Here is a 288,358-nt window from a genome sequence, read left to right on the forward strand (position 1 = left end):
ATAACACTGACAGCTCTTCCTAATGCTGGTCCTGCTCTTGGGGCTTTAGAGACATGAGCTAAGGTGAGTCTCACAACTCTATGAGGTGTCCTTTGCATTGTGTACATTTTATAGATGAGGAACTTGAGAAAGAAGGTTAAGTCATCTGCTCAAGATCATGCAACTAGTAAGTGATCCAGTGCTGGAATTCTTAATTCTTATGCTCTGTATACATACACAATTTCCCTAATATTGCCCAGATGCTCTTTGGCATGGCCTCACCAGTTTGATGAATATAATGTGACAGCTCTTCCGTGATTTTACTTTGAATTTCTCTATTAGTGAGGTTGAGCATCTTTCCATAGATCAGCCACATAGGCTTCCTTCTATAAACTGTTTATTCATATCCTTTAGCACACTTCTCTATTGAATAAATTTTCTTATTACAGAGAAAAAAAAATCCGTGTATATTCTTGATATGAATCCTTTGTTTTATAAACTCCAAATATTTTCTCCCAATCTTATCACCTTATTTGCAGCCAATATGGTAATGGAATCATACTGGACAAACCACTGGAACTAGATAAGGGATTTCAATAAAGTTGCCAGATGTTAAGTATTGACATAAAAATCAACAGCATGGGCTTCCCTGGTGGTGCAGTGGTTAGGAATCCGCCTGCCAATGCAGGGGACATGGGTTAGAGCCCTGGTCTGGGAAGATCCCACATGCTGCAGAGCAACTAAGCCCGTGCGCCATAACTACTGAGCCTGAGCTCTAGAGCCTGCGAGCCCCAACTACTGAAGTCCACACGCCTAGAGCCCGTGCTCCGCAACATGAGAGGCCACCGCAATGAGAAGTCCACGCACTACAACAAAGAGTAGCCCCTGCTCGCCTCAACTAGAGAAAAGTCTGCATGCAGCAACAAAGACCCAGTGCAGCCAAAAATAAAATATAAATTAAAAAAAAAATCCATAGCATTGGGACTTCCCTGGTGGTGCAGTGGATAAGACTCTGCACTCCCAAGGCAGGGGGGGCGCGGGTTCCATCTCTGGCCAGGGAACTAGATCTCACATACATGCCGCAACTAAGAGTTCGCATGCCACAACTAAGGAGCCTGCGTGCCGCAACTAGGGAGCTGGTGAGCCGCAACTAGGGAGCTCACATGCTGCAACTAAGACCCCAAGAAACCAGATAATAAATAAATATTAAAAAAAATCGATAGCATTCATACACACTAGTAATTCAGCAGAAACAAAAACTAGTTTACCTAGGAATAAACTAATAAAAGATGTATGAAAACAGTAGGGAGAAAATTGTAAAACATTAACAGACACTAAAAACTCTAAATAAATGGAGAGACATTTCATGTTCATAAATGAGATGAGTAAATCTTTCAAACTGTTAACTCTCAAATTAATCTATAAATTGAAAGCACTTCCAATAAAAATACCAACAGTATTTTCACTGAACTTGACACACTGATTCTAAAATTCATAGAGAGGATGAAAGAGTCAAGAAGAGCTAAGGCAAATTTGAAGAACAATGCAATTATCTCACCAGATATCAAGACTTACACAGCTAATACAGTAATGAAGACAATATGGTACTGGCTCAGGGACAAACAACTAATGAAACAGAAAAGGGAACCCAGAAACTTAGCATGCATACATGGAGAACGGGGTGCTGTGTGAGGTAAAGACAGGCTGACCCCATCAGAGAGTTGTCACTCTCTTTTGGTTCTAGTGCAGGGACAGGGAAAAATTTCAAAGGCATCAGAAAGGTGAGAAAACAGTTGAAAATTGGGTTATGGTTTACCCAAACACTGGGCATTCAGTCCTGTCTGGAGGTTTCGCAAGCTTCTTAAGAGGCAAGCTCATGTGGAATTCTTAGAGCAGAGCAAACACCCCAGCCGATGACTTATAGGAGACTCAACACATGTATTTCTGTACTTCTTCCAATTTAAGGCTCCCTAGGCTGGAAGACGGATTCTATTTTCAGAAATGGTGAGAAGTGAAAGTGTCATTTTTTGGAATCTATGAAATACAGTACTAGCAAAGAGGGCCTCTATGGGGACTGGTCATATTATATCACATACTTGGAGTGGGGAGATACAGTTGGAAATATTATACCCTTGACCTCTTTTCCCCAAGGCCCCATCTGTCAGCATGCCAGGGCACATCCTTGTTCTGGGATAAAGAAGAGCAACTGAAGTTTACCCAGATAGAAGCTTCCCCATACCAACAAAATCCTTGTCAACTATTTTAGAAAGAGGAAAAAAATCAACTTAGAGCATTTATTTAAAAGTTAATGATAAAAATGTAAATATGGAAACAAACTATCCCCACACAATCTATATTTTTAAGTAATTTATTCCAATAGAAATATTTCAGAAAACTGTACTTAAATTCATTTTAAGTTAGATTATGCAAACACACTGAAGATCTCACACTCACATTTGCATATTAAACAGAAACAAAAAGTGAGAGAGGAACCAAGCTGCACGTCACTCCAGGAGGTCATAGTGCAAATGAGTACTTCATCTTTGTACCTCAAGTTAACCGGGATGAAGGAGAATAAAAATGGCTTGTGTTTTCCTGTATATTATCATCATTGGATATTCATCCCCACAGATGCTTTTATCTCCTTTAGATTACACTGTGAACGAGTTCCCCACCCCCTCCCCACACATAACATACTTCAGTCGGCTGTAAAACAATGGATTTGTCAATAATCAAGGTATAGAAACTCTTTTGAGTGTCTGGTGACTTATTATCAGCTACTCTGTCAGACCTAGTAAGTCAATAATTACTGGACTATATCTGTTAATAGTTCTAATAAGTGGTATCTTCATGGGAAAATTAATATTTGTTACCTCATATCTAAAGCACAGCTAAGTACGAAATTTTCTACTTGTCTATTTTGAAAAAAAGTTCAATCCCAAAACATTCTAATTATGTATTCCTTTAATCCCATCACCACTTTGCAGTCCAAATGACTAGAATCAAACTTTAATTTCTACTAACAACCCCTAAGGACGAGTTAACCCTTCATTTGGCTTTAAACACTAAATTTACTTGCCTATTCTAGAACATACTAGCCCTTTAAAAAATGTGAAAATAGCATCTTGACTCAGTTGAACAAGAGTAGCTCCAGATCTTGCAATAATCTCGGAGAAGCAAAATGTTTCCAGGCTTTGCTTTTACTGAGAATTGGCTTACTCTCTTAACTTCTCTTTAATTTATATTTTGGAGCTGTTTTCACTTTCCTGACATAGTATTTTCAAGTAAACAATAACTGGTAGGTTAAGTGACTGCTTGTTTGGTCTGAGTCTTATTTAAATATAAGAATGTACTGAACTAAATCTCACTTCTGGGAAAAGGGACTCTCATTTCGGGATTTCAGTAGCTTTAACAAAACCCAAACAGATCTTTCTGGCTGTACTGTATTCTTTTAAGGATTTTCTGAAAGGACATAATTAAATCTATGTTCAAAACAACAATTTCAACAACACAAAATAAAAATAAACTCAGCTGGATGGATGCTCTTCAAAGTTGTTCTCAGGAGTGCTCATCTAAAGGCTGATTTGGTGGGTTTAATTTTAATCTTCTACCCTGGAAGGAGAGGAGCAGGGACGGAGCTTGTCTGAAAAGACTCAAAGCCAAGGTGGAATGCAACAATTATCTAGAGTGATCTGCACACATTTTCTTAGACCTGCTGTGAGAAAGAGTAAGCTGGTGGAGAGAGGGATAGCACACACTCCTGAAATAAGAGGAGTAACAGGGCAAGTGATTATTGTCATACTCGATGCCCTAAAGTTGGTCTTCAAATTGATAAGGCACTGACCAAATCTTCCCCACACTACATACTTGAGATACCAGTGTAATGAAATTGCTTTCCAAAAGCTTAAAAGTTTGCATGCACAGATGTCTTTCATTGGAATCCTCTAACAAGAGAAAAGTAATTACTTTAGACACAAGCCATTTTTAAGGAAGCAAAACCAGAAATACTTAAATCATTTTGAAAAGGTTGACTTCACACAGAAAATAATTATCACCAATGTGATTAAATAACAATGTTTGTTAGAAAAAACCAGAATACTACTCTGGCTGTAAAATTATAAATTTACTATGTTTGAAAGAAATATAAAAGAAGAGAGAGAGAGAGAGAGAAAAAATAAAAGCAAACCCTAAAAGATCACTGAAGAAGTCAGACAAACCTCACCACTTGCTTTGTATCACCTATTCATGCAACAGCTGTACTACTGTTCCACGGGGACACAGTAAAAATTCATCTTCATTTTCAAAAAGGGATCCAATTATTTCAAAAGCCTTTGAAGCAGAGAATTTTTTAAAATTGATGATTATCTTCTGTTAAGCAACACTGGTACCCCTTGTTTGCAGAAGAAGATAATATGGTGGTTTAAAAACTCGTTGTAAAGGAATGTGCCTCAAAAAAACAGGAAGGAAATCAATAGTGGATACATTCTTCTAAAAAGTTAATGGATTAAATCTACTATTATTGTCGATTTCTAATTAATATGATGTCCTATAGTGTTGTCTTCAGTAGTAAAGGCATATTTAACTTACAGATTTAACCTTAAAAAAGAAAAAAGAAAAAAGACTTCCGCTCAAATCATTTGGCCAGGTAAATTCTAGTAATCCTAAGAGAGCAATAGGCCGGGCTGCTCTTGGAGGGCCCTGGTTTCAACTAATACATAAGGTGTATACACTAGAGACCGTAAACATTTTTTCCTTCTATAACAGTGCACCTTGGGCTCCTTTATAAATCTTCTAGAAGAGGAATAAAGCCACTTACAGAAACTTTGCAGCTACAAACACCCTAGTTCTTGACATACAAAAAGACACAATACCAAGACAGTCCATACAGAAAGTAGTGCAATAGTCATATGGCATTTTCCACACAGGAAAACATTTGTCATTGAAGTACATGCCTGGGGAGTAAAAAATACTCAAACTCAAATTGCTTGGATCCCTTTTTGCAATGTTTACGCAAATAATATCTACACAGTGAAGAAAATGTAATAGGAAGGTGTGTTTGATTGGTTCTTTTAATTCTTACAGTTTGGAGGTACGGTAAAAATAAAGCCTCTGAAAAAAATAAGCAGAACTCAAACAAAGAGGGAGCATGAGACCAAAAACAGTGCTCTTCGAGGTCAGCAGTTATTTTTATAGTTGTATTTTAAAAACTGTTATGTTACTTCTGCATGAAAAATAAGCTTCCATGTTCAAACAAACAGTTAAATAAGATGTGCCTCAAACTGTATTTTGGGTGGTATTATACTATTACACCAGGCTGGATAATATACCAATCATTATGTTTACCAAAAAGTAGCTTAAATTATAATGGAATTTCCAATGAGGTCTTCTTGACTTGGAGAGAAACAAATGAGCTTAATATTGGTGGAAATTTCAAGCTTTTGAGTCGCTACTTTACAAATTTATTAAGGGTAGGCCTTACAAGAGGAGAAAAATTTCACCTTCCCACTAATACACTGCCTAAATATTTAATATATTTTGGTAACATTTATTTTTCCTTGAATTATTATTAGGTCTCATTTGGTGAATTACAGATAAAAAATTCACCTACACTATTTTAATTCACTTCCTTCACTGATCTTTGCTTCAAATGCTAAATTCACCTTAAAAAGCAATGAGCAATCTTTTGAATGGACAAATTTGAAGACAAAAATAATGGTGACGTCCGCTGCACGGTTCAGTTTCAGTCAGTCAGAGGCCACAAATCTATACATGGACTTAGTCACCAAACCTGAACACTGTTCTCACGCTGCACAAGCAGCCTCATGTTCAGCGCTGAAAATATCAAACACATCTTCCAGTGGAGCTCTCTCTTTGGCAAAACTGTGGGCTGTCAGGCTCTGACTTCCAGGTGCATCTCTCCACAGAAACTTATCTACTTTAGCTTATTCATGACAAACAGAAAACATAATAAAAAATCCACAGGGTTTTCATCCACAGTGTTTTTTAAAAAGCACATACACTGTTAAAAACACTTATTTCTGAAGAGAAATAAACAAGAAAATTAAAACAGAAGTCAGATGTGCAAGGTCTACAGAGTAATACTGCTATGCTGGTTATGCAGAGGGCCTCTTCTCAGCGCCCAGTGTGGGCTATGCTGGGAGATAAAATCACTAGCATAGGCCACATTTTGCCCTCTTCCAGCTCATGTCACTTTTCACAAAACCAGAAGTAATGGTATTACTAACTGTGCTATATGAGAAAGATATTTGAACTCTTAATATCCTTTCCAAACAGAACACTAAATTTAAAAACTAAGCACTCAGGGAAAGCTCTTCTACTTTCCAATGGAGAGATTTTTTAGCTAATTATTCTAATAAGCAATATTTTCTATTTAAGTTTCATGGATTCAAGGATGAAATACTTATGATTAAAAAAAAGCATAAAATTCTCCAAGAATACAATCTGAAAAATTTTATGTGAGGCCCAAAGTAATAGAAGTCTATCAGAAGTTACCAGTCAAAAAGCACTTCTTACTCTGGGCCACAGCCAAAATCCATGATGCCTCATGAGTTTGTAACATCCAACACACAGCCTTTTTTCAAGTGCCAGTTTTTTGTTAAAACTCTAAGGCATTTCACCTGCAAACATTTTTTGTAACTTAACATTTATTTCAAAAGTTAAATGCATTATTGCATTAAAGAGCTCTCACAAAACTGCTTGATCAACTACTGACAAAATATGGTTTCATTGTAAGGACCTATAGTAAGTTTTGAGAAAAATGTTTGTAATAAAGGAAGCTTAAGTAGGAAGGAAAGTTTTGATACTTAAAATTCCCAGCATCTCAGTCTTTCACCTTTTTCCCTTTGAAAATTATTTTGTATGCCTTATAATAAAATACATACATGCATACGTACATACGTCGACTCTCTTTTAAACAAATGTGATCCTGAATCTCATATTGATCAAAAATAATGAAAATGAATAACAAAAAAAATAACTGGCATTGTGCACATGAAACACTGTAAAGGAAACTATCCTGATAAAATATCAATACATCACCCTTGATGATAAAAATCACCTGTGAGTGATAGAAGGGGTAATCCAATTCACTTGAAAAATGTAGTTATTGTAAAATCTTCTTAGAAAAGTTTAGGTAGGGATTACAGTTCTCTACTAAGCAGATCTGTGGTCCAACAATGAACTCATATAGAAGGCCAAGCTTTAAACCCAGCTAAAAACAACCATGTTTTCTGGAGCCCACTTGAAAAAAGTGTCTGGCATATGAACACTCAGCCTTTATACCTCCTGCAGGAAATAATGTACCCCAAACAGTACTAAATTTCAGAAGTTTAGTGTTTTTAAAAATCTCCCCTCATCCAAAACAACCCCCCCCCCCAAATCCCAAACAAACTCCAACAACTCACGTTATTAACATTTCTAATTCCTACACTCTTGTTGTGAAAAAGCGAGTGAGGCTGCAGACTAATGGAAGCTCAAGCAAACCTTTCCGCTAGGCTGCTGGTAGAACCCTACTAAGCTGGAGTAGCTTTAAACCTCACTTTAAACCCAGCTCCTAATGTAACCCATAAGAAATATGTTTTTCTTTTTAAAGTGTATCTAAAAAAAGGCGATTCTCCCCTCCAAAATTAGTACAAAGTTAAAAGAAATGCAAATTAGCTACGATCTATTCCAAGCACAGCACCGCCAGAAGATTCACACACACTATTTGGTGTTTCATGTTGGTTTTCCTTTCATTCTTTTAAGGCAGTGGTTTCCACAGGTCAGTTCAGAGATAAGAAGCATGGTCCATGGCAGTTTGTTTTGCAACTCCAATTTGTTCTCTGGGAATATCTCACTTCATTCCCTGAAATTAGTGCTTTTTTGGTTCAGAACTCCAGAGGCTGAGATGGAACCTCTGGGCTCTTCCTGGCACAGGATTGGTTTATAGCTGGCGCTCTTTCATCAGGTCCTTGCTTTCACTTAAGATAACAGTTCACCTTGTTTTTTATCAGGCTTTTACTCAAAAGTCATCAAGTTTGTAGGAACCTAAAAAATATAAGCATTACAAACTGACAGTATTTAAAAGGTGTTTTTCAAAGTACTATTTCTTATATTTCCTTGTCATTCTAAGTAAGCCCAAATATTAAAATCTTTCTGACCTAAATATCTTTTTAAAAAAGGAATTTGATAGAAGGTACTGTAATTGTTTATGAATAATGAATAAAATACACTAGAACATTTTTGAGAGGAAGTCACTGAGATGAGTTAATACTTTTTCCAATAAATTGAAATCCGGGTGGGAAAAAGGGCAGAGACAGTATCTTTCTTGTCTAACACAGGAGAGCTCAGGAGATGTTTGCTGAGTGAATAAATGAATGAGGAAAGAGTAAGTATGGCCGTAGTAGTGTATGAGATTCCACACAAAATGCCTGTCATCATTTATTTTTTCATTATATGTATTACAATGAATTCCTACATGCAAATTTTAAAATGCAGCACAGATAATTTTATAACAAACATTACTAAGAATTTCTTTGTGAAATCATCATGAAAATGAGTATAAAAGAATAAAACTCATTGCTAGATAAACTCTTACCTGAAACTTTGTGACTCTGAAAAATCTATAGGTTATATAACAGTTTGCTGCTTATAGACTGGATCAAATTTAATTTGATTTCTTTTAAGTCTGAAATTCAACAATAATTCTTAGAAATATGAATATATTTTGTTTTTAAAAATTAATGAACCCTCTAGTCAAGGACTAAAGAGGGCTTCACCATGCTAAAAAAAAATGCTCTTAACTTTTACTACCAGTTTTCCAAAGTTGTGCTGGTAGAGAAATTCATGCATCAGTGGTCATTACTCTGTCCTTTAAAAGAGCTTAACAGTTCCCACACTTTAGCAACCTTTTTCTGAAAACCTGGGATACTAAAAAAAAAAAAAAGATTAATCTCTTATGTGTGTCAGCTTCTGAATGAAAAATTATTTGACAATATAATCATAACTGAACTATAAATACAACAGTACAAATCCAAGAGTGCTTAAATTAAAGTATAAATTCTCAGGGTCTGGTTCTAAGAAAACCAATATTTTAATAAAGTAACACTTTCATTTCCTCCTAAGTTGCCTGACTATGGTTTAAGGTGTTGTACCTGAGTTAGAGTCTTCTACTAAAAGTTTTCAAATTTCACAGCTTCTATTTATAAATTTGCTACTTCTCTGATTCTTCCAAGTATAGGAACAAACAAATTAAAAAAAACCCATTTATACACATCTGGTTGGCTTATTCAGTAGCAAAGTCCACTAATATAATAAAAAGAAATTGAACCTCTATGCTGGTACGCATACCCTGTCTAGATTAATCTTGAAACTTGAGATTGAAAAGAAATGATACAGTACTTTAAGCTACATTTAAAGAAAATGTACGGCATGGAGCTGAATCCTGAAAAACTTGGTTTAGGCAAAAGAAGGTTTGTTTCCTTCATTCTGTCCCAGACACTAACTTGACAGGGGCAAGAAAGTAATTTTTGCTCTATGGTATTTCATGTCCTTAAGGGACATTGTTAAGAATGGTACCAAATATTGCTATTAGTCTTTCATATATTTTTGAAATAAAAATTGTAAGAGAACAAGGCCCATTCCAACAATATTTAAGAAGAATGAATCTATAGGATGAAGACAGAGTTTGTGTCATCTCAGGTCCACGATTTTTTACTTGTTTGACCCTGTGTAGGTCATTTAGGATTTCCGAGCCTTAGTTTCTTCCTTTATCAAAAAAGGGATAATAACTTGGGTCCTGATAGCACACAGTGGAAAATACGTTTATAACCTTTATAAACTTGTATAATGTATTATATTATTCAAAATTAGCTATTGATAACACTTACCATATACTTCTGTATTTCAGTACCTTAAGACAATAAAATTTTCAAATATATTCAACTGAAAACTGGCCTAAAAAAGTCTATGTTTATTTATGTCTGCCCTACCAATTCATGGTTCAACTTTAAATCTGCAACCGGGTTTGGGGAAAACACCACTATGGATTCATTCCCCTTTGTAGCTGAAAGCCTTTGAGTTAGACCATCTTTGTTTCAGTAAAAATAAAAACAAACAAAAAGTCCACATAGTTTTGGGTTTCACTGCAAGCACAGGAACCCGCATAAAATTGTCAATAGAACAAGTAAAGACAAATCAGAATGATTTTTGTTAAGGTGCCATCATATTTTTACCTCTCTAGAGTCTCCTTGCCTCCCACTACATTCTCCCAACAAGGGCTACAGTTCCCTGTTTTGAACACCTGAAGCTTGTTCCATCTTCAGGGTCTTTGTGCACTTACTCTTCCCTCCACCAGAACTTTGTTCCCCCTTATCTTCACATGGCCCTTCCTTCCTGTCATTCATGTCACTGTCATCTCCTTAGGGAGATCTTTGCTGTTCACTCTTATTTATTTAAAGTCTGTCTCTACTCCCATCACTCCGTATCATGTAATTCTATTTTGTTCATACGGTTTTTACTACTTGAAATTTTGTTATTTGTTCGCTTGTTTATTACCCATCTCCTCTCTAAAATGTGGACTTCATGTCTTGCTGACTGTGGTCAACAAGAAATAGAATATGAACAGTTTCCCTACTTCACTCCAAAAATGAGTCCACTTACTTCTCTTTGGAACTCTTTTAAATATATTCGCAATTTATGGACTATTTTGAGGGTTAAGAGAGATGCTTACCTGTTGTTTGTTACTTTGGCAGGCTGCACTCAAGTGCTTAAACCACAGCATTGCATTCATCCTACTGCCAGCTTGAAATTTGTATGAATTTCCTAAAATTATTAAAAACAAAGGGAAACAATAAAAATTGATGACAGTTCTCCATTTAAGAATTCTATTTCTCTAACACCTGATTTTCCAATACATATAAAACGAAGAGTTCTCTGTGCTACATTCACGTGCTATCATTTATGCAGAAAGTCACTGTTTTGCTGTTTATGAATTGGAAAAGAAGTATTTTGCCTCCTTAAATGCTCTTTAAAGTATATTTAAATAAAATAATTGTTTGGGGCTTCCCTGGTGGCGCAGTGGTTAAGAATCCACCTGCCAATGCAGGAGACACGGGTTCGATCCCTGGTCTGGGAAGATCCCACATGCCGCGGAGCAACTAAGCCCATGTGCCGCAACTACTGAGCCTGCACTCTAGAGCCCACGAGCCACGACTACTGAAGCCCGTGTGCCTAGAGCCTGTGCTCCGCAGCAAGAGAAGCCTCCGCAATGAGAAGCCTGCGCACCGCAACGAAGAGTAGCCCCCGCTCACCGCAACTAGAGAAAGACCGCATGCAGCGAAGACCCAACGCAGCCAAAAAAAAAAATAATAATAATTGTTTGGCTTCTCTAGATTTGTATGAGTGGATGAGAGTGCAGGATATCACTTCTCAGCACTATTTAGATGATCTAAATATTAGTAGATGCTAATACTGAATTTTTATAGGCCAGAATGCTTTAACATGTTTAACACTTAAATATTAGCTATTTAATGTGATTAAGGATTAATCAGCTAACATCAATATAACCTATGCTTTTAGTTTTTAGTTAACATTTGTCAAAATTATTAGAGAAATTTCTAGGTCTAGTGAGGGCTTATGTGAAAAATCTGAGAAGGCAACTTTTTCTCTTTTAGAAAATTAGAAATTCATTTGTTTCATGTGTGTTGTAGGTATTTAGACCTTATGTTGACTCTAATTCAAAACTGACACATAATAAGGATATTTTATATGTTTATATGTATTAAGGTAATAAACTGAGAAAAGAAGAAAGGACTTATGTAGTACAGGTGCCCTAAGTTGAGCTTAATTCCCCTTTTTCACTGACCTGAGTTCTTTTTATCTCCCAATTCTTACTGAGTGCTACTCTTTCCTTTATAACTGAATTCAATGGCTCAAGAGCCTCATCTATATGCAGGCGTTATACAGCTCTTCTTTGAGATTTTCTCAAAGACTTTTTTTCACTTTCAGAGGCAACAGCTTTCTTCACCAAATGTTTAATTACTAAAATAACACTGTTTTGCTTGTTAAACACAGATGCAAACATTAGATCAACCTAAATAGCAGACGTATCTGATCAGCTGGCCACAGCTGCCATTTACCTACTCTCTCCTCCCTGAAAAAGACCATCAGTACAGACTTCATAAAAACCTTGTACTCTGAAACGGTTCTGTCAAACACACTAAGGAACTGATGGAAGACAAATAATTTGTTAACTGAACCCCATGAAAATGATCTTTTATAAATAATGAAGGCCTTTGGGATTGGCAGGGTGGAGGCTGGGGCTTTTAATTCAGAATGTTGAGTAGGAGCTCCTTACTCTGTAAGTCAACCTATTTCATCTAAAAACATAACATTTTGCTATTATTTTTTTCTGCACTTTTTCTGCATATTTTCTTAAATTTTTACTTAAAGTACCACAATATCCTAAAAGCAGAATATCTGTGGATATGCATTCTAAATAAACAGAAGTCAGAGTATAATTTTACAGTCAGTAAAAGGTAATATAACTTCATTTTAGTAGTAGTGAGCTGCTGAAGTGGAAGATTCTGGGCAGATATGAAAGAATTTTCTTTCTGGCTTCCTTTGTGGTGCTTATCAACAGCTGGCAGATTTTACGAAGGAAGAGCTGCAACCACATTAGGATCTGTTCTGATGACCACTGAGGTTTCCACAACTGGCACAGGCAGGGTGAGAAGGTATGATCTGATTCTACTACACAGCCCACCCTCCAACCTCTCTCATCCACTTTTAAAGTTTTAAAGTTTTTAAAACTCCTAGGGTCAATAGCCAACACTTTCACTCATAAATGTCTCTATACATTGTAAGCTAAGTATTATAATTAAAATTATACTTATTTGGAAAGTGGTTTGAGTCAAATTACCAATTTAATTAAAAGTAATGGAATAAAAATCATTTAAAGGAAAACTTCTGCCACATTCAGAGCTTAAGAATAACAAATGATCTCAGAATATAAATGAAGGGGTACTGCATATTGTAAATCTGAGATTTTAAAGTTAACAGTGGTCTATAGATTCTCAAATTCCCTCCTTCCTTTTCTGGTTATTAGCTCTCTAGGGATTATTTGGGTTTTTAATTTCAAGCTTATGCCCATGTAGCAAAGAAAATAAGCTTATTTAATAAGCTTATTAAATAAGCAATTAATAGATATTGATATCTAAAAATATTGCTATCATTAGTATACATTACATTATGTGACACAAATATTTCCCAAGAGAGTGAACTACACAAACAATGCCCCTAGTCGTGCATTCCAGTTAAACTATTGATAAATTTTGGCTTATCGAAAGTTGTGTACATGCAATATCTTAAGCCCTAGTTATTTTAATGATTCACCTTTCTCAGAGTCAGTCAGCAAGAAGAGATCTGGATGTTCCGGGTCATCAGCCATCATCACCATCCATCCTACTACAGACACGTTCTTATTTGATGTTGATTTGAACTGAGAGATAAAAAAAATAATTAATGGAAACAAAATTTATGGCTTATTATATGTAAAAATTAACTGTTAGAGAGCATATTTTCAGTTTCTCCTAGAGAGAGACGAGATTTCATGCTGGTCAGGTCTGCTCCCGGTCTCTTACTACTAAATTCCATGTAGGCATGCCCTCTTCAGATAGTCTCTTATACTTTCCAGATCTTTCCCAGCTTCAACTCTTCATCAAAAGTTAACTGTCCTAGCGTCCACTCCCAAAGACCATGATCTGTTAGTAGATCTGGTAAATTTTTCTCTATTGTTTTTTTTTTTTTTGTTACTGTGCTACACCTCACCCCTTCGTTATAGGAAACACACTTTCATTTTAATAGAGGTGTTATCTCCACACACACACCCTTTACTGAATATAACTGACATATAACATTGTATAAGTTTAAGGTGTACCAATGTAATAGGGGTGTTATCTTAAACCTGATAACCTGATGATTTAATGAATCAGCACCGCCATCACAATTCTTAATAATATATTCTTGCCTGTATTTCTCAAAAAGAAGGTATTCTTAGCATGCTTGTCTAGTTATTCTTTTTTTTTATAAAGTTACACTTTAGTAATGGAAAAAAAAGGACTGTTATAAAAGCAAGAAATTTAAGTTAATCCTACTCATGAACATAAATGAAAAAATGTTAAATAAAATTTTGGCAAACTGAATCTAGCAGTGTATAAAAAAGCTGGTACATGATGGGCAAACTGGATTTATCCCAGGAATATGAGGGTGATTTAATGTTAGAAATCAATGACTGCAACTAAGTTCGGTTTATTTCATGAAAGCAAGCTTAGTTCAACTTTAGATAAATTGTTAAAATAAATCACCATATTAACATTAAAAGAAAAAAGTATGATCAACTCAGTTGATGTAAAATAAAACCATTTGCTAAAATATAATGCATATCTGTGTGACTTGGAATGGAACAGAATTTCCTAATTCAATAAGGAGTACCTACCAAACAAACAACAACAAACCCCCCACAAAACCCGAACAAAACAAAGCAGGAAAGAAAAAAACAAAACAAAACAAAACCCAAGCCAAAACCCTGCAACGCATGCTCAAGGGTAAAATGCTAAAAACACTTCAAAATCAGTTTTAAGACAAGGATGCCCACCATTGCTACTTCCATCCAACACTGAATTGGAAGACCTAGTCAGCACACTAAGATAACAGGAAAGAAATAAAAGGTATAAGGGTGAGGAAGAAATAAAACTGCCATTACTCACACATGATATTATCTACACAGAAAATCCACCAAGTTAATAAGAAAGATCAGCAAGGATGCTTGGAAAAGATCAATATAAAAGTCAACTGCGGGCTTCCCTGGTGGTGCAGTGGTTGAGAGTCTGCCTGCCGATGCAGGGGACACGGGTTCGTGCCCCGGTACGGGAAGATCCCACATGCCGCAGAGCGGCTGGGCCCGTGAGCCATGGCCGCTGAGCCTGTGCGTCCAGAGCCTGTGCTCCGCAGCGGGAGAGGCCGCAACAGTGAGAGGCCCGCGTACCGCAAAAAAAAAAAAAAAAAAGTCAACTGCAATTTTATACACTAGAATTATAAAAGTCACTTATAGGAAAGGTACCTAGTAATATATGTAACAAAAGACATACAGGAAAGTGTAACAGTTAAGACTTTCAAGAAGACCTAAATCAACAGAGAAAAACCATGAGATGAAGAAAAAGGTTCAATGTTGTAAAGATGCCAATTCTCCCTAAATTGGTCTACAGATTCAGTGTCATTTCAATAAAAATTCCAGTAGGGTTTTATGTGGAACTTGAGAAGCTGATTCTAAAACTTACATATAAGAGCAAAGGATCAGAAATAGCCAAGACACTCCTGAAGAATTAGGCTGGACTTGCCTTGCTACACAAGACTTATAAATCTACAGTAACTGAGACCATGAGCTACTGGGACAAGGACAGACTGACAGGGCGATGGAAGTCTAGAAAGCAATCTGTGCACACAGATGCAAACTCAAACGATAAGAGTGGGCTCTGCAGATCAGTGAAGGAAGAATGGACTGTTCAATAGATGGTGCCAGGAAAATTTCTCATCCGTGCAGAAAAATCAAAATGAATGCCTATTTCATAACACATTTCACACACACACCCCTCTGACTCCAGGTGGATCAAGGATTTTAAAGCAAATTGCAAAACTTTAAATCTATTAGTAGAAATTATAGGAGAATATCTTGATGACCTCCGGTTAGAGAAGTATTTTACTTTAAAAACATGACTCAGAAACTGTTATGCATAAAGGAAAGGATAAATTTTATTACTTTAAAATTAAGAACTATTCACTAAAAACATCACAAAGAGAGTAAAAAAAAAACAAATCAAACAAATTGGAAGAAGATATTAGTAACACATAACTGCTAATAGATTAGTATCCAGAGTATATAAGGAACCTTTACCAATTAGTAAGAAAACACGCTATCCAATAAGCAAAAGATTTATCCAGGCATTTTAGAGAAGAAACATGAATGACCAACAACATGAAAAAAACTTCAAACTCATTAATAATCTGGGGTGTGTACATTAAAATCACAAGGTACCATTTCATATTTACTAGGTTAGCCAAAATTAAAAAGCCTGACAACAAGTATGGTGAGGGTGTGGAACAATGAAAAACCTCATTATGCTGTTGGTGAGTACGTAAATCAATTTGGCATTTTCTTGTAAAGTTGAACGTTTACCTTCCTTGGTATATAATCTAGAGAACATATGCACAAAAATATTCATAGTAGCTTTGTTAGATACAGCAATAACCTGGAAAGCATCCAAATATCCATCAGTAGAATGATGAATAAATTATGGCAGATTCATAACGTGGAAGACTATTCAAGTGTGAAAAGGAATAAAGGACAGCTATATGCATCAACAGTGATGAATCTCATCAACAATATATTAAGCAACAAATGGACTGCTTAAAATTATATATGTGAATCCATTCAGGTACAGTTCAAAAATGAGATAATGTGTTAAGGAAACATATATAGTAAAATCCTGAACAAAAACAAGGCAGTGATGAACATGAAATTTAGGACAGTGATAGGCTGTGGGTGTGGCTGATAAGGAAGGAAGAGGATGCTATCTGGGAAGTCTTGGACGGTTCTGGTAATGCTCTGTCTTCTTATGCTGCGTGGAGTTATAGAGGTGTTCATTTTATTTATTATTCTTTAAAATGTACATGTATACTATATATCTTTGCATGTATATGTTTCACATTTTAAAGAAATGGGGAAAAGAAGGAACACATCACATTATTTGTAACAACATGGGTACTACAAAAATGAAAGCCAAAGGGATTAGGAAGTTTTAATACTATGGAGAATCAAATTGGCAATACTACAGAACAGCTGATTTCACAGCTAATAATTTATGTCAAAGCAGATAGCATGATTTTCTAATATTCTTTTCCTAGCCCCCAAAACATCTGCATCAATTGCTTCTTTTTTCAATTAAAAAAAAAGTAATTCAAACAGTATAAGCCCCTTTACATAGAGTACAAATGCCCTCAACCACCAGCTGAATCTCATCCCACTCCCCAGAATTCATCATCCTTTGGGGTGTAGCCATCTGGACCTTTCTCTATGCATTACACCAAAGACTGACTTTTCTGTTGCTGTTGGTTTTTATATACAAATGGGGGTATACTTACTCTGACTTGTGGTTTTTACCTATCAGTATTTCCTTAATAATAAGTATTTTCAGTGTTTGCAGATTTCTGATACTATAAATATTCCAGGAATATTCTTCTATAGATATCTGTGCACTTGTTCAAGGATTTCCATAGGACAGACTTTCAGATAAAGAATCGCTGGTTATTAAGTTATATACTGACTAGAATTGTCCACCACAAAAACAATACCAATTTCAATTTCCACCAACTGTCTATGTTTCCCTACATCCTGGCTAGTGTTATATTATCAATCATTAAAATTTCTGCCTAATGGCCAAAAAAATGGGCATCTTCTTTAATCTGTGTTTTTGATACCTAGTGAGGTTCATCACCTTTTCATGTTTATTAACCATTTATATTTCACCTTCTTTATCTCCCTATTCCATTTTTCTACTGTTGTTTTATTCTTACTGAGTTGTGGAAGGTCTTTATATAGGTTACAGATTTCTTTTTCAGGTGTAGCCTTGGTTTTTAAATTTTAACTTATCAAACAGTATTTATTCACTCATTACTATGCAGAGATAGGCTCAAACATATCTGCAAAAAATTTTTTTAAATGAATACACTTCAATTAAAAATAATTTTACAGTGAATGTTTTCACCTTAAAACATTCAAAAATATAGACATAATAAAACCATAGTCCCCCTCCTTTCTTCCCAGTTATTCTCTCTTCCCAAGTCTGCTCTGCTCCTCACAGGCAAAAACATTCATACTTTAGAGAGCAATAAAACATAGAGGTGTAGGCTTCCAGATTTCCTCCTCCCGCATTTATTTATATACATATGAACAGGTATACTTTCATTAGTGACACTTTTTCCTCCTCCAGCTTTTAATTTTGAAAAGGTTCAAACTACAGAGAAGTTGAAACAATGCTACAATGATTACCCATATATCTACATTTTTCATTTGCTTGATCTCTTTGAACATTTAAATGTAAGCTGCACACATAACATTGGACTCAATATTTCAACATGTATCTCCTAAGAATATATTACTATATAACCACAATGTAACATATTCAAGAAATTTAACAGTCACAATCATATAAAGTCCATATTACAATTTCTTTGATTGTCCTAATTATGAGCTTTATAGCTTAAAAAGACTTCGTCCAAGATTAAACCAAGGTACATACGTTGCATTTAGCTGTCAAGACTCTTTAGTTTCTCTTAATCTAGAACAGTCCTTCTGTCCCCCTACCCTATTCCATCTGCCAAATTTTGGTCTTAAGAATCCAAGCCAGTTGTCTTATAGGAATGTTCCACAATGTGGATTTAATTGTTTCTTCATGATTAAATTCAGGTTAAATTTTTGGCAAGAACACTACATAGATGGTGCTGTGTTTATATAAAAGATTTTAATCTCTTATCTATTGCTTATGTATAGCTAATATTTTCTTCCAATTTGTATTTTAACTGTTTGAAAATGATTAAATTTTTTTTTCCTTCATTGCTTCTAGTTCTGTGCCCTATCTTTTCTATCCTAAAATTGATACTAAATATAAACATGGACTTGTCTCTATACTCTATTTTGTTCTTATAATTTTCTTTAATCTTAACAGTTTAAATTAGAAAAGATGAGGAATACAGTCCATTTCCTCGGCACTCAGTTGGGCTCCCTTCACAGCCCACTATGCTCTAATTTCTAAACATTTCATACGCATTATTTATCACTTCATATAATTAAAAGCCCAAACTAGCATATTATTATTCTCTATGTATAAGTACCAATGCCAAACACAAAAAGATATTTAACATATGTATTAGAGGACAAATTCAGTTATTTAATCAATTCTCTAATTTGGCTTCTTTCTAATTAAAGTTAGGAAAAAGCAAAAAAAAATTTACCTTATACATTTTACTTCTTTATCATAGTCAACTTCTTTATAATAAGTGAAATCCAGCCAAGTCTCTGGAAGTGGCTAAGTGAACAGTTAACTATATCTGAAGATGACAATTTAATTTAGCTATATCACCCTTTTTTTTCCCCCCTCCTTTGAGTACAGCAGTACTAACCAGAGGCAATTACTCTGTAAAACGTTCTAGTGAAACTAAACTGTAGCTTTGTCAGGTATGTGGGCATTATAGTCAATTTGACTAGAATACAAAAAACAGTCCTTCACCTCAATGTGAGGACTATATCTAGATAATTCTAACATAAGAGTGAGCAAAAAAGTCAGTGCTCAGGAATTTGTATGATTCCATTCAGGTACAATTAAAGAATGACACAATGTACTGTTTAAGGAAACATATGTGGTAAACTCTAAAGAAAAGCAAGACAATGATTAACATGAAATTCAGGACAGTGACAAGGTATGGGTACCGCTGATAAGGAAAGGTAGGTGATGCTATCATATGGCACTTCCCACATTCATTTAAACCAAAAACGTATTCTCCTCTACCCCTGGTGTGATTAAAGGGGTAAAACTGTGAGAATAAAGAAAAGCTTCTCTAATGATAATGTCTGAAGTTGAACTTGTAACTGGCCTCATCCAACCAAACTTCAAACTAGGGATTATTCTTACTAAAAGGAACAAAACAAAACAACAAAAAAACAAAAAAACACTGAATCCCAGTAAATTTAGTCAAAGTGTTTGGTGAAGTAATACCTGATATTAAAATGTATACAAGTAATGTGTGTGTATTATAGTTTTTAAGAGCCATTGTTAGAATAAAAAAACATGAAGTGATAAATGCCCTCCCCCGCCGCCCCCCTACCGCCTCCAAAAAAAAAGAAGGTCTTCTCTGAATTATGCAGTATCACTGGGTAACGTATAAGTAGTAAAAGAACTTAATTTTTTTTTTTCAGTGGCTTACCTTTCCTCAGTATGGTAAACCACTTAATTCCCCCCCCACCCCCAAAATACACAATTTAGAAATAAAATTCCTCTCCAGGGGACTGTGTTAACGCAACATGGAAAATGGAAACTTAGTTTTCCATTTTCAAATACTGTATCACTGGCATAGAAAAAACAGCATGCAAAAAAAAAGATTTATAGGAAGATTCTACATCTGGAGAAAAGAGCATTTCAAAGCTTCTTTTAAACACAAGAAGGTGATCACAGTAACCTTAGTAACTATTATTCCTCTTCACTGCTGGGAAAATCACTCAAACAGAGACTGAGGTGGAAAGAACCAGAGATGCTGGTCCGAATCTTTCATATTTTACAAATTAGGAAACGAGACTCCAAGGCGATAGTTTTCAACCATTTTCTGACCCAAAAAACCCAGGTTTGAGAGGGCTTGGAAGTGAAGATAGATACTTGTAGTGTGCAGTTTTGACATTTGCAATGGAAAAATAGCATTCAAAAACGAAACTACAAAATATGGAAGTTGTTCCAAGACCTTCCTTGGAATGGTCTTACTAAACAAAAATAATTCCATTATAATATTCCAACAAGGAAAGTGTAAGAACTTCTGGGTTAGAATGTGGGAAAAAACCGAAACCCTTGCATCGCATTAGACCTACTTTCTTTACAACCATGAAGAGGCTGTGAAAGTATGCTAACAACTTGGAACAGGAATACTTACATGTTTTCTTTCTGTAGCCTTTAGAGATTTGGCAGCATAGTAGAAAAGTTGTGTCCCACACAAAGCTGCCCAATATTTCGTCCAAGATGCTACCTGGAGAGGACAGACACATGAATATACTACGCAAATGCTACTGGCTTCTCAGTCACTCTGCTTTCTCAGTGCCAAAGATCTTTAGCTCCACTTCACTTCCACCACCTTAGCTTCGAGTTTCATCACTTCTGAAATCTTTATCTCAAATATTCTTATCACGTCCACTCAATACATTCTACTTAGGACTGACCAAACAAAATTGGCTGAATTCTATTTTTTGGGGCTGTCACTCTGTTTTCTATTTCTTCTAAAATTACTACTTAAAATACTTCTTAACGGGATATATTTTCAAGGTTCTCTAAGAACTATATTAGGGAGCAAAGAGAAGTACAGGAGCATCTTGATTTAAACACCCAAAATGTATGATTTAACCAAAATCTATATGGCAGGTATAATAACACTTTAAATTAAATAACATTGTGAGGCAAAGGTGTATCTTAAATTATTTCAAGTGTATTATATATCTGAAATATATTTTATTTCAACTGTCTTCATATTTTTTAGGGTCCTATTCATTTGCTTAATTTTAGAACGTGTATTAAAATATATTAAATTCTTACTGTAGGCTTTTTGCCTTCTTTTAACAAAGTTTTTCTCCTGAGAACACCTTGAATAGTAACAGCTCCTGGATATAAATGTACTGCCAAATCTTCTGATTCTGCAGAACTATAATAATGAAATGAAGAAAAGAACATATAAGCGCTTTAGTGATTATCAAGTAGGTACTTAAATAAAATGTAATTATTCTTAATTTTAAAACTGTTACTTTATTCAGAATAAGAAGACACTGACAATTATAAAGGCTTACTGATCTGAAATTTGTAAGCTGTCACAAAATTAACAGGAAGTTACTGAAGTCAGCAGATGGTTAAAAAACACATTTTATTGCATATCTGAACAAGTATAATTTAGAAAGAATACAGAGATTCACCCTAGTAAAGATTAAATTAGGGATTTAAGACTTTTCTTCTTAACATGCCACACTGCAGCACTGCTGAAACCTTTTTTTCCCCAGTAGAAACTTAAGTCCTAGTGGGAAAGATGAGGATTCTATTTGTTAAAAGTATTTATGCATATAAAACTCAAAATAAAAATAGCAGAATCAAAAGGAAAAAAGCAAAAGAAAACCCATGCTTAATTCTAAAATAGGTGAAAGAAGTAATGAAGGCGATTAACAACATATTTAAAAAACCAACTTTCTGCAATAAAATTTGATGACATTTTAATGTCAGCAATGCATCTAAGTGATTATAGCTTAACAGCTCTCCAAGAAAGGAATAACTCCAAACTCAAGATTTCTTTTTCTTGTATCTTAAGAAAACCGTCACAAAATAATAATCAAACATCTAAATCTCTCTTCCCGACTCATTTAAGGTCCAACAGTTAAAATAAGAACAATTCCTATATAAGTCAATTAAAACATAACACACTGATTAAAAAAAAAAAATCTGTCATTCCTCCGGTCATTTGACATGAGCTGCAGAATTGCTACAACAGTGAAGAAACCTGAAGTTTGCAAGTTTATCCTTTTTTTATTATTTAGGTGTCTTCAAAGTGACTTAAAAACTTAGAAACCACTAGAAATTTCATGCTGGAACTATTTATATTCAAGGAGGTATATATTCAAGGAGATTAGACACCATTAAATTGACATAAAATTAACTTTAAAGTCTGGTATTTTGTTGTATTATGAGAATTGGTGGATTATCCATTACTGTTAACCTCTAGCCCCCAATCAATCTACCATACTTATTTTCTTCTGCAGCTAATGTAGTACAGAAAGAGACCAGGTTTAACAAGATAAACAACTGAATGAACATGAGTTTAAACACAGAAATATTATTTAATAAAAAAGACTTGTCTAAATTCAGGACCTGAAGTTAACCTGAAAAATTCTTAAAAAAGATAAATTGAATGTAGTAAATTCTTCGATTGCAGCCTTGAATAACAAGTGGATTTTTGTACTGCTTATCCAATAATCAGCAACATTAGAAAGACCTGTGCAGTTAAAAAGCGACAGATTTGGAATTATTTAAAAATGTTGACATAAAGATGCAAGTTCTAGCAATTAGCTCTGGGATCAGAAAGAATAGTTCAAATTTATCTCTAGATTAAATCTTGGAAAGAAAGTTTTCATGGGCATTTTGTTTAGTTTTTAAACCAATTAGTTGAGAAAGAACAGAAATAATATGAGACCACACCCATGTAAGCCAATCACCAACACCAGAGGGGAGTTCTGTGACCCCTGAATGCAGGGGAATTGTACCTGCTGGCCTTCACGTGGCTTCGATAGCCATTTCGTGCCACTCTTGTCACCGGGCCGAGAGAATGGTATAATCTGTTCCTGTTGGATTCCATTATAAATTGTATATATTACTTTTACTCACACAATCATCATCAATAACCTAGAACAGCATAATAATTTCTTTGTGTAATACAGCTTTCTAAATCCTACAAAAGGATAGTATGTGATTGCTCCTCTTTCTTTTTTTAAAGCATACAGCATAAATTTCAAATTATTGTTTCTTCTACTATTGACTATAAATACTTAAAGGTGTTTATTAGTTCGAACCATATATTTATATACATTCACTTTCACAAATCTGCTAAAATAATTAAAGAGGTATTTATAACCAAACACTATCAAAGCCTGAAAAATACTTAAAATATCCTTTTGTTCATATTCCAGTTCTTGGATTCCACTTTAAATATGATACCTGGATTTATATAACAATAAATTTTTATTGTATGCCCCTATAAAGACAGCTAAAAGCAATGTGACCTATAAACTTAAAAGTAATGTGGCTTAGGGCTTCCCTGGTGGCACAGTGGTTGAGAGTCCACCTGCTGATGCAGGGGACACGGGTTCGTGCCCCGGTCCGGGAGGATCCCACATGCCGCGGAGCGGCTAGGCCTGTGAGCCATGGCCGTTGAGCCTGCGCGTCCGGAGCCTGTGCTCCGCAACGGGAGAGGCCACAACAGTGAGAGGCCCGCATACCGCAAAAAAAAAAAAAAAAAAAAAAGTAATGTGGCTTAAACACCTTATTTTCCTTTCTTTTATATAAAATCCAAGAAAACTACCAAAAGAGATGAACTGAGTAATAAATAAGGCAGTCTTCTATTTCCACATCAATTAAAATGAATACATGATAAAGCCAATAAATGATAAAAATGGTATGAGTTAATATTCATCCAAAATGGCATGTGATACTTAACAAAGGAAATACACACACACACACACACACACACACACACACACACACACACGTAGAAACACTGTTACTTCTTTGCCTAGGAAAAGCCAAAAGTAGCACTGTTGATAAATGATATTTAAAACAGAAAGTATTATTTTAGCAACTTAAGGGGCAACATATTTGATGTCTATTTTCGAAGTTCACTATCCACAGGTAGCATTTTAAATCCTAGTTCTTTATTCACTTTTTAATATTTCATGTCTGAGTCTTGCTGGGCAGCATTAATTTGCTCTCAAAATGTCCCAAGAGCCACTGATTTAAACTTGGCACAAGCACAGTACATGCTTTTGGCTGCAAATATCTGCAAAGCAAAACTTCTGTCAAAAGAAAAATACTGTTTTGAGATGTGAAGGTTAATACTGTTAAATACCATCTTCATAAGTAACCTGCTGGGATAAGAACAGATTATTTAACACAACACCATTCTGGTTACTCGCTCATAACTCATGCGATTTGAGGAACAATTCTGTTCATCAATGTTTCTTACTTAAATACAGTACACTCTGAAATCAACATCTGATGATATTATGTTCTTACTAGAGGGAAAGAACTAATAAGACAATTTGTACAGACAGCGAGCCAGAGGCAACTCTTGTGTTTTTCCTGTTTCAGGCAAACCCAAATAAAGAGATTGAAAGAGTTGAAAGAGAAATAATATGTAAAAACAAATTGTTAAAAATCCCCCAAAACAAAGAGAACAAAACTTAGGAACACTGACAATTAGAGTAGAAAGGTTCAAAAGTAGTTTGAAATATTAGATTTGCAAGTAAAATCTTAATCACATAATGGTGAGAAATCTTTATTAAGTTTCAAGAACAAGGATCTAATTTTCCAGTTACATCATGAAATTTACCAATTCAAGTATGTATAGTTCAATTTCAAATATATAGTTAGTATAATTGTTTTCTATTAAAAAGTGACTGACAGGGAGTTAGGTAACTGAATATATTCAACTTCATCAATTTTAACATGACATTCAAAATTCAATCTAATCTTGTTGCTTAGAAACTTAGATTGCTTAGTTTATATACAAAAGGGAGCAATTATTTTGCTCATGATTCAAGTATCTTAATATGACAATGGCAGAATGGAAATGGTCAAAGACAGTAAAATTCTAATGGATATTTTTTAAATAACAATTATTTACACTGTTTGACTACGTTTTTAGAAAAATCTTATTTTGGAAGATCAATATGGCGTATTTGCCACAAGCAGATGACAGATCTTACAGCTTAAAGCATCAAGGAAAAGAAAACAGAACATGACTTACATTATTTCAGTACAAATCTGTGTGCTTTGTGCAAACTTTGAATTAATGACAATTTAAATTTAAACTTTTAGCTGCTTTACTTACAGTATAATTTAAAATTTACTAAGTCATTTTGCTCTTGACAAATTAACTGAGAATGAATGAAGCTGACCACTCCACTAAATGCCTTAAAATTACTTAAATGAACCATAATTTAAGGAAATAATTTTTTTGTACACATATGTAGGTATGCTGTGATTGGTTATTATTATTTTTAAGTTACAATTTAAAATGTACTAAAATTCAAATATATGTGTCAAGCCTCCAAATAAACATGTCTTTACTAGATAACACTAAATTCCAGGCTTAAATATTAACTTTTTTTTTTTTTTTGCCACCAGCAGGAAGCCTAAAATACTCCCTTGGAGATATGTGATAAATATTATGTCTTTAAATTCACATTATCATATACTTTAAGACAGACAAAATAAACTCAAAATAGTTTAAATGGGCAATTCTTCTTACCTTTCAAAAGCAGGCCATGAAGTCTCTTCACTTAGTTCAGAGCCATCACTGCTACCTAAAATCAAAAGTTATCTTATTTTTTAAACATCGTAATTAGGGTTTGGATGTTGTCTTTTAAAAATAAATACTCTAACGGTGCTTATAAAATGACAGTCACATTATTTGTGGGTGAACATCCACATATCAATTCTTCATTCTAATAATCATGTGCTTGATTTATTTTGCAATACATTAGAATAGAGTTGACAAGACTACCCAAAATAACAAAATAGCATAAAACATTTTTGCATGTATAGTTATGGCTTAAATTCATTAGTAAACACTTTTCCTACCACCAGAGAATGTATATAAGCACAAAATTTTTCCTTATTAGGTTTGCCATAATTTAAGACCAATATAATTATGCATTTCTTACAGGTTCATGGTATACTACTTCCCTTTGTACTTTTTTAAAAACCCATTACTACCCTAAGGATAAAAAAGCTTAATGACGTTCAATTTTTGCCTTTGGGGACAAGGCAGAAGAGGACAGAATCCTTAAATTCAGGAAAAAAAAAAAAAAAAGGTGCCATAACAATGTAAAAGTTTCTCTTAAGAGACCCAGAATATCAGTTAAAATAGAAAGTTTTAAATTAGCTTAATCTGAGGGGAAAGAATTTGGAGAGTCTAAAACAGCTTAGGTTGATTTAAAAGTTATTTTAAAGATAATACTGGCTCTCAATAAAATCAATAATTAATACGTCCCTTATGTATCAAGTTGAATCGTCTATCAGACTTTCACAACCAGGGTTCTGTGAGAGGCTCAAACTTGACTACTATAAGGAACCCATTATATGTGATGGAATAACACCTCTTCCATGCATTTAGAATGGCATGAGTTATGTCCCATTCTTTGAAGAACTGAGTAACAGTCACTGAAGTAATTTTCTGGTTGTGTGGTTCAGATAAGAAACTGGAAGTAATCTGTTGCTGGCAGTGGGGTCTTGTAGGTTATCTTTTGATGTAGAATTATGTGATAAAGACTGAAAATTTAAGCATAGTTAGTATGACTTATTTGTAGAAAATAAAAGTTTCTTCCAGAAGCATGAAGTTCAGAGTGGATACACCTCCTTTATCTGGGCAAGACTACTTTAGGTTACCTAGGACATATATACCATGTTAAAAAACGTTAGAGGCCATAGTCCCAAGCACTGGTTAATTTCTCCAGAGTACTTTCTCAAAGCCTCCAAGGGATATATTAATATTGTATGTAAAAGTTACAGCTGAGGAAAAAACCTTTTTGTGATTATGAATTGCGTGTGTGTATTAACAATTACCATCTATGGTTATAGACTTTCTTTTCAGAATCTTTTAAAGCAAACACCCTGGAAGGTAATGCCTATGTCTAATGTTTTAAATTTATAAACAAAGATGTAACAATCTCTACTGCTTATCTCCTTAGCCTTGGAATAATTAAACAATAAATACAAAGGCAAAAATTGAATTAGCCTCTTCTTATTCTAAAAGACAGGTCTCTAAACTAAGACACTAACTCTAATGGAATGAAATAACTATCTTGTGGTAACAAAAAGAACATCTATGGAAAGTAAAAGCCACAAATAGAGAATAATAATCATTATAATACTTATGATAAGTATTACAGAAAAGCCAAATATTCTGTACTGAATTGAGAGCTGTAATTTTTAAAATTACTATTTTTGGCTTAAAGTGACAGGCTAAATTCCATAAGTGTAACACATTTTTAATTGGAAAAAGGTTCTTCCTCTCTTTTTTGCAAAATTATTCTGTGTATCATTTTTTCAGATTGAGGTTGATATTTACATATAGGCAATTCACAGTATTAACAGAGATGTACTTCAAGAGGCCAACTTGTCTTCTGTTTTGTAAATTTTGTCATCATTTAATCATTTGTATTTATAAAAAGGGGAATATTGGAATAAAACTGCTGAATGGAGCATTCCAGCTCCAAAGCAATTTCACTTTCAGGGTTTGAAACTCTCAAGCGTTAAAGGAAGTCAACATGTTCAAGAAAATGAACTCCTACATTTCTTTCTATTGACTGTTCATCAATATTGAAATGATCGTATTAATTATAATAGGCTTAGCCTTTGAGAAACCTGGCAATTAATCACAGAAGAAGACATTTTCCTCCATTATTGCTTTTAAAAATAAAAATAACACTGTATGGAGATTTCCTAACTCCAAACATCCAAAGAAATAATGCTCATCTAGAAGGTTCAGAAAATAAATAAAAGTTTAGGAAGTAAAACCAAACAAATTTCTCTCTTAATCTCACATCCTTTTCCAGTCCCAATTTTCTGCTCCCACTCCATAATAGCTATCCCTATTTCCTTACCTCTCATTCTCCAATCTCCAAGCTTTGCCCATACTACTCTATAAAGCAAATCTTGTCAAGGTCACCAAGTGACTTTTTTTGTTTCTTTTACATCTTTATTGGAGCATAATTGCTTTACAATGTAGTGTTAGTTTCTGCTGTATAACAAAGAGAATCAGCTATATGTATACATATACCCCAATATCCCCTCCCTCTTGCGTCTTCCTCCCACCCTCCCTATCCCACCCCTCTAGGTGGTAAAAGCACCTAGCTGATCTCCCTGTGCTTGCAGCTGTTTCCCACTAGCTATCTATTTTACATTTGGTACTGTATATATGTCAATGCCACTCTCTCACTTTGTCCCAGCTTCTCCCCCGGCCCCGTGTCCTCAAATCCATTCTCTACGTCTGCGTGCGTCTTCATTCCTGTCCTGCCACTAGGTTCCTCAGAATCATTTTTTTTTTCTTTTAGATTCCATATATACGCGTTAGCATACGATATTTGTTTTTCTCTTTCTGACTTACTTCACTCTGTATGACAGACTCTAGGTCCATCCATCCACCTCACTACAAATAACTCAATTTCGTTTCTTTTTATGGCTGAGTAATACTCCATTGTACATATGTGCCACATCTTCTTTATCCATTCATCTGTTGATGGACATTTAGGTTGCTTCCATGTCCTGGCTATTTATTGTAATTAATGCTGCAGTGAACATTGTGCGACATGTCTCCTCCTGAATTACAGCTTTCTCCGGGTATATGCCCAGTAGTGGGATTGCTGGGTCATATGGTAGCTCTATTTTTAGTTTTTTAAGGAACCTCCATACTGTTCTCCATAGTGGCTCATCAGTTTACATTCTTACCAACAGTGCAAGAGGGTTCCCTCCAGCATTTGTTTCTAGATTTTTTGATGATGGCCATTCTGACCGGTGTGAGATGATATCTCATTGTAGTTTTGATTTGTTATTTCTCTAATGATTAATGATGTTGAGCATTCTTTCATGTGTTTGTTGGCACTCTGTGTATCTTCTTTGGAGAAATGTCTATTTAGCTCTTCTGCCCATTTTTGGATTGGGTTGTTTGTTTTTTTGTTATTGAGCTGCATGAGCTACTCGTATATTTTGGAGATTAATCCTGTCAGTTGCTTTGTTTGAAAATATTTTCTCCCACTCTGAGGGTTGTCTTTTTGTCTAGTTTATGGTTTCCTTCGCTGTGCAAAAGCTTTTAAGTTTCATTAGGACCCATTTGTTTACTTTTGTTTCTTTTTCCATTACTCTAGGAGGTGGGTCAAAAAGGATCTTGCTGTGATTTATGTCACAGAGTGTTCTGCCTCTGTTTTCCTCTAAGAGTTTTGTAGTGTCTGGCCTTAGATTTAGGTCTTTAATCCTTTTTGAGTTTATTTTTGTGTATGGTGTTAGGAAGTGTTCTAAATTCATTCTTTTACATGTAGCTGTCCAGTTTTCCCAGCACTACTTATTGAAGAGGCTGTCTTTTCTCCACTGTATATTCTTGCATCCTTTGTCAAAGATAAGGTGACCATAGGTGTGTGGGTTTTCTATCTCTGGGCTTTCTATCCTGTTCCATTGATCTATATTTCTGTTTTTGTGCCAGTACCATACTGTCTTGATTACTGTAGTTTTGTAGTATAGTCTGAAGTGAGGGAGGCTGATTCCTCCAGCTCCGTTTTTCTTTCTCAAGATTGCTTTGGCTATTTGGGGTCTTTTTTGTCTCCATACGAATTGTAAAATTTTTTGTTCTAGTTCTGTGAAAAATGCCATTGGTAGTTTGATTGCTAAACAGATTTTTTTTTTTTTTTTTTTTAGCGGTACATGGGCCTCTCACTGTTCTGGCCTCTCCCGTCGCGGAGCACAGGCTCCGGACACGCAGGCTCAGTGGCCATGGCTCACGGGCCCAGCCTCTCCGTGGCATGTGGGATCTTCCCGGACCAGGTCACGAACCCGTGTCCCCTGCATCGGCAGGCGGACTCTCAACCACTGTGCCACCAGGGAAGGCCCCCATTGGTAGTTTGATAAAGATTGCATTGAATCTGTAGATTGCTTTGGGTAGTAGAGTCATTTTCACAATGTTGATTCTTCCAATCCAAGAACATGGTGCATCTCTCCATCTGTTTGTATCGCCTTTGACTTCTTTCATCAGTGTCTTACAGTTTTCTGCATACAGGTCTTTTCTCTCCTTAGGTCAGTTTATTCCTAGGTACTTTATTCTTTTTGTTCCAATGGTAAATGGGAGTGTTTCCTTAATTTTTCTTTCTGATTTTTTGTTGTTAGTGTATAGGAATACAGGAGATTTCTGTGCATTACTTTTGTATCCTGCTACTTAACCAAATTCATTGATTAGCTCTAGTAGTTTTCTGGTGGTATCTTTAGGATTCTCTGTGTATAGTATCATGTCATCTGCAAACAGTGACAGCTTTACTTCTTTTTTTCCGATTTGGATTCCTTTTATTTCTTTTTCTTCTCTGATTGCCGTGGCTAAAGCTTTGAAAACTCAGTTGAATAACAGTGGAGAGAGTGGGCACCCTTGTCTTGTTCCTGATCTTAGAGGAAATGGTTTCAGTTTTTCACCACCGAGAATGATGTTGGCTGTGGGTTTGTCATATATGGCCTTTATTACATTGAGGTAGGTTCCCTCTATGCCCAATTTCTGGAGAGTTTTTATCATAAATTGGTGTTGAATTTTGTCAAAAGCTTTTTCTGCATCTATTGAGATTATCATATGGTTTTTATCCTTCAGTTTGTTAATATGGTGTATCACATTGACTGATTTGCATATATTAAAGAATGCTTGCATTCCTGGGAAAAACGCCACTTGATCATGGTGTATGATCCTTTAAATGTGCTGTTGGATTCTGTTTGCTAGTATTTCGTTGAGGATTTTTGCACCTATGTTCATCAGTGATACTGGCCTGTAGTTTTCTTTTTTTGTGACATCTTTGTCTGGTTTTGGTATCAGGGTGATGGTGGCCTCATAGAATGAGTTTGGGAGTGTTCCTCCCTGTGCTATATTTTGGAAGAGTTTGAGAAGGACAGGTGTTAGCTCTTCTCTAAATGTTTGATAGAATTCACCTGTGAAGCCACCTGTCCTGGGCTTTTGTTTGTTGGAAGACTTTTAATCACAGTTTCAATTTCAGTGCTTGTGATTGGTCTGTTCATATTTTCTATTTCTTCCTGGTTCAGTCTTGGAGGGTTGTACTTTTCTAAGAATTTGTCCATTTCTTCCAGGTTATCCATTTTATTGGCATATAGCTGTCTGTAGTACTCTGTCATGATCCTTTGCATTTCTGCAGTGTCAGTTGTTACTTTTCCTTTTTCATTTCTAATTCTGTTGATTTATGTCTTCTCCTTTTTCCTGATGAGTCTGGCTAATGGCTTATCAATTTTATCTTCTTAAAGAACCAGCTTTTAGTTTTATTGATCTTTGCTATTATTTTCTTTGTTTCTTTTTCATTTACTTCTGATCTGACCTTTATGATTTCTTTCCTTCTGCTAACTTCAGGGTTCTTTTATTCTTCTTTCTCTAATTGCTTTAGATGTAAGGTTAGGTTGTTTATTTGAGATTTTTCTTGTTTCTTGAGGTAGGATTGTACAGCTATAAACTTCCCTCTTAGAACTGCTTTTGCTGTATCCCATAGGTTTTGGGTTGTCGTGTTTTCACTGTCATTTGTTTCTAGGTATTTTTTGATTTCCTCTTTGATTTCTTCAGTGATCTCTTGGTTATTTAGTAGTGTATTGTTTAGCCTCCATGGGTTTGTACTTTTTAGTTTTTTTCCTGTAATTTAGTTTTTTTTCCTGCTATCTAGTCTCATAGCACTGGGGGTGGAAAAGATAGTTGATATGATTTCAATTTTCTTAAATTTACCGAGGCTTGATTTGTGACCCAAGATATGATCTATTCTGGAGAATGTTCCATGAGCACTTTAGAAGAAAGTGTATTCTATTATTTTTGGATGGACTGTCCTATAAATATCAATTAAGTCCATCTGGTCTACTGTGTCATTTAAAGCTTGTTTCCTTATTTATTTTCATTTTGGATGAGCTGTGCATTGGTGTAAGCAGGGTGTTAAAGTCCCCTACTGTGATTGTAACTGTCAATTTCCCCTTTTATGGCTGTTAGCATTTGCCTTATGTATTGAGGTGCTCCTATGTTGGGTGCATAAATATTTACAATTGTTACATTATCTTCTTGGATGGATCCCTTGATCATTATGTAGTGTCCTTCTTTGTCTCTTGTAATAGTTTTTATTTTAAACTCTATTTTGTCTGATATGAGAATTGCTACTCCAGCTTTCTTTTGATTTCCATTTGCATGGAATATCTTTCTCCATCCCCTCACTTTCAGTCTGTATGTGTCCTTAGGTCTGAAGTGGGTCTCTTGTTGACAGCATATATATGGATCTTATTTTTGTATCCAATCAGCAAGCCTGTGTCTTTTGGTTGGAGCATTTAATCCATTCACATTTAAGGTAATTATCGATATGTATGTATGTTCCTATTACATAATTATCGATATGTATGTATGTTCATACCACCATTTTCTTAACTGTTTTGCTTTCATTTTTATTGGTCTGTTCCTTCTCTTGTGTTTCCTGCCCAGAGAAGTTCCTTTAGCATTTGTTGTAAAGCTGGTTTGGTGGTGCTGAATTCTCTTAGCTTTTGCTTGTCTGTAAAGGTTTTAATTTCTCTGTCGAATCTGAATGAGATTCTTGCTGGGTAGACTAATCTTGGTTGTAGGTTTTCCTCCTTCATCACTTTAAATAGGTCCTGCCACTCCCTTCTGGCTTGCAGAGTTTCTGCTGAAAGATCAGCTGTTAACCATATGGGAATTCTTTTGTATGTTGTTTGTTGCTTTTCCCTTGCTGCTTTTAGTATTTTTTCTTTGTATTTAATTTTTGATAGTTTGATTAATATGTGTCTCGGCATGTTTCTCCTTGGGTTTTTCCTGTATGGGACTCTCTGAGCTTCCTGGACTTGACTATTTCCCTTCCCATGTTTGGGAAGTTTTGGACAATCTCTTCAAATATTTTCTCAGACCCTTTGTTTTTCTCTTCTTCTGGGACCCCTATCATTTGAATGTTGGTGCGTTTAATGTTGTCCCAGAGGTCTCTGGGACTGTCCTCAATTCTTTTCCTTCTTTTTTCTTTATTCTGCTCTGTGGCAGTTATTTCCACTATTCTATCTTCCAGGTCACTTATCCGTTTTTCTGTCTCAGTTATTCTGCACTGATTCCTTCTAGAGTATCTTTAATTTCATTTATTGTGTTGTTCATCACTGTTTGTCTGCTCTTTAGTTCTTCTAGGTCCTCGTTAAACATTTCTTGTATTTTCTCCATTGTATTTCCGAGATTTTGGATCATTTTTACGATCATCACTCTGAATTCGTTTTCAGGTAGACTGCCTATTTCCTCTTCATTTGTTTGGGATGGTGGGTTTTTACCTTGCTCCTTCATCTGCTGCATATTTCTCTGTCTTCTCATTTTGTTTAGCTTATTGTGTTTGGGGTCTCCTTTTTGCTGCCTGCAGGTTCATTTTTCTTCTTATTTCTGGTGTCTGCCCCCAGTGGGTTAGGTTGGTTCAGGGGCCTGTGTAGGCTTCCTGGCTGGGGGGACTGGTGCCTGTGTTCTGGTGGGTGGGGCTAGATCTTGTCCCTCTGGTGGGCAGGGCTGAGTCCGGTGGTGTGTTTTGGGGTGTCTGTGAACTTAGCATGACTTTAGGCAGCCTGTCTGCTAATGCGTGTGGTTGTGTTCCTGTCTTGATAGTTGTTTGGCGTGGGGCCTCCAGTACTGGAGCTTGCTGGCTGTTGGGTGGAGTTGGGTCTTAGGGTTGAGCTAGAGATCTCTAGGAGAGCTCTTGCCAATTAATATTACATGGGGCCTGGAGGTCTCTGGTGGTCCAACGTCCTGGACTTGGCTCTCCCACCTCCAAGGCTCAGGCCCGACACCCAGCCGGAGCACCAAGCCCCAAAACCCCGGTTCTTCTCTCTTGGTAACCCTAGTATGATAACGATGTTGACAACGACAACTGCTTTATGGTGCTTCCGGTGCCTGAATGGGGGGGGCGACCACATTTGTGGCAGTGAGACCTCAGGCTAAACTGAACCTTCTGAGAGAACATCCGAAGAATGTCAGTGCAATGAACTGGGTTCTGACTGCAGACTGTCGATGCTTTGGAGGAGGCTAAATAAAAGTCAGGACATGTTAGAGAAAATTGTTTCTTTTTCTTTGCAACATCAAGTAAATCTTGCAGTGGCTCTGGGAGTGTTGTTACCCTTTGGGATCACTGAAGGGTTGTACTTGAGAATCAGATCTTTCAATACTTGCACCTGTTGAAAACCTGCCACAAGCTTTTCAGACATTCAAACCAAGGAACCCACTCTTGAAAGCTACGTCATCATCATGCTCACCCTGGCTGATGCGTCTTCGACGTTGCTGGTGCTCCACCCCCCACCATCTGAGGCACCCAGTGACTTTGATCTTGCCAAATCCAGTGATCAACTCCCATTCTCACCTTACTTCTCTTCTGTGCACTTTATATTGATACATTCAACACTTCCTGCCCTTCAGAGACACCTCCTCTACTGGGCTTTTGTGATACCACACTGTTTTTTTCCTTTGACGTTTCCTTTGATGGCCCACCATTAAAAGAAGCAATTTTTTTTTTAAATCACACTTCCAAATGTTAGAATGTCTTTCTTATTTATTTACATTCTCTCCCTAGGTGACCTCATCCAGTCTCATGGCTTGAAATACTATAAATATGCTAATTCTCATACGTGTATCTACAAACCTGACCTCACCCCATTAAGCGCCAGATTCATACATTCAATTACCTACCTGACAACTCAATATGGACCAAACATGTCCAAAACATAATTCTTAATTCCCCAAACCTAGTCATCCTTCACAAATACCTCGACATTTACAAATGGCTGCTCTTCTAGTGTTCTCTGCCTTGGTAACAGCACCACCATCTAACTAGTTGCTTAATCTAAGAAACCGAGAGTCATACTTGATCTGCCCTTTTCCTCATTCCCACATTCCAACTACATGCAGTAACCAATTCAATCAGCACATGTTCTCTTCTCACCATTCCTCAAATGCCTCCCCCTTTGAAGTCAAACCATCAAGCACTTTTCAAACAATTACGAATTATTAACTTCAGTAGCTACTAGTAGTATCATCTCATTATCTACTTTGCTACTTAGCTTTTATCAATTTTTTTCTACTTGTAGTAGGGTTAATTACTCATTCCCAGCTGAGTTTTATTAAAAATCTTATTTTTCATTAAGTTGGAATCCTCTCAGAGAATTATTTCTCACCTATTGATATTCCACTAGAAAGAGTAGAGCTTTCAGCTTGGCCTCGAGATGGTGCATGGGGCTCCATGACGCTATCATCTAATAGATGTCTTGGCCCTGCATTTGGGAACGTTGCACTCTTAAACTCTGCTGTGTTCATTTTATGAATGAAACTGGAAACAAAGAGAAATATTTTTCATATCTTTTATTACTGTTACTAATTCAGGATATAAAAGATACTCTTATATAAAGATTCAGGATATAAAAGATTTACCTGCTATCCTGAACTTACTTCCGAACTCTCATACTAATGAACACACAGATTTTATCATGAGAGCCTCAAACTAACAGTTTAGGGAAAGCTTTTTAGGAAACTAGGCCATATCTTCCTATGTAACAGAGAATACTTTAATTTTATCTTGATTCTTGGGTACATTAAAAATTGTTTTCACATTCACTTTTGGAAAATAGCTATTAAATTTTCACAAAAATCATGACAAAGGTGAACCTTGGGCTCCATTTTGAGAAAACAATCTTGCAAAGCTAAACAAAAAATCAGTTTCCCTTTCTTTATATTTAGGAATAAAAAGAACAATTTTTATAGGCTTCATTTACAGTGACTTATTTGGGTTAAGATAAGTGATCACTCTTGATACTTATGATAATTTAAAATGAAAATGGTATATTGCTTTCCTGATTTTATTTATGATGATGATCTGTAATGTTCATTTCTCTCCCCCAGATGTGAAGGCACTGTTGGAAAAAGCTCATTTCCAAATTAAGGTAAAGGAAGAAATAAATGCCTTTATGCAAACAAGATATTTTACTAAATCAGAAAAAGACTACTGTTACACAAATAAAACTATGCAAGGACATTATTTTCTGTCCAACTAGTAAAATAAATAGAAAAGAAAGCCAACTTAAAAAAAAACACAAAAATTTGAAAGATAAAATTAAAAATGCTGACTTATAACCCAAGCTATGGCACTTCCTATGTCCATGTGGAATCAGGTTCCGAGGGGATGGTGGTGTCTGTGGTAGCAAGGCTCCTTCAGCTGCCACACTTTTTCTTCCACTTTGTGGAGATGCTCCTACTTCAGGACCTAAGGGTTAAATTAAAAAAGAGAGAGAGAGACACACAGACATAGACACAGACACAGACATAGACACACACACACAGGGAGAGGGAGAGGGAGAGGGAGAGGGAAAGAAATTGTTACATGGTTTAAAAAAATTGTTTTATTTGTAATCCTTTGATATGAAATATAAAGTGTGGTTTAAATTTTAATATTAATTCTATTTAATAGACTGAACAAGAGAAATATTTATTTTCTGAATCCTAAAACACAAACCTCAATACATACAATATCCATTAATTTCTATCTATTTTACTTGCACTAAGTAGCCAGTATAAATATCCTCCCCATTTACAGAAGAAGCAGCAGAATTAGAAGAGAAGGGGTAAGGATTTCATATCACAGATGAAACCTGGACTAAACACTCAGGTCTTCTGAATCCTAGTTCAGTGCTCATTTAATTTTACACATTACTTCTTCACTCTTAGTTTCAGCTTCTTCTTAGATAAAAAATGTGTAGGGGTAGGTAGGTCAAGCATTCAAGTTAGAATTTAAATCTATATTGACACTGTTCAAGCTTATGGGAATTAAAAAAGTGGAACTCAAAAATGTACAGATTTGCAAAGTATCACTTTAAGACTGGAAAGAAAAGCAAACTTAAACAGATTTAGACTGAAATGATTTCCTCTGCTTGGAGTACTCTTACCCTGAGACACTGTCATGGCTTTGTTCCCTCACTTCCTTCATAGCTCATTAGATGGGTCTCCAAATATTTTTAGAATATACAATAATATAAAGCTTAGTGCCAAGGTCTGTTTTAGAATTTTAAAAAAGGTTATTACTTATGAATTCTTAAAAAATAAATAATTCTCTTCAATTTTATATTTTTGATTATGTGTGGTATACATATAAATCCCCATTGTAATGCAACAGATAAAAATTAAGGGACTAACACTACTTTTTAATACTTTCAGTACTTGGTCCAGTATTAGAGTGAAATTAAAAAAAAAAATTAAGCCACTAAAATTGACTCTTATAATTATTCAAATTAGAATTTCCCACTCAGACCACAGTAATTTCTAATGTAATCAAGCCTTGTTGCCTAGGACAGTGTATTCTTAACTAAAAAAAAGAGTCGATATTCATAAACACTTATTATTTTCTGTTGGTTATATCTATTTTTCTTGATTAGTTGGCATATTTATTTATAAATTTATTTGTATTTATTTGTACAAACTACAAGTAAGGAGTTTTTGATTAAACAAGAAAACCAACAGAAAAACGGACATATTTTAATACCAAAAAGAAAATTGTGCATGCAGAATAAAATGTGCTAAGTGTTATTCACTTTGGAGTGTATTCTTTCTTATTAGGTTATCTGGTTTATTACTCGGTAATGAGAGAAAGCTGCACTAACCTACTAAATCCTCCCTGGAAGCAGCAGAACGTGGTGTGCTTGTCCCTGGTTCTATCTTTAATGAAAGCCTGAATTTCAAAAAGAAACAAAGCACATAAAATGATTAATATTTGACAAAATAATATTAAAATCATGTATTTGCTACCAAAAACCTTAAAACATTTTCATAAAATAATCTCAGCTATATATTTTTCTTCAAGAGCAATCTTTAATTAAGTCTCCTTTCTCTTTCATATAAAGCCGATCTTATGGTGATTCCAGGATATATTAGGGAGGGGAAAAAACATCAAAAACTCATATTATAATCAGAGAAATCTCCCCAAACGACCCCAATGTTGCCAAACAATTCAACACATTTAAAGATATTTGATGAATGACTAAAAGGTGATTTAACTTGAGGTTATATTGATACTTGACAATTAAATTCAGTAACTTTCACATATATTATTAAATATATTATGCAAATTCTTTCTAGAATCTTTACTGGGTGGGCTAATGGCCTCTGTAACACTGAAAATTTAAAAAACACCTTATTTAAAAGTAACCATCCAAAAAAAACAACCAACTCAACTTATCAAAAGAAAGATCTATCTACACAAATAAAAAGGTTATTTACAAAATCCAGGATAAATCCCTTTCCTAAGTCAAAGTTTGTTAGTTGGTACTTAAGTTCCATTTAGGATAAAATATCAGTTTTGAGTTCCATGGCAAAAAGAGATTATAATTCCTATCAGTGGAAACTGTTTCAGGAAATAGGATACTAAAGCAGTTGTAGAAACTATTTTGATGTAGTCCATGAAATACACTTTGGTGTACTCTGTATTATTATTAAGCATTTGTCTGGAAATTAATAAAGACTTTTTATTTTTTAGCGTTCACCAACTGGAATTAGACAATGAAACCGCGCAATACAAATGATATCATACATGATATTATAATGATAAATCTATTATAGGTTCTTAACTTGTATTTCTTTGATATTCTAAAGAAGAAATTATATATAATTGTATTCCAATTATTTGACCATGTAAAATGCATGTATTGAACAGATGTTTGATTAACCAGAACTCTCTGCTCTTTTTCTTTTTACAGAGTCGTTGACTTTAATTATTTGGGCGCCAGACTGTGCTGCATTCATTCACTGAACACCTGTTTTGTGTCGGGCACTGTGCTCTCAGCACTGGAATATAATGGAGACTAAGGCAGACATGGTGTCTCCTCCCTTCTGAAGCTCACAGTTTAGTAGGTGGAAGACAAAGAAGTAAACAAAACAAGTACAATTTCCTAACACAGAACCAAAATAGAAAGGGACAGAAAGAAGGCTCTGGGAGAATCACATTGCTATCAATATCAGCTGATAACCAAGAGCAGTATAAAAGCCGAAGCATTTAAACAGCACAGCAGTGAAGGCTAGTCAGTGTCAGTTGCCTGTATCATCATCAAAACACTATATATAACAGTGATGCTGATTCACTGAGAAAAGATAGTATGCTCAGTATTAAAATGAAATAACTTTGAAAGATTTTCACCCCAATTAAAACATATACATGTAATTTGTAATATTGATATTGGCTGCCTATATAGATGAAGTTGCCGAAAACAGAGGCCTATGGATAAATGAAGTATCATTTTTATTTAAATCTTTCATCATAAAAAACCATTTTTTTTTCTAACTTATCACCTTAATGGCTCTTATGTTAAAATGCTCTGATTTTCAACACATTTAATCGGTAGGTTCATGCAATACAACTGTATCTTTAGGAAAACACTATCTTCTTCAGTTCCCCATATGATGCTCCAACACCACCAAGAGACTTGTAGTTCCCCAAGCAAACAAAGTTTCCCACCCTATTCCTTTGATCATTTCCATACCCTGGAACACCTTTCTTAACTCTTCACGTGGAGCTAACTCCTACTCACCGGTTCAGATGCAGCCTCAGGTAATAATGTCACCTCAAGCTGTTCATGTTTCTTTTCTCTTCACTTTTCCCACTTAAAGCTGAGTTAGGTCTCCTCTCATCTATGTTCCCATAGCATCCTGGGCACATCTCTAGTATAGTACTGTTTGAATTGTTTCGTAATTATTTGTTTTGTGGATGTATTTTGCATTAGACTGAGCTTCTTAAGGGCAAGAACAAGATCTTACTTTTGTAATCCCAGCAGCTAGCACAATAACTCGTCAATACCAAAAGCTGAATAAATATTTGTTAATGAATATAATGAAAAGGCTGCTCGAGTTCTAGCTACTCATGAAAACAAAAATCAGTATAATAGCATCCGCTTTCCTACCAAAATGAAGCTATCTTATAATATGTCAGGTTATAGACAGCTAAAACTACTTAATGGCTTAACTGGCCAACTCTATCCTTTTAGAGTTAAAATTCACCATCCTCTATAATTATGCAACAATTTCTTAGACTTCATTTCTACTGAATAAACTTTAACTTCTTTTAAATCCATTAAGTTTCTTGAGCCGGATATAGAAATTTTAATAAGTACTTACTCATATTTTGAGTTTTAAGATAATCTTCTGTACATAATTGGACAAAACATGAGTGTTTTGTGCTATGTCAGTAATTAGAGAGATGGAAGAAATAGTGATAAATATGACACAGACCATCAAACTCAAGAAGCTTACAAGCTAGGCCAACATCAGATCTGTGAAACAACTCCAACCTTAAAAAGCCGATCCACTGACTTCATACATTTTCAAATGAATTACCCTGAGAAAATATTCTGTAAAATAAAAATTGATATAGAAATATAAAGTGGTAATAATATGGTATGGTGGAGAAGGTGGCAATAAAGGTGTTTTCAAACATTAATAAAGGTTTAGATACATTTAAGTATAAATACAGAGCTTCTTAATATATTTAATATTAGAAGAAAAGTTATTGCTAGTTGTTTTCCAGAATTTCTAGTCTTTTATTGGTACTAATTCTGTACTGCAGAATTCTTTAAAAATTAGTGAAACTTAGGGAACAAGGAAGTTGATCATCACTATCATATGGCATAAGAAAAATTTTATATAATGCATTAATACTGAAAAATAACCTAGTCTTTCACTTCGATAAAATTTTATAGTATAACCTTTTACTGGAAAAAATATTTGTGGAAGACACCAAGTTAAATTTGAAAGCTTGGGAACAGCACAAAATTTTGAAATTAACAAATGAAGCTACAAGGAAGATGACAAGTCTCAAGAGAAATAAGCTCTTTATCCTCCTATCTTTTGGGAAAAAAACCTGGCAGTCATGATGTATAGCACACCACTGAAAAATAAAAAAGGGTTAATGATTTTAAAAATCCTTCCTCCCTTGGGCAGGACTGTGGATGGTTAAGGAAAAGGAAATGGATATCAGCTGTCTTAAAAGTAAGTTTAAAAATCTTTAATGAAGAAGGATTTGCTTGAGTAGAAAAAAGGGCAAGTGTGGTGCTATACTGAACAAATATGTCTCTAACCCAGAGTCCAGAAGGTTCAATATTCTTTCAATACACAAAAACAACTGAAAACGAGTTCAAAATTGTGTTAAAAATTACCATTAAAAAAGGAGTAATTTTTCTATTCACAGACTGTTTCATTAATTTTTCAGCCTATTCAAAGATAAATTTCCATAAAGATTTAATGCTTGAATTTAGAGAGAAAGGAAAAAATTTAAAACTAGAACTACCAAACATCAGCTCTCAACAACTTGAGAAACATGAAATGCTTTTTCATTGGAAGAACAGAGGAGGTACTTGTATATTGGCTCAATCACATCAAGTGATTAAAGAGAAATACATGTAAATAACCTTTACCATTGTAAATGTACAACTGGATTAGGCATATGCACGATAAGATGTAGGATTTCGATGTTTAAATACACGGTGATGAAAGGGTGGAGGACAGGACAAAGTTATACAAACCACTTCTGAAGATCCAACCTACTTGTAATTATCATCTTCCACAAACTTTTGTAGTTCTTCTATATACTGAACGGAGTTCAGGTATTTTTGGACGTGAGGCAACATGGGGATATCTAGGCAAAATGTGATAAATAATTATCTGATAAAGTACATCTTAGGCAGAATTTTTAAAGTTAAGCTGAGAAAAATATATTTAAAGGTAAATTAAGGCCACATGGCACCGAAATTTAAATGAACTCTAGAAGGACGTTACTGAGGTAAATGTTATTTAATGTAAAACTGGAGGTAATTTAGAAAACTACAGTTGTATATTGTCTGTATAGATTAAAAAAGAAGAAGAAGAAGAAAAAAACCCCCAATAGCCCCATTTACAAAGTCCCACGTACTTGAGAAACTTCATGGAAAAAAATCAGAGACATCATTGTGATTTATATTCAAAACTCATCTAAATACAAGATGTAAGGCTCTTTAGGTTTTTTATTTTTAAAGAAGCCTGGCTCACATCTGTAAAGTAGTTTTTTCTTCCCTACTTAGAAATTTCAAATATGATTAATTTAACATTACAATTTGATGTTATGTTAAAAAAAATTGAGAAAAGTATAAAACAAGAGATTATTTGATACAGCTTTCAGATAATGTAAACTCACGGTTTTTAAACACCATAAAAATTATATAGCTATAATAGTCTATCTTTATTCCCTATCAAACTGAAAGCATCCAAACATTTTAAAACATTAAAACATTTTTTTTCTAATCATTTGGGTTTGCAAAAGCTCTTTCTATAAATGTGTTTCCATAAAATACATCTTTCACAAAAATTGGTTATTTTTACTCAACATAGGACTCAAGAAAGCTAGTCAACTGTTAACTAGGATCAAGGGTCTCAGCTCCCTCCCTAACTAAATAAAAGAACTATTTACATAATAGATCGGGGAGATCAAATGAGATGAAGAGAATAGAAAATAATTGTGAAAATTATGTTAGCAAAGTTGCTACAAAATAACAGAAAAGCAAAAGATAAAACTTAGCATTTTAAATATGAAATACTTCAATTCCTTAAAAGCAAGATCTTAAACAAGATGCTAAATGTTAAACAGTGAAATGATACAATCATTATTTTCCTTTATATTAGGATGATGTTCCCTGTTGTGTGAAAAGTGGCCATCAACCTGTGTAAATGAATCATACCATTATCAGAAACTCACCATATTCACAGGACTGCTGTAAATCAGAAATTATTCTAAGGATGTTATTCATCAAATTTGATCTTTGCTCATTTTCTAGAATGCTGCCAGTTGATGGGTATGCTGAATCAATGTATGTTAAATCTGACAGGTAGATACCTGAAATGAAATTAGATAAATGAGTGTTTTCCTACTTATAGTTTGGAAGAGTATAGTTTATAGCTGTATTTCAGTATATGCCATATTTAGAATGTATCATTATTAATACACTGCAGCCTTGTTAAAACATGACCACTGAGGCCTAGATTTCTGTGGAGTTGGGGTCAGACATGCAAGTATGTTTTCTGTAAATGTCCTCTTATGATACCATTTTAAAATACGGCTTGAGGCTGGAGTTAGAAACTCCAGTACCTACCTACCTATGGGTCTTAATGGAAAGAAACTGAGCTCCTGAACTGGCTCTTTTTTGCGGTACGCGGGCCCCTCACTGTTGTGGCCTCTCCCGTTATGGAGCACAGGCTCCGGACGCACAGGCTCAGCGGCCATGGCTCACGGGCCCAGCCGCTCCGTGGCATGTGGGATCCTCCCGGACCGGGGCACAAACCCGTGTCCCCTGCATCGGCAGGCGGACTCTCAACCACTGCGCCACCAGGGAAGCCCTAGCCTGAAGTTTTAAGTTAGCCAGCCTAACCACTACCTGGCCATGGGGTAGTTACTTAATATTAGTTCTATACCCCCTTGCCTTGAGTTGATAACTGTCACTTGAGTCTTAATTACTTTGAAAATTGTCTCATTCTGGCAGAAACATCTTGTTTCAAAGATTAACAGCTGTGTCTTTGAAACAGTTCATGTGACTACAAATTGAAGTTAACCTTGCCCTTTCTCTGTACCAACAAAAAGAACATATACCCCCAAATAATTTGGTTGTACTAGTTCTGGATATGCAAGGTCACATCTATAAAAAATATTTCCTGAGAGTTTACTATGCACAGGTAAAGTGTAAAAGACAACTACAGCTGGAGAGAAAAATACACTTTCCTACTTTCTCCTCATTACTGCCCATTCATGAACTCTGAGTAAATGCAACTAAAATGATGTACCCACTGCCTTCCAAATAAGCCCTATGTTTTTTTTCATGCCACTTCTTCCATCTTAAATGAGACCTAGCCTCAACTCTGCCCATTTAAATCATATCTTATATCCAGGTCATTGTCAACTGTTCTTTAGTTTTTTCACAGATTCCAAGAAAGGAATTTAGAAACTGTCTAGTCTAAACCCCTCTTTTTATAGGTGAATACTCTAAGGTCCACAGATATTAAGGAAGTGGCTAATGCCCTGTAAACTGTTAGTGACAGAGCTGGATCTCAGAGTATACACTTGTACCCCAAGTTTTTTTTTTATTTTATTTTTTATTACACTCTGTTACAAACTCATACAGTATCTATACTAGTCACTTGATCATTTTTAAGACTTTATAATCTTCTTATTGAAAATCTTTTGTCTTTATATCTTATCTGCTCAAGACTATAAACTCATTCAGGCGGTTGCTCTATCTTGCACTCTAAAAAAATGAAGATCCTGACCAGGATTTTCAGACAATTGGAGCTTAACACAATGTAAAAGGCTGGCATGGCAATCCTTTTATTCATCCTAGTATCATTCCTATTCCATTCAGTAAATCTTAACCGTATTCTTTAAGCCACCTATCATAAATACTTCTTTTTCTTTAGAGATTCTCAACTTCATTTTTTATGACTTCAAATAAATCTATAGCCTGGCTCCCTTCCTTTTCCTCCCATCTTAGAGGAAGGAGAATCCCCTTCCTCTCTCCAAATCTAACCTGCGAATTTGAACATAATCGCTACTGCCTCCTCTAGAATGTCCACTGTCGCCTTCACTATCACTCACCCTCCAATGGCTCCTTTCCCAAAGCCAATGCACACATTTAAATCTCCTCTATTTAAGAAAACAAAATCAAAGCCACCCTTCCTTTAAATCTGATCCTCTCCTCAAGATAGAACCCTTGCCCCTCCCTCTTTCAAAAAACACATTGAAAGAGAAACACAGATTAGTACACTTACCTTTTTTATCCTTCATTCTATTTTTATGTAATATTTGGTACATATAATAGTTTACTTGGGTCAGGAAAATTGTGACAGACTTTGGAATAGGCAAAAATGATTACTAGGTATATCCTCTCTTCAGTGCCTCCTTTTGGCCTGAGCTATTTTACAACTCTGTAAGTTGTTGAAAACTTATAAAATACAAATTCTTGTCCATAAAAATACCAATGAATTATGTCCAGTGGGATGTAACTGATGATTGCCCCGTGGATGTTGACCAGTTTTGCAACTATCTGTAAATTCATTTCAGCATTCCTGACTGCCTGCATGTATGTGTGATACTTTGAATTCTCCCTTGAAGTGGCTGTAATAGCTTCCTGATTCCCTTATATATTTAATGATTTAAACAAAACATTTGACATGTATTCATTTTGTATGAGAAGCATAATTTTACCTTTTAAAAAATAACAGTTTAACACATAATATTGGTTGTTATCAAACAATGTAATAAATACCGGTCAACTTAAGAACTACAACCTCAGTACTGCTGCATCATCTACATGCTCTTTCCCTATGTTATCTCCCTGCCTCCTGTCTAGAGGTAACCAACTATTCCGAATTTTAAGATTATTCCCTTGTTTATTTTTTGAGGCACCTGTCTGTATTCCTGCACAATGTATTATTTTACTTTCACTTATTTTTGAGCTTTAAAAAATCATACTTTACATATGTGTGATTAAATTAAATAATATCAGTAAAGTTAGAATGGGTACACAGTAAGTGATTTTAAAGTGGTTGTTATATCAATTTTTAAAAATATGGTCTGTGATTGCTTTGCCTTACTATTTTGTTTCTAAGACTTACTCATGTTAGGTACAGCTGTAATTCCTTAAATTGAGAATAAACTAATATGTAACTATATCACAATTTACTTATTCATTTTATTTGATAGAGTTTTGAGTTACTTGCCCCCTCCCTCCTTGTTGCTACAGACATTCTTGTAAATGTCTCCTGGTGCGCATGTACAAGAATTTCTCTAGCAGAGATCTATACAGATATATACATACATGTATGTCTTACATTATAATGTTCAACTTTACAAGACAGCGCCACGTTGTTTTTAAAGCTATATCAATTCATACTCCCACTGACAGTACATAAGTTTCTACTGATCCACACATGTTAACACTTGTAGATGATCTGAAATCCACATCTATCTCATTGCTGAAACTTATTCTGGCAAAGGCATACATGATCTCCTCATTACTAAATCTTTAGACATCTCTCTTGGTCTCCTCCCTTCTGCTCAGTCTCTGCAGTATTTATACTATTTCCTTTGTTTCTTGGTCTTTACTGGCTTGAACCTTCCTCGCGTCCACCCTCCCACCATTCTTCTTTTTCCTCATGTTCCCTGGAATTGGTATTCCCCATGGTTCTGTCACTAATCTTTTCACTCTGCATGTACTTTTTCTGGATTATCTTACTTCTGAGGCTTCAACTGTCACCTAATTGCCGATGACTTTCCAAACCTCTGTATAGAACACACCTCCTGACTTTCATTTTCAATTTAACATGCCAAATTAACCATTATTTGTCCCTAAACACCTGCCATTCCACTTTCCAACCTTGGTTAGTGATATTATTAACTGCTTTAAATAGCTCAAGCAAAGAGCTCAGGAGGAGCTTACTATCTCGTATTTTTCCAGATTAAGCTATTAGTGAATACAATATGATCACTGAATGATCAAGTAATATATTATATAATATAAATCAGAGGCTAGAAGCTGTCCCAATGTTTTTAAAATCAGGAAATACCATAAGACATATCTACATATGACCCTCTTTTCCTTAAAAAAAAGAAAAAAGGGCGGGGGGGAGATCTGGCAACAATGAGGTATAGCTGAGAAGGGTGTAGATACCATTATACGAGCCATTAAGGATGCCAGTTTGTCATAACCCTATTTTCTTCTGCTCTCTTACTTCTGGTTTACTTCACTTATATACATTACCTGCTTCATTCTTGTTGTGAGCATTTGCAGGCCTTAGAGTATGGAACCCCTGCTATACCTATGTATGTCATAGGAATTTAAGAAATAATTAGTTCTGTGAAATAAGTAGAAACTATTGTAAGCTGACTTTAAATAAAGGATGTTGATCAACAAACAGTTGATGGTAGGGCCTGAGAAAGAGAACGTAGCACAAGGTAAGGCAACGAAGAGGGGAAAGCACAATGGTATGCATAGAAAGTAGAAACGCACAGGTTTTATCTAGAAGCAGCAATCAGCAATTATATGATCCAATGAGAGAGAGTGTGGCCGAATGCTTTGGAGAGAGATTCAAATCCCAGTTCTTACCGCTTAGTATGGAAGTCCTAAGCCAAATTACTTAAAATGTCTAAATCTGTGTCTCCTCAGCCACTGAGTTAATCAACATTCTTGATTTAATGAAATATAAAAGCATAGTTGGTACTCAACAATTACTAATTCCCTCTCCAGCACCCTAATTTCATAGCAGAAGAACTGGGCCAGAGGTAGGTAAAGTGACTTGTCTAAGTTCCCATAGCCAGCGGGGAGTCAGAATTCTCTTTTTTCTCCCACTCAGGCCAGGGTTATGTTTGCTTTTAAATCACAGCATCAACTAATAAGAATAACCGTATTCAGGCAAGAGGAGTCATGCTGCAGAATGGGAGGCAGTGACATTATATAACATCAGAATTTAATTATATAACATTAGAATTTAAAAAATGAACAGTTTTATATCTCAGAAACATTACACAGTAAGATATAACATATTACAACATCAGGTTTCTTACAACTTTAAAAACTTCTGAACTGGCGACTCAACGTTTAGAAATTCTTCTAGGCTATAAAGGGTATTATATTATTTAGGGGACTGCCTCTTAGAACAGAGCCTAACTCTTGTTCTTTGTAATAAAAAACAAACTCATCAGCCTGCGCCTACTTCTAAGTGAAGTTGAGTACTATTTTTTCAGTGTTCAACTTAAAAGATCTCTGGGCAGCAGACTAAAATGTTTGTTTTATAATTGCCCGCTGAACTATGATAGTTTGTTTCCAGATGGTGCCCTTCCTTCAACCTGCACAGTCTCTCCTTGTTCGGAGCTTTTCAACCTCCTGCTGATCACACTACCCCCACCCCTATTTAAAGCTACAGAGAGGAAATCCTAAAGAGATTTTCCCCCCAAGTCTCCAGCAAATTTTTGGTGACGTAATATGTGGGCTGAACTCGAGTCTCCTGAGAAAGAGAGGGAATCACTATTCAAGGGTACTGTATATACAATCTGGGTCAGCTGCAGCTGGTTACTGAATTTCTCCATGTGGCAGACAGAGCAAAGCCACAATGCCTTCTCTGCTGGATTAAAGACAGCCCGCAGACCAGGAACTTCCACTATACTACTTAAAATTACATAGGTGGCTTGTCAAATTCAATTGATTTGTGCTGTAAGAAGAAAAAGAAGTTCCTTAGTACAGCTTGGATTCAACAGTCCAAAACAAAAATGCAGTTGCCATTAAAGTCACAGACGAACAAACTTCACTGATTTTTAAAAGCAAGAGTAAGAGCAGCAAGTCTCTGGGTTTGCTTTATCAACAGATGCAAAAGGTATTATAATATTTCTTTTACTTTTATTTAAAAATTCTATGTATGTTGAAATGTATAATTATTTTACATTTGTAGTAGAAATTTCAAAATCTCTTATTAAGCAAAGAATTTTGGAATATACTACAATTTGTTTAGTCTGAAAAAGGTTTTGTTTTGCAACTTTATATAAAACTGGTCATTATATACTTTATGATGATTAATGAATTATTTGAGGTTCAATTTAATGGTATTTAGTGTATATGTTTATAGACTGATGCATACATGCTGGGTTTCAGAAAACAAGTACTTTAGTGACATAAGAAATTTTAACAAGTAACAGATTAAATGTATAAGATTTACAGCACAGTGATTAAAAACAAAGGGATACAGACTGAAGAAAATAGATGTAAACATGGTTTGTTTCTCTTTACATAGCTACAGTGTATATGCTAAAGATTTACATATACTGTGAAGATATCTTAAAGTATAGCTACAAAACACAGCTAAGAAGATATAAAATTAACTGAAAGGCTCTGCAACAATACCTCAATTATAGCATAACCAAATATAACCTAAATATTAATATTTCATATTACTAAATATTAAAGATTTAAAACAAGTCTACGGTATTTCTTGCTAAAACTCAAATTTTTAAATAGTTTCATAGGCTTATATGCAACAGTACTTTAACTTGGGCAACAGAAATTAAAACTGCTACAACTGGAATTACGTGAAAAAGCAAAGTGACTGATACATTAAAAAATCCTAAAACCTGACAGATTAGAATTGAGGAGAAGAAACAAAATGTGATAGAAGTATTGTGTAAGTCGTCAGCATTAACAATAGCAAATAAGAACCCAGAAGATACAATTACTTAAATACATAATTAAAAGACCAAAAATATAGGTCAACAAACACGATTCTTTCAATATTCTATCTGGGGGCTTTGTTTAATTGTATTACTAGAATTATGAAAAATAAAATTACTAGTTACCAACAATGAGCTTTAACACCAAAGACACTTAAATTTGTTATGATCTGGGGGTCCTCTGTCCTTTTAAAAATCAAAGAAATTCAAGGTAAGAATCTTCAACAAGCAAAAAATGGTAAAGCTAAATAGGATTTCTTCTACTTTCATGTCCTTTCCTTAAAGATTCAAAACTCTCAATACTGGGAGGATCTCTGTTAAACATATTTTACAAGAAATTCCGATAAAATTTCCAAACAATACTAGATCCGAAATACTGTCATCTCTTTCTTTTTTTGTTGTTGTCGCTATGAAAATACAGGACCTCAGTTAAACCTCAGTTCTTACTGAAGCCTTAGGCAAGCATTTAATCTGAAACCCAGATAACTATTTATCCCTTCCTTAAGTATCTCCAGGGGATGAAACTGTTCTCAAGTCTCTTCTCAGAACATAATTCACAATCTAGAAGTCTTTATCTAAGGTATCTTTGGTGCTTCATAAATTTAAGTTCATTGCCTCATGCTGTTTTCAGTGCGTGACACAGCCAGTTAAATGCCTCTATGCGTTTACCATCTGAAAGGAAGTATATCCTAACTTTCATTTCTTCTCCCTACTAGCTGGCAATGTAGCAACTATGAAGAGAAATAGTACCAATAAAATTAACTCAAAGCATGGAAGGCTTTTTTTCTCCCCCCCTAAAAACAACCAAGCAAAGACATAGATTTAAACTTAAGTATACTGTGACTAATTTACAACATTCTTGTGGGACCTAGGAAAATTTTAACATATACAGAAAGGTTTTATGATGTAACACAGATTTATGGATCTTTCACTTTAAAAACTGAACATATGTGGGAAAATACAAATAAGAGAATGTTTTCATAAAAGGTAAACAGTAAATGTATTTTAAAAACTCCTTCTTTACTCATGATGTAGCTAGTCTGCTCCTTAAGAAGTGTGGTTCCTTATTCAGCTTTAGGTGACAACGAAGTCATGACTTTTGTAAAGGTTAAGGGAATTGTATTTGTTTTTTTAAAAAATAAACTTTTGGTTGTCTCCTTTAAATATTAACTTAGGTCAGAGTCTCTTATGGTAGACAAGAATTCATCTTATGATTTAATTATACAGGAACCCACAGAGAGCCAAGGCAGAACACACCAAAAGGAAGCTATTGCTATTTTAATTTAGATTTGTATTTTCACATTTTTGTTCTTCCATGATAACACGGATACAAAGTCACATTAGCAGACTTGCATTATATGCTCTTAGTTCTATGAAAATCTGTGTCTGATAGGAATACAAGATCTTCAGTCGGAATACTGTTCAGAAAAGTCTACATGTTTTGAGGTTTCATGATACTCTCTGAATTTTCCTTGTTTTGGTAGCTTATTTCATACTAGTTTATTTAGATAAAATAATTTTATGATCTAAGAGTTTCCATTCCATTCCTGAAGTGACTGAAATGAGTGCATCTGAACACTGGATACGTTAACTACGCAGGAAAAATGCTATATGTTTACCCAGCAGGCTGATGGCTTCTATTTTACTGTCTGCAGTTTTAAAAATAAACCATATCTAAATTCTATGAATCTGCACGTATAACAAGAAATATTTTATTGGTTTTTGGTACAGGTAACTCTAGTATAGTAACTAGAGTCCTTTTTAAATAAAATAGATGACACTCGGTCTAAGTTTTCTACTAATGTCAGAAGGCGAAGTATGAAAGCAAAAAACTAAAAGTACTCATCCAAGTGTACTTCTGGCTCTCAGTCAGCAAACAGAAAGCCTTTGACACAAACATGGAATATTACTATGCACCTCCTTCCTATCTTATGTTAGGAAAAGAAAAAGAATTCTGTACATTCCATCCATTCTTTGCTTTATTTTCATTATCACCTGTTTTGCAAACATTACTCATTTCATTTGAAAACACCGAAGTAAGGAGACATGGTCTTAGAAAGCAGTAGTCATTTTTATGACTCTAGTTGAAGAGTCCATATTTCATTGATACAACCTTTAATTTTAGGAGGCTTCATAATCAAGTTAGACAGGTAACTATCAACTAACAGAATACATATGGAGGGAAAGGAGTGACAGCAGAAAAGTCTGGGATATAAAAATGATCCACAAATACCTGTGCATAATTAAGTTAATGGGTCAATGTAAAGAGATACAAACCAGGAAAAGACTGTAAAAGACACGGAACACAAAGTTAAGACTCCTCTGCAGTTACTACATGACGAGGATAAAAATCACAGGTCTAGAAAGTTATGAGTAGAAGATCTGAATCCCAGTTGAGTGTTTTAGCTCCTCCAGGTTTATTTCTTTGCAAAATGGTAGATGTTTACTTCACAGTGCTGTTGTGAATGCAAACAGTTAGCACGCGTTAAGCACTACAAAAATATAAGGGATTGCTACAGTGTTGGTGATAGAAAAAAGGTTAGAATACGTTGCCATATGATGTAGTTGTTATTGAAAAACGTGAACCCTGGAGTCTTCTGCCTGAGTTCAAATTCTGGTTTCATGTCTTAGAAGCTGTGAGGTACTTAACATCTGGATGCCAGTTTCTTCATTTGAAGATGAGGATAATAATAATCTACCTCAGAGGGTTGTGGTGAGATGTAAATGATTTAATACGTGTAAAAGGCTGAAACAATGCCTGGCACTTAACACGCACCCAATAAAAATGAACTATTGTTATTGCTGCATTGCTATTTATTAATAGCAGGCATAAACAACTTGGGACCTGGCTCCCCAAAGCAAAAAACAAGTACCTGGGTGGAAAATGGGATAGAAAACTTCTTAGTATATCCACTGCCATCCTTCAGAAACAGCAGACAGGAATCAAGTTTATAAGAGAGAGAAGGTGGGCTATACTATAGCAGCTTGTTAATGAACCTGATGGGGTGACACATCTTACTCATTCTAACTGCTACTACTCTTTAGGGAGGTAGCCTAAGAAAAAGAAAGCAGCTTTGGTTCTTGGAACTACTCTTATGGTTTCCTCGAGTGTTTCTATAGAAATTGTACTATAAAAGGCAAGTATGTATCTGCCACAGCAAAAATGGAACATTCCAAGCACACATTTTAGCGTATGCGCCACTGCTATAAACACTGACTGAAGAGCCAGGGAACCTGAATTCTAGACCCGGTTCTAATATTACCTATTTGTGTGGCCGTGGCCTTGGCTTTCAACATACCCATGGGAGCAAAGAGGTCTTGTCTTGAATGAGATGAGATGGTCTTTAAGGTACTTTCCAACTCTAACGATCAGATTCAATGACAGATGAGTTTCTTTCCTTGGTAATCGTTATAAAAAATTATTAGCATTTTACTAAAATGAAGTTCAGTAGAACTTCTGTTAGAAAAATGAACCTGCTGAATCATATATAAGTTTAGAGCGTATATATGATTACGATTTAGGAAACACAATTACCCACAATAATGACTGTGAGCATGCTATCATTCTTAAACTTGTCATCAATCCCAAAAGGACATGTTACAAAAACAAACAAAAAATATGATGCTAAAACTTTCTGGTTTTAGATTTGTCTAAAAATATTTTTTTAATTTGATAGATAAAAAAGATACTTATTAGAGAGGGCCAATTTAATTGAAACCGCACAATATAAATAAAAAACACAGGCAACTTTCATACTAGTTAGAGAAGATGTTTTAATTAATGCCTTACCAACATTATGTACCATTTTCCAAGCCTTAAGATAGCAAGTGAACTTTTTAAAGGTAAGAAAAGTGTCTTATCAGGGTCTCAGAAGCCGCAACAGCACCTAACAATATGCCTCAGCATATTGTTAGCACGCGTTAAGCACTACAAAAATATAAGGGATTGCTACAGTGTTGGTGATAGAAAAAAGGTTAGCACTCACCAAGCACTTGGTGGGCACTCACCAAGATCTGCTCATTGAGCTGGGGAACAAAAAGCATTACAATAAGGTGGTAGTTGGAGAGCTCATCTCTGAAACCTAATTTTTAAACAAATAGGAAGGTGCTTAATACTGAATTTAAGAAATTAATAACTTTAATTCTGGCCCAATTTATTAACACCAATAGATATTCAGTTTTTCCCTTAGATACTTTTTTTATGTTACTGACTTTAAAAGTAGATTAATATAAATTCTTTTCTACTTTTTCCCTTCATCTTTTTTTTTTTTTTTTAAAGACGTCATACAACCTCGTTTCAAAATGAAGGCTTTTATCTGGACCCTAAGTGTGCTATTCTTCCTACTAATGGGCATTGGACATTGCAGAGGAGGACAGTTCAAAATAAAAAAAATAACCCAGAGGAGATACCCTCGTGCCACAGATGGTAAAGAGGAAGCAAAGAAATGTTCATACACGTTCCTGGTACCTGAACAAAAAATAACAGGGCCAATATGTGTCAATACCAAAGGGCAAGATGCAGGTACCATTAAAGACATGATCACCAGGATGGACCTTGAAAACCTGAAGGACGTGCTCTCCAGGCAGAAGCGGGAGATAGATGTCCTGCAATTGGTGGTGGATGTAGATGGAAACATTGTCAATGAGGTAAAGCTGCTGAGAAAAGAAAGCCGTAACATGAACTCCCGTGTTACTCAACTCTATATGCAACTATTACATGAGATTATCCGTAAGAGGGATAATTCACTCGAACTTTCCCAGTTGGAAAATAAAATACTCAATGTCACCACAGAAATGCTGAAGATGGCAACAAGGTACAGGGAACTAGAGCTGAAATATGCTTCCTTGACTGATCTTGTCAATAACCAGTCTGTGATGATCACTCTGTTGGAAGAACAGTGCTTGAGGATATTTTCCCGACAAGACCCCCATGTGTCTCCTCCTCTCGTCCAGGTAGTGCCACAGCACATTCCTAACAGTTATCAGTATACTCCTGGTCTGCTGGGAGGCAATGAGATACAGAGGGATCCAGGTTACCCCAGAGATTTAATGCCACCACCTGATCTGGCAACTTCTCCCACCAAAAGCCCTTTCAAGGTACCACCGGTTACGTTCATCAATGAAGGTGAGTTACCTCTTACTGTTAAAAATGGAAGTACAAGGTTAATATGTTTTATGGTTTATGAGACAATGCTCGTAATACATGCCTATTCTTCATTTTGGTGATGTAATTATACATGAACATTAAATTTTCTGTTTTTGTTTTCTATCAACCAAGAATTGATCTTAAATACACCTCTCAGCTCTAAGAGTTCATAGAAACAGTATATTTCGTGGAAAAAGTAGTCTTTCATCCAAATTCTTACAATCTAAATTACTAGCATTGAGACAGGATGAGTCCACAATCCACTCCTAACCTCTATGACCATCCTCTCGGACTCCAACTAGATCCTCACGACTGCTAAACAATCCTTTCATTTACCTCTTGATGCTCTTCCCATCACCATCTTCCTCAAAAGGAACATGTAATAATTTGCTTTCGCTCTCCTAAAGGCTAGAATTAACCCCCTCTTATCTCCACTCTCAGCACATGCACCAGCTACAGCTGTGCTTAGATTAAGTCTACTCAGGCCTAGGTTCCTTGTGCTTTCTATCTTGAAAACATTTGCACAAAACCCATGCCTTCTTGCCCTCAGTCTCACGAGGAAAAGATATCCCTCCTATTTTCCAAAGCTAAAATCCTACCGTTGTACCCTGTAACCATGTAAGTATAAGTAAGTCTTCAATACATTAAAAAACCTGAGAATTGATCCTAATATCTCTACCTCTGTTTCTAATTTCATTCCTTCTTCCCTTCATTATCAGTCACTCATCAAGGTGCCCAGAATAAAAAGATGAAGAATTCATCTTTGTTTCAGTCTAGTAATAAGCTCACTGCTAACTTTCTGAAAACATTTCTTTTACACCTACATCCAATTTCTCATAAGCCGTTCTCCTGAATTCTTTACAGGTTGATTTGTTTTCTTGGAGTAAAGGGAAAAAACCCAAATGCCCAAAAGTAAAAAAAAAAAAAAAAAAATTAATTACAGTTCATTCACTTACTTTCTGAAAAGGCAGGACAAAAAACTGCGCACAGACTATGAAATAATTTTAAACAACAACAAAAACACAGAACAAAGACTGGAAGTATGTACATCACAAAGTGGACGTGTCTTTCTCCAGCAGTGGACACCACTGACCATTCACATCTCTGCTTTCTTGGGCCTCCACATCATAATACTCTGACTCTTCCTACTTCTCTAGGTCCTTCAACTGGCACCTTTTTCCTTCTCCTATGGCTTAAAAAGGCTTTCTTGAAGATACTCTGTTTTAGAGGTCTATACTCCTTCAAGGCTACAAGTATCACCATTGCTCAGATGACTCCTGTATGGAGCTCTCCCTCTTGATTCTAACCAAAGCTAGATGTTTGCATCTGGTTATTCGACCATTACCTCACATGCTGCTGCTTCCTCTACTGAAATGCCTTCTTTCAGCTTATCTGTCAACCTGGCAGATTTCAAGGCTTAGCTAAAATAGTGTCTTAAATGTTATACCTACTCAGATTCAGACAAACGTATCTAGATGGCTCCTTCCCCAAATTGCTGACTAAGCCTTGACTATGTTTTTTACATCATATTACACTGGAGCTATTTGTTTGCATGTCTGTCTCCCTGCTAGACTGAATGCTTCTGGAAGAAAGTGAACTGTCTTTTCATGTCTCTCTCTCAAACATCTAGCCAGGATTAGGTTTGGCATGCTGTACTCAGCACATTGTAAGCACTACAATAAATACTTGAAGAACGAATAAATAAATGAGTAACTAAACCCTAAAACAATCTTTTCCCTAAACTGGCATTCTCCTTTTAGAAATAAGTAAATTATTATTATAAAAGCAATAATTACCAAAGAAAATCTAGAAAACACTAACAAACTTTGTAAAAAGGTTTGCTGAATATCCAAATACTCAGAAATAAACTACAGTTAACACTTTGGTAATAACCTTCAGGTCTTTCTCACCCCTCCCGCCCCCATAAACATGGTAATCAATATTCTTGCAACTTTAAAAATTAACTTTGTTCTTCTTTTTTTTCCTCTATGATTATACTCTCAGGATATAAATTTCTGTAAGTAAAATTGACAGGTAAATGGATTTTGACTTCTCTAGTTTGGTGTATGTTACTACCCGTTTTGGAATTCGCTTGGCTCATCTTTGACACTTCCCTCCTGTCCCACACACGCAGTCAACTAAGTTCTATCCATGTTGCTTTTCAGTCTTTCACGGATGTGTCCCTTATTTCTATTCAGAGCCAGAACTCTAACTTAGATCCAAATTATCTATGGAAGCAGCTAGAGGATAGAGACATCCTGGATTTCTAACTGGGTGACCTTGGCGGGGCTGGGGGCGGGTGGAAAGGGTTCCTCTGTGCCTTAGAATGTCTCTACTCTCTGTAACACAGACACAACATTTCTTACATTCACTGTTGAATTATCAGTTACCTTCACATGTACACACAGTACTTGTACACACATCTAAATAAAATGCCTTCCATCTATAATACAAGCTCCTTCCTGGTAGATGGATACTGTGTCATTTGCAGATGCTAAATACATGCTGGTTGACTTGATAACTACATTTTTACAGAGATTCTTAAAGTTGTCATTCCAAAGACCTTCATGAAAGTAATTTAACACATTTTATTGTACTGGAGTCATTCATTTTATAGTGTTCTAACTAACAGTAACAACTGGCTAGTGTTCCATTAAATTAGGCAAATGATGATCATTATTAAGATTTCCAAAGGAATAACGTGTATGAAATGATTACCTGGGTATAGAAAGAAAAAAAAATAATTTTTATATTCTTTTAAAATATGTCTTGTGTAAGCTTTTACTACTGTATACAATTTACCAGTAGTTTTTACATACAATTTATAAGTAAACATATCTGAAGTGTGTGAAATTTTTTTTAACTGATGGGATGTACAATTATGTAAGTATGGAGATGACTGCCATGGAGTATTTTCTGTCAGTACTGATCTTAACTGGAGATATCACCAGTTCTAGAAGAAATGATTATTCACATATTCATACACTGACACACGAAAAATGCCTAAGCAAAATGAGATGCGTCAGTTCTAGGTTTTATTACACATTGAGCTGTAGTGCAAAAAAATCTAGTATTACAGACTTAAATCATGCTGAGGATTTAGCATATCAAAGGTCCCATTAAACAGACTTTTGCTTTAATGAAACAATGGTGTATACATCCCAAATAAACCAATCCTTAATGTAAAAACTAAGCACGCGCATAACTTTTTCTGTTATTCATTATTTATTTGTTGTTATAAGTAAACATTAACTTTTTATTTTTTTCTATAAATGTTGGTCTCTGAAATTCAAGGACATAATTAGCTACAAGGGAAACTGCACAGAATTAAGGAAGCTTGTTTCCTTTGTTATTGACCCTGGGTAAGTCACTTTGCCTGTGTTTTCTCGTTTGTACAATGAGAGAGTGCTGGTTGGACTGGAAGATTCTAACACCTCTTTCTAGTTCTAATATTCTGTGATTCTTATCAAATATAAACTACTACAAGCAACAATAAATAGACTTGCTATTTTTTCTTTACATATAACGTGCTAAAATCTTTGTTCATATTATTCTTATGTCAGACTGGAAAATATGTCTAAGCTGTTTGGGTACTTGCACAAAAAAGGGCAAAGATGGATGTCTATTGCTGTACTTACATATGCTTCTGGCACCAAGAAGTTCATATTACTGCACTCTACATGTAGGTACATGATCATTCTAAACTCTTTAAATGCATAATGTATATGTATTATTTAAAAAGTGTCCTAGCCAGTCACAAAAAAGTCAAATACTGTACAATTCCACTTATACGAGGTACCTAGAGTAGTTAAATTTGTAGAGATAGAAAGTAGAAATGGTGGCTGCCAGGGGCTGGGTGAGGGGAGGATGTGGAGTTGTTATTTGATGGGTACAGAGTTTTAGTTTTGCAAGATGACAAGAGTTATGGAGATTAACTGTACAATAATGAGAATGTACTAATGCCACTGAACTGTATACTTAAAAATGGTTAAGCTGGTAAATTTTATGTTATATATATCTTACCAGCATTTTTTTTTACATCTTTATTGGAGTATAATCGCTTTACAATGGTGTGTTAGTTTCTGCTTTATAACAAAGTGAATCAGTTATACATATACATATGTTCCCATATTTCTTCCCTCTCGAGTCTCCCTCCCTCCCACCCTCCCTATCCCACCCCTCTAGGTGGTCACAAAGCTCGGAGCTTATCTCCCTGTGCTATGTGGCTGCTTCCCACTAGCTATCTATTTTACGTTTGGTAGTATATATATGTCCATGCCACTCTCTCACTTCGTCCCAGCTTACCCTTCTCCCCCTCCCCGTGTCCTCAAGCCCATTCCCTAGTAGGTCTGCATCTTTATTCCTGTCCTGCCCCTAGGTTCTTCAGAACCATTGGTTTTTTTTTTTTTAGATTCCATATATATGTGTTAGCATATGGTATTTGTTTTTCTCTTTCTGACTTACTTCACTCTGTATGACAGACTCTAGGTCCATCCACCTCACTACAAATTAACTCAATTTTGTTTCTTTTTATTTATCAGCATTTTTTTAAAAGGTGTTTTAATGACAATTTTATATTTTCGTTTAAAATGGTTATAAGAAAAATGCACCTCAAGAGAACAAACTTACTATGAACTTATGCCAAATAACAGAATACTTTTGTTGGTTTACAATAAATAATCTCCAGAAACATTACTTTCCCTCTACCTAAAAAACAAAATGTTTGAGAATGTAACTATACACTTGGCAAACTGCCATCAAAAAATTCTTAACTGTTAATGTTATTCATTGGCTACATTTTGGGTTAGTCTTTCATAAAAGAAAACATTTTCCTTTTACAAATGGTGTATTTATAAAAGTACGTTCATTCCTTGTAGGTGAATGAAGTTGAGAAAGTTCCTTCATAGTATGTTAGAGAATAGATCTGAATACCAGGAAACTTGGATTCTGGCCAGGCTTTTCCTAGGCCCAGTTGCTTCTTTTGTAAGAGTTTGTTGTGATGATTAAATGAGGTGATGCATGTGAAAATGCTTTGTGTACAGTCTGAATATCATTATTACATTTTTTGAGTGCACTTTCCAATATATGCCTTGCCACGTATGGGAATATAAAAGGTAAGCTTAAAAAGTTAAATTTGAAAAACAGTCATTAGAAACTAAAAAAAAAATGCTTTTTAGTGGGTAATAAGCTAATTTTCAATTATTTATAATGTTTCCTATTAGTAAATTTTAAAAATGCAATTGGTTTCAGTGGCATATTTATATTAGCACTTAAACTAAGAGAAACTAAAGAAGACTGGTTAAGCAAAGGGGCTGAAACATGATTCCATTAACCACTTATAAAAAATAATCGGTATATTCTTAAGTAACTTCAATATAAAAGCTCAGGTTGCTAACTGCATTTTAAACTTATACATTAATAAAGTAATTCATATTATTACAAGAAAGAATCTATTATCACTTTAGAAAGTATTTGCCTCAAATTTCCCATTCCAGAAATGCTGTTGAATATACTTACCTTATGCTTAACTCACAACCCAATTAAAAAGTTTACCTCTTAAAAGATTTTACTTGCTGACCAATTATTTGAACGCTCTAAATTGGTTATGTCTTTTGTCCTATTTCTCCTATCACAAAGAGCACAGGATTGGGACAAAGTAAGAAAATGAATGAGGAATTCAGCAACAAAAAGAAAACGATTTTCCTTTTAAGTAATTAAACAGTTTCTTTATAGAAAGAGAATAGGTAGGTTAAATAAAGATGGTTCCCAGTAAAGGTGCTATTCAAAGTATGAAACCTCTTGTCTTTTGTAGCCCACTGTTCTGTTCAAAATACGGGTTCTTAATGAAAAAATACATGTTGGAAAATATGTGGCATGACTGGTCAATGTTTTTCTTTCTATGATGAATCAGACCTGTTAACTGGAGTTTGTTAGTCTTATACAAATTTTAATCATCAAAGAAACTGAGGAAGAAAGAGACTGGTCCTTCAAATTCAATGTACAGAATTCCATTTTCCCGCTTTGAGAAGAATGCAATTGTGTCATAGAAGATGACTATTTCAAGATTACTCAGTGCAAGTCACAGATGTAGAAAACAAACTTATGGGTACCAGGGGGAAAGGCGGGGTGGGTAGGGATAAACTGGGAGATTGGGACTGACATATACACACTATTATAAATAAAATATTATAGATAACTAGTAAGAAGCTACTGTATGGCACAGGGAGCTCTACTCAGTACTCTGTAACGACCTACATGGGAAAAGAATCTAAAAAAGAGTGGATATATGTATAACTTTCACTTTGCTGTACCCCTGAAACTGACACAACATTGTAAATCAACTATACTCCAATAAAATTAAAAAAAAAAATTACTCAATGCAAACAAAAGGTTAATAAAATTCCTATTTTGAAAGAAAGGTACTTCCAGTCTATACCCTTTGAACCATTAATAACAAATTCCTGAATCATATATAAATATCATAGATAAATAAATCAATTAATTTATTTCTGATAATATAAACCAGCAAGTTAAAACTGGCTTCTCAAAAGTAAAGCTGCTACTTTTTTACTAGTCATTTTAAGAATTCCTGTTAAGCATTTTGTATGGTACAGAGAAAGCAGTAAAATATTTAATGTAAGAATGATCTATAACCTAATTCTACAGCAGAAAATGAATAAGATATGCAAGTTAATAATGAGAAAATATTTATGCCAAGACCAACAGTATACACTGGGCTAAGACAGGTTAATGGTTTACTTATAAAAATAAACAAATACTAAATTTTGATATTTACTATCTTTACTGACGAGAAAAAAAACAGCTATGAGCACTGCTAATTTTATCCATATGTCTTGGAAAAGAATTTCAACCACATTTTCCTAAGCCTTTATATCAACCAAGTCTAACAGGCATCCAAACTGTAAACATGAAGCCCACTACGAAAAAGTGGGTTGAAAATTAAAGTTGAAGATAATTTTAAATTTGCATAAATTGAAGTCTTATCAAATCAAAGCTCGATCTAGAAAACCCAGAACTCCCCAGTTTGCTTAAACATCCGAGGGCTTATTAAATAGCAGGAAAGGAACAAATGGCATTTTACTAATATTCTGTCAAGATTCAAAACCTTGATGTTTCTAAATATTTTAACAGCAATTCAAATAATCTAATGAAAGTCCAACTTGTGAATATATAGTTAAACATAAAATGTAAACTGTCAAAACTATACTCAAATGAGTGCAGAGCAAACATTTACAAAGATGACATTCATAGAATAAGCAAATTTCTAAAATAAGAGAGATATCTGTATGTATTGCAACAAAACCACTTCATGTGTGCCTTAACTACAACACTAATAGGTTTTAAAATAAGAGCAATGCTCCTCAGATATCCTTGACTATTGTGAAAGTGACAATTTAGAAAAAAAATCTGGTTAACGTGGTAAACAACTATGATGACTGCATTCTTAGACTGAAGAAATCAATTTCAACCGTACAGCCAACCTCAAGAGCTCTAAGTACCACCCTCCAACCACTGACATTTCAGACATGCAAAATTTGTAACTCCGCTGGAACATCAAGCTCTCTTCTGTCTCCACGCCTCAGCACATTTCACCCATGTGTGGCCTTGATCAGACCCTCTACCCCTAATGGCCAAACTCCTACTCAATCTTCACAACTCAGCTCAGATGGAGCCGACTCCAGCTCTTCCCCACAAATCTAGGTTAGCTAATTCTTAGCCAGTGTTCCCGGGTGCCCTGCTGATTCAATCAGAGTACTCAGCAAGCTGTAGTGGAGTTCTCTCCCCCCACTTCCCACTGGACTCTATGGTTGTTTCCTTATCCCTGGAGCCTAAAGATTTCTAAGCTATCATAGATGCAGAAAAGACATTTCTGGGAAAAATAATGCAGAACTGAGGAAACCACTGTGGCTGCCAGGAATCATTTAGTTCAACAAATATTTGAGCACCTAAGTGGGTTAACCTGTGGATACACAACCAAAAATTACAGTCCTTGCTCGTGAGTAAACAAATAAACACGTTACCATGCATTACACAAAATAATTTAAGATTGGACCTGGAAATCATACTTCATTTAAACTTCTCTACCCTTCTCTGACTTGACTACAATGTGTGTTTCTGTAACGTGAAGTAGCTCATACGTGACTGATAAAAAAGGAGAATAATATCAGCAAAACAAAGTGGTCATATTGATTCATATGGAATTTTCCCCAAGCATATTAATGTTCTGTGCCACAAGTAACTGCAGCTGAACACAAAGTATGCTAACAGCTAACATCAGCTGCTATGTTTAGTGCACAGTTTTGCAGAACACGAGATTTTTCAGGGTACGTTATTTTTCTGCAATAGAAATGACTGTATATTCATCTTTGAATAGTTGCGTTAAATTTATGAATTAAATAAACATTTACTACACAAGCTCCTTAAATTACGCAGTAAGTGTCAAGGTCAGCAACGAAGAAGAAAAGGGAACAAAATTACCCAAGATGACTACTTTGTAAAGCATTGTGTTAAAGGCTCTGAATACTCTGTAATTTAAATTCAATAACTGAGAAGCTAGATAGCATAAAAATAATTCACACTGAATTTAAATGGAATGTGATCTAATTTATGGCCAGTCTGAAAAGGGCAAACATTATTTTTAGAATAGTCCTCCCTAGCTTAAGAAACTATTTACGAGCTTTCACAAACTAACAAATAACCTCATGACTATAAAAGCATAAATTCTGAACAAAATTTTAGCAAATCAAAACAATCTATACATAAAAACGATAACATGACAAAGTTGAGGTTATCCCAGGAATAAAAGGTTGGTTTGACATTAAAAATACAATCCACAGAATTTATCATATTAACAAAAAAGAAAAACCATATCATCATGTCAGTAGATAAATAAAAAGCCTTTGACAAAATCCTAAATCCATTCATGGTAAGAACTCTCAACAAACTAGGAAATAGAAGGAACAAGAATTTTTAAAGTAGTTATTACGGCTTAAAGGAAACTATGTTCATAATAAATGCAAGACTGGAATCTCAGAAGAGAAATAAAAACGATAAAAAAATAATCAAATTGAAACTCTATAACTAAGACATTTAATACCTAACATAAATATAACCCAAGAAAGATAGCATTACATATTTCCAGTTTCCACAAATTTTTAATAGTAACTGTAGTGCTTACAAGTCACTGTATTATAATTTTTAAAAACCTGAAACATAATAAAAACATGGACTAGAGAATTGATCATCTCTGATTTTTGTGTGTGGTTTTCAATTTCCTTGTTATTTAAAATGTGAAGGCAACTTAGTTGATTCATTTGCTTAACAAAAATGTATTGACCATCTACTTAATAGTTAAAACAGTGATGACATGAAGTCAGAAGAAAAACAAAAACAGTCTCCATCTTCAAGGAGGAATCTAGAGGGAAGAGTTTATAGTCTCTAAGAATCCCTTCTAATGACGTAACTGTGGAACTGTTTATTTAATGAGATTAATTCTATCCCAATAAGGCCCCATAAGGGACCCTGTATATACTTGGCACAGTATAGATAACACATTCCTCAAAATTTCAACAATCCTATCATCGTTACAGTACAGACTTTCTTGGATGAATTTTACTTGACTAAACTCTCTTACTTTCACACATTTTCTAAAAATTCTACATGTCAGAATTTAAAAATTTTTAGTAAAATATAAAATTTGACAACTGAAATTTCTATACTTTTTTGGTTGTTCTAATAGATCTTTAGGGTAATTCTTATTTCTGAACCACTTCATATCTTGACATACGAAAAAAAATCAAAGCATCAAAACACTGGAGAAGGGTGAAACTAAATAATGTTCAGTAAAACTAGAAGCTGTCTTTCTTTAGATCAAAAATATGGAAATCACAAGTTGAAGAGTCAAGACACTCTACAAATGATTTTACAAAATGTTTTGTCACTTTAAAATTTATGAAAAACTTATCAGTGGATTAAAAAATAGGAAGTGAATTCATAAAACTGTGAGATAACATGGGGACAACTGTAGCACAGCAGTTCAGAGCATAGATGCTGGGATTAGAAAAAAGTGGGTTTAAGCCTATGGTTTAAAGACTAGTTAGTTAACTGTTTCATCTATAGAACATCTGTAAACTATCAGAAAGTCATTGTGTAGATTAAATAAGAAAATTACTATCAGTCATATAAATTGATACAACACTTTAGAAAGGCATTTTGCCAACATTCCTGAAGTGTATTCTTATGAACTGTTGTATGAGGGAAAACGTTAAAAGATTCCAAAAGTTTGGGAAACTGGTTTACTTCAGGGCTTCTCAGTCTTTAATATGTGAATGTATATTGTGTTTCCGAAAGGGTAACATAATATTTAGCAGTCTAAAACTTATTTGACTGTGGTATGCCATTTTCACTGAGCATCTCAAGGGACTAGTGTGTTCCACTGAAATCAAATTTTGGAAACTAAAAATTGGGCACTATGAAGAACTGTAAAGCTGTTTGTACCATTTTGATCCAGTAGATCAATCCTGCAACATTTTTATAAGTATGAAAAAATGAAGCCAATAAGAAGACACTTTGTACAGTGTTATTAATAATAGCAAAAATCAGATAAAACCTCAGTGTCCAATGGCAGTGGAATAAACATGATATATCAACATGAAAGATTGCATATTACAGCTACCGTAGGTGCTAGAATGGAGACAATGGAAATGTTTGTTAAAATAAAAAGACAGAATCCAATTTTCTATGTGTGTTAGAATTATAACAATACAAAAATGTATGTATTTGGACAAAGACTTGCAAGAACAGTGGAAGATAAAACAAGTTAATGTTCCAGATAGTGGGACTAGGGTAATTCTTTTATTTAGCTTTTTTTTAAATATAAATTTAGTTTCTTTAACTTGTATTGTGTACACAATACATAAAAAGTGGTATCTGTAAAGAAAGATACAAAGGTAAGTAAGACTCTTGACTAAAAACTACTTTAATATGGCTCTTTTCCTATTAAGTTTCCTGGCAATCAAAGATATTCTGATTATAGGACCATTCAAAGACTGTCAGCATGCAAAAGAAGCTGGACATTCAGTCAGTGGGATTTATATGATCAAACCTGAAAACAGCAATGGACCAATGCAGTTATGGTGTGAGAACAGTTTGGATCCTGGGGGTTGGACTGTTATTCAGAAAAGAACAGATGGCTCTGTCAACTTCTTCAGAAATTGGGAAAATTATAAGGTAAATCAGTGTTTCAGACGTGGGGGAGAGGTAGGAACAAAGCAGCTCTTGCAATAATAGTCATTATATGCAATAAATTAGATACACAGTTAAAAAAAAACTATCCATCTGTTTTTCATTATCTGCATTTGTCAGAAAGACAATTCTCATCTCTGGTTTTAAAGTCAAAATCAAAACGCAGAAAGGAAACTGAAGATGTACTTTAAAATGTTTCCTTTCAGTCTGAATGACTTACATATGTATTTAATTCTTTGCAAAGACTGATCCTAATTTCATTTTCTAAGAAGACAACTGCTTTTTTAATCATGACCACATTTGTGCCCATTATCAAGTACATTTAATCAGAGATAAACAGTCCTAGAAAAACGGTCATGTGCTGGAGGTCCTATACTTTATATTTACTTACTTATTTATTTAAAAGATTTTTTTGATGTGGACCATTTTTAAAGTCTTTATTGAATTTGTTACAACATTGCTTCTGTTTTATGTTTTGGTTTTTTGGCGGCAAGGCATGTGGGATCTCAGCTCCCCCACCAGGGATTTGAACCCGCACCCCCTGCATTGGAAGGGGAAATCTTAACCACTGGACCGCCAGGGAAGTTCTCTACTTTAACAAGGGGAAAAAATCCTGCAACACAACCCCCCTGAAAATACATTTAGCGTTAAGATCAGGTTTACCAAACTTATATTCTGCTGCATACCTGCAATGGCAAATGCTTACTGAAATAGGATAGTTAATTGATTTATTATGTTTTTCAAATATTAACCTACAATCTTTCAAAGAAGGAGCTTTGAAGATTACTGTTTTATCTTCTTACATTTACTAATTTTATTTCTAATAGAGTCAAAGAAAATAATTTGTTCTAGAACAGATACTATCATTTTTATTGAATATCATAAAAATGTTAGATGTCCTATTTGTTTGACTATGGTGGGGACAGTATCTATATACAAAAAATTGTTTCTTTTTATGAGTATGAGAGAAATCAGGAACCCCTTTTAAGGGCCTGGGTAGTTTACTTAGTTAATGTTTTTAGTCACTATGAATAATTTTAGTCCCTTCTGCCTTTGTCTTATTTGTAAAGTTTGGAGGTAGTTGTGCAAATAAATGCTGACAAATTAAGAGAAAGCAAAACAAAACAAAGTGATTATATGGGACTTCAGTAGAACAGGTGATCTACAAAAGTGGAAGGTCACATTACCACTTAAATTGTCAATATTTTTATGCTATCAAATGTTTAAAACTTATCTATAAAAAGTTTACTATCTCTATACTTATTCATGTAAGCATGCTCTCTGTTTATTAACAGAAAGGATTTGGAAACATAGATGGAGAATATTGGCTTGGACTGCAAAATATCTATATGCTTAGCAATCAAGATAATTATAAGTTGTTGATTGAATTAGAAGACTGGAGTGATAAAAAAGTCTATGCAGAATATAGCAGCTTTCGCCTGGAACCTGAAAGTGAATTCTATAGACTGCGCCTGGGAACTTACCAGGGGAATGCTGGGGATTCTATGATGTGGCATAATGGTAAACAGTTCACCACACTGGACAGAGATAAAGATATGTATGCAGGTGAGTAAGAAAAAACTGATGTGTATTCTCTGTAGAATCACCACTTTCTACGCATTAAATAGAACACTGTTATTAAAGTATTGCCATTAAAGTCTTTTCAGAAAGGTTGTTTTGGACTCAAAGAGAATACAACCTGCTGAAAGGAACAGCTTTTAGGAGCTCTTCTCTAAGGCAATCCCAAAGTGTGAACTCTGTGAAAAAGGTTCTGTTGTTCTAACTTGATGGGGTGGGGATGGGAAACAAAACATACTCATCTGGAAATAAAACTTCCAACTGCCTAAAATTGCTAACAAATCCCACTGGACCCCTACCACGTGCTAGACACTGTTGTAGGTGCTGAGGAATACAGCAGTGAACAAAGTTCCTGCCCTTTTGGAACTTACTTTCTAGAAGGAGACAAGATGATTTGTTAGGTGGTGACAAGTACTTTAGGAAAAGTAAAACCGAATAAGGGAACAGGGGGTGGGTGCCATTTTATGTGGGTTGGCCAAGAAAGGTAACATTTGAATGTTACCTGAAGGGAGTGAAGGAAACAAGCCATTTGGGTACACTGGGTAAAGGCACTTCTTGGTAAAGGGGACTAGCAAGACGACTGCAGCATGTGGTACAGGAATAGCAAAAAAGCTTTATTCAGAGGGGAAATAGTCTCTTTAGAAAGACTCATTTAGGCCATCACATATTTTTAATTTAATTTTCACATACTTTTGCCTTTTTAACCTAGGTTTCTGGCTCTGATAAAGACATACCCCTGAAAGTTGATTTATTTTTACATTCAGCTGTGTCTTGGCAAGCAGCGCACAGGTCTCTATTTCACACCAGCAAGAGGAAAACAAATATGATCATAATACATGCCTTATTTATAGAAATTCATTTGATTGCTAATAGTACTATTTCATATTATTTTTTTGCTATTTTGAAAATCAATTTTCCCCAAACTTTACTCTGTTTATTAGCAACTCCATATCCTTCCCTCCCCATCTCTCCAACCTCTCTCTCTTGCACACAAAAACTACTTGCATTTTATTTACCCTGCTAGCCAGAAAATTAAATCACTTAACAACAACAACAAAAAAGCAGGTACTAAGCAAAGGGCAAAATAAAAACGGCAATTCAAGTGATCTTTCAAGTAGGTGATACTTCAGCAACAGTAACAGAATAAATGAAGAAACAACACTATGAAGATAAAGGTAACTGAAATCAGTAAGAAAAACTCACATTGTTCTAAAAGTAGAATAAGTATTTGATGGTTTACAGAGTACCACACTTAGAAGAAACTTTTACTCTGATGTCTATATTTTTTCCTCAAAGGAAACTGCGCCCACTTTCATAAAGGAGGATGGTGGTACAATGCCTGTGCACACTCTAACCTAAATGGAGTATGGTACAGAGGAGGCCATTACAGAAGCAAGTACCAAGACGGAATATTTTGGGCTGAATACCGAGGTGGCTCATACTCCTTGAGAGCAGCTCAGATGATGATCAAGCCTATTGACTGAAGGGAGACAGTCTCCAATTTAAATGACATAGAACTCTATTTTTCAGTTCCTAAAAATGTAAATGTTACATGTATATTATTTTGCACAATTCATTTCTACAGATATAGTTTTTTAAATGAATTTTACTACAACTATAAAAGGGGATTTATGAATGTAGTCTCATCTTCCCTTAATATACTGCAGATTATTTGTATCTATAATCCAAGTTATTTTAAAAATATTATTGACTAATTACAGGCAAAGTTTCTTCTCTAAAATGTAAATATTTGCCACAATGTAAAACAAATTTTAGCTTTATTTTAAATCAAAATTCAATCATGTTCAAGATCCTTATCAATTTATTTAAAAACTTTATGAAAATGCTATAACTTCCAATGGAAAAATAATTTTAAGATTTCAGCAAAATAATACATTTTATTTATAAAAATATAGACAGGAAATTAGAAGAAAACTCTAGTTTTGTCAACATTCTACATTGAATAAAAGTTACTTCAAAGTGAATTTGTGCCTTTCACATGAAATGATTAAGTATGAATTCTTGACAATATATTTTATGTCAATTTCCCAAAAGAATTAAGAAACCCACAGTATTAAAATACATATCTTTAAAAACAAAAAAATAATGTATGCCGTATTTAAATGGTCAATTTATAAAAACAGAAATATACAAATGAATTTTTCAATATTATCTTCATATGATTTGCTGAACATCAAAATCTCCTGAAATCTATTTATGTTGTTATATCAGTAAAGTGTTGATATTACAAAAGTGCAGAATATTTAGTGAGCCAATGGTTTAAAGAACTGAATTATAACTCTAAGTTTATTTATTAATACTTTTCCCTCCCTAATTTACTGATCTTTACTATTTAGAAAAAACTTGTCTGCTAGTCAAGTCAGAAAGCTTGGACAGCTTTACAAGCATTACTGCATACTTATGGGTGAGACTAAAACAACTTCAAGAAACTGTTAGATATTTTTCCAATACTGAGATTCAACAGCTTCAGAATGGAATACACAGGGGTTTGGCTAGTCCAAACTGCCAATTCCAGTGTGTGTGTGTGTGTGTATCTTTAACTCATCTTTGCAACTAACAACTTTATTACCAATCTTCCAGAACAATTTTCTTCTAGAAATTATGTTCTGCTTAGAGTTGACCTTCCCTTAATTCATTTGTGAACTAAAAATTTTAGAGAAATCTCTTGAGACTTTTGCTCAACCAATCAAAACTGAAGATAATTATCTGAACAACTCAAGTCCATCAACACGACCAATGTTTTTGCTCTGCCACATCTCAAAATAAAACTTCTGGTGAAAGAAGGTAAGAGAACATCAAACCCTGAAACCCTGATGTTATTCTTTGTTTTACCTGTGGTCCTTTCGGGATGGCGTTGAAGTCCCTCTCCACCACCCCCAGAACCAGAAGAATCTGCTGTAAGATTTCTGGGAGAAATTAGGCATCTAATTGTTTCATCAAATCTTAACTGAATAAAATTTTACTAGGGAATTCCATTTATTTGCAGAACTACAGCATTTCACTTAAACATCCAAAACCCTATTAAAGACAAGTCTTAGAGAATTTTCACAGAAGAGGAATATTATTAAAGCTAGAATCATGTGAAAGTCAACAAACTAGAAAACTGTGCTGAATGCTAACTGCCTTGGCCACAGGGTGCATTGTGCTCTCCTTTATAGAGGTGATATAGCTCTGCTCTGAAGTTCCTGGAAAGCTTAAGAATGACTTAGGCAAGTGAGTTCCTTGAGATCAAGGAATAAGAAGCAGTATTGGGCTTCCCTGGTGGCGCAGTGGGTGAGAGTCCGCCTGCCGATGCAGGGGACACGAGTTCGTGCCCAGGTCTGCGAAGATCCCACATGCCGCGGAGCGGCTGGGCCCGTGAGCCATGGCCTCTGAGCTTGCGTGTCCGGAGCCTATGCTCCGCAACGGGAGAGGCCACAGCAGTGAGAGGCCCGCGTACCGCAAAGGAAAAAAAAAAAGAAGCAGTATTATGTCATAGCTAAGCATAGGTCCTAAAGGCAGAACTGCTTGGGTTTGTGGCCCAAATCTACCAGGTACATGTGTTCCCTGGGGCAATTTATGTATTCCTGCCTCAGTTTTGTTATCTATAAAATGGAGATAACAACAGTACCTAGCTCACGTAGTTACTGTGAAAATCAAAGGAGGTAATACATGTGGTAAAACATTTAGAATAATGCCTGACACTAGTAAGTACTCAGTAGCCTTTAAGTACCAGATTACTACTGCTCATCTATGTACTTTCTGCATTACCTATCACGGTGCCTTGCATAGAGTGAGTAATAAATGTACTAAAAGAAACAATATATCCAAATTTTCAGGTGCAAAATTACACTGATCCATGATCTTCATTTGCAAACCTAACAGAGCTATGTCAGCTGCTACAGCAGGTAGTTAAGAGAATGGGCCGTAAGAAAAATTAAGGTAAGAATAGCTATAGTAAGGGATTTCAGCCTAATGAGAATCTTGTCAGAGATTAGATAAGTCACATGTATGGCAGGCAAGGTCCGATAGCTAGCTACTTTACAGGTTACCAAGGAATAAGGTATGGTTGCCTGACATTCAGTAGGATTGAGCTATAACCTTGCAGCTGGTTTACAGAAGAATTATTTATGCTTAGTTATTTTTAATAAATGAAATGAAGCTTATCCTAAAAATGACTTAGACTCTATATTCTCCACTCAATGGGATACCATCCATCAATGTCAAGGAAACTTGGCATCTCTGAAGTAGACTTTTAAAACATGAGATATTGGATAAGGCCAATATTAGAAACCATCCTGAAATTTAGTAGATATGAACTAACAAGCTCATCCTCAGGCTCCAAGTCTGGTTGAGTATAAAGATCAAATTTTCAGTCTAATATTCACTTGACTCTATGAGTCATGATACAGGAGTGCTAATTCTTCTAGCATTATATTTCTTAGGACTCCTACTGGTAATAATATAATAAGCCTGTAAAAACTTCCACAATCATGAAAATGTTTCAAATTACTTGTAAACCTTTACTAATGTGATATGATTTTTATATATTTAAATTAATCAATGGTAAGTTAAAAATGATTACATCCTAACAATTTTTTAGTCTTTTATTTAGTGTCTGAGAAAATAAGAAAAGAATGATTCCACTTACCATGATGATGCCATGACCCCTCCTCAAAAAGCCATCTAAAAATAAGCTCAGTTTTCAATTTTATCAGTGGGGTCAATAGTTATTACATCGTAATTCTATAGATAATTACAGGAAAGACTGAAGAATGAACTCAAAATTAAAACTAAGGACAGATTTCCAAAATATTAATATAATTCCACAATGCTTTCTTTGAACTATAAATGAAATGGTTATAATGCATATCTTTATAGCAAGTGAATTTAACTTCCCTTGCCCCAGTTTCTTCACTTATAATATATGAATAATATCATGTATCTCATACATTGTTGTTAAGAATTAGATAATTTATGTGAAGTATACAGTGTTGGGCATAGAGGATTAAGTTGCAAATAAATGTTACTTATTAAGATTTTTATTATTAGTCTCCTGTTAAGGTTTGCTAAAAAATTTACAAAATACATTACTGAAATATCAGCTGTTGGAAACACTACTGGCAAAGCTGCTGCAACTGGGGGAACCTGATTCTGTTTATGATTAAAATGCAGATCTGTATAGCTTCTACACATGATATTTTTTTAAAGATACAAGGCCACTAAGAGAAAAACTATGAAAATGGGAAAGAAATCAATGTAACCCCATCCCCAGCCCTTTTTTTTTTTTTTTTTTTTTTTTTTTTTTTGCTGTACGCGGGCCTCTCACTGTTGTGGTCTCTCCCGTTGCGGAGCACAGGCTCCGGACACGCAGGCTCAGCGGCCATGGCACACGGGCCCAGCCGCTCCGCGGCATGTGGGATCTTCCCGGACCGGGGCACGAACCCGTGTCCCCTGCATCGGCAGGCAGACTCTCAACAACTGCGCCACCAGGGAAGCCCCCCCAGCCCTTTTACATCACAAGTCTTTGAGTGGTCTAAAGTAAACTTCAGAAAATATACTATTAACGAATGTTAGAAGAATTTTAAATATATAAAAAAGAATGAGGGTAAAAGGGGATATCAATGAGGTAATGGAAAATGGGAATGTAATTCTGGCTAAAGAAAAAGCTAGGGCTAGCTGCCATTTGGTCAGAGCTCATTCTCAAGATTCAAAAGAAAATGACTGAACATGCTTTATTGCTGTTTTAGAATTCAATATGTAATCTTAACGAGAAGAATAAGGTAAAGTAATCCGTGGTGTGTATTATATACAAATTAAACAAAAGAAAGGAAAATGGAATAAAACTCTTAAAATATGAAAAGCCAATGACATTTTTTGACCATTAGGCATTTCTGAGATCAGTGTCAGAGACTTCTATACATTTTAACCAAGTAAAATTCTACCAATGGGGCAGGAAAACAATCTCATTAATTCCCAGAGAGCTGCAGAAAGCTTTGGACTTTGTTGAAATTATCTGAATAGAAATGCGAATAAAAAGCTACTATTTTTGAAAATATTTATACATAGATTAGCAAAAATTTCTCAAACTAACGTAAAACTAAAGAACTATATTCTACTCAGAGATCAACATAGGTTAAAAACTAGTGAAACATAAAAGAGGATCAGATAAAATCTGAAAGTCCTTGTAAATTTAGGCATGCTTTAAACATCTCATTAGCTGTGATGAGGACACCGCTATCAAGGCCTGGTAATGCTATGTACCTCTTTCATGACATAGGATATAGGAGAGATTATTCACAAGGTAATGACATCAACTTGAGCCTTTGGCATTAAAGAGATGTTAAGTTCCACAAAGGAAGGAACAAAGTCCATTTTGATCCCTGTTCTACATCTATCACCAAGAATAGAGCTAAGCAAACACTGGATGGCCAGCTGATGCACCAAAAAGAAAACTGGGGGTGGGCAGGGAGTGGTATACAAAAGTGCATGCAAATAAATGTATTGTATTTAAAACAAAAGAAGTTGCTGGAACAATGGGAAGAGCCAGAAAGGGATCATATAATTAATTAAGTCAACCAATAAGTAAGTAAGTGCCTGCTTTTATTCTATATGCTAAACATAGAGCCCTGGACCAAGACAAATTCAGGGCTTGTACACTGCCGAGGGAAAGAGATTAATGAAAACAAAATGGTGCTTGTCAGAGGACAGGGGATGAGAGGGGCACTATATTCCATATTACAGATGGATATAAGGACAGCTTTTCTCTTCTTAAAAAAAAAAAAAAAAAAGGCCTATTATGAAAATCTTTAAGTTGGGGCAGGGGACTTTCTCTACAAGAGATGGAGTCATACGTAGACACATCAAAACAGTGTACTCATGTCCTACAGAAGGGCAGGAGAGTTTAAAAAGACTTCTCTGTAACATTCTGCTTCTACTTAATAGAAAGCAATGTATAGAACTGCAACAACTTATTTCCATAGTTCTAAAAACATATGCTTTCCTTCTCAGAAAACCACCTAAGCTGGTTGAGCTACTGCATCTTCCCAAAATTACATAAATAAAGTAGAAATGAGGTTAGAAAATGCACATGAAAGAATATTTATCATGTTTCATACAACTAAATTATTTTTGCACAATGTTCTTTTTCTCTCTCTCCAGCAAAGCAAAACTTCCCATGCCAAATTCTGCAATAAGCTCCTTAAGATTGTTCTCCAATGACAAGAACAAATGAGTGCTGTTAATGATTTTCAGATTTAAAGCAATAATTCTCATATAAAACAATTTTTTCCTTGAGATTTGCCAAACTATTTCTCTCCAGAAAAACTGTATCCTTAGTCTAAGAATTTTTCACTATATTGTCCAGGCTGACTAATTTTTACCTTGAATGCAAACCAACAGAAGAGACAATTTTTCAAGGGATGATGAGTTGAAAGCCAAGAAAACATTTTCTACTTCTTATAATTTAATCCACATTGAATTATAAATAAATCTGGCAGTATCAAAATAAGAGTTTTGTCAGCATACAAACCTCCATATTCTTTTTTAAGCTTCACAAAAAATGGTTGGTCCTGATCATAATTTTTAGGGGCAAAAACACCAACAGTTTGGATCATGTCTCTCATGTTAAGAAACAGATAATTAGCCTTCACCTTTTCTCTGTGCACTGTAGACAGATTCTTTTGATTGATACATTTGTTCCAAAAGAAACTTTGCAGACATAGTGGATGAAGGGTAGCATTATGCAAATTCTGTATATTTGAAGACAGATAGTTAAATAGAAGCTACCAATATGAATAATGAGCATTATCTTTCAAATGTCTTCGGGACAGGTTCTCTCCTATCAAATGTACAGCATCTTGTAAATGTTGACATTTTTGGCATCTATCTGCACTGGGCCTAGTTTAATATGACTGGTAAAAAATTCTGAAATAAAGAAAAGTTAAATTTAAAAATCACAATCCTAATTCATTTTAAATTAGAACAAAATATGAACAATGTAAATATTAACAGGATATAAACTACTGTAAAATCTTCATTCTTCAATACACTTCGGTATTGAAGATTAGGAATGAGAAAATGAACCAGCTGTCTATGACATAAATAAATCAAGCAGTCAAAAAGTTGTATGAAGTTGAAAATGCTTCACATTTTCTTAGGAAAAGCATGTATGTTTTGATAGATGGAATGAATACAGTTAATCTCAAAGTTTGCGATAAAATGAAACTGTCACTACATTAAAAAGACGATTTTCATGCTGGAAATGAACTAAACTGAGTCACAATAACTTGTCTGACAAACGTTTCAATGTTTCACTTTCCCTTCCCAAGTCTACCAAATGTTTGTGCCAAATGTTCCACAATCATCTTACATTCTCAGATGCTTCTTCACAAATTGGTATAGGGATGAATAATTATATGAAGAATCCAATGTATAAAATTATGTAGATGCTAAAGTGTATGTTCTCTATTTTAAGTTTTTGCCATTTCCCACCCCCCCCTTTTGGCTTCTAGTTCTTGAATAACCCTCAGAAACATGCATCTTGCGTCAACAGAGAATATAAGAAGTGGAGGAGGAGAAATCCAGTAAAAAAAAAAAAAAACACAAACAAAACCCCCAGGTTTCTAGGGTGGTGGAGCAGTGCAGATAATGCAACACTGTGATCACTAGTAGACTAAGCCAGGAAATAAGATGGGGATCAGGTATGGAAGAAGGGGAAAAACGATGAATTTACTTCTGAACATGCTAAATTAAGAGTTACCAATACATATCTCGTTCAATCAGTATTTGAGTATTTGAGTACCTAAAATGTTACCAGGCTGCAGGAATTACAAAGACAATTAGATGTACAGGTCTAGTCTAAGATTTGGGAGTCATCAGGCAATATACAGAAAAAAACTGCATGAGACTACTCCAAGTGAGCGTATAGAGGAAGAAAAGAAGTGGACTGAGACCTTTATAAGAACAGATTTAAGAGAAAGGCAGAGAAAGAGAAATCGATAAAACAAAAGCCAGAAACGCAGAAGGCAAATCAAGAGAGACTGGTGCTACAAGTGGAGAATTTCAATAAGCAGAAATAACTAGCATCAACCTCTCACAAAATTACAGGTAATAGTGAGAAGGGAGATTCTGGGTCATGAAAATATATAAACTGAAAAAGAACTGAATTGAGGAGTCAATGGAGACCAAACTGAAGACACAGGAAAGATCATGGTTCTATTATTTTCTCCAAACCAACTTCTGCACCTCAGTATTTGCCTCATTTGCTTTAACCCACAGGAACAATTACTCTGTTTTAGGTACCAGTGCTGGGAGAAAACAGGTATATTCTTTAATGGAAAACCTTTCCAGATTCCACTATTTCAACGATTTCCCACCCCGCCCCTGTACGTGCATGAGAGTACGCTTATGTGCACATGCACAGACAACATCAAATCTTGTACTGAAGTCTCTACTGTGAATAAATATAAAACAAAGACCTCTGAACTAGACATCAGAGCACAAGGATTTATATTGTTATTTTCTCATTTTCAATAGGAAATAATCTTTTTCTAAAAAATACAAATTATGAAATTTGAGAAAAACATTTCAATGAGAAAAAAATGCAATCATAGAATCAGTAAATTTTAGAATGAGAGTTTAGCAGGTATAATTGGAAAGATGCTAGATCAGAACTTCAGATTTGTCATTACCTAGGTTTTAGGATTATGAGCCAGCTCTTTTACCTTTCTGGACTTCGGTTTTCTCAATTGTAATATAAGTGAATTAGATACAAGAGACCACTGTGGTCCCAGCCAGCCTTAAGAAGAACATGATTCTGGTCCTATGTGTGCTATTTCTAGGTAAAGAAAACAAGGCTTAAAGAAGACAATTCAATGACTTGAAAAGTTAGTATGGTAGAGCCATTTTGGAATTTATGGTTCCCAATTCTCAGTCTAATGTTCTTTATGCTATAAAAAGTTTATGTTTTTATGGAGTATGAAGATATTGATGACTTTTTAAAATCCTCTATTCTTCCGCTCCCCAAATTACATCTTTCAAGAATGGGCACAGCCAAGGTGACAAGTGGTAAAAAGTGAAGCACATGCAGAATGTCTTTCCTAATATCCAGCTTACAGCCTCTCTGACTGAGTCATGCTTATTATGGCCCTGAACTATTTATCAAAGAAACAGACAAATGGTATGTAGTGGCCACTATCTATACAATGCATAGGAGTATTCTGCCTTCAATTCAGGGTGTACAACATTCCCCATTATCACTGGAATTCTAGAATGTCCCACAATGGTCTAATAAGTTCAAGTCTTCTCTGACAAACTAAGGCTGATGCCGTAGAGCAGCTGAATGACAGTGTCATCAACTGTCTTTGTCCCTACTTTGTCTTCCGGTCACTGGTATTGTAAAGACTTCAAAGTTTACACTGTAGAGTCTCCTAAACTAGTAACAGCTTTTTCCATTATTTTCAAAAATAGTTATGGTGAAATCCAGTATGAGTAGTTACATAAAAGACAAAGTGGAAATAGGGGAGCAAAGGGGATACTGGGACAAAGCAAATGTTTTCATTTGATTACTCTCTACATGGGATCAGACCAATTTATTTTAATGCATATACTAGGTGTATATAATATAAAGTATTTTCTGTATTTAAATTTACATATACATTTAAAATGGTATAGTTTCAGTCTTTTTTATTCAAATACCTAATAAGGCACTACTATTCATATTTTGTTGAACATAAGCTTATAATGTTTAGGTTCAATACTTCTTGGAATTCATCAACACTGTAAACTATACAGTAAAGAGATACATTCTTAGGCAAATAATATGTCAAATACAGATTTGTCTGTCTCAGCACTGAGCTAAAGTTCCACAGCTAAACAGCTAATTTCTTCCAGGAAAACAGTAACACCAATATTCATTGAGACTGCTTTTCATAATTCACTGTAAAATATCTGCCAACTACATAAAGCGAGAACTCACAATGTTGAAAATAAATTCATTAAATCTTTTGATCAATTTCTTTAGTTAATGTTAAATATTTTGACAGCATTAAACTTCACGGCAAACTATTGGTTCATTCTTTAAAAGCATTACTAAAATAGGTAAAACATATTGCTTTACCATATGGTCCATCTCTAAGAAGACATGAAAATACACTCCAGGTAATAAGTTAACACATTCCTCTAGTCTATTTTTTCAACTTAACAATCCTTTAATTTCTTTAAAGGACACACGAACTTTTAAAATATATTGAATTTTATATAAACTACTGATTAAGGCAGAGCAACAACCAGGCATAATGAACACACATGATGTAACTCACCTAAATAGGGAATGCAAGGTGTCATCTTTAAGCTACTTATATAGTCTCTGAGTCTTTTGTAGTTATCTTCTTTACTCATTACATATTCTAATTTTTCAAAGGTAGTTTTGTCTTTTCGACTTAATAACTAAAAAACAAACAGAAAAGCCTAAGTTATTTCCGAATCCAATTTTATTATAGCAAAGACTTGAAGTTATAGTTACTATAAATTTGAATTTTAATTTCAAAGTTATATCTTCTTTAATTATATTTTGGTAGTATATAAATAAAACAAAATCAAACATGTCTATTAATATAATAAACCCAAATTCATTATTTTTAAAATACAATATACTTTGTATGTACATAAAATAATTAACTTACTAAGTAGTAAATTATACATTATTTCTTATCTTTACTATTTTAAATGGCTAAATAATTTTTATTAATCATTTTCCTAATTTAAAATAATTATGGGGCTTCCCTGGTGGCGCAGTGGTTGAGAGTCCGCCTGCCGATGCAGGGGACATGGGTTCGTGTCCCGGTCCGGGAAGATCCCACATGCCGCGGAGCAGCTAGGCCCGTGAGCCATGGCCGCTGAGCCTGTGCGTCCGGAGCCTGTGCTCCGCAACGGGAGAGGCCACAACAGTGAGAGGCCCGCGTACCGCAAAAAAATAAAAAATAAAATAATAATAATTATGTATTCATATTCAGCTCAAATGCCCAAATATTTTCATGCATTGTCCCCTGCCTCTTCAAAGATAAATCTTACATAATCATTAAGAAATAAATACTGCATTTCATAATTTAAGTAATAATTTTCCTTGATAAATCTAATCATGGCTAGTTCTACCAGTAACTATAAAACTATGATTTAGGGTTTCCCTGGTGGCACGGTGGTTAAGAATCCACCTGCCAATGCAGGGGACATGGGTTCGAGCCCTGGTCTGGGAAGATCCTACATGCCGCGGAGCAACTAAGCCCGTGAGCCACAACTACTGAGCCTGTGTGCCACAACTACTAAGCCCATGTGCCACAACTACTGAGCCTGTGCTCTAGAGCCCGTGCTCTGCAACAAGAGAAGCCACCACAATAAGAAGCCCACGCACCACAATGAAGAGTAGCCTGCACACCGCAATGAAGCGTAGCCCTCGCTCTAGCCCATGCACAGCAATGAAGACCCAATGCAGCCAAAAATAAATAAATTAAATAAATAAATTAAGAAAAGAAAAACAACTATGATTTACATGTTTGGATTTTTGACATTTTTTTCTTTGATCCCTTTGATCAGTGCTATATTGCATACAGTTGATCAATCAACAGCAGCTGTTTTAGGAGGCTTGAGGAGTAGATTTGTAGTGGGTGCCCTTTGAGAAAAAATGGAGCTATCAAGGGGAATAAAAGAAAAGCAGGGTCAGTCACCCAAAAAGTATTAACTAAAAGATTCAGAAAATATGTATTTTTAAGTATTCCAAAGACTCTGAAAAAATTTTTTCTCTTTAAATATGTGAAGTTACTATTTCATTATGATGTAATCAGATTTCACTTTGTATCATAAAATATTTACGTTATTTTATAGTAGGCAAAACACTTCCACCAATAAAATTCTAATTCTCCTATGAGGTTAACAGAAAAGTCAGAGGATTGATTTAAAGATGAGGTGACTGAGATTCAAAGGAGAAGCAGTACATATCAACACTCATCAGTCATCCACTCACAAAGACTAGGTCCTGTTTTTCAGGGTCCTGTTTTTCAGTCTGGTCCTGGAGACAGAAAACTCTAACACCTGCTCTTTCTAGTATTACAAGTAGTACAGTTGGAATTGATGTTGGAATCTATTTTTCACAGGCTCCAAGAGGCAGATTACCATTGGATAATCTTTATCAAGAAAATGTCTGACCAATATCCCTCTCTCTTTAAAACACAAGAGTTCAAGGAGTTCTTTGCCTGAATGTTTTAGATAGATTTTCCAGGGTCTGAAACACTGGTTTCACAGCTTTTTGTGGCCCAGCTTCAACACACTTGATCAGCATTTTCAAGATTAGGTGCAACTCTCTGCTTGAGTGACCTGTAAATCCAAACATCCTTTTCTCTCCCACATAACAAAGCATTTAAATGTGCAAAATATACTGACATGACATAGCAGGGATAAAAAGAAACTTATTCTTTTTTTCCAAAGTCAATCATTCTAAAACTCTGGTACAGTATCAGGAGAAACAAATTACTTGGGACTCATAACTGATCTTGACACATCTGAAACACAAAACTAAAGAACCACACAGTCTAACATGTATAAAAATAACTTATATTTTGGAATTTTCATAACAAATCAATAACTAGATTGAAAGGATTCAATCTCCAGTGGCATAGCAGAGACTTGTTTTCAGAAGACTATTTTAAAAGGCTGTGGTAAAATATACATAATATTTACCACTTTAAACATTTTGAAGTATATAGTTTAGTAGCATCATCGGCCAATCACTGCAACCACCCAAGGACAGAACTCTTTTCATCTTCCCAAACTGGAACTCCACACCCATTAAACAGAAACTCCTCATTGCTTGTTCCTCCCAGGCCCTGGTAACCACCTTCTACTTTCTGTCTCAACCAATGTGACTACTCTTGGGACCTCATATATATGGAATCATTCAGTATTTGTCCTATTGTGTCTAGCTCATTTCATTTAGCATAATATCATCAAGATTTATCCATGGTGCAGTATGTGTCAGAATTTCATTCCTTTTTAAGGCTGAATAATATTTCATGCTATGTTTATACCACATTTTGTACATCCATTTACCTGTTGGTGGACATCTGGATTGTTCATACCTTTTGGTTATTGTTAATCATACTGCTTTGAACACTGGTGTAAAAATATGTTTGAATCCCCACTTTCAGTTCTTTTGGGTATACATCCAGAAGTGGAATTGATGGATAAATGGTAACTCTATGTAATTCTAATTTTTTGAGGATAAATCCTATTATTTCTAATCATTTTTTTCTGACTGTGCTGGCTAAGATCTCTATGTTGAATAGAAACGGTGAAAATGGGCATCCTTTTCCTTGATGTTAAAGCGAACGTTGCTAATATTTCCCCCACTTGGATTTTTTCTGGTACATTCCCTTTGTCGGTTTTAAAGAAAACCCCAAACACTCTCAATTCTTCATTCATATGATCTTTATTATCTTCTAACGTGACCCGATACCCTACCCCTCTCAATCCTTTCCAACTGTACCCTCTAGGACTCAGGGTCCGTTCTCTGCAAAAGTCCCATCTTTGACCTTTTCTTGAAGCATTCTTTCTTTTCTTACAAACGTTGTAACATCAGTCTGGAGTTCAGTTAGGTGCCGTTCTTCCTCCTTTCTCTTCACAATTCCTTCCAGCTTATTGTCACACTATCCTCCCCAAAATCTTCCAGCTTCTAATTAAGTTCAAGCACTAGATCAGTGCTGTCCAATCAAATTTTGTGTGATGATGGAAATGTTCTACGTCTGTGCTGTCCATACAATAGCCACTAGCCACATGTGACTACTGAGCATTTGTAACATGGCTAGAAAGACTAAGGAACTGAACCTTAAATTTTATTTAATCCTAAGGATTTAAATTTAATAGCCACATGTGGCTAGTGGCTATAGTACTGGACAAAAGAACACTAGATTACAACACTTATATTACTGTCATTAATAGAGCTACAAGTTATTTTCCCATCATTAAGATTTTGGTAGTTGGAGAAGAAGAGTCTATGAACCAATATTATTCTTATATCCTGATGACTGCAGTCTTTATACAGACGATACTCCCAATACCCTGGTTTCTAAGTTTCTTCACTCCTCTTTGAATCATCTCATCTTCCACCACTCAGCCTCCACTCCCTAGGACGTCCTGAACCCAATAAATATTTGAGGGCACCAGGATTTCCACCAGTTACCATACTACCTTTTCAATGTTCATTATCTCTTTCCTTTTACTTGGGTTAAACTCCTCGTCTATCACTAAAACAACTTTTACTTTTGACTACTTTATCTCTTATACTATCCTTGACCCCTCTGTGGTACAAACAAGCCTAAAAAAATTCCATCTCTGCTTAAATACAATTATCTGCACTTCTCCAGGTTAATGCTGAACACCTGAACCTGGCTGGAGAGTACATAACTTTCCTGACTGGTTTCACTGTAAGTTCCCGACCAAAAATCTCAAATGGACCTTCATAAGACCTACCAAACCTACAATGTTTCTCTAGTTAATTCACTCTCACACTCTCCTAGATGACTTTCATCCTTTCCTCCTTCTGCAAACCAAGACCTCCCCCACTCTCAACTAATGACCTTGCTTCTTATGTCTTATGAAATAAAGCATCAGAAGAACTTCTGCAGAATCCCACCACCAAATCTACCAACATACCTGTGTCTGTAACCAAATGCATCCCCTTCTCTCCTGTTAAAATGGATAAACTGTTCCTGCCCCACTAGAGTACTGGACCTCATTCCCTCGTGCCTAATCTAGTAGGTATCACTGGAGTGACTCTTTTTTCTCTTACTATTTCCTCATTCTATTATATTAGATCATTGCACCAACATACAAATATATTGTCATGGATCTCATCTTCAAAATGAAAACAAAACACCACGAACCTTTAATATCCTATTTCCCTCCAGCTACTGCCAGATTTCTCTACAGGACCTCACCCCAGTCCTTTACAGCAAAATTCCTCAAATGCATTCTCTGTACTTACTGTCCCATTTTTTTCTCCACCATTCTCTCAAATCCAATCAGTCTTTCACCCCACTACCGTACTGAAGCCACCTCTGCCAAGGTCACCAATCCTTTCCAACTGCCAGATTCAATGGTCATCTCAAAGTTCTCATTTGACACAGGTGAGCACTCTTTCTTGAAACACCTTCTTTACCTGACTGTGGAAAACTTCTACCCGTGATATTTCCTTTGTTGATTACAACCTCATGTTTTAAATACTATCTTTATGCTGATGATCACAAAAATGTATCTCTAGCTCTAACTGTTCTATTAAACTTGTATACCTAACTCTGACCTTATAGTTCCACGTGAATATTTTATCAGCCAACTCAAAACTGATATGTATAAGACAGAACCCCCCCCCAACATTCCTTCTCTATACCTCCCTGAATATCAGTAAATTGCATCTGCATTCTCTTATTCGATGCCATCTCTCTGAATTCAGCTCCTGTCATCAACTACTCCTTAGCTTGTTTCACTCTGCCAACACTGACCACCCTGCTATTCTGTGAACATTGCCAGGCCCTTTGCACTGGCTACTTGTTTGGAATTCTCTTCTCTCAGATATGCACATGAATGTTTTCCTCAGTTACTCTAGGTCTCTACCCAAATGTCACTTATCAGAGCCTCTTACCACACATCATAAAAAGGAAAGCACGGAAGTATCTTATATCTCACTTACTCTGCTTTACTTTTCTACAGAGCGTTTATCACTATTTATGATATATCATTCATTTATTTACAGCTTATCTTTCCCCAGAAGAATGTTAGCTGTACAAGAATGGACTTTGTCTGTATCATTCACTATGCATGTCAAGCAATTAGACAGTGCCTGGCACAAAGTGGAATATTTTAAAGTTTAATATAAATACCAAAAATTTTATTCAGATTAATAATAGAGCTGTTACTAAATTTAAACAAAATTATTCTCCATGCAATACATGAGGGAGACAACGAAAATAACTTCAAGGAAAATAAAAATTAACTTGAGGGAAATGTATCTCATTTCTAAACCACAATATAAACCAGAATAATTCTTTTCCCTAAAACTTCAAAGATGGAATTCATAACTGTACATTTATAATCATTTCCATTCCCTCATTAAGTTCAAATTTTAACAAATAAGGTCATCATTAAAAATAATTTTTAGAGTAGGAAAACCGTTCACTCAGGTGTTTCTAAAATACAAATAAAATATAAAGAGGACCATAAACTGTTCCAAGCTAATGTTTTTCCAGTATAGAAATCTACCCTGATTTTCATGAGAAACATCTGTCTCTTCAGATACTATGAAAAGTGAAAACAGCACTAGGCTAATTAAAAACAAAGTTATATTTTATCAAGTAAAAAAGTGTTTTAAAGTCAGTCAAGTCTTTATTACAGGACAGTAAGAACACACTAACCCTTTGTACAAAATGTAGTAAACAAAATCATTCCTCTTTTACATTAAAGAACAGTATTAAATATGAACAGATTTAACTGAATCTAAAATTTCAGTTATATAAAATCTAAATGAAAAATATCTAGAAACCTTGAGGCCAGTATCCGGTTAATCAACTGTAAAAGTACACAAATTTGCACAAGTAAAAATTCACACCCTGACCTTGTTAAAGTAATAGAACCAAATATGATTAGCATAATACCACAATGTGCAGAAACACTGCCTACTTTCATGTTAACTATCAGATTTCCCATTGTTCCTAAGGAAACAACCTGAGAGTTTATTGACTAAAAAATAATGGAAATCTGAATCAGTAAAATTTTTTTTGAAAATTACAATTTGTATCTTCCTCAAATTTTCCAAAAGCATAATCTTTACATGATTAACACAATTTTTTTTTTTGCATTTACACTTTCCCATCAATAAGCTTGAAATGCTATGTTGTCAAAGATGTTTAAAGAGGTTCTAGAAAAATGAGTTCCTAAAGAGCAGAAACGAAGCACCAAGTTGTTAATTTACCCAAAAAATACCTAACAAGCCTAGTGAAATACTTATTTAAGGAGAGAGAAAAAAGTATGTAGGTTTCAAAGAACAGTACAAAGTACTTCAAAAATCCTTATCTATTATCATAATATTAACCTTACTAAGAACTATAAAAGGAACTAACACATCTTTACTTCCAACAGGAAGTCTAACCTTTCATTAACTAAGGAAAATTACTCACCGCCCATGTTTTAGTCAACCTGAAAATTGGGGCACTCTGTAAGCCAGAAACCACTGCCATAAGTGCGTGAAGGTTATTCAGCTCGTACAGTTTCTGGAAGATTTAAGAAAAGCAGGGAGGAGAGATGAAAAATAAACAGCATGAATACAAGACAACTTTAACAACAAGTATAATCTAGGCAACTGGTAGTGTTCTAGTACTTATTACCCTCATTGTTGAGATTTGTCTTTGGGGTATCCACTATATTTACAGTAAGCTGATTTCGGCCCACAATAGAACTTCCACATTCTAACTTGGCACTGCCCCCAAGCTCTGGGAACAAATCTACCTCTAGTTGTGTAATACATTAAGAAAACCAAAATTATGGCTCAGTATCAAGGTTACCTGGTATGACCATGCATCCTCATTTCTTGTAAGCAGTTTCCTTCCTTATACTGAAATATTACTAGCCTCTGCCTTATGATCTGAGTTTAAAGGAAGCGTCCATGCCCAGGATCCTGATCTGGTGTCCTACTCCGGATCCCCATTATTCCAGGGCTAGGGTTCAAACCTGCTTTCCATAGCCCTCCTCAATTTCCTGCTTCCTCCTGGCTGAATCTTCAAATCCTTTGTTCCTTGTTCATGTTGGGATATCCACCTGCTTCCCAATACCAGACCTTGCTTTTTACAGCCTCCGTGCAGAAGGCTCCCATCTAATGCTAGGTTCCAACCGTTTACCGAGAGATCTACTATTTTTGTCAAATTATTGCTAATTGCCCAGGTTTCTTCAAACTATCAGACGCTTACATCTCAATGGTCTTATCATTTAAAAACTGTCCTCACCATGAAGCGACTCCAAGGCAAAAATGGCCTGTTCTGAATATGAAAACCAAGGCAAAGTGAAGGGTTCTATTCCTCTGAAGAACCCTAACTAATACCACCTTAACTCAGGTCTCAAAGAACCCCCATAAAATTTCAAGAAATATGAACTCAAGTAAGAGAAAAAAAGGAAAAGGAAAAGGATAAATACAAGGAAACAATAATTCACAAATGGAGAACATCAGGTATTAGCCTCAAATAAAATGAAGATTAAAAATGAAGGCATTATCTAGAAAGCAACATAAAAGCCAAAGGGTCTTTTAAAAAATGTGAAATAAAAGGTAAAGAGACATCAAAGGAAGAGCAAAAAAGGCCAACATTTATCTTAATGGAGCTTCAGACGGACATGATAAAAAACAATGGGGTAGAAACAATATGAGAGATAATGGTGGATTATTTTCTCAAATTACCAAAAGACACTAATTCCCAGGGCTAGTAAGTTCAAGAAATCCCAAGTAGAGTAAATTAAAAACAAAAACAACTGTAAGTCTGGAATAGCATTTTTCAAGAACAAGGATGACATAACAATGCTTCCAGACAAAAGAAAGAGAACTTTTTAAAAAGATTTAAAAAATGGTGCCAACAGGATTATTCATATGGAAAAATATGAACTGGAATCCATAATTCCTACATATTATATCTAAAATTTCAGATGAATTAAATATCAAAATCAAAGCTGTAGAACTTTTAAAGAATAATATAAGAGAAAATCTTTGATATTCTCAGAGGTGAGAGTAAGATATTTAAGTGAGATATTCTTAAATCAGAAAATGAAAGTTACAGATTAATACATTTGACTATTAAAATTAAGAGCATCTATATCAAAAGATAACATGAAAAGAGTTATAAGACAAGTCACAAATAGGAAGATGTATGCAAAGAATATAGCAAAGAACTTTAGTATCTGGAATTATATTTTTAAAACTGCTATAAAAATCAAAGACCAATACTATAATAGAAAATTGTTCAAAGATCTTGAACAGACATTTCAGGAGAGAAAACCTAAACAGCCAACACACAAAAAATGTTATTTTTCACCAGATTCAATGAAAGTTAGTGGTGTAACTGTCATTTCTTTGAAGATAAATTTGTCTTTTCTCTCTATATTTCTAGGGCTTTAACCTGCAGTTGAGCACCAAGAGACTCACACATGAATGCTTTATAAGCAGTGGTACTTATAACAGCAAAAATCTAGAAACTCCTGCCCAAGTTTCTAGGCTGTCTGCCCTACAGATTTCAGATTTGCGTTTCCCCCCACCTAATCACACGAGATAATTCCTTAAATCTTTTTATACATTATATACATATATATATGTGTGTGTGTATTTTTTTTTTCTGTCTCTACAGAACCGTAACTGAAACAACCTACTAAAAGAAGAGAAAGACCTGCCAGTTTTATAACAAACTGAATACAGAAGGCGAGTCTAACTACAGGGATTTAAGAGACAGAAATGAGACAAAAAAATTATGAATTTAGGGCTTGAGATGAAAGTAAACACCGTCAAAAATAACTCAAAGCCTAAGAGTCTGAATTGGAATTAAATGATTATTTGATGAGGATAATGGCAGGTTTGATGGACAAAATTTGGTGGTTCTGAGTGGAACATACAACAAGTACATAAAAAAAAAAACTAACAAAAATACCAGAAAACAATAATGCAAATTCAGGATCTATGGAGAAAAGTCATGGACTTCTATTAGCTAAAACCCAATATTTATCTAACATATCACAAAGAATGTTTTTAAAAACTTTATGACACTTCTGCAAAATATCAAATTTTCAGAAGGCTAGCTCTGCCACCTAGTGCCATAGAATGTTAGAATACAATTGTTCCAAGGTGCTCAAGGGGGAAATATGTAAGAGTTATGACTTACAATAATTACATTTTTACAATAATTTACAATTGTAAAAATGATATCCTCATTTTATTCCATCTTTGTTCACAGGTGAGATAAGTTATGCATTTATTATAAGAATAATGACGGATATGGTTACAATTATACCTCTTTTTAGTTAACATAAATTTGGAGTTGTTACAAATTTTAATAAAATCTTGAATGTTCTATTCCATCCTCCTCTCTAAATTTTGACTATCCTTGAAATCCATGTTTTATTTCTCTTGCTGCATCTATTATCTACGTTGCTCAATTAAGGTATTTGGTTAACATCCTCATTTATACTATTTAAAAAAAAATAAAGTCTTATCATTCTCCATATGGTTGGCAGAGTGATCTATTTCAAAGGCAAATAATTGATACGTATTTTCCTACTTAATCCTATAAGGCTTTTTCAATCGCCTGCAGAATAGACCAGTATTTTATAAATATTAAACTTCATCATAATCTGACCTCTGCCCAGTCAAATATTATGTAATTCAGCTTCTCTCAGAGAGGGAGGAAAAGTATAAAAGAAAGGGGAGGAAGACAGGAGGAATAAAAGAAAAGGCAAAGGAAACAGGCATTCAATTTAAAAAACAGACTTATATTAGTCAGTAGGCCATATTTTCTAGGGTCGATAAAAAGTGAACATAGTGTCACAGGCAAACATTTACTTACAAGCGTTGCTAAATGATTAAACTCAAAAATAGAAACACAAGTTTGTCTTACCTTAGCAGTTTTAATATAGTGGCTCAAAACTTCTGCTCTAATTTTTAATGTTTGAGCATGAAGAATCTCTCTAACAACCCAAAAGCTTACCTGCAAATAGAAATTAAAAATAGTTGAATAGCAAGATTCTTTACTTACTAGGATCAAATTAATGACAAGAGCTATTTGAGAAACAGATAGCTGTTAAAAAAAAATACTTTCTCTTTCCCTTGATTCACCACCAGGACATAAACAATCTTCAAATGTTGCATACACTTCATATATACACAGACAGATACAGAAATGTATATAAGTGTGTACACACACATAAAAACATCACTACAATTTTTAATTTATAAAAGCTAATACAAATTTTGAAGGAAAAGAGAATGCAATAAAACCAGAGTGATGCAACATGAGCACTATAAAAGTGTTTTCTGCTGTATTTTGAAACACTTTGGCAGAAATAGACAAGCTCTAAGATCAGACATTGTAAAACATGCTATAGTATGTTTTACTGTGGCTGTGTAATCCCATGCTGCCATTTTATTTACATTGAGTAGAATCATAAGTGTAAAGAATCTCAAGTACAGTTTTACTGGTATGAATAAAATAAAATAAAATATCATAAAGAAAAATATATCTAAGTCACTCTAAAATTAAGATTGTATTTTTAAAATTATGTAATGTTTTCTAATTCAATGAAACCATTTTCAAGATTTCTTTTAAAAAACATTAAAAATCATTCATCAGAATGCTGACTAGATCTGTAACATTACTAAAATGCTCTACTCTGGTGAAAATAGTGGGCTTATCATATGATATAAAGTAATATGTATGTAACATATTCATGTACTATGAAAGCAAAATCAAAGCACTATCAGTTGGTTCAAAATTATACAAACCTAAAAACAGGATGCAGTTAGAAATCTTAGTGCAAAGGATAAAGCCACTGCCTGATATTTTGTCACCTTTTCTTAGTGAGAAATATTTTAGATTTTACTTGCAACTTTCACCTCTAAACAAATGTGTAAATGTAAAATGTATATATTTTACCAAGCCATCTTTATATTTGTTACTATACTTGAGCTACTAATGGCAATAATTATCCCTGATTCTAATAAAGTTTACTTCTACAGTATATCTAAAGTTATACTTTAGATATTTTAACAACCTTAGCAAATATTAATTACGATTCAATCTAAACTGCATAATCATTGATTTAATTAAATTTTATGTCAAATACTACGGTAATTAAAAAAAAAGAATCTAAAAAAGAGCGGATATATGTATTTGTGTAACAGATTCACTTTGCTGTACACCTGAAACTAACACAACATTGTAAGTCAGCTATACTTCAATAAAAAATTTTTTAATTAAAAAAAATAAAAGTAAAAATAAAATTAAAAACATGGCCACAAATTCTCTGTCACTCCTCACACTGAAAGTTGGGGTGTATGTCACCTCTCGTTGAACCTAGACAAGCTCATGACTGCTTCAAGAAACAGAAAATTAACAAAACTGATGCTGGCTTCCAGGAAAAGGTCATAAAAGAACATGCAGCCCCTGCCTTGATTGCTGGAACATTCTCTCTGGGACTCCTAAACTACCATGTAAGAAGTCCAACTACCCTGAGAGCACCATGCCAGAAAGGCTAAGTGTAGGTGCTCCCCAGTTGAAAGTCCCAGCTAAAGCCAACCACACCTGAGAACACTGCCCCAGAATGATCAACACTGAGGCATAGATTAATGAAATTACTGGACTTAGAGGAAAAAAATCTTTAGGCCGAGACAAAAAGAGAAAGTGATTTTTAGGGAAAAGAAAATTTAATTATCATCAGACTTTTCAATAGCAACACTCTGCCAGAAAAAAAAATGGAGTACTATATCAAATATTATCAAGAAAGAAAATTTCATACAAAGGACAGGCAAACTTGTCAACATGTAAAAAACTCAAGAATTACTGTTCCGATGAACCCTTCCCAAGTAATTTCCTGGAAAACGAGCTTCCGACAGTCAAATGACTGGAGAAACATCAACATGAGGATGGTAGTGAGCATTAAATATGCACTTATTCACAGAAATAAGAGTAATGAGGGTTAAAAGAAGGAGAGTACGTTATATAATGCCTATATGCCCAGACAATATATACAATTATAAAAAATACAACATTTGCAAAACATATAGTTACCTCTTTATAGGAATATTATTGGTATTAGTATTGTTATTCTGAGACTGTTATTTGTTATGTAGGCTAAAGCAAATGAGTCACACAGGATACTGTATCATGCCCTGTGTTCCCTGAAAACCAGATTGGGGGTATGGAAGAAAGGATATGCAGATATAATATGGAAGAGGTGAAGTAAAACTCTGGTCCTGAATTTGAATTAGAAGTATTAATAAGAACTCATGAGATATTTTATCTTTAAATATTTGTGTGTGTATGATATATAGATATCCTAGCTATATCTGCTGAAATGGCTTAGAAATTATGGTCACCCTAGTAGCAATGAGCATTTTTAGCACCCAGGTCCATTTCCCACTATAAGAAACCAAGGTTTATTAAAGAAATGTTGATTCCAGGCAGAGGGCAGGCGATGGACAAAATGAACATGCAACATCTTTTCACACAAATAGCAAAGAAACTGTTAACAAGATTACTAGGGTCTGCCAACCTGAAGAGACTTCCATTGGCCAAAGATGGGACAATGTGAGTTTCAATAAGGGTAATAATTGCAATGGGTTGAAACACATCATCTTTGTTTACATTTATGAGTTCAAAATAAAATTAAAATAAACTACTTGGTCTTCGTTAAATGACAACACCAATTCATTATCTTCAGAACTGCTAAATAAAGAGAAAAAAATCCAATATTTATCCTTCCTTGCCATAGGAAATGGACCTCTGGGTATGCAAATACTAGATGAGGGAAAAATGTCTCTTTATAAAAGCATTCCCACTAATAAATAAAAAAGAATGAAATGAGAATTCACCTTTTAACAACCTCAAATAACGGATCTAGACAACTGCTAACATCAAGAAACAGACCTGATGAAAAAACCCAACACAACCCAGACTCTTGCCAAAGGCACTGAACCCAACTGAACCTTTGGAACCAGCAGCTAATTTCTAGAAAACACAGAACATATTAAACTGCACTGAATGCAGTCTAGACTGTGGGAGACTCTAGAGGTTCCTCCACAGGTAAACAGTAAGGAAAAGGATAAAGGGAGAAACTGTAAATTAAAAAGTGGTGGAGAGAAGAACCAAGATGGTGGAGTAGAAGGATGTGCTCTCACTCCCTCTTGTGAGAACACCAGAATCACAACTAGCTGCTGGTCAATCATTGACAGGAAGACACTGAACTCACCAAAAAAGATATCCCATATGCAAAGACAAAGGAGAAGGTGCAATGAGATGGTAGGAGGGGCGCAAACACGATAAAAATCAAATCCCTTAATCGCTGGGTGGGTGACTCACAAATGGGAGAACAATTATACCACAGAAGTCCACCCACTGGAGTGAAGGTTCTGAGCCTCACGTCAGGCTTCCCAACCTGGGGTCCAGCAACGGGAGGATGAATTCCTAGAGAATCAGACTTTGAAGCTTACTGCGATCTGATTGCAGGACTTTGACAGGACTGGGGGAAACAGAGACTCCACTCTTGGAGGGCATACACAAAGCACTGTGCACATTGGGAGCCAGGGGAAGGAGCAGTGACCCTAGGGGAGACTGAACCACACCTACCGGCTAGTGTTGGAGGGTCTCCTGCAGAGGGGGTGGGGTGGGGGTGGTGGCTCTGGCTCACCATGGGGACAAGGACACTGGCAGCAGAAGTTCTGGGAAGTACTCCTTGGCGTGAGCCCCCCCCATAGTCTATCATTAGCCCCACTAAAGAGGCCAGGTAGGCTCCAGTGTTGGGTTGCCTCAGGCCAAACACCCAACAGGGAGGGAACACAGCCCCACCCATCAGCAGACAAGCAATTAAAGTTTTACTGAGCTCTGCCCACCAGAGCAACACCAGGCTCTACACATGACCAGTCCCTCCCATCAGGAAACTTACACAAGCCTCTTAGATAGCCTCATCCACCAGAGGGCAGACAGCAGAAGCAAGAACTACAATCCTGCAGCCTGTGGAACAAAAACCACATTCACAAAAAGATAGACAAGATGAAAAGGCAGAGAGCTATGCACCAGATGAAGGAACAAGATAAAACCCCAGAAAAACAGCTAAACTAAGTGGACATAGGCAACCTTCCAGAAAAAGAATTCAGAATAATGATAGTGAGAATGATCCAGGACCTCGGAAAATGAATGGAGACAAAGATCAAGAAGATGCAAGAAATGTTTAACAAAGACCTAGAAGAATTAAAAAACAAACAAACAGAGATGAACAATACAATAACTGAAATGAAAACTACACTAGAAGGAATAAATAGCAGAATAACTGAGGCAGAAGAACAGATAAGTGACCTAGAAGACAGAATGGTGGAATTCACTGCTGTGGAACAGAATAAAGAAAAAAAGAATGAAAAGAAATGAAGACAGCCTAAGACCTCTGGGACAACATTAAACACAACAACATTCGCATTATAGGGGTCCCAGAAGGAGAAGAGAGAGAGAAAGGACCAGAGAAAATATCTGAAGAGTTTATAGTCGAAAACTTCCCTAACATGGGAAAGGAAATAGCCACCCAAGTCCAGGAAGCGCAGCGAGTCCCATACAGGATAAACCCAAGGAGAAACACGCAGAGACACATAGTAATCAAATTAGCAAAAATTAAAGACAAAGAAAAATTATTGAAAACAGCAATGGAAAAACGACAAATAACATACAAGGGAACTCCCATAAGATTAACAGCTGATTTCTCAGCAGAAACTTCACAAGCCAGAAGGGAGTGTCATGATATACTTAAACTGATGAAAGGGAAGAACCTACAACCAAAATTACTTTACCTGGCAAGCATCTCATTCAGATTCAAAGGAGAAATCAAAAGCTTTACAGACAAGCAAAAGCTAAGAGAATTCAGCACCAACAAACCAGCTCTACAACAAATGCTAAAGGAAGTTCCCTAAGAGGGAAACACAAGAGAAGAAAAGGACCTACAAAAACAAACACAAAACAATTAAGAAAATGGTCGAAGGAACATACACATCGATAATTACCTTAAATGTGAATGGATTCAACGCTCCAACCAAAAGACACAGGCTTGTTGAATGGATACAAAAACAAGACCCATATATATGCTGTCTACAAGAGACCCACGTCAGACCTAGGGACACATACAGACTGAAAGTGAGGGGATGGAAAAAGATATTCCATGCAAGTGGAAATCAAAAGAAAGCTGGAATAGCTGTACTCATATCACATAAACTAGACTTTAAAATAAAGAATGTTACAAGAGACAAGGACACTACATAATGATCAAGGGATCAATCTAAGAAGAAGATATAACAATTATAAACATACATGCACCCAACATAGGAGCACCTCAATACATTAGGCAACTGCTAACAGCTATAAAAGAGGAAATCGCCAGTAACACAATAATAGTGGGGGACTTTAACAGCTCACTTACACCAATGGACAGATCATCCAAAATGAAAATAAATTTCATTTTAAAGCTTCATTTTCAGAAGCTTTAAATGACACAACAGACCAGATAGATTTAATTTATATTTATAGGACATTCCATCCAAAAACAGCAGATTACACTTTCTTCTCAAGTGCGCACGGAACATTCTCCAGGATAGATCACATCTTGGTTCACAAATCAAGCCTCAGTAAATTTCAGAAAATTGAAATCATATCAAGCATCTTTTCTGGCCACAACGCTATGAGATTAGAAATGAATTACAGGGAAAAAAACATAAAAAACAGAAACACATGGAGGCTAAAAAATACGTTACTAAATAACCAAAAGATCACTGAAGAAATCAAAGAGGAAATCAAAAAATACCTAGAGACAAATGACAATGAAAACACAATGATCCAAAACCTATGGGATGCAGCAAAAGCAGTTCTAAGAGGGAAGTTTATAGCAATACAAGCCTACCTCAAGAAACAAGAAAAATCTCAAATAAACAATCTAACCTTACACCTAAAGGAACTAGGGAAAGAAGAACAAACAAAACCCAAAGTTACCAGAAGGAAAGAAATCATAAAGATCAGAGCAGAAACAAATGAAATAGAAACAAAGAAAACAAGAGCAAAGATCAATAAAACTAAAAGCTGGTTCTTTGAGAAGATAAACAAAACTGATAAACCATTAGCCAGACTCATCAAGAAAAAGAGGGAGAGGACTCAAATCAATAAAATTAGAAATGAAAAAGGAAAGTTACAACAGACACCGCAGAAATACAAAGCATCCTAAGAGACTACTACAAGCAACTCTATGCCAACAAAATGGACAACCTGGAAGAAATGGACAAAATCTTAGAAAGGTATAACCTTCCAAGACTGAACCAGGAAGAAATAGAAAATATGGACAGACCAATCACAAGCACTGAAATTGAAACTGGAATTAAAAATCTTCCAACAAACAGAAGTCCCAGACCAGATGGCTTCACAGGTGAATTCTATCAAACATTTAGAGAAGAGCTAACACCCATCCTTCTCAAACTCTTCCAAAAAACTGTGGAGGAAGGAACACTCCCAAACTCATTCTATGAGGCCACCATCACCCTGATACCAAAACCAGAGAAAGATACTACAAAAAGAGAAAATTACAGACCAATATCACTGATGAATACAGATGCAAAAATCCTCAACAAAATACTAGCAAACAGAATCCAACAACACATTAAAAGGATCATACACCATGATCAAGTGGGATTTATCCCAGGGATGCAAGGATTCTTCAATATACACAAATCAATCCATGTGATAAACTATATTAACAAATTGAAGAAATAAAAAACATATGATCATCTTAACAGATGCAGAAAACAGATGTACAAAATTCAACACCCATTTATGATAAAAATGCTCCAGAAAGTGGGCAGAGAGGGAACCTACCTCAACATAATAAAGGCCATGTATGACAAACCCACGGCAAACATCATTCTCAATGGTGAAAAACTGAAAGCATTTCCTCTACGATCAGGAACAAGACAAGGATATCCACTCTCACCACTATTATTCAGCATAGTTTTGGAAGTCCTAGCCATGGCAATCAGAGAAGGAAAAGAAATAAAAGGAATACAAATTGAAAAAGAAGAAGAAAGGCTGTCACTGTTTGCAGATGACGTGATACTATACATAGAGAATCCTATAAATGCCACCAGAAAACTACTAGAGCTAATCAATGAATTTGGTAAAGTTGCAGGATACAAAATTAATGCACAGAAATCTCTGGCATTCCTCTACACTAATGATGAAAAATCTGAAAGAGAAATTAAGGGAACCCTTCCATTTACCACTGCAACAAAAAGAATAAAACATCCAGGAATAAACCTACCTAGGGAGACAAAAGACCTGTATGCAGAAAACTATAAGACACTGATGAAAGAAATTAAAGATGATACCAACAGATGGAGAGATACACCATGTTCTTGGACTGGAAGAATCCATATTGTGAAAATGACCATACTACCCAAAGCAATCTCCAGATTCTATACAATCCCTATCAAATTACCAATGGCATTTTTTACAGAACTAGAAGAAAAAATCTTAAAATTTCTATGGAGACACAAAAGACCCCGAATAGCCAATGCAGTCTTGAGGTAAAAAAACGGAGCTGGAGGAATCAGACTCCCTGACTTCAGACTATACTACAAAGCTACAGTAATCAAGACAATATGGTACTGGCACAAAAACAGAAACATAGATCAATGGAACAAGATAGAAAGCCCAGAGATAAACCCACACACCTATGGTCAAATAATCCATGACAAAGGAGGCAAGGATATGGAGAAAAGACAGTCTCTTCAATAAGTGGTGCTGGGAAAACTGGACAGCTACATGTAAAAGAATGAAATTAGAACACTCCCTAACACCATACACAAAAATAAACTCAAAATGGGTTCAAGACCTAAATGTAAGACCAGACACTATAAAACTCTTACAGGAAAACATAGGAAGAACATTCTTTGACATAAATCACAGTGAGATCTTTTTGATCCACCTCTTAGAGTAATGGAAATAAAAACAAAAATAAACAAATGGTATCTAATGAAACTTCAAAGCTTTTTCACAGCAAAGGAAACCGTAAACAAGATGAAAAGGCAACCCTCAGAATGGGAGAAATATCTGCAAATGAAGCAATGGACAAAGGATTAATCTCCAAAATACATAAACAGCTCATGCAGCTCAATATCAAAGAAACAAACAACCCAATCCAAAAATGGGCAGAAGACCTAAATAGACATTTCTCCAAAGAAGACATACAGATGGCCAAGAAGCACATGAAAAGCTGCTCAACATCACTAATTATTAGAGAAATGCAAATCAAAACTACAATGAGGTATCACCTCACACCAGTTAGAATGGGCATCATCAGAAAATTTACAAACAACAAATGCTGGAGAGGGTGTGGAGAAAAGGGAACCCTCTTGCACTGTTGGTGGGAATGTAAGTTGATACAGCCACTATGGAGAACAGTATGAAGTTTCCTTAAAAAACTAAAAATAGAACTATCATATGATCCAGCAATTCTACTACTGAGCATATATCCAGAGAGAACCATAATTCAAAAAGACACATGCACCCCAATGTTCACTGCAGTACTCTTTACAACAGCCACGTCAGGGAAGCAACGTAAACGCCCATCGCCAGACGAATGGATAAAGAAGTTGTGGTACATATATACAATGGATTATTACTCAGCCATAAAAAGGAATGAAATTGAGTCATTTGTTGAGACGTGGATGGACCTAGAGACTGTCATACAGAGTGAAGTAAGTCAGAAAGAGAAAAACAAATATCGTATATTAATGCATGTATGTGGAACGTAGAAAACTGATACAGATGAATCGGTTTGCAGGGCAGAAGTTGAGACACAGATGTAGAGAACAAACGTATGGACGCCAAGCGGGGAAAGCCATGGGGGGGTGGGGATGGTGGTGTGCTGAATTGGGCGATTGGGATTGAAGTTTATACACTGATGTGTATAAAATTGATGACTAATAAGAACCTGCTATATAAAAAAATAAATAAAATAAAATTCAAAAATTCAAAAAAACATAGTGGTAAACATTTAACAAATTAAAAAAACTGGCAAGGCTAAACTAGCGATCACATTTATGTGATAAAACTACAAAACACCAGACAGTGGGAACTATAAAAGTCAAGACAGTGGGTATTGCTGGAAGAAGAAAGGGTGTGGACTGAGATGAGGCACTTGGAGGAGTCTGTAGAGTAGTTAGTAAAACTTCATTAAACCATATATTTGTTTTGTGTGTTTTTTTGTATCCATGTTTTATTTTACAATAAGTGGTTTAAAGTAGGAAATAAGAGAATAATACAAATGACTGGAGAGATTTGAAAATGACAGAACTTCTGAAAATGAAAAAAGAAATATGTGAAATTAAAATTAGGAAGAACTAGAATGAAAAGGTACACGAAGAGAGTGGTCTCTGTTTTTCTTATTCACTAATATATCCCAAACATCAAGACCAATGCCCAGGACATAGTAGGAACTTAATAAATATTTAATTGAATGAGAATGAAAGCTGAAGTCATTTTATACCAGATTGCAAAGTTTGATGATACCAAATGTTGACAAGGATATGCAGTAATGAAAGTTCAATGCAAATTTGGTACCATCATTTTGAAAAAAAAATTAGACACTGTCTTGTGTAGTTAAACATGGATATACTCTTTATGACACAAATTTTACATCTAGGCACATATTTTTTCAAACAAATCACAGTGTTTTTCACCCACTTTATGGTATCAGTTTAGTAAGTCTAAGCAGCAATGTTTTTCAACTGCTTTTTTTTTTTTGCAGAAAAAGATCAAAGTACATATCATCTAATACAAGTAAATATTATTTCAGAAAACTTTAATTTCTGTATTGGGTTGAAATGTAAAATATTTTATCTTATTGTGGGTCACAGTCAAAAAGTTTGAAAGCCGCTGCCTAAGAAATTACTGCACATGGGTACCAAAAAGACTCTTAGAATATTCAGAGCAACATACTTCATAACAGCAAAAAATTAGGAGACACATCTCATGTCCATCCTCAAAAGAATAATAAATTCTTTCTGATACATTCATGCAATGAAACGCTAGAAGATAGCACTGAAAGTACAATGAACGAGAGCTACATACATGACCGTGGATATGGCAGAGAAACACAGAAGTGAAAAAAGGCAACCAGAGAAGACTACATATAGTCTGATGATATATTTTTCAAAGATGAAAAACAAGCAAGATATACAACATGCTGTTTAGGGGTACAAATATTTCTGGTAAATCTATATATATGGGAATTATGAGATGAGTTAAAATTTTTTTTAAATCAAGTTTAAAAAAATACAAAAGATAGAAGAAAATAAAAATTTTTAGATAATGGTTACCCCCCTTAATTGAGGATAGAACAAAGAATATGTAAAATACTTCAATAGTTTTGGTAATATTCTATTTCTTAGTTTAGGTGGTGAATTCACAGTTGTTTATCAGAATATTTCCTAATATATATTAGATTAACCATATGAACTTGCCAGTTTTGTAGCCTAAAAATGGTCAAACATTGGCAATTTCATAAGATTCAAACAAACATTTAACACATTCTTAAAAATGTATCAAATAGTTCATTAAGAAGTAAATCCTGGAAAAATTTTATTCATAGGCTATTTTTAACTCTAGTTGCTTTATTCAGGGTTTTATAATCATATAAAAGCATTATGAAAACCTTTTATTTGCAGCCAAACATATGTTAAGCTTTTAAAGACAGTTTCTTAATTTTTTATCATGGAAATCTTTAAATGTATACTGAACTAACAGATGATAGTAATGAAGTCCCCAGTACACATCAACTGGCTTCAACAACCAAGTTATGGCCAAGCTTTCTCACCTCCACCCTCACTCTACCCTCAAGTGCCCCATTAATACTGTGAAGCAAATCATGGACAATATATAATTGCATCTATATTTTCTAAAAGGAGCATTTTTATAAACATAATCTAAAATCATTATCATTCCTAAAAACATTAATTTCCAATTATTAGTCAAATTTCTGATTATCAAAAGGTAACATTTAAAAGAAACTTAGACAACCCTTCCCCCAATAAAAAAAAAAATCAGGAAGCCACTGGCCAGAAGGCATGAATACAAGTTATCAGAGAAATAGCCAAAATAGAGTGATTATTAAAATTATGATAGAGTCAAGTCATAGGAGATTATACAGATACTTAAAATGTTTTCAAAATGATTTTATGATACAATAACATTTCATGGTATGTTAAGACAATAGGACTGTAAATTACATGTACAGCATTATTTCTATGAGATTAGTAAAAAAATAAAGAATGGAAGAATATATACTAAAAATGTTAACAACAGTCACCTCAGGGTGATTTCTCCCCCCACCTTTTAATAAATTTCTACCTTGCTACAGTTTCCCTGCAATGTATGTTACTGTTTCGATAATTAATAAAAAATCATAGTTTTAAAAGGATGGGGGAGAGTTCCATTTCTGGTAATGTGGAGAAGCAGGTATCTTTGGAAATGCTCATCTGATTATAATTACAAATTATAAAAACAACTATTAAAAGCACAAGAGAGGAACCAAAAGAAGGCAGAAACTGGAGAACAGATCTTTGGAAAAAGTAAGATGCACTGGGTGAGAATTGCACTTATAAAGTTTATTGTCTGAGGACATTCACCAGTTACAATGTGGAGCACCAGAAACTCAAGCAGAAGGCCACAGTCTTAATGGCTTTGAAAGTCAGAGGACAATTGGCTAGAAAGTGAGGGGGGAAATTCTGGAAAGGCGAGAAAAATCCCCCAAATCTATATAAAAACTCCATCCAGGGGCTTCCCTGGTGGCGCAGTGGCTGAGAGTCCGCCTGCCGATGCAGGGGACATGGGTTCGTGCCCCAGTCTGGGAAGATCCCACATGCCACGGAGCGGCTAGGCCCATGAGCCATGGCTGCTGAGCCTGCGCGTCCAGAGCCTGTGCTCCGCAATGGGAGAGGCCACAACGGTGAGAGGCCCGCATACCACAAAAAAAAAAAAAAAAAAAATTCCATCCAAATCTCTGGCTGACCATACAATTGTGCACGTGCAAGGGAAACTCGAAGAAGCCCAAATGAAGATAAAATCTGGAAAGACTTCTCCAAGGAGAAATATGTTCTCCAAGGAGAGGCAGAATTTAGACTTTGAGTCCAGCCAAGTTAACTGCCTGATAAAATAAAAATTAATACTTTTCTAAAGAAGACAACAAAATCCAGAATCTCTATAACATATTATCCATAATGATGACAATACAATTGAAAAAATTACCAGACACACAAAGAAACAGATTCAAAGTTGACTGTTAAGAGAAAAAGCATTAAAAAGAAACAGACTCCAAAATAACTCTTTTGTTGGAATTAGTGACAACTAAATGCAATGTGGGATCCAAAATGGTATCTTGGAACAACAACAAAAAGGATATTGGTGGGAATACTGAAGAAATTTGAATAGGGCCCTTAGTTTAGTTAATGGTATTGTACCCATGTTAATTTCCAGGCTCTGATAGCTGTATTATACTTACCTAAGATGTTAAGATTAGGGGAGGTTAGGGATATACAGAAACTCTCTTTGCATTTTTTTCTAGGTCTAAATTGAAAAGCAGAGATTGTCAGACCAGACCAAAAAAAAGGAAGACCCAACTATATGCTATCTACAAGAAACTCTTTTTTTTTTTTTTTTTTTTTTTTTTGCGGTACGCAGGCCTCTCACTGTTGTGGCCTCTCCCGTTGCGGAGCACAGGCTCCGGATGCACAGGCTCAGAGGCCATGGCTCACGGGCCCAGCCGCTCCGCGGCATGTGGGATCTTCCCAGACCGGGGCACGAACCCGTCTCCCCTGCATTGGCAGGCGGACTCTCAACCACTGCACCAGCAAGGAAGTCCTACAAGAAACTCATTTTAAAAATAAAAGACTCTCTGTAACTTCCTTTGTAATTTGCTACCTTCAGATTTCCTAACACCCTCCTAGGAGAAAATGACAGTAATGGAATAACTAAGTAATGGAGCTTATTATAGATCAACTGTAATCTTGATTAAGCATAAGAGCTTTTGGTACACTGTGACATATTTGACTCTAACAACCTTTTGGCTTACTTAAGAATAATATGAAAAAAAAAGAGAAGAATATGAGTGCTTAAAAACCTAAAGTCAAATTTATGGGTATTGTTACAATGTTTTTGTATGGCAAAGAAAAAAGTTTTACTGTGATGATAAATTCTGACCACCTCAGAAAAATTTTAAAACTTCTAAATAGCTTAAATAAGGAATTCAGTATAAAACATGTTTGTCTAGGCCCCTTAATAATGGTTTAATCTAATTAAAAAAAAACCTTTAACTCATTTCCATTTTGGGTATACAGTGAACCAAATAACTTGAGAAACTATTTGCTATAAACCCCATTTTTAAACCCCAACCATTTTTTAAAAAGTGTATAACTAACTTGAAAGGAAAAGAAAAGATTTCACTAGAGGTCAAAAACAAAGGAAATAAAGGCAAAAAAGGAAAGGGTACTACAGCTGTCCTTGGAAGATTTCCTCTCAAGAGCATAGGGACTAGGGATTTAATACTCCTTCAAAGTCATAATATAAGGCCTCACACCTCTACCGTCCCCTGTCTGTTCCTATCTAAGGGATCTTCAAAGGGCTACAATTTTGGTGAAAAAGTAGACTGAACAATTCACTTACTGACAGAGGGAGATGACACAGAAGAAGGAGAAAATTAAGCCTTTCACAAGAATTTGTAACTTGTCCTTAATTGGATTTGGAGCTTAAACTTTCAGTACAGAGCAGTACAGATGTTCCCCAGCCAAAACATATAACATAAAAAAATAGTCCTACTTCTGTAATAGCCCTTGGTATTGGCAAAAGCAAACAAAATGCCTCTTAGACAGTATACACCCTCAATCTAGGCAGCAGCAAAATTCCCACAGCTAAAGCTTAAATGAACATGAGCTCTCAATTCAAAATTACAAAATCATAAGAAAACAAACCATTTTGAGTAAGGATCAGCAGATACAGAGAATTAGTACTCCCAGGACTTTGGATAATAACAGAAATTATAAAATAAAAAGTTGAAAATGATTTAAGAAATTTTAAAAATAAGAAAAAAAATGACAGTAGTGTAAAAGCACAGATTTGAAACAGATTTGACACATCTGAAAAGAATTAGTGATCTGAAATATAGATCTGAGGAAATCATGCAGAACAGAGCACAAAGGGATAGATGAAATATGAAAGGTTAAGATACAAGTAGGAAAGAATGTCAAGTTCCAATAAATTTCCAATAGGAATTACAGAAGGAAAAACACAGAGATCATGCAGAGACAATATTTGAAGAGATACTGGCTGAAAATGCTCTAGAATTGATGTAAAAACTTAAAGCTATTTCTTAATGAAAATTATAAACTGAGAAATTGAATTTCAGAAACTAAACATCAAAATTTTATAAGCAACTCACATGATTAAATCTTCTTGTAAAGGCAACCGCATTTGGTGCAGAACTGTATTTTTCCTTTTTATTCCATCCACAACTTGAAAGCTCCTGAAAAATTAAGTTGAAAATTAAATATAAATTCATGAAATAGCCCAGTTTTCCTGTTGCATTAATGGTTTCAAAGCATTAAAGACAGTTGTGTACTTTCCCAGAACTGTTTTATTTAATATGAACACATTTAATAGCATAACCATTCAGTTAAAACACAAAAGGAAATTTTATTAGAATATAAGAGGGCAAAATTACTTGTCTATGTGAACACAGATAATTAGACTTATACTCCATGTGCAGAATGATGGGTTCTTCTTTCAAGAGGTTTGAATCCCAAGAGGAAAAATCTATCTACAAACAATGAAAGCTGAGCATCCCACAACATAGAGTGAAGCCCACTAGTTGTCAAGCCCCAGTCATTCATTCAGAGCTTCCAATCAGCTTTCTAGTACCTCAATCTTTGAGCTGACAGCCAACGACCCCAGGTATTTGAAGAAACCTCTAATAAAGGGGGGTTTGATCCCCCACAGGGTCTATCAATAGAATTCAAAGGGCACAAGAACTTGGATGTAAAAAAAAATAAATAAATTTTTGTTTTACACTAACCTCTAACTGAAATGACATTCCTTTTAATTATACATGCAGGCCACAAATTATAGAAGAATTGTCAATACATGTGACTTTGTCACTAATAAAAATCACAGATATTTTCATAGCACATTACAACTGGTACAGATATCTCAAAAATATCATTCACCCTCATCACTACTTTGAAGTTGTAATCTCATCACCTATAAATCTTACTTAATATGTTAATAAAGAGGCACATATATTGCCATAGAACAGTTTTTAAAAATATTTTAATAAGTGTATCTTATTAGGACTGATTTCCTTTGATATTAAAGAAGCGTTCAGTTCCAGAAGCTTCAGTTTGCCAAAAGGGTTCAAGGTTCTAAATAGGTTAAGAACCCTGCTGTATTTAAAGCTGGACAGATTTGCTTTGTTATAGGGTCAAAGCTTTGTCTAAAGTCCTCATTTTCTTTAAAAATTGAATAAAATCTCTGTATACAGAAAAAAAAAAAAAAAAAAAACCCTGCTGTAATACAACCACCACCACCAGAAAGAGACAGAATCCATAGGAAAAAAGAAAAACCTCTGAAGAAATCAAGTTAGGTCAGAGAACAAAAGAAAACTGAGAAAAGAAAAGGACAAAACCATATAATTATTACTTTCAGACAGATATTTCTCCCATTAAATGGCAAAAACAGAAGGATACAAATAAGAAATATTTAGAAAACAAAATAAAAGCTTTGGACATGAAAATATAATACAAGAAATTTAAAAAATCAACAGAAGAGTTGTGAGATAAAGGTGATAATATCTTTTAAACAATAAGCTAAAAGTAGGAGCAAAAATATCATGTTAATTAGAAGAGTCAACTTCTGAATAATAAAAAGAATTTTAAGAGAATACAGAGAAAATAGAGGAAAGTAACTTATCAAAAAAAAAAAAAAAGCTAATTCAAGAAAATACCTCCAGAACTTGAAGGACAAAAGACCTGTCTAATGCCCATTACAAAAGATTAAAAAAAAAAAAAAAAGAAAGAAAGAAAAGAAAAAGAAGACTCAAACCAAGGCCTAGCATCAAAAACCTGTAGCACATTGGAGACAAAGAAATAATAAAATCTATCAGTTCAAAAACAGAACGAAACAAAAACAGATCACCTACAGAAAAATAGGGATCAGAAGGTATCAGAAATCTCAATAGCAACCCTAGAAGTTAAAAGACAACTGAAACAAAGCCTTCAAAATCCTAGAATTCTTTATCCAACAAAAATATCAATTAAGTATGAAAGTATACCACAGACATTTTCAGACATGAAAGTCTCAGAGAATTTGCCTTATATGCACCTATTATCAGAGAGCTAGTAGAATATGTGTTCCATCAAAACAAACTAGCAAAGAAAAAGGAAGACAAGATCCAGGAAACCGAGGAACCAACATAGAAAGAAAATATTGGAAATTCCCAGATGAACAGTAAAGGGAGATCCTGGGACAAAGCAATGAGCAGACCTTAAGAACAACAGTCCAGATGGTAAGTAGCAAGGATGGAAATTCGAAGAGACATCTCTGAAAGATGAAGCAACATCTGGAGTGTTTGAACACATTGAGAAAACACACTCACTACATTCACTTCTGGCAGAAATATTAGTGACAAATGTAGAGAAAGCTAAAGTAAGTTATTTAGCTCAAGGAAAACAAAATTTAAGTAAGTAATCATGGCTCAACTGTTCTTTAGCTTTCTCTACACTTGTAAAGAATGGTTGAGCCAGTATTACTTACTCATGTCAAAATTGTGACATAACTACACAGAAAGAGGAGGAAGTAAATTGTGTAAATGTGAGAGGAAGAGAAACTAAGAGACTGAAATCATCTTCTATAGTAGAGAATCAATAAATCATAACCAAAATTGAAAAATCATAAGCAATAGGCATTTAGACATATTATCTTAAAAACATATAAATTTCTCCAAATAAGAAACACAAAGAGACTTGGATGGGCGTGGGGCTCAAGGGTGGAGGCTGGAAGGGTGGGAGCAACAGGATAGTGCTATATTTTGTTCTCCTATGGAAATATATGGCTTCTTAAACATGATATATGCATATCTCCAATAAAATTTTAAAATAAAATAGAAACAAAAAAGAATGAATTGATTCAAGGGAAGACTGAGGAAATAGTTGTGATGATATTATAATACTTCAAGAAAAAGGTAATGTTCCTTGAGTAGGGTAGTGTCAGTGGATATTGAAAAAAACTGGTAAAATATTCAAGATATTTTGGAGGTAGGCAGGACTTGGTCAAAAACTGGATCCACACAGTGTAAGCTAAGAATGACGTATCCAGAAGTACTACAATTCCCAAGTTTCTGGCTTGAGCAATTGAGACAGGGAATACTGAAGAAAGTGATGAAAATTATCACTTTAACACAATAGATAAACAGTAAATGCTCTGAAGATATGAATTACTTTTTTTAAACCTAAAATTAAATTGCAACTTTCAAATTCGAAATTACTAACGGAAAAAAAAAAATGACAGAAGCAACTCTACAGTGAAAGAAATTTTTGGTACTTGATACTCAGCCTAGATACATGCTCATTGCACATTATCTCCCTGTAGAGACAGAAAATATTTAGTGGTAGATATTAACATAAAATGACATATAATAACTATATTAAAAACATCAAACTTCTAGAAGACATGTTTGTTCTTTCTAAAAATCACAGCCTATTTATACAACCATATAAAGATGTCACAGTTTAGGACAAAATTCCTAGATTTAAATCCATCAACTCTGAATTTGTTTTTTAACCAGTTAATATAATTTCCATATTTATATTAATTCTATAATCAAAGTGTCTCTAACAAATTGCTATTAAACTTATCAAGCCATTTGATAAGCCATTTTCCTATTATAAGTAAGGTTACACTATAATGAACATTCTTGCACCTTTTCTGACATTTCTGATCATTTCCTAAATATATAGTCCTAGAAGTGAAATCACTAGGTCAAAGAGTAGGAACCTTTCAAGGCCTTGATCCTTGTCAAACTGCCCTTCTGAAATACTGAATCATTTATACTAGCACTGCTGAGTGTTAGTTCACAAGAGTCATATCAAAACTAGGTATATTTAATTCCCTTTCTATATATTATACTTTAATTTCCCCAACTGTAAGAGGAATTATGGTCGCTAAATGTATTTGTTAAATAGAAAATGGGGGTTAGGGGGCCGTAAATCACCTATAAACCCACCACCCGAATAAACCTATGTAAACATCTTCCCAATCTTCTTTATGTGCATATGGGGGCTGGCTTTTGTTTGTTTAAAGTAGCCAATACACCTGTCCTTTTCTGTGTGATCTCATCTGCTGATTTTGTGCTTAAAAAGTCCTTTCTTCCTGAGAACATATGTCTTAACAGCAGCAATAAAAATAATAGTTAAAACTAACATAGAGATCACTATGTGCCAGGCACTGTTCTAAGTGCTTTAGACATATCAACTCATTTGATCCTACCTTTATCATTATAATTTATTATGATAAGAAACACAGACAAAGGTATTAGTGAATTGTGGCCTTATTTTTTACATTAAAATTTTTTTTAATGCTTTTCTGATTCCTCAACTAAGAAATGCTAAGACATTTTGAAAAATCCATTCAATTTTTGGGACATTTCAACACCATTAGCTTAATGAAAAAATGCTTTTCCCCTTTAATAAAACTCTGTTTGAAGCAGACTGAAAGAAGGCAGGAGTTAAATGAACCTCCAGTCACATTACTTGGGAGCAAACAGGTTAAAATTCCATTGGAGCCCTCCATCCTAAAGAGACTTATAATTAAAAAATAAGAACAAGCAGGTTCTTAAAAACTTAAGATAGTCTCTGCTTCAGAAAACATTTCCCCTTTGAAACAATGTTACACTACTAGCCCATCTAAGACAACAACAAACTAGGGCTATAAAGATAGAGAACAGCACAGTGGCTGCCAGGAGTTAAGGATGGTGGGGAATGAGGGTGGGAGTAGGATGGGTGTGACTATAAAGGGGTAGCACAAATGAGAAATCTTTTGTGGTGATGGAATAGTTCTGTATCTGGATGGGGGTAGCAATAAGACAAATCTACACAAGTGCTAAAACGTGGTCTTCCCTGGTGGCGCAGTGGTTAAGAATCCGCCTGCCAATGCAGGGAACATGGGTTCAAGCCCTGGTCCGGGAAGATCCCACATGCCGCAGAGCAGCTAAGCCCATGCGCCACAACTACTGAGCCTGCGCTCTAAAGCCTGTGCACCACAACTACTGAGCACACATGCCACAACTACTGAATCCCACGCGCCTAGAGACCGTGCTCCACAACAAGAGAAGCCACTACAATGAGAAGCCCGTGCACCGCAACGAAGAGTAGCCCCCGCTCGCCACTACTAGAGAAAGCCCACACGCAGCAACGAAGACCCGACGCAGCCAAAAATAAATTTAAAAAAAAAAAAAAAAGGTAAAACGTCACAGAACTATACAGACATGTCTTGCACAAACATCCATTTCCTGGGTTTGATATTGTGAATCTAAAATGATCCTTGTACTATTTTTTGCAACTTCCTGTGAAACTGTAATTACCTCAAAATAAAAAGTTTAAAAAACAACGAAAACAAAAACCAAGTTAATGGATTATGAAGTAGGCATTGCACTGGGACTCCAGGAACTCATCCAGTACTTTCTTCTTAAACCTTGACATGCATTTATGGTTAACTGGCCTTAAAGGAATTTTGCCCTGCCCCATCTCAACCTCCCAATAGCCACTAAATATCTCTGTGAGAAAAAAGATGCTTTTCCCTTTGTCTCTGCCTCTTTTTGTCTCAGAACCTAGACTCTTTCTCCAAGTGACACTATACAATCTAAGAAATAAATTCTCCTACCAGATCATCTTGTATTGACAGCTTATCAGCCAGGTCAAGTTATTCTATACTAATCCATTTCCCACGAACACCAAAAAGTTAAAGTAAACTTAGTGACTCAAAAGACGTTTTTTTGGGGGTCTAACTTATGAATAAGACTGATTCAAGTTGAGTACACTGCGTAAATAAGCCTCTGTTTTAGCAAAGGCTAAATGAAACAGAACCGCCTTGATGCCTCTTAAAATTTGTTCAAATGGATTCAACCTTCAATTTTTAAATCAGGCAGTGAAGAGAAATCTTCTAACAGTAACTCACATATACAAAGGCGATTTCTTAATAGTCATTAAAAGTGTATTTGAAAGTATATTCACGGACTGATTTTGAGCCATTAAACAGATTATTTTGGAAGCACGTGGGAAGGCAAACACCACAACTGATGACCACCTACCCTATGAAAGAACTACTGAATTTCTCAGGAGCCACAGCTTCTCTTACGTCTTGTAGGTTTGTTCTGTAAAGTCAAATTCTTGATCTAAATTTCATCTTGTAGGTTCCAACACTTTTAAAAGCACTGCTCTAAGGGTGATGTTGTAGGGATACCTATAGATAGAAGAAGAGAAAAGGCCAATATAGACCAGCATGTAGACAGAGACTGAGGCAAGGAAAGAAAAAGCAATGGAATTTGTAAAAGACTGTGGGGTGTGGGGGCCCTCAGAGTGAGAAGATGACTGCTGCTGAGGCATTCCTAGGCTCCAAAGCTGGAAGCTTTACCGGGGCATAATACAGCCATTAGCATTCAGCCTGTATGGCTCTTTGGAAAGAAGTCTCAGCCATAGATGGGCGCTCACCCTGAGATGAGGGGCTCACCGCGATTCCTATATTCTTAATGGGTAGAATAAGCCCTGAAACTATATAATTCTAATGGAATATGTTAAATCAAAAACACCACCTCACTTTTCTGTAATGTAATGTACTCACATTCTTTCCTCCCCCAACCTCCCTCCTTCCAATACCTTAAAGCCACCTCTATAGGGAGATCAGAGAGAAAGGCAGAAGCTATCTTCTGCCACTGATACTGTGATATACCTACTCTCCTAGTCAACAGTTATCTTCCCTAGTTCTAATCTAAGCCTGCCCTTACTGTATATAAAGGAAGTTCGCAGTAAGGAACAGCAATAATATGAACTGACAAAACAGCTAGCTTTTTCTAGTACACAAGAAGAGTCACATGTCTTCTTTGCTTTCTTCAAACCTCCCACTATATTCATGGATTTTTACATTTTAATTCTAATGAAAATGATAATTTTCATTAAAACAAGGATAGAATTATGATATTCCTGATGTTGGAATTTTGGATGTTGCCAAGATTATAGGCTGTTTGCATACAGAAGAAATTTCGCATAGAGAAAGCTCTTTATACATATTGTCAGAAATATCTCAATTGTAAGTTTTTCAGAAATGTTTTAATAAGATTCAGAATGACCTATTATGTACTTTCCCTCATTTAACCAGGATTCTTCCTCAATCTCTAGTGCATCCCAGTTATTCAGGAGGGCCTTATCTATCCTTTGTATTTAATGTGTTTATTGATATAATCTAAATGACTTATTATATTGACCTACCAGAACAAATAATAAAGTGTGGAACTTTCTTCTTTGAATGTAATACACATCACAGGACTTTCAGTCAGAGCCTGTCACTTTATAAACACTTGGGAACCTCATGAGAGAGGTAAACGTTATTCAACGTAATGACTACAGGACAGATTGCAAGCGCAGTTCACCCCCCTTACTTAAGACTGATCAAAATCACCAGAGAATTGCTATTGGAGAGAAAGCCTGATTGCAAGAGAGCTTTGTGTCATAACTCATCCTGTGTTGAATAACGTAATACTCATTCTGAAGAGAAACCCCATCGGCGTAATGAACGTGGCAATGCCTCCAGGAGAAATACAAGCTTTATAGAGCATCAGAGAATTCATAATAGAAAAAAAACCCCAAAATCCTATGAATGTAATAAACATGGAAAAATCTTCAGAATACAGTCATTGCTTCCTCGACATGAAAGAACTCACAATGGAGGGAAGCCCTGTAAATGTGTAAGAGCTTTCTAAAAGAAAAAAACCCTTCACAATCAGAAGAGAAATCATACTGGGGCAACCTATGCATATAAGAAATGTGGGAAAACTTTAACAAGAGCTGAGCTTCAACTAAATACCAGAAAATTCATACTTGAAATTAATGAGTGTTTCCCTTATGGTAAACTTTTGCCCTTACTGAACACTGAAGAATTCATACTAGGGAAGAAAATGGTTCTGAATTGTGGGCAGAGGGGAAAAAAATTCTGCTTCCATAGAATGAGTGTTACTTTATAAAAGTTACATTCTTGGACTGGGTAACAGACTTTTGCAAAAATAACTCCAAACATGATAAACAATGGAAGACGATATGCCTGTAGGCTGTACAGAATAAAGCCTTGGAATGGTCACTCATCAAACGCAAATACTGAACAAGTATTATTCAAGCACTATAGATACATCAGTGAAAAGAGCAGACAAGTTTCTGCCCTTGTGGAATTTACGTTCTAGTGAGACCCCCAATCTCTAAGAACTTGACTTATGACCACCCCCAACAATTATCACCTCCTTAAGACTTCTGCAGTTTCGGTCAAAGTCCTATTTATTACTGATTGACAGCTACACTTAACTGAAGCTCTTACTCTGAAGTCACCCCCCAAAATTATTCTACTTCCAGGAATTTCTCAAAAGACCTAGAAGGTATTTTATTTATTTATTTAAATAAAATTTATTTATTTATTTATTTTCGGCTGTGTTCGGTCTTTGTTGCTGCGCGCGGGCTTTCTCTAGTTGTGGTGAGCGGGGGCTACTCCTTGTTGCAGTGCGCAGGCTTCTCATTGCGGTGGCTTCTCTTGTTGTGGAGAACCAGCTCCCGGCGCGTGGGCTTCAGTAGCTGTGGCTCGCGGCTTCAGTAGTCGCGGCATGCAGGCTCTAGAGTGCAGTTGAAGCACACGGGCTCAGTAGTTGAAGCGCACGGGCTTAGTTGCTCTGTGGCATGTGGGATCTTCCCAGGCCAGGGCTTGAACCCGTGTCCCCTGCATTGGCAGGTGGATTCTTTAACCACTGTGCCACCGGGAAGTCCCCAGAAGGTATTTTAAAGGTCAAGTAGTCCAAAATTCCTTATTTCACACATTTAATTTTTTTTTTTTAAGAAAGGCTGAAGATATGAAATAGGTTGTATTACTGGCACAGTCTATAGATGGCAAAGCTGAAACAAAAATGCATCTCTTCTGGCTCATTGCTTTTATGTTTTGCCACTAAAAATTATCTTTTGGGATTCAAAGGGCTTTAAAATTAATTTTAAAGGAAGTCAAATTAAGTAATTAAGCATTTTCTGAGCACCCATTCAGAGAGCTGTGAATGTTGGACACTGATTAAAAAAGAAAAAGAGGCAGCAAAGTACATGGAAATTTACCCCCAAAACTGGTTTAAATTAAAGAACAACAAGAACAAAAAGACAGTGAGCAACTCTGTGGAAGTGAGAGTTGTAAGGACATGTTAACAGAGGGTGAGTGCAGATGATGGAACTACTAGCTTTTCTCCTTCCTTGTAATCAGTATAACTTCAGTGCCAGCAACCATATTATTGTGTTTCCTTCCAGTCCCTATCACTAAGAAATGGCTACTTATTAGGAGGAGGGGAGAAGAATGAAAAGACTGGTTTTGTGTGAGAGGGATCACACTATCCACAGAAGCTTCCAAATTTGGCCATGCTGCTTGGGCCAATGGGCAAGTGAAGATTCTTAGGATTTCTGTAGCACTAGCTATGGGAATATCAGGGCGAAGTGTTCAGATGAAGGGGGATCCACCAGTATATACAGATAACAGATTGAGCTGAGACTTCTAGAGCCAATGAGCAGCAGCCCTGAAAAAACACTGTGCTCTTTTAATAAACAAGCTTCAGAGTTCATAGGGAAGGGGAAGGGGAGAAAAGTTATTTAGGAAGTAAAGTCGACCGGAGATACTGGAGAACAGAGGAAAGAGGATGCAGGGAGAAGGGAAAAGAATGACTCGAAGGTTTCTGACTGGTATTAAAAATGGATAAATGGTACAAATCACTCAGACAGGGGACCTTAAAAACTAAAACCAGAGCAAACATGTAATTATATTCCTACTAAGTAGTTTTTAAAATTACTGGACTTTTCCTTTACCATTAAATTCTTTTCATTGGTGAACATGTTTTTCTATTCTTCTCTACCATAAAACAAAAAACTAAGAAACAGAGTGTCGAAATCTGTTCTTTTGTTTTCCTTCACTCTGAGGTAATTTCAAGTGTGATACAAGGTTGGAGAAAAACCAGACTTAGCATTATGTTTGCTTCAGATCTGCTTACTTCAAGATGTGATTTCGTTGTCCAGTATTTTACTGACGACTAAGACCAGTCCCTATATAATAAAAAAATAATTTTTAACATCTCAAAGATAAGGCCAATAGTTTTTAGAGGGAAATAAAAGGCTTGGAATTTTTCTTTTTTCCCTGAGCAATTCTGAGGTAGACAGTGTAACAGACAGGCAGATAAGCAGCTTTATTCTGAGAAAACCACTGTGCTTCTTATAGCTGCCCCTTTCTTTCTACAAGTCAAGAATAAGTTTAGGGACAAAAGTTTAAACAAATTCGGCTTGATATGAAAGACTTGGGAATACAGAATGCCACAAACTGGTAAGAATGACAGGGACCTACTTAGGGAACAGAATTAATAGGAGTTATATATTTTAATAAGTTTCAAATAACTCAGAAATTGCCTCTATTGTAGAAAACTGAGTGAGACCTGTGTGGTTCAATCACCAATTTGCAAGAAAAACCAATAAACCACATAGTTGGATTCAGAATCTATAATATTCAAAGCTCAAATTTAGAACACATTTTATTTCAGAAAACGTGAATAAATCATCACCTGAAATAAAGTTACATGTGGATATTCACACATAATAATGAGTTTTGACTGAAACAGTTTTAGTGTAACTTAACTAAAGATCTTTTTAATAGTCTCATTATATACATATAGTTTTTTAAGTTTTATATAAAATTATATATAAAGTAGAATGAACATTGGTATAATGGGCAGAAACATGAAGATAAATTTACTGGGTTCAGTGATAACACTATCTTTTCATATCTGAGGTTAAATTTGGATTTAACAAAAATAATTCATTCTTTAGTAAAGTTAATATTCTAACTACATAATAAGGTAGACACCATTTTATGCTAATAAATGAGACTAATACATTAGATTGGCCACCATCGTGGCTTAAAAAATCTTCTGTTAAAGTTATCAATAGCAAGAGTTTCACATAATAAACAATATCTGTACAAACAACATGGAAAACAATTTGGCAGTATTTAATAAATTTAAGGATGTTAATGTGCTACAACTCAGTAATTAATGCCCTAGAGTATAAACATGGATGCTAGTCAATGATGTTAGACATAAGAAGCTAAAGAAGAAAAAAAACAGGATACCACTTACATAAAAAAATCTGAAACCTGCAAAAGCACATATTGCTAAGGGATACATATACTTACAGAAAATCTGTATCTAAATGCACAGGAATGATACAGATCAATACTGGATAGTGGTTCCTTTGGTGGGAGGAGGGAAGAGAGGTGAATATGGGAGGACACAGAGTGGCTTCAACAGTACTGCTTAGGCTGAAGGTTGAGATGAGAGGTTCATCTCATTACATATGCCTTGTTGTATGTCTTAAATATCTCAGGATAAATTAGAAAACATTTTTCTGCCAGATGACAAAGTCCTGTTTACGCTGCCAGATTTAATGTAATCTTGATGATTATATGAGATGGATACATCAGAATATTGTGGTGCTACAGCATTTCTTCCAAGGGTTCCTATTTCAATTTTTTAAGACATTCTCTCATTGAACAAACATTTACTAAACACTGTTCATTTTCTCATTCTAAATACTGAGTTCCCAGTACATGCCAGACAGATAAAATAGTGAAAGCAAAATTATCCGACCTAAGTGTCCTCATGTAGCTTAAAACCTAGCAGAAGTGGCAAGCAATGAACAAATAAGCACATGATTAACACCACTTTGCACCTGATCACGCCTTCCTTCTTAAAAATGCCTTTCACTTGGTTCATCGAATTTCACACTAACCTAGGTTTCCTCCTAAATCACCCGCTGCTGCTTCTCAGTTTCTTTTGTTAGCTCCTCCTCAACACTAAATAGGTCCCTTCTTTTCTGCTTCTGTATTCACTCTCTTGGTAATCTCACCTATGCTTTAAATATCCCTACACTGACAACTCCCAAACTTACACTTCTAGTCTGAACTGAAAATATACGCTAGTATATGTTACGTAACTTAACATTCTCTGTGGCTGTCCAACAGGCAGGTAAAACTAAACATGTCCAAAGCTGAACTCAGGGTCTTCCTTCAAAACCCGCTCCTCTGGCCCTTCTCCACAGGCTACACTGCGCAGTCTATCCTATATAAATGGCAGCCCCAGGAGCTATGAACACAATACTAATAATTTTCCATCTCAGAGACTATCAACTACATGTGTCCGGTGTCAGGCCAAAAACCTTGTCATCATCCTTGACTCCTCTTGCACATACAGTGCCTGACAACTTCTCATCACCTCTTCCCTCACACCCTGATGCAAGCCACCTTCATCTCTCACCTGGTCTCCTCGATTCAGTCCTTGGTACCAGCCCCTCCCCACCCCCAGGCTTGCTTCCCCACATACCCTGGTCAGTAGTCAGGAAGAGCTACTTAAAACCCAAGTCAGAAAATGTCACTTGTTTGCTCAAAACCCTCCCCTACCTTCCGATCTTTTTCAGAGGAATGGTTTTCAAGGCACCATGCCATCCAGCCCTCTCTACGTTTCTCACTTTCTACTAGACCCTCGCGCTCACTCACTGCAGCTCACTGGCTTTTGCCCTGGGCTTCACACCTCACACCAGTAATCTTTTCCCTTATGTGAGCATAATAAATGGCTTATAATGGGTAGATGCATAATAAATGTTAGTCTCCTTTAAAAAAAAATGCCTTCCTTGATTTCTTTCTTGTCTCTAAAATACAACACACAGTCATATTATAAAGTCATAAAATAAAAGTATAATGAAAAGTATCCAGGGCCATTGCAGACTTGTATATACTACAACAAACACACTATATTTTGTTCCCGAAGAACTAAGAACGAAACTTACGGTAGTTAAGTATCAGTACTGTTTTCTCTGCCTGGAACACTCTTCCCCTAAACACCAGTACAGCTTGCTCTCTCACCTCGTTCAGGTCTTTCTCAGACGGCACCTTTTCAGTGAAGCCTTTCTGACCATCCTATCTAAAATCACAGCTCCCACTGCCCTTACGCCACCCTGTCCTTTTCTGGCTGTTCCATGTTTTTCATGACACAGTGCTAGTTCACCTCACTCAAATGTAAGATGCATGAGGGCAGGAATTGTAGTCTCTTCAGTGCTGTAAGCCAGTGCCTGGCACAGAATAGACACTCAGTAAATACTTGTTGAACCACAACACATACATGTAAAACTGCAACTGACAAGTCCAGTAAAGAACTAGGAAGTGCTGGGAGAGCCTGTAGGAAGAGAAGAAAGGCTCACCTGAGAAAGTCAAACTTGATCTGAGAACTGAAGGATGAGTAGCAGTTAACTAGGATGTACACAGGCTCAGTGGTGAGAGGGGCTAAAAGGCCACTGTAGCTAGACCAGAAAAAGGTGGAAAAGGTATAAGATAAGGTTGGAGTGGGTAAGAAGAGGCAAAACTCTGAAGAGATTTGTAGATGGTATTAGGATAGTTTGTCTTTACCCTCAGAGTGACAGGAAGCCACTGAAGCATTATAAGCAGAGGAATCCGATGAGCAGATTTACATGTTGAAAGATTACCTTGGTTATTGGGTAGAGAAAGTTTAGAAGGGTCAGGGTGGATGTGGACAGATCAGGTAAGAGGGCACTGCAGTAATTCAGCTGAGTTACAATGGTGTCTTGGATTGGGGTGTTGAGAGTAGAGAGAGAATGGATAAATAAGATACTTAGGTTAAAAAAAAAATCAGTGGGGTTGGTGTTAAATGAGATCAGGAAGTGGGGTCGAGGGAATTTTTAAAGTTCACTTCTATGAAGTTTACAAAGCACTGTTAGATGTCCCAGGGAAATAAAAATTTCCCATTGACTTGAAGTTTATGTCCTTAAGTAATAGTCACTGTCTAGATCTTCAATGTCAAACCCCTCTCCACAAATGACTATCAAGCACAAGCACTTGCAATGTGGCAACTCCACATAAAGATGTGCTGTAATTATACAATATACACTGAATTTCAAAGTCTTAGTACAGAAAAAAGAGAGTACAACATCTCAATAATTTTTATACTGATTACAAGTTGAAATGATAATTATTTTGGATGCAGTAGGTTAAATACAATTATTAAAATTAATTTTACTTGTTTCTTTTTAATTTGTAATGTGGCTACTAGAAAATGTAAAGTTATAGAAATGGTTCACATTATATTTCTACTGGATGGTACTAATGTTGTATGAAACAGAAATATAGTAATTGCAGTTTATTCAAAAGGAAAAAAATAGGGGCTTCCCTAGTGGCGCAGTGGTTGAGAGTCCGCCTGCCGATGCAGGGGACACGCGTTCGTGCCCCGGTCCGGGAAGATCCCACATGCCGTGGAGTGGCTGGGCCCGTGAGCCATGGCCGCTGAGCCTGCGTGTCCGGAGCCTGTGCTCCGCAACGGGACAGGCCACAACAGTGAGAGGCCCGCGTACCGCAAAAAAAAAAGGAAAAAAATATGTCTAAGGAGAAGATGGCTGAACTTCAGGGCAAAAAAATGTAATTTTTATAAAGAATTTAGTTTGCTTTGTTTTGTTCGGGGATGTGAGGAAATGAATATTTCAGTTACTATCATTTAAATACAAAAGCCATTTTCTGTTTGTGCCTTATTTATAGACTAGATGGTTTCTCTTCCTCTGTTGCTAAACTAATGGTTCTATTGAGGGTGTCCTCCATGGTAAGCAAGGAAAGTTAGAAAAACACAGAGTTGTGGAAATGACAAAGACTCAGAGATCATTCAGGCCCATCCTTTCATTTTGTTAAGTGACAGACTTGAGATACTCAGACATTAAGTAACTTACCTGAAAAACACAGGACTAATACTGTCTATACTACTGAAGATACAGATGTTTTCTGTAACATCTATGTTATAGTTGACTTGAAAATACTGCAACAAATACACTATATTTTGTTCCCAGAAGAACTAAAAAAATACCTTATGGTACTGAATATGTCGGTATTATCAATGACTTAGTTTTGAGATACAGAATCATATTAATATTCTTACCTGATAAGAGTGGGAAAAGCATCAGTTTTTAGAGTCTGAAAGCCAGTTCCAACACTTAGCTGTGTATCGGGGACAAATGTCATTCTGTTTTCTCATCAGTAAAATAGATACTTCAGTAAAATGATGAAGCCAAATCAACCAAAATGATTCAAACAGTACTATCTATGACTCAACAGTGTATAGCTATGAATGCCACATGAGTTTTTGAGGCTGAGTAATATAGAGAGAAGTTACATCAAAAGCTTTAAACATTTAAAAATTAATATACAGTGTAATTTGTCACTTCTGAAACTTCTTAATTGGGGATACTATAATTCACCATCTTGTATATTTTAAAGGAAAATTCTTAAAACTACTCACATCTGGCTGAATGGCTTTAAATACTGGAACATCCATTAGCGTTATCTGACCCTGATATAAAAAGTAAAAAAATTACAATTTCTTGGCATTCCATAATGTGACATATATTTGCAATTAAACTTATATTCTGTACTAAAACATATTGAGTACTCAAATCTTTACCAGAAAGAAATCCCAGTTTTATAAGGGCTTAAGAAAATGAAAATTTAGCCCTTATATCATTAAATATAATTATTTCTGATTATCTCATGCCTATTCATATTGTTTTGTGAGATAAATAAGGTAAAGCTACAAAATAAACAAAACTAATTTTAAAAATTTGAACATGGTCATACATTAAATCCAAATAAAAAAAAAACCTTGGATCTACTGGTTCATAGAGCAGTGTTGTTGTTGTGACTATTAAATCATATCTACTCAAACAGTAATATAAAATATGACATTAATGAAAAGGTATTCTTCCCAATTTATAAGAAGTAACTGACTCTACACTAGTGGCAACTCATATTGAAGGACTTCACAGGGACCTATCTCAACTGTGGCTATAGATGTAAAACAAAATCTAGCAATATACCAAGGAATAATATGCTATGGCCAAACACAGTTTACTCCTGGAATGCAAGAGTGATGCAATATCAGGAAATCAATATATTCTGCTAACAAGTTAAAGGAAAAAGCACAAATAAATGAACACTTACATCAGTTAAGAATTAAAAGTTTTTCTAGGTATCCTTCATGATACTGCAATAATGCCTTCAACTTTAATTTTTTAATTTAGGAAAAAGTAAAAATTCTTCTTACATATGTCAATAAAGTACAGTTAGCTTGGGGAGGTGGTATTGGTAGGGACAAAAGCAATTACCATGAAGGTAAATACTTACTATTACTTACCAAGTTGATAGTGTAACTTACGAAGCTGCTCTAAAAATATCAATGGATTTTCTTACCTTCTCCTGTTCATTCCTCTGCTTGCTCCATTGTTGTGCTACTCTCCCCATTGATTCCCACATCCAGTTTTTTAAAAAAAATCTCCTCTGTTGGGCCTACAAATTCTAACTGAATAGCACCAATATGTAAATTATGTGCAAAAACTGGAGAACAAGAGGTGGGAGGCTTACCGCATATTCTTCTGGTGTAACCTTAAGGACATCAAATACCACAGCATCAAAGCTTTTCTTCAATTCAGAACCTTTGTCACTCAATGACTCAGAACTGCTACTTTTCTGTTAAATTGGAAAAAAAAATGCAGCCATTTAAAAACTGTCTTTCAGTTAAGTGTCATGGAAACTAGACCGGCCTTAAAACTGAGGAAGCTAAAAGTGAGTTAACAAATGCTGTAGAAAAGTTGGGCAGAACACACTGCTTCCTTGGAAGAGCACTAGGAAAAGGGTCGGGCAACTTGAAATCTAACCTCAACTTTAGGTTTTTAGGTTCTCGAGTAAGTTTTCCTGTCTGTTTCCTCACCCTGACATCCTATCATTTCCAAAAGAAATAAAAGATATTATCAATAACAAGTTCAATGATTTTCAAATGGGGTAAAAGAAGTTAGGGGAGAAGGATATACCCATCTATAATTCTTAAAACTAATTTTTATTAAGAAAAAGACAAATTATTTTCCTAACATAAACCACAGGAAAACATTCAGAACTCCATTAACTAAATAACCCAGTCTAGTTTGTTAAGTGAATGTCTGTCTGTGATAGTACAATTGATACTCTTCTTCTTATTATAGTACAGATTTAAGCATTTTCTGCTTTAATTTTGAATTTGCTGTTGCTATATGCAGAACAAAAGGCGGCTTTTGGCCCTGAAAATCTTATTTCTGTTAAATTTCCACTTCATCTGTACTACAAAATAAAAGTGTTATTTTGCAATCAGTTTTGGCTGAAACCAGAGTATCATCCCTGCAAGAACATTTAGATCACTCTCTGTGAAACGGTGGTAGGATATCAGGCTACAGTCAGTGGCAGAAAAAACGAACCAAAGTTTCGTTTACAGAGGTATAATATTATGTATGTCAACCTATCAGTTATTATACATCAATTTTGAGCACCTGTCATTATGCTTCATTTTTACTTCCCTTGCAGGAGCAACTAAATATCAAAATCATTACAAAGAAGGGATCTGTCATTAATTTTGGAAAATTCTCAACCATTATTACTTCAAATATTTCTTCTGCTCCTTTCTCTTTCTCCTCCTTCTGGCAGCCCTACTACGTACATGCTACACCTTTTGTCATTGCCCCGCAGTTCCTGAATACTGAGTTCCATTTTCCTCATTCTATTTTTTCTTTGCACTTCAGCTTGGGACGATACTATTAACATGTCTTCAGGTTCACTGATTCTTTCCTTAGCTGTCTACTGGTCACCAGTCTACTGGTGAGCCAATCAAAGTCACTCGCCATTTCTGGAACGACGTTTTCGATTTCTAGCATCTCCTTTTGACTCTTAGAGTTTCAATATCCCTGCTTCTACTATCCATCTATTCTTGCATGTTGGTCAGTTTTTTCCATGAGAGCTATTAGCATTATTAATCATGGTTATTTTAATTCCCAGTCCGTTAATTCCAAAATCTTTGCCATATCTGAGTCTGGCTGTGCTGCTTGCTCTCCCTCTTCAGCCTATGTTTTTTTGTTACTTTTAGCATGCCTTAAAATTTGTTGAAAGCCAGACATGATTTAGTGGGTAACAGAAACTGAGGCAAATAGGCCTTTAGTGTAAGGGTTTACGTTTATTTGTACAGGAGTTATGCTGCTTACTATTTGTTGTGGTTAGGGGTGCCTTCACTTTCCTCTAGTGTCCCTGTTTTGGTCTCTGGGTTTTTCTAGAAACTCCTCCTTAGATAAGAGTCTGTGCCTTGCAGTTCTTTCAGCTGTGATCCTTTACTATTATACAGGAGCCCTGTTGATGTGGTGGTAAGGTGTGGGAAGAGGAGAAGCGTTCCATTGCCCTACAATCAGGTAGTTTAGTGAGCCTGTGCCCTTGGGCTGTGACCTTAGGTGCTTCTCAGTACCCCGGACTCCCCTTAGAAAGTAAGACAGGAAGGCTAGAGGGCCCAGAGTTGGGTATTTCTCTTTTGGCAAGTAGGTTAGGCTCTGGTAAAGCACTCTCCCCTGAGGTCAGGTGGGGAATACAATGTGCTGGGCATATTTTAGGATGATTACTTCCCCCTAGTATATTTCAAAATGGTTACTTTCCCCTCCCTCTGCTGGGAACAGGAGGGATTTTCCTCTGAACCTCACTGTGAGAACTTGGTGGGGCTCCTGGAGGTAAAACTCACAAAAGTGGGGAGGGAGACCTAAAACTGAGCCCCCAGGAGTTCTTAACTCTCAAGCTAGTCCACACACTGCCTCCAGCAGTTTGTCAATTACAGTAAGCTTTCCTACCCTTTCCTGGCTCCAGGGAATTCTGCTCTTGGTAAACAGTGATTCTCTGTATTTGCCTCTTTCTCCAGTTTTCAGGGCATCACTGTCAATTTGCTCTGTGACATCAGTTCTCTGATAGAGCTAAGACGAGTTATTGGTTTTCAGTTTGTTCAGCTTTTATCAAGCTGTGAGGACAGGAGTAATGAATTCCAAGCTCTTTACGTGTCTGAGCAGAAGTCCAAAGTCTCATAAATGGATTTCATATATAGTATCTTATTCCATGTGCTTAACTTCTGTAACTAAGACTAGCTTACAGTATGTTGACAATGTTACTTTATATTCCAAGACAAATATAGAAATTTATTCATGTTAAGCATTCAAATAGACATCAGTTAAGCAGTATATACTAATCTAATAACTACCAAATAATAAATACATTGTCAAGTAAATACATTCGTTTTAAACATAATTTGGTAATTTTCTCCAAGTTTCTAACTCATTCAAGACAAGTGAGCAAATCATAATGGCAATCTTATTGCTTATCAAAGTCAGTAATCATTTTCCTCTTTTCCTTCTTACAAGCCATTAGTAGAGGCTTTAAAAATTATGAATGATGTGCTTCTATCTGCTTTCCCACTACCAATAAATAAGCTGGTAACGACAAGAAGCTAAGCAGTACTGAGACATAATGTGCATAGTAGTAATTCTTTATTCACAACAAGACTAAAAAACTACTGACACTTCTAAATGTCTGAAAAAAGTTTGCCACCACTCTACTGACCAGAAGCTTAAACAAAGGTTAAGTCTAGAAGGCAGAGACAGGAGGAGTCAATCACCCATCAAATACCTTAAGTACTTGTGAGGTTTTCACATTTGTGAAGTTTGCATTTTGATATGTTAACACATCCTTATTTTAAGAGAAGGTAGAAAAACATATATTTTTAATTTTATCTTCTTGCCACAGCAGGAGGACAATTTAAAAGGCTGACTCCCCCCCACCCCCACCCCTTACTTCTCATGTACTAAATTATATTACTCTGAGGTCTGATGTAATTCATCCACTTTCAGAAAGGCCAACACAATTTTTTACATGAGTGAAATGATCTATTTTATTTAACAAACAATTGTGTACTGTTTCCTGTAATACTAGCTCATATGTTTCAGGATACATAGTCATAAATATACTATACATATATACACATACATTTAACATAGTCAAGAAATATGGTCATAAAAATACCATGTAAATATACATATATTACAGACATATTTACAAACATATATAATCCCTGTCTCAAGGAGGAAGAAAAGCTATGTATAAATTTATGGAAAAATTATTAAAAATGTTTTTTTTTAAGTGATAGTTTCAAAAATCAGAAAGCTCCTATCTGTTCAGGGAATCAGGAGAAAACTTCCCTAATTTTTTGAAATAGAAAAGGCTAAGGGTTTATACAAACATCAACAAGATGTAGTATTCTTTCATTAGAATGTAAATTTCACATAAAGAATTAGTAGCAGTTAAATCCATTAGAAAGAAAATTTAGGCTCATTTTGATGGAAGTCTTAAATGCAGGGCTGAATGTGTATTTAGTTAATATTTAGTTAGTAGGTAATGAGGAACCATGGACAGTTTGGGAATAAAATAAAGTATAACAGCTATTTTAAGAATATTAAAATTGAATTACAGTCAAATGTACCAAAAATAGCAGGGAATAGAAGTGCAAGATCAAAATAAAAGGCCACTATAGCATTCTAGACAAGAAATAATAAATGACCAAACTAAGATGGTACTAGTAGAAATAAGGAGAAAAGGACTAGATCTCAGAGATAAGGTGTGGTGGACAGGCTCTAAGCCGGCTGCCAGGCATCTCTATCTCTTGGTGGTCACCCCGCTGTGTAATCCTCTCCACTTGAGTGTGGGCAGGATGAGATGTCACTAGATGATTACATTACAGAGGATTCTAACTTCTGTTTTGTTAGCGGACTCTCCCTGCTGTGATGTGAAAATAGCTGTGGTGGGCAAGGGGAAGCAGGTTAATGCCAAATCTACAGATCTGAACTCTGATGCTAAGGAAACGGTGCTGCTACTAACAAAAGTCAGAGAAAGAGGGTGGCCTATTTTCTTTACAGGTAGTGCAGCAGAATAGAAACAAAGTAACCTGATTTTGTTCATATTGTAAGTAAAAAGTCCATCCATCAGAAATGCTTAATAAAATTCATAAGGGAAGCCAGAGCTAGAGTTAAAAATACAGAAATCATACTCCAATAAAGATGTTAAAAAATACAGAAATCACCTAATAAGAAAAATAATTGAAACTACTGACTTAGAATAGAATATTTTCAATGACAGCAAGGCCTAAGTAATTGGCTTGGGCAAAATGAAGTTATCAAGGAACTCTGAGGTCAAGGCGTTAAAGTGTCATAAACATTTATTCTCATCCTCTATGGTAAGAGTAAAATTAAGGAGAAATATAGAAGCTAAATACAAAAGTTATTAAGGAAAGCAGGCCAAGTACCCTAGATTTACAGACAAAGCAAAAAAAAGGGGGGGGGGGGTAGGTGAGCACCTAGTTCAGTCTTTATCTCCATCTTTAACACTCTGAGCTACATCACCGGAGTAGCTTTCAACATTCCAGCCTAATAGGTCTTTGATCTCCTTCAACAGGCTTGGAATCAAGGGATCTGACAGTGTCAATATTATGTCATTCTTTGCCCTATTTGTAACTGTTGCCCTCAAGGTTCATAAAATGTAAAAACACTTTGAAAAGAAATTCTATGCATTCTTTAAAACTAAACCCAAGAAAGGGTTTTAAGTAATCATGATTTGTCAAGTATATGAAGTAGGTAGGGATGAACTCCTAAAACGTACAATGAACACATGGATGGTACAATGAAAATAGTTTTTTGAAAACTGAAAAATCCGTAACGCTTTTTCTCGAGCTCTGATTTACATCTGTGACCAATCATAATGCTTAAAAAATCAGAATGCCAGGTAAGAAATTTTACAACTAAACTTTTTAAATGTCTTACCTCAGAAGCAGTAGCAGCAATATTAACACTGCTTGCCTGCCCGTTCATTAGGTCCATGCTTCCCACAACATCAGTCCCTGACGCTAGTTAACAGCAACAGAAGACTGATTGCTTCACGTCCAAGGCCACAAATACATTATTATTCCTGTAAAAAATAAATAGAAAACTTTAACTGTGTGTCTTATTGGAAGTTTAAGAAAAGAAACCCATGCCTGTCACCATGCCAAGAAATAAAATACTTCAAATTTACTAAACTTTATTTTTCACTTCAGTTAAATCACTAAATCTGGTTTGAGGACAATCCTATTATGCTATTTTCAAATGATCAGAAACACCAAATGGCCAGTGGTCAACACATGTTGCTGTTATATTCTTTATCAGCAAAGCAAAGGTATAATTTTTCATTTATTGTGAGAAAAATTCAAAATCTTTTTAGTCTTAAGAAAGTGAAAAGTGTAAAAAACATGTGGCAAAGTAATATATGGTCTAATGAAATAAATTTTAGAGATCTGAATGACATCCCTAACTCAACCATACTGAATAAGTTTAGCAGTGTTGATAATGTAGTTTACAAAGATATCATGAATAATTAAAAATAAATTATTATGGAGCATGTTATAAAAATACCACAGTACATGATATATTTATTTGTATAGGGCTTTAAAGTTTACTGAGTATCTTTACTCCATTATCTCACTGATCTTCACAACTACCAATAAGACTAAGGAAGATATCATGATACTCATATAACACAAACATAGCCTCTGAGGACACAGGCTGGTAAATGACGGGTCAAGAATAAAATTCAAGTCATCTAAAATTCTAGTCAAATATTCTTTCCACACCACCATAGTTTTTCCACTTTACTGGAAGTCAGAATGTTTACTTGAGAGTCTAATCCCTTTCCACAAAAAACTTGCTGTATATCACTGTGTTGGTAACTTCACCTATCTAGGAGGGAATTTCTTCCTCTCTGTAAAATGACACAAATAAACAGAGTAAGGTCCCTTTCCAACTTTAAATTTCAATGATATCTTTCATAAGAGAAATGGTTAATTGTCTATAAATTAGGTATTTAAAACTATATCTACTTTTTTATTGAAGTGTAATTGACTTACATTATTATATTAGTTTGAGGTGTATAACATAGGGATTTGATATTTTTACACATTACAAAATGACTACCACAATAATCTAGTTACCATCTGTCACCATACAGAGTTATTAACAATACTACTGACTATATTCCTTATGCTGTGCATTACAAAATTGTACCCACTTTAAAAACTTAGTTTGAAATATCAATAATAATTCTCTTGAAATGCTAAGTTTCCTCTCTCTGGAGAAGCAATATAGGACAGTGATTTAGAAGCACAAACTCTAGAAAAAAACTGCTTAAGTTTGAACCCAGGAAACTGTTTGCCTTTTCTGTGTTCAATTTCCTTACCTATAGAACAGAGATAGCAATAAGTACCCACTTCATAGAGTTGTGGTGAGGAGAAATTAATATATTCAAAGCACCTAAAACAGTGCTGACACATGGTAAGAGTGCTATTATAATGACACACACTTTGTCTACTATCTAATGAATCCACACAAGGCTTAAATTCAAGGGAGTCTTCTAATTAAAGAAGACAAAAACCTTAGAAGTATACCTCTCACAAAACACATGTTGGTGGGCATCAGCAAAATCCTGACTGCAGAAATAATGAATGAGAATGCCTAAAATATGTTTCCTAGATGTAGCAAAACATGTTGCTGGTTTTCAAATGCTTAAAAAGTATTACTAATGATAGCAGCCTTCAGTCACATCTTCAATTTATCTTCATTTCTTCAGATATACCCTGAGTACCTGCTAAGAGCAAAACATCGTGCTAGAATTTTTAAAATGAGAAATACATTAGAAATAATGATTTTTTTAAAAAAAATTTAGAAAACCAATATGAAAATGAATAGAGCATAGAAATACTCTAATTTCCTTCAATCTACAGTATTTATTTTATAAACTTCATTTATTCTTATTAAGAATCTTACTAAGAATCATTTATATTTATAGTACTATACAAAATGAACTTGATAATCCAAATTCTCTCTGAAGGCAACACTCAATTTGCAATGAAATGTCTTCAAATAATTTCATTTCATTCCACATGCTATGCCTGATTAATTTAGATATGAATTCATAAATCAACAGTGCCCCCTAGTGTTAAGAAAAATTAATCAAATCGTTAAAAAAAAATGTATCCTTAGTCTAAAACTTATATATCAGATATATAAATTTTATGGTTAATATCTACTGAAAAAGAGGTAATACACCAGGAAAAAACATTAATACATTTGTAAACTATTAACAGTAAAGAACAGTTTTCTCTGCCTGCTTTTAATCAAAATGTCATTTAAATACCCTATGAAAATTGTCATATTAAAACCCATTACATGAAAAAAAAAGTATAGCAAAGCATACCTCAACAAAAATCTTATTCATAATTACTTACAAATGTACTACATGTCAGTATTTAATACTGTTTAAGTACAGCAAAGCCTCATACGATACCATAAAAACACTGCAAGTCCTAAGAGACAGGCATGGGTTTGTATTTTTATAATATGTGCCCCAAGACGTTTCTGTGCTTTGCACACAAAAAAGTTCAAATTAGATAAGTCAAATATATACCTTAATATTATTTACTTTTCCTAGCGCTATGTATAAACAGCACAATCATTCATAATAAACACGAACATCACAGCAGCTCTTTTCTTAATGAAATTTATTATTTCCTATTCTCTTCTGAAACTTCTAAGGACATTTAATCTGTCCTTTAAAAGGGTTTAAATACCAAAACAGGCATAGTACTTCAATATAATCCCCAAATAGGAAATCTGAAATGTGTAGATTTACCTCCCCTGCTTGAGGTCACAAACTAGATTATTTAAACTGCAGGCACAATCATTCAGTCTCCTAACTCCTCACTTTCTCAGTGGTATCCCCACAAAGAAACCAATGCTTTTTTAAAACAGTAAACAAGAGGGTAAAGTTAAAGTGACAACTTCTCACTAATGTAATCTCATTTCATAGTACCAGTTCTTTTCTAAAATAATTTATGCTATCATCATTAAGAATATCATGCTAGGGATTCCCTGATGGCTCAGTGGTTGTGAGTCCGCCTGCCGATGCAAGGGACACGGGTTCGTGCCCCGGTCCGGGAGGATCCCACACGCCGTGGAGCGGCTGGGCACGTGAGCCATGGCCGCTGAGCCTGCACGTCCGGAGCCTGTGCTCCGCAACGGGAGAGGCCACAGCAGCGTACCGCAAAAAAAAAAAAAAAAAAAGAAAGAAAGAATATTATGCTAAAGACATTTAATAGTTTTACAAAACATGCTCTAGAAGAGCTAAGCAACTATAAGGAAAAAGGTAGTGAAATGTAATTAATTACTGCAATTTCTTTGGAAACATTCAGATAGTACAGAATTGATATGCTTACACATGGCTTAAAATCTCAGTACCAGAAATTCATCTTACTATAACTCTGGAGGGGACTTCCCTAGTGGTCCAGTGGGTAAGACTCCACAGCTCCCAATGCAGGGGCACGGGTTCAATCCCTGGTCAGGGAACCAGATCCCTCATGCATGCTGCAACTAAGAGTTCGCACGCCACAACTAAGGAGCCCGCCTGCCACAACTAAAGACCCAGAGCAACCAAATAAATAAATAAATAGTAAACTGCCAAAGCTGGGACACTTGAAACTTAAAAAAAAAAACTCGGCAGAAAAAGAAAAAACTACATAGATAAAGGTTATTTAAATCAAGCACTATTTACAATAGTGAAAACCAGAAGTGACTTTCATGCCTTTGTATATAACCACATTAAAAAATTCAAATAGACAATTATAAGAAAAAAAACATAAGTGACAATTTCAACAAAAGAAACTGAACCTTCTTACTGTAAACTTACAAATTTCATGAGAAAAAAAAAGTAACAGGGTAAAGTTAAAACAACATAATTGCAACTCAATATTTAAAAGTTGTTATAGTGCTTGGCTCTCCTTTAAAATTTATTTTAAAATAAATGTTAAAGACATTTTATATGACACTCATGGAAGGTCCAAAGATTTAAATGTCTGTATATCATAGCACTTGCAGCATTTCTGACACTAAGCTAAACTTGCACTGCCTTCTTTATTTTTTTATCTAAGAAAATTAGAGATTAGTCCCGAATTCCCCAGTACTTTGTTTTAATAATTACAGCCATCAAAAGTCTGATGAGTAACGACAACAACAAAAAAAGATTTTGTCTTTGACATGATTGATACTGAGCTATTTTGACAAAAGTTTAATAAAGAATGTGGTTGCCTCTTCAAATCATTTCTGCTATAGCACTAAACAAGATCACCTTTGGTATTTGCTTATAACATGTTCAAGTTATTACAAAAGAAATTAAAAAGAAAGGGGTTCTGATGAACATCCAGGGTTATAAGAGCTCCCCAATGCCTCCCACAGAGAGGTCATTAGTCTCCTTCTTTTATGCTTCCACTGCTCTTCTGTCAGAATTCTATTGCTATATTTTCACACTGATATATTTAAATGTCTCTCCTTAATGAATTTTGAGTTCCTTGATTTTAAAGACCCATATTTAAAACAAAACACAACAGAAAAACCATTATTTTTCATCTTTGCACTCAGGCACATAAACACAATACTGACCTCAATTGCCTATTTAATCTGCGAAAGATGAATAAATGACTGAACAAAAGCAGTTATTCACAGGATAACATTAGATAAATGCCCAATTAACAATAAAAGTATAGGGAGAATGGCAATCAAATACTCAATACACACAATACTACACACATTTAAAAGAATATGATGACTATTTTCTATTTCCAGCAACATGGCTGAAAAACAACGTAAAAATCTTTGTACCACAAGAGAAATTTAGAAATGGACATTGACATCAGTTGGACAGAAAAAGCAACCAAGAGATGAGAATGGAATTGAGACATACACTCCCCACACCAACCCATCCACACACACTTTTACCTAGAATAAAGCCAGAGAGACTGATAGTCTACCCAATCAGTGATAAGATGGTCTGTAAAAAAAATTCTGGTACAGCAAGATAAGAAACTTGTGTGTCTTGGCCTGGGCTTACCACTGTGGCTGGTGGAGGGTGTCTACAACATGATAATTTGTAATCCTAGGCATGCTCCAGCACAGACACAGAATTTGAATTTATACTACCAGCATGGCCCAAGACCTTCAAGACTAGAAATTCAAATAAAATGTTCACAAGCCAGTGAGACTTCTGGAACCCAAGGCAGATGGAGGGAACAAAATTTGGGGGGTGGGAGGGGGGAACATTCCTTCAACCCAGGCAATGCGGAATTCCCCCTGCCAGCAAGCTCAAAATAGAAATTTACCAACTCTATAAGCAAACAACCCACTGTAAGTAAAAGCAGGAAACACAACAATCATTAGGATTATCTCTTGAGAGCTTTAGATGAAAAATTATCAGATACAGGCTATAAAACCAGATTACAGATTAAAGCCAGCGGCCTTAAAAGAAGACACTGAAAATACAATAAGACGTTATAAAAAAAAAGCGAGACAGACGTTTGTAAGGGAACCAAATAAAATTTTTAAAAAGAAAAGGAAGATAGAGTCACTGGAGAATTAAGCATCAGATTAACACAACTAAAGAGAGAATTTGTGAAGTAGAAAAGAGAAATGAAATTATGCAAAAATTCTAACGAAGGCTTAATGATATGTAAAATGTGAAGCAAGACTAAAGAAATGCAAAATAGAACAAGATCTAACACGTCTAAGAGGAGTTCCAGAGGAAGAGAGATAACGAAAGGCAACATTTAAAGAGAGAAAGGCTGGGAAGTTTCCAAGATAGGGGAAAGACATATATCTTCACATTCAGGAACCACAAACTTTGAGCAGGATAAATAAATAAAAAGAATCATATTCTATATACATCACTTTAAACTGGAGAATACTTATTTAAAAAACAAGTGGGTAAGGTATTTCATTTACATAGGAACGAATTAAATGGAAAGCTTCTCAACAATACCAAAAGACACAGAAGACAATGAAATATTTTCAAAGTGCCAAGAGAAAATAACTGTCAACCTAAAATTCCATACCCAGCTAAATTCTCATCCAAGAGAAGGCAACATAAAGACATTTTTCAGACAAAGAAAGAATTTATCACAAAATTAGTCCATGCAGCAAGCAAGTAAGAATGTTGTAGTATGTACCTGAAATACTAATTTATCTCTAGGTAGAAAAACTTGTCCTGGTTTCTGTTTAACTTTGTATCGAATAAAAGTAAAGTCAGGAATAGAAACAGTTATGTTAATCGAGACTGTTAGGATGATTAATGATTTTAGATGACTGTCAAAATGTTTAAAAGTTTTAAATTAACCTCTATTTAATAACTATTTTAAAAAATAACTTGCTTTTATGTCAAAAAGAAAAACTATTTCTCCTTTTATAGACACCCTACCATTTGTTTCATACATTAAAATACACAAAACGGTACAACAATAACAAACAAAAGCTAACATTTATGGAGTGCTTATTATCCAGGTCCTGCTCTAAGCACTTTTTCATTAAAAATTCACTCAATCATCAAAACAAACCCTATGAAGTTATTATATTACACCCCATTTTTAGAGATGAGCAAATAGGTAACTTGCCCAAGCTTACACAGTAGGAATAGGCAGCCAGAAGGGAGGAAAAAAAGGAGGACAGGTGGATAGAAAAACAAAACACAGGAAAGAAGGATAAACTGATGGATAGGAAAAAACTAGGATGGGGGGCGGGGGTGGGGGGGGGAGAGACAAAATGAGGGAAGAAGGGAACCAGAGAAGAGAACCTAAAAGGTTGTTCTTCCTCTGAGCAGATTTATAAATGGCTAGAGGGGAAAGAGCAGAAATGAGAGAATCGGAGAATGCTACAACTTGTTAAGCTGTGATTCAGCTTCAAGAGTCGCATGATTTCTACAGGAGAAAATGATGTATAGGTTTATAAAGAAACACAGGTTGAAGAGTATGAAGAAAGGGTAAGTAAAAACCATCAAGGGTGCAAATTTAAAAGTAAAGGTGGCCCAGAGAGAAGTTATGATGTGGACACTGACCTGCCTGGTGGGGAGAACCTTTCTGATGAGCTCTGGAAAGGTTCAAAGAAGTGACAGGACCAGATTGCAGAGGGTCTCAACTGTCAAAGAGGGGGAATTTAAATTGGAAGGGACAGGCACTAGGCATCATTAAAGGTTTCTGAGTAGGGAAATGACCTTAGGAAACTAAAACCAGTATTTCAAGGATTACCATGCAGGGGTATGCCACTGGGCTTTAGGGAAGGTGAGTAGTAAACAATACTCCCACCTTTTGCCAAAAAAGCAAAGCACCTGAAGTGACGTACAGGCCCCTTTCCCACCCAGGCTTCTCTAATCTCTGCTCTCCAGGACCCTCTCCTAGTCTTCTAGTTGTATAAAACTCCCATGATCACATTCTATCCTCTTAACTTCTATCACCTTCATCCTCCATCACCATTCTAATTCAGAATCCCTGAGCCATGAAAATGGCAATCTCAGATGATATTTAAAAGAAAAAAATTTAACAAAATTCATATTAATTTGTGAATGCTGGTCCCGCCCACGCTAAGGGGTAGTGAAAGCAGTTCAGTGGGAAAAGCATAAGATACAGAATACTAATTCTAGGACTTTAAGCAGGTATGTGATGCTGGGTAAATTATGTAATCTCTGAACTCTGATTTAATTGTTTATAAATGAGGGACAATAAAATGTACCTCAGAGAGATGTTGTAAGAATTAAACGAAATCATATAGGAAAAACTCAATGCATCTAAAAATGGTAGAGTATAGCAGCAAGAACACAAATTTTGGAGTTGGAAAGTCCTAGGCTCAAATCCTAGCTTGGGCACTACCAGCCAGCTGTAAGGCCTTGAGCAAGGAACTTCCCTAATATTTAGGCAGAGGCTCACAGTCCATCTATCAGTAATGAGGCTTTAAACAAAAAAACAAACAACAACAAACAAAACAAAAGGAGAGGAAGAGGCAGACCTTCTTCTAAATAGAAGGCAGACCTTCTAAATTCCAGAAGCATGTGAATATTACAATATAAACTAATGAATTAGAAAAACTAAGTAAACTATGCCTCTAAATGAACCATTTTGAAAGCATATTTTGACACAAGTACACTGGAAAATAAATTTACTAAATAATTAAAAAAATTTTTTTACTTAAAAAATATTCATTTCTTAGAAGTTCTAAGTGTGTAAACATGTTAACTAATAATAACTATATCTTTCAGGACAAAAAGGAGATAAATCTACAAATAGCTTGCAATACTATATCGTTGCATTTAACGCTGAGAGGTCCCTTAAGAGAGATACCACTTTGCATGCTGACTAATTTCTAAGGGTAAATTAAACATGAATGTTATAAATCATGTTATGAATTTATTCAGAAGTACACAACTTGAAATTATTCCACGTATCTTTAGTAGTACAGAATAAGTGATAAAAAATTCTAAGCTATGCTTTTTTTTTTTTTTGCTTAATTCTTAATCAAAGGATAACAAGCATGTTTCAAACAATAGCAGTTCACATGGATAAGAACACCCTGAAACTGTAAGGAAAAAAAAAAGACGTTCTGGAGAAACTTCAATCACTGTAAAGCGAACCACAATGACAGGTTTAGCAATTTCACACACCACCCAGGTTGAAAAAAAAAAGATAATGTCTAAATTAATCTATATATTTAGAAATCTCCTGTCAAAAGAACTTAAGTTGTTTCCCGGCAAGACTGTTTACTAGATCACTTACCAAGTTACTGTTTAAGCTTAAACATCTCTATATTTTTTCCAGACATATATTTTATTTATAAATATTTTAGGTACATATTTAAGATGATTTTCAAAACAAAGTAAGCTGAGATCTTAAATTAGAAGGAAAAAGATGATAGCAGAAAACTGTTTCACTTACCACACTGCCACTTTAATACCCTACCTAGAGTGCATATATTAAAAGGGCAATGAAAAGAAACTGGTCCACTTAAACCTCCCCATCTATGAAACAGCAGATATTATTTCTCAGTGTAAAGGAAAGCTTAAAAATAATGAAGCTACTTTAAAGAATGTGCTTGGATTAAAACTGTTTTGCCTTAAGTCAATAAAGACCCAACACAAGTCTTTCCGATATAATTTTGTCGCATTTGTACTAAATTGTAGATGTAATGAGATGAACCATTTATAAACTGGCCCACAGCTACAAAGAAAGCTTATATTTCCATGTACCTAAACGGTCTAAAACGAATTAGCTGTAGGGGAAGAGAGACTTTCAAATGACTAGATATTAAAGGGGGGAAAAATCTATTAAATAATGCCTCTAAAGGTTATATTCTACCTCCAGCATAGAAGGTTCACTAAAGATAATTTGCCAAGTGATTCTAATACATAAGAGCTCTGAGATCTCCTATACGACCTGGCCCAAAATATAAATATAGGTTAACCAGAAATTCAGGTAACAGAAAGGAAGTTCCAAGCAAAAAGATGAACCGTGCTTCAAACATTTGTTTGTGTGTGTGTGTTCTGGTGGGTGTGTGTGCATTTTGGCCAGAAGCTCAACTCAGAAGACTAGCCCATAAAAGTCCACTCATAAGACTATACACTACTTGAAATTAAACAAAAATCCCAATACTGCACAATTTTAGCAATTAAAACATAAAAACAATTCAGTTGAATCAGAAATACATTTCTGAATTTGGCAAAAATGTGCCACTGTAGGCCTAAGAATGATCAGAGAAAGGAACTCAGCTTGTCAGTATGAAATGGTGGAACAGAAAAACAGCATGGCGAGTCAGTGTGACAGGATCAAGACAGACGTCAGGACTCTATGTCGGAGCCAAGGAGCCAAGATTTCAGGTGAGGCAACAGTACAGCAGTGCCTCCCTAAAAACGCAAGACAAAATGGTCTAAAAAGGAGGGCAACTCAATAGCCTGGACACCCAGGAGATTCTTATACCTGAAACATGAGGCTAAACTGAACATCACAGAACAATCCGTAGGCAAAGGATTATATACAATAGAACACTAGGCAGCCACTAAAATACCACAGGAGGATATACTAGTGATACATGGGGAAATATCCACAACTTACTGCTAAATCAATAAAGCAATCTGACAAACAGTATTTGAGGTATAATCCTTTTTGGTTGTCATTATCATTATAGCATAGAAGAGAGACTGTACCGACATACACTAAAATGTGGCTATCTCCAGGTTTACAAGTCAATTTTTTCCTAACTTTGGAAAATTTTTAAATTAAAAAAAAAATTTAATTAAAAATTTTTCTACAAAGACTTTAATTTTTAAAAAGTACAAAAACACTGTTTTCCCACAGACTGCTTATTAGTTGCAAGAGGGAAAATAAGTAACTATACTGTGAAGAAACTGGACAACACCTTGACTGAGTGAATCAAATTTACCATCACCAATGAGGAGCAGACAGACATCGTGTGCCTCTGATGTGATACTCCGGGAGGGATTCAACATCACTTATGAGTACTCAAGCTGCGAATGCATAACCTGAATCTAATCTCAAGGAAATGGACAAAACTAAACTGAGGAATATTCCATAAATGCGTTCTTTAAAAAATGCCATTGTTACGAGGCACAAAGAAAAACTGAGGAACCATTACAAACTAAAGGAAAGTCAAGAGATATGACAACTATACATCCTGTATTGGAGGGCAGTAAATGCTATAAAAGATGTTATTGGGACAATTCATAAAACCGGAATACAGACTGTAGATCAAAGTATTTTATCAGTTTCCTGAATTTGATAACTATATTGTGGTTATATAAAAGAATAAATTTGTTCTTGGGCTTCCCTGGTGGTGCAGTGGTTGAGAATCTGCCTGCTAATGCAGGGGACACGGGTTCGAGCCCTGCTCTGGGAGGATCCCACATGCCACGGAGCAACTAGGCCCGTGAGCCACAACTACTGAGCCTGTGCGTCTGGAGCCTGTGCTCCGCAACAAGAGAGGCCGCGATAGTGAGAGGCCCGCGCACGGCGATGAAGAGTGGCCCCAGCTTGCTACAACTAGAGAAAACCCTCGCACAGAAACGAAGACGCAACACAGCAAAAATAAATAAATAAACTCCTACCCCCAAGATCTTCTTTAAAAAACAAACAAAAAACGCATATGCCCTTTAAAAAAAAAATTTGTTCTTAAGAAATGAAGTATTAAGAGGTAAAGGGAGGGCTTTCCTGGTGGCGCAGTGGTTGGGAGTCCGCCTGCAGATGCAGGGGACATGGGTTCGTGCCCCGGTCCGGGAAGATCCCACATGCCGCGGAGCGGCTGGGTCCCTGAGCCATGGCCGCTGAGCCTGCGTGTCCGGAGACTGTGCTCCGCAACGAGAGAGGCCACAATAGTGAGAGGTCCGTGTAATGCAAGAAAAAAAAGAGGTAAAAGGATATGAGGCATGCAAACTAATCTCAAATATTTCAGAAAAATAGCATGTATGTGTGTGAGAGAGAAAGAGAAATAAATGAATGACAAAGCGAATGGGGCAAAATGTTGAAAACTGGTGAATTTGTATAGAGGGCATACAGGAGTTCTCTTTACTACTCTTATAATAACTTTCCTTTCAGTTTGAAATTCTTTCAAAATAAAAAGTTCTCCTGAATTATACAAAACCTCCTCGACGTAAAAATCTTCAACTTGCAAAATTTCAGAGAATACACATCTAATAAAAAGTAAAACTCTTCCTACCAACAGATGGCGTTAGTAGCCATTTATTTAGTGTCATTTTCAACCTCAGAGCCAAAATGATCTCTTATGAACTAAGCTACATAAACTCTTAAATATTTTTGCCTCATGCAATAACACAGATGAATATTATTTAAGAGGTGGAAGGTGCTCTGGAGATCTCCCCTTGGAGTACATTTCAAACCCCCAGGTCTTCCTTTATTTTAATATTTGCCTCCCTCATCCCGGGAAATGCGCTACCCCTCCACTCCCCACGGAGAATCACCGCTGTAGTAATTTACTATAAAGCAATGTGAAAGCATTGTATCTTTCAAATGTGCAAGAGTAAAAAAGAAGGGGAGGGAAGGAAAATGGAAGTAAAGAAAAAGAAAAGAAGGGACAGGCAAGTTTGCTAACCCCCTGCTTTATTCCAATCCCCTGATTTTACAGTAAGACAACACTCTAATGGGAGGTCATGTGATCTGGCCAAGCTCACATAATCAGTTAAAGGCAGAGGTAGATCTTAAATACAAGTCTGCTGTTTGCTAAACTTTCGTGCTTTCTACAATGCCAAATTACCCTCTCTCTCTACCAATCCTTAACTGGATGTTTAAATACTGTGGAAATGTGGGGCAGTAGAGGGTAAAATATCTGGTCTCTCTCTCTCTTCACGTCTAACAGAAGTTCATTAGGTGAACATGAGAGAAAATACCACGTACACAGGCTACGAACAGTGAAAGCCTTTGTCACTGGCATTCAGGGAACCACCAACAATTGAGGGCAATGTAATTAGAGGGTAAAATGCACGAGTGATGGAAAGCAACAGGAACTGAGTCTGGAGAAGTAGGTATAAAGGGCAACGTTTGCCACAGTAAAAAGAAAAGCCTGGGCCTTCCCTGGTGGTGCAGTGGTTGAGAGTCTGCCGGTCCAGGAAGATCCCACATGCCGCGGAGCGGCTAGGCCCGTGAGCCATGGCCGCTGAGCCTGCGCGTCCGGGGCCTGTGCTGTGCAACGGGAGAGGCCACAACGGTGAGAGGCCCAAGTACCGCAAAAAAAAAAAAAAAAAAAAGAAAAGCCTGGACTTTATCCTATAGGCAATGAAAAGGCAGAGTCCTTATATATGGGACTATTAAATTATACGATCTTACAAGTTTCATTCAGAAGATATGCACACATGCACATACACAGTGACAGAAAGATACTCCTGTTGAATTCATAAATCTCAACAAATGGATACCCTTCTGATGACTTCAAGTACAACAGACCCTCATGTTTATGAGGGATCTGTCCCAAGACATCTTGAAAAATCCCCAAATTTGAGAATATTACTATGGCATATAACACATTAAAGTATAACTAATTTTTTTACTCCTACAGACGTTCAATGACTCTAAAAACACTTAAATAATTTCTACTTACAGTACCATACAACTTGCAAAGTAGACTCATTCACATCATGAATCTAAACCACCACAGAATCTTACATTTTACTTTTTAGTTTATCCAAAATCCCTCTTCCTAGATGTATTGCCTTTGCTCCTCTTTGGCCACAGCACTACAAGCTGGCTCCCACAGCAGACAGTGCTGGCAATAATAATTAACTACACACAAGAAACGGAGAATAACAAATTACACGGAGATGTGCCTACCAGTGTCAGACTAGGATCAAATATGTGCCCAGAAAAATTACAAATTATCGTATTTCATACACCCTCCCAGTCATTCATGGAAGAGTGAAAACCACAAGTGTTAATTTGTGAGAGACAGAGCTCTATTCTATCAGAACTGACTAGACAAAAAAAGCATCATTCTAATAGCAAAGACTCCACTGGCCTTTTAAAAGCAGCAATGCCTTTAACAACATAAATATTTGCATAGTAACTTGTAGCTCACAAAACACACCCTACCAGAATTTCAGCAGAAGGATTTCAGGAAATTTTGTTTTAGTAAATTTACAACCTAGTTTTCCATTCGAACATTTTATTAAGAACCAAGAGTTCTGGGTCTCTTAAGATGTTTACTCCTGCGTAAGTTCCTGGGGCCACCCAATGACCAGGAGAAGATAATTTCCTGTATAAATATTGAGGTGTTATGGAGATTGGAACACTCTTCTTTATTTAACAGCCCCCTAAGATAAATATTATGTTCAACTTAAGAAACTGAGGCTCATAGACGTTTAAGAAGAGGAATATCTCTTAAGAGTAAAGAAATCTTTCCTGGAAGTTTCCTCCTTCCAAGTTTTTCCCACCCCTCCCCTCCAAAAGAAAGGCTTCCCTACATGTATCAGTCACCACAATTCCTTCATATTTATTTATGCCAAGGAGGAAATGTGAGGAAAATTTTCACAGAGAATCTGATATTTGAGATGAGTAGATATTGGGCCGATGCAAGGGAAATGGTAAGGACGTTCATGGCAAGAGGAAATAATACTTGCAAAGACAGAATAGGAGAAATTGGCATGATAGGAGAATGTTGGTTAATTCTTTGCAGAAAAAGCATGCATGTGTATGTGTGTGTGTGTGTGTGTGTGTGTGTGTGTGTGAGTGAACATGGACAATAAACTGTAAAGGCAGACTGGAGTCAGATCATAAAGCATTAACAGCATGGGAAAGAAACATGCATTTTATTTTCTAAATCAAGATTTCTTAACTAAGAGACTATGAATTAAACCCTGGGGCCATGAAATGCCCAACTCCCCAAAAGCAGGAAAACTGTATGATGAACACACAAAAATATCATTTTCCTGGATCCACAGCTATCAAATGATTTTTCAAAGGGACTCAGAAATGAAAAGCGGTTACGAATCACTATCCCCGGTGACTGAAAGTCACTGTATAATGTTACAGGTAGAGATATGTGCCATAATACTTTCATTTTAGAAAGGTAACTGGCAACATCTGTGGAGGCTGATGGATTAGGGAGAGAACCTTAAAAGCAGAGGGAGCGATAAGAAGGTACTGCCCTACTCTAGCCAAGAGGTTATAAGTACTTACATAAAAAAAAAAATAACTAATTCCAGAAACTTTTCAAAGGTAAACTTGCTAGAATTTGGGTTGTGATCAAGAAAGGAACTCAGCCTGCCTTACCATTCTACTTCTCATTTAAAGTTCCTGTCATCTACTTATCACATACCATCATCAGGAAAAGCCATGCCATACAAGCAGAGCAGCTGCAAGTGAAAAGGTACCTCTTTCTTCCATTTGCAACTGGCCACCACTGGGAAACTAACCAGAAAGTGTCAAATGTTCCAAAGAGAAAATGCTGATAGCCTAGAACAGGGGCTGGCCAACTATAACCCACAATCTGAACCCAGGCCTGTTTTTATAAATTAAGTTTTATTGGAACACAGCCACACTCATTCATTTCTGTATTGTTTATGATTACTTTCATGCTATAAAGGCAGACCTGAATAGATGCAACACAGACTGTATGACCTGCAAAAAAGGCCTAAAGTATTGACTATCTGGGCCTTTATGCAAAGTTGGCCAACTCTTGGTCTAGAACAAAAACAGGGACAGATTCTACCTCAGAAAGCACTCCTTTAGTACAACAGATGGGAGTAATATGCAGAGGAAGGCTGTAATTGGACGAAATTCAGCCGTATAACATCAGTCTTCTGGGCACAACTGTAGATATATTTGTAGTACCAGCAAACTACTCCTAATCAAATTGAATATACAAAATTCCCAGTATTCCTCTACTTGGAAAAATACTGTTCCTCGTAAGCAACATATTAATAAGGACCAATGTTCTCAACCCATTTCAAATCCTTGTTCTTTTCCCTCATTCTTCCACTAAAACCTACTTTCTCCCCCAGGCTCTCTTTTTAAAAGGAAAAAGAAGAAAATACTAAAATCCAAGTGTCACCATGTAAGCTGCTGAACTTATCTGAGAACCAGGGTCTTGGCCTATTTGTGGAATACTGGAAAAAAGGAGGCTAGGTAGACATTTTAAATTAATGAATCTTAAATCTAAATTTCAGATATCAAAGCTCCACTAATTATTTCAAAAACAAACTAGATTTTAGTCCATCAATTAAAATTAAGCTCTACGGGTGGCTTCTACTAGACTAGCGTGGGAAATTATATGTATGGTGGTCATAATTTTTTTAAAAAACTTTTTCCAAATGATATGAAAACAAATATTTCAACATATCCAAATTGATCAACTCCAGGTGGCTATATAAAAATCATTATTTCAAAAATGAAAGAAAGAGTCTCATAAACACATCATCCTCACATTCCCAAAAGTCTAAGACAATTTTCTCCAAAGGATTTTATTTAGCAACTTTTTTTTGCCAATAACATGTTCAACACAGGAATGTATAATAACACAGGTTTCAAATAATAAGCAGCTAAATTGACTTTAGATACTTTAAACCAAGGTTTCTTAACGTTGGTGCTATTGACATTTGGAACTAGGTAATTCTGTGTGAGGAGGACTTTGCTGTGCATTGTAGGCTGTTTGGTAGTAGCTGTGGTCTCTATCCACTAGATGCCATTGAACTAGTTTTGGCAATCAAACATCTCCAGATACTGCCAAATGTCTCCTGGGGAGCAAAACTGCCTCAGCTGAGAACCACTGCTCCAAAAGAATTAAACTTAAAAAAAAATTTTTTTTAAAACATGTTTCTTTTGCTTTCCAAGTCAATTGTTACACAGACATGTTGGGTGCCTGAGCTGGAAGGAACCTTGGAAATCATGTGGTCCAAACCATACATTTTACAGGTGAGAAAAATAAGGGCTATAGAGGGCTACTTGAGGCAGTTGAGAGCGTAAGAGAGGCAGGAGCCCATGACCCTCAGTTCCAGGTCAGGACACCAAGAGGACCAAAGAGCCAACTCATTTCCACAGGTGCTTACTAAGCATCTCTTATTATCTTTCAAAGAGCACACATTTTTTATTTATTTATTTTTGCGGTACGTGGGCCTCTCACTGTCGTGGCCTCTCCCATTGCGGAGCACAGGCTCCGGACACGCAGGCTCAGCGGCCACGGCTCACGGGCCCAGCCGCTCCGCGGCATGTGGATGTGGGATCTTCCTGGACCGGGGCACGAACCCATGTCCCCTGCATCAGCAGGCGGACCCTCAACCACTGCGCCACCAGGGAAGCCCCCAAAGAACACACATTTTTAATTTGATAGAGTTCATTTTATCAATGTGTCGTTTTATTGGTTGTGCTTTTGGTGTCGTACCTAACAAATATTCGCCTAACTCAAGGTCACAAAGATTTTCTCCTGTTTTTGTCTAAAAGTTTTATATCTTTAGGTGTTACACGTAGGCCTATGATTCATTTTGACTTAATTTTTGTAGACAATGCAAGATACAGACTGAAGTTCATTTGCTTGTATGTGGATATCCAATTGAGCCAGCATTTTTTTAAAACAGACTATCCTTTCTTCAATGAATTGCCTTTGTACTTCATTAAAATTCAGTTGTCTATATATTTACTGGACTTATTTTTGGACTCTTCTATTTCACTGATCTATTTCTCTATATTTACACCAATACTACACTGTTTTGATTACTTTAACTTTATAATGAATTGTGATATCAGGTAGTATTAGCTCTCCAACTTTGTTCTCCTTTTTCAAAGTTGTTTTAGATATTCTAGGTCCTTGCCATTTCTACATGAATTTCAGAATCAGCTTGTCAATTTCTACAATAAAGCCTGCTAAGATTTTGATTGGGTTGCACTGAATCAACAGCTCAATTGGGGAGTGATTTCACCTTAGCAACAATGAGTCTTCCAACCCATGCACAAAGAATATCTCCCCATGTATCTACATGTTCTTTAAGTTTTGTTCAGCAATGCTGTGCGTAGTTTTCAGTATTTCATACATGTTGCTATTGTCAATGGTATCGGTTTTATTAAATTTCAATTTCTGACTGTTCGTTGCTAGTACAAAGAAGTGCAATTGATATTTATATATTGATCCTGTATCCCATAACTTTACTAAACTCACTTAATAATACTTTGTGAGGCCAGAATAACCCTTATACTTAAACTAGACACAAACAGTATGAGAAAAGAAGACTGCACAAAAATATTCCACATGCAAAAGTTCTAAACAAATTATAGGAAACTGAACGCAACATTTTTCTAAAGAAAATATAGTACATGATGACCAAATGGGGTTTATTCTAGGAATGCAAGTTTAGTTTAACATTTAAAAAGCAATGAATGGGGCTTCCCTGGTGGCGCAGTGGTTGAGAGTCCGCCTGCCGATGCAGGGGACACGGGTTCATGCCCCGATCCGGGAAGACCCCACATGCTGCGGAGCAGCTGGGCCCGTGAGCCATGGCCGCTGAGCCTGCGCGTCCGGAGCCTGTGCTCCACAACAGGCGAAGCCACAATAGTGAGAGGCCCGCATACCACAAAAAAAAAAAAAAAAAAAAAAAAGCAATGAAAGTAATTCATTCTATGAACCAACTAAAAAAGAAAAACCATGTAATCAACTCTATAAATGCAAAAATAAAAAAGCATTTAACAGTCTTACCTCCATTCCAGATAATACCGGAGCACATTTTAGAAAGGAACTTCTTCAACCCAATAAAGGGCATATCTGAAAAAACTACAAATAATGTAGTTTTAATGGTCGAAAACCAAATGATTTCTCCCTAAGACCAGAAATAAAACAAGGTTGTCTACTCTCACCACTTCTGTTCCACAGTGTACTGGAGATTCCAGACAGTGCAGTCAAGAAAGAAAAAGAAATAAAAGGCATCTAGAATGGAAAGGAAAAAGTGTGTTTTTTTTTGCAAACATGACTGTGTAGAAAATCTGATGGAACCTATGAAACTACTAGAACTATTGATAAATTAAGAAGCACTCCCTCCTCTGAAATTTTCTCAAAGTGTTTCTGTAGAACTGCTATAATTTATTCCTTAAATACTTAGTAGAATTCACTTGTGAAGTCATCTGGGCCTGGAGGTATTCTTTTGGTGGGAATATTTCAATCAAAAATTCAATTTCTCTAATAGATACACGGCCATTCAGGTTGTCTATTCTTGAGTGAAGTTTAGTAGCATGTCTTTTGAAGAATTTGTCCTTTTCCTTTGTTATAAAATTTATAGGCATAAAGTTGTTCATAATATTCTCTTGTTACTCTTTTTTTTTTTTTTTTTTTGCGGTACGTGGGCCTCTCACTGTTGTGGCCTCTCCCATTGAGGAGCACAGGCTCTGGACGTGCAGGCTCAGCGGCCATGGCTCACGGGCCCAGCTGCTCCGCAGCATGTGGGATCTTCCCAGACCGGGGCACGAATCCGTGTCTCCTGCATCGGCAGGCGGACTCTCAACCACTGCGCCACCAGGGAAGCCCTGTTACTCTTTTATTATCTATAGAATCTGTAATGATGTCACCTCTGTCGGTCCGGTTAGAACTTCATCAATTTTATTGATCTTCCCAAAGTCAGTTTTAGGTTTCACTAATTCTGTCTACTTTTTTCTGTTTTCTATACTTAATTTCCACATCGGTCTTTACCGTTTCCTCTCTTCTAATTACTATGGTTTAATTTGATTTTTAATTTCTTAAGGTAGAAGTGGAGGTCATTAATTTGAGATCTTTTTTTTCCTAATATAAGCATTCAGTGCTATAAATTCCCCCCAAGTTCTGCTTTAGTGGAATCTCACAAATTCTGATATGTTGTGTTTTCATTTTCATTCCATACAAAATCTTTTAATCTCTTTGAATTGTGTTATTTAGTTTCCAAGTAAGTTTTCCAAAGTCTTCTCTTAGTAATTTCTAATTTAATTCCATTGTGATCAGAGAGCACAGGATCTCAATCCTTTTAAATTATGGAGACTTGTTTTATGACCCCAAAACATGGTCCATCATGGAGAATGTTCTGTGGACATGTAAGAAGAATTGAGAAGAATATTCTGCTATCGTTAGGTGAAATATTCTATAAATGTTAATTAGGTCAATTGGTTGACAGTATTGTTCAAGTCCATTATATCTTTGTAAAATATCTTTGTAACTTTCAATGCTCAGGAAAGGGTATTAAAATATCCAACTAAAATTGCAGATTTGACTGTTTCTCCTTGGAGTTCTATCCATTTTGTTTCAGGTATTTTTGAAATTCTGTTATCAGAGGCACAAACGTTTAGAACTGTTATGCCCCCTTGATTAACTGACCTCTATTATTTTGTAATGACATTCTTTATCCTTGGAAACATCCTTTGCTCTGAAGAAATCTACTTTGTCTAATATTACTATAGCCACTCCATCTTTCTTTTGACTATTGTAAGCATAGTATATCTTTTGCCATCCTTTACTTTTAACCTATTTGTATCTTTATATTTAAAGTTATGTTTCTTACAGGCAATGATATAGTTGGGTCTTGCTAAATCCAATCTGTTAATCTCTGCCTTTTAACTGGTGTGTTTAGACCATTTATATTTAATGTGATTACCAATCTGGTTAAAATTAAGTCTATTGCCTTACTATTTGTTTCTCTTTGTCCCATGTTCTTTTTTTCCCTCTTTTTATGCCTTTTTTGAATTAAATGAGTATATACTCTGATTTCACTTTAACTCTTTTGATGGCTTATTACTTGTAACCTTTTTAAAAACAGAATTGCTTGAGGATAGTATGTATCTTTTCACTTACCATGGTCTACCTTCAAGTGATATTATACCACTTCAGATACAGTATAAAATTCTTACAGTAGTATACTACCTAGTATCATATCTTGCTCACCTAACACTCTGTTCATAAATGCTACCTCTTTGTTAAAAATGGGAGAGAAGCACTAGAGAAATGTAAAAGAAATAGTAGCAACAAACTGAGACCTCTTCCTTGGCTTCATTTAAAAGGCAAATAAGAACTGAGAAGGAAATAGATGCTTAAAAACTAGAACTACAACCATAACACCTGGGTTCAAATCCTAGTTCTGCCACTTACATATTGTATAACATAAGGCAAGATGATTAGCCTTCCTGTTTCTCAGTTTCTACCTCTTTAAAATGAAAGTAACAACAGTACCTTCTTCACCAGGTTATTGTGACAATCCAATGAGTTAACACAAGTAAAATGCTTAGAACAGCACCAAGTAACTATGAAATGGTTAAAAAATAAAGAATACCTCTGAGATATTCTGAGTTCAGTTCCAGACCACCGCAATAAACTGAATATTGCAATAAAGCAAGTTTCACCAATTTTTTTGGTTTTTCAGTGCATACAGAAGTTATGTTTACACTATACTATGGTCTATTAAGTGTACAATGTTATGTCTAACAAAATGTACATACCTTTATTTTAAAATACTTTATTTGGGGGACTCCCCTGGTGGTACAGGTTAAGAATCCACCTGCCAGTGTAGGGGACAGGGGTTTGAGCCCTGTTCCGGTAAGATCCCACATGCCACAGAGCAACTAAGCCCATGTGCCACAACTACTGAGTCTGCACTCTAGAGCCCACAAGCTGCAACTACTGATCCTGAAGCCCACGTGCCCTAGAGCCCACACGACCTAGACCCCATGTGCTGCAACTACTGAAGCCCATGTGCTGCAACTACTGAACCCTGCGTGCTCTAGGGCCCGTGCTCCGCAACAAGAGAAGCCACTGCAATAAGAAGCCCACGCACCGCAATGAAGAGTAGCCCCGACTCACCACAACTAGAGAAAGCCTGCAAGCAGCAATGAAGACCCAACGCAGCCAATAAATAAATAAATAAATAAATGTACTCTTTCTTTAAAAAAAAATACTTTATTTCTAGAAAACACTAACCACCATCTGAGCCTTCAGCAAGTCAATCATGTTGTGGGTGGAGGGTCTTGCCTCAATGTTGATGGCTGCTGTTTGATCACATTGGTGGTTGCTGAAGACTGGGTGGCTATGGCAATTTCTTAAAATAAGACAACAATGAAGCTTGCCACACTGATTGACTCTTCCTTTCATGAATGATTTCTTTGTAGCATGCAATGCTGTTTGATAGCGTTTTACCCACAGAACTTCTTTCAAAAATTGGAATCAAGCCTCAAACACTTCCACTGCTTTATCAACTAAGTTTTTGTTATATTCTAAACCTTTGTTAAAGGTTTGTCACTGTATCTGCATCAGGAGTAGATTCTATATCAAGAAAACACTTCCTTGCTCATCCCTAAGAAGCAACTCCTCATCCATTCAAGTTTTATCATGAGATTGCAGCAATTCAATCACATCTTCAGGTTCCACTTCTTGTTCTAGTTCTCTTGCTATTTCCACCATAGCTGCAGTTACTTCCTCCACTTAAGTCTTGAACCCTTCAAAATCATCCATGAGAGTTGTAATCAACTTCTTCCAAACTCCTGTTCATGTTGATATTTTGACCTCTTCCCATGCATCATGAACATTCTCACTGGCATCAAGAATGGTGAATCCTTTCCAGAAGGTTTTCAATTGACTTTGCCCAGATCCATCAGAGGAATCACTATCTATGGCAGCTATAGCCTTAGAAAATGTATTTCTTAAATAATAAGACTAGAAAGTCAAAATGACTCTCTGATCCTTGGGCTGCAGAATGGATCTTGTATTAGGAGGCATGAAAACAACATTAATCTCATACACCTCCATCAGAGCTCTTGGGTAACCAGGTGCACTGTCAATAAGCAGTAATATTTTGAAAGGAATCTTTTTTCCGAGCAGTAGGTTTCAACAGTAGACTTAAAATATTCAGTAAAACATGTTGTAAACACTGTTGGTGGGAATGTAAACTGGTGCAGCCACTATGGAGAACAGTATGGAGGTTCCTTAAAAAATAATTACCATATGATCCAGTAGTCCACTCCTGGGCATATATCCAGAAACGACAAAAACTCTAACTCGAAAAGATACATGCACCCCAAAGTTCACAGCAGCACTATTTACAACAGCCAAGACATGGAAACAACCTAAATGTCCACTGACAGATGAATGGATAGAGAAGATATGGTATGTGTGTGTGTGTCTATATATATAATATATAGACACACACACACACACACACACACACACCCATACATACACACAATGGAATATTACTCAGCCATAAAAAGGGAATAATACCATTTGCAGCAACATGAGTGGACCCAGAGATTATCATACTGAATGAAGTAAGTCAGAGAAAGACAAATATTATATGATATCAGTTATATGTGTAATCTAAAAATATGATACAAATGAACTTATTTACAAAACAGAAACAGACTCACAAACATAGAAAACTAACTTACGGTTACCAAAGGGGAAAGGTGTGGGGGAGGGATAAATTAGGAGTTTGGGATTAACAGACACATACTACTACATATAAATTAAATAAACAACAAAGACCTATTATATGGCACAGGGAACTATATTCAATATCCTGTAACAACCTGTAATGGAAAAGAATCTGAAAATGAATATATATAACTGAATCACTTTGCTGTACACTTGAAACTAACACAACATTGTAAATCAACCATGCTTCAATAAAAAGTTGTTTTGAAAAACAAACAAAAATTGGAAAGAGATGCGCTACCCTTAAGGCTTTGTTGTTCCATTTGTAAAGCACAGGCAAAGTAGATTTAGCATAATTCTTAAGGGGCATAGGACTTTTGGAATGGTAAATGAGCACTGGCTTCAATTTAAAGTAGATCCCACAAGCCATGTGGTGCAGCCAAAAATAAATGAATGAATGAATAAATAAAGCCACCAGATGCATTAGCTGGTAACAGTAGAGTCAGCCTGTCCTTTGAAACTTTGAAGCCAAGCATTGGCTTCTCCTCTCTAGCTATCAAAGTCCTAGATGGCATCTTCTTCCAATAGAATGCTGTTTTGTCTACATTGAAAATGTGCTGTTTAGTGTAGCCACCTTCATTAATTATCTTAGTTAGCTAGATCTTCTGGCTAAGTTGCTGCAGATTCTCCATCAGCACTTGCTGTTTCACCTTGCACTTTTACGTTATAGAGACAGCTTCTTTCCTTCAACCTCATGAACCAACCTCTACTAGCTTCAAACTTTTCTTCTGCAGCTTCCTCACCTCTCCCAGTATTCATACAATTGAAGAGAGTTAGGGCCTTGCCCTGGATCAGGCTTTGGCTGAACAGAATGCTGTAGCTGGTTTGATCTTCGGTTCAGACCACTACAACTTTCTCCATTATGAACAATAAGGCTGTTTCACTTCTTATCTCAGTTTTCAACATGTCTTCCACACTACGCTTAATCATTTCTAGCTTCTGATTTAAAGGGAAAGATGTGCGACCCTTCCTTTCCCTTGAACACTTAGAGGCCAATGTAGGGTTATTAACTGGCCTAATTTCAATACCCTTTCTTGGAATAGGGGGGGCCCCAAGAGAGGGAGAGAGACCAGCGGGGCTGGGGGTGGGCCATGGCCAGTTGGTGGAGAAGTCAGAGCACACACAACATTTATTAAGTTCACTATCTTACACAGGGGTAAGGTTCGTGGTGCCCCAAAACAATTACAATAGTAACATCAAAGATGACTGACCACAGATCACCATAACAAATATAATAATGAAAAAGCTTGAAACATTGTGAGGATTACTACCAAAATGTGACCCAGAGACACAAAGTGAGAAAATGCTGTTGGAAAAATGGCACCAACAGGCTTGCTCAATGCAGGGTTGCCACAAACCTTCAATTTGTAAAAAAAACAAAGTATCTGTGAAGTGCAATAAAGCAAAGTGCAGTAAAACAAGGTATGCCTGTAAATATAACAAGTCCTATTATTCACAATGAATAAGACAGTATTTTTTAATGCCCTATACACTACCTAAAATAATCTTTACCAACCCACACACTGGGTTGCACTTCTCTAAGTGAATCTACAAGTAAATTAACTACTTAGGCTCTTTTACTTGCAAGAAATTCATTCAAGTTACCCCAAATATCATTTTAGGTATATATTATGGTCTTAGTATTGTTGTAAAAGCTTTGTATGTGTCATCTCATTTAATCTTCACATCAACCCCAAAAGGAAAGGATTTACGATGCTCACTTTTTACAGATGAGGAATGAGACAGAGCAATTAAAACAACCTGCCCAAGTCACACAGATAGTAAAAGACATAACCAGAATTTGACTGCCAGAAGTCTGACCCCAAAGCCTGCATTCTTTCTTGGGAAAAAACTGGATGTCGTCTCAAGAAGGGCAGGAGCCACAGACGTACTAGAGGTAATGGAAGAAGAGTATCTACAGAGCCAGAAAGCAGAATCTTCAATCTCAGGCTCTGTGCCTGTCTTTCTCTCACCACATGGTTTCTTGCTTACAGCTTTGTGCTTCTCTCGGACAGATGCCCCATATTCTTTTCTGGTTACCCACTGGCTTTCTCAACTCCTTTATCATTTCTGTACTCATAGCTTCTGCTTATACTTACTTTCCAGTCTCTTAAACTTTAGTTTTACAGGATTCTACACGAATGTATCCTTCCAGCATCAGCTCCCATGGCTCAATGGCAAATTAACTCCATGTTTCCTATAAATGGCTGTAATTTCCCCCATCAGACAATCCTAGGTTGTTAGCTGGTTTACAGATTAACAGCCCTTAGGTCAAATGCCCACTCCTGGACCAATCAGGTGCAATATAGTTCTATATGGTTAAAAACATAGCTATTAAAGTCTGTTCCTCTGCAGTGTACTATGGAAAAAGGAGATTTCCTTCAAAGGAACTGTAGGCACACCAGAATTATAAAACACATGTCTAGGACACTGAGTCAGCTAAGTCACCATTAACCTGGGGCTCAAAAGTCTTTTCAGTATTTTTAATCTATTTAGTTATAGTGTAATTAAGGAGTTATAAATACAAATTTTGGTTGTTATTAAGGAGATCATATAATTTACAGGGTCACACAAGTAAGACATGGGACACAGGCCCAGTAACTGTTAAGTCAAGGGTGGCCATACTACAGCAACAGTATTATGACTGAGAGAAGGAAAAACCCATTGCCATCTATCATTTTCAATTCTGCTCAGAGACAGAAGTAGTAAACATCAATAACCCTATCCATTCCTATAGCTATGTCTATTACGCCACATTGAACTGAAGCAGAAGAGGGGGGCTAGATATGTTGACACTATTACTACAGCCAATTCACAGCTGCCCTTGCTGCCCACAGACGGCTTCAACAGTACTGCTAGTTCCCTTAAGTTCAAATCTTCAACATTATACCTCTAAAACTCTTTCTGCAGATGAGTTCAACCCTACACCTTTTGGCTTTCTTAATGGCAGAGGAAAGTTTTGAATTGAAAACCTTCTGCTACCTAATTAGCTAAGACCAAGTCCTAGGGACAGAAAGGAAAAAGTAAACATATAACTTATTAATGTTACTTTGCTATCAATATTGTTTTAAACCTTCTTGTTGGGAAGATTACCTAATACATATATAACTAGAAGCCCCTCTCCCTTTTTTTAAAAGAACACTGGTTCTAAACAGTTTGGATTTTCCCTCCAGTCTTCATTTACAAATTATCAATTTACAGCCTTAAGAAGAAAGGAAACAGAGTGAGAAGCTAAGTTATTAACAGTATGTACTACCCCTTAAATTTTAATCTGCTTTACTTCTAAGGACTGAATAACCTGCCCATTTTACCAAGTTATTTCCCACTCCATCACTCCAAAAACCCTTCAATCCAAAGCATGCCAAAAAGACTAATTTCTGTTACTATATCTTCAGTAATGCTGTTCCCCAATATTTAAGTTCTTACCACCTTAATGAAACACATTTCTTAAGGACCACTCCTGCCCTCACTGAGCCTCCCTCCGCTCCTGCAAACTGCTCTTCAATCTGACACATAACTACATATGATCTCATGTTATTTACTGTGGTTTCACTCACATAAAAGACTTCATCTCTCACCAAGAAGATGTAAACAATGAGTGCAAGATCTAAAACTTATTCTTCTATGGTAACATTCACAAGTACTGGGCTCACAGAAAACATTCAGAAATACTGTTGACAAAAAGAAGCAAGTCAGGGCTTCCCTGGTGGCACAGTGGTTGAGAGTCCGCCTGCCGATGCAGGGGACACGGGTTCGTGCCCCGGTCCAGGAAGATCCCACGTGCCGTGGAGCGGCTGGGCCCATGAGCCATGGCCGCTGAGCCTGCGCGTCCGGAGCCTGTGCTCCGCAACGGGAGAGGCCACAACGGTGAGAGGCCCGTGTACCGAAAAAAAAATATATATATATATATATATATTTAATAGATAATCCAACTGATAATTTTTAGACTAAACCCAACCAAAATCCATAACCTTATTTTTCAAACAAGTACATCTGAATATATCATTCATTCCTCGATCAAAAAACTGTGAGTGTCCTTTAACTTTATGACAACTGGCTATTTGGATAAAAAGACAAAAATTAGATCTTTCATTAAAATAAATAGGATGAATTAAAGATGAAAAACATTTAAGGCATAAAAACACAAGAAGTAAACATAGGTGAGTTTTTTTTAATGTTGGCACAGGAAAGTCTTGGACTGATAACAGAAAAACAGAAACAGTAGAAGACTGATAAATCTGACTAAAGAAAACATGACACACATAGACAGCAGAACACATGTATTGCATCAATTCTAGGATGAATATTTTCTCATCTTTTAACATCTCTGAAATCAGGATGCCTCTTAAAACTAACAGAGTGTCATGGTTTAACTGACAGCATATTTCTATCCTTAACTGTTGTTACACAGTGTATCTCACAACTGAAGTCAACTTAGATTTAATAAAATAAGTGAGGTGACAAAAAAATAAAATAGGGAAAAGATCTACAACAACCAACAAAAACAATATTCTTCATACATAAAGAGCTCTAACATGTTAAATAACAGGGTGCTTCAACTGCACTGGTTATGTTTCATTTCTTAAGTTATGGGTTAACTGTATTTTTTTTTTCCATTACGGTTTATCACAGGATATTGAAAATAGTTTCCTGTGCTATACAATAGGACCTTGTTGTTTATCCATTCTATGTTAACAGTTTGCATCTGCTAATCCCAAACACCCAATCCTCCCCCAACCCCTCGCCTTGGCAACCACAAGTCTGTTCTCTGTATCTGTGAGTCTGTTTCTGCTCCATAGATAAGTTCATTTGTGTCCTATTTTAGATTCCACATGTTAAGTGATATCATATGGTATTTGTCTTTCTCTTTCTGAGGTTAACTGTATTAATCTTTATGTACTTTTTGTTTATCTGACTTATCTCCTTAAAAGACTTTTAAGAGACTGAGCAATAAGAATATAAGATATGAAAAGGAAATTATACACAAATGTCCGAAAACATGAAAATATAAACTTCACTGAAAAAGTTAAAAAATGCAAATTATAACAAGGAGAATTTATTACATTACAGATCAATATTTATGTTTTTAAAGCTAATCACCAAGTCAGTAAGAGTACAGAGAAACAATTATACGCCATGGGCAAAAATACAAATGTACTTAACCTCCAAACAGCAATCCATCCGCCTTTTAGAAATTCATCAAAAGGAAATGATCAGAGGGACTTCCCTGGTGGCGCAGAGGTTAAGAATCTGCCTGCCCACTATGGAGAACAGTATAGAGGTTCCTTAAAAAACTAAAAATAGAACTACCATACAACCCAGCAATTCCAGTACTGGGCATATACCCTGGGAAAACTGTAATTCAAAAAGAGTCATGTACCGCAATGTTCATTGCAGCACTATTTACAATAGCCAGGACATGGAAGCAACATTAGTGTCCACTGACAGATGAATGGATAAAGAAGATGTGGCACATATGTACAATGGAATATTACTCAGCCATAAAAAGAAACGAAATTGAGTTATTTGTAGTGAGGTGGGTGGACCTAGAGTCTGTCATACAGAGTGAAGTAAGTCAGAAAGAGAAAAACAAATACTGCATGCTAACACATATATATGGAACCTGAACAACAACAAAAAATGGTTCTGACAAACCTAGGGGCAGGACAGGAATAAAGACGCAGACATAGAGAATGGACTTGAGGACATGGGGAGGGGGAAGGGTAAGGTGGGACAAAGTGAGAGAGTAGCACTGACATATATACACTACCAAATGTAAAACAGATAGCTAGTGGGAAGCTGCTGCACTGCATGGGGAGATCAGCTGGGTGCTTTGTGACCACCTAGAGGGGTGGGATAGGGAGGGTGGGAGGGAGACCCAAGAGGGAGGGGAACAGCAGAAACTAACACACCATTGTAAAGCAGTTATACTCCAATAAAGATATTAAAAAAAAAAAAAAGAATCCGCCTGCCAATGCAGGGGACACGGGTCTGAGCCCTAGTCCGGGAAGATCCCACATGCTGTGGAGCAACTAACCCCACGTGCCACAACTAATGAGCCTGGGCTCTAGAGCCCACGAGCCACAAGTACGAAGCCCATGCGCCACAACTACTGAAGCCCGCATGTAGCAACTACTGAGCCCCCATGCTGCAACTACTGAACCCCGCGCTCCGCAACGTGAGGCCACTGCAATGAGGAGTACGTGCACTGCAATGAAGAGTAGTCCCCGCATGCCACTAGGAAAGCCCACACACAGCAATGAAGACCCAACGCAGCCAAACATAAATAATAAAATTTTTTAAAAAAAAAGGAAATCATCAAAAAAGTACAGGAATATGTATAAAAAAAGCGAACTCTATCACTCTTCATAGTATATAAAAGTTAGAAACAACCTAAGTGTCCATTAAGAGATTGATTAAATAAATTATGATACACCCACACAAAGTGATACAATACAGCCATTAAAAATGAGGGTAGAGAGAAACTGTCTTTCGAAGTGATATAACTAACCTTGGAAGTATATAAAGACTTTCTTTTTTAAGAAGATGACTTTTTAATTAATTAATTAATTTATTTGTTATTCCTGTGTTGGGTCTTCGTTTCTGTGTGAGGGCTTTCTCCAGTTGCGGTGAGCGGGGGCCACTCTTCATCGCAGTGTGCGGGCCTCTCACTGTCGCGGCCTCTCTTGTTACGGAGCACAGGCTCCAGACACGCAGGCTCAGTAGTTGTGGCTCACGGGCCCAGCCGCTCCGCGGCATGTGGGATCTTCCCAGACCAGGGCTTGAACCCATGTCCCCTGCATTGGCAGGCAGACTCTCAACCACTGCACCACCAGGGAAGCCCCTACAAAGACTTTTTATATGAGCACCAGATTTTTAAAAACTTATTCTTTTTTTCTGGCTTAAAGTGTTTTACTTTTCTTATTGAGATATACACAAATACTGAAATGTATTTATAAATTTTTACTATGTAGACATGCATGCAACCACCAATCAGATAAAGATATAGAGCAATTCCAGCACTCCAGAAGTCTTGCTCCCCTAGTCCGAACCCCTAACCACTGCTCTGACTTCCATCAACATAGATGAGTTTGACCTTTTCCTGAACTTCAAAAAGAGAATCACACAGTACATGCTCTTTTGTGTCTGGTTTCTTTCAACATTTTGTGATATTCACCCACATTTGCTAAGTATAGCAGTAGTTCCTTCTTTTTCACTGATGTATAGTATTCCAGTATAGAGCATACTACAAATTATTGCTCCATTATTCTGCTGACGGACATTTGGCTTGCTTCCAGTTGGGAGCTATTATGTAAAAAACTGCTATATTTTTCCAGATTTCATAACTTATTTTATTTGTATTGTTTCTTAATTTAGTTTCAAATAGTTATATTAATAAAACAAAAAGGATCAAACCCAGAAAAACATGATAAAGAAAAAAAACCCTGGTACCTCATCATATAGACAACTACCATTTTAAGATTTATGTTTTACATAACTGAAATGATGTTATAAATGCTGTTTTTTCTAAATCAACCCCTTTTCCTTTACTTTCTCCCTTCTTTCCCTCTCTCTCCTTTTTACCTTAGACCAACTAGGTAACAAATGTTTACATTTGCTGTGCAACATTTTCTGCTTTACAAGATCACTTATACTCTCCCTCTCACACACACAGGGTTTTTATTGTTTGTTTTACTAAAATGGGTGTTTTATATATTCCTCTGTTATCTTGCTTTTCTCAATTAAATATGGTGAAAATGTCCTCACATCACTGATTATTTTTGCCATGTCTTGTTTTTTTTTAATCAGCTTTGAGTTGTAATTCACATACCATACAATTCACCCATTTACAGTATACAATTCAGGGACTTCCCTGGCGGTCCAGTGGTTAGGACTCTGAGTTTTCACTGCCGAGGGCCCGGGTTCAATCCCTGGTCGGGGAGCTAAGATCCCACAAGCTGCGCAGCACGGCCCCCCAAAAAAAGTATACAATTCAATGGCATGTAGAACTATCACTATAGTCAATTTTAGAACATTCTTATCATTTTAAAAAGAAACCCCACACTCCTTAGACCTCCCCATTCCCTAGCCCCAACCTCAAGCAACCACTAATCTGCTTTCTGTCTCTACAGATTTCCCTGTTCTGCACATTTCATATGAATGGAATCATATAATATGTGGCCTTTTGTGACTGCTTCTTTCACCTAGCATAATATTTTCAAGATTTACTGATGATGTAACATGCATCAGTACCTTACTCCTTTTAAGGGCTAAATAATAATCCAATGTATAGATATGTCACATTTTGTTTATTCACTTGTTGGGTAACGGACATTTGAGTTGTTTCCATTTTTTTTGCCTACAATGAATAATGCTGCCATAATCATCTGTGAACAATATTTTGTGGAGACATGTTTTCATCTTCCTTGGGTATATACCTAGGAAAGAACTGCTGGGTCATATAGTAACTCTATGTTTAATCATCTTAAGAACTGCCATGCTATCTTCCAAAGTAGCTATACAATTTTACATTCCTATTAGTGGATGAGGGATTCAATTTCTCAACATCCGCCTCTATACTTGTTATCATCTAACTTTTTGATTCTAGCCATTCTAGTAGTGTGAAGGGGTATCTCATCATGGTTTAACTTCACTTCCCTTATAGCTAATGATGTTGAGCATTTTTTCATGTGTTTACTGTATATCTTCTTTGAGAAATGCCTATTCAGATCCTCTGCCCGTTTTTAAATTGGGTTTTCTTTTTATTGAGTTGTTAAAGAGCTCTTAATGTATTCTGAATGCAAGTCTTTTATCAGATATTTGATTTGCAAATATCTTCTCCCATTTTGTGGGTTATCTTTTCACTTTCCTGATGGTGTCCTTTGAAGGACAAGTTTTAAATTTTGATGAAATAAAATTTATGTCATTTTTGTTTTGCTGTTCCTGTTTTTGGTGTCATATCCAAGGTCATGAAAATTTACCCCTATGTTTCTTCTAAAGTCCATGTCTTTTGATGTGCATATATATTGATTTCTGTTGGGTCTATATCAAGAAGTGAAATTGATGGATCATACGGCATACACATGTAGAGCTTTAGCAGATGCTACCTAAAGAATTTTCCAAAGTGTTTGTACCAATTTTCAAAGCCATCTGAAATGGATGAGTGTCCCAAGTGCTTTCCATTCTTGTCAACACTTAGTATTTTCAGGTTTTTTTCATTTACACTATTTCTGGTAGGTATGTACTCATATCACATGGTAGTTTTAATTTGCAATTCCCTGAAAATTATGTGTGAGTACCTTTCACTTTGGCCATATGGATAATTCATTTCATAAATGCCTTTTCTGGTCTTTTGCCCATTTGTTTTAAAATTGGGTTGCCTGTATTTTTTTTAATTGACTTGTATATTTTTCATATACTCTGGATACAAGTCCACTGTTGTACTATAAGTATTGCAGACACTTTCTCCACTGTGTCACTTGTCTTTTCACTCTCTTAATAGTATCCTTTGATGAACATAAGTTCTTATTTAATGAAGAAAAATTTATCAATCGTTCTTTTCTGGTATTCCTTATGTCTTGTTTAACAAAAACCTCTCCCTTCCATAGGGTCATGTAGATATTTTTCTATGTTTTCCTCTAGAAACTTTATTTTTCACCTTCGATGTTACATCTATAGTTCCTTCAAGGAGCACATAATCCCTATGTTACAAAATTATTTCAGAGAAGAGAAAAAAAGGGAGAGCTTCACAACTCATTTTATGAACCTACCACAACTCTGAAGTCAAACAGATACATATAAATCTCTGATAAATTTATCTACTGATAAAAGTAAATTTTTAAAAAGCTCTAAGGCAGTGGCAAATCAAGTTCAGCAGTTAGAGGGAGAAAAAAACGAATGCAACACAGCTATGTAGGGTTGGACGCAATAATGCAAACTATTAATGTAATACATCCTATAGCGGATTAATGGAGAAAATATATATGATCATTTCTAACAATACAGAAAAAGCACTTGATAAAATGCAATACTTATGATATTATAAGAAAAAAGTCTTACAAAACTAAGACTAGAAGGTATTTCTTAACCTTTTTTAGTTATATTATCAAAAACTTATAGTAAGGTAGGGGAAATACGGAGAGGTTGGTAAAATGGTAGTATAAACTTTCAGTTATAAGAAAGTTATAAGAAAAAAGTCTGAGGATTTAATGTATATCATATGGTAACTATAGTTGATAACACTATATTGTAAAACTGAAATTTGCTTAAAAAGTAGAACTTTAGTGTTCTCACCAAAAAAAAAAAAAAAGAAAACTATATGAGGTGACAGGTGTATTAATTAACTCAATGCAGGGAATACCTTCACAATGTATACATATATCAAATTATCATGTTGTATACTTTAAATATCTTACCATTTTATTTGTCAATTATACCTCAGTAAAGCTGAAAAAATACAGTTAATAACATCTATTATGTTCTCTTTTCTGCATAATTTTCCTTTCTTGTTAACGTCTCTGTGTGTGTTTAATTTAATTATGTTAGTTAGTTAAAATATAAATGTAATAAAGGCAAATGTTTTTGTCTTTAGCTGTATCCCCAGCACCAAGAACTATTCCTGGAACACAGAAAATGCTCCATGGCTTTTAAAAAATGAATAAATGAATGATATCTAAATCAAAATTTGCATTTGGGAAAAATTATAGTACTTTCTTTTGGCATTTCTCTAGAAATAAGCAGTTATATACAGGCCACGTTTGTATGTATAAAAATATACACATTTATATGTATATAGTACTTATGTATGAAAATCGTTCTGATGATTAATTTTTAAAACCCTATCTGATAGGGAAAAAAAAAACACAAAACCTTCAGTAAGCTGTCATACTTGATGAGATTTTAGAGGTATTCCTATTGAAGTCAGGAACATGAAATTCAGGATCATCTCTCTCAAGTAGGCCCTTAATGCTGACTGGCAATCACACTATATTTCTCTATTCTATTCTCTTCTACTCTATTCTATTCCCCTTCCCACTCTTTGATGATTATGTCACATATTTTCCCTCTTGTCAAACCTCCAATACATACTCCCATTCTTCCCTACTCTCAGCTAATGATCTTGCTTCTCATACATTAACAGAAAACCTCAGATGAGAACTTCCTCAAGCTACCACCATCACGTCTCTTTCCATATATTCTGTTCTTCTCTCCCAATTCTGTAGACAAACTCTCCGTACTCCTAGTAAAGTTCAAAGGCTAATCCTTCCACCTGTGCCACAAGTCTATGTCTATGGCTGATTTCACGCTACAAAAGCAAAGCTGAGTAGTAGTGACAGAGACTGTACTGCCCACAAAGCCTAAAATACTTACTATTCAGCCCTTTAAAGAAAAAACTGGCTTGAGTCTTGTACTAGATCATCTCCGCTCTCATCTAATACGGACACTGCTGGTTGAAAAGGCCCACTAAGTCCCATGCATAAGAATGAAGTTAAGATCCACACAAGACCCATACAACATCAGAGACATATCAGAGACTGATGACAAAGAAAGGATCTTAACAGAAAAAGGTCACATATAAAGGATGAAGACTAAAGGGCATAAGACTTTTCAAAAATTATAGTACAATCCCTTAAATTTTGAGGGAAAATTATTTCACCTTAGAATTCTATACCCAGACCAGCCAAATTATCAACCAGGTGTCAGGGTAGAAAGAAGATATTTTCAGCAATACAAACATCTCAAAAATTTCACCTCCTCAAATATCCTTTCTTGAAAGTTACTGAGGGATGTATTTCACCAAAACAAAGGGGTAAACTGGAGAAAGAGGAAGACATGGATCGAGAGACCATAGGCTCTAATGCAGGGAAAAGGCAAAGAGAATTCACAGAATCATGAAGGGAAATCACAAGCTAAGACCAAGCAGAGTGGAGAGCCCCCTTGCAGGTCTGAGCAAAAGGATGGAGAGCCCTGGGATTTTTCCAATTAAAAAAAAATCGAATGATCAGTTACCTGATGTGTTTGAACATACTGAGACAGTTTCTGGGGAAGAAAAAAACAGAGACAAATAGGAAACTAAGCAAAAAACAAAAAAGAAAAAATTTTAACTCCAAGAAATATCATCATAGTACACTGCACAGTTCAACAATAAACATGCATACAAAATCATAATAATGCAAACAATAAACAGCATGCTATAACTATATTAGGAGATAAAGGGAGAGGAACTTCAGGTGGCATAAGAACCCAAAACCATAGATAGACTCATCTTCCACAGGAGGAAGCCAACAGATATCTAAAATTGAAAAACAAGTAATATCTTAAAATATGGACGTAAATATTATTAAAAAAAAACAGCTAAAAGTATCAAAAATGGTTGCTCTAGGAGCAGGACCTGGCAGGGAAAGTTGTACAGGGGAGTGGTGTTCTTCATTTTAAGTCTTATAGTACAGCTTTCTTTTTAACTGCACAGTTCTATTATTTAAAGTCAAAAGTTAATTTTTTTTTCAAAGAACAAACAAAACTAGTGAGCTTTGTATCATTTAATACCAATTAACTCACTCACTCCACAAATTTTATCTGGGTATTAATATTAACTATGCCAGGTACTTTTCTAGGTGCTCGGAATGCATCAGTGAACAAAACTAAGTCCCTGCCCTCATGAAGTTTATATCCAGAGGGAAGAAGATAATAAACAAAATCAATGTATGCTATAATGTCAGATAAATTAATGTTCTGAAGACAAATAAAGGTGAGGGTAGAGTGTAATGGGGATGCTGTTTAAGTAGGGTTTTCAGAAAAGGGCTGTCCAAGAGTCAACAAAAAGGAAATCGAGATAAAAAGGAAAAATCTGTTTTGAGAAAAGGTTATGTAAATAAGATAACAGAAGGGTACCAATTAAGCTCAAGGTGAGAGCTTCATTTTAAGCCTCTCATACTCTAAAGCCATGTATCATTCAAAAGCCAGTACCAAAGTTCCCTGTAGTGGCATACATAAACTGTCAGGCACCGTCAAGCTAAGTCCTATGAACATTGCTGTTCATACTCTTCCTACATCCCTAACTAGCCATTACTTATTAAAGTGACTGACTAAATTTATACAAACTTTTTTCTCTCCATAGAACAGGTGGATGTCACACACTTCAAACTCCAGTGTTTTTATTCCTATTTCATAGTTAAAAGTTTTCCTAAATCAAAAGTTCAAGATGTTAATCAAGAAAGATTCCAGATTAATTCCAAGTTACCGAAATTATTCGCATCCGATCTTCATTTTCTCACTAAAGAGAAACCCTAAACCAGAGTTTCAGGCTATTGAATTATCTTTTTATTGAAAACTGAATAACTAAAAAAATGTAGCATCCAGATTAAAGCAACATTTTATTCCAAATACAGTTGTTACACAATAAAAACCTCATATTCAGAAAAGAGGACTGATTTTAATGTCTTATTCTCAAAACACTTATAATTAGAAGTGAATCCAAACTGCCTTTTTTAATATAGCAAAAAAAGCAGTACTTTTAGATTTTAAGTAGGTCTTAAAGTTTAACTCACAAAAAGAAAACAAATTCAATTAATTAAATCTCAATTAACTGTTGGGCTTAAAGTTTAAAAATTATTTTGAAATTTCTGGAAAAGCAGGCTAGTAGCTGTAGTATAGCACTGGATGCTGCTGCTCTCCCCATCCACACTCCCCAGGTGGTGCACCGCATTATAGTAAGAGCTACAACTTGGGTTTAGGTTCACTGCTTGCTTATCGGTGGTGTGCTAACATCTTTAAACCCATTTCCTCATCTAAAATGGAGATAATAATGCCTACCTAAGGTCAGTGTTAATTGTTGGCACTCCTGTAAATAAGAAGTACCAAAACATTGAAGTATCGATAATATATATTAAAAAGCTTTGTAATCGGTGAAGAACTACACCAATGTTTTTCATATTTTAATTTTAAAAAACAACTATCACTTTCAGTCAAAATTCTGATTTTAGTGATAATGGTTATCAGATTCTAAGGAAGAACAACGAGACCTTGGTCCACTCACACATACACAGCCAGAAGAAGAAAAGATGATTTTTTTTAAAATTTAGACTTAAAAAAAAAAGAATTAGACTCCCTTATAAACAAGTGTCAAGAGAGCATTTTAAGCAAACATTTAACTATATAAACCAAAAGAATAAAGCTGTTTAACCACATGTAAACTGTGCACCATGTGACTGCAGGTAGAATGTTTATTTTTGGTGTACTTGGGAACCAGATACCCAAAGTACATAAACATCAGCATATTTTTAAAACAACTGTCTTAATGCTTTTGTTCACTGAGTAATAATTCCCACTATTCTTAGAAGGAAAAACACAACAAATATCCTTAATCAAAAAAACTCATCAGAGGGGTTTTTACTTCTGAAACTTTTAAACTAACACTAAACAGTGTTATCTGACAATGAAGCAGTAGACTATTTTTGCCTACTTACCCTTTAAGCTCCATCAGGGCACAGACCTTTTTCTCTGTTGTATCACCAACATCTAGACAACTAACTGGCACCAAATAGGAACCCAATAAACATGTGTAGAATGAATGAATGAACAAACTGGACCTCTGGACAAAAGCTGAAGTGTTTTCAGTTGCAACAGAACAATTTCACCTGTACATCTATCCATCATTCACTACAAAAAACTACTGTCTCAACTGTAATGACACAAAAAGCTGAAAAAGACAAGAACTGGATACATAAACACACACAAATACATCACTCACGTGTATAATAAAAGTACACAAAGTAAAAGATTAACGAAGCCAGTTTCACAGTAGTTATACTTTCCCTCAGGAGATTTTGGTCTGTTCTTCCTGATAATCAAAATATACATTAGAAAAGCATGTTGCAATATTGATAACACAGCACTATCTTTAAAGTTCTGTTGCAATCTGGAATAATTTAGCCAAAATGAACAATATTTCCAGAGTCCCACCCTGAGTATTTTAAAGTCAAATTCAAATTAATTGAAAGAAAGGTCAATGAATGAATCAAATGAAAAAAACGTAGATCTTGCCATTTCAAAATTATTATACTGAATTTTAAAAAGAGAAAATCTAAGTTTAAAATAAATTATGTTAAAATTATTTATTCAAAAAGGCATCTTAGGTCCTTACACATGTCCCTTAAGCTAGTAAGACAAGTACTTTCCAAATCTTTGAAGCTAGATGATAAACTTTATGCCTACAGAGCTTGAGTAAGAGGTTCTTTTTATTAAAATAACACTGTTTGGATAAGTTCCTTTATAATTCTAAAGTCTACAGTAAAATATGCAGCAGTAACAGTAATACACATTATGATTTTACAGCACTAGGATAAGCATAATTATCTGGATGGAACAGGCTTTTACAGCTAGCAAGCTATGACTTGCTATGACTGTAATACTATGCTGCACGGATCGAAAAGTTTCCCAAAATTCTGATGGTCATCTTCAGAGAGACTTACACAAAGTCGATCTGATGGGGAATACAGAAAAACACCAACTCATAAACACTGGTACGAAAACAAAGCTCTCTACAGCAACTATAGCGTTGAAATTTTAAAACCCAGGGCATGTAAAAGATAAAGCTCAATTAATTGCTGCCTGTATTTCCTACTTTACGGTCTTAAACGCCAGGTATTCGATATTCCTTTTTAGCGCTCTCTTAAACAGAAATTTAGTGTTTCAATGGCCCCTCCTCCACAGCTAACATCAGTGCCCTTTCTTCCTCCTCCCTCACCCCTCCCAGTTAAAACAAATTAACATTTGTACTTAGGTACCTCCTATCAGCTCGCAGCTTCTTCCCAAACACGCCCACGTACACTGAAACTGGCCTGCGTCTACAACACAGCTACAGGAAAAGCGCTTTGATGGGGGCAGGTGGGGGATAATGTAGCTCCGCACAGGTTTACTGCTATTTTCCAGATACAGATAACAGCTTCTCACTCCTGTCTCGGGTTTTTTGCAAATCACCTCCAAAGCATGGTGTTTATGAGCCTGCCTAATCCGATACTGCAGTAGAATCCCGGATATTTGCAACTGTTTGATCAGATCGTGGGGAACCTCTTCTTTTTTTCAATACGCCCGTTCCTAGCGGTACAGCACCGGATCTCGGGCAGCGCTCCAGGCCCCGCGTCCTGCCGCGCGCCCGGCCCGGGGCCAGCGCAGGACCGCCCCTCTGGGTACGAGGCCGGCGAGCGACTAGGTCTACGGACCGCTCCGCAACAGGTCACCCTGACCGCGAGACTGCGGGTCCGCAGGCGGCCAGCTGGGCGGCCGGGCTTCGGGGGCGCAGCTGCTAGGGCCGGGGAGGGGGTGTGGCCCGGCTCGGCGGGTCCCGGCTCCCGGAGTCCCAGCTCCAGCTCACCTGAAGGGAGGCTGAGGCGCCGCTGGGCGCCAGGGTAGCGCGGGCGGAGCCCGGGGGCTTCCGCCACCCAGGAGAGAGGGAGGCGAGGCGGGCTCGGAGGGTCGCCGCGCCCCCGGCCTCGGGACAGAGACCCGGAGCCGGGACCCCATGGCCGCCTCCTGACGCCGAGAGCGAGCCGCCGAGGGAGGCGCGGCCCTGGGTTCCCAGACGCCGGCCCCCCTCCTCCCTCAGCCCAAGCTCTGCAGCTCTCTCTCCGCGCCGGGGTCGAGCAGCGCCGGGGCCCGCGGCCGGGAGATCAACACACCGCAGCGCCCGAGCCGCCGCCATTCCCCGCGCCGCCGCCGCCGCCGCCGCCGCCGCCGCCGCTGCGGCTCCGCGCAGCCCGGCGGGGCGCAGCGCTCCCACCTTCCCTCCCCCGCACCGCCCACCGAGGCTCCGCACCAGGCCCACGGCGAGGGGACCGACCTGTGCAGCCGCGGCAGACGCTTCGGAGATTGGAAAGACGGCGCCGGCCCCCCCGCTCCGCCGCTTTGCAGCCGCCGCCGCCTAGGCTAGCGCTCGGCGACCGGAGCAGTCGGCGTCTCTCATTCAGCGCCGGCCGCCACCGCGGCCGCTCAGGGGAGGGGAGTGAGCTGGATCCACCCCATCCGCGCCGGGGGTGGGGGAGGAGAGCGGACTGGGCGGGGGCGCGCGCCGAGCAGGCGGGGCGGAGCCGCGCTCGCGCACCAACCGAGCGCGCTCGCGCGGGCCCTGAGCGCCGCGGCCGGCGGGGTCTTCCCGGCGCGCGCCCAGCTAGCGGCTCTTCAGCTGTGCGGAGACCAACTGCTGCTGGGGGCCCGCGGCCGCGGCGCGCGCCAACAGCCGCAGTCCCTCTGCTGGGTGCCCGCCCAAAGGAGGGGCCGCTACCGGCCAAACGAGGGGGCGGGAAGGGTTGGCGGACGGACAGGTGTGGCCCCCAAAGCAGCCCCGCCATCCGTTCCCCGCATCCGGCCCTCCACGGTGAAATCCCCTGTGGTGGCCGTCTCCTTCAGCGCAGGCACCTCTTCTTTAAGGCCAGAGAACAAAGTCTGGAAACACTTGGGCTCCAGATCAAATATCCTGCCCGCGCCAGCCGTGTTTTTAGAAGTCGCTGCGCACAAGTGAGGGGGTTCCAAATGTGAAGAGCCACCCCACTGCCGTAGGATCATAAATTATAGTGATCAATACTCTCACATATTAAGATTCGAGAGGCGTTAGAAGTAGGCCTTTGTGTGATGCCCTTGGCTTAATGAGCAAATGACAGAAATCTGGCATCCCTTGGGTCTCAAATTGATGAGTTCCAGGTGAGCAGTCTTTTCACGTTGAATGCAAGAACAAGATTCTGAAATATTAAATCTTTCCTGTGAATGAAAAAGGAATGGATTTGGTTAAACTGTGAAAGGGTGTTGTTTCGGAGGGTGCACTGTATGCGGTGGCCTACTTAGAATTAGCACCATTTGATGCAGTGTGACTATAAATGGAAGGTTTTAAGTGAGGCACCTTTGTATATGCTATCATTAGACCGTTTAGAAATGGATGATTATTGGATAATCTGCAGCCCTTTCTCTAGGCAATATGCAGTAGAATGTGGAAGGAATACTGTGTACCAGCATTGTGCATAAAACATGAAAGGGCCAAAATTATTCTCATTTGGTTTCTTTCCTCTCTTTAATAACCACTAAACAGAATGGATTAATCGTGATATTGAAGAATGCTAATTATTTCCTGCTTTGATTGCCTTGTGTCATAGCCCTTCACTCTAGTTAGGGAAGCTTGAATGCCCTTCAACCCCTTTCTTTCAAATAGTTACTTCTTTAAAGCCTCCCTCTCCCCCACCCCACACCCAAAGGTAGGTTAAAAAACAAAAGCAACAGAAAAAAAAACATAGGTTAAGTTCATGGTTCTTCATTTTTATTTCATTTACTCTTAAAGAAAGTCTTAAAAAGAATCATGATGAACTCACTAGAAGCAGAGAAACCAAAACCAAAACAAAACAAAAGGGCTTCCCTGGTGGCGCAGTGTTTGACAGTCCACCTGCCGATGCAGGGGACACGGGTTCGTGCCCCAGTCCGGGAAGATCCCACATACCGCGGAGCGGCTGGGCCCGTGAGCCATGGCCGCTGAGCCTGTGCTCCGCAACGGGAGAGGCCACAACAGTGAGAGGCCCACATACCACAAAAAAACAAAACAAAACAAAAAAAACCAAAAATCTTTCAAATGAGAATAGACCAAGGCACAAAAAAAAAGGAAAACAGACTACTGGTGAAAAGGGGAGAAATGTATGATGCATACAAGAAGTTTTCCCCTAGATGTTAATTGCTTCAGGTTCCAAAGGAACAACAGGCAAAGAGAATTAGCAATTGGAGGAAAAATCCTTCCAGTTGGGTAAATCAAGTTGGGTAAATATTTAATCTTTTTTAAGTGTTAGTAAGGCAGAAATAGAGACACAGATGCAGAGAACAAACATATGGACACCAAGGGGGGAAAGCAGTGGGGGGTGGGATGAACTGGGAGATTGGGATTGACATGTATACACTAATTTGTATAAAATAGATAACTAATAAGAACCTGCTGTATAAAAATAAAATTTAAAAAAAAGAAGTGGCAAAAAAAAAGATTAAGGAAAAGGTAGATGGCTATGTGCCGACAGTAATACATACAATTATATATGTATATATTTATAAGCATATATGTATATATATCCCATTATCACTGCTTTTTAAAAAATGGGAAAACTGAGGAACAACAGGGAATTCTATTTTGTATAAATGTCTTGCAACTACTTTAAACTTGAATTAGGGTTTCATAAAAATAAATGAGCCTGTGTTCCCACATCTGCCAATAATTTTCACAGTTTACTGTAAGAGCAGTGAAGTTTTCATTTGGACTCTGAAGAGAAAAAGCCATGTGACTCATGAAGCTAGGCCATGGAGATACTAAATTCTTATACATACTGAATTTCTTATGTTAATAACTTGTAAAATAGTATTTTTATTAACTTTTAGAGTTATGTTAAGTTCAAATTTCTGAACCTGGTTAAGGTTAAGAATTTGTGTATAAAAATACAGAAAAAAGTTCATTCTCAATGTCTTTTTTGTTTTTGCCATAGGTTAGAAATTATTTTAGAAAGTCAGTGTCCCTTCCAATTCACTGATATGTAAATGAAAACAATGACTTCTTACACCCAAAGAGTACGAGCAGCGAATTTTCTTCACCAGAGCATCTTTTATCACTGTTAAATTCTCTGAGTTGCTTTATGTTTTCCATTTGCTTTTGCCAAAGACAAGAAATATGCAAAGTCTTAGTATAACAAAAAGTACGAATGTATAAAATAGAAATGCCATTATATAAAATAGAAATCAATAAGAATTCAATATGCTTAAAAGTAGTTTCAGAAGAATCACCATTATGTAACAGTTTTATTACTGTCCATCAATATATTTCCAAGGGATAAGCCAAGGAACTCATTTAGATGTAGAACAAGCAGTTTCAAAGACAAGAGACCACCACTGCAAAAAAAAAAACAAATCAACAAACAACTCATCTCATTACAGCTGTCAAAACAAAATCGAACTGGTGTCACAAGAAAGATTATTTCAGTAACACCTAATTCTATTGCAACCAACAGAATTTCAGTAATAACATATATCTATTATTTCTCTGGGCTGTAACCTTTTTTTCAAATATATATATTGGCTGGACATTTTGAAACAATCTGTTATGTTTGTGATAATCTGATTGAAAATATAGGCAAAGTAGCATATCCAAAATTCAAATGCACAGGGGTCTTTGAAGGGATAGACAGACATTCTCCAGAAAACTGACACCAAGTTACTAGGAGAGCCTGCCACAATTCCCAAATCGAGAGAGACATGCCACAGATACTAAGATACGAAGAACAAAGATAATCACCAGTCCGTTCAAATATGAGCAACAAATTTCAAAAGGCGTAAGGCCTTATTTTACGACTGAGCTATCTCTCACAAGGGCAACTCTATGCAGGGTGTGGATCAGCAGGGATGTATTTACTTAAGATTAATGTTTCTCTGGAACAACTCTTGGGGAGACCAGTTAGTGTATAAATAAATGTTTGCATGAACTAATAATTTTCAATATTAACTTTAAGGACAATTTCAGTAATGCCTCATTTATATGGCAGTGTAAGGAAAGGGGGCAGTGAGGGATTGAACATGATTAGATATTCTAGATAACTGAGGTTTTAATCTGCAAGCGCTAGTAATAGCTTCATTTAAACCACTTGTATTGATGTTTTTTCTGAAATATCACTTGTTTCTCTGCCTTAAACTAATAAAACGTGGTGTAGGGACTTTCCTGGTGGTGCAGTGGTTGAGAGTCCACCTGCCGATGCAGGGGACATGGTTTCGTGCCCCAGTCCGGGAAGATCCCACATGCCGCGGAGCAGCTGGGTCCATGAGCCATGGCCTATGGGCCTGCGCCTCCGGAGCCTGTGCTCTGCAATGGGAGAGGCCACAACAGTGAGAGGCCCGCGTATAGCAAAACAAAAACAAAAACAAAAACATGGTGTAGCTTAACCTATACCTAATGACCCAGAGGTGTCTTAAATACAAAAGCTGTAATACCAAGATGTCCCCAGAAGCTTAGAAGTACTTAGTACCCTTCACTCTACAATAAATAATCATGGCCTACTATGTTCCTGCACTCCTTTGAGTCTAATTGATCTGGACGGTACTAATGACTGATCCCCCTGCTGTCCCTTCTTGCACCACTGCTACAGCACTGATTGTGTGCACACTCACACCTCCCTTTGAACTGTCTTAACATGCTAGCCAAATAACCAATATTTTAAAAATACATGTATAAAGTAGGAGTAAAGAACCTCAGAAAATGCTAAAGCAACTCTGATACTTTGGGGCATTTACTTAGTATAGAATCCATTTGCCTACTTTCGTATTTTCCTCTATATTTTGAAAATTGAGTTTACCAGATAAGTAAATTATTATCGCATTCTACTTCCTTTATAAAAATTCTAGGCATTGTTCTAGACACTTAATGGAAGGTGAGAATCTTTGTCAGTGATGGTCATCACAGTAGTTTCCTTATACTCATATACCCTGCATTCAAATTAAGGTTAGAATTAAAAAACAGCAACAGGAGTTCATAAATCCATACCAGTAATAAATAGATTAAATAAATAGAGAAGAAGGAAGTACTCTCGCTTATGCTAGAATGTTGAATGCCAACAGGTAAATGTGGAGGGAGTACTGGAGTTGAGCAATCATCACTTTGCAATCATAGTAGCAAAGTTTGGGTAAGACAAGAACCATCAATGGATGCCAACTGTAGGGAGAAATTTTGATGAGGAACAGGATATTTGCATCATCTTAGAATTCTTCCTATAGACATCCTATCACTTGCAAGGAAGGAAAAACAGTAATTATACACTGGAGAAGTTGAACAAAACCTTGACCAGGTAATCAAAATTAACATCACGAATGAGGGACAGATGGACATTGTTTGCCTCAAGATGCAATCCCCAGAGGACACAGCATCTAATGAGGAAATGAGGAAATCTAATGAGGAATCTAATGAGGAACTATCAGATAAATCCCAAATGAGGAACTTGCTGTTGTCGTTTTTTTAAGGGGGGTGGGGGCTGTATTCTTCAAGATGTCAATGCCACAAAAGACAAAAGTTGTGAAAATATCCCAGCTAAAGAGCCATGACAACTAAATGCAACATGAGATACTAGATCGGATCCTTTACTGGAGGGGAAAAATTCTATAAAGCACATTATTAGGTTGATTGGAAAACAGATGGTAGATTGATTAAAGTATTGTATCAACGTTAAAATCACTGAAATTCAAAACTGTACTGTGATTATGTCCCTAAATACTGCAGTATTTAGGAGTAAAGGACTAGGATGTATGTAAGGTTGGGGGGGGAATATACACACACACACACACACACACACACATATATATAGAGAGAGAGAGAGAGAGAGAGAGAGAAAACAAAAGTTATAAAACAAAAGAGCTAAAATGTTAACAATAGGTGACTCTGGGTAAACGGTGTTTGGGTATTCCTTGTAACTTTTCTATAAATCTGAAATTATTTCCAAATAAAAAGCTTTTTTTTAAAAAAGTTATAATTTCAAAAAAAGCAGCAATAAGCCATCCATAGACTGTAACATCCTAATTATTTTAAATGACCACCTCACTGCCAAATCCTACATGCTTTCTAAAATTGTTGACTACCCCCATGAAATCGTCTCATCTCTTGGGTTAAAATTATAGAAACAATGAATTTTACAGTGAAAGGGACATCTTATCCAACGTTTTTATTTTAGAGATGAGGAAACTACAGCTCAGAGATTCAAGACTTACCCAAAATCCTTTAACCAGTTAGCATGTCAGAGCACAATCTTGATTCTACTTCTATCTCAACAACTACTGAGCTTTCTTTCTACCTGAGCTTACTGCTCAGTTTCTAGCGCTTTCTCTTTTCCTCTTTGCTAACGCTGTTTCCTAAGGGCCTTGTATTCCCTTCTTTTTACGATTATACAGGGAATTTTTATGACTTTACTGTTTCAACTATCACTGCTCCACTGGTGAAACTTACCCAGACTTCAGTACCACATGTCTAATTTCCTCTATGGCCTCTAGATGAGGACACTTATCATCAGTTCAACCTCTACAAGGTCAAAACTGAAATCACCACAGGAAAAAAATAAAACTTATGAGAATACGTCTACCCTTACTGATAATCAGAGAAAGACACGTTAAAACAAGGTATGTTTTGCCTAATAGACTGGCCAGTTAACAAGGTTTATAATATTCAGGTTTAGCCAGAATGTGGACAACAGACTCTGTCAAACACTGATGGCAGGAGTATAAATGAGCATATCTCTTTAGTGGACAATTTGCCAAAAGCAAGGAAAATTTTTAAGGTACGTACCCTTTGACCCAGCAATTTCACAGATAGATATCGTCCTACAAAAATACTGTGGTGACATTCAAAGAACTATACAGGACTGCTCTTTAAGTATTGTTTATAACAGCAAAAATCGGAATACTTAATATCCATCAGTACAGCAGTGGGTAAATACAATTATAATGTTTCCTTGCATACATGAAAACATAGCTGTATATGAACCAACATGGAAAAGAACCCAAACAAGTTGAAGAGAACTGTGTATACCAGTCTCCCATTTCCTTTTAAGTTGGTGCATACATAGAAATCAGCCTGGAGAGCTATGCAAACAAACTATCACAATGGTTACCCCAGGAGAACGGAATTGGGGGAGGAGGAGGGGACTTTCATTTTTCTACTCTATATACTTTATATATTTCTATTGTTTGGTCTTGTGTTTTTTTTTTTTTACCAGAAGCATGTATAGCTTTTATAAAAGCAAGGACAGCAATAAAAGAACTTTCTTTTTAACCTGAAAACTTTTCTTATTCAGTCACCGTTCACATCATTTCTTCTCTTTAACAGGCTTTAGAATCAATGTTAACTCTTTTCCTTCCTTTAATGTTAACTCTTCTCCGTCCTTCCATTTACTCCTTAGCCTTATAAATTTTTTGCAGTTTTACACACCTTCTCCTACACCACTATTTTCATTATGTCACAGGTCTTCTCTACCCTTACTCACCTCCCAGTTGAAAACTCCCCAGTTCCTTATGGTTTACTAAGGCGGCATCCAAGGACTTCTATAAGCTCAGTCCACCGTGCTAATTCACCTTATCACCACTCCACACACTAGCCAGGCCATTCTTTGATTTAGTCATTCAATAAGCAAACACTTATTTCTCCTCTTAAGCACCAAATATACTTCCATTCGTTTCATTCCAGCGCAACTTTTCCATGTCCCTCTTGTCTGACATTTCACACTGACATCTCCCCTCTCCAACCCCTGCTGAGGTTATCATGGTATCACTCTCTCACTTTGGAAATTTACTATGTGATGACATACAGTTTTACCAAGTGTGTGTTTCTTGTATCCCCAAATAGACTGTAAGCTCCTGGAGAGCACCATACAATTGATTCTCTCTCAATCTCTCTTTCAATCTCTCTCTCTCTATCTCTGGATTCATGTTTATTGAGCATTTACAATACAGACAACACATTAAATGTCTATGTTACCTCATTTTGTTCTCAGGACAACCCTGAAAGGCAGGTATTTTTACCATACTTTTGAAAATGAGGCTTAGAGAAGCTCAGTGATTTGCCCAAGGTCATGCTGCTAAGCAATGACAAAGCTGGGAGTCAAATCCAGGCAGTCTGACTCACAATCTCCATGCTGTATTGCCTCCCCAAAAAACTGTGCTTCTTATATATTCTTGTCAATTAACAGCACAACGTCATGTACATAAATGAAGCTTGGAAAATATTTATTGAATATAATATACTTTATGCTAACAATGAACAATTTGACATGAGATACCCAATACATGTTTAATTTTAAAATAGTATTTTCTAGAATCCAGTTTGGTTATAGAAGCTTATTCAAGAGTTCCAGAGTAAAACTGCTTTCAAAAATCTAAATGTTTTTAGAATAATGGGGAAAGTTAAATGGGAAAAAAAGGCATTAGATCCAATTCCCCATTTTGTCCAGCCAAATGTATTAAAAAATATATTATAGGAGATAATTTTCTACCATAGTAGTGTAGTAATAAAGTTGGTTATCACATTACAGATGGGAAAAGCTTACTGTATAACCACTGAGACCCTTTCCCCGGAGAGATGCAATTCTATCTGTGGTTTCACATTCCAGAAAGAAATATTCTTACTCCTTCTGAAAATTAGTAACATAAGCATTTAATACCTCTGTTAGATCAACCAATAAATTTTATGTAATTCTTACTGTATTTAATAGACTTCACTTAGACTTTCTTCATTATGGCTTAACCCAGCATACACAGATTTGAAACTCATTGTTGAACTGGCAATTATACTTGTCTTTAAAAACCACTATATCTATAACATAGTGGTTGTTATTTAAGAGTATTTGACATGAGAAAGTATAAATAAATGGTGGCAAAATTAATTACAGATTGACTTTTAAACTGTAACTACAGTTAGAAAACATGACTTTATTAAAAACAGCCTAATATGTTAGTCACTTTTCCAAAAAATTGTTTTAAATTTACTGATATCTACTATAACATAAACAATAGCAGCACACACACTGAAACTAAAATAAAACCACTTTAAAACTAATGGGTTTGGGGGCTGAGTTATATCTAAACATAAATATTTACAAAGATGTACTTACGTTTCAGTACTTTTCTTTCTTAACAACATTATTAATTTTGCAATATAACCACAAGAAAAGCAGGGTTTCTGATAGATTAAAAACAAATTTATTGACTACCTTCTAAACTTGGTGAACTGAATATACATGTTTATATCTGCTACCTCCCAAAATTCACCTAAAATTATAATAAAGGATGAAAAGAATGGAAGAGGAGGGGATAATGAATAAAAATTTTGGGAAGATGAAAAAAATAAAGGACAAATAGATTTAATTAAGTGGAGAAAAATGAAATTAACTGCCTGCAGAGGAGAAGGGCCAAAAGAAGCCAGCTGATTTGCACAGCAGAACTCTGGAAAGTTTAGGAATTGGAGACACTGGGTACTGAGAAAAGTGGGAATGAAAGTGCCTCTAAAAATAGAATTGGACAAAAGTACTAGAAGGAACAATTGGACACACAGCCCCTGTTCCCCCTCAAGCTACCATCCCTCCCCCACCCCAAAGGGAGAATGGACTTTTGTTCTATAGAATATTAAATCAAAAATATTGAGGAAAGGTATCTGACCTTTACATATGAACAGTCAGTCAAGAATGGCCAAACATCTTAGAAAAGTCTCTAACTCAGAGCTGCCCCTACCTCTAAAAACAAACAACAAACAAAAAACGAAACCAAAAAAAAAAAAAAAGCACAAAGCAAGGGGAAATTTTTAAAAAGTTCAATCAGTACCTTACAGCAAGACACAATATTGCATTTATTAAGACTAATACGAGAAAGTTACAATCAAAGAACAGAAAAAAAGCTCTTATGAATTAAAAATGTAATAGCCAATATAAAGATGTCAACAGTAGGTTGGAAGATAAAATTGAGGAAATTCCCCAGCAAGTAAAAGACTCGAGACTTAAGCATGTCATAACTCTACACTCACCTATAAGTGTGAGCAAACCGATGTTGTTATGAATTGCTGATTAGAAGGAAATTGGTAAAATTTCTGCAGAGGGCAGTTTGGCAATTTCTTTCAAAATCAGAAATATAATTCCCTTTAATCCAGAAATTCCATTTCTAGAAATTTTATCCTGCAGATAAACTCACTTGTATACAAAAAGAACTATAGGGCTTCCCTGGTGGTGCAGTGGTTGAGAATCTGCCTGCCAGTGCAGGGGACACGGGTTCAAGCCCTAGTCTGGGAAGATCCCACATGCCGCGGAGCAACTAGGCCCGTGAGCCACAACTACTGAGCCTGCACACTTGGAGCCTGTGCTCCACAACAAAAGAGGCCGCGACAGTGAGAGGCCCGCGCACCGCGAAGAAGAGTGGCCCCCATGCACCGCAACTAGAGAAAGCCGTCGCACAGTAACGGAGACCCAACACAGCCAAAAATAAATAAATTTTTAAAAAATTTAAAAAAAAAAGAGCTATATACAAGGACAGTAATAACAGAAGTCTGGAAATATACTAAATGTCATCAATTGGAAACTGGTCAAAAAATTATGTTACACCCCTACAATAGAATACAGCCATTAAAAAAAATAAGGTCACTCAAGTTATATTCATATGAAATAATTTCTAAAGTATACTGAAAAAAGCAAGATGTGGAACCGTGTGCTTATATACAGAGAATACATTTCTGGTAAGATACCTCAGAAATAACAATGGTGATTACCTCTGAAAAGGGGTACTGGTGGCTGAGGGTACTGGTGAATGGGAGACTAAATTTCCATTGTGTACCTTTTCATGTCTTTTAAATTTTATATCTATTTCTTAAAAATTATTTTAACCTACTGAGTTAGTGCCTCCATTTATCATTTAAAAGGTCTTAATTTCCAATCAAACCTAAAGCCTTAGTATTTTTGGGTTGAAATGCCCCAAATTGGACCCTGTACTATAATAAACAATCCTCTTGAATCTGACATTTTATTATAATCAATGACTAGGTATTTGTCCTCTCTGGGGTTTTTTCTATGTAATTTAACTTATTAAAATTTTAAAAAATTTAATTTATTTTTTGGTTTCTGGTTTTTAATGATAGGACAATACTGATAGCATATGAGCATATAAGACTTTTTTCATATTTGTTGTGTGTCTACCTCTTTACCCACACTTCTGCCATCACCCAGAGCCTGTGCTAGGATAGTGGCCTTAAGTGACTATGAACCGGTACCTGTTCCTCCCTTGACCACCAGGGCAAGCTAAACCATTCCACTTCTCCCAGAATTTGGAATAAGGTCACTGAGAAGCAGTCAGTTGGTCTTGGGAGCCAAACTGCAAGGTTATGCAGCACTCAGTGCATAGCAGAAAAGACACAAGGAAGCAGGAAAAGCAAGCCAGTCTCTGTAGAGGACTACAAGAATGATGAGAGCAGGGACAGAAGCCACATGAGAGATGATTCCTGACTTCCCAGTTCCAGGTCCACTGGCCTTGCTTCCTTTTATGTCATGATGTTTGTCTGCCATGTCTGTTTCTGAAGCTAGTGTGAATAGTTTTCTATTTCTTGTCCCCAACCATTTCCTGGGTAAAATAAGAAGTATGATGTGTGCCCACTGGCCTTGCTTCCTTTTATGTCATGATGTTTGTCTGCCATGTCTGTTTCTGAAGCTAGTGTGAGTAGTTTTCTATTTCTTGTCCCCAACCATTTCCTGGGTAAAATAAGAAGTATGATGTGTAGACTATTTTCAAGTCTTCTTATTAACAACTGATCTTTTATTTATTATTATTTCTCAATATTTATCCTGGAATAAATAATATCATGTTGGGAGCATGGTGAACTAGGCATTAGTCACCATTTTCCAGTAAACCACAATAAACAACTTAACTTTCCTTTCTGTATCCAGTTTCTTTTACTTTAAAAGTAGGATGATAATATGCATGCTGTCTTCCTCATATCTTTATTCTAAAGATTAAATAATATTATAAAAGTTAAAAAAAAACTTTGAAAAGTGTTTCTCTCAGGTTTTATAAGTAACGTTATTTGTTATGTATTATAATGTTAATTTCTAAGCACTTTTCTAAACCACCAACATTAATTTAAATGTTTGGTTCTAGCCAGAAGTTGTAAGACCTGAACAATCATAGTGTCTCCATTTTCCTTCCCTTGTTTTCAAATTGCTGCCCAGAAACATCAGGTCAATGCTGTGTTTACCTTGTTCTAGATGCCTTCCAATTCTCTGCTTCACCAACCCCTGGTCTAGTTTTGCCTGCCAATGTCCAGGTCAGGCTTTTGGACACTGATCAGGGCCCATCTTGCCTAGAAAGGGAATTCAGACAAACTTACCTGGGCAGCATTTAATCGACACACCTATTCTTTCTAGAGGTGTTCATATGATAAACCCATCTTGGGCTCTAAACTCACATTATAGGGCTTCCCTGGAGGCGCAGTGGTTAAGAATGCGCCTGCCAATGCAGGGGACATGGGCTTGAGTCCTGGTCCGGGAAAATCCCACATGCCGCGGAGCAACTAAGTCCGTGTGCCATAACTACTGAGCCTGCGCTCTAGAGCCCACGTGCCACAACTACTGAAGCCCACACGCCTAGAGCCCGTGCTCCGCAGCAAGAGAAGCCACTGCAGTGAGAAGCCCGCGCACCGCAACGAAGAATTGCCCCCCCACCACCGCCACAACTAGAGAAATCCCGCGCGCAGCAGTGAAGACCCAACGCAGCCAAAAATAATAAATAAATAAACAAACAAATAAATAAATTTACTAAAAAAAACAACTCACATTATAAAAGCTTACTGTCCTGCCACAACCACATTTTAGGGAGGTGACTGAAAAATTAATCACCTTTCAACCTTTATCCCTCTAACTGAAGGACAAAGCTCCACCCTATCCTTACAAACACAAGTTCTTTCCTGACTTTCTTTTCCTTTGATATTTATTTCAATTTGATGTTACCTGTACACATGTCTTTCCATTAGGCAGGGCACCAGTGTGATTTTCTCAGGCTTCATATAACCCACTAGAGGCAGCCAAAGTAGTGCTTAGCTACAAATGAGTTAGGTTTCAAATGAAATATAAATCCTATTCAATTAACCAAATAAAATTTGTTATATAATCAGCAAACAGAAGTCAAATCTAAAAATAGTATTCAAGATCTAGGACAAGAGATGGAGACAAAAAGTCAGGAAGAAGATGAAATTTTCAGGTAAAGAAATAATTCAACTATTAGAATAGTGGTATTTGCTTTCTACAGGAAGCCTTCCAACATAACCCATCCTGTAGAGAGATTTATAAGAAACGAAGAATCCTCCCTGAATGTCATCAGGAAGAAACGAAGAGTATAGCCAATGTAAAATGAGCTATCAACTTGACAATTGTAACATGCTAAAAATCCCTGTTCAGATGAAAAAAGAATGTGTAATAGTAGGAAAAAATGTAAAAAGAGGAATCTAAAAGGTAATTGTCTAGACTCAAAACTTTTATCTAGTTAAAACAGAAAGGTTCTTAGAGTGGAAAGGGTCAATCTATCTGACTGACACCAAGCAATCTCTTAGCTAATATTTATTCCCAAGATGACTCTATCTACCAGGCATGGTGAGGTGGGAGGTGGGGTGTGGAGAGAGAAGAATTAGGGCTGTATAGATGATCGGTCCTGTTGTCTTGCTAGGTAATTTAATAAATTCTCATCCTGATGCATCTCTTGCCCACTTAGTAAGTTCTCCTCAGCCTCTGTATCCTGATTAAATTTCTCATCCTGCAAAGGATGTCCTAGGGAGGACGAGTCCCAATACCTACTGTAACCCAGGAGACCCCTCCAAAAAGAACAAGATCTCTCTCATGTTCATTATTGCACTTGGCATCTGGGCTCCTTTGTGCACCAGATTAACCCATTTTGTAACGTGCTTAATAGAACTTCTGGAAACCATTGTGATGCTTTCTCCATGGCACTTTCTACTTTGCATTTTGTTAATACGTAACTTATTACAGACCTTAAGCTCCCTGAGGATAAGAGCTCCTTCAGATTTGTAGTCCTTTGTTACCACTATCCCAGTGTCTTGCACAGAGAAGGTTATCATTAAATATTTAACGTATCAAGATTAACAATATTGATAATGGACAAGTCACTTTTCCAGAATCCTTGAATGAAAATGTTTGTAGTGGTAAGCCAGCAGCTCCTTCAAAATCTACGTCATAGCTTACTTTCTCTTTTCCTTCCTTAATTCTTTACTGAGTTTTTATTAGTGATACAACGGTGTATACCTTGATGACATGAGGTGTTTTTATGTTGTATCAGTTCCTAAGACACATTATTAGCAGGTGCTTTCTCTTCCCAACTAGCTTCTAAGTTCCTTCAAAGTGGGGACCATACCTTCAGTCTAATCACACCATTCATAACTACTCGGCACCCAGAATTGAGTAATGTTGACCACGTGTCTTCCATGGATCAGGTGCTTTCTAAGCGCTTCACGCGTATTTAATCCTTTAACCCTTGTGGCAGCTAGTTCAGGGTTACACAGATGGGAAGTGGCAGCACCAGGATTTGATTCAAGGCAGTCTTGCTTCAGGCACATGGTCCTGACCACTCTACTTACTGCCTCCTAGATAGAAAACATTATTGTGGCTTCCTAAACAATGGGTTTAATCTAAAATATTTATTAAAGGCATGATTTTTGGTCAACAATGGTTTGTGATATAGTCAGGTAGAAGAAATTTTTCTCCTCTATTTGTTGTATTGTTTGTATTACTAAAATATCTCCCTTACTCCTATAATTCGATTTTGTTGTTCTCAGAACTCTCTCACCACCACCAAGTTATCCACAGCACTACAACTTCTTTATAGTTTGGTCATGTCTGACACTAGTGTATCTCTCAGAACACCAAACCCAAAGTCCCTAGCTGCTGCTACCTCACATAGGACAGCAACCTCAGACCCACCTGAGGGCAAGTCTCAGCTCTGCTCCTGACCAACTAGGGGACCTCAGACAAGTAGTTGAAATTCCCTCCGCTTCAGCTCTTCATCAGAAAAACAGGGATAATAAAATCTCCATGTGAGGTTCAGAGATGATATAGCTTAGGGGACTAAGACAGCATCTGGCACATAGTAAATGCTCAATTATTAGTAGTGGTTATTATTTTCTTAGCAATTCACCTATCTCTTGTTGCATGAGTAAATCAACACAGAGGTATTCTTAAAGATTTGCCCTCTCACTATTGCTTATTGGTGCTGTTATTTTTTCATTGTGCTGGTGTTAGTATTGATCAGATTATAAGTCTCATTGATGCTTGATCATTGCTCTAGCTCCCCGTCACACAAGAAAATTTGCTATGAGTTGGCTGGTCATTTCACCTCCCTTGGTTAGCTCCACAGCAGTCAGGTAGAGAGAACAATGACATCATTGACCTTGGGACATTTCTTGCAAGTAAAGAATAAATAAAAACTTCCCTATCACTCTCCTAAGGCAAAGATGTTTACAGCTGGGTCTCACAGGTGCTAAACATTCCTGGAAGTTCATGGCAGATTGTACAAGTTGATCTTTATCAATGAGGAATTATTATGATCCAGATTGTTGCAGTACCCAAAAGGAAAAAGAAAAGAAGTGATTGATGCTTACCACGGTCTAGTCTAAAGTCAGGCAGTGTAGCATAATTGAATCTTGCGTTTGGAAGACTTGGGGATTTCCTCATTTTCCTCCCCTCTTCCACTTCCTCCAACCGGATATTTGGATTCCTCTGTGAAGACTGGCAGGTGGTCATTCAGCCTCTGCTGGAGAGATGGAGACCTGGGGATTGGGCTCTAGAACTAGCTGTGTCACTAGCCCAGACAACTCAACAACTGCAAGCACCAGTTTCTTCTATTGTGAAACACTGGCTGTCTATCTGACCTGCCCAGCCTAAAACTCCCCCACCGACCCCAGCAAACAGGCAGGCCCCAACTTACAAATGGATCCTGTTCCAAAAGATCATTGAAGCCTTTTATTTGGAACTCAGAAAATATTTCCTGTTGAAAGAGTATAAATGATGGTTGGGATCTCAGGTTTGTCCACAGCACTCTATTTCGTTTATAATGCAGTTAAATTGTGATACTAGTCCAAGAGTAAGAGGGAGGAAAAGAATTTCTGCCCCCTTTTCTGGATGCAAGTCAACACTAGACAAAGCTTTGAAATGTGTGCTATTTACTTTAAAACCCTCTCACTTCCTTTCCTTTTCCTCTCTTCCATTTTGTAATGTCCCTTACTCTGGGCCCAGAGACTTCACGTGTGGCATCCCATTCAGGTTCACTTCACTCTCCAAAGCCCTTAACTATTTTTATCCTCTCCATTCCTATCCATCTCTTTCCGGATTCCTCTCCCACCCCATCCCCTATCTCCAATTCCTCTAGTCCCAGATCCCCCATCTTGTCCTCCCTTCAAACTTCCACTCCCTCAGTGAAGCAGTCCTCAGATTAGTGAGAAGGAAATCCGATTTAAATGACATATGAACACCTAAGCACAATAAGAGTTGACACTTAAGTAGTGCTTCCTGTGTGTCTGGCACTATTCTAGGCATGAATTAACTCTTTAGATCCTCAACAATCCCGGGAGGGAGGTGCTATATTATTTGCTTTCCACAAATGAGGAAACTGAGACAGAGAGAGGTTAGGTGACTTGTCCAGAGTCACTACGCTACAGTCAGTGATGGAGTTGGGTTCTGAATCCAGGCAGCCTAACACTGAAGACTGTGCTCTCACACTAAACTTCCCAGCGGGATTTGTCTCTTTAGTATGGCATGTTTCTTTCTTCTTTTTTTTTGGGGGGGGGGGCAGGCTTCTTTTTTTATTTTATAAATTTACTTATTTATTTATTTATTTGGCTGCGTTGGGTCTTTGTTGCTGTGTGCGGGCTTTCTCTAGTTGCGGCAGCAGGGTCTACTCTTCGTCGTGGTGCGCGGGCTTCTCATTGCGGTGGCTTCTCTTGCTGCGGAGCACGGGCTCTACATGCGCGGGCTTCAGTAGTTGTGGCTCGTGGGCTCTAGAGCGCAGGCTCAGTAGTTGTGGCTCACTGGCTTAGTTGCCCCGCGGCATGTGGGATCTTCCGGGACCAGGGCTTGAACCCATGTCCCCTGCATTGGCAGGCGGATTCTTAACCATTGTGCCACCAGGGAAGTCCTTTGGCAGGCTTCTTAACCCAAATGAATCTTCACGTTTCAGGCAGCATAACAGACAGGTGAAAATATTCCAGTAGTGTTGGAGAGGATTTTCTGTGATAGGGGGCCACAGAACCAGGGTGGCAAAAAAAAAAAAAAAAAAGCTTTGCAGGGCCCAAGTAGATGATGAAAATGAATGAAATGGTGGCTTCACAATAGCAGCTTAGGTTGTATGCTTTCCTCACAGGCACAACCTGTAGGAACCTTCTACCCATCCATAGAAAAAACGCTGGCTCCTGTTTCTCTTGGTTCTCCTGTTCCACCTTTCTCTTCCTAGAATTGTACAGATAACGAAACAAAGAATGGTTGACATTTCTCATAACACAATTCTAAGAAAGATGATAGTGTCTTGCGATGATAAATGGCAATCAGCCCTCGTCCCTGATGTGTGAAGCCCTCCCTAGAAAGCCCGTGCCCCTGTGGAGGGGCAGCACTTCTCAGCCCCAGGTGATGTTTAGTCTGCAGGCAGGCAGACAGTGTGACTCCAGAGCCTAGGCTCTCAACTGCTTGTTATACTGCCTGGGTACAAGTGACACCTGGACCACATTTTTAATATACTTCATTGTAATATATTCACTTTCATGGTGAATGTTTGCATATATGAATAAATTAGAAAGATGTCTGTACTTACCAGGACTCCTCCAGTTGTAAGTGCTATAAACTCAACTCGAATTATCTTTAAAACACACCCACATGTGTGGGAGTGTGAGGACATGATGTCAGACAGGAATGAAATGTAGGGGCCAAGCTATATAATCAGGCCCCCTTCCTCCATTTCCCAGATCTTGTTTTATTGGTTTGTTGAACTCATCTACTTCTACAGATGAGAAGATAGCACTCCAGATGCACACCCTTCCAGCCCCATAGGTCTAGAAATGCATGTTTCCCCTCCAGCTCTGGCTGAAAAGTCCCAGGAAAGGTTCATCTTGGTTGTGTGTCTACCCCTGAACCAATCACTTTACCTGGAAAGTTGGATCACTCTGATTAGCCAGGGCTTGTTTACTTACTTGTCACCATGATAGGGGAGAGTGGGTGGCAGATGACAGCCCCCCACCAAGCTCTAATAAAGTGCAAAGGGACAGTTCTCCAAATAAAGAATGGCTCTGAGCAATCAAAAACTATAGCTGTTCACTATAATGTTTGAGTTATCTATCGCATGAAAATTAGGGAAATTTAAGAGAAAAAATAGCTTATGTTGGATAACTCAAAAAATCAGAACTAGCTTTAGGACACTTTGTCTACATAATGTGTGCCTTCTTGATTATGATAAATGTCTAAATAGGGAATTCCCTGGTGGTCCAGTGGTTAATGATTAGTATAATCAAGCATAACTGATGACAATTAACACTTAATCATAAAATATGTATTAGACCTTGTTCTAGGATACTCTTGATCCAATTCTTCTCTATACGTCTAAAGTTACCATGACACATTTCTCATATTTCTCTCTTTTTGCAGAAAATTGTAGAAATAACTAAAATAACTCTAATTTACCATTCTCAAGTAAAATTTCAAAAAGGTAAATTTCAAAATATTGCAGTAACTGAACATGTCATACTTATATGTTATGAAAAATGCCTCTCTTCTAACTCGTGCTAGTTACCTGTTTACTGTTACAAGAAGAGAGAAAGATCTGGCCATTAGGTCATTTGAACCTACCTCCAAATGAAGTATAGTAGAATTATGACTTGCTTCTCTATAGCCAATCATTCTTGCCCCAAGTAAAAGGTCCTTACTTCCTGTCTGTTTGAAGCAGATAACTATTTGTGGGCAAAACCTCTTACCTCTGCCTGAATCCCTTTCCAAAAGTAAATGTGGTACATCCAGGTCTGTTTGCATTTGTGTGTGTGTGTGTGTGTGTGTGTGTGTGTGAGACAGAGAGATTGATTGATCCTCTGAAACCATTGTGACATCGGAGAATTTGTTTAGACCTCTTGTGTGACTGATTACACCACCTGGAATGACAATTGGTTTCAGGGAACCCTCTTTAATGATTAATGAAAGCATTCCTGCCTTTTTGTGTCCTACACATATTTCTGTTAAGGGTGAAGCTTCAAGTTAGGAACAGTGTTGATCTCATATTGGGATGGCCTAAATTCAAAACATTTGAAGCAGTATAGGTAAGTCATTCTTATTCTTTTAAATGAAACGATGTTTTAAAGTATAAACATTTTAAGACATTTAATAAAACTGATGGGTAAAAATTATATGTGATTTATTTTTAAATTGGCATGCTTTATTCAAGAAGCACACAAATGTATTTCAAATAGTATAGAATCATACCCAAATATATATCAAATATGATATATTCAAGATATGCCATAAAACATTCCAATTTTAGTCAATCCTCACCTTATTTTAGTTTATAAAATATTTAGTATATTCTCTTTCTTATTAGGAAGAAATGAACTTATATGATCTATGATGAAAATCATACATGTTAAGCATGTGCAAGGGAACACATATTTTCCAAAATTCTTATACAGTGTGCACAGCTACGAGGTTTGAATATCACTGCTCTACAGAATAAAATCTCAACTCCTTAGTATCACTTTTAAAACCTTTCACAATCTGATCCCCAACTATCTCTCCAATTTCAATTCTTGGCTATATCTTGGTGTGAGCTTTTAAGACTCCTAAGCAGGATAAATAATTTTTTTTTGCAGAATGCGGGCCTCTCACTGCTGTGGCCTCTCCCGTTGCGGAGCACAGGCTCCGGACGCATAGGCTCAGCGGATGGCTCACGGGTCTAGCCGCTCCGCAGCGTGTGGGATCTTCCCGGACCGGGGCACGAACCCGTGTCCCCTGCATCGGCAGACGGACTCTCAACCACTGCGCCACCAGGGAAGACCAGGATAAATAATTTTTAAAACTCATACTTAGACATATAATGCGACTGCAGAACAGCAAAGTGAAAGAGAAGATCTTAAAAGAAGATGGAGAGAAAAAAAATATATTACTTTCAAAAGAATGGAAATTAGATTTAACTGTAGAAGTGGAAGTCAGAAAAGTGGTAAAGTAATATCTTTAATGGGCTGAGAGAAAAAAAAACAAACCTAAAATTGTATAGCGGGCAAAAAGTATCTTTCAAGAATTGAGAGTTTGCCATTTTATTGAAGGAAATTCTGAAGAACATACTTCAAGCAGAAGTCACATAATCCCCAATGGAAAGTCTGAGATGCAAGGAGAAATTAAGAGAAAAAAAAAGTGGTAAATGCTTGAGTAAATATAAACAAATCTAAACTACATAAAACAATAACAACACCTTGCTAGGTTAAAAATCAGTATAGACTAAAAGCACTTCTACAATAGCATATAAGTCCAGGAGAGATTAGAAATAGAAGATTCTTATGTTATTGAAAGTGAAAGTGTCAATAAGTGTTATACTTTGACAAGTTAAGCGATCAAGGAAGTCAGGTTCTCCTCCTGGAAAGGCCAGCCAGAGAGAGAAACCCTAGAAAGACCAGGAGGAGAGAAAGGCCCCAGTTTTCCAGCCACCTTGGATCTTGTCCAGATTGCAGCCAGCCCTGCTGATACTACCTAGAACAGAAAGACAAGCCATCCCAGTGGAGCCCCACAGTCAACACACAGAATCATGAAAAATAATAAAATTCTTGTCATTTTAAACCATTGTGTTTTGGGGTTGTTTGTTACACAGTAATAAACACCTGATATAGTACACTAACAAAAAAACCTACAGCAATCATCATAATTAACGGGGACATACTGAAAACATTCTCTTTATTTTTTTTTAACATCTTTATTGGAGTATAATTGCTTTACATTGCTGTGTTAGTTTCTGCCGCATAACAAAGTGAATCAGCTATACGTATACATGTATCTCCATATCCCCTCCCTCTTAAGCCTCCCTCCCACCCTCCCTCCCTATCCCACCCCTCTAGGTCATCACAAAGCATCAAGTTGATCTCCCCGGTGCAATGCAGCTGCTTCCCGCTAGCTATCTATTTTACGTTTGGTAGTGTATATATGTCCATGCTACTCTCTCACTTCATCCCAGCTTACCCTTCTCCCTCCCCATGTCCTCAAGTCTATTCTCTACATCTGCGTCTTTATTCCTGTCCTGCCACTAGGTTCTTCAGAACCATTTTTTTTTTTAAGATTCCATATATATGTGTTAGCATATTTGTCTTATTTGTCTTTCTCCTTCTGACTTACTTCACTCTGTGTGACAGACTCTAGGTCCATCCACCTCACTACAAATAACTCAATTTCATTTCTTTTTATGGCTGAGTAATATTCCATTGTATACATGTGCCACATCTTCTTTATCCATTCATCTGTCGATGGACACTTAGGTTGCTTCATGTCCTGCCTATTGTAAATAGTGCTGTAATGAACATTGTGGTACATGACGCTTTTTGAATTATGTTTTTCTCAGGGTATATGAAAGCATTCTCTTTAAAATAGAGACAAGATCAGGGGTGCATCTATCCCCAGCTCTGTTTAACATCATACAGGAGATCCTGACAAGAACAAGAAGGTAAGAAGGAAGTTAAAGTATAAAGATTGGAAAGAAACTAACCAGTAAATATTACAAAGAATCTACGCAAAAATTAATAATTAATTAATTAGTTAACAAGAGTATTTAACAAGGCTGATGGCTAAAAAATGGTGTTACTATATGCCAGCAACAGTTAGAAAATGTAAAATTTTAAAGTTACCTTTTATAATAGCATAAAAAATAAAGCTCATAGAAATAAATGTAACAAAAGAAGTACATGACAAATGTCAAAAAAATTGTTTTCAAATTTATTGAGTCATTAAAGATGACCTAACTAAATAGAGAGATATTCCATTTTATGTCTTATAAGTCTTAATTTCATAAGCATGTAAATTCTACCCAGATTGGTCTATAAATTCAATGCAATTTCAATAAAAATTACAACACATTTAAATTTTTTTTTGCAATTTGATAAGCTAATTAAAAAATACATATGTGAAACAAGAGGCCAAGAATATCTTGAAGAAAAGCAAGGTTGGGGGTGGGTCTGGGGTAACTGTCTTACAAGATATTGAGACTTAACCATAAAACTGTAAGATCAAGAGTGTAGTGTTAGTTCAGGAATAGCCAAAATGACGAATAAAACAGAATAAAGAACCAATAAACAGACCCACAAGGATGTGGAAAGTTAAATCAGGTCTGCATTATCAGCACAGGTCATGGGGAAAGGATCAACAAATGGTGCTGGGACAATGCTATATCCATAGGGAAATAATTAATTTGGACCTCTATCTTATACCATACCCCCAAATCAATTTCAAATGGATTAAATACATACAAGTATAAGGTAAAACTATAAAACTTTTAGATAATAACACAGGATAATATCTTCATGATCTCAGGGTAGGGAAAGATTTCTTGAACAAGATTTTTAAAACATAAGCCCAAAAGAGAAAGATTAATATATTTAACTGCATTAAACAGACAAACAAAACCTGCTCATTAAAGACAAGCCATGAACTTGGAGAAGATATTTGTAAAACATAATTGACAAATAATTTATAACCAGATATAAAAGAACTCCTACAAAGCAAACAAGAAACACACAGCTCAATAGAAAAATGAGGAAAATATGTTTTAATATTCTCGTCGCAGAAGAAACGTGGTGCTCAATAAACATATAAAAAGATGTTCAGCCTCATTAGTAATTAGGAAGATGCAAATTAAGATCATAATGTGACACAACTGTATAACCAGATAGGCTAAAACTAAAAAATCTGACAATATCAAGTGTTGACAAGTGTCTTGAGCGATGAGAAGAAACTCTCATACACAGCTGATAAGCATGTAAATCAGCACGATAATTTTTGAAAACTATTTTTAGTATTATCTAATAAATTTGAAGAGGCACACAGCCAATAAACAATTCCACTGCTAGATTATACCTTAGAGAAACTTACATGTGTGTAGCTTGAGTCTTGTACAAGAATGATCTGTGTAGCATGATTTGCAAAAACCCAACCTGGAAACAATCTAAATATATATGAATAGTAAAATGGATAAGTAGTGGTATACTTCAAACAACAAAACAGCATACAGCTGTTAATGATTTACAAATATATTGGTGAATCTTAGGAACATAATGTTTAATAAAAAGTACAAGTCACAGATGGATACCTATTGTATGATTCCATTTATATAAAGATAAAACACATGCAAACCAAGCAATATAGTGTTTAGGGATAATGAACCCTTGTGATAAAACTATAAAGGAAAGCAAAGGATGCTGTTTACAAAATTATAGTCCTTATCTTTGAGGAGGAAGGGAAGAGGATTATGTGGGGAGAGGTTCACAGGTTAATTTGTTTTCTTAAACTTGAAGATTGAGTACTTGACATATATCTATAATTTATTATTCTTTTCAGTCTACTCAATATTTAGTAAAGATTTCATCAAGTGTTCAAAAACCCTCACGTTTAATCAGGATGACCTCAGGGAGGCACGACTGAAATGCCATTGTAACTCACAAAGCCTAAACTAACCAATCGTGGTGGACTTTGCAAAAAGAAGGCCTTGGGAATGCAACAATCTGTTCAGCTTCTCTGAAAGGAAATGGAGAGCAAGAATCTATCAGTGTCCGGGGCTTCCCTGGTGGCGCAGTGGTTGAGGGTCTGCCTGCCCATGCAGGGGACGCGGGTTTGTGCCCCGGTCCGGGAGGATCCCACATGCCGCGGAGCGGCTGGGCCCGTGAGCCATGGCCGCTGAGCCTGCGCGTCCGGAGCCTGTGCTCCGCAGCGGGGGAGGCCACAGCAGTGAGAGGCCCGTGTACCGCAAAAAAAAAAAAAAAGAATCTGTCAGTGTCTGCCAAATCTTCCCTCCCTCGCCCCCCCATACACCTTTTCCCATTCACTTCCATCCCCTTAATATTCTCACTCCTCCATCGCCACTGTATTCAGTTCATATTAATTTGTATTCTCAATATTTTTCATTTCCCCCCCTTTTGAGCAGATTCCCAGGCCCCTTCATGTTTCCTTGTCCTGGGGATTTTTGCCAGACAAAATTTACCAGACAGCATGAAGTCTAAGGCTCCTCCTGGGGTTTGTAAAAATCTCAAGTCCCTTGAAGAGGATGTGTCAGATGTTCTGGAGGAAAAGGGCAGGGCACAGCAGACCGGAGAGGGGAGCCAGGAGGCCCTCAGCACCATGGATTACCTTCTGTCTATATGTTTCAAACCTTCTTGCTCTTCTACTTGCCATGTACTTTTTTTTTTTTGCGGTACGCGGGCCTCTCACTGTTGTGGCCTCTCCCGTTGCGGAGCACAGGCTCCGGACCCGCAGGCTCAGCGGCCATGGCTCACGGGCCCAGCCGCTCCGCGGCATGTGGGATCCTCCCGGACCGGGGCACGAACCCGTGTCCCCTGCATCGGCAGGCGGACTCTCAACCACTGTGCCACCAGGGAAGCCCTGCCATGTACTTTTGATGCAATGGGACATACTCATATTGTAATGTGACTTCTGGCCCAGGACCTTCATGTCTTATTGCTGGGCAAGCTGGCTCAGTAAGCCGTAGAAGCATTCCTAGCAGCTGTTCTGACACTGGAAAACCAGCAATGACTTAACTATTTACAGAAGTGATTGTAAGCCACTAAACCCAAACAAAATGCCCCGGTCGACTTCTCTTTTATCAGACCCCAAAAATGCCTGAACCATTCCAACGCCACCTTACTCAAGGGGAAGTGTGACTGAAGAGAAGTAGGAGTACCAAGAGATGGAAGCCTTAACTGATTGCATTTAAATTAGCTACTTTTGTTGCAAAAACATAGGAATGTATGAACATATTAGGAAGGCCCCTCCCATGGTCTTGAGACCCAAGTGAGGGACCATGAAACTTAAGCTTTAATAGCTTCAGTATATCTGCTGGGGGGCTTGAGGGATGTTTGCTGAGTGAGTAAGTGAGCCAAATATGAGACACTTGCATTCTAGGAATCTCTTTTGTAGAGTAGGAATTTTCTATCTTACCCTGTCTATCAGGGTCTAGATATGTTATCTTTTACTAACGCCATACTCATCAAATCTTCTGACAAAAAAATTTATCCCCAGGTACCTTACATGGGGGAGGTGGTGTATACACAGCAGACCTGAGTGAAAGTACGTTTCCCAGTGCAAACAGACAAATTGTTAATCTGGGTAGAAATCCGTCTCTTGGGAGTTTGATTTGTGTAGCTGGGTCCTGAGAAACTGACACCTCAGAGTCCCTGACGGAATTCAGTTTCAGAACATGGAAATACGGCACCCAATGGACCCCAACTCGCAAAGCCTCATTGGCCTTTCTCAGGGAGAAGCACCTAATTCAACAAGCATACCTCAAAACTGTCACGCTGATGACTCAAAATAACTCTCAAATTGGGTGAGAATTATAGATTAACTGGATATACACAGGTGAGATTAAAAAGGGGGGATTGTCTTTTTCCCACTGCCTTTCTACACTTAAAAAAATTAATACTTGTCTTCATAATAACTTAAAATGAGAAAGAAAGGTTACTTGCCAGTATGTGGGATTAGGAAAGATTTTTTTTGCAGCTGTGAAACAAGCAGTTCTTAAACCCTCTAGGGCAAAGGCAGCTAAAAGCAGAAACCCCTTAGCAGTTGCTCTAAAATTGCCCAGGGACACATTGGGTATTACTTCAAGATCGTGACCAGATTCTTCACTCCTTCAAGTTTCAGGTGATTTGAGGGGAAGAGGAAAGGACTGAAGTGACATTAACCATTTACCAACTGAACCCATTCTTATATTTTAAGATTTTTAGGGCTGGAAGCAGGCAGATCATTGCACCTAGTCCCCTTATTGTACAGATGGGGAACCCAGGACCAAGGGAAGTTACTCCTGCAAGGTTACATGGTCAGTGGTAGATGTGGGGACTCTGGAATAGGTTTAGGATACTATTTTTAGGCTTAAGAAATTCAGAATTGAGTGTCACAGAGGCTGTAAAGGAAGATATATCATGAGCCAACCGCTGTCCCAGATTGTTTGCTGAAGGGGAGTCAGATGCCCACCACTTCAGCCAAATTAACAGCTGGTAACAGTTGGAGGCAACTGTCATTTCTTAGAATTTTGAGCTCGCAAAAATCTCGCAATTAATGATATTAGGGAAGGGTTGCTCCTGGTCCCATCCATCATTCATCAGAAGGTGCCTGGGACCACCAGCTGTCACATACAAGCTAACTTTTAGCCAGAGCAGAAATTGGAGTTGGAAAGAGGATAAAACCAGTATCCACCAGTGGGAAGCTGGCATTTGAAGAAGGTCCCGGGGGAAGGTCGACCTGGTCTTCTTCAAAAACATACAGGAAAGAAATTGAGGGAAGCATGGCAAAACAAGATAAAAAGTCTCAGATACATATCACTAGGGGAAAATGTGACCGTAAAAGAAAATGATAATAGAATACCTCTGGAAAGATAAATAAAGAACTGATAATTGCCTCCCAGGAGGGGAACCAAGTTTTGGGGCTTTAGGTGTAAAAGAGACATTTCTTTTTTCCTGTATAACCTTTTGTACATTTAGGTTTTGGAATCATGTGAATTTTTAATCTATGTTTTAAAACATTAGATTTTAAAAAAGAAAGTAACAAGGGACTCCTCCTTAAAATTATAGCAGCTTTTCAAAAATCCCTGTGAAACAAGGATGTGACTAGCTTAGTAAAATCCAGCCCTAACCAGGGCCTTTTGTGGCGATGCAGAGTGCGTGACCGAGGGTGTGCTGCCTCCAGCCTTGTCCAGGAGCAGCTGCGTCTGACTGTAGCATCACTTTCTAACACGAGGCCAATGCATGCTCCCATTCCTTTCTAGTATTACTTGCTATAACTACTAAATACCGCCCTGAAACCAAATATTTCCTTTTTTGGAGAAGGATTAAGTATAGGCAGAATGCTATTTTAACAGCTATCATCACGCTGTCTAGTTCAATATAACAAAGTTCGCATCCTGGCCAACAGCCCATACGAGCATGGTTTTGCTCATATTTGTTGGTATATACGGAGGCAGCAGTAAGGATTTTATACACATACACATGCATATATGGTATATACTCTTTTTCTTTAAAACTTCTCTATATACATATGTCTATATATACATATATATATACTTTTTAAGAAAAAGATTTCAGAGACACAGCATTATAAGGAATCAGGTTTATAGAAAATGGTGTCAAATAGGATATGAACTAACCCACGTAGCATGTAGGATGCAGCAACAGAGATGGGTGTGCAGCATAAAAGAACGTAGTGTTCAAGAGGCAGTGCAGCACAGCAATTTCAAGCATGGACTTTGGAGCCGGGCAGTCTAGGAATCCAGCTTTACCACCTAGTTAATGATGCAACTTTTAGCAAATGATTCACCCTGTTGTGACTCAGTGTTGCCATCTGTAAAATGAAACTAATAACAAAAATCTCAAAGTTTCATTATAAAGATTAAGTTAGTTCATAGGTAAGATGTCTGGAATAGCGATTGACCACATGGTAAGCACCAGGTATAAATATTAGCTATTGTCATTCTGCAAAGAACAATTTGGCAACATGGACCCATGCCATAGTCCCTACATGTAAGGATATATTTGATCAAGGACAATCATGACCTGGGTGAAAAAGTCCTCAAGACAATCAACTTCTCTTAATTCCATGCTCACCCAGCAATTATCTTGATTACTAATCCAAATTTCCAGGTATCTGTCCTCAGGAAAGGGGGTATGGTTTTCTGAATGAGACAAAGGTCATCTGTTTCCTGCCCAGAAGGGTCATCTCCATTTAAAAATTAATGCATTAGTATTCTGGTTTACAGGCCCTTCTCATGTGAGTATTTCACTGAGTCTGCAACTCTGGGGATACACTCAGAAAATCTAGTTTGTGGACTTTCCCAACTGAGGTCCAGAATCTGGATCTTTGTGTAGTTACCAAGGAAATATCACCTCAGAGGCCTCTTGGGGACTAGTCAGCTGTCTCCTTCCTCAGATGAAACCTCCCTGATGCTACTACCTCATTGTAGGTAGGGAGCAATCATTCCACATGCTTGCAAAACACTGTGGTCACTTTGCTTAGAAAAATGTTACTTTTTTACACAGTATTTATCTATAGTAATTGTATTTGAAAACCTGCAGGTTTTTTGAACATATATGTGACAAAATTGAACTAAGGAAGAAGTTGGTGATTCTATTTTGAAAGCTAAAGCAGAAACAGAAGGGATTGAGCCTTTCTGTAGGGAAGGAACAGGTAGAAAGTATATTCTCAACTATACTTTCCCCTTTTCTCCTACAAGGTCCTGGGTGTTTAGGGCTTATGTTACAATTTGGTAAATTATTTGGGAAAGAAGGTAGTTTTCTGGTGAGAGTCACTGGAATTGGGATGCCCAGAATCCTAATGCCAGTCTCAGGTTGAGTTATAACAACACTACATTCTAATCCAGTCTCATGAGAGGCCCTCTGTGACCTGCACTAGTCAGTCTCCATCTAGAATAATAGGTTTTATTCTGGGACTCTGGTAAGAGGGTCATTGACAAACTGGAGTTTGTCCAAGGGAAGGCAACCATAAGAACACCATCTCATGTGTATCAGTCAGGATATTTTTAGTTGCAAGTAACAAAACACTAGCACCAAACTGGGCTAAGCAAAAAGGAGAATTTGACTCATGTAAACTGAAACCACATAATTCTGAACCAGAATTGCCTTCAGACAAGGCTTTGCTGTAGGTTCACATGATGCAACCACGACTCAGATTTTCTCTCCACCTGCTTTTTGGATATTGGCACCATTTTCAAGTAGGCTCTTCCCTTCATGGTCTAAGACAGACATCAATAACTCTCAAGGCTTCATGCATCCTCACCCTCATCCCACACCTCAGAACCAATTTGCTAAAGTCCTGAGATTTACTCTAACTGGACTGGCTTAAGTCAAGTGCCCACCCCTGCTGCCATCACTGTGGCCAGGAGATTGGAATGTTAGCACTGGCCTTATCCTCTACCCTTGGAGCAGGGAGGAAGTCATGGAGTCCCACTTGGAAATCAGGGCTGGTGGGAAAAGGGAAGAGGAAATGGATGTTCCAGAAGTAACCAACAAAGGTAAGTGCTTCATCACATGATGAACATTTAAAGGAATAGGGATCCTCAGCCTGAGGAAAAGAAGACATAAAAAGAACAAAGTAGTTGTCTTTGAAGATCTGAAAGCGTTGTTTGGAGGCAGCATTAGATTTATTCTGTGTAATTCTAGAATTGATGTGTATACTTGCAGAGTGGCAGATTTTGACTAAATTTAAGGGAATGAAATGTAAAAATCTCCCTCCTTCTTTCCCTTCCCTTCCCTGCCACTCATCTTTTTCCATTTCTACTCTTTAGAGATAATCTCTATGAACTGTTGAATGAAAACCTTTCTTAAGATTAGAGTTGGGCTTCCCTGGTGGCGCAGTGGTTGAGAGTCCGCCTGCTGATGCAGAGGACACGGGTTCGTGCCCCGGTCCGGGAAGATCCCACATGCCGCGGAGCAGCTGGGCCCGTGAGCCATGGCCGCTGAGCTGTCATCTAACTAATATTTCTGGTGTGGTCCTAATCACTAGCAAACAAATAATATACACTAAATTTGCTCTTTCATAGAATACAAGAGTAGTTAGTCAAAATGAGATTGTGTCTTGTCCAGACCTGGTAATAAACTGAATCTTAAAAAAATAAATACCATCTATTGAATGCCTACTCTGCTTCACATACTGCTTACTGTTCAGTACATCTCATTTAATAAAAATTTCAGAACAACCCTCTGAAGTTATTATTATCTCCATTTTACAGATGAGAAATGAGGTCTGGAAAGGTTAAGTAACCAAAGTCACACAGCTAATATGTGGTAGAACCACTTAGAACTGGGGCCTAGTTCTTTCTGACTATAAACCCATGCCCTTTCCATATGATGCTGCCTTTAAGCATGTAAGCATGTTTACGTGTGTATAGTGAGGGCAAGTTCATGACACTATGTGGTGTGAAATTATATTGAGAGCAATCTCAAAATACAAATTTTAATCCTCTTTACATATTTGTTGCACATAGAAACAAACAAACGTATGGGGGGAGGGGAAATCATTGTAAAGAAATAAACATGCCATTTGGGTTTTCAGAGGAGTCTTTAAGTTCTTTGATGCTTAGGTATGTGAACTGCAAAACAGCCTTATTTTTTTTTCCTTTTGTTGTGGATTTGTTTTTGAATGAGTTGTATAGCAATGACACATTTGATTGTTATTTCTTGGGCTTGTTTTGAAATGTGTATTGAAGCCTTGTGAACTTTGCAGTTCCTAGGGTCACACATTTTTTCTTAATGACTGCTAAATGATGTGTTTTTCCCAAAACTCCTAAGGGAGTATGACCTCCTTTAACCAGCAGTTCTTAATTTTCAAAAAATATCCTTTATTTTTACCCTAAGCTGGACATTCCTTTTTCTAGTTTCCCTTTCAATTTAGCAAACCTTCATGTGCTTAGCCTCTGTGAGAGATTCATAAAGAAGACATGGTGGGTTGGGTAATTCTTCTATTATCAGCTCTTCAAACACCCTTCCCCATGCCTACCCTTATTACCATCTTATTATAGCACCCTCTTTATGACTTCTCACAATCCATGATTGTGTCATTTATCTACTTGTTTATTGACTGTCGTGCCCATAGGGTATAAGTTCTAGAGGGTAGAGACCTACCTCTCTTCCTCACTGTTGTGTCCCCAGAAACTTAGCAAGGTGCCTGGCACAGGAGGCTCTGAACAAACATTGTTGACTGATTGAATGAACCTAGCAGTGCCTACCTTGTGATAGGTGCTCCATGAATCTTTCTTCATAATGAGTGAATGAGGCCTGAAGTGGTTAAAGAAGATGGCAGAGTTTGATCTGGTCCTACAGTGGAACATTTAATATTTTGTCTGTCCAGAACAGACATTTCTTTTGCGGGGGGGGGGGGGAATGCTCCTTAAAATCATGTGGGAGCTACTACCTGTGAAGTGCTTCAGCGGAAAGGCACATGGCCCAAGCTGAGTCGGTCGCTGTTCTCCATTCCTCTTGGCACACTGATCTGTCCCTGGATAAGCACAAGGTCCCAGCCAGTTCAATCAGTGTCTTTTTATCAATGTTTTTCAAACTTGAGCTGGAGAAAGATATTCCTTTTCCCTTTGGTCAGAAAGCTGCAAGGATGTACATCCAAGGCAGCTTCTACTCCCACAGAGGAACTGGTCTGAGAGCATGACGCCAGAGGCAGGAGATGAGTAGAGAGCCCTGGTGGCCAGGGTCCAGCTGACACATCCTTTCAAGGCTTAACTGTTCAGCTTCAAATCTGTGAGCCAATCCAGTGTTCTCTCATAAATCACCCCGCTAAAGAACAAAATGCTTGAGCAGCTAGATTGAGTCCAGAAATCCCAACTAATACAAATGTGAGTAAGTAGACAGGAGTAGGGAGGGGCCTCTGGGCAAAAACACAGAGCTTATATTAAATACGATTTTTTAGGAAAGCTCAGAACTAAACACTTAAGGATAGATATTTATGACCTTCAGCCAATGCATATTACTGCTCTCTCTAGTATGATCCTCATATGCACAGTTAGCTTTGGCCATAAAGTAGGAAATAAAATGTGATAACATGAGGAAATACCTAGACGTAAAACAAAGTAAAAAAAATGGATACAAATAAATACACTGCAAGAGCACAACTATAGAGCACAACGATGTAGTGAAATTGCACAAACTTTAGACTCATACACTTTGATTTGAATCCAGTTTCAATTTACTAGAAGCATGACGATGAGCAACATTGCCTAACACGTATAGCCTTTGGTTTTTTCATCTGTAAATCAGGGATAATATCTCTCAGGGTTGTTGACATATTAAATTAAAAAATAGTAGGTAAAACCCTTAGCACAATGTCTGGCATTCAATAAATGTTACTTATATTCTTTATGTTAAAAATAACACTCACTGCATTTAAAATTTAAAAACACTAGAAGAGGGCTTCCCTGGTGGCGCAGTGGTTGAGAGTCCGCCTGCCGATGCAGGGGACACGGTTTGCGTCCCGGTCCGGGAATATCCCACATGCCGCCGAGCGGCTGGGCCCGTGAGCCATGGCCGCTGAGCCTGCGCATCCGGAGCCTTTGCTCCGCAACCGGAGGGGCCCCAGCGGTGAGAGGCCCGCGTGCCGCAAAAAAAAACCCCCAAACAAACAAACAAAACACTAGAAGAAACACATCTAAGTGTTCATAGTACTTGTGTTTGGATTTGTTGATTTATTTAACAAATATTTATTGAATGCTGACAAGGAACAGGGACTAGATACTACAATGGGAGACAACAGTGAACAAAATGAAAAAGGTCCTTGACCTCATGGAGCTCAAATTCCTGGGGGATATAGACAATACACAAATAAATAAATTAAATAGTGGGTCACGTGGCCTGAAATGCTATAGTCAGGGAGTGCCTGGTGTTTGTGGGTGTGGAGGTGGTTGTGCAACGGTTTTAAACCCAATGTCCTGAAAAGCTTCACTGAGAAAGTGATAGCTGAGTAAAGACTTGAAGGTGAAGAAGGATGGCAGGACTGTGGATATTTTTTTCCCCTTTTATTTGTTTTTCTGATTTTTAAAATGAGCATTTGGAAACTGATTTTTAAATAAAAAAATTTAAATGGAAACTAAAATCCGAATCTTGCTAAAAGTATTTATTATTATAACTTATCTATGGTGTTTTAGCTTTAAAAAATGTTCCTTATCACTTATTCTCAAAACACCATAGCACTGCTGGAAGGCAAGTAATATTTTTCTCCTTGTTTTACAGTTGAAAATGAACTTCCTCAAGGTCATGCAATTTCTAAGTGTTAGAACAGATTCTTGAAATTCAGATATTCATGCTTCAGATCTCGCATTCTCTAATAAATTCCTATTTCTTACAGCTCATATACACAGGATCATCTATCTTCTCCTGAAACTTACCTATTTATCTATACCTCCATGGGTACTGATCAATAACTTCTAACAACTCAGCAGTTATTTATTGTGTTCACTGGAGTGGGAACTGCAATAATATAATAGTCTCTACGCAGAGGGGAGTGTATATAAATTTTTGAGTGGGGTTGTATTATTGAATAAGCCATATAGCAGTAACCTATGTGTTATTTAGTATGATGCTTTTTAAATTACCCTTATCTACATTTTTTTTGCTAACTTGTCTTGCTTAGAATGAAAATTGTCAATGATACACTACTAACATCAATCAAGTTTATGTTGTGGAATAACTTGCATATAGTCACTGTGCTCATTGACACTTCTTACCAAAAATGAGAGTTGGAGGGACTTCCCTGGCGGCGCAGTGGTTAAGACTTCACGCTCCCAATGCAGGGGGCCTGGGTTCGATCCCTGGTCCGGGAACTAGATCCCACATGCATGCCGCAACTAAGAGTTCACATGCCACCACTAAGGAGCCGGTGAGCCGCAACTAAGGAGCCCACCTGCCACGACAAAGACCTGATGCAACCAAATAAATAAATAAATGTTCAAACAAACAAACAAGCAAAGGTAGGTTAATAGCTAACTGTTGAAAATTAAGAAATGACAGTTAAAAAAAAAAGAGAGTTGGAAAATGTGCCTTGAACTTGTTAGGAGTGAGGGACGAGTCGAATATTCCATTCTTCTAAGAGCCTGATTCCAAGTGAATAGTTCTCATCCTGACTTTCTTTGCAACTTTCCTGCCCACTTCCGTGACAGTTTTAGCTCAAACCCAGCATTTTTACTGCAATTCAGAATCAAAACATACAATTAAACTAAATACAGTAGTGACATTCTAACTAAAATGAATAGTTATAATAAAATACCGTTATTAAAAATATTGGCTTAGAGTTTGATATAATTAACCTTAGAGTTTGATATAATTAACCTTATAAATTAAACATACTTTTTCTATTTGTTAGAATCCTGAAAAATATGTCTGAGTCTTAGAAGCATAGCATTAAAATAAAGTAAGAATGGTCTTTTGTTTCTATAATTCCAAAAAGAAGAAAAAAGGGGAGTGAAGAAGAGAGAGAAAATTTCTTAACTGAGAGCCAAATCATTTGCCTCAAGAAAAGAGCCATGATTTCCTAATCTATGTAGATACATGTAGATATGGATGTAAGTTAAGTGAAATAAAATGTGTAAAAAGACTTAAAATAGTACAAAGTAGTTGTCCAAAATCTGTTCATTGCTTCTTCATCTGAATCTGCATTTGCATAGATTGCAGAAAATTTATGAATGATGGGACTTGGCACTCATCATTTCTGCCTTTTGCAAAATCTCTTTTGTTACTATTTCCTCAGTTATAGTAGCTCATTGACTTAGGTATTAAATTCAATAGAATATTTTTAATTGAACACCCAATATATTTTCGAAGCCTTGTATTAATGAGCATCCCTTTAAGTCTCTCTTTTCCTCCCCAACCTCAAAGAAGGGTCAGAGTTGGGGTGAAGGGTTTTCTACCTCAGGATCTTTTCAGAAAGGGCATGGGATATTTAAACTTGTGTCATAGTCACAACTTGTACGAAAGCATTCAAATATTTAAAAAGCAAAGTAGATAGTTTGAAGGGCAAAGAGAAAATAGCTTTGATCCTTCATGATTTCACCAGGAGCCATTTGCATGTTCTGTTTTGCAGAGCCTGCACATTTTTCTGCAGATCATAAAGCGTTCTGTGAACACTAAAGCAGAAAACTCCCTAGAGTGGATGATTAATGTAGGTCCATCTTCTCCTGTCCATTCTATCTCACAAAACTTCCCTGAGCTGTAATTCTTGCTTCTGTGCTTTTTAGACTTCATTGCTGGCAAGCATGGGCTCTTCATCACTGGGGGAGAAGGATCTGAGAACAGAAAAAGCAAATGCAATGCTATCCAATGGGGCAGTTTCTAAGTTCCCTGTTGCCACAGCACCTAAGTACTCAGCTGAAGGTGGCTGACCAGGAATACTGGCAGAAAATGCAAATTCATATTTGAATTTGAATTTGAATTCCTGCCTTTCCCTGTGGGAAATGTGGAAAACAAAACTATTCTATCATTAATTTTAGGGTTCGAGGACTTCACTCTTCAAATCTCTGGTGGAGTGAGAGTGAGGTGCGTGTTAGGAAGAAGGATGGCAGGAAAGATTGAAACCAAAAAGGAGCTGCTCTTCTTTGTCGCCCACATCCAAGCCCCCCAGTAAAACTGAAAACTTAAAACTTGTGTCAAGGGGCTTTGAAACTGACTGATCCTCCATCATTTCTTGGAAAGAAAGAAGAACTAGAAGAACTAGTCTGGGTTGATTCCTTAGTAGAGCAGATCCACCGAGGTAATTTCAAATACAGTTGAGCCTTGAACAATGTGGGGGGCTGGGAAGGGGGTTAGGAGTGCTGACCCTCCTTGCAGTTGAAAATCCATCTATAAGGCCCTCCATATCCACAGTTCAGAATCCACGGATTCAACCAGCTGAAGATCAGGTAGCACTGTAGTAGTTACTTGCAAAAAAAAATCTGCTTATAAGTGGATCCGAACAGTTCAAACCCATGCTGTTCAAGGTCAACTGTACATGAGCAATCCAAGACTACCCATGTCAGATGACTTTTTTTTTTTTTTTTACCTATTTTTGAGTTATACACAGCGTAAAATTTACTATTTTAACCATTTTTAGGTGTACAAGTCAGTGGCATTATTACCTTAATTACATTCATGAACAAGTTCATTCATTCATTCCATAGATTTTAATTGAATGCATGCTATGGAACAGGCACTGCTGTCTGTGAACAAAATAAAGATCCCTGGCTGCAGGGGGATTTCTTCATTTTAGCACAGAGAGGTAGAGAACTAACAAAAAACATAATAATTAAATGGACTCTGTGACATGTTGGCTTGTGATAAGGGTTATGGTTGAATTCCAGGTCACAGTGCTCCCAGCATCTGAAGGCTTCTGCGCCCTTCAAACAGCTGAGACCTTTGCTCATCCACCTCTTTCCCCACAAAGCCTCGCCTCTGATGACTGCTAGTGCTTTTGGAGGGTTCATTGGTTACCTGACTGGGTAATTAATAAAGAAGGTGTGTTCATTTGAACCGATCACTTACTAAATATACAACAAACCCTGAAGGCAGTTGGGCCTGTCAATAAAAAAGGGTGGAGGTCTCGGCTACACCTAAATAGTGTGCTTTTCCCAAGAAAACACCCTTACCTTTGAGAATAAGAGTCAAGGCACAGAATTCAAACAGGAAGACATGCATTCTTCACCAGTCATGTGAGGAGTTTTTTAAAAAGAGGGGGTTGTATAGAAGCATTTGCATTTTGAAAAGTCTTTCTCCTCAAAAACTTATAAGGGCCAAAGAGGGAAGGGGTGAGGAATAAAGTGGTTTATTGTGCCCCATGATGACAGTGGAAAGGGGATCCTGAAATGCTTGCTTCTGTCAAGTGCAAGGATGCTGTCAGAGGCTTCCTATGAAATGTTTAGCTTCTGCCCAGGTTCTTTCAGGTTGTGAGGAACACTTATATACCATAATAAACATTTATTTTAAAAATATGTTGGAAGGATGGTAACTAGCCTTACCATGGCGATCACTTTGAAATATATAGAAATACCTAGAATAGAAAAATGTATAGAAATACACTGTGCTGTGTCTCAGGAACTAACATAGTGTTGTAGGTCAATTATACTTCAAAAACAAACATAGACTCATAAAAAAAGAGATCAGATTTCTGGTTACCAGAGGCGGGGGAGGTTGGGAGTGGAATTGGATGAAGGCAGTCAAAAGGTACAAACTCCCAGATGTAAGATAAATAAATACTAGGGATGTCATGTACAACATGATAAATATAATGAACACTGCTGTATGTTACACATGAAAGCTGTTAAGAGAGTAAATCCTAAGAGTCCTCATCACAAGGAAAACATATACTTTTTCTATTTCTTTAATGTTGTGCCTATATGAGATGATGGATGGTCATTAAACTTATAGTGGTCATCATTTCATGATGTATGTAAGTCAAATCGTTGTGCTCTACGTCAAGTATAGCTCAGTTTATACAACGCTCTATGTCAATTATAGCTCAATAAAACTGGAAGAAAAAAAATGTACAGGGAGGAAAGTAGTAAGTACGTGATTGTGCAATTGGACTGCACCTTGACCATGATCAAAATTAAGATACCGATGTGGGGCAAAGGGACGCTTGTGCCTCTAACTGAGGTACTCTGCAAGCATGCAACATTACTAATGTGGTACCCTAGCTGGAAAGGCATAACCTGGGAAAACATTAGGTAAAATAAAATGGGAGAATATTCTATAAAATAACTGAACCAATTTCTTTAAAAATGTCAATGAAAGGCAAAAGTCTGAGGAACTGTTACAGATCAAAGGAGACTAAAGAGTGGGGTGACCAACCGTCCCTGTTTGTCTGGGACTGAGTGGTTTCCCAGGACACAGGACTTTCCGTGATAAAATCGGAAAAGTCCAGGCAAACGGGAATGAATCAGTCACCCTCATGAGGAGACACAATAGTTAAATGCAACGTGTGAAATGCGTGATCCTGGACTGGAGGGAAAATGCTATAAAAGACATTATTGGGACAAGCCACAGAATTTGAAATTTAAAAAAAAATTGTGGCAAAATATAACAGAAAATTACCATTTAAACTATTTTTAGGTGTATAGTTCAGTGGCATTAAGTGCGTTCACTACGTTGTACAACCATCGTCACTATCCATCTCCAGAATGTTTCCATCTTTCCAAACAGAAACGCTGTACCCAATAAATAGTGGCTGCCCATTTTCTCCTTCTCCCAGCCTCTGTTAACCACCATTCTACTTCCTGTGTCTGTGAATGTGCCTCTCCTAGGTACCTCATATAAGTGGAATCACACAACACTTGTCCTTTTGTGTCTGGCTTATTTCACTTAGCATGATGTTTTCAAGGTTCATCCATGTTGTAGCATAAATTAGAATATCATTCTGAATAATATTCCACTGCACGCACATACCACATTTTCTTTGTCCATTCATCTCTAGATGGACATTAGGTTTGTCCCTACCTTTGGGCTATTGTTTTGTTTTGTTTTTTTTGGCTGCACTGGGTCTTCATTGCAGTGCGCGGGCTCTTCGTTGTGGTGTGCAGGCTTCTCTGGCTGTGGCGCGTGGGCTTAGTTGCCCCGCGGCATGTGGGATCTTAGTCCCCTACCAGGGATCAAACCCACATCCCCTGCATTGGAAGACAGATTCTTAACCACTGGACCACCAGGAAAGTCCCCCTTTTGGCTATTGTAAATAATGCTGCAATGAACATTGGTGTAGAAACACGGACTTTTTTTTTTTCTTTTTTGCGGTACGCGGGCCTCTCACTGTTGTGGCCTCTCCCGTTGCGGAGCACAGGCTCCGGACGCGCAGGCCCAGCGGCCATGGCTCATGGGCCCAGCCCCTCCGTGGCATGTGGGATCCTCCCAGACTGGGGCACGAACCCGTGTCCCCTGCATCGGCAGGCGGACTCTCAACCACTGCGCCACCAGGGAAGCCCGAAACACGGACTTTATTAAAGTGTTACATTAGTGTAAAATTTCCTGAATTTGATGCCTGTGGTTGTAGAAGAAAATATCTTTGTTCTAAGGCAATACTCACTGAAATACTGAGGCAAAGGAGTATGATATACACATCCTATTCTCAAATGCTTCAGAAAAAAATGAGACACAAAGGAAATGTGGCAAAATGTTAAAAACTGATGAATCTGTGTAAAAAGTATGAGAGTTCTCCATATTATTCTTGCAAATTTTCCATAACTTAAGAATTTAAAAAATTCATAGAAAGTAAGGGAGAGAGAAATTTTATTTATGACAACCAGGCCTCGTGGAGCTAGAGGAATCTATGAAAAGCCAGCTGTCACAGAGCCTGAAATGTACTAAGAGGAGTGGAAGGTAACTCAGGATTCATCACAGTTTAATTTGGTATCTTGTCCCTCTGAGCGGAACTTGGCCACAGTGCACTTTTCTAGCTCTTTGTTGTTATGGTTTCTCAACTAGTCTGCTTCTTCTTCAACTGCTCCTGTTCCTACCAACTAATTTTTGCAACCTGTCTTGTCCTCTCTTCCTCTTGTCTTCCGCTTGCTCACAGCTTCTGCTTTCTCTTGCTTTCTACTTCCTCTTCTTTAAGTGTGTGTTGGTTGCCACTGCCATCTTCCTCTGGTCCAGGCAGCTGTGATGGGGTCATGTGGAACAGAACATGACAATCTTTGCATAGAAAGAAAGAGCGGCAGCCTTGACATGTAAGCATATTGCTTGGCCAGTTCAGTCCAGCTTAAAACACTATGCCTGTAATACTTGGTTGGTTTAGGGAGTTGGTATTGGGGGCACAGTGGGGAGAAAAGGCAAACCATCAGATCTCACCTCAGGCACTAATGGGTTTTTTTTTTTTTGGTCACCCTGCTTCTGGGTCTTAGTTCCCCAACAAGGGATTGAACCCAGGGCGATGGCAGTGAAAGCACTGAGTTCTAACCACTGGACAGCCAGGGAACCCTAATGATTCATTCTTGATTCATCTGGGAAATGTGTGATAAAAATAGAAACTATATATAAAAGTTCAAGAGAATTGAGGAGTCAAGATGTCATTATAATTTTGGAGAAAATTGTCAGAAAACCCTTCCTTCCTTCTTCCCTTCCCTTCCTTCCTTCCTTCCTTCCTTCCACAAAAATTAATTATGTGAAAGGCATTATAATGGATACTTTGGGGAATCCAAATTGTGTAAGATGTGGTCCCTGCCACAAGAAGCTTACAGTGTAGGACAAGGTGTTTTAAATTAAAGGTTGCATCCTGTTAGTATGCATCAGAACTGCATTTTTTTAAAAATGGCATAAAAGGGAAAATTATTTGAGTCCATCACATTTTGCAACAGTAAATATTGTTCAGTGAATTTTTATATGTGTGTGTATATATCCATAGGATTGTGATATTAAATGTATTTCTACTGTGGGCTACAGAAAAACTGTCTGTAAGCTATTGATCTAGTAGAACTTAAGCCTACAGCTTCAGTGATCACCCATATGCTGATTCGTATCTCCAGTATAGACCGTATTCCTGAGCTCCGGATATGGCTATCCAACTGCCAGCCGGACACGTTAAGCTCAACCTAGCCAACATTGCCCATATCATCTTCCTCCTCAAAAAGTGCCCTTTGCCTACATTGTCTGTTGTATGATATCAATATCCACCAGGTAAGTCAAGCCAGAAGCCCTGGAGTTCTCTATGGCATCTCCTTCTCCACTCAGTGTTCACACCCAACTGGCCAGTTGGCCTCCTCTTCTCCATCCTCACTGATGGTCCTTGGTTTAGGCCCTGAGTAATTTCTCACCTGGTTTCTTGCCACCCTTTTCTAACTAGTCTCTTTGTCTCCAGTCTTATTTCATGACTCACAAGTCTGTGTATCACGTTGCTTCTCAAGTGAACTTCCAAAAGTGCTAATATGACCTTTTCATTTCTGGTTGGAAATCCTTCCATGGTTCTCTGCTGCCTTCATATTAATGTCCAATCATGAGAGCTAGAGTCTTTCTTGATCTGCCCCTGTGGCTTCTTCAGCCTCAATTACTGATCCTCAGCCCCATCTCAGATTCTAGAGGTACCAACTAACTCTGGTTCCCAAACAGCTCAGGTGTTTTCATACTTCAATTTCAATTTTACTCCTGCCTTGAATCACTTCCTTTATTTCTTTGCCTGTGTCTAAATCCTACCGCTCTTTCTAGACACAGCTCTAGTGTCATCTGGTCTTGGGACCTGTTCTGACCACGTGCCAAGGCTTCCCTAGCATCCTGGGTGTGCCGCTGTCCCAGCAGTGACGAGTCCACGTGGTCATTGCTGTCAGGGTTGTCTTGATTACGAACCAGCTGACAGCAAGGACTCTGGTTTGTTCATCTCTGTAAAACATGCAACTAGCCCAAAGCCTGATACACTCAGCACTGACCAAACATTTGTTGAAAGAAAGAGTGAAGATGAAATCTCTTACTGGCCTACTCCTTGATTGTAATGATAGTATAATGATAATGTTAAATAATTCTTGCAAATACTGTAGTTCTCAAGAGTCATTAGAACGGATAAACAAGGTCCTACTGTATAACACAGGGAAATATATTCAGATCCTGTGATAAACCATGATGGAAAAGAATATTTAAAAAATATCTAGGGCTTCCCTGGTGGCGCAGTGGTTGAGAGTCCACCTGCCGACGCAGGGGACATGGGTTCGTGCCCTGGTCCGGGAAGATCCCACATGCCACGGAGCGGCTGGGCCCGTGAGCCATGGCTGCTGGGCCTGTGCGTCCGGTGCCTGTGCTCCACAACGGGAGAGGCCACAGCAGTGAGAGGCCCGCGTACCGCAAAAAAAAAAAAAAAAAAAAAAAGTCTAAATGTGTAAAAAAAAAAAGTCATTAGAACCAGAGGATTACTGATTGGCCAGATGTGCTTTGTCTAATTCTGATTCTATCATTCCCTTTTCCACCTCCCCCTTCTCTGTCTGGTTCCTATAACATGAGAATAAGAGAACATTACCATCTGCTTGTGGGAAACATCCAGGAATTTTCCCACCAACAGATCACTGTTTTTTAACAAAAAAGAAGAAAGTAAGAAAGAGATAGAGAGAAAGAGAGAGAGAGAGAGAGAGAGAGAGAGAGAGAGAGAGAGGGAGGGAGAGAGAGAGAGAAAGAAAGAAAGAAAAAGAAAGAAAGAAAGAAAAAGAAAGAAAGAAAGAAAGGAGGAAAGAAAGAAAGGGGGAAGGAAGGGAGGGAGGGAGGAAGGAAGGACTAGAGAAGAAGGCAAGTGGGCAATGTAGATCAAGTTTATTTTATCTTACACCTTCTTTGTTGTCCTTACTGTCCATCTGTAATGCTTTCTACGCCTTAGGGAGGTAGGTAGGCCAGATCCTTTTGGTGCTTACTTTGGATGTGACCCTGCTTGGAAGCAGGGTGTCTGATCCAAAGTGACTTTTGAGGAAGCTTCCAGTCTGGAGTGTATAATGCATGCACCCAAGGCTACCGTATGAATTCATATGTCCCCAGAGAACCATCTAGATTTTCTCTCTATGCTAGGCACTGGGGATATAGTGACAAAGATGATGTGGCCTCCGTCTGGAGGAGGAAGGGAAATATTTTTCTTTGTTCCTATGCAAACTCTTCTGTTGTTTCAAACTTCTGTTTTCTTGGATTTTGCTTGACGTAAGTGAAATGTAGTGCCATTTCTAAGTTATTCAGCAATTTTGTTTCAAAGGGTTCCACCTCTCTGTGACAAGACAGAGCTATTCTTAATGCAAAGGTTTGGAGCCCAGAAATGGGAGCTCCAAAGGTCAATATATTCCTTATCCAAAATAAACAGGCTGTGGAGGCAAAATGGTCTATGAGGTTTACTTTTTTTTTTTTTGCGGTACGCGGGCCTCTCACTGCTGTGGCCTCTCCCGTTGCAGAGCACAGGCTCCGGACGCGCAGGCTCAGCGGCCATGGCTCATGGGCCCAGCCAATCCACGGCATGTGGGGTCTTCCCGGACCGGGGCACGAACCCGTGTCCCCTGCATCGGCAGGCGGACTCTCAACCACTGCACCACCAGGGAAGCCCTAAGGTTTACTTTTTTAATATGTAACATGGATGTGATATTATCTACCACCTTTACATGTGAGGATTCACTGAGCTAAAATATGTGAAGTACCAGCAGAGAGGTGGGTACCCAGTGCTGTAACATCCACAAGTTGTGATTTGCCCTTCTAGTGCATCAGAAAACAGAGGGGACACCAAGGCTGAACCAGGAAGCGGCTGGCACAAACTCAGTGTTCCCACCACCCTTGGAGATGCTGTGGTGTCTGACACAGTAGAGGCACAAGCAGGAATTTTTTTTTTAAGTGCAATAAATGGCCCAGTTACAGGCTTGTGAATAAAGTAAACGCTGAAGCATCTTTTAAAGTGTTACTTTGGGGCTACACATAATGTGCCTTTCTCATCTTTGAGGGGAGGTGGAAGTCAGGGAACTATAACACGTTTTACCATCTAATTAGTCACTTGATCTTAATAGAAAAATGACTGGGTCCTTTGGGTTTTGCTCTACTTATCTAGGTCATTTCCAGCTTTTTCTCTCAGTGAATCAATTCTCCACCTCTGTTACACAACATCTGGAATACATATGGTTTCTCAAAATGTCAGCATGTGCACCTTTAGAGCAAAGCTACAAAGTATTACTTAGAATCATAACAAACAATGTTTTTAGCTACAGCAAAATTAGGGAGGGATTTGCTTGAAATTCTGTTGTGGTCATTAAAAACCTGACATTTTCCCAACGATATCTCCAATGTGTTTTCAGAAACGGCCCTCATTCCCATGGCTTCACACAAGATCCAATACTTCCCGGATTCTATAGCAACAATTAATTACTCCCTGACCACTGAGTAATGTGAGGTCCTCTTGGCTGGGCTCATTCTCAGATTTGGCTGTGACCTCTAAGTTTCTAAGATGTCCCAAGAGCAAAGGGGCTTCTTCCTGGGATTTTAACTCAAGCTATGGGGGAAATGTGGTTGTAGAGCGCTCTGCTTTTCCCAAGGCTTCGCCTGAGTGTTGTACTGGTGGCAGAACTCTCCCTTATTCTCAGTTTCAACTCTACATGATGCCACACTTGTCACTGACACCTTGCCACCCCCTTGGAAGAGATCACGTCCGCATCAAATAACTCGTCTATGTGACACATTCAGCATTTGCTCTGGTCTGACCCTTCCTACTTATTCAACCTCAGCGTCCTTTTGTATCTGTCATTTGCTCTGCCTCTAACAGATCAGTATTTTTTTCATTGCCCCACAAATACTGTTGTCATATCTGGGCTTTGCTTGTACTCTTCCCCACCTGCTAAGCCCTTTCTTCTTTTTTTCACCTATCCAAATCCTTCTAGCCCTTGAAAGCCCAAATAGAATCTATTTCTTTTAGTGCTCTAATGCTCATTATTCTTCCCGTTCCCAAAACTCCTTTATTATTAATAACTGATATCCATTCATCATTCATTCATTCATTCTTATAATAAGGATTTACTAAGAACCCACGATGAGTTATCACCATTCTAGAGCTCAGGGTACCATAAGACAAAGTCTTTACCCTCTTGGAGCTTTTTTACACTTCTTCTAGTGTGGAAGACAGACCTTACGCAAGTGAAACAAGTGAGTAGTGTAGCTTTACATTGAAACAAGTGCTATGAGCAAAAAATAAAGAGGCAGGATAAGGGCTAGAATGTGACCATGGCAGTGGAGGCTGTTTTTCATTCAGTGGTCAGGGAAGGCCTCTTTGAGGAGGAGACATTTGATATTTGAGCAGAGACTTGAATTATGAGAAGAAATCAGCCATGAGCCAACCCAAGAGAAGGGTGCTCCAGGTAAAGGGAATAGGAAGTGAAGTCCTGGAGATAGAAATGTTCTAGAAAGATGAGGAATGTTCTAGAACAGCAAGAAGGCTAATGTGAGGCAGAGTGTAGCAGGAGATGAGGATGCAGAGGATACAGAGGTGAAGAAACTGTAGGGCTTTAAGGGAGAGAAGAATCATGGGTGACTTCTTAATGTTAAGTCTGAGTACCTGGTAGGGAAAGCCTAGGGGGAGGAAGGAAATAGATTTGTGTGAGCAGGAGAGATGTTGGATTTGGAAACAAGAGTTCATTTTTAGACGTATTAAGTTTGAGATCCCTTTAAGCATCTAAGTGTAGATGTTGGGTAGAGAGTTGGATATATCAAGTCTGAAACCCAATGAGAGGTCAGGCTAGAGTTACAAAAAGCCAAGGGTCTAGACAACACCACCAAGGAAAAGTGTAGATTGAGAAGACGCCAGAGCCCTAGGGCCCGCCAGCATTTAGAGGTCACGGAGAAGGAGACAGAAGGGAGACTCAACTTGTGGCCACTAAAGTTTCCCACATTTCCAAACACATCCACGGCATTGCGTGGTGGGCTTGTAGTTTCACGTGTGCCAGACCTGTCTTGACAACCAAGACGGCAGACTTTTTGTGATCGCTCTCCACAGGAGTGAAGGTAAAGATCTAAAGCAATTTATTGGTGCCTACAGTCTTGGCATGGTCCTTGTTTACTACGTATTTCTTACTGTTCCAAACTTTCTCACAGTGCTGAGTAAACACTGCCAATCTATTGGGGGAAATATAGCTACTTCCTTTCTCAAGGACTGGATCTGTGAGTTAGTTAAGAATTCTCAGGCTTATTTTACTGGCAGTAAACTGATGCACAGAGAGATTAACTAATTTACGCACAGCCCACACTGAGTCAATAGTTAGCCTGAGGCCACACTGCAGCGATCAGTAGAATGTGTGCTGACTGCCAGCATCCCCTGGAGTGTTGGCTTTTTTTTTTTTTAATTGCTAACATATATGGGTGATATACTCAGTGCTTTACAGACAGTAACTTTTTTTTTTTTAACATCTTTATTGGAGTATAATTGCTCTACAATGGCGTGTGTTTCTGCTTTATAACAAAGTGAATCAGCCATACATATACATATATCCCCATATCCCCTCCCTCTTGCATCTCCCTCCCACTCTCCCTATCCCACCCCTCTAGGTGGTCATAAAGCACTGAGCTGATCTCCCTGTGCTATGTGGCTGCTTCCCACTAGCTATCTATTTTACATTTCATAGTGTATGTATGTCCATGCCACTCTCTCACTTCATCCCAGCTTACCCTTCCCCCTCCCCGTGTCCTCAAGTCCATTCTCTATGTCTGTGTCTTTATTCCTGTCCTGCCTCTAGGTTCATCAGAACCTTTTTTTTTTTTTAGATTCCATACATATGTGTTAGCATACGGTATTTGTTTTTCTCTTTCTGAATTACTTCACTCTGTAGGACAGACTTTAGGTCCATCCACCTCACTACAAATAACTCAGTTTCGTTTCTTTTTATGGCTGAGTAATATAGATGTGTATATACTCGCCACATCTTTATCCATTCATCTGTCGATGGACACTTAGGTTGCTTCCATGTCCTGGCTGTTTTACAGACAGTAACTCTTAATCCTCACAACACTCCATGCAATTGGCAACATTGTCCCCATTTTACAGATGAGGAAACTTGAGACATAAATGGAGAATTTCATGTGATAAAGTGGCAGATTTGTCTGGCTCCTAATCCATGCTCTTAACTACAATGTTACATGCCTGCTGAAACAGAATATCTGGGAATAGGACACAAGAGTAGTTGGTATTTAGAAAACACTCTGGAACATTTTTTAAATTAATTTTTATTGGAGTATAGTTGCTTTACTATGTTGTGTTAGTTTCTACTGTACAGCAAAATGGATCAGCCATGCGTATACATATATCCCCTCCTTTTTGGACTTTCTTCCCATTCAGGTCAACACAGTGCATTAAGTAGAGTTCCCTGTGCTATATACTATGTTCTCATTAGTTATCTATTTTATACATACTATCAATAGTGTATATGTGTCAATCCCAATCTCCCAATTCTTCCCACACCCCCTTCCCCCTTGGTATCCATACATTTGTTCTCTACATCTGTGTCTCTATTTCTGCTTTGCAAATAGAATCATATATACCATTTTTCTAGATTCTATGTATATGTGTTAATATACAATATTTGTTTTTCTCTAACTTACTTCACTCTGTATGACACTCTCTAGGTCCATCCACATTTCTACAAATGACCCAATTTTTTTAGGGCTGAGTAATATTCCACTGTATAAATGTACCACATCTTCTCTATCCATTCCTCTGTTGATGGACATTTAGGTTGCTTCCATGTCCTGGCTATTGTAAATCATGCTGCTATGGACATTGGGGTGCATGTGTCTTTTTGAATTATGGTTTTCTCTGGGTATATGCCCAGTAGTGGGATCGCAGGGTCATATGGTAGTTCTATTTGTAGTTTTTTAAGGGACCTCCATAATGTTTTCCATAGTGGCTGTAACAATTTACACTCCCACCAACAGTGCATGATGGTTCCCTTTTCTCCACACTCTCTCTAGCATTTATTGTCTGTAGATTTTAAAAAATAATTTTATTTACTTACTTATTTATTTGGCTGCGTTGGGTCTTTGCTGCTGCACATGGGCTTTCTCTAGTTGCGGCGAGCGGGGGCTACTCTTTGTTGCAGTGTGTGGGGCTTCTTATTGCAGTGGCTTCTCTTGTTACAGAACATGGGCTCTAGGCACATGGGCTTCAGTAGTTGTGGCACATAGGCTCAGTAGTTGTGGCGCACGGGCTTAGTTGCTCTGTGGCATGTGAGATCTTCCTGGACCAGGGATTGAACCCATGTCCCCTGCACTGGCAGGCAGATTCTTAACCACTGCACCACCAAGGAAGTCCATATTGTTTGTAGATTTTTTGATGATGGCCATTCTGACCAGTGTGAGGTGATACCTCATTGTAGTTTTGATTTGCATTTCTCTAATAATTATTAATGTTGAGCATCTTTTCATGTGCCTCTTGGCCATCTGTATGTCTTCTTTGGAGAAAGGTCTATTTAGGTCTTCTGCCCATTTTTGGATTGGGTTGTTTGTTTTTTTGATATTGAGCTGCATGAGCTGCTTGTATATTTTGGAGATTAATTCTTTGTCAGTTGTTTCATTTGCAAATATTTTCTCCCATTCTAAGGGTTGTCTTTTCATGTTGCTCATGGTTTCCTTTGCTGTGCAAAAGCTTTTAAATTGCATTAGGTCCAATTTGTTTATTTTTGTTTTTATTTTCATTACTCTAGGAGTTGGGTCACAAAAGATCTTGCTGCGATTTATGTCAAAGAGTGTTCTGCCTATGTTTTCCTCTAAGAGTTTTATAGTATCTGGCCTTACATTCAGGTCTTTAATCCATTTTGAGTTTATTTTTGTGTATGGTGTCAGGGAGTGTTCTAATTTCATTCTTTTACATGTAGCTGTCCAGTTTTCCCAGCACCACTTATTGAAGAGACTGTCTTTTCTCCATTGTATATTCTTGCCTCCTTTCTCATAGATTAGGTTATGATATGTGCATGGGTTTAACTGTGGGCTTTCTATCCTGTTCCATTGATCTATATTTCTGTTCTTGTGCCAGTACCATGCTGTCTTGATTATTGAAGCTTTGTAGTATAGTCTGAGGTCAGGGAGCCTGATTCCTCCAGCTCCGTCTTTCTTTCTCAAGATTGCTTTGGCCATTTGGGTCTTTTTTGATTCCATACAAATTATAAAATATTTTGTTCTAGTTCTGTGAAAAATGCCATTGGTAATTTGATAGAGATTGCATTGAATCTGTAGATTGCTTTACGTATATAAAGGTTGGAGAATCCAAGGTTCATGGGATCTCAAGTTTATTCTTTGAAGCTCATAATCATCTTAAAATTTGTTCTACTAAGCTGTTTATTTTTAATATCTCATCATCCATGTTAAGTTAATTTATTAGAGTCTCATAGACTACTCTGAGTAACAATTTTGTTAAACATAGGCAACAGCTTACAGGACAGTTTATCATTTCCAGAGAGGTAAAGCATGTAACTGTACATTGAACCAGTTTGCATTGTCTGATATGTTGACAATCATTACCTAACAATTTAAAGCCTCATGCCATGGACATTGATGTAGCCTACTCTCAACAAGAATAATGCATCTTTTCCCACTGTATTTATGATTCTACACATTTGCCTGCTCAGCTCCATAAACAATAATGAAACAAATCAATCATAATGCCAGCACAAGAGCATGAATGACTCCATGTGGCTGGCTGAGAGGAGGTGGGAATGGGTTGTGTTTACACTCCCTAGGCTAGTAAAGAGAAAGGCTTTTGAGGTAGGGGATGGCCCAGAGCCCTCAGAAAAGTCAGTCCATGGAGTATTCTCTGACAACCTTTGCAGATGGTCTCAAGAGCTTATGGGATGAAAGGGAAATGGAGTCAGAGAAGTATTAAAAAAACAAAAACAAAAAACGGAAATGAATCCAGTTCTTGGGTGAAAAAAAAGATACCTATTGAAGTACAAGGCTTTTAGATCATAGGTGATAACATCTAGTAAACTTATTTCTGTTGACCGGGAATTGTGTTTTACTGTCACAGATCTCCTTGAGTTTGCATCATTTGCACAATGAGACTGGTTTCACCTGTTTGCAACTGTTAAACTCTTAGTCATTAGTTAAGTTGTTTAAGTCAATTTTCCCAGCAGTTTATCCTATACACTTTTTTTAAAATCCCACAATAGAAATCAACCAAGGCTGCACACCTGTTGTATATTGTCAAAGGGAAAAAAAACACAACTATTTGAAGTAGAAATGAGTGAGGCCATTACACTAGAGGGAACTGTAATCTGAATCTTTCATCTGAAAAGATACAAAGAAAGAGAAATATAATTGGGCTAGAGGGTGGAGAAGAGGAAGGTTAGTGGTGGAAGGGTGGGAATTGGGATGAACTTCTAAGGTGTACATCTTGGGTATAAAGTTGTCAGATTTAGCAAAAAAAAAAAAAGAAAGAAAAGAGAAAGAAAAATATAAGATGCTAAAATAAATCTGAATTTCAGGTAAACAGCAAATAAGTTTTAGTGTAAGTCTGTCTCATGTAATATCTGAGACAGACTTATACTAAAAAATATTTGCTGTTTATCTGAAATTCACATTTAGCCAAGTGTCCTGTATTTTATCTGGCAACCCTAGTTGAGTAGTGCCTTTTAATCTCAATTTGAAAAAAATCCTTTTAGAAGACAGATGTCTTCAGGAAACTGGGTCATGGATTCAACAACATAATACTTGCTAATTATGCTGCACAGTGTGATGAGATGATATATTTATTTAATATAAATAAACTAGCAATTGTAATGACTTAAACTTAGCTATTCTGATTTGAAAAATCATCCACTTTATTTATCTGTTTGGCATGAGTAGGAATAAACTAAAAATGGACAACACTGATTCTAAGACTTATAGACAAGGAAACATCCATCCATTCATTCATTTACTCATTCTTACTTTTTATCTGTACAAAGGCTTTCTGGTAGTTATGTTTTATTACATTTTATTTTAGTGATCAAATAATTATCATATATAGACTCCCTGATCCAGTTTCTTAAATAATTCTGCATGGTAATAACTTAAATTTAAAGAGATAATAGACCCAGCCAAAGACAAAACAAAGCCCCAAAGAAAGAGCCGACTTGCCACCATCACTTACCACAATCTGTCCAATTCCAATTTGTCCAGGATGGCAATGAACTAGCACATACAGAGATTGAAACAGTATAGGCTTAGAGTTGGGTGCTGAGATTGTAATGGGAGGAAAGAAGGGAGAAACAGCATGAAGGAGAAATAAAGTCTAAGTAAAAGAAGTACAAATGCACCAGATTCTGGCTGAGAGAGGGTAAGGCAAGGATGGGGGAAAGGTAAGGGAAGGAGGTGTGACCTGAGCTTGGTGGGAAAATGAAAGGACGGCACAGAGATGAGTGAGCAAGTGTGAGGATGAGAGTTTGTAGATTGTCCCATATTTGAGGGGATGTCAGATGAAAGGAAATTTATTTTGTCTAGCTCCAGAGAGTGAAACCAAGGTCAATAAATAGACATAGCAGGAAAACAGATTTTTACACCATTTTGGCAAGAGCTTCCTAAGCTTCAGAGTTGACTGCTGATAGCACAGCCCACCCCTGGAGATGTGTGAAGAAGTAGAGGCTGGCTGACTGGTGGGCAGGCCTGGGGTGGAGACGATTCCTGTCTTGGGTAAGGAGTGGACTAAACAGATGCTCTCCAAGGCCCCTTCCCACCTGTGGTGTATGTATCAATCCAGCAGGGCCTTGCATCTTTTATCAATTGCTATGTCCTCAGTGCCTAGAACAGTGCTTGACACACAGTAGGTCTCAGTAAATCTGTAGGGTCGCAGGGGAAGTGCTTTCTGGAGGAGGTGGTACTGTTTTGGGCCTTGGCCTTGATGTGATAGGGAAAGGGAAATTAGCTTAAATTAAATCAACACACAAAGAGCATCTACATTTGGAGGAGGACAGGCTATAGGGCTCTATTTTGTGGGAGCTACAAATTACATAATCCATGTTTCCCCTGTCCATACCAGCCTGGAGAGGAAAAAGAGAAAAAGATAATAGGCAAAAACAACATTTCTCTGGTTCTCTCATTCTCCTCTGCCTACAGTATTTTCATTCCCTTCAAATTTCTCACCAACTGGGCTTCCCTGGTGGCGCAGTGGTTAAGAATCCACCTGCCATTGCAGGGGACATGGATTCGATCCCTGGTCCGGGAAGATCCCACATGCCACGGAGCAACTAAGCCCATGCACCACAACTACTGAACCTGCGCTCTAGAGCCCACGAGCCACAATTACTGAGCACATCAGTAGATGTGCTACATCAGTAGATGAGCACCGCATCTACTGAAGCCCGCGTGCTCCTAGAGCCCGTGCTCTGCAACAAGAGAAGCCACCACAGTGAGAAGCCCGTGCACTGCAATGACGAGTAGCCCCCACTTGCTGCAACTAGAGAAAGCCCGCGCACAGCAACGAAGATCCAACACAGCCAAAACACTAAATAAATAAAAATAAATAAGTTTATTTTTAAAAAAATTCTCACCAACTAGTTCTAGGAGCCGCCAGGGGATGGCCCTCCTGCCTTCTGAACTCACAGCTATTAAAGGGTATTTGATTGTGTTACTTTTCTGTCCTCTGGCTTGCTGTTTTCTCTCCTGCTTTGTCATACGGTGGTGATGTGTCTACATTTCTATCAGCTCCAATGATGCCACAGCTTCCATAAACCCCACCAAGCCACCAAGGCTGTGCTGCACCTGCTAAATATGCTCTGCCCACCACCATCAGCGACTGCACTCAAAGTACACATGTTGCGGGAGTGAATAAAAATCTTAAGGGAGAGAACACGGAGTCAGTTGGCAGCAGGAAGAGCAGAAGACACCAACAAGGGAGCCACTGAGCCACCACAACTGCGAAGTTCCAATGGGGGAGGACAACCAGGAGAGCGGCTGCATTGCACAGTGGGAAAGGACATGGCCCTGGAGCCAGAGCAGCTGGGCTGCCTTCCTTCGCCACTCTATGCCTCAGTTTCCCCCATGTGAAGCAGGGACAATGACAGTGCCTCTCATAAGGCTGTTGTGAAGACTAAGCGAGTGAGCAGAGGCAGAGCTCAGAGCTGTGTCTGCCCACGGAAGCCGTTGGTCTGTGAGACCCTTTATTAATGGTGCTGTCATGATTCTCTGAAGATGTCCAGTTCCCCTTGGGGGCCACTGTTCCTGTTTTCCTCAGTGGCACTGCAGCCTTACGATAAACTTTGAACTGAGCAGGTTTCTGCTCCTTCCAACAGAAGGAGCCTAATTACCACTACAGATTTGAATCCTCAGGCGAATGTAAAAACTCAGATTCTCAAGGTGGAATTTTCACCACTATCCTTTGAGAAGCAGTAGAGAATAAAATCAACAGGTAGTCAGTACCCACAGTTATCAAATACCCACAGAGCCATCTTTGTCTTGGGGAAACAAGGCAAACATTCACTAAGTGATGATGAAACATTTGAACATCTGTTCATATCTTCAGCAGAAGTGATGATGCTAGCCCCAAATGTATACATTGTGGAAGCAAACTGCTTTCTTGTCTTGGTATTATAGGCTGTTCAGCCATTAGCAACAAAAAAATTTTTTTTAGCTTTATAAGAAATGTAAACAAGGGACTTCCCTGGTGGTCCAGAGGTTAAGATTCCACGCTCCCAATGCAGAGGGCCCAAGTTCTGTCCCTGGTCAGGGAAATAAAGATCCTACGTGCCGCAAGTAAGACCCGGTGCAGCTAAATAAATATATATATATGTATATACATATATTTTTAAATTTAAACAAATTTTTCTTTACCCTGAGTGGATTCCACATTTTGGTCAAGCTATCCTTTTGTTACCTAAGTGGGCCTCAAAGAGTGGCCTTTAATTTCAAATGTCTTGGGAGGAAATAACTTTTCATTATTATATTTTGAAAGTATTTTTAAAATATCTAGAGCACATCAAGGGAGAAATATCTGCTGGCTGATGGAAATTTAAACCTAGCATTCAAGTGAAAGGTTGGGGCTACAGATATACAGACTTGGAAGGCATTAGTATATAGGTCATAATTGAAGCTCTAGGATCATTAAAGTGAGTGGGAAGAGGGATTGTATAAAGTGAAGAGAGAAAAAGACAAATTACTATTTAGGGCCTTTTTCGAAAAAGCCTTGGTCATCAGCTTTACATGTGGAGCCTGCTGTTCCAGGGCTCCACCCTGGACCCATTAAACCTAAATGACTGAGACGAGGGAAGTTTGTACCTTTTTATGCCCTTCACCCAGTTCACCTACTCCTCTACCTCCCAACCACCAATCTGTTTTCTGTATTTATAAGCGCAGGTTTTGTTTCATTTGTTTAGATTTCACACATAACTGAGATCATAGGATATTTTGTCTTTGCCAGACTTATTTCACTCAGCATAATGCCCTCAAGGTCCATCCAATGTCCTCAAGGTCCATCCCATGCAAACAAAAGTTTGAGTCCCACAGAACGGAGGGAAGGGTATATTTGCATCAGGCACAGAAAAGGGTGCCAAACAGGAGGTGTAACAAATTGCCTCCTGGCTGGAGGTGGTGCATAGGTATCCATAATGGATTCTTTCCCAGATTTCTTGGTGGTGGCTTTTTCCTTGGCTTGGTTCCTGTAGTGCCTTGGAGCCAGAGAATCAGAGGCAGTGACACATGCAGATGCCGTTAGAGTGAAAGAACGTGGCTCACTTAAAGTAGAAGTGGTAAATTCTCTAAGGCAGCCTCAGCCAGGCCTTCAGTTTATCAGGCCCGGGGCCCCCTCCACGTCCCACTGGGTGAGGAAGCCATAGCAACACAGTCCAGAACCCACGCACTGTGAGAGACTGGGGGGTATCAGCAAGCCACAGGCCTCTGATCCCAATGTTGCCTTTCCAGAGATTGGGGAAGGGGGTCACATTGGACCTCAGAGTTGACTGGAAGCTCCAGAGGGCAGCCCTATGTGCGCTTGGGGCTGGGCGGGTTGGTGAGGCACGTCTGGAGAATTTAGGTGAAGAGGGAACCCGTGTGCCATCCAACAGAATCATGCTCATATCCAAAGAGCTGCAGCTGGCTTGCACATACCAAGAGGCAAGAGTTGAGTCAAACCAGTTGTGAAGGTGTCACTTAAGCCACTTGCTGGGGTGCTTTGCAGTCAATCCTGTAGGATACTTTGACTTTTACCTTGTAACTATTTTGTGAGGAACTCTTTCTTTAATATATAGCATTTTTCCTTAAGTAGTTCCACCTTCCTCTCAGGATGAATCTGCAAGAGTGACTTTACAGAACTTAATGTTGCCGAGGAGTGACAATTGCCAACATGCAGGAATGGGTGGGATTCCTCGTTATGGTGCATGTCTAGAATTGCTATAAACATAGAGGGGGTCATTTTGGAATAAAAATGTTTATAACTTGATCCCGGCATTGAACAACTGGGGCTGCTGAATCCAACCATACACCACTGAGATAGAATTATGTTAAATAACATAAATGTATTTAAATCCAGCCATACATCACTGGGACAGAATGTGTGTGTTCTTCCCCGTTACCTCCCTGAAGGAGCAAATGTAAATCTTAACTCGAGTATAACTTACACTTTCCTTTAGGAGGGAGGAAAAAGTAGGCCTGGGCAGCTTTAATATAACATTTATAATAGCTATTTTATATGTCGTGGAGGCTAGCATCTTAAAATTGCTTTGCCTTCACAGGCACCAAAGAGAGACGATGGAGCACAAAGGGTGGAGGGTGCTTATTAATGTGTTAAGCATAAATGTTTATGCTTATTTTTCCTTGTTATACGTGCTCATTGGAAATATTTCTAAGATCACAGAAATACAATCCCATCCTCTATAGACAAGCAGGGTTAACAGCTTAAATATTCTTGAAATTTTAGATACACGATCACACAGATGATGAAGAAACTACTTTCCATAAAAGGATAGGGAACATGCAAATCCCTGGGAAGCACATTCCCCGTGGGAGGGATGAGATAAACGCTTGTAATGGGCTGTATTAACCATCCTCGGAGACAAGATGCAAACAGTCAAAGGCAACAGCGAGCTGTGGCGTGACTACCGTGGGTAGCTGGACTTCATCCTTGCATGCAAACCAAAAGCCAAGAGATTTACCGAGCTCCCCGACACAGGCGCATCTGTCCCTTCCTTAAATCCGATTTTCTTACCATCTGTTCCTTTACTCCAGCCTTGGCTGTAAACAAAGTTTACGCACAGGGGTGCATTGTGTTGCCAGGCAGCTCTCCTTGCTCGTCTAAAACAGAGTCAGTTCTGGACTGAAAGACTGTGGGTCCCATTATTATCCATTTTCCCTAACAATATGAACTGTGAGAGCGTTGAGAGTAATTTTAGAAATGGCATTTTTAACTTCACTTGGTAAACGTGATGCGACATAACTATCTGGTTTTGAAAATTCTGTAAGGAAACAACACTTCATGCATTGGGATAATTTATAATAGATTGTGAAAAAGGATTTCGCCTGCCTTGCAGAACAGTAAGGACATTGTCGGGATAAGTCCCTACCCACAGTAAACGGATCAAGGAGAAACTGACGTGGCAGCTGCAGCGGGAGGGAACTCACCGCCTCCAAGGTTACAATTTATCATGGCATTGGGGGGAGGAGAGGCGGGAGGAGGTGAAGATGACTTAAAGATGTGTATCTAGGATGTGACGTTGTGTCTCTGAGAATGTACTAGAAGAGCCGACCATCTGGCAGCTGTGGGGAGGGATCCGCTGATCTCTGGTCTCCAGCTCTAGTTTTTACAGCTATATCATATTTATAATGCAATCTTCCTGGGAGAAGGTTGGAGTGCTACACATCTTTGAATGGACTTGGTTAATCCTTTTACTGTCTCATGAGTAATGAGAGAAGGAGAGAGGAGCAAACAGGAAAAAAATTCCACACTGAAAGTGGTCACTGCCATGGCGAAGAAGAAAATAACATTCGCTCTGCTAAGCAACACCAGGAAAAGTAAACCTTGTGATTCTTTTCCATTGAGTCTCAGTCTAGGCCGTGGCAGAAGTGGTCAGAATTCACTCAAAGAGGGTTAATTCTGACCATGCAAATCATTGTCGATGAAAAGTGCCCCCATGGCAGGGGAGGGGGTTTGCCTGTTTTGGGGGCCACAGTCAGGGGACAAACTTTTGGCTAGTACAGCTGGGAGACTGGTGACCTACAGGGAGGACTGTGCAAATAAGTAAATGCATTGAGGATTTCTTGCTGTCAGAAGGGAATTACAAATATGGAAAAGGGAAAGGCTAGAATAAATCCTGTGGTGTTAGACTGGGAGTGGAGAAATCAATGTGAACTCATAGCTTTATGCAGACATGGATATAGAAATAGGTATAAATGTGTGTAGATGTTTGTGTGTGTGTATTCATAGATATCATACATGTACATACACATACACATATGTAGATAGATATATGCTTATATTTCCTAGTTCTGTCTGCTGAGAGGGCTAGAAGCAAAGATATCCCGGTAGCAATAAGCAAACCTCTCTTGCAGAACTGGGCTTCTGAATGTTATTCTCCATTTAATGGAACCAGGGTTCCTTAGAGAAATGGTTGACTCTAGGGCTGGGGTAGGAGAAATAAAAGGTGAGACAGGACCATCTTGTACCACAAACTAAGGCAATGCTTAGAGAATGATGGGGACATATCAAAAAGACAAAAGAGCTGCTTTCAGTGAGCTCCCACTGACCAAGTCTGGGGTGATTTGAGTATCATAGTAATGACAGTTACTGACTTTATCCATTTGAATAAAATAGGAATCCATGAGTCTACAATGATAAAAATTAAACGAAAAAATGGAGGAGAAAGAAAGCCCTATCTTACCATAGAAATCTAAAGGCATTTCTTCACAAAACAGTTGGGAATGACTCAGCAGAGAATCCTGTAAGACACCATCTTCACCAAATGCAACAAGAAAATTAGTAACAGGACAAATTGACATCATGTGTCTCCTGATATGGCGCAATGAGAAGAGCAAGGAATTACTTCTGAGGGATTCTTATTGCAAATGCATAAATCACGAGGAAACATCAGACAAACCCAAATTGCAGGACATTCTGTAAAGTAACTACGTGCTTCAAGAAATGTCAACGTCATGAAAAAGAAGAAAAAAATGAGGAATTTTTCCAAAATAAAGGAGACTAAAGAGAAATGATAACTATAAAGGACCTGGACCTATTACTGGGTCAACAAGTAAAATTTGTTTTTGTTTTTATTGAAGTATAGTTGATTTACAGGGTTGTGTTAGTTTAGGTATACAGCAAAGTGGTTCAGTTTTTTATATATAATATATATATGTATAGTCTTTTTCAGATTCTTTTCCCTTATAGGTTACATGTATTACAAAATATTGAGTCTAGTAGTTCCCCGTGCTATACAGTAGGTTCTTGTTGGTTACCTATTTTATATATAGTAGTATGTATACGTTAATCCCAAACTCCTAACTTACCCTTCCCCCACTTTCCCCTTTAGCAGCCATAAGTTTGTTTTCTATGTCACAACAGGTGAAATTTGAATGGGATCTGTGAATTATATGGATGTTGGATCAGTGTTAATTTTCTGATCTTGATGGTTATACTGTGTAGGAGAATGTTCTTGTTTATAGGAAATACAAAATACATGTTGAAGGATCAAGGAGTAAGGGGCATCATGTCTGAAGCTTTTTCTCAAATGTTTCAGGAAAAAACTTTAATGTATGTGTGTATGAAGAATAAGGCAGATGTGATAAAATGGTAACAATCGGTAAATTGAGCGAAAGGTATAGGGGAGCTTCAAGTACTACTTTTACAACTTTTCTATAAACTTTAAATTTCAAACTAAAAAATATAACAACAGAAAAAAAGCCTACTATGAGTCTCTATGTACACAGACCATAGTGAATCAAACTGAGCGGGTCAATTCAAAGGGAATAATAATGAAGCTTAAAGCACGACATTCCCTTACTGAGTCCCTGCCCTCAAGTTGCTCACCAAGGGGTGCGAGGGGTACACTGAAATGATGGGGTGGGAGTGCAAGATAAATGGCGCGAAGAGTCAGCTGCTACAGCAATTCAAGGGAGCCAGAAGGCTCCACTGAGGTGCTGCATGAAGAGGTCCTGGACAGGATTGGGGCAGGAGACTGGTGGTCCTGTTTAGCATATAGCCACAGGATGTAGGCATTTCTGAGAACTCTATTTTCTTTTTGATCGCAGTGCAGGCTGGTCTGTTTCTCACCTCCACACTCTTGCTCCTACTGCTTCTCTTCCCTGGAAGGTGGGCAGTTTATGAGCTTGGAGGATCCACTGCGTCCATTTTTCAAGATTTAGCTCATATCCCTTTCTTTGACTTTTCTGACCTACTTGCTCTGCTCCAGACCAGAAATTCCTTTTCTCTTGTGCCTCTATTGTTCTTAGTACCTGTATCACTGCACATGTGGCTCTTTACGGAGCTTGTCAGTTTGTCTGTCCATCCCTCCCAGCCTGAGTCTCCTGGACGGCTTTGTATCTTTATATCTCCAATGGATATAGTGGGAGCTTGGGAATCGCTAAAATAAATTAACCTGAGACTTCCCCTACATGTGTTTCTTCCTCTCCTTTCCATTTTTACTCCTAGGCTAACTAAAGGCTTTCTTTATTCAGTGAAAACATGTCCTGGGCTTTTCAATTTCAGGTAGTGTGAATGCAAATTTGAGGGAAAATCTTTTCTTTTCTATCCTGAGACCATCGGTGAAGGTGGAGGGAGAGATGAACCATGTTGGGAACAGCAACAAGATCTACCACACCAGTGGTTAAATTCTTGATTAATGATTCAGTGACCAACCCACATAGAAATATGCAAACTACTCCTTGGGGTTATGCTGGGGAGGTACCATAATGACCACAGCTGATTGTAAGAGCCAACCAAAATTGTGTTAACCACTGATGCTTGGAAGCTTCTCACGTCAAAACAGCTGCTTAGACCTTCCTGCCACAGTAGTATTATAATAATAATTAGTAACAGCTAACATTCCTATAAGCACTCTTCATCCACGCACCATAAGCACCCAGCAAATGTCACAAATTCTGTGTACTCAGGCGTCACCTGCCCCATCTATGGAATGAGGCAGCACTGGGGAGCAGAAAGCAGCTGCTTCCTACAATGTATTATTGAGGCACCAGTTGCAAAGCTGAACTCCTCCTCTCCTCCATGGTAATTGCAGTTTGAGGTTTGAAAGAACATCTTTTGTGAGTCGATTTCTGTTCCACCTCTTACTGTATACCATTATGAGACTGCTGTCCTCTTAGGAGCAGTAAATCATCAGTCTCCTACAGAATGCTGAGAGGTTTCTGACTGGAAAAACCTCTCCTTGCTACAGTGAATACGTAAGTGCTAAAGCTTTCCTCTGTCTGCTGTCTTCACCGGTTTTAAACATTTGTTTGCACCAAGTGCTGTTTCACCCTTGAGGGAGCAGCCTCCTCACCTCATAGGCCAGCTGGCAGCTGTGGAAGAGTTTTCAACACCAGATTATTTTAAGGCATCTGTAAAGTGGGTGAAAACTAACTCTAGTGAAAAACTGTCTTAAAAAAATGAACCTTTTAGAAAGAAATCAGAATAACAACCAAGCCCTGCAGAACAGCTGGCTCCTCGAACACCTAGACTTTTACATGGTGCCTAGCAGTGTCTGCAAGATTCTATCCTGACAACCGTGTCACGGGCCATCTTTAGCAAAGAATAATATGAACCTGCTTTCACATGCTATTCAGCAGGATGACATTGGACCAAAAAGATTGCTGTAATTGCAGTTTCTGGTTTCAGCGATTTCACACTGAAATGGTAAAACCAAAAAAGCTCATTGGCATATGTTATATAATTTTTAAACGTGTACTTAGTAGTAAACATCAGCTTGATTTTGTAGCTTGTTGATATGACCTTAAAGCAAATTAAAAAAACAAACCCGTTTTATTCTTACACATAACAGCACAGCACATTTCTCTGTCGTATGAGATCATACACCAGCACGGCTTAGTATGATTGAACCAAAGCAAATGGAGAAGCTTACAGACCATTACTTCTATATCTGCAGGGTAGTCCCCCAATCAGCCCAGCGTCACATAGGAGGCAGGGCTGTTACCCTCTCTTAACAGATGAGGAAAGGAAGGCCCAGAGAAGATGCATGGCAGCCAGACCTAGACTGTGGTTCTCATGGTCCTAAGTTTAGCTCATGAAGTCATGACATCTTTCTGGGTTAAGGATTATGGTTTTAAAACTGATTGCTCATGCAGCAATTCATTATTATAAATAATCTAATAATTCACGATGAAGGAACTAGAAAACCAGGGCTAGCAACAAGTGTGTGACAGCTTGAATTTTCACCAGCTGTATTCATTGGCTCGAGGCCCGGATGCCATCTGACCTTCAAGCTAGCCAAGCACGTGGGTATTTCTTATCAGCCTTCAGAACCAAAAACTCACTGTGATATTTTAGAGAGCCAGAATTTCGTTAGGGAGGGAAAAGGGTGAAGATAATAAAGATGCCGCCTATTTTGAGATGGACTTGTTATTTCTTCCTGGTTATGGCTCTGAGGGTGAGAAGCATCAATGTTATTAATCAAGTATCTTTTGAGCCCTTACTTATGGGTCTAGCCCTGCATATAGATACTGTAGAGAATAAGAAAAGGTTAAGGTATAATTATAGGCTCAGTGGTTTTCTATCTAGTTGTAGAAAGTAGAAACACATAAGATGCTGTCTGAGCAGCAATGGCAAACTTTGGCCCATTGATCAAATCCACCTGCCTCCTGTTTTTGTACAGGGCATGAGCTAGGAATGGTTTTCACAATTTTAAATGGTGGGAAAAAAATTAAAATAAGAATAACATTTTGTGACATATGAAAATTATATGAAATTAAAATTTCAATACCCATCCATCAGAGTTTATTGGGACACAGCCACTCTTGCTTACGTGTGTCTTCTCCGTGCCTGCTTTTGCACTACAGTGGGCAGCAGAGTTGAGTTGTTCTGACAGAGACCATATGGGGCCACAAAACCTAAAATAGTTACTATCTGGTCCTTTCACAGAAAAAGTTTGCTGACCCTGAGGTCGTTAATAATGGTGCTAAGTGGGGTGGTTTAGAGTCAGCTGAAGACCCAGAGGACTTCCACGAGGGGAGAGAGAATTTTGGGTGGGAATAAAGCTTCAAGGAGAAAGTGCCTCCAAGTAGAGCTTGAAGGATAAAGATATTGAGTCTTGCGGTTGGGGGAAAGGCTAGACAGATGTGGCTGTCCAGATGTGGCTGTCCACTTGGCTCCACATTGACAGCAATGTGACCTTGGTAAGTTCTTTAACTTCTATACCTCAGTTTCCTCAGCTATTAAACACAAATCATAATACCCACTTCCCAGGACTGTTGTATAAAGGCCACAGTTAAGATTTCATATGCAAAGTCAGCACATTACCTGGTACAGAGCTGGAGTCTCGTCAATGTTAGCTGTTGATAGTGGTGATTGCCGTTCTTTCTCACATTTGGATATCTATTAATGAAATAAGGCAACATTTCACCTAAAAATTAAACCCTTCAGAGTTTATTAGTGAAGAAGCTTTTAAAATCTTAGAAGATGAATTCAAGCAATTGAATCCCATGAAGTTGTTAAAATGATGTCAAAAAGAATTATAGCACGGGAGTATATTCCCAGTGTGTTCTGTGAAGATAAGTTTCATAAACATGAAAATTCTATTTTGCCAGTGCATCCAGACTGGAAACTCTCTAAGAGAGTCTAGCGAAAGCTATTGACCCCTCTCCTTGATAAACGCACGCTGCAAGTATACACTTGCTTTTGCATACAATCTTAGGGCTTAATGGATCCCTTGAAGCCCATCCCTGGCTTCTAGGTTAAGAACTCATGCTCTAGTTGCTCACTCATACTTATAAAACCCACAAGATATTGATATGTGAACTAGAATGCTAAATTATTAATTCATGAAGAAGAAATAATGTCAAGTGAACTAAAACCCTTGTATTGGCCAATCAGCTCATTATCTTGCTATACAAAAGCTACATGAAAAGCCAAAGCACAATTAAAACTGAGAATGGAATCATAGCAAAGGGAATTAGAGAACAGTCTTAATAGCTCTTGTCGCCAAACTATGACAGTCTAATGCATCAGTTTCCATTGAGAAGTACCCCTGCCAAGGATGTTGGAACAGTCAATCCAGGCCCTCTGCTGTGGACAGTTCTTGATGTTTGTTCTCTTTGCTTTCAGACACAGTGAAGGCTAATCTACTTCTATCATCATTCTTGATAAATAAAGGTACAGTACAAGCAGTTAGACACCCGCATGCAGACATGAGAATTTCCTTACACTATACTTAGTCTTTCTATATATATAGAATATCTATATCTATATCTATATCTATGTCTATTATCTGTCTATCTATCTATCTATTTATGTATCTAGTCTCCCCATATATAAATTCCAGTTTAGGGTGGGTTTGTTGTGTTAATTTTTCATAATTTCCTTTCAGGAGGGATCTTTGTTCAAATTCAGGAGGTACCTTACTGTCCCCCACCTTTCCCCTACCTCCAATCCATGATGACTCCAGAAGAAAGGGATCCATTGTTTCCTTTCTCCTTCCTTCCTTCCTGTCTCTTTCTCTCTCTCTCTTTCTTAAATAACTTTTAATTTTGAAATAGCTTAAGATGTAAGTACAAGAAATTTCAAAAGTAGTACATAGAGTTCCCACATACCTTTCACCCAACTTTTCCCAATGAAAATACCTTACATAACCACAGCACAGGTCAAAACCAGGGAATTACATTGGTATAATATAAACTCAGGAATAGACCTTAGATTTCACTAGTTTTTGTGTTTTTTAAATAAATTTATTTATTTTATTTTTGGCTGCGTTGGGTCTTCTTTGCTGCGCGCGGGCTTTCTCTAGTTGCGGCGAGCAGGGGCTACTCTTCGTTGCGGTGCACGGGCTTCTCATTTCAGTGGCTTCTTTTGTTGAGGAGCACAGGCTCTAGATGCGCGGGCTTCAGTAGTTGTGACACATGGGCTCAGTAGTTGTGGCTCGCGGGCTCTAGAGTGCAGGCTCAGTAGCTGTGGCACACGGGCTTAGTTGCTCCGCGGCATGTGGGATCTTCCCGGACCAGGGCTCGAACCGGTGTCCCCTGCATTGTCAGGAGGATTCTTAACCACTGCACCACCAGGGAAGCCCAATTTCACTAGTTTTTACATGTACTCTTTATGTGCGCACGCGTGTGTGTGTGTGTGTGTGTGTGCGTGTGTGTGTAGTTCCATGATATTTTAATACACATGTAGACTGAGAAACGAACACCACAATCAGGATACCACAAAGAAACTCCCTTGTGTTACTCCTTAGCAGTCAGTAATTTTCTTTTATAAATACTCCATTTTCAGTGTTAGAAATCTGAGTCCAGCAGACTTTTGCTATTTCAGGCACCTGAAGTTCTTATGCAAATGACCCTGAGGGACAGCAGTTGTGACCTCACCAATCCCTTTCCCTGGGGAGTAAACACATTCACTATTACCAAGGCCTCAATGGCAACTTTTAGACCCAAATTGTCTTGAGTTTCATTTCTTTTCTTTTTCTTTTTTTTTTTTTTTTGCTACACGTGAGCCTCTCACTGTTGTGGCCTCTCCTGTTGCGGAGCACAGGCTCCGGACGCGCAAGCCCAACGGCCATGGCTCACGGGCCCAGCCGCTCCGCGGCATGTGGGATCTTCCCGGACCGGGGCACGAACCCGTGTCCCCTGCATTGGCAGGTGGACTCTCAACCACTGCCCCACCAGGGAAGCCCATCTTTTTTTTTTGGTTAAGCCACTAAGTTCATGATAAATTTTTTACAGCAGCAATGGAAACTGATATACACCATTAATTATGATGTTAGGTGTGGCTTTTTCGCAGATGCCCTTAGTCAGGAAGTTCCTTTTTTATCTTGAGTTTGTTGAGTGTTTTTATCACAAGAGAGTTTTGGATTTTGTTAAGTGCTTTTTTGGCATCTACTGAGATGATCATGTGGTTTTTATCTTGTATTCTCTTGATATGGTATATTATATTAATCGAATTTCACATGTTATATACACTTTGCATTACTGGAATAAATCCCACTTGGTAATTAATCCTTTTTATAAGTTGCTGGATTCAGTTTTCTAGTATTTTGTTGAGGATCTCTGTACGTATATTGGTCCATAGTTTTCTTTTCTTTAGATGTCTTTGTCTTTGATATCAGGATAATACTGGAGTCACATTGAAACCATTTGAACTCAGATTGGGACTTGAACCCATGGTCTTTTTTTTTTTTTTTTAATTATTATTTTTTATTATTTAACACAATACTGTATTTTAACTTTTTTTTTTGCAGTATGCAGGCCTCTCACTGTTGTGGCCTCTCCCCGTTGCGGAGCACAGGCTCCGGACACACAGGCTCAGCGGCCATGGCTCACGGGCCCAGCCGCTCTGCGGCATGTGGGATCTTCCCAGACCGGGGCACGAACCCGCGTCCCCCGCATCGGCAGGCGGACTCTCAACCACTGTGCCACCAGGAAAGCCCAGAACCCATGGTCTTTTAACTGAGATCACACACTTGGTCTCAGGACTTAATGAAGCTCAGGTTCTTGATGTCTCATTGCAGAAAGAATTCAGTGAGAGATAAAGCGATAGGTAAGAAGTGGGTTTATTTAGAGAGAAACACACTACACAGACAGAGAGTGGGCCATCTCAGAGGCGAGAGTGGCTTGAGTTTCATTTCTGAATCTCTGAATATTTTCTGTCTTTGAGCAAATTTTTTAATGTATATTCCTGCTAATAGGTAAAGTCCAGTAGGATTTTTGAAAGTTAGGATTTCTGACCAAAATTTCTTTGACTATAGTTGCATAATAAAAAATGTCTTAAATCTGTGAGATGTGTTGGTATATACCTTCATACAAATCTAAACTTGCTTCCTCTGGGCTCTGAGGTTTCCTATATATATATGTCCTTCACATTGGCTTTTCACCTTGGTGAGTTGCATGTGGACACATTTAGGGCCAATGTCCTCTTATAGAAAATAACACCTGAGGTTACACTCTTCTGAAGTCTACTTTCAAGGAGTTCAGTTTCCTGGTAAATTTTCAGAGCAGTACACTGTTGTTTGCCTCAGAGTTTGCATAAGTACTTTTTCATGACCATCCCCTGAGACAGTCAAAAACTACGTGGTTATTGGAGGCAGCCCAACAAACTAAGTGTTTTAAATAAATAATGACATGTGCATATTGAGTGTAACTATCACAACTGTCTATTTAAGGTCATTACAGAGAACAAAGCAATAATTCAACCCAGGAGAGCACAGCCGAAACATTCTCCAGGACATAATTAATTCTTAGAATAAAAAATCTGGGAGTTGATCAAAGATAAGAGGATGCTTGTCCCATGACGTGGAGAGGAAAAAGGAACCCACAATTGGTGGTGGGAATGTAAAATGGTAAAGCCACTTTGGAAAACAGCTTGGCAGTTTACAGTTAAAAGTTAAACACAAAACTACTTGGAAATTCCACTCTTACCTAAGAGAACTGAAAATATATGTCCACACAAAGACTCACGTGCAATTGTTCATAGCTGCATTATTCATAGACCCCAAAGCTGGAAATAACCTAACTGTCCACCAAGTAGTGAAGGGATACGTAAAATGTGGTATATCCATACAATGGATGCTACTCAGAAATAAAAAAGGAATAAGCTACTGACATATGTTACATCGTGGATGAACTTTAATAACATCATGTTCAGTGAAATAAGTTAGACACAAGAGACCACATATTATATGATTCCATTTGCATGAAATGTCTAGAAAAGGCAAACTTATAGAGACAAATTAGATTAGTGGTTGCCTGGGGCTGGAGATGGGAACAGAATGAGGGCATAAGGGATTGTGTCAGGGGGGATAGAAATGCTCCAAACTGATTTATAGTGATGTTGCACCACTTGGTAAAGTTACTAAAAATAATTGAATAGTGCACTTGAAATAGGTAAATGTTCTAATATGTAAAGTGTATCTTGAAAATGCTGTTTAAAAAAACAAAACAAAACAGGAAAGTAACCCTTGTTTTTCTGGGAGACAGAAGGATCAGCTAGGGGCAAATGCTCTAAGAAACCCTGACCTTGGGAAGGGATTTTTCAAACCTCAATTTGGCTGAAGGATATGTTGCCAGTCACTCCGCAGAGGCCTCAGCTATCCTCACTGTATTTCTCTCTTTAGAAGGTGTTCTTCCCCTCTCGTTTCTAGTTTGAGACTAGAAACCATTTATAGTTCTGGTGGGTGCATGAGTGGAAGGACCAGCACTTTTGCTGCCTCTTATACCCTCTGCTTCTCTGAATGGAAAGGGCCAGTTCTGCAGATGCTTGCCGGAAAATCTTAGTGGGAGCAAGAAGTTTGTCAGTCCAGTCGTAGGGTAAATCTGGCTCGAGGAAATGGGGAAGGGGGTTCACAGGCCTGAAGAGAGAGAGTCCTGGAGACATAAGGGAGAGAAGGGGTGGATTCAGCCTACCTGATTCCCCTGGGGGGAAGGCCCAGGGGGTGTATAGGGGGCACCCAGGCCTGCAGAGAACCCATTTCTCTGGGGAACCTCACACTGCGATGAGAAGCTTCCCACCTTCCAGGGACTTTTGCTGCTCTTGGTAGTCCTGTGTCACCCGTGATATATGCAACACAGCATGGCCAGAGGAAGCTGAGTTGACCAGAGGGTAAGCAAGTGTGGTGTAGACCAGGAGAGGAGCCAGGGAAGGGGAGACACAGTCACGAGGCCTGTCCAGTGTCCAGAAGAGGATAGCTTGGGCTAAGAAGTTACATAGGTTGAATAGAGTTGTAAAGTTTGCATTCATAGCTATCATTTATTAGCTCTGGGTTCTTTAGCAAATTAACCTCTAATAATGATCTATTTCTATGTACATTTTGTAGTATACTATACTATCATATTATTCTATAATTATAATTTGCCTAGGGTGGCTGCATTCAGCTGCAGGGTCAGCTGGGAGCTGAGCTCAGCTGAGATGCTGAACCAGTTGGGCCTCCCTCACCATGTGGTTCTTTTTATTCATTAGTTTGGTCTCAGAGCCTTAAATGGAGGCTGGGTTCCAAGAAGATAAGCTCCAATGTGCAAGAATTTATCAGCAAGTCATGTTTGCTGATGGGTCATCGGCCAAAAAAACTCACCTGAGTCAGCAGGCAATAAATGTGGGACGGAAGTCTGTGAAGATGTGAATACTGGGGGGTCTGATTCATGTGGGGACCAGCAGTACAACAGTCTACCACACTTTCTAAGCCTCAGTTTCTTCATCTGTAAAATGAGGATGATAATATTTCATTTGGCTTCTTATGCAGAATAAATGAGATCATATACGTAAAGCACCTATCGAAAGGTCTAGTACTTAGTAAGTAATCAGTGGCTATTTGTTTTTATCATTATCACTAACATGGCTATTATTATTATGATTGCTATTGTACTTTCCCCTCAGATTTATCAGAGCGTCGGGAGATGTGAGAGTGAACCAGGAGGGCCTGACCTAATGTAGGAAGTCAGGAAAGACTTTCTTGAAAAAATGGATTTCTTTTTAAAGTTTTATTTATTTTTGACTGCGTTGGGTCTTGGTTGCTGCGCGTGGGCTTTCTCTAGTTGCGGCGAGCGGGGGCTACTCTTCGTTGTGGCGTGCAGGCTTCTCATTGTGGTGGCTTCTCTTGTTGTGACGCATGGGCTCTAGGCATGCGGACTTCAGTAGTTGTGGCTTGCGGGCTCTAGAGCGCAGGCTCAGTAGTTGTGGCGCACGGGCTTAGTTGCTCTGTGGCATGTGGGATCTTCTCAGACCAGGGCTTGAACCCGTGTCCCCTGAATTGGCAGGCGGATTCTTTTTTTGTTTTGTTTTGTTTTGTTTTTTTGCGGTACGTGGGCCTCTCACTGTTGTGGCCTGTCCCGTTGCGGAGCACAGGCTCCTGACGCGCAGACCCAGCGGCCATGGCTCACGGGCACAGCCGCTCCGCGGCATGCGGGATCCTCCCGGACCAGGGCACGAACCCGTGTCCCCTGCATCGGCAGGCGGACTCTCAACCACTGCACCACCAGGGAGGCCCTGGCAGGCGGATTCTTAACCACTGCACCACCAGGGAAGTCCCTGAGAAAATATTTCAACTGAGGTCTGATAGATAAATAAAAATTTACTAGGCTAAAGACATGGAAGCAGCCTAAGTGTCCATCAACAGATGAATGCATAAAGAAGATGTGGTGTATATATATACGATGGAATATTACCCAGCCATAAAAAAGAATGAAATAAGGCCATTTTCAGCAACATGAATGGACCTAGAAATGATCATACTAAGTGAAGTAAGTCAAAGACAAGTATCATATGATATAACTTATGTGTGGAATCTAAAAATAGTACAAATGAACTTATTTACAAAAAAGGAAACAGACTCACCAACATGGAAAACATTGGAGTTTTTTTATAGTTACCAAAGGGGAAGGGGAGGGAGGGGTATATTGGGAGTATGGGATTAACAGATGCACACTACCATATATAAAACAAATAAACAACAAGGACCAACCAGGGAACTATATTCAGTATCTTGTAATAAACTATACGTAAAAGAATAAAAAAATTATATAGCTATATAGATATATAAATGTATAACTGAACCACTTGGCAGTACACCTGAAACTAACACAGTGTTGTAAATCAACTATAGTTCAATTAAAAAAATTTACTAGGCTAAAGGAATCCATGGGGAAGAGCATTCCAGGAGAGGGAACAGTGTGTGCAAAGGCCCTGAGGTTGGGTGGGGGGGGAGTATGTAGCAACTACCACAGCCATGAAAACAGCTGATTATACAATGTTAGCACTGTAAACTTAGAGATATTTCCAGGGTGTTATGAACAGGTCCACCTTTAACATTTGCAGGGCCCGGGACAAGAGTATAAAGAAAGGCCCATAGACTAAGTATTTAAAATTATAAAACTAGCTAACAAACTATCAATACAATATGTTCTATCCTCCTACCTTATCCTCCTACCCCTGGCTTCCCAACCCCAGCTCCATCCTGAACCCTGAGGGTTAGGTGCACATGCATGAGGACCCCTCAGATAGCATATCCAAGCTTCTCCCCAGCAGCAAATAGCCATTGCCCAGCCATCTCTCAGCACCCCTCAGGGTGTGTTTGCCAGCTCTGTGGTCCACTTTCAGGATGGACCTAGTCTGGAGAGCTGTAGGTCATTCAAGGATCATTCAAGGAACATTCTGGAATCTTGAGTACCCAGAATATGGTCCAGGAGGGAAGGTCCAGTCTCTGAATGGACACATCCCTTTGGTCCATGGGTTGTTTGTCCTGTAAGGAGGGGCCAGTCAAAAGGAGGGTCAGAGGGGAACCCCTAAAACACAGGCCCAGGCTCGGGCCCCTCACACCCACAATACTGGTTAATGGGACCTAGGGAAAATAAGTGAGGCCACGGGAGGGGAAGGCTTCCTGGTGGAGGAAATGCCCAAGCCCAATATCTTCCAGCAGAGGAAGCATCTGCTTCAAAATTGAAGTACATGACATAATAAATCTAATGTTCCTTGAAATCAAATATGAAATGTTACAATCAGGTGGCAGATGTTTTAGCTTTGGTTAAGGCATTTCTCTTTTAACTCTTTTATTTGGCAAGATTGCAAGTATTCTGATCAATTGCAATTTCAGTGAAGTCTTACTCTACTAGGCTCAAATATGGCTTAGGGAAGAGCAGAGGGGTCTGTCTGCTCATTTCTAAGTTGTTATCATGCGGATAAGAGAGATTTTTTAATTTAAGGGCTTAACTATGAAAACTTTTTTAGTGACTCATACAATGAGATTTAAATGCAGCCCTTAGTGTGAAATACCCATTTGCTAAGAGTGGAAAGGGGGAAAATATGATTGGGTGAACACAGATTGGAATGCAGAAATGTGAGCCCTGACATATCCTTTCCCTTCCAACGAAATGCTGACCTAGGGCAATCGTTCACCCACGCCCCCTCATCCCCAAATTAGCTGTCCTTGAGATTTAAGCACTAGAATTCTGATAGATGGAAGGATCAGTTCTAATATTTATTTATTTGCCTATTTTACTGTGAAAATGAGAATTGTGCCTTTGTTTGTGGAAGTCCAAGGGTGGGGAGGATTAAATGCACTAAAGAGAGCCAGGAAACTTTACATTTTTAAATATAGCAAGCTCGGTCATTTGGCCCAAGGGGAAATAGCAATGTCAGGAATGAGCTACTAATTACCAGCAACATCCCAGAAGGGAGGCGAGGAGAGTTGGTGGTAAAAGGGGCTTGGGGGCAAAGGCGTGTGACCCATGGGTGATGTCTCCTCAGCAGCCTCGTCCAAGAGTCTTTGCAAGAACAGGGCAGCCTCTTAGGGAATTTGTTCCTAATTCTTCCTGCCCCATGCAAATCCCAACAAGAAAGGAATAATATAAAGGTAGATGAGGCCAAAATATCTGCAATGGAGGAGAAAGGGCCGGGGGTGGGGGCAGGGAGGTGAACTCCAAAGTTGCCAATTTGGAAGATGAAGATGAAGGAGAAAAGGCACACCCCTACATCAATATTCAATTTAGGGAGAGTTTATTATTATTATAACTATGTTATCAATAGTGAATTTTTACTAAGTGCTTACTATGGGCTTGGCAGTGGTAAAGTTTATAAGTGTTGGTTCTATAAGGGATATACACACCCTATGAGGAAAGTGATATTATCCCATTTTACAGCTGAAGACAAAGAGGCTTAAAGGGGTTCGGTCCAGGATGGTAGAGAAGATGATGGATTCATTTTGGATAGAGTGAATCAGTTCTAAAGACTGTCAAAAATGAGAAATTGAACCTGGAGGGTGGAGGCAGGGCAGGCAGGGGGGAGAAGGTCATGTAGATCTCCACTGTATACCTTTTTTAATATTTTGAGTTTTGAAGCAAATGAATATGCATGCTATCTGTTTAATAAATAAATAAAAATGTAAAAACAACAAAAAATCAGAAATTGATGTTAGGAAAGGTCAGGACTGAAAAAGTAGCTTCGAGAGTCAGGTGGTGTTGAAGAAAAGGGTGTGGCTGTGAGTGGAAAACCTTCAGTGATAGGAACCCAGTAGTAACTGGTAAACCAAGAATGGGAGAGATTTTTCTCTGTTTGTTGTTTTTAATCAGCCAATCAGAAGCAAACTTAACACTCTTAGGTCACAGCTTAAGGACTCTTAACAGACAAGAGTTAACTCTGGGTTTGTAGAAGTATTTAGAAGGCATTAAGAGAGATTCTTACCGCCTGAGTAATCCAGGAAACATTTATCCTGAAGAGAAGGCTGAGGCAAACTTTTCTAAAGGTACTAATAGAAACTCTCCGGAATGACTCACAGCCCCATTCTTCCTAGAAGTAACTGGTTCAAGCATTTTAGTAAGAGGCCAAGAAAGATAAGCCACTGCGTGGAACTTAATTATGCATCACTTGGTTTCTTTGATGTTTCCTGAACTAAGTAGGATTATTAAATGTTTTATGTTTAATCTGTACCTATTGCAAGCAGAGGTTGGGTCTAAATGCCCAGAAAAACTATTTCTCCAAAGTTCCAGCACTTCCAGCTTCCTGGCCAGCCCTTTGTCAGCACCAAATCAATGATGAATGAACTGGGAGAGGGGAGGTGCCTTTTCTGAGAAAGGGTTGTCCTCTGTAGGAGAGACAAATGAGAACCACAGAACATCAGCTAACATTAGGCTAATAGGGACCTTGGAGATGACTAGGGCAGTGGTTCTCACACCTGACCAAGCATCAGGATTTCATGGAGGACTTGTTAATACACAGGCTCCATCCCCAGAGTTTCTGATTCATGTCTGGGATAGGACCTGAGAATCAGCATTTCCAGTGACTTCCAGATGATGTTTTATTTCATCACACCTTGAGGCCCACCGAACTAGTATAATCTCTTCATCTTACAAACAGAAAACCAAAGCCCAGAGTGTATAAATAACTTGTCCTAGGTCCTCTAGTTAATGGCAGAGCTAGGATTAGAATCTTAATCTCTCTTTCTCTTTCCCTCATCTCTAAATTTTCAGCATGTATTTCCTAAAAGTAAAAACACTCTTTCGTAACCAGAGTACAATTACAATATCAGGAAATCAACATTAAAACAATATAAACAATCTACAGACCTTATTCAAATTTTGTCAATTGTCCCACTAGTGTCCTTTATTGGACCAGGATCCAATCTAGAGTCACACAAATTTAGTTGTGATGTCTCTGCAGTTTGCTTTAATCAGGAAAAATTCCTCAGTCTATCTTTGTTTTTAGGACCTTGATACTTTTGAAGAGTACAGGCCAGTTATTTTGAAGAATGTCCCTAGATTCGGGCTGTCTGATGGTTTTTCATAACTAAATTCAAGTTCTGCTGTTTCAGCACAAATAGCACACCTTCTCAGAGTATCATGTCAGGAGGCACATGAGGTCCATTTTTCCATTTCTAATGATAGGAACCTTGATCCCTTGTTTAAGATGCAATCTGCTAGTTTTTCCCATGATAAAGTTATCATTTCATCCCTCTGTAATGAATAAGTATCTTGTGAGGAGAAACCTTGAGACTGTGTAGGTTTATTTATCATACTTCACCCGCTGATTTTATCATCCGTGAATGATTTGTACCTGAAGCAACTGTTAATGTGGTGGTTGCAAAGTGGTGACTTTAATTCTATCCTTTCTCCTACATGTATTAGTTGGATTCCTACTGTAAGGAAAAGTTTCCCCTTCTCCCCCGTTCATTCATTCATTCATTCATTCATATCAGTATGGATTCTTTTTTATTCTAGAATCCATATGTCTTAACACCTAAGTCCACTCTCTTTCCACTCTAGGGCCCAGCTGCTTATAATAGCATTATTTCAGAGATGACTTCTTAGTTTATCACATTGGTTCAAAAACCGAACTGAAATTTTATTCAGACCATAGACTTTATGATAGGTTTCCTCTTTCGTGACAGTACAGGTTCCAAGCTAGAGCCTAGGAATATCAACAGTCTTAAGAGTACTACTGCTGTTGCTCTGGGTCATATTTTCCAGGGTCATAATAACAATTTAAATTTTTTGCCTTAAAGCAATGCCTTCATCATTTCCCACCCACCTTAATTCGTCTTAGGCCATGTGTGTAAGGAGTCTAACCATCCTCATATTATGGTCCTTGAGCTAAAGGAGGATCCCATCCTTGAACTCAGAGAATGGAAGAAGGGTAGGCAGAGCTAGCTGGTCGTGGCCAAACCTAGGTTTCTAAGAAGGAAAAAACTGCTTTAGTTGGCAAGTTCTCTCTTTCCTGGTCCTCCCACTCCATTGTCCCTGGGGTACCTGAAGGAGGGACATTTGACTTGCATTTGTACTTGGTTGTATAAGTCTAAAGGAGAATGCCAACTCACAAGTCAATATTTGCCATTTTTGACTACTAACTACATGATTTAAAAAAAAACGAAAACAAGACTTTACCACATCCTTGATTTCACCATCATGTCATTGTGCAAGAGAAATAAATCAGCTATTTAGCAGAAGCAAGATGTGACTTTTTAAAAAAAACCTAAGTGCTTTTTGTTTTAGAAACAAATATAGCTGACTCAGAACCATAAAGAAATGAAAAATTTCATTTTGGGGTACACATACCTCTGTTCTCTAAGATGTATTCTAAGGGAAATTCCTCTCAGAATTTAGCCACTTATAACCAGTATTAGAATGCTCTGGGAATAAGAACTCAAACTGAACCAGGTTGAGTTGAAATGTCTAACGCAGTGGTTCTCAAACTATGGTGATACTGCCCCATGAAGGGGCATTTGGTGGAGGGTGGATGTGTTTTTCTGGTTGTCACAATCAGTAAGGTCGGGGTGCTACTGGCATTTAACATGCAGGTGCCAAGATGATAAACATCCCGCCATGCATGGGACAGTTCCATATGCATGAGTTGCCCTGCCCAAAATACCGATAACATCCATGGAGAAACAATCAAAGAGCTTTCCCAGGAATTTGGAATTAGACTAAGACTCCACCTCAGTATAACTGCTCTCTTGAATTGAGGAGTTGTAACCCCAAGAACTGTTGGCTGTGGACATGATTTACATAGGGGATTGGGCAGTAGAGAGAGCTCATCTACAGTGAGAGGGGACTGACACAGATACGTAGATAGAAACGGGGAGAAGTGACAGAGTGAGACTCTTGCTGACACTCTGCTTCAAGCCCTTGGCTCTCTTTACACTTCAGGCCCATCTATAACCCTGTTGTTGGTTTCTGTGACACCCTGTTGCTTGCAAACAAGGGTGTTAACTTCGGAGAAACTGCCATCTGCCGTCACCTGGATGAGCAATGGAGAAAGCTAGTGTGTCCGGGGCAAGAGGGAGGCATCCATGCACCTTCACTGCCTGAAGGCCTTAAGGTTCCTGGTCAGCTACTGCTGGACCAACCAAATGTGGCCTGAGAGGTGGGTGCTAGGAGATGGGTCTCTCCAGAAACTGCATTGTGACTGGAGGGGGCAGTTCCAGAAGAGGAGGAAGTGCTGGACAGCAAATTGTACAAGAGCTCACGCATCCCCAGTAGGAGGTCAGCCCAGACCGAGACTGGAACTTCTTAAATCTCTTCCATGGAAAGGACCGGCATGAGTTTGGATTAGGTGAGCCTGTTTAATGTAGACCTGACTGCCAGGAGGTTACATCTATGGATTAGGGGTCAGTTAGGAAAATAGCTCCCAGCTGAAAACAGGAAATTCACTTTCTTTAAAAGGAAAACAAAATCCCTCACACTCAAGGGAAAACATCTCTTAAAATGCTAGCCTTGGTTTCTTAATTAGCTTTTTATCTACTCAAGTAGGATACTCAAGTTTGTGTTGAAGATGGTAGGTTTCATTTCTGTTATTATTAGAACTCCACGAGATGGAGGGGGAAGTGGTGGTTTCATGGTGTATTTCTGTGGGCTGCTGCTTCATTTCTTGGCTGTAGTTTCTTTAGCTTTTTGAAAAGAGAGATCACAGAGGGAAAATATAATTCCAAGGACTTTGGGGTTTGCTAGCCTACAAACCATTTAACAATGATAAAGGTATGGTTCGGGAGGGGCAGTTGCCTGCCATTTCCAGGCAGTGAGTATAGACAGATGAAGGAAATGTGGTACATGACATGGTGTTCTGGGACGTGGCTTGGGTTGTGAGATCTGAGTTCTTCCCTGCAAGGCTTCCATCTCAATCTTGCTTTTCTTGGATGTCAAAGACAATGCTGGGATTCCCTTGATTGATCATCAACGCTTTTCACCCATGATTTTACCCTTGTTACTTCCCACCCAGCATTCCCTTAAGAGTCCTCTCATTCCTACACCTGTCAACATAGGATTAGCTTCAGAACCGGTTGCTTTAAAACATGCATCTTTCAAAAAATGTATCTCACTTTCAGGAATGGAAACAATTTTAAGAACAAGGCAAAAATCAAGTCGTGTGAAATACTCATCTGATTAAACCCCTACAGCTGTCTAAAGGAAGCTGTTTCTTACGTTAACATGTCTTCAGCAGCAGAATTTTACCAATTCGGTCATTCTTGTTATTCAACCCTTCCAAGCCCAAAAACCTCTAGACTGACAGGTAGAAAATAGTACCTGACACATGGAGGGCAATCAGTAAATGTTAGTTGAATTGAATTGAAGCCAAGCCTGAGTTCTAATCCTATTTGTGCTATCAGTTATCAGGGTGAGCTGGGCCTTGCTTTTTGCATTTGTCATAGGGGAAGATTAAAGGACTATCTTATCTGTAAGGTCTCTTGCAACTCTAAAATCTATGAGAAATAAAATGTTTTGTAGTGCAGTTAGTATCTGAGCCATTTCTCAAGGCTTTTGTCTAACTTTTTGAGAGTTAGTTACAATATTGACCCCTGTGCCCCTGTCCAGTTTGCTTATTACATGCTCAGTGGCCTTCTCTCTGATCCATGAATAGGCCAGGTTCTCCTGCCCCTGAGAAATTGCTCTTGCTGTTCCCTCTGTCTGGGTTGCTTTCCTCCCACACTCTGCAAGGTTGGTTGCTCCTCAGCACTCGGGCCTCAGCTGAAATGTCATCTTCTAAGAAGTCTTTCCCGACGACTTGAATATCTGACACTCTCTATTACATCATCCTATTTATTTCTATGCAGTGCTTATTACAACTTATCTTTATCTTATATGTTTACTGTTTGTTTTAACTCCCTCCCCCTAGACTACAAGCTCCACAAGGGCAGGAAACTGTCTGTATTCTTTTTCAATATGCCTTCAGAACCAGGCTTCCAGGAACCCATATACTTATAACGCCTTTTCCAAAATAGAAGAGGCTGCCTCTTCCTCTGAGAAGCCCCAGTCCCTTGCTGGGCACCTGGCTTGGTGAGCCAGGCATGGGATGGATTTCAGCCCTTCCTAGTTCCTTCACCAGGTACCATTGTTCAGTGAACAACCTACACAACTGTGTGCACTCTCTCTGCCTAGCACCATGCAAAGTGCCTGCAGATAACAGAAACATGTTAGTTGGATGAATAAATCAACTTTATTGAGGTTTAATTTACTTACAATAAAATGCACCATTTTAAGTGTTCAGTTCAATGGATTTTGATAAATGCATGTACGCAGGTAACCACTACTACAGTCAAGATATAGAAATTCCATTACCCTAAAAATTTCCCTTATGTCATTTTGCAGTTGTCGCCCCTCCCACACACCCCACCCCACCCTACCAACCTCAAGCAATCATTGAATCTTTTCATGGTATTTAGTTATATCTCGCCTCTTTGCAAAATAATTTTTTAAAAAAATATTTATTGACTTATTTATTTGGCTGCACTGGGTCTTAGTTGCAGCCTGTGGGATCTCCCCTGACCACGGATCAAACCCAGGCCCCCTACATTGGGAGGGCAGAGTCTTAACCACTGGACCACCAGGGAAGTCCCTGCAAAAGAATTTGAAACTGACCTTAAAAGGGAATAAATATATCAAGATCAATAAAAGGGAAGGAATAAAGAGGAGAAAGCAAGATTAACAGGCACAAGGGAGATATCCCAACGATAAGGGTCGTAGAGCATCTGTGAGTGACCTTGAAGGCTGAGGCTTAGCTGTAGCCTCCTTATAAGCCAAGACAAGGAGGGAAAAGTTGTACTTCAATTATCATCTGAGAGGAGGAAGCATTTCATTCATCTCAGGGGAGGTGAACTTTCCCTAGCACAAAGATCCGAGATATTCCTCACTTGGGTTACCAGATAGAAGTTAGAAGATGCCAATAGAATGGCATCTTCAATGAGAGTTTCATAGCAAATGCAGTAGGGATAGTCACATGTCTATTTTGTCCAGATAATCTTCCGTAAACATTCCTATAGCAAATATTAGCCCTAAATAAGATGATCTCACTGGGTTTTTTCAGAAAAGTGGGATAGTAAACAATTCAAAGTTATCTTCTCTAGTGAGATCTGGAACTCAGGAATCCTTTGCTGTCATGAGCAGAGCATTTGCTTTGAAACCCAGGTGGGCAGGTAGGAGGGTTAATGCCCAGTTGTAAAACTTTAAAGGGCTTGGCCAGGATCCTTGTTTTGATCAAAGGCCTCCCCATCCCTGCCTGGAGCTGTGCTGTGAGCGGGGGATACGTCTGAAAAAAAGCCAGGATTTTCTCAAGGAATAAGTTTTGGAGCTGAGCCAACATGAACCATGGCTCCGATGAGATGCCAAACGTCTGCGTAGTAGAACGTTCAAACACTAGAAATTGAAAGATATTGTAGGCAAGTGTCGACAGCTTCTCACTGCAGCCATAGAAATTTCTTTGTAATGTCCTTGGGAGACTGAGTTCTAAGCCACCTCATACTTGCCTGTTGATGGGTTAGAGAGGCCCTGAAGTTAATACCCTCTTTCCTACTGGGTTCGAATCAACTGAGAAATAAGACAAAGGGGTCAAGCAAATGGGAGCTAAAGTAATCTGTTCTGGGGAAGTGCGCCTGGTGTCTGTGGGCAAGTGAATTTTCCAGGTCTGAACCCCAGAATCAGGCAGGCTTTCACACCCCATCATAGGCAATACCTGGCCAGCACAGGCTTCTGTAAGAAGTGGGACAAGGAGGAACTGAGAACATCTGGTCCCTAATGGGAATTTGCTCCCAATGGGGGGAGGGAGAAAGAGGAAGGGGCTAGGCACCACCACCTCCCATTCATCCTCCAAACTCACCAGCCAGTTGCTCCCTTCCTCTGGGCTACCAGAATAATTTATTCCCAATTTATTTGTCTGTGGGGACAAATTAGACACAAAAGTACCACGGAAGGGCTTGAAGGCATGTGGTGGACTTGTTTGATATTATTTAAATGTTGGGGGCTGCCTTCTCAAGACAGCAGTCTTTGTGCAGCATCTTCGGAGGCTGAGGTTAAACCTTTCTTTTTGAAAATAAGTAGCTACCAGCATTGTTTTCTTTCTACTTTTTGACTATACCTGCAGTTAATTTTGGCAGAGGGTGTGTCTATGTTATCTGAAAGTGGTCTCAGCCATTACGATCTATATTAAAAGAAAGAGGAAGCGGGTGGGTCCCAGTGCACCTTTGTTTTACACCACTTAACACTCACTTGTTCCTTCAAGGTCATGCTTTTCACTCCTTGATTTGGGGGCTGGTATCTCAAACAAGATTTTGCTAGAGCACTAAGAACAGTGATCTTGACATATTCATGTTGTGGGATCTGCAGATGGTTCTGCTCAGTGGAGTGCTGGTAAAGGCATAAAAAAAGACTCCCTGAAATAAAGCAATGCTGATTTATAGTGTTTTCTGTCGTATTCTCCAATTTCTATGGGGTAAGTTCTCCCTCCATGGTTGGTTTCAAGATATCAATGTGGCATCGCCAAACACAGAGTTGGGAAGAGGCACACCATCTTATGGTATTTCTACCAAACAGATATAATAGACCCAAATAATCTCAAGAGAATAGATATTATATGTTAGTTTTTTTAAAGCCAGTAAAATAATTAGGAAGTGATACATTATGAGCATTTATTACATTTGTTTTCCATATAATTTAATTGTAAGTTTATATAATTTAATTTGTAATAATGGTTGCTTTTAACAAATTAGCTCAAAAAATTCCTGAAATTTAAGGATCACTTCTTGTAAGCTGGTACACGCCAGCTCCAGCACATCACTCGTTCTGATTAACATAATTAAAAGCCAAAAAAAGATCAGCATCACTACGAGGGGAAAAAGTACCAATCAATGGTCAATACTGCAAAGTCTACGTTGGACAGAGCCCCAACCCTGCCATTTCTTGGGGAAAAGAGCTTCATGTTTCGATGGGCTGTCCAGCAACCTCAACGGGCCTACAGTTTTGAGAGAATAGAGAGGATTTGCCCTTTGAAGAAAATGGGATAATTTCTACTTTCAGTCAATCTAGAGAGAGGAACAATTCCACAAGGCTTAGAGCCCACCTGTCAGAACTTCGACAGTTGTGACAACAAATGTTTTGACATTTGACGTCAGTTTGAGTCTTGAGCAGTTTGCAGTGTTTCAGGGATGCTGTGGCTGGTGGGGCTGATGATCGACTAGGCTGCCCAGCAAAGGAGGTGAGAGGGAGACCAGGGCGGACAGGCTGTGGCAGAGTCAGAACGGACCCCCTCCTATGTTCATCAGGCCAGAGGTTAGAGCATCAGTAATCTCCCCACAAAGAAAAATCTGGAAATGTTTTCATCTCATTTTAAAGGGGACTTTTTAACCTTAAAGATAGTCAGCAAATGGAGATGATCGTATCAGAACAAGAAACTAGCATTTCCTTCTTTTTAAAAGAAAACAAGATTATTTTGTCTCTGACATACACACGTGCAGAGTGGAAAGAGAGGTGTGTTTGGAGTCAGCACCCCTCCAAGCAGCTTGGGAGGGGGCAGAGCACAACCTTTAAAAGAATGACATAGCCATGGGACGTGACAAAAACTGGTTAGAACCAACTAGGTCCAAGATGGCAGAAGATTTGACTTCCAGTAGACCTTGAGCCTCCTTATACACTCATTGTAATGCATTAGCATGCTAAATGACACACCCACCAGTGCCATGACAGTTCTGAGGCCGACCATAAGAGGTCAAAAAGTGGGTGGTGGCCCAATTCCTGGAAATCCCTGCGCCTTCCCCGAAATAGTTGGAATAATCCTCCCACTCATTAGCCTATGAAATTTCCCAGCCCATAAAAACTAACCAAGCCATATTTCAGGGCCTCTCGCCTTCTGAGATGGCCCACACTCCATCTGTGGAGTGAGTTTCTCTCTAAATAAATCCACTTCTTCCCTATTGCTTTGTCTCTCACTGAATTCTTTCTGCAATAAGACATCAAGAACCTGAGTTTCATTAAGTCCTGAGACCAGGTGTGTGATCTCAATTAAAAGACTGCAGGGGTGGGGAACCTCCCTCGTGGTTCAGTGGTTAAGAATCCGCCTGCCAGTGCAGGGGACATGTGTTCGGGCCCTGGTCCGTGAAGATCCCACATGCCACAGAGCAACTAAGCCTGTGCACCACAATTACTGAGCCTGAGCTCTAGGGCCCGCAAGCCACAACTACTGAGCCTGTGTGCCACAACTAGTGAAGCCCGTGAGCCACAACAAGCCACCCACAGTGAGAAGCCCACGCACCACAACAAAGAGTAGCCCCCGCTCGCAGCAACTAGCGAAAGCCCAAGCACAGCAACGAAGAGCCAACACAGCCAAAAATAAATAAATTTATATTTTAAAAAAAGACTGTGGGTTCAAGTCCCAATCTGAGTTGCACAGTTATAAAATAACCTAACCTCTGTTCCCTCCTCTGCAAAACCGGGCAGAGTGGGCTTAACGGTGTCCTGTGTCACTGTGAGGTCAGATGAGAGTGTGTGTGTCAAAGTGCCTTGCATGCTCTAAAGCACTACCAACCCTTTAAAACCAACATGCTGCCTTTGTAAAATTAAAAATTCTTTTCTTGTCTTTTCAAACATTTTCTTGCCAGAGTGTACAGGACTTTGGAATGAGAAACTTGCCTTGCAGTCCCTACTCTGTTAGTTCGCTGCGCACCCTGCTGAGAACAGTCATTTCTCTGAGAGGCAACTTCCTCATCTCCAAAATCAGGGGAGAACCAGTTGATTCCCGTTAACATTCTAAAATCCCCTTCACTCTTTTCTTTCAGCTCCTCTTACTACAAGCTTTATCTGTGCTTTGACTTAAAAGCTAACTCTCAATTCTTTCCACATTTGTGAGGCCCCGTTGCTTATAAGAGGCCCTCTTCACAGGGGTAACATTTCTATCTTTGTTTTCAGACCTTGACGGAGGACAAAGAGGATGATTCTGTTTTCTCCGTCAAGTTTCTGAGTCAAACCAAGGAAAACAAACACAAAAGATCCCAAATCACAGCGGTTATATATCCCTTAATATGGTAAAGACCCTGAAAAATGACCCGGGGTTCTTCCATCAATTTGGTCTATTTGCTGAGTTCAAGGTCATTTCAGGTTCAGCAGAATGTCATGCTGTTTTCCCAGCCTTTGGACAGCAAGAGAATGCAAAGCATGTTTTGTAATTAGGTTTTACACACACAGGGTTCCAAGATAAATTCAATACATATGTTCTGATTCATTCACACTTTATTCACTAAATATTCAATATCTAAGAAGGCTTCAGGGTGTTAATGAAAAATCTCATCAAAGTATTCTTTCCTTTGAACTCAGCAGTAATATTTTCCTAAGAATAAGAATGAATAATAGCCAGTAGAGTTTGTGGGTGTTTGAAACACTGCCAAAATCCCTCTTTTCTTAACTTCAGGGTTCCTTTAAAATGGATAATGTACGTAATCATAATTTTTTAAAAAATTTCTATACATGGGGTGTGTGTGTGTCAACTATGCAGGTATGCGCCAGGAATTGTGCTAAGCACTCTACATACATTGTCACTAATGTTTATAACAATGTTTGAAGGTAGGTATTACTTCTCTTATTTATAGGCTCAGAAGGTTTTATGGTTTGCCCAAGGCCAGAGCTGACAGTCACTATGCCAAGATTCTACTGAACTCTCTCTGTTTAAATCTTCTTAGTTAATTTTGTTCAATTCAGCAAATATTTATCGAGTGCCTCTATGTGCCAGGTGCTGTCCCAAGCCTGAGAAGAAAAACAAGGAAAGACCTTGAGATGCTCCCAGTGAAGGGCTTCTTATTTTTATCCATCAGCATGTAATTGGAGACGGAAGGTAATTGTCGGGTTTATGGGGTTGTGTCAGTTAGGATGTGTTTGACTGTAAATAACAGGAAACCCAATTCAAACTTCCTTAAACAATAAGGAAGACACACAGTGGCTGAGAATGCTAGTTATCCCCAAAGATTCATTTCCCCCTTCTACCAGAAGAAGCCCCAATTTTTAGCCAGACGTATGACGTCCCAGAATAAAGGCATTTTTCAGCCACACCTGAAGCTAGGTGTAGCCATGTAACTAAGTTCTGGCATGTAAACAGTGTTACGTGTGTCTCCTGGGAAGTGACTTTCCCTTTACTCTTTCTTGCTGACTGGACTCAGGTGTGATGGCAGTAGTTGGAGCAGCCATTTTGGACTACAGGGGAAGACATTTTGTGTTAAGATGGCAGAGCTACCAGATGGAAAGTATACTATCCCTGGACTATCTGCCTGGACTATTTTTTTTTAAACCTGAGAAAGAAATAACCCTTTAGCTTATTTAAACCACTTTTCCTGGGGTTTACAGTTACTTGCAACTGAACCTAATCCTAACTCATATATTCCCATAGCTCGAAGTCTAGAGGTAGGGTGGCTTCAGTGTTAATTTGATTCAGCAGCTCCGTGGTAATATCAACAAATCAGTTTTGTTCTAGGTCTTTGTTTTGCCTTTGGTGTCGATTTCATCCTATGGCTGAGGCAAGATGGCTGCTAACAAAAAGACCGATATGTGCTTCCTTATCAATTTTCAGAGAGAGAGAGAGAGAAAGAGCGACATCCAGAAGTGTTCCCATAAAAATAATGTAGTTCCTTTCCCAGAAACCCTCCGACATCTTTTGCTTTTCACTGCCCTTAATAAGGTCAAATGCAGCCAGGGGAATGCCATGAAATGATTGGCTTAGTTCTGATAAAACCAATCACTGTGACAAAGGACCTGGGCTTATACTAATTGACTTGAAGTGATCAGGGTCCACTGCTGGAGGTGGTGTATTTTTTCCTTTTAAATTCGGTACAATATATTCATTTAGGGTCAGTACAGTCATTCTTGGCATTGATGAATTTAACCTTCACAGTTTATACTGTCCTTGAAGGGATCCAATGGTCCACTGTGTAAGGGGGTTAGCATAACACCTTCCTTGTGTGGCTGCTAAGAGGAATCAGTGAAATATGTAGCCCCCCTATTTCAGGAAATAGGAAGAGGCTGGTGGGCGAGAGGGAGTCATTTTACTGGTGAGTCCAAACAAAGGATCCACGGAGGGGCCAGATAAATCCCTTGGAAATGTGCATGGCTTGTCCGTACTACACCCCAGGGTGGTGTGACTCAGGGAGGGCTACTACCTGTGAATTTCTCTTCTATCCCCAACCCCTCCTCCAAGGCTACTTGAGGTGCCTATAATTCCGGGAATTTCTATTCTTTGGGATGAAAATATCTTTCCAGAAAGTCCTCAGTAACCTAGGGGGAGCGACACATTAAACCGCAACACAGATATGCTGACTGAATAAGGTCCCATTCCTCAACCCCCAGCACCGCCACTACCTCCTCTTACACCAGGGACACTGAGCAAAGTGGGCATCTGGGGTGTCATCATAGAAAAGAAAAAGTTTCCAAGTTCTGGCTAATCAAAGGGGGCACGGTGGGATATCAAAATGAGGGTCCTGAGTCCCTGACCAGGAGAGGAGACAGGGATAATAAGAGTGATCAGGAAGTGGAGATAGTGGGAAAACATCAAAGTCAATTTCAATGACTTAATAATTTAGCCCAGGGCTAGCCCCATGCAATCTATTCTGAATGACAAAATAGCTATCATTTGAGCCTGTGGCTGTTGAGAGACCACAGCTCTATTACTTCCCATCTTGGATGCACCACTGGTTGCCAGAATCTTTGAAGCTTTGTTTCTCCCTCAGCTATCTGGCCTGTGGCATACCCACATGGCTCAGCACACAACCTTGTTAAGATGACAGGACTCCATTATTCTCCCCCAGATGGAAAGGAGGACATTCATTCAGTACGGGAAATCGTGTCAGAGAAGGAGCGAAACCAGAAATACTGGCCCAAAATAGGATTAGAGGAAGCTAAGTTAGAGTGGAAAACAAGTCTTTTCTATTATTTTCAACCAACTGTAAGAGCAATTCTACAGTAAATATCTTTTTTTCTGTAGTAAATTTATTTGAGTAACATCTTCCAACAGGGCGTCAGTTCATTAACTTATTTAAGCTTATCGCTTACAGTAATTAGATATGTGACATTTAATCCCAAACTGTCGGGACCTAACTTATTTTTCTGAAGGGCCATTCCTGAAGTTCTTCTGAAGTGTTTTATTTTACCCTTACATTAGTATTTCTCTAAGTGTCATCCCTAGACCATTCATATACAAATCACATGACAGGGGAAGGGTGGTGTTGATGGGGTTGAGGGATAAAAATGCAGATCTCCAAGCTCCACCCAGAATCTACTAAACTAGACTCTGGGAACAGGGCCTAGAAATGAACATTCTAAGCCAGTGAGTCATGTGATTTTAATACACTCCAGGTTTAAGCACAGTGATTCCTAGAGCATGCCCATCATGATACCTTACAGCTGATGGTACTCTATGCTTTACAAAGACTTTTGTATAGTATCTCATTTGAGCCTCACCACAAGCCTCAGGGAAGAATGTCAGAGCTGGTATCATCATTTCCATTTTATGAAGGAGAGCCCACAGCTCTGTGTGGTCAAGTAACTTGCACGAGGTCACATGCTCATAAGTGGGGTAGCCTGGACTGTAATTCAGGTCTTACAGCACCAAGTTCAGTGCTTCTGCCATTACCCCGATGGTAACAACATTCCAATTGACTAAATGTGGAATTTCATCTTTAGCCACAGCCTAAAGGGAAATAGTCTGAGCGGTCACAGGAAGGAGCATCATTTATGGAAAGGGAAAATAAAATTATAAAAACTTGGAAGAGATCAACAGCCAGCATACGTAAGGTCATTAGTGGTCTAATCATAATGTGGAATCAAACTACAGGTATAAGAAATAATTATTTTCTTTACATATTTAGATTTGGCCTGGTTGACTCTATAATCTGAGCAGGAACAATCACGTTTTTACAGTAGTGAACCATGTGATCAGAAATTCAAGTAAGTTACATTCATTTATTTTTAGTGATAATGGTGTTGGAAGGCAGCTATGCTCACCACTATACCACCAGTGCTCGTTTTTTAGTGATAATGGTATTGAATGAAAATCCATGTGACTCAAATCTGAGTCAAGGACATTTGGGGAATTATTCACACCTCTTTTCCTTTTGTCAGCAATCCACGATGTCCCAGTTTCATTCTGAAATTTTAGTGGAATTAAATCTGAGGAACTCAAAAAACTATATCATGAAGTTTGGTTCAATTACAATTTTTAGCCAAGCCAAGCCTGCTAATGAGACACACGTGGGCGACTAGTTTTGCAACCATAGTGTTAGGCAGATGGGTAGTCCCTGCTGAACCCCTACGTACATGGGTGATGGTTAATTTTATGTGTCAACTTGACTGGACCATGGGGTACCCAGATATCTAGTTAAATATTATTTGGGGTGTGTCTGTGACAGTGTTTCCGGAAGTGATTAGTATTTGAATTAGCAAACTGAGTAAAGCAGACTGCTCTCCCTAACGTGGGTAGGCATCATCCACTCTGTTGAGGGCCTGAATAGAACAAAAAGGTGGAGGGAGAGCACATTTGCTCTCTGCTTAACCTTGTCTAAATCGGGACTTTGATCTTTTCCTGCACTCAGATTGGAACTTACACTATTGCCCCCCACCCAGGCCCTCAGGCCTTGAGGCCTGGATTGGAACTACACCTGCTTTCCTGGGTCCCTGACTTGCAAACGACTGATTGTGGGATTTCTCAGCCACCATAATGGCATGAGCCAATATCTTATAATCTCAAAATCTCTCTCAACAGAGAGAGAGAGAGAGAGAGAGAGAGAGAGAGAGAGAGAGAGAGGAAGGGTTGGTTTTGTTTCACCTTGATGTCTCGGTGGCCACACTGTGGGGCCATTTAGCCTTGACCCCTTGCCAGCCGCTGAATTTCTAACATAATGCTAAGGAGACCTAGGTTTTGTGTTGGGCCTCTGGCTTTGCTTCATGGCCTCGGGCTGGGCTTGGCAACCTTCTTACAGTGTGAGAGCATGAAGTGGCTGGTTCATAAAGTCGGAAGGCCCAGACCCTTTTTCAGCATTGCTTCAGAAAACATCCTCTGGTGAGACACTGCACAAGCTGAATAAGTCCTTTGTTAACTTGGAGTCTGCACGAATGTTTACATCACATTTTGTAAAAAATGTAGATTACACTGCTGGGCTTACATCGCTGTAATTAAAACATTTTGTTAATAGTCACTTATGGATTAATTATAGTTGATCCGGAGTTAGAATAAATCCAGGCCATTTTGGGGCAATCTGGGTATACCATGTGATTGTATTTCTCTAAGTACCAGTCAGGCTGTATATTTTTCCATGATCCCTCTTGTCTAATCTTCTGTTTTTTATTTTTTTGACCCCAGAAATGTATCTGTCCTCCACCACTGGAATAAATATACGAGCTTGTTTTCTAATTTTCAAAATAGTTTGCGGTTGTTGTTTATTCTTTGAACCATCTGGGTTTATCAAAATGTAGGATGCATGTAATAGGTATGAATTGTTCCACTGCACTTAAGGTGCAAGAAAAATCACTTTGCTTTGTAGGCCAGGATTAACTCTTTGAGCCCAGTAGTAATTATTCAGGAAGGGGGTCCTCGCCCCCTGCCTCCCCAGGTTGTACCAGGCCCTCAGGGCCCTCTCAGTCTAGGAAGATTGGGAAAGAGGCCTCTGTCATTAATCCATTTGGTCACCAGAGAAGATGCTCCTGGCCCCAGTGTGCATAGACCTCCCGACAGCTGGTAGGCCCTGTAGCTGTACTCTCTCCTCACCAGGCCAGACAGCATGGCAGCTGCTCCCAAGCTGAGGGGCTTGGTGACTGGCCTTGATAATATCCCTGCAGCCATCCCCCACTCAAGGCCCTGCCACCCCCTGGGCACTGTGTGTTCCCCTCTCCTAGTGACCGCAAACCAGAGAACCAACCACTCTCAGCCTGGCATCAAGCCTCTCCCCAACTCCAGACACCTCATCCCCCCATCTCCCCCACCCCAACCTCCTCCTGCCTGGGAACCAGGCTCGCAAACAAAAGCTTGATCCTAAAACACAAAATGCATCCCTTGGGAGCCAGGAACACAGGAACACAAAGGCTGACTGCCTTCTCTGAGAGGAGTAAGGGGAAAATTCTCTTCAGTCTTTGCTCTTTGCTGATGAGTCCACAGCAGCAAAAAAAAAAAAAGCTTCCACAAAACCATAAACCACCAAAAACAGTCAAGACACCAGATACTTTCTCAATAATTCATTCAAAGTATGACATATATGTATATATAATTATTCCCCTGTTTTTCCTACAGTTTTGCTTAAATAATGTTTCTTTCATCTATTGTTATATTGCTTATACTCCCTTCCCTCCCCCAGTATATTTTGTCCCTAAAGCTGTTGAATTTGTTTCTGGAATATCTATTTATTCAATTAGTGATTTTTCCCCCCCTCTCATTGTTTTGATGTCAATACCATACAATTTTCATAAAGATTTAGTTGTTATATGTTTCAAAATCTAATAGGATACTTCAATAAATTAAAAAAATTTGATATTCTTGACTGCTCTTTCTTTTGGACTAATCTCACATTATTTGTCAAGCTGTATAAATTATCTTTAGGGAACTTTAATTGCACTAAATTTGCATACTAATTTAAGATATATTATCTTTACTGTATTCTCTTCTTAACCAGAAGCAAGGAAATTTTGCCATTTTTTGGTCTCCCTTTACTTTTCCTATTATGGTGTTTTACATTTCTTTCAATTAGATAAATATTTTTTATTCCAAGTTGAGTCAATCAAGAATTTATGTTTTTTGTTACTCTTATAGAATGGAATCTCTTTTTCTATGTGTACCACTACCGTAAAGAATAACACCGAATTTGGGGGATTTGTCTTATACACCATAGCTCTTTGTTACTCTTGTCTCCTGGGTTTTATAAGTATGTAATAATATCGTCTCTCAAAGATACTTTAATTATTCCTTTCCTGTGTAGATGCCTCTGTCTCTTACCCTTCTCAGAACGTTGTTGTCAGCCCTTCAATATCATGCTGAGTGCAATGAGGGGCAGAGGGCATACTGGCTCTGATTCTGCTTTGAAGGGATTCTCCATTTTATATAACATTGGCTCATAGTTTTGGTTTTTTTAAGAAACTTTAATACAGAAACACTTTTTGTTAAAATATTTAGAGTTTTCAAAAGGAATAAATGTTGATTTGATTTATCTGTTGGCATATTGAGATGATGAAGTCATTTTACAAATTTTTCCTATCAGCATGATGATTTAAAACCTATCCCTTGGGACTTCCCTGGTGGCGCAGTGGTTAAGAATCCGCCTGCCAATGCAGGGGACACGGGTTCGAGCCCTGGTCCAGGAAGATCTCACATGCTGCAGAGTAACTAAGCCCGTGTGCCACAACTACTGAGCCTGCAATCTAGAGCCTGCGAGCCACAACTACTGAAGCCCACACATGTAGAGCCTGTGCTCCGCAACAAAAGAAGCCACCGCAATGAGAAGCCCGTGTACCGCGATGAAGAGTAGCCCCGCTCACCACAACTAGAGAAAGCCCGTACGCAAAATGAAGATCCAATGCAGCCAAAAATAAATTAATTAATAATAAGAAAATAAATTAATTACAAAAATAAATTTTTTTAAAAAACCCAAAAAACAAAAAAACCCATCCCATGGATATGTGGGCAATGCAGTCATATCTGGATTTGGCTCATAACTCAAAGCTTAAAAAACAAAGAAGCAAACAAACAAGTAAACAAATCAACCCAGTAGCTCAGAAAGGCCTGAGCTTCTTTATGAAAGAAGCACAGTTTTCTTGGGAGTGTTCATTCCCAGGAGGTCCACCACTAGCAGTCCTTTGAAAGGTGCTCAACTGATACCCAGACCATTTCTTGACCCCTCCTGCCCACTCCTGCATTTAATTGTCCCGTGGATTGTGGTGAGGCCTCTGCCTGGCCCTGAGGATGTACCTCTCTAACAATCTTCAGCTGAGCTTTGCAACCATGGTGCATTCTTTCTGGTCATTCAATCACAGGGATAAACATTTTAGTTACTGCCTCATACTATGAACCACAGCAATTTTATGTCATAAGATGACTTTCATGTCCTACTATAAGTAGGGTTGGGCTTTTATTGCTAGATGTACACTGACAATTAGCAATAAATAGTAGTTTCTGGTAAGTGGATACTGGGGTGAAATATTACAACCCTGAGTTACACAATCTTGGTTAGAAGAATTGTGTGATGACCTGATATATTTTGGACTGTGCACAATAAAAAAATTTGGACTGTGCCCAACACTCTGTATTGGGCAATGATGGATATTTTTTCTTTACAAGTATTTTGTTAAAGAATCCTTTTAAAAAAAACCACACATATCAAGTTGGCACAGCTTGAAAAAAAATTTAACCCATAGTATGTGAGGGTGAGGGTATTTGGCAATATCTATCAAAATTGTAAATGCACATGTCCTTTTTCCCAGTAATTCCACTGTTAGGTAGTTATTGCTCATATGCAATTAAATGTGTGTGCAAAGTATAAGGACATAAACAGTGTATTTATAATATATAGTATCAAAAAATCTAGAAACATCTTAAATATGTCTAAAAAATGGATTGAAGTAACCCTATGTAAATAATCTCTCCCTTTTGCTTAAGGAAGATGGATACATAAATCATCATAAAAGAGTGTGGATGTTCAGTAACAGAGACACACCTAAGGTTTTATGGAGCACTGGGGAAGTTGCTGAGGTGAGGGGTCAGGAATGGATTTCCACAGAAGATGACGTTGGACCAGTAGGGAGGGTGTTTCAGGCCTCGGGAACAGCATGAGGAATGGTATGATGGTGGGAACGGTAAGCAGTTCAGTGTTGCTGGAACATAAAGGCATGGAGAGGCTAGGAGTGAGGCTGGCTGGAGAGGTAGGCAGGGGACCAGTGAAGAAAAGTCTTGGGTGTCATGGGAAGGAGCTTGGACCTGATCCTGGCAGTCAGTGGTTCTCACCCCTGGCGCACATCAGTTTCCTAGGGAATTTCAAAAAGAAATATGGATGTCTCCTCCCACCCTATCAGTTAAATCAGAACCTCTGTGGGATGGAAGCTGGGCACTGACATTTTTTAAAAAGCTGCCCAGGTGATTTTAATGTGCAGATAGCATGGAGTAACTGACAGGAAACCTTGAAGGGTTTTAAGCTAGAGATAGATGTGGTTTTAGAAAAATGGTCTTGGGAGTTGGACTTAGAGTATGAAAAGGCAGGCAGGGAGCTGGCTGGCAACTGTTGCAGTGAGCAGGTGAGGGCTGAAGAAGACCTGATGGTGGGCAAAGGTTGTGGGGATGGAGAGGAGAAGCTTATGAACACCTGTTCAGGACATAAAATAGTTTGAACTTTAAGATTCAGTGACTGGAGAGGAGGTCGGAGGTAGTCAGGGTTGACCTGAGAGTCCTCACTTGGGAAACTGGAAATGCCTCAGACAGGCAGACAGGAAGAAAGGGTCTGGGGAAACTGGTGAGTTCCACTTCGGACATGTGGAATGGGAGGTGGGACCTGGATGTCCAGGCAGAGATCAGGCCGATGGACAGACCAGTCTAATGCTGGGGGTTCGACTAGGTGGAAAGAATTTGCAGTTTGCTAGCTGATGGAGGCTTGTTTTAGCTTTTTATCATTTATTCAGAGTAGCCTCCCCAAAAGTCACTTTTCTACCTCACAAAGGTGTTTTGGGTGTGAAAAGCAAGGGGTGGGCAGCACCCCAGATCAACTCCTGAGATAGGGTGTGATGTGTATCTCCCAAGTGCCTTGAAGTCAGGTGGCTCTCAGAGAGTTCTAAAATTAGCAGAGCAGCTGTGCCTGGTGGGTGGTAATGCTGGGACTCACTGGGCCGAGAACTGGGCCTTCCTGCTGTGGACTCTTTGTGTGAGTAGGTCAGGGATCAAGCAAGACTCTGTTTCTTTGAAGAATTCCCCCAGGAGCTGCGTGTCATGCCAGTGTGCTCTAAGGGGACAGAAAATGTCTTCTGTTGCCAGGTGAAAGGGAAAGATGGGGAGGGGTATACTAGAAGGAGACCCACTAGAAGGAGAGTGATTTTTCAAGGAAGTTCCCTGTAGAAAGGACACCCTTAAAAGCAGGTGAGGAGGCAGTTTGCACTGGAGGAGTGAGCATTTGGTTTGAAACTGAAAACTCGCTGTGCCGCTCTGTGTTTTGCACAGGAGAGTGCTGTGCAAATGCTTCCTGGTTGTGGTTTTGACTCTCTGGAGTGGTTCAGCCCCGGCCTCCAGATCTCCAGATTAGGGCTCTGCTGCCAGCTCCACCAACTAGAGGATTTGGGGAGGGGGGCCCAGGAGGGGTAGGGGTAGGGGTGTGTGTGTGTGTGTGTGTGTGTGTGTGTGTGTGTGTGTGTGTGTGTGTGTGTGTGTGTGTGTGTGTGTGTGTGTGTGTGCGCGCGCGTGTGCGTGTGTGTGTGTGTGTGTGTGTGTGTGTGTGTGTGTGTGTGTATAAAATCTCAAACCTCAAAACAAATAAATGGCTGGGGAGACTCAGAGGCGAAGGGTAGTAAATGACAAAATATTTCATCCTAGTTCCATCGTGCTGGATTTTCCCCTCCTTGAGCTTTGGTCTGCAGATTATTACACATGCAAAGGAAGGACGTCTGAGAAAACTAAAAGTGACCAGGTATAGGACTCACTACCTAACTGAAAAACAATCAGTAACAAGCTCTCAGGAAATTATAAACCCAGGGGTATTAATTTATGTAGCATTTGTCTGGGGATGCTTTTTCTACAAATACCACCATAATCCCAGATAATCCCAGAAGATATTTAGTAGCAAGATTTAAAAAGTAATCTTGACGTGTCCTTTGGGTTAATGTCCTTCATTTGCACAAGTAGTCTCCATTCTCTGTCCAGAGAGGGGCACCAAGCTCTCTCCGTAACTACTGGGTGTTGGTGAGAATGCCAGGAGTGGCAGTGAGAGGGAGGGAGGGTATAAAAGGGGAAGGCAGGTGGGATGCGAATGGGGCAACACTTAAGGCCTGAAAAGCAGGACTTTTCAGCTGGGTCTCCTGGTGTAGTACAGAGCTGGAGAAGAGAAACTGCCCCAGAAGCTCTGTCAGTTTGGCCCATGTGTGCCCTGATGTACATTATCCTAGGCCGAGCTGTATCTGTGCTCTGAAATGCTTCCCTTGCTTGAAATATTCTCTTCTGTAATCTTAGGTGTGTTTTCTTGGATGAATTTAAGGGGAGCTTCCAAAGCCAGGAGAGCAAGAGAGCAGCAAGTTCCCTGAGAAGGGAGGGCAGAAAGAGTCCCAGTGGAGAGGAAAGACTGCAGGTGGAGGTGAGTCCTAGAGTTGAGGGCTTTGGAAGAAAGGAGTTGGAGGCAGCTGGCACTGATGATGCCATACAAACCCTCCTTTCTCTTTATACTTCCCATCTTTGTCTTTCTTAATTTTATTGAATACTCAACATTCAACCCATTGACTTTACTTTTTATAGCTGGCAAAGGCCTTTACAATCCTCCTCCAGGGGCCAAGAGAAACCACTGGGCCATTGTACTCTGTGTCTCTCCCTCACATTTAATGAAATGGTCCAGGGCAACACCCCGCCTCCCACCCGGAACAGGCCCCAAGCCCCAGAGCCGGGGTATCTCCCCTGCTTCTCAGCTTCCCCTCCTCCAGCCCCTGACCTGGGATCTTGGCGGCTCCTCTTTGCCTTTCTTCAGTCCCCTTCCCTTTATAGCCAGGCTTCAGGGTGTGGTGCATGGCCAGTGGCTGCTTATACTGCAAAGCTACTCCTGGGCAGCTTGAGGCAATCTCAGGCTACTTGCCAGGTAAAGGAGAGGAATTTCCAAGCATGCAGCTGCCTTCGGGAATCATCTAGGGGAGCTATTTATTGTGAGGGACAGGAGGCTCCACAGAGAACCTATTGCCCACCTTTATCTGTGCTCACTTTTCATGCATTCAGATGCAGAGGCTAAACCACAAAACCCAATACAACATAAGATCAGAAAGTGGGCATATCAACATTTCTGCACGTATTACATACAACGTTCCTTTTACCTTGACCAGTTGAGAGCAAATCTGCCCTATCTGAGGGCACAGGAATGGCACAGGCAGTATGTCTCTTATGTGGCATTTCAGCTTTATAAAGCTTCTCAAAGAGGTGAAGCAGGATATTTTGGTGATAACTTGCTAAAGGAACACATGACTACAATAAAGGCTGATGATCTAGACTCAGGAATTCCATCCCTTCTTATTCCTATTTGGTTGACCATTTGGAGACGCTCTCAGGATCTCCCTTTGCTTCTCCATAAACGGTAAAGGAAACCAACAGTTACTGAGTAACCAGTTCCATGTACGGCACTAAACACTTCATATAGGTATATCTGTGTAATTTAATCCTTGCAACCATTCTGTGAGATAGGCGCCTGTGATCCCACTTTACAGATGAAAACTCTTTAAGAGTCACCACGAGGTAAAGTAACTTGACGGAAGTCTGAGGGCTCGTACGTGATGGATCTGGGATCCTAATCCAGCCCATCTGGTGTCAAAGTCCATGTACGTTCTTTACACTATGCTGCCTCCCAGTAAAGAGTTAAATCCCTCTTCTTATCAAGTTTGAAAGAATGAATAAGGAACTACGTGAAAAAGCTTTGATAATTATAAATCTAAGTATCTGTAAGTCAGTTTTTTTTTTAATATTTATTTGTTTATTTGGCTGCGCTGGGTCTTAGTTGCTACGAGCAGGATCTTCGTTGCGGCATGCAGGATTTTTTTTAGTTGTGGCATGTGGGATCTAGTTCCCTGACCAGGGATAGAACCTAGGCCCCCTGCATTGGGAGTGCAGAGTCTTAGCCACTGGACCACGAGGAAAGCTCCTGTAAGTCTTAGATTCTTAAGTATGATGAAAAGAAAATGGAAAGGGATCAGTTAAAGTCTCATAAATTCAAAATGTACTGCTGAGGAATCCTCAAAATTAGAAATTGTAAGTAAAAACAGAGATCTCAATCTCTTCATTCAGAAGAAGCTACGGAGGCTCAGTTTGCCTACACATTCCAAACTGGTTAATGTGTATGTGCACACTGATAGAACAGCTTCCCAAGCTAGAAGAGCTCTCATCATCAAAAAATGAAGGGTTTATGATAACCACAATTTTAAAGAGGGCTATTAGTAAAGGAAATACAGACTTCTGATAGGTTAAAACAGATTTTTAGAAAGAATCCATGACTGCTTTACAAGGTGCCTGTGTGATGGACAAAGACAGGGACATTAATTTCTATTTTCTGCCAGGGAAGGTTTATCTCATTTAATTCAAATCAACCCAACATTCCTCAGGATCTAGAGCCCTAGATCATTCTCCAGATTTGAGCCAGGCCAACGTTATAACATGTACAGGCTTAGACGTCTGAACAAAGTCATATCATCCCAGAGGAAATGTTAACACCTCACAGAGGCTCTGAGGATAATCCATGACTTCGATTGTTTTGTAAAGAAAGCAAGACTCAGGACTGGCCTTTGAATTGTGACACTCCTCCTAGCACTGCAGCAACCTCGAATCAACCTAGGTTCTCTGAATAGGTTGGTTTCAGTGCATTTGGTTCTGAAGTGCTCTAAACAAAGACATATTTTCCCTTCTACTCTAAAAAGATATCTGGTCTACCAGCAGAGTCCTATGATCGGGGATGCCACCAACATAAAGAAAATCCAATGTCTTCTTTTCACAGTCTAACTCTTTTGGATAAGATGATTTTCCTATCTGACTACATTTTTCATGTTGGCTAACTCCAGCTGAAGAATATGTCAGAGCCCATGTGGGCTCTTGGCTGAGAGACTTGGAAGTTGAGGCTGTACACAGAATGTGTAGCCCCTTTCTGGGGAAGAGAGAGGGAGTATTCATAGAATCTGAGCTGGGGGGGGCCTTGGAGAGAATGTGCGGTAGGCAGCCTCTGAAATAGTTCCCAATGAGGCCTGCCTCCTGGGATTCATGCCCCTGTGTACTCTCCTCCCTTGGGTGTGGAGCTGGATGTAGTGAGTCAATTCTATGGAACAGAATACAGCAATAGTGATGGGGTGTCACAAAGACTCTGACTTCCATTTTGCTTGCCCTCTCTTGCTCATGCTAATGAAAGCCAGCCGCCATGTTGTGAGTTGCCTGTGAAGAGACCCCTGGAGGGAGGCCTCCAGCCAACAGCCAGAGAGGGAATCAGGCTCTTATTCCAACAGTGACTCTTACTCTAGAATTCAGACAGGAATTGAATCCTGCCAACAACCTCCTGGGTGAGCTAGAAAGCAGATCCCCTCCACACTGAACCCTGAGAGGACTGCAGCCCCAGCTGAAACCTTAATTGCAGCCTCAGAGAGACCCTAAGTCAGAGAAGTTGGCTATGCAGTGCCTGGACTCCTGACCCACAGAATCTGTGAGATAATAACTTTATTGTTCTAAGCTGCTAAGGTTCGGGTTGATTTGTGTCATCTTAGATAACTAATACTTCATCTAATCCAACTTCTATATTCTCAGTGAGCTGATGGAGACCTGGAGAGGTTTAGTACCTAGTCTGAGCTCTCACAGACTCAGACCAGACCAGAAGTCAGGTCCTGGAATTCCCAGGCGGGGCTCTCTCACCAATTTATAATGGCCTTTTGCAATTTGGTGTCACGGAAATTTGCCTGGCATGGCCTTATTTAACCCCCCTTTAAATGAGCCCACACTTTTTCCTAATAGGATAACTCTGTTTCTAGCTGGCCAGGAAGAGGATGGGGCAGAGTCTGGAAGCCTAATCTTGAAGCCAATCTGTCCCTTTCATGGCCCCTGGGCAGGGGTCCCTACTCCCAGCCCAGCCATATTCCAGGCACTGGGCTTTCTCTTCTAGAGTTGGCCCTCTGTATCTGCAGGTTCCACATCCACTGATACAATCAATCTCATATTTTAAAATATTTGAAAAAAAATTCCAGAAAGTTCCAAAAAGCAAAACTTGAATTTGCTGCATGCTGAAAGCTATTTACATATCATTTACATTTTATTTACAACTATTTACATAAATTACATTGTATTAGGTATTATAAGTAACCTAGAGATGATTTAAAGTATACGAAGGGGACTTCCCTGGTAGCACAGCGGTTAAGAATCTGCCTGCCAATGCAGGGGACATGGGTTCAAGCCCCAGTCCAGGAAGATCCCACATGTCACAGAGCAGCTAAGCCCATGCGCCACAACTACTGACCCTGTGCTCTAGAGCCCGCGAGCCACAACTACTGAAGCCCACGCACCTAGAGCCTGTGCTCCGCAACAAGAGAAGACACCGCAATGAGAAGCCCACGCACCGCAATGAAGAGTAGCCCCCGCTCACCACAACTAGAGAAAGCCCGCGTGCAGCAACAAAGGCCCAATGCAGCCAAAAATAAATAAATAAATAAATTTATTTTAAAAAATAAATAAATTATACAATGGGAGGATGTGCATAGGTTATATACAAATACTATACCATTTTCTATAAGGGACTTGAACATCTGGGGATTTTGGTATCCTGGGGGTTGGGGGTCCTGGAACCAATCTCCTGCAGATAGCAAGGGATGACTATAGCTGAAAAACCTTGACATTTCCAAATCTCTCTGGCTCACAGATTCTAGCATTTTACAGCCTTTCTCTCTCCTTCTACAATTTAGAGCTATCTTGTCCTGTTAATTCTTAGTGAAATGAGCAGTCTCTCCTTATCCCATTCTCCTCAAGTCACAGATTTACGTTGTGTGCTGCCTTTAGCCCTGGGCCTTCCAAGGAGAGGAAATGAGGTGGGTCTGGGAGGGGCAGCACAGTCCCAGCAGCACAGCTTTGAGTGTGTGGATAGAGGATGGAGAGGATGGAGTGGGGTGAGCCTGGGTGAAGCTAGGAGCAGAGGGTTGGGCCGGGCCTGGGGAGTCTGGGCCAAGGCGAGGTGGAGACAGATAGGGAGTCTTTGTTGGGTAAAGGGCCAGCTGGGGTTGTGTGCTATGGATTTGAGCAATGGTATAAGGGTCAAACCACCCTGAGAGGCAGGAGGGGCACACAGCTTGGGAGACAGGACAGCTGAGGGCCGAAAAAAGGGCAAGGCCAGGCAGGGGATCAGGAATTCAGGCCTCAAACACAGGTATTGGCATGAAGTAGACCTTGATGATACTCAATCCTGGGCCTTGATGTGAAAACAGCTGTCTGCCCAGGTGGCCTGTTTGCTCCCAGTTACAGCAGAAACCAACCCCGGGGCATGGATATCCTTCGTCTTCAGTGACTTTCCACCTCATACCAAGTGCCCTCACACTCAGAGAAAGGAGGAAGCAGGGTCAGGGCTGTTTGCCTTTCATGCTCCACAGACTGGCTCCCCAGTGGCCTCTGGGGTGAGGGTGAGGTGGAGGGGAGGGGGCAGTGGTGAGTTGTGGTTGTGGTGTATGTTTTCTGCTTTCCGGCACATCTGTGTCTAATAATGATAGAGAAAGAGGGAGGTGGTCTCCTCAGTGTTTGGCTGTTTTAAGATTTGGGGAGGGCTTCCCTGGTGGCGCAGTGGTTGAGAGTCCGCCTGCCGATGCAGGGGACGCGGGTTCGTGCCCCAGTCCGGGAAGATCCCACATGCCGCGGAGTGGCTGGGCCCGTGAGCCATGGTCGCTGAGCCTGTGCATCCGGAGCCTGTGCTCCGCACGGGAGAGGCCACAACAGTGAGAGGCCCGCGTACCGCAAAAAAAAAAAAAAGATTTGGGGAGCAGTGGTTGTTGCTGGGAACAAGGGGACAGCTGCTTTGTAAGATTCCAGATGGATCCACAGAAATCTTCGATGCTAGAAAGGTTGGCAAGCAGGAGAAATCGTCTACCTCTTCCTGCCACCTGGTGGATACTCCAGCTAATTTATAGACCATTTCTAAGCAGATTGTTCCTGAAATGACCTTTGTATGGAATGGAGAGGGGTCACAAAATGGCAGCATGCTGGGTCCTAGCCTCGGATAAATTTTGATTCAGCTCAGTATTTAAAAAAAAAAAAAAAAAAAAGAGCCACTCAAAAATCAGGACACTTCACTCAAGCCCAGATTCCTGGCTTCTCTGGCCACACGGAGCTGCATTCCCTTATGGTGTCACGGCAAGGAGCCAGGCAGCCTCCTTCAGAGGGAGCAAGCGCTCTCTAGGGTCCAGGCCTCTCTGGCCCTCACTCACATGACACAGACACAAACACTTGAACCCTGTCTTTTTTACTCATTTACCTTATCTTCCTGGCCCCTGTACCCACCTGAGATTTTTACTCCATGAAACTGAAGGATCACCTGGGCCCAGAAGAGGATACAGGCATCATAATGCAAAGACCAAAATTCCTATACTTCAGATACATTTTTGATACCTGGGAAAGGATTTTCATAATCTCCCTAATTACATATCTGCTCCATGTTATTCTTTCTTCTGTGTTGTACTTTCAGGAGCTCTCATAATAGAAATTGTCTGAAAGAGCCAACTGTACTTATATAATTAGCATAATAATGTTGGTCAAAGACAAATTAGCTCTGCACAAACATAAGATGAATACACCGAACCAGTTCTCATTAACCAAAAGAGGTCATACAATGTAGATTATATCCACAGATGCTAGTTTGATCAAAAGTAATCTGCTCTGATTAAAATAGAAAGAAAGTAGCTGAATTATAATAACAGAGAAGCTGCTAAACTCACTGTTGATTTCATCAGGAGACAAGGGATTGGGGACAACTGATGATGATTCTTGAGTCTTGCACAAAAAGAGGCACAGTAGAGTAATTTTCCCATCTAGTGTCAAATTATTAGCCATTCAAATGAACATTCCTAGTTAAATTCAATAGATAAATTGCTTCTGCTCCACGTTTTCTTTTTAAGTGCACTTTATATGATCACACTCAACTACCACTACATAAAACAAATCCCTACACACAGCTGTTCAATATATTCAGATTTAATTTAAAAATGCTTCTCAAAAAGATCACTGGGAACCAGTGAATTCTAATTTCTAGTTTGTCAGAATTGTTATTTTGCTCTATAATATTGAACAGGTGCTTTTTTTTCCTCCCACCCCCACCTCCCTTTTTCCACATCTCCCACTCTGGGAATCATGGACACCAGGGCTTGGGTTCTAGGTCTGTAACAAAGGCCTTTTGTATGAAGACTGAGGAATAGGAAGAGAGACTGTGAAGGTCTGTGGCCTAGAAGACTCTTTAAAAGTATTGAGCTATCAGCATTCCTCAGGATACTCTCCTGGATGTCACAAGGGGTTATGGTTTTTGGAGGCTCACATGAGGAAAAGTAGTTAACTTTAAAAAGTAGACGAAGTTTAAAAAAAACAAACAACCAATCAAAAAATGGGCAGAAGATCTAAATAGACATTTTTCCAAAGAATACATGCAGATGGTCAAAAGGTGCATGAAATGATGCTCAATATCTCTAATTATTAGAGAAATGCAAATCAAAACTACAATAAGGTGTCACCTCACACTGGTCAGAATGGCCATCATCAAAAAGTCTACAAACAGTAAATGCCGGAGAGGGTGTGGAGAAAAGGGAACCCTCTTGCACTGTTGGTGGGAATGTAAATTGGTGCAGCCACTATGGAGAACAGTATGGAGGTTCCTTATAAAACTAAAAATAGAATTACCATATGACCCAGCAATCCCACTACTGGGCATATACCCACAGAAAACCATAATTCAAAAAGCTACATGCACCCCAGTGTTCACTGCAGCGCTATTTATGATAGCCAAGACATAGAAGCAACCTAAATGTCCATTGACAGATCAATGGATAAAGATGTGGTGTGTGTATATAGATACACACACATATATATATATATACACACACACAATATATATATAATGAAATATTACTCAGCCATAAAAAAGAATAATGCCATTTGCAGCAAAATGGATGGACCTAGAGATTATCATACTAAGTGAAGTAAGCCAGACAGACATATACATACACACACACACACACACACACACACACACGTATATATATGTATATATATGGAACTGATTTGCTGTGCTGTACACCTGAAACTAACACAAGATTATAAATCAACTAAACTTCAATAAAAACAAAAATAAAAAAACTATATGTATCAAAGTAGAAGGAAAGAACATAGATCAATACAGTGTTTCTAATTAGAATGAGGAACTAGGTCTAAAAAGGATTTAACTGAGAAACTAGGACTCATTGTATTACTCAAACATACACCCTATGGCCGTCTCTGTGAGTAGGCAACTGGTTCTATGGCATGATTACGGGTTACCAGCAAATGACTGTCCCTAAGGAAAGGAATCAAATCCATTTACACTTGCTGTTCTGGTGTCCTGCATTAATTTAATCAAAAGATGTGTACGGAGCCTGCCGCAATGCAGAGACCCTGCCTAATAAATACTGATAACTGAACAATGCCCCACTCTCAATTTGAAGTTTCCTCTATTTAACGGCTCTCCTACCTGCCTACCATAGAGACTGAAATCTGATTAGAGATGCATTTCAAGCTGTATGTGTGTGAGAGGTGGGCAAGCACACTGAAAACAAAACATTTATACCTGTGTGAAGACCACCAAAACGATACAGAGCCCCTGCTTATACACATGCATACATCACACTCTCACTTTGTGGGTGTGCAATAATTTTCTCTCTAATCTCACCCCAAAAATCTGATTTTTTTTTTTTTGGCCATGCCGCGTGGCTTGCAGGATCTTAGTTCCCCGACCAGGGATGGAACCCCTGCCCCACTGCAGTGGAAGCACAGAGTCCTAACCACTAGACCATCAGGGAATTCCCACAAACATCTGATTTAAAAAAAGATTTTTTGATGTGGACCACTTTTAAAGTCTTTATTGAATTTGTTACAATATCGCTTTTGTTTTATGTTTTGGTGTGTTTTTTTTTGGCCACAAGGCATGTGAGATCTTAGCTCCCCAATCAGGGATCAAACCCAGAAGGCGAAGTCTTAACCACCGGACCACCAGGGAAGTCCCCGTTTTGTTTTTAATGTGACATGAAATTAAGATTTTTTTCCTTTTCCTTCAGAAGATATTAGAGGATATCTGCATCGTGGGGTGTAGAGATGTTAAAATCCTACTGTTTATCCTTGCAACTCCTGTTATTTTCTCCCATCCCAAGCATGAATATTTACCTCCAACAAAGCCAAAGTTGAAACGCTCAGTTCTTTATTATTTTTTAAAATAATTCATAGTTGGTGAAATGTGCAGTTTTTGAAAAAAAAGAACTCAAAGTAAACAAGGGGAAGACTGATTTCTTTTTAACAGACTTGCTAGCGTGGGACAGACTTGTGCTGGCAAGGGCAGGACTGAGATGCTGAGGGGAACTCCTGGACCACTACCCAATGTCCCATAGCCTGCCTCGGCCCCTGGAACTGAGTGCAAACAGCAGTCTTAGCTGCAGCAGAAAGGGATGTTTCTCCTTCTTTTTCCTCCTTAAATCAAGGACTTTTCCTCACCAAGGACTCAGAGAGGGCGGGACACGTTTTCTCTCTTTGGTTAGAAACACACACACACACACTCTACACCTGCAGCTTCTCCTTTCAGGTCCATCACAGCCTCCCTTTTCTGCTTTGCTCAAGAGATGGAGAAGCTGCTCCACCTAATGTCCTGGATCATCCGAGTCCGACATCCCAGTCTAGTTCAGTTCCTAGGATACCCAGGCCCGCCACACACACACCCCCCCACCCCCCGCCGGTCCCAGGCCTTGGCAGGGAATCCCCGCTCCCTTTAAAGCACGGAATCATGACTCTTGCTGAGCCCCCAGGACTTGCTCTTTATCACTCTGGGGGCATTTTCTTTGAATGCAATCCAGTCTTTCAGATTCCCACGTCTAAGAAGCTGCTCTCTGTCCAATGGAACATTCTGTTGCTGTTCGCTGTGAAGCAGTCTTATTTTGTTCTTTTCATTAGGGAATGTTTCCATCAGGGGCCTGCCCGTTGAAAAGGCTCCCTGCTCAGAAAGAGGGTGGCTTTGTCTCTCCCGCTTTCGTGACCTCTGTCAGGAGTTCTTTGAGGCTCCAGACAAGACATAATGGGGAGAAATGCTTAGAGCTGCACTGATAAAATTTTGAGATTTGCAGGGAAACTACTAGCCATGTTCCCTGGATATACTAAAATGTCATCTCTATATTTCAGACGTGACTGGATTGTTTAGTTAATGCTAGAGGGGAAAATAGAGTTTTTCTCAAGGGAGAGAAGCAGAAGGAGAAAACAGGCATATGGACAGCTGACAGCATTCCAGCCACTTTGTCACAAAGAGCTAAATCCACCATTATTTGATCCAAAAATCATCAGCCAATTTGAGTCCCCTGGGAATGATGCTGGGGCTCCAGCAGAGGTAGCAAAAGGCCCCCTCATATGGAGGCAGAAGTATAAATTCTATTCTATTAACTCAATTTCTTAGGAAGGGAAGTACAGCTCCTTAACATTCGTTATTAATTATGTGTCAGGCACTGGACGTGTGCTTTTATGTATGCTATTTAATTTAATCTTCACAGCAACCTGGAAACTAGGTATTATTACTGCTGTGCATCTTTGGATTTATTTGATTTATTTTTATTTACATTCACGTCACTCACATCCTTACTTGGTCAGGTCACTGCTCAAATATTTTCTTTGACAAGCCTTTCCTGAGCCCCCAGTCCATAACCACAGCACCTGACATTCTCTGTCTTATTTGGATGACCCCTTTGGAGCTGTTACCTTCTGGGTGAATTCCTCCCAATTCCAATTTGTTAATTCTCTCTTCAGCTATGTGTAGCTTAGTATTTATCCTACTGAGTTTAAAATTTTTTCAATGGTTATTTTTTCATAATTTCTAATCTTTATTTCATTTCTGCCTGTTTCAATGCAGAATATATCAGTGGCATATATGCAATGCCTTCATTTATCTCTTAAAGGATTCTAAATGTATATATTTTCAAGTCTTTTTCAGAATTTTTATTCTGTTTTTTTCTGAAAAAAACTCATTCCAATTATTGATTTTATTGGCTATCTTTCTTGGTGTAAGATTTCTTCATGCATTTTAAAGTTGGGTTTACAGGATCATCAATATGTTCAATGCCTTTCTTTTTTCTCTATGCACCCCCCTTCTGGGGTTTGAGTTTTTTCCTGGTTCCAAAGGCACTAAGCTATACCCCTGGCACTGGTGGGCAGCAGGTTTTCCAGGCTCACTTCACAGGCCAAGGAAGCCCTGCCCTGGCTTCTCGTCGTGAGCTCTGAGCATGACTATGGTTCCCATGCCTTGTGTAGAGCACTTTTCCCCTGTGGTGTATCTGCCGAAGCCAAACTTGCAGTTCCTACTACTTACTTCCAGATCAGCCTCTACTCATCACTTGGCATTTCAATTCCAGGACCATGGACATATGTATCTCATTTTTGAGTGTGGTTATGACTTTCAAAATTCTCTTGTATATGTTGTCTATTATTGCTATGTGTTGGAGCAGAGGGGGCTTCAAAGCATTCACCTATAATACCACTGAATCTGGTGAATGGGAACAGGAACTGGGAAAAGTAGTAATAATGGCATAGAACCGGGAGGTGAAAAATGGGCAATTATGTACAGGTTGGAAGAGTAAAGAACTTGAAAAAATGGTGAGTTCAAGTATCACTGGTGAGTTGTTGTGCAGGAACCCCAGTTATCAAAATGGAAAGAAAAGCCATACAATTTAGAGCTGGGTTAAATGGCCATGACTTCCCAGGTCCTCCCTCCCTTTCCTTCCTTCTTCTCAAACCCCCTTTCCCTCATGCCTTTTCATGTTGGTGATAGCCCTTAGGATGAGCAACCATTCTGGTTTGCCTAGGACTGTCCTGATTTTAGCATTGAAAGACCTACTTCCCAGGGAAGCATCAGTCCTAAGCAATCTGGGATGGTCCATCACCTGAACTCCCTACCTTTCACCTTGTGAGAACTAAGAGAAGACCTCTAATGCCAAAATCAACTTTACTAAGGGATGAGCTTGTGAGACAGTAATAGGAGGGTGAAGAAACAGGAGTAGGCAATGAGCCTCTGCAGTCTTGGCTTGGGTGGAGGAAGCCACAGCCCAAGAAATACCTTTCACTTTGAACTGAGTAGAAATGTTGACTAGAAAGGGCTCTTTGAAGTATATGATTCTCAGAATTTACTTACTTGGAGAAATTTGAACAACCAGTGCAAATGGTGTTTATAATTCCATATATATTGGGTTCTGAAATTACTTGCTTTTAGAAAGGGAGGTTGTATAAACATTATTTGATTTGATGTCTCTGTAGTCTTCTCGAGTTCAATAGCCATGCTGTCATTATTTAAATATGTAATATTAGATAATATTCAGTTCCGCTGACTCCACATTCATTTTCAGTGATCAAAATCATACATCATTTCACTATATTCAAAGTACCTTTATCTTAGGAATTGGTCAGTTTTATATCACCGCCACAGCCAAAAATACGCTGCCAAGGTTGCCCTTGACTGACAGCAGTCATGGCTAACACAACACTGATTTTGTTTGAATGATGGTGGAGGTCAGTGTTGTGTAGCAGCAATGTAGCTTGACTCAGGGAATAAATTAAGATCGATAAATTCAGTCCAGTCATGGTTGTACTATTTCTCTTTGAAAGAATACTTTCCCATCCTCCCTTGCTGCTAGGAGTGAAATGTTACCAGCTGAGACCAATGAGACACAGTAAAAGTTGGCTGGGAGTTTTCTAGGAAATATTTTGCTTTTCTGATAAAAGGGACAGACTTGAAGGAAAGCTTGCTGCCATCCTTTCTCCCTTCCTATCTGGAAGATGGATGTGATGGCTGGAACAGAGGTAGCCACATCAAGTCCAAGAGGCAATAAGCATAATCATGAAAAGCAATACGCCTAGTAAGTCAAAGTGAGGAAGAGAGAAAGACCCTGAGCCCTTGATAACACAGTTGGGCTCTCAGGTCACCCCTAAGACCATACTTCTGGACTTCTTGTTTAACAAAAACAAATGTCCTATTCATTTAAGGCACTGTTGATACATATCTCTTTACTTGCCACTGAAAAACGATTTCATACTGAAAAACAAAGTAAATAATGCTTGTAGTAATAGTATATGGCTATGGAAATGGGACAGATGGTGCCAGACTTACCATGGTATTTAGTGGACTTTCTTCATTCCATAGCTCTTTATGCGAAATAGGAAAGGAAAGACACTCTTTTGGTTCCCCTCAGTGCTCAATGATTATCAAGTGTCAGTATAAAGAAAGCATGCTACAGTGTACTATCACTGCAGTGGCTGTTCAGGGATGAGTCATGTAAGTCTACAGGTAGATAATGCCATACTAAAATTCTTCTGTGCATCTTGAAAATATAATCTCACTTGTGCTATATTGTTATGGGGCAAAAGGAAATAGCCTGAGGAACAGCAGATCTTCCAGCGCAATGTTTTTGCTGGGAATCTGGACTAAATCCACTGCAAGAGCAAGACAATTGCCTGTAGTGGGCTGGGAGTTATACCCATGAACGTGCTCCCATCTATGGAATAAGAAGAGGATGCGGGAATTCTCTGGCAGTCCAATGGTTAGGACTCAGTGCTTTCACTGCTGAGGGCCTGGGTTCAATCTCAGGTCGAGGAACAGAAATGCTGCAAGCCACATGAGGTGGCCAAATAAACACTTAAATGTGAATAAGAAGAGGATTAAATTCACAGAAAGATAGACAAGATGAAGAGACAGAGGGCTATGTACCAGATAAAGGAACAAGATAAAACCCCAGAAAAACAACTAAATGAAGTGGAGATTGGCAACCTTCCAGAAAAAGAATTCAGAATAATGATAGTGAAGATGATCCAGGACCTTGGAAAAAGAATGGAGGCAAAGATCAAGAAGATGCAAGAAATGTTTAACAAAGATCTAGAAGAATTAAAGAACAAACAGAGAGGAACAATACAATAAAAGAAATGAAAAATACACTAGAAGGAATCAATAGCAGAATAACTGAGGCAGAAGAATGGAGAAGTGACCTGGAAGACAGAATGGTGGAATTCACTGCTGCGGAACAGAATAAAGAAAAAAGAAAAAAAGAAATGAAGACAGCCTAAGAGACCTCTGGGACAACATTAAACGCAACAACATTTGTATTAGAGGGGTCCCAGAAGGAGAAGAGAGAGAAAGGACCAGAGAAAATATTTGAAGAGATTATAGTCAAAACCTTCCCTAACGTGGGAAAGGAAATAGCCACCCAAGTCCAGGAAGCACAGAGAGGCCCATACAGGATAAACCCAAGGAGAAACACGCTGAGACACAAAATAATCAAACTGGCAAAAATTAAAGACAAAGAAAAATTATTGAAAGCAGCAATGGAGAAACGACAAATAACATACAAGGGAACTCCCATAAGGTTAACAGCTGATTTCTCAGCAGAAACTCTACAAGCCAGAAGGGAGTGCCATGATATATTTAAAGTGATGAAAGGGAAGAACCTACAACCAAGATTACTCTACCCGGCAAGCATCTCATTCAGATTTGAAGGAGAAATCAAAAGCTTTACAGACAAGCAAAAACTAAGAGAATTCAGCACCACCAAACCAACTCTACAACAACTGCTAAAGGAACTTCTCTAAGTGGGAAACACAAGAGAAGAAAAGGACCTACAAAAAGAAACCAAAACAATTAATAAAATGGTAATAGGAACATACATATTGATAACTACCTTAAATGTGAATGGATTAAATGCTCCAACCAAAAGACACAGGCTCGCTGAATGGACACAAAAACAAGACCCATATATATGCTGTCTACAAGAGACCCACTTCAGACCTAGGGACACATACAGACTGAAAGTGAGGGGATGGAAAAAGATATTCCATGCAAATAGAAATCAAAAGAAAGCTGGAGTAGCTATACTCATATCACATAAACTAGACTTGAAAATAAAGAATGTTACAAGAGACAAGGAAGGACACTACATAATGATCAAGGGATCAATCCAAGAAGAAGATATAACAATTATAAATATATATGCACCCAACATAGGAGGACCTCAGTACATAAGGCAACTGCTAACAGCTATAAAAGAGGAAATTGACAGTAACACAATAATAGTGGGGGACTTTTAACACCTCACTTACACCAATGGACAGATCATCCAAACAGAAAATTACTAAGGAAACACAAGCTTTAAATGACACAATAGACCAGATAGATTTAATTGATATTTATAGGACATTCCATCCAAAAACAGCAGATTACACTTTCTTCTCAGGTGCACACGGAATATTCTCCAGGATAGATCACATCTTGGGTCGCAAATCAAGGCTCAGTAAATTTCAGAAAATTGAAATCATATCAAGCATCTTTTCTGACCATGATGCTATGAGATTAGAAGTCAGTTACAAGGGGAAAAATGTAAAAAACACAAACACATGGAGGCTAAACAACACGTTACTAAATAACCAAGAGATCACTGAGGAAATCAAAGAGGAAATCAAAAAATACCTAGAGACAAATGACCATGAAAACACGATGATCTAAAACCTATGGGATGCAGCAAAAGCAGTTCTAAACGGGAAGTTTATAGTAATACAATCCTACCTCAAGAAACAACAAACATCTCAAATAAACAATCTAACCTTACACCTAAAAGAACTAAAGAAAGAAGAGCAAACAAAACCCAAAGTTAGTAGAAGGAAAGAAATCATAAAGATCAGAGCAGAAATAAATGAACTAGAAACAAAGAAAACAAGAGCAACAATCAATAAAACTAAAAGCTGGTTCTTTCAGAAGATAAACAAAATTGATAAACCGTTAGCCAGACTCGTCAAGAAAAAGAGGGAGAGGACGCAAATCAATAAAATTAGAAAGTTACAACAGACACCACAGAAATACAAAGCATCCTAAGAGACTACTACAAACAACTCTATGCCAATAAAATGGACAACCTGGAAGAAATGGACAGATTCTTAGAAAGCTATAACCTTCCAAGACTGAACCAGGAAGAAATAGAAAATATGAACAGACCAATCACAAGTAATGAAATTGAAACTGTGATTAAAAATCTTCCAGCAGGGCTTCCCTGGTGGCGCAGTGGTTGAGAGTCCATCTGCCGATGCAGGGGACATGGGTTTGTGCCCTGGTCCAGGAGGATCCCACATGCCACGGAGCGGCTAGGCCCATGAGCCATGGCTGCTGAGCCTGCACATCCGGAGCCTATGCTCCGCAATGAGAGAGGCCACAACAGTGAGAGGCCCACGTACTGAAACAAAACAAAACAAAACAAAACAAAACAAAAAACTTCCAACAAACTAAAGCCCAGGACCAGATGGTTTCACAGGTGAATTCTATCAAACATTTAGAGACGAGCTAACACCCATCCTTCTCAAACTCTTCCAAAAAATTGCAGAGAAGGAACACTCCCAAACTCTTTCTATGAGGCCACCACCACCCTGATACCAAAACCAGACAAAGATACTACAAAAAAAGAAAATTACAGATCAATATCACTGATGAATATAGATGCAAAAATCCTCAACAAAATACTAGCAAACAGAATCCAACAACAAATTAAAAGGATCATACACCATGATTAAGTGGGATTATCCCAGGGATGCAAGGATTCTTTAATATACACAAATCAATCAATGTGATACACCATATTAACAAACTGAAGAATAAAAACCATATGATCATCTCAATAGATGCAGAAAAAGTTTCTGACAAAATTCAACACCGATTTATGACAAAAATTCTCCAGAAAGTGGGCATAGAGAGAACCTACCTCAACATAATAAAGGCCATATACGACAGACTCACAGCAAACGTCATTCTCAATGGTGAAAAACTGAAAGCATTTCCTCTAGGATCAGGAACAAGACAAGCATGTCCACTCTCACCACTATTATTCAACATAGTTTTGGAAGTCCTAGCCACGGCAATCAGAGAAGAAAAAGAAATAAAAGGAATACAAATTGGAAAAGAATAAGTAAAACTGTCACTGTTTGCAGATGACATGATACTATACATAGAGAATCCTAAAGATGCCACCAGAAAACTACTGGAGATAATCAATGAATTTGGTAAAGTTGCAGGATACACAATTAATGCACAGAAACCTTGCATTCCTATACACTAATGATGAAAAATCTGAAAGAGAAATTAAGGGAACACTCCCATTTACCATTGCAACAAAAAGAATAAAATACCCAGGAATAAACCTACCTAGGGAGACAAAAGACCTGTATGCAGAAAACTATAAGACACTGATGAAAGAAATTAAAGATGATACAAAGAGATGGAGAGATATACCATGTTCTTGGGTTGGAAGAATCAATATTGTGAAAATAACTATACTACCCAAAGCAATCTACAGGTTCAATGCAATCCCTATCAAATTACCAATGGCATTTTTTACAGAACTAGAAGAAAAAAATCTTAAAATTTGTATGGACACACAAAAGACCCCGAGTAGCTAAAGCAGTCTTGAGGGAAAAAAAACGGAGCTGGAGGAATCAGACTCCCTGACTTCAGACTATACTACAAAGCTACAGTAATCAAGACAATATGGTACTGACACATAAACAGAAATATAGGTCAATGGAACAGGATAGAAAGCCCAGAGATAAACCCATGTACCTATGGTCAACTAATCTATGACAAAGGAGGCAAGGATATACAATGGAGAAAAGACAGTCTCTTCAATAAGTGGTGCTGGGAAAACTGGACAGCTACATGTAAAAGAATGAAATTACAACACTCCCTCACACCATAGACAAAAATAAACTCAAAATGGATTCGAGACCTAAATGTAAGACCAGACACTATAAAACTCTTAGAGGAAAACATACGAAGAACACTCTTTGATATAAATATCAGCAACAACTTTTTTGACCCACCTCCTAGAGTAATGGAAATAAAACCAAATATAAACAAATGGGACCTAATGAAACTTAAAAGCTTTTGCAAAGCAAAGGAAACTACAAATAAGACGAAAAGACAACCCTCAGAATGGGAGAAAATATTTGCAAACGAATCAGCGGACAAAGGATTAATCTCCAAAATATATAAACAGCTCATGCAGCTCAATATTAAAGAAACAAATAACCCAATCCAAAAATGGGCAGAAGACCTAAATAGACATTTCCCCAAAGAAAATATACAGATAGAAGAAGCACATGAAAAGCTGCTCAACAGCACTAATTATTAGAGAAATGCAAATCAAAACTACAATGAGGTATCAACTCACACCAGTTAGAATGGGCATCACAAGAAAATCTACAATCAACAAATGCTGGAGAGGGTGTGGAGAAAAGGGAACCCTCTTGCACTGTTGGTGGGAATGTAGATTCATACAGCAACTATGGAGAACAGTATGGAGGTTCCTTAAAAAACTAAAAATAGAATTACTATATGACCCAGGAATCCCACTACTGGGCATATACCCAGTATATGATCAATATCACTGATGAATATAGATGCAAAAATCCTCAACAAAATACTAGCAAACAGAATCCAACAACAAATTAAAAGGATCATACACCATGATTAAGTGGGATTATCCCAGGGATGCAAGGATTCTTTAATATACACAAATCAATCAATGTGATACACCATATTAACAAACTGAAGAATAAAAACCATACGATCATCTCAATAGATGCAGAAAAAGCTTCTGAAAAAATTCAACACCGATTTATGACAAAAATTCTCCAGAAAGTGGGCATAGAGAGAACCTACCTCAACATAATAAAGGCCATATACGACAGACTCACAGCAAACATCATTCTCAATGGTGAATGGAGTAAAGAGAAAACCATGATTCAAAAAGACACATGCATCCCAATGCTCATTGCAGCACTTTTTACAATAGCCAGGTCATGGAAGCAACCTAAATGCCCATCGACAGACGAATGGATAAAGAAGATGTGGTACATATATACAATGGAATATTACTCAGCCATAAAAAGGAATGAAATTGGGTCATTTGTAGAGATGTGGATGAATCTAAAGACTGTCATACAGAGTGAAGTAAGTCAGAAAGAGAAAAACAAATATCGTATATTAATGCATACATGTGGAACCTAGAAAAATGGTACAGATGAACTGGTCTGCATGGCAGAAATTGAGACACAGATGTAGAGAACAAATGTATGGACACCAAGGGGGAAAGCGGCGGGGGTGGTGGTGGTGTGATGAATTGGGAGATTGGGATTGACATGTAAACACTAATATGTGTAAAATGGATAAGTAATAAGAACCTGCAGTATAAAAAAATAAATTAAATAAAATTCAAAAATTCAAAAATAAAAAGAAGAGGATTCAGCCAGTGCTCAAGTGAACAATGAGCCCAACCCAAGGCAGACAAAATAGCCTCTCTGTTGAGGGGAAACTAGGTCTTATCTTGGTCAAGGATGAGTAAAGTGATCAAAAATGAATTAAGTGGGGAAATGCTGGAGAACAAGGTAGAGGGAACATCATCTCAAAGACTCAGAGGAAGAACATGCCTGTGAAAATGGTTTACTGCAGGAACCACATTTGGGGAAATGTGTGGCATCCTTAATAGACACAAAGAATGTAAGCAGGAAGAAAAAAGTACTAATAGAAACCCAAAGAAACAAATATGTTAAGAACGAACCATGCGACTTCTGAGTACCATTAACCTCTAAGGACCTACAGTGGACCACCACTGCACTAGGAGCTAGGGCTCAGAGGTGACATAAGTATAGTTCTTGACCATCAGCAGTGATCTCATTTCAACCAAATACCTTATTCCAAATTGAATTGTAACAGTGAGCTATGATATCATGAGATCCTACTGCATTTAAAAATGTTTATTTTCTGGACACAGCCACTCTATTTTTGAAAGAAATTAAATTATCATCTCCAAAGTAAGTAAGTGCAGCAGGGAATGCACAGAGGAATGGAAACCACTGAATGTTTCTTTGAACTCTGGCTGTTTCATGCAACACACTCTAAGAAAATCCACCATTCTTTAGAAGATATATTTCTCCCAGCTTAACAAGGTAGTGATGAAAGGTGCTCAGGAAGAGAGGTCAGGTAATGAGAACAACAAAAGCTGATGCCTCTATCTAACCACCATTCAGCCCTTGGGTTGAGCCATAAGCTATTTGAGAACTCAGATGACTCTGTGCACCAGCACAGGGACATATCAGGGAAGCTCACTCACTGCCTCTGCTACTGACAACTGTTGATCCAACCCTGGCCACCCCTCTACCTTCGCTCTTCCCCCGCCCTCCTCTGAAAACAAAAATTAAGCCAACGCACTCAGAACTTCCTATCTTCTCTTCCTCACCTCTGAGGAAATATTAGTTCACATCAGAAGAGTGCAGGGGGAAGAGGACAACCATTTCTCAACCCATTAATGAAGCTCTTCTCACAGGACCCGCCTTCTGGGTCACACTGATGGACCTAAGGGTGGGAGCGGACCACAAGCTGGGCCAATTATAGAGCCCATTACACCCTGGGCATGGTGGCTGGATAAAGGACAGACAGCTGGCCCATGGGGCCAACTGCAGTGTACCTTTGGAATTTATGACCTAAGGACCATAGAGCACAGTGCCCATTTCCTCTCTGTGGTGGAGACTAGCAGCTCAGAGCTCATCAAGATGGTTTCCTGCCGTGGGGAGGAAGCTGGCCTACAGTAGAAGGAATGATACCAACACCCAGAAATGCGGTATGACAGATGTGGTCCCAGGTATTCTCAAGGAACAGCCACACCTCGACCTTCCTACAGTCATATTAGGCTTCCAGATACATTTTACTTTGAGTCTCGAGTTTATACTGGGTTTTGACATTTTCAACAAAAAACAAAACAACCGTCACCCACCGATTGTTATACCCTTTGTACGTTTTGGTTTTCCAAAAGAACATTTTTTTCCTGATTATAAAAATGAGACTCATAAAAAGTCAAACAATATTGAAACATATATTTTAAAAATTAGTGTAATTCCACCATCCAGACATAACCACTGTCTTTTCATATTCTTGAAAGTATTTCTTTCTTTTGAAATACAGATAATTTTATGACTACAATTTTATAACATACCATTTCACCTAAAATATGTTTTTGTTATTTTTATAGAATAATACTTCTAAATCTACATTTAAAAAATGGGTACCTAGAATTTTATTACATTAAATCACCTTAATGTACCCTGTCCCTTTTGTTGGACATGTAGGTTATTTCAAAAACTTCACTATTATAAAGAACACAACAATGAACATCTTTGTAAGTACAGTTTGGAGCACTTGATTACCTCTTTAGGGTACATTTCTCACTTCTCAAATTCTAATACTATAACTTGTTTTACAGGACTCAACAAGTTTTGGCAACTCTTCCTGTGGCCTGTCCTATCAGTTTCATATATGTCCTCTTGATTCACTCATTCATTCACAACGCCAACAAACACTTACTGAGTGTATATTATGTGCCAGTCATTGTGCTAGATTTGGGGGAAACAAATGTGGATAAATTTTGGGTTGTATCCTTAAGGAGGAAGGAGACACTAGCATCTATTTAAATCTGACCCTGTGCCAAACACTGTACAGGATTCTTTATCTCGCTTATTCTTCATTTAAAAAAACGAAACAACAACCCTGTGCAGTGGTATTATCTCTTTTATATAAATGAGGAAAAGGAAGGTCAGAAAAGTTGAGTAGCTAGTCTAAGATTCTACAGTTAGTAAGTCCAAAGCTGGAATTCTAAGCCAGGTCTGTCTGATTTCTTTCTGTCACATGTAGTTTAAGGAGAGAGATGTGAAAACAAATGACAAAAGCAAGCTGTAAGGGCTTTGTAAAATCTGAACAAATGGATGTATTTAGGTCCATCAACCGTGATGACAGCAGTCAGGCCTTAGGCAAATCTCGCAGGAGGCTTTTTATAGGCCAGGTTAAAGGGTCAAAACCCAACCTTAAATGATTTGCTCAACTCCACACAGCTCCAGAAGGCCCTTGGTAAGCAAGAATATTTGCCAAGTGGGACACTGGGGAGAAGTAGGAGGCTGTTTCTAAACAGATCCTGTTTAGAGAAGCTGAAACCAGCAGGTGTAATGCAGGGTTCCTGGAAAGCTCAGAACAGCAGTGAGAGAGCAGACAGTCGTATGAAAGAAGAGCTCGGAGAAAAAGGCAAACTGTTGGGAGGTCTGAGGGTTCAGACATCCTGAGTGGCCTCACCCCTTGACTAGGTGATTCCCCAGCAACCCTCGGGATAAGCATGCATTTCACTGGAGGCTGGGCATGGAGGAGCCCAGAAGCATTGCTTACCGGGCATGAGGCTGCAACAGCGGATTAAGCTTGGACAGCCTGTGACTCAGAGTCTGCTGAGGGCTTTAGATTTGTCTGGACAAGACCCACAAAGCTGACCAGGCAGCACCCCATGATGTGCAGCCAGGAAGTACTTCCCCAGTTGACAGGCTTCAGCTCTTTCTCTCCCTCCCTAAGACCTAAAGTGCCGAGCGTGCGCATGTGGGGAGTTTGCCTCTGGAGCTGTTATCTCCATCCCTCGGTTCCTTGTACGTGTTCCACGTGGACTCCTTGTCCTGAGGCTGAGACCCCACTGGAAGGATCATGGCAGAGTGCAGTGAATTTCCAACCTATATCAAACCCCTTTTTTACACACAAAATCTTGAATGGAACACCAACAGATAAAGCAAACAAAATTGGAGCTGCTCCCGTCTGAGTGGGGACTGGGGATGCCAGGATTCCCTTCCTGTCCCAGGATGCTCTGTTGGGTACACAGTTTAAAAACCACTGCCATAGCTGCAAGACCCCTGAATTTAAAGTTAGAACACCCAGGTTCTAATCCAGGCTCTGCCATGTAGAAAGAGTGTGGCTTTCAAGAGGTCAATTAATCTCTCTTAGACTCCATTTTTTTCATCTGTGAAATGAAGATAGTAATTCTTGTCCACTTCAGAGGTTGCTGTGAGCATCAGGTACAACCACATGGGTAAAAGCAGCTGTAAAACACCATAGAAGTGTGACATTTTCCTTTCTCTGACTTCACACATGCATGGCCCATGACTGGTCCACATCCTTGGATAGGGGATGAAGCCACACCACTTGGGACCCAAACAATGTGATTTACTCACTTGTAGGGTTTCCAAAGAGAAACAGTCATTTCAAAGGCATATTTCTTAGGTTTTCCTCCCCTTCATGTTGTTATTCTTGGATTGCCCTCTTCACTCTTCTCTGACAGACAGACAGACCTACTTCTGTGCCTCAGTCCCCACACCAGGAAACCCAAACCTGCTGCCCTCAGGAGCTCTCTTCTGCAGTCTTCCGTAGCAGGAGCTCCATGAGTGCCAGCTGATTTTGTCTCTCGGATTTATGACTTTCTGGGAAATCCCTTTTAGCAGGGAACAACCAGGCCATCTCCTCTCCCCCTCTAAGCGTACCCCAGGTCCATACAGAGCAAAAACGTCGAGTCTCTTCTCTGAGTTGTGCCAGAGAAACCGTTGCATCTGGCGGTTCTCCCGTTGCTTGGTACTGCCTGTGGCAGCGCTGCATGTGGCGAAAGGCAGTCTGCGGTGGTGATAACACACCCACTCCAGGCCCTCCCACCAGCAAAGCCAGAGATCGCAGGAAGGAGGGTGATGGTGGTGGGAACAGTGGTTTATCGGTGGGGTTCATCAGAGGGGACCATGTCAACTCCTCAGTCACGGGCTGACTTCAATTATGGGCTTGGTTTGGAGGGTGGTTTAGTGAATGATGGTGCCCAGGCTGTTCTCAGCTGCTCCCCAGCTGCCCACACTGCTAGGGCTCTCCTTCTATTGTGTGGTACTCAAGGTGGGTGACCTGAGTTGTAACTCCACGTTCCCAGAGAGTCACCCGCTAAATATCAAAGGTATATGTATGTTTGCTGTATTAAATTGGAGAGACTATTTTCTGGGTAGGATCTCAGCCAATGGTGTGAATTCTATTGGTAGAGTGATTTCAGGCCAACCCCTTAAGAGAGAGCAAGCTGGTTCTCCTAAAGGGCCAGTGGCTTGGATGGCCCATTACGGGCAGGGTAGAAACTGGATTTCAAATGGGGGAGATAATTCTACCCCACATCCCATAGATGAATAGCGTTTAATTTAGCAGCTACTCAGAAGAGATTTACTTCCTCCTTTGGCACCTGTTTTGACCTTTCCTAGAGTTTCCTAGCCCACTTGACTTTAGTGGAGCCACAGAGACTCTTTCTGGAACTGCATAGCCCATCTTTGCATTTTCTTTTTTTCTTCTTTATCAGTAAAATCTTGGCACCTCATTTTATTTTTTTTAATTTTTTCTTTCTTTTTTTTATTGATATATAGTTGATGCACAATATTTTATGTTACAGGTGTACAATATAGCAATTCACATTTTTTAAAGTTTATACTTGATTTACAGTTATTCTAGAACATTGGCTATATTCCCAGTGTTGTATGATATATCCTTGTAGCTTATTTTATACATAATAATTTGTAACTCTTAATCCCCTACCTCAATCTTTCCCCTCCCCCCTTCCCTCTCCCCACTGGTAACCACTAGTTTGTTCTCTGTATCTGTGAGTCTGCTTCTTTTTTGTCATATTCACTAGTTTGTCATATTTTTTTAGATTCCACGTGTAAGTGATAACATACAGTATTTGTCTGTCTCTGTCTTACTTGTTTCCCTAAGCATCACATTTTCTTTTGAGTGACATAGTCCAGTGAAGAGGAAGGATAAATAAGGTGAAAGAAGTGAGGCCACTAGCAGAGAATTCTAGGCCTGAGAGTCCTGGCAGCAAGATCCGCTCTTCTTGCCAGAGGGGCCCTTGTGGCTTTCAGTGTTGGCCTCTTCCCACTACTCAGATCTGTTCCTTGATGGTCCTCTAATATGTGGTCATCCCTCAGGGCCAGGTTTCAGGACTTTGGTGTTCTCCCAGAGGATGACGGAGGAAGAGACATTTCTTTGCCTCTTCTACTCTGTCTGCTCCCACAGCCCATCCCCGTGTGTGTCTTTCCGCGGTGCCAACGAGACATCACACATACTCCCTGCAGCTACTACCCCAGCCATCTACACAGGTGGGGCTTCCTGTCATTCAGCCTGCAGGCCGGTTGTGAGTGTGGTGTCACCTGGTAGCCTGGGTCCCAGCAGACCATCCTGACCTTGAGCTCACCAGCTTTCAAGCTGAAGACCAGAGAACTCACTGGTGAATGAGTGTAAAATGTGTTTTGTGCCTACACCCAACATTAACTCTACACACCACAAAGGTATCAGGGAGTGGATGGGATAATTGACATCTCAACTGGTTAATTGGTTTTAAATTCCTTCCCCACCAGACCTTTTACCAGAGCTTTTCATTTCTCCATTTTTCTCCTTTCATTTTCTCTAACCTCTACTTAGGGAGCTAATCAACCATGACAAGAACAAAATGCCAGCAGCCAGAGGAAGGGGAAAATAGGAGCCGGGATGCTCTGCACACTGAACCATGGGTTCTTGACCTGATCGTATCCCATCTCACAGAGGAAAGTGGGCTCACTGTCCTTCTCCCTGCTTATAACTCAGGGCACAGACCTCCTCCATGAGGCCCCTACCCCCATGGGGTCCACCTGCCAGGGCAGAAGTGCAGGAAGTGTGGTTTTGCTTCTGGGGTGGGAGGGCAGGAAGGAGCTGGCTGTTGCCAAGGGAATAAGGAGGCCTGGGTGAGTCCAGGATGTTCTCAGCCTCAGAACTGGCCGGTGAGCACTGAGACATGCACATCCCCACAGGTGCAGGATGTAGAACAGAAGTGGCCCTGGGTGAGGCTGACAGGGCAGCTGGTGACCCACTTTGCATATGCTCATGGGAGGCTAAAATTAGGTTCTGGCTCACACCAGGTGGATGGACCACATTTAGCTCTTCTCCACCACTGAGCTGGGGGCTTGCTATGCTTTGGCTACGATGGAGCCTGGCTTGCCCTTTCAGAGTCATACATTGGGCTCCAGGTCATCATTGTGTTGGGGTAAAGTCAGGGGAAAATCACAACTACTTCCCTTTCCCCCAAGTCTGGACATAATAGATTTAAAATCTGGCTGAGGGCTTCCCTGGTGGCGCAGTGGTTGAGAGTCCGCCTGCTGATGCAGGGGATGCAGATTCATGCCCCCGTCTGGGAAGATTCCACATGCCGCGGAGCGGCTGGGCCCCATGAGCCATGGCCGCTGAGCCTGCGCGTCCGGAGCCTGTGCTCCGCAATGGGAGAGGCCACAACAGTGAGAGGCCCATGCACCGCAAAAGAAAAAAAAAAATCTGGCTGAAATGGACAGAAGGATTGTCAAGTCTTGCCTAGTCATCCCTATGCCATCACGTCCTTCTCTCTCTTCGCTCTACCCCAAACCTAAAACGTCAAGATCCCACAAGAGAGGCGTCAGCCTGGCATTGCTCATGGACTTTACCTGACCCCTTGCCACTAACCCGTCTCCTACAACATTACTTGCTGTGCTCGTCACTCTTCTGACCTCTGACTCCATGATGGGCCTTCCTTTCTGTGGTCCAGCCTCTTTCCCTTACCCCCAGTGCTCAGTTTCTCTGGCCTTCAATTTTGCTTCCTTCCTTAACTATGGTTTGCATTTCTTTTGCAGTGAGCCACCTTGAGCCATGCAGGTGTGGGTCCAGCTGCGCAGGACCCAGGAGGAGGGCACCTGGAGGAGGGAGAGGGGTGTCAACCAAAGAGCCCATGGGGAGAGGAGGTCTGCGGGCTGTGTGCCAAGTGGAGATGTCTGTGCCCCTCAGTTTTGTCAGTGACCCCTGGCAGCTCTGGCCTCCTCTCAGCTGTGGGATCTGAACAGACCCCTAAAGTACCAGCCAGGAAACAATGGCCCTGTTTGCCACACCACAGGAGCATCCGTGTTTTGCTAAAGGCATGGTGCCTCCACTGTATTTTCGAAAGACTACACGTTAGACAGAGGAATTGTTTTTTCTTTTTAAAAAGGGATGGGGGTGGGGAGAAAAGGGTGGTGGTTTTAGGCAGGATGTGAGGCATCCAGTCAGCTGCTTTACATCAGAGGTTGTCAGGGCTGGATGAAGTCCTGTCCACAGCGGTCTCTGTGACCCTGGGGGAGTGCGCTGGGGAGGAGGCCAGACAGGGTAGAGACGGAGGAGTGCTCAGAGGCCCTGCCCATCTCTACCTGGGGCAGCCTGCCAGGCCCGGTGAGTGACAGCACATCCACTTGTTTGGTCCTGGAAACCAAGGGCTGTTCCCTTGTCAGGAGAAAGCTGTAGATTTGAATGCTTTCAAAATTAAGAGGCTGCTTGTGACTGGACACTGGTCACTAGAACGACAGATGGGCAAGAAGAGGGACTGAAGAGGATGGGCACAGTGTTCAGGAAACCGTCACCCATCATCCCAGATGGCCCGTTTTTTTGTTGTTGTTTTTTTTTTTTTTCGGTACACGGGCCCCTCACCGCCGCGGCCCCTCCCGCCGTGGAGCACAGGCTCCGGACGCGCAGGCTCAGCGGCCTTGGCTCACGGGCCCAGCCACCCCGCGGCATGTGGGATCCTCCCGGACCGGGGCACGAACCCACGCCCCCTGCATCGGCAGGCGGACTCCCAACCACTGCGCCACCAGGGAAGCCCTGGCCTGTTTTTTAACATGGTCTTTTTCCCTAGCTTGCTGACAGTGTGACCTCCACAGAGCCAGCCACCGTGCTGAGCATGCTGGGGGGTGCACCAGTGACCGCAAAAGACACAGAAGTCTCTGTTCCCAAGGATTTAAATATCTGAGGGGGGAGGTGAGATAGGACCCAGGAACAGCCAGCAGATTCTGTATGAACAAATATAAGAATTACGTGGGGATAGATAGCCACGGGGCAGACGTTCCCCAGCAGCCGTTACAGGCACGTAGACAAACACAACTACGGGGACCCTGAGATCAGCCTTGGAGATTGATCCAGATTCCTCAGATCTGTTGGAAGCTCTCAAATATTATTTCCAGTGGTTTATTCTGGAAGAGATGTTGGCTCCTCTGGGAATCACTCTGGAGCACAATCCCTCTAGAGACCAGCTACAAACATCAGGGATCAGGTCCCTGCAAAGCAAGATCACTCTATGTAGGTGGTGGACCAGGACCCCATAGAAGAGGACCAGGAATAAGGTGGCCTCAACAACAGTGAAAAGGCTGACCCCGTCCAAACCTCCACTCTTAAATCAAGCCGGTCATGCCACTGACCTCACACCTGAGGCACTGTTTTGTTTGCTTATCTTTTTCTCCTGCGTGGAAGGAAACAGTTGCCAGGAAAGGTAAGTTATAAAAGAAAACTACTGCCTTATCCTGATAAACTGGGAACAAACACAGAGCAGTGAAAGCTCTAGGGAGCAGAACCAGGGGTTCTCACCCTGGGCACCACTGGCATGATGGCCTGGAGAGTTCTTTGCTCTGGAGGCTGTCCTGTGCATGGTAGGATGTTTAGCAGCATCCCTGGCCTCTGCTGACTAGGCCCTGCCTCTAGCTGTGACAACCAAAAAGGCCTCCTGACACTGTCAAATGTCCCCTGGAGGAAAAATCACCTGCAGTAGAGAGTCACGACTAGAGATGAGGGTGTTGGGCTTCCAGGCTGCACCGGGGACACACCCTCCCACTTGCTTTGGAAAGGGCTTGACTTCCAAAATGGGAACAGAATCACAGGAGGGTCAGTGAAGGTCACGGGGTTCAGCGTGGCTCAAATTCCAACGACATGTGATGCTTTCTCAAGAAAAAAAAAATGTTTGAGGATTTCCAGTGTTGATGTAAATTACTTTTATAGGATCGTTAGTTAAATATGTACACGCATGAAACTGGGCATGCATCCCACAGGCTTGTAACTTCTACAACTATAAAATCAAAAGAGCGTCACGATTTTGACAACCAAACGGCAAACCAATAAATCTTAAGTTAACAGCATTACTTTAACAAGACAGATGGCGTGATTTTGCGGGGTAAATTGCCCCTCACTTTGTCACTGGGTACCGAGTCACTTTTGGGGTTAGGTATCGTCCCCTAACTCACATCTCATACAACATGGTCTCTTCAAACTCCTGTGAAAACTCTGGTTGTGAGCCTTCCGTGAGGTCACTTGGCAAACGCAGACTCTACTCTTGAGGGTCATCTGTGCTTTCACCTTAGTGTCCTGAGACAATTGAAACAGCACATCAGGACCCCAACGTAATCATAATCACAGAGTGATCCTGGCACTGTCAGCTCTAAAGTGGACACACAGAGGACCCAGGTGATGTGCATGTTCTTTAGATTCTCATCAAAACGGTAAGAATTTCTTATTTAAAAAAAATTAAAGTTCCCACAGAGAACTCCCAAGAATACACCAGAGACTTTCGGGGAGTTCTAATTAGGGCTGATCCTCTTTGCAGATGAGGATCGAGGCCCAAAGAATTGCCCAGGGAAACGGCTGCTGAGGGTCAGGGATTGCTGGAAAAGGGCTCTTCCTCTCCTCGGGCTGTCTTTCCAGCACTACATTGTAGAATTCTCATGTGAAACTACACATAAGATTTCACTTATTGTTTTAAGTGTTCATTCAACTGAACATGTTCATTTTTTAAAGGAACTAAATTGAACTAGGAAGTTTCTTTTTTCAAATCTCAATCTTTTAGTATTTAATAGTTTGTGTACATGTGTGCAGGTGTGTGTGAAATATAACATACATACACAAACGTGCATTAAAAATTAACATCCAGTTTAGTGAATAACTGTAAAGTGAAAACCCATGAAACCACAGCCGGGTCAAGAAGTACAACGTTTCCAGTGCCCAGAAGTTTCGCGTATTCTTTGCTATCACAATCCTTCCTTTCCTCTAAAAGTAACCGCCATCCTAACCTTTCCTATAATGACTTCCTTGCTTTCCTTTATAGTTTTACCCTCTCTCTATGCATCCCTAAACAACAGACTGAGTTTTGCCTGTTTGTTTATGAGCTTTCTACCAAATGTGTCTTGCTTCTTTTGCTCAACATTCTGTCTGTGAAATTCATCCCTGCTATTGCAAGTGGCTCTAGTTCTCACTTATCCTTTCTATGTTGGGCAGACAACCTGGTCTCCAGGTTGGGGCTATTAGGAACAATGTTTCTCTAGACATTCTTGTATATACTCTGGTGCACAGGATACATATAGACATCTACCTCCAGGGCATTTTCCCACAGTGGCATTTCTTCACTTGTGAACAGGTTGTGTGCATCTTCAACCTCAGTAGACAATGGTGACTATTTTCCAAAATCACTGCTTCAATCCAAAGTTCCACTATCGGTAGTTCCCAATATTCTCTGTCCTCATTAGCGCTTATTATTGTCAAACTTTAAAATTTTAACTGTCAGGTGGGTGTATAGGGATATCTCATTATGGGTTTAATCTGCATTTCCCTGATTACTAAAAAAAAATAAGGCACCTCTTGCCACAGTTATTGGCCATGTGAATTTCCTTCTACGTGATGTGCCTGTTCAAATCTTTTGCCATCTTTATTGTCAAATTTAAAATTTTTTTAAATAAATTTTTTATCTTCATCAAAATTTTGCTTGACACAAAAGTATATCCATGTTCCAAGGTACCTCTGCTTACCTGAGGACTATATACAGTTCAAGGCAAAATGTCTTAAGTTCTATAAGCTTGGAAGTGATTGTTTTTTGTATTTCACATCATTGAAAAGATAACAGTAGAGGTTCACAGAAAGATACCTATCCAGATCTATTTTTCTTGTCTCCATTTTCCAAATCTAACATCCTTTCATTGAATTTTGCTCCCTCTGTTTCCCTATATTTTCATAGAGAACAAACATACCCTTATACATCACAGTCCTTTGTTAAAATCACCAACTACAGACAAGGTCATTTATTATTCTATTCTGTGTCTCTCAGCACCATGTGTTGTATGTATTGCTACGAGTTAGCTAA

General features: G+C 38.3%; 2 protein-coding genes across 3 annotated transcripts; one reads left to right on the forward strand and one right to left on the reverse strand.

The window, feature by feature from the left end:
* Positions 1 to 2,339: 2,339 nt before the first annotated feature.
* RALGPS2 (Ral GEF with PH domain and SH3 binding motif 2) lies at positions 2,340 to 165,533 on the reverse strand. 2 transcript variants are annotated; one of them, XM_030875354.2, is made up of 20 exons: positions 165,362 to 165,533; positions 125,512 to 125,656; positions 120,236 to 120,340; positions 119,118 to 119,168; positions 103,893 to 103,976; positions 89,282 to 89,371; positions 85,817 to 85,909; positions 78,920 to 79,046; positions 43,103 to 43,240; positions 41,920 to 42,010; positions 37,992 to 38,059; positions 36,466 to 36,601; positions 35,520 to 35,671; positions 25,849 to 25,903; positions 23,087 to 23,164; positions 21,381 to 21,486; positions 20,728 to 20,820; positions 13,372 to 13,477; positions 10,709 to 10,800; positions 2,340 to 8,025 (listed from the first exon to the last, which is right to left on the reverse strand). In XM_030875354.2, exons 2-20 carry the CDS (start codon positions 125,566 to 125,568, stop codon positions 7,996 to 7,998), a joined length of 1,752 nt encoding a protein of 583 aa, XP_030731214.1. In that variant the 5' UTR covers positions 125,569 to 125,656; positions 165,362 to 165,533; the 3' UTR covers positions 2,340 to 7,995. The 2 variants fall into 2 exon arrangements, with proteins under 2 accessions (XP_030731214.1, XP_030731218.1); XM_030875358.2 differs by lacking the exon at positions 23,087 to 23,164.
* ANGPTL1 (angiopoietin like 1) lies at positions 48,481 to 69,304 on the forward strand. The gene is made up of 5 exons (XM_030875359.2): positions 48,481 to 48,762; positions 53,889 to 54,734; positions 65,812 to 66,005; positions 67,316 to 67,586; positions 68,895 to 69,304. Exons 2-5 carry the CDS (start codon positions 53,912 to 53,914, stop codon positions 69,080 to 69,082), a joined length of 1,476 nt encoding a protein of 491 aa, XP_030731219.1. The 5' UTR covers positions 48,481 to 48,762; positions 53,889 to 53,911; the 3' UTR covers positions 69,083 to 69,304.
* Positions 165,534 to 288,358: the final 122,825 nt, after the last annotated feature.

Source organism: Globicephala melas, chromosome 1 (genome assembly GCF_963455315.2).
Source record: "Globicephala melas chromosome 1, mGloMel1.2, whole genome shotgun sequence".
Lineage (NCBI taxonomy): Eukaryota > Metazoa > Chordata > Mammalia > Artiodactyla > Delphinidae > Globicephala > Globicephala melas.

What these genes read in the sequence shown, in the direction of transcription:
- ANGPTL1 (XM_030875359.2), top strand. Translation starts at nt 53,912, where the DNA reads ATGAAGGCTTTTATCTGGACCCTAAGTGTGCTATTCTTCCTACTAATG. An exon ending in GGTTACGTTCATCAATGAAG is followed by an intron (nt 54,735 to 65,811) that starts GTGAGTTACCTC and finishes TTCTGATTATAG; the next exon opens with GACCATTCAAAGACTGTCAG. An exon ending in GAAATTGGGAAAATTATAAG is followed by an intron (nt 66,006 to 67,315) that starts GTAAATCAGTGT and finishes GTTTATTAACAG; the next exon opens with AAAGGATTTGGAAACATAGA.
- RALGPS2 (XM_030875354.2), bottom strand. Translation starts at nt 125,568, where the DNA reads ATGGACCTAATGAACGGGCAGGCAAGCAGTGTTAATATTGCTGCTACT. An exon ending in TTACACCAGAAGAATATGCG is followed by an intron (nt 119,169 to 120,235) that starts GTAAGCCTCCCA and finishes TTTTTATATCAG; the next exon opens with GGTCAGATAACGCTAATGGA. An exon ending in ACCTTGCATTCCCTATTTAG is followed by an intron (nt 43,241 to 78,919) that starts GTGAGTTACATC and finishes ATTTCATTTCAG; the next exon opens with GTATCTACCTGTCAGATTTA.